Source organism: Meriones unguiculatus, chromosome 19 (genome assembly GCF_030254825.1).
Source record: "Meriones unguiculatus strain TT.TT164.6M chromosome 19, Bangor_MerUng_6.1, whole genome shotgun sequence".
In the NCBI taxonomy this organism is placed as follows: Eukaryota; Metazoa; Chordata; class Mammalia; order Rodentia; family Muridae; genus Meriones; species Meriones unguiculatus.
Window position 1 is genome coordinate 31588601 of NC_083366.1, and position 260705 is coordinate 31849305.

Genomic DNA, 260705 nt, shown 5'->3' on the forward strand with positions numbered 1-260705 from the left:
ATTTAAATGTACTTATTGTGCTAAGCACTGTGTCTAGCAGTGAGGCAAACACTGGAGGTTGACCTCTGGCTTACAGGCACACACACACACACACACACACACACACACACGCACACATACATGTGTACACTCGAGAGTACACACACATGCGCACACACATCCACACACACAGGCATGCACTCATATATGCGTGCACACACAGCCTTTACTTTCAGCTTTCTGCAGGTCAGGCCTATTCAGGGCGTGACCCTATACTGTCAGAGAATAGTGATGCTGAAACCTCTAGAAACCTTAAAAAAACACCTGGGGGTTGAGGGAGGGAGACGTCCTCAGCCTCGTTGTGAGGACAATCAGATGGAGGTCCTATGACTAATACCCATTTCCAGGGCTTTAGGAGCTACGGGGATGACTCAGCCACGGAGACAGATGCCTTTTCTGGTGACGTGGAAGACAGGAGAGTAAATCCTATTTATTAGTCAGCCTTTGAGTGGACCTGGAGGGGAGGGGGCCTCAATGTCCTTCAAAAGGATGAGCGCAGAGTCTGCTAATGTAACCAGGCAGAGTTCTCCTCCCCCCACCTCCTGAAAACAAGTTCTCTGACAAAAGGAAAGCCACACCTGTGTTAAAGCCTTGGTTACATGAGGAAGCTGGGGAGAGAGATGGCTCACTGTGTGAAGTATTTGCTGCACTACCAGGAAGGGCCAGGCGTGACCCCTAGCACCCCTGTAAAAAGCTGGGCATTGCAGCTAAGGAGGCAGACAGGAAAATCCCTGGGCCTTGCCTGCCAGCCTGTCTACTCAGTGAGGGACTCCGTCTCCAAAGAGAAGGTGGACAGCAACTGGGGAAGACCCCCACCATCTACCTTTAGCCTCCAAGTGCAGGGTCACACGTGTGCACACAACAAGGCCCAGTGACTGAACTTCATGGCTGTGGAGAGTTAGAATGTTACAGATCAGAATCAGATCATCCTTGCTTATCTTTGCTCCCTTTGAAAGCCATTCATTGCCCACTTTGTGTCTGTCCTAATATCACTGTGGCTACTAGGAGCTTTAAAGTGTATTCTTAGCAGGCTGGTAGCTTCCACCGATCTAAAATTCCAGAATGTTATCAGATAACGGCTGTTTTCTCCACTTTGCTATAACCTGCCTACCCAAGGTCCCCCAAAATGTATTTGGAGATGCTATGGTTTGTGGTTTTTTTGTTCTGTAACTAATAAGATATCCTCATGTAATCACTTCCATGTTTTTAATCACTTCAATACATGTTTGGGGGCTCACTGAATCCATGCTCATGGGCCATTATCACTCATATTTACCTCAAGAATAAATGATAACCCACTCCCTTTGCGATGAGAGTTAGTCTTGCTTTGCTTGGCTCTGCTTTTCTTTCTTCCTCAGGGAAACTGTCTGAGCGGAGGCTCATTGTCACCTGGTCCATCTGGTGGTTGGCCTAGAGGCGTCTCAGTGCCCTCCTGGGACAATATTTCCACTTCCAGTTACTCAGCAGCCCCAGAAGGTAGATACTGGCTGTTGAGTGAAGGCACAGACAGAAAAGGCAAGGACCAAGCCAATTTTTGTTTTGTTTGAGACAGAGTTTCTGTTGTATAGCCTTGGCTGTCCTGGACTCATACACCTCTTTTAAGAAGATTATTTTATTAGTGCATATTAATTTTGCATAGTAACTGGTTTCATTATGGCATTTTCCTACATGTATTTTTTTTTATCATATTCACCTCTATTACTCTCCCATGCCTCCTCCCTCCTTCTGCTGATTCCCTTCCTCTCCCTATTTCATATCTTTTTTCTTTTCTTTTCTTTTTTGTGACCCCTGAGTTTCATTAGCACTGGGTAAGGGGCCCTACTTTGCAATAGTATGGATGACTCACCAATGGCTCCACTATTGAGGAAAATGCTTCTCCCTCCTCCCCAGCAAGTGTTAACTGCCTCTAAATCCTCAGGGAGGATGGGGGCTCATGAGTCTCTCCTCTCCTGGTCAACACAGCACTTTTATTTTGAAGTAGGCCTGGTCTGGACTCATTTCAGGGTGCAGGTATCCCAGAATCCTGATCCTAGGATACAGCCTCTCAGTTCCTAGAGAATGCAGGGGTTGGAGGTGAATAGTGAGAACAATGACAGCTCTTATCACTAATGGATTCAGCCTGAGTTTCCATCCTTGGTGTATGTTGCCTTTTCCTACTCCAGTCCAGGCTTCTTTTGGCTTCTGAGAAAAGGAAACTGCGATGAACCCACCCCCTACTTTTAACTTGTCAGCATTTCTTCTGCGCAGGCTAGAATCCAAGGTCCCTCACGGTCCACCCCTGCTTTTTAACTGTACCTTTTATTGTAGGGGTTCCTTTCAAATTGACAGGTAAAATTGTATGTATCTATGAGTCAAGAGGGCTCAGGCCTGTCATCCCACCTACTTGAGAGGTGGCGGCAGGAGGATCAAAGATTCAAACATGTCTGTGCTGCAATGTGAGCTCAAGACCAGCCCAGGCAACTCAGTGAGATCCTATCTCAAAAGTGAAAAGTGAAAAGGTGACGGTGGGCTGAGCTTAATGGCAGAGTGCTTGCCTCATGTGCAAAGAAGCCTTGAGTCCAATCCCCATGGCTATAGATAAATAAGCAAACAATTGTATTATTGACACCATGGACCACAGATGCTTCGAAATGTATGGCATCTGTCGATATACCCTACTTCTTTGGTCCCCAGCGAGTCACAGGCGAGCATCACTATTACATGGAGCCTCTAGTGTCTTGGCGACGTTAGGCCATCCCCCCGGCCTTGACAACCCCCTCTATTATCTCTCCACCCTCATCTGTCTTATGATTTCCATTCTTCTCAGCTAGGTCACTTCCTTCCGGAAGTTTCCTTTACACAGGCTGGCACATGTGAGCATGTCTCCTTCATATCCCCACAGACTGTATGTCTGAGCCAAGGTTTTCCTGCCCTCTTCCCTAGATGCCCATCCTAGAGAGGAAGGGTCAGTCCATCTCCATCCCTGGGTCCCCAACACTGTCTGTGCTGTCTGGCACAAAGCAGATGAGTGACACATATTTGTGGCTGAGTGTTCCTCATGTCCATATGATTTTGATAGCCTTTTAATTTCAGATATAGTTGTCTGCCCCTCCTTTTTAGACCCTTTGCTGCCTACTGAATGTGGCTAAGTGACTCATAGTTTCTCCCACTGATGCTGCCACCTACTCGTGCCATGCGCAAGGCAGCATCCAGTCTCCCAGCCCCCTGCACACGAGCTGAGCCTCTGGGATACTGTATACAAACCTGACTTTTCCACAAGCAACATGAGTAAGGAGAAGTGTGTTTAAGACAAAGACGCAAGCAAGGTCAACTCTGTGCAAGGATAAATGTCCCCGTGAAGCCCGAGTGGAATGATGGTCAGAAAAACCTGAGAGTTGAAATGACTACATAGAGAAACAAAGTGATGGTCCATGGAAATTAACACAGCAGAGCAGGGACAACAATGGGCAGGAGGAACAAGATGTGAATGAAGAAGTATGACCTGGTCGTGGACTAGATACAGGAGCAGAAGAAACAGGCTTGAAAGGCCAGGTGTGGTAGTATGCCTCTAATCCCAGCATTATATACTTATAATCCACGCAGCAACTCGGAGGTGGATGATGAATTTGGAGGGAAACATAGTAAGAACCTGTCTCAAACGTTAAAAGACTCTAAGGTGATTCAGACTTTTGGGTCTAGAAAACAGGAATGTAGTTGACACTGTTAAACAGAAATAGAGATGGTTAGGGGGGCTGTGTGAGGCACCTCGTCTTGTTTATTTAGAGAGATGAGCTGAGCACAGGATTGGCTAGCAGACTCAAGTTCCAAAGTTGTTATTCACACAAAAATGCAGATAATATTGGTTGTGTGATTATCACAGCCAAGCGTTTTACAAAGCTGGCTTCCTGAATGCTTGCTGTAACACTGGAAGGTAGAGCCTATCCTTCCCCTTTTATAGATGGGCAAACTGAGGCTTGAATCACTTGTCCATGTTCACACATCTTTTATGAGTGGTAGAGATAGAACTCAGCCTGGGATACATTCAATGCACATCCCATTTGTCTTTCTAAATGAGGATTGATCATCTTCGCCCGTGTCTGCTTTCTTGATTATCTTCTTTAGGTGTGTAGATTTCATTATGTTTATCATATCTTGTAGGTCTATATAAGCGAGTATATACCATGTTTGTCTTTCTCCTTCTGGGATATTTCACTCAGAATGATCTTTTCTAGATCCCACCATTTGCCTGCAAATTTCATGATTTCCTCCTTTTTGATTGCTGAGTAGTATTCCATTGTGTAAAAATACCACAATTTCTGTATCCATTCCTCTGTTGATGTTGTTTCCAGGTTCTGGCTATTACAAATAAAGCTGCTACAAACATGGTTGAACAAATGTCCTTGTTGTGTATTTGAGCAAATTTTGGGTATATACCTAGGAGTGGTATGGCTGGGTCTTGAGGTAGCACTACTCCTAATTGTCTGAGAAAGTGCCAGATTGACTTCCAAAGTGGTTGTACCAGTTTACATTCCCACCAGCAATGGAGGAGGGTTCCCCTTTCTCCACAACCTCTCCAGCATGTGTTGTCACTTGAGTTTTTCATCTTGGCCATTCTGATGAGTGTAAGATGAAATCAGTGGACTTGGAAAGAGGCAGGGAGGAGACCAGGGAGGGAGTGTGGAGTTGGGGAGGGAATGAGGGAGCAGGATACAGCTGGGACACAGAGTTAACAAAATGTAACTAATAAAAAAAAATAAAATTAAAAAAAAAAGAACTCAGCGTGGGGCCTGGGACCTCATGCCCTTGGCATAGGGACATTGGCTTGAGAAAGGGCTTACCACTGACAATAGGCTGTAGGGTGGTCCACACAAGGGTGTGTGATAGGAGCCCTGAGACTGGATGCAATAGTCAAGGGAGGTAACATGCAGAAGAAGGTGTGGGGAGTATCGAGGTGAGCCTTTCGGAGGCCCACAGAGGGTGGCCAGTGAAGGTCAGAGACTCCTGCGACTCCTCGAAAGGTCCTGGTCCACTGCACAGTGTCGATCCACGAGGGTGTCCTGGCACACCAGTCAAGTCTCAAAACAGATCCGAGGCTAGGGTGGTGAGTGCTTCCCCTCCTTTACAGAAGTCTCCTAAGGTGACCGACCCCACTCCCTAACGCCTCTGACATTTCCTTATAGTTGCGCCAACCTGATTGACTGTTACTGTTGCTTGAGGCTAGCATGCGATGGTCTGACTGGCCTTTCAATTGTTTAAAGGTTGTTACACTGAATAATGAAGTTAGACCTGCACTTTTGGTTCAGGTCTCCGGAGTCCGATTCCCAGAGTTTGATTCTGCGTGGGTTAAGTCACCACTCACCTCCCTTCCCCCAGTTCATGGTCCCCACAAGAAAGAGCCATGAATGGAAGGGTGAGAGTGGGAAGAGCAAATGTTAGAGGTGGGAACTAAGCTCAGCAGCCATGGAGAATGAGTGGGCCCTGTTAAGCCTCATGGACTAAGAATACAAAGGAGAATCCCATGCTGCGAGGTAAAGAAAGCAAGTAGGTTAGTACCATGTAATGGTTAATCATTTATTGATTCAGGTTATATGTTTTTCTGCATAGAATTGGGCACCTCTAGAACAAGAAGATAAATGTCAAAGAAGCAGCTAGGACGCCAGCAGCACTATTCATAGAATCAGAGAACCATAATGAAGACCAGCATACCAAGCAGAGGGAAAATCTGTGCTGCGGTTTCCATACTTCAAAGATGTGAAGCTGTGACATACAAGCGTCATCATTAAGGCTGCATGAAAACCCACAGGTCATCCTTCTAGTACAGCAAAAACCTCAGAACCACACCTCGTGTGACTGTATCATCTGTGACAGTCTTGGCTCTCTAGCATCCTGGGGCTCCAGATCAGCAGCCAATAATCCAGATCTTACTCCAAGCTCTACTTTCAGTCTCTAGCACCTGATGACATGGGTACAGCCACTGTGCTGGCTAGTTTTATGTTAATTTGGTGCACGTGAGCGTCATCAGAGAGGACTGAGCTTCCATTGGGAAAATGCCTCCACATAAGACCAGGCTGTAGGCAAGACTGCAGAACATTTTCTTAAGTAGTGATTGATGGGAGAGGGCCTGGCCCATTGTGGGTGGGACCACCCAAGGGCAGGTTATCCTAGGTTCTACAAGAAAGGAGGCTGAGCAAGCCATGAATAGCAAGTCAGTAAACAGCACTCCTCCATGACCTCTGCATCAGCTTCTGCCTCCAGGTTCCTGCCCTGTTTGGGTTTCTGTCCTGACCTGCTTCAATGATGAAGTGATGTGAGAAAACATAAACCAAATAAACCCTTTCCTCCCCAGGTTGCTTTGATAATGGTGCTTCGACACAGCAATAGTAATTTTAAATAGTAAAACCATCATTCTCAGAAACAACTAGAACTCTTTTCTTTTTTTTCCAAAAGGCTGGAAAGCCCAGGCTGGCTTTGAACTTTGTGTAGCTGAAGAATACCTTGAGTGTCTGATCTTCTGCCCTCTACCACCCACATGCTGGGATTTCAGGCAAGTACCAGTTTTACATGATGCTGGAAATAGGATTCAGGGCCTCACAAATATTAGACAAACACTTTACCAACTGAGCTATATCCCCTAGAACACCTTTTCTTTCTGAGTCAAATGAGACTTCACATACAATGTCAAATTTAAAAATTAAGGTGGTCTTCTCTAGCTTGAGTGGTTGGAAGCAATTTCTCAGCTTGCTGGACACAAGGCCAGAGACTTGGGGGATTTAAGGGCATCTCCATTGGGAAGGGGAGAGATTTCTTTCTTTTCTTTGATTCAAAATAGGTGAACTGGCATCCAAGCTGTTTAGCCAGCATACCCTGAGACTTAGCTGTGTGGCTTCCTGGGTGGAGGACGGAATGGGCTGTAATCTGACCATCTTTGACTGCAGAAGCCTAAGACTGAAAAGAACCACAACTCCATCCAGCTCAAGCTGACTCTTTCAAAGGTAGAAAAACCGAAAGCCAGAAATGTGCTTTTGCTTTATTTTTAGAACTAGCTTGTGGCCAGGCTAAGAGTAGAACTTAAGCTTCAGTCTCTTTCTCTCTTACTCTCTCTCCTCTCTGAATCAGGGTTTCTCTGTGTGTCCCTGGCTGTCCTGGAACTCGCTCTGTAGACCAGGCTGGCCTTGAACTCAGAGGTCCATCTGCCACTGCCTCCCAAGTGCTGGGATTAAAGGTGTGTGCCACCACCGCCCAGCTGGAACTTAAGTCTCTTAGCTCTTTTATGCTCTTCAGAATACAAACAGTTCATTCATCTGCACATGCTTGTCCTGTTTTAGTTGCCTGCATTTTAGCATGTAATGTCACTTGCATAGATTTGTGCTTTAGGCAGCAGATACAGGAGACAGGTAGACACACTTTTTAAAATAGAGTTTTAAAAAACACCAAAAGAGAATGAATTCAGCTTTAGAGAAAGGCTTTTTTTTTTTTTTTTTTTTTTTTTTTGTCTTTTTGTCAGGCTTCATTGCAGCATCATTTGAAGCACCGGGCAAGTTCTTGCTCAAGTTCAATGTCATTTCCTATTGCAAAGCTAGTAGTTTACGACACAAATTTATTCTCTTGCAGTTGCAGAAGTTCACAGGTTTTCCTCAGGCCACAGCAGCTCTCAGCAAGAAAGGTTTTTTGTTTTTGTTTTTGTTTTTTTAATCCTTTCTGGCTTCTAGAATCAGAAGTCACCTGTGTTTCTTCTTGCCTGGCCCTCCTTATCACCAAGCCTCTTGATTTTGTCCCAGAACCTCCTAGTATTTACTTGACTTTTTAAAATTTTTTTTTCTTGTGTGTAGATGTGTTCATGTGTGAATGCAGAAATGCACATTGGAGGACAAAGGACAACTGTGGATGTTGATCTTTGCTTTCCATCTTGATGGAGGTAGGGCCTCCTTAATGCAAATGTATACAACAGCCTAGCTGGCCTGTGAGCTTCAGGGCGTGTCTCCTCCAGCAGGAGAGCTAGGCTTGCAGACTCATGATTCTGCGGCTGGCTTTACATACATTCTCAGGAGTGAAATTCAGGCCTCCAGGCTTGTGCAGCAGGTACTTTAGCCACTGCTTTTCTCTCCAGCCCCTCACCTGACCTCCTTAACTCCCCTCTTACGACGATACTGGGCCCATCCAGATAACCCAGGACCAACTCCATCTCAAGACTTGTTGTTGTAGTCTTTAACTTCTTTTAAATTAATGTTTGAGAGTACAAGATAATGGGTTTTGTTGTGGAATTTTCACACATAAATGTTTTGTGCCTGGTTCACCCCCTCCCTACACTAGCCTCATAATAGCCCTTCCCCATAATGGTCCCTTTCCTCCCCACACATAGTCACCCTTTTGCTTTCATGTCACACACAGACACAGCTACATCTAGAGTCCACATCTGAGGGAAACACACACTTTCCTCCTTGCTTTGCCCTTTCTTGTTCCCCTCTCTTCTCTTCCTCTAGACTTCTTAATTAATATCAACAAAGTTCTTTGTCTTTCACATCAGGTAATATAGTTATAAGCTCTGGCAGTTAGGACGTGGCCATCTTTGGGAACATAATTCTGGTTTGTTTTGTCTGTTTGTTTGGTTTTTTGTTTTGTTTACTTTTTAAACGCTATGATAATAAGCGTAACTTTGTGGATATTAAGGTTCATGTCATAATGCTTGGGTATCAATAAGTTCCTGAAAGGCAACTTCTCTGCAGGCTGTAGATGATGCTAGAACCTCCCCCTATGTGCTCTCTCAGCCACATGTGCTCTCCTCTTATTGGATATTTATGCCATACCTCATCATAATTACTTATCAAGACTGTCCCTTCCCCACTCAGTACAGCTGATACCAATACATTGTCTGACACTTGGAAGTTACTTAGAAAATATTTTCTGTCCTGAGGAAAAAAATGAAACTATGTAGCGTTCCACTTAGCACAAGCACATGTTCAAGAGATGGCAGGTTTTGTTGCTAGCACCCGCTGTGTCCAAGAAGTTAGAAGATTGTCTATAGCTGTCAAGCAAACATCTCTCCCTCCCTAATGTTAAGGGGTGAATTTTCCTGGGTCGGGGGGAGACATAAAAGAATGTCTCTATAGGTAGAGAAGGCCTGTAGACCAAAGAAAGGTGTGTATTCAAGTCTGGCTTGGTAAGTCAATGAGTTTATTAGGGTCTCTTAACAGGGATAAAGATGACTCAAAGGCAGCAACACTACAGGAAGTCCCCTGGGCAACTTATAGGCAATATACACCGCTAGAAATTTCCACCGTAATATTAGGGAGGGGTTTTGTATTTGGCGAACACCCCATGACGATATTATGAGCTTCCTGAGTCTTGTGAACCACTTCAATCCCCCCCCCCGCCATAGGGGATGTCATTTTGCCTGATCTGTCCTGAAGGTCTCACATGGACCATCACAGCTGGTGATGGACACATTCAACCCTGAGAGAACAGCTGTACCCTGGGAGACCAATCGACTGCACTTCTCCCAGTGTAAAGACAAAATGCTCATGAAGAGCAAGAAGCAACTTCACGGTCTACTTTTCAGCTTTTCCTGTAACATTGCTTTGCCCAGAACACCAGTGTACATTTCCAGAAATGGAAAATGAAACAGAGACACGTGGCTGACCTCCAGAGGCTCTTGGGACAGGAGTCGCGAGGAGGAAGTCATTCACCACCACCATGGTTAATATTGACTGTTGGCTTGACAGGATCTAGAATCGCCTAATAGGCAGCCCCTGGACATGCCCATGAAAGAGCTTCTAGATTAGGTTACTTGAGGTGGGAGCACCCACGCTAAGTGTGGCACCATCCCAGGGACCAGGATCTAAAGTGAGTAAAACAGAGAAAGTGAGCTGAGCATTCATCACGCTCTGCTTCTTGACTGTAGATGGAATGTGGCTGCCTTCTCAAGCTCCTGCCTCCAGGACCTCTCCTACCTGGGCCGAACAGAAATGAACCCAGGGATGTCTGACCTCTGGGATCATGGACACTTGCATTGTATTGCATATCCCTTCGGTGGGTCATTACTGCGCTCTAATAGTAGTGTTTACATCTGACTCAATGACAGGACAAAGGATGGGAAAGAGGCCAAGTGGTTCTGGTGAGCCCATGGTGCTGGATTCGCAGCTTTCTTTGGCATTCTCTCCAGCTCTGTGTAAGTCATTCCTTTCTGAAAATGCTTTTATAGCCTCCACAGGTGCCAAGAAGTTCAAAGGCATTGTGTTCTGGTTATTAAAGTCATGAAGTTAAAAACAACAACAACAATAACAAAACTGCTCCAGTCATGTCTATCAGCCTGTCATCAGACCATAGCCAGGCCTTTAGCGGTACATACTGTTTAAATTGAGTCTGTCCTCCCAACAATTCAGGCTCATGTTCAAGGACGTCTATGATGGTAGAAACCCTGCTTTCCCTATACCTGCACATTGCGACTTAAACCAATGGTCTGCCTTTCTAGTCAAGTAATAGCAGGTATTGAGTGCTCCTATAGCTAGCCAGACTAGTCAGTACATGTCTTACGCCATTTTCTGTTGTTAGTACTCAGTACTACTGACTGGGTAAGTTGTAAAGGAAAGTTGTTTAGACTTGCAGTGCTTGCTAAAGAACAGCATAGAAGGCCATATGTGAAGCTGGCCTTCTTTCTTCCAAAATCTTTAGGTGACCCAGGGTATCATATGCAGAAAGAGAGAGAGAGAGAGAGAGAGAGAGAGAGAGACAGAGACAGAGACAGAGACAGAGACAGAGACAGAGAATGAGAATACAGAGACACAGAGGCACAGAGAGAGATGGAGAGAGAGACAGAGAATACATGCGCACATGTGTATGTTCCAGATTCTCTTATGCTTCCTCTTCCTTTCCTTTTCCTCTTCCTGTTCTACCTCTTTCTCTTCTTCTTCCTCCCTACCCTCATCTTTTTCTTTTCCCAGTGTTCAATCATGGGGTCTACCCTGAGGACCAGCCCCTAATCCTATTCATCTCCCAAAGGCCCCAACTCTAAATACCCTGGTTAGGTTGCTCTCAGCCCTAAGTGCCTCATCACAGGGATTAATTTCAGGATCACCTTTCAGAAAGGCAAGTCATTGAAGTCACAGAACCAAGCCTGGTTGTAGTCTCAACTGTAGGCCAGCTTCAACCTGTTCTTTCTCCTTGATATGAAGAATAAGAAGCCAAACCTTCATATTTCTGGACCGATTGGTCTTAGGGAGTTATGACCCTGTTTGCTGGAGTATGAGTCCCAGGAGAGAGCAGGGTCATGAGTTGCCATCAGCCACAATTAACTTACAGTCATAATGACAAGGGGTTGGAAGCACTTGCAGATACATGAGACGCATTGTTTCCAACCTCAGCATCTGGAGGAAGTGTCAACCACTGCAGGATGCTCTCAGTGCAGCCTTAGCAAAGGCTGTGCCCAGAATACCAGTGAGATCAGTTAAGGTTGATGCCACACTGCTTCCGGCCATCACATGCACATGTGTTTCTGAAAACTACCACATCCTGCCCCCACTCACAGGTGGCTCCTTTGCTATCCTGTCATCTCCTACAAAGCTACCATATTGGACTCTAAGCCCAGACACACAGCACACCCATTCTCTAGTCATTTACTCTTCTTTCTTACTGATAATTCCCTCTCCTTGTTTTCTTTTGTGTCAGGGCCCCAGACCTTAGTACAACTGACTCCACGATAGAAGTACCACTCAGGGCCACAAAACTCAGCATGTAGACAGTACTATTTGCTGAAACAAAAACAAAAACCTAATCCATCAAAATCCATAGTTCTTGGAAAAAGAACTATGTGTACTAACTATGTACTAACTAACTAACTATGTACTAACTAAGTGTACTAACCTTGCTTTTTGACTTCTGTAGTTCTGCTTCTGGGTAACTGTTTTTCTTAACTGAAGTGTGTCAACCCAGAACATGGTTTTTGTGCTTAAAAGCTCACCCTTGGGGTTACAGCAGAATCCTAAACACCCAGTGTAGTCGCCAGATGGCTAATAAAGACTTTTTATTGGCTTAGCATCATGTCTGAACAGTCTTCTCTGGTGTATACCCACACCACTTTTCCCTCAAACGTTCATTTTATTTTTATATGTAAATGAGTGTTTTGCCTGAATGTATGTCTGTGTACCACTTGCATGCCTAGTGTCTATGGAGGACAGAAGAGGATGTCGGACCTCCTGGAACTGGAGTTACAGATGGTTGTGAGCTTTCACGTGGTGCTGGAAATCAAACTTGGGTCCTCTGGAAGAGCAATCAGCGCTCTTAGCCACTGAGCCATCTCTCCAGCCCCATCCCTTCTCTATTGTGTGATATGTTGATGTCACTTTCCAAGGCAGGGATAGGAGAAAAATGGTGCAGATGAGGATAGAACCAGGAATTCTCTTTGAGGTTCCTATTTGGGTTTTAAGTGGAGCTATAAAGAGAGATACTCGATTTTATGTTGGGATCTTGGGATCGTCAGAAGCATACCTCTGTGCAGTGGGGTTGCAAGAACTCTGGTGTTTTGCATGTTGGCAAGTTCTAGATGATTTTATACATCTGTCTCAAGATCAAATATGGATTTCTAGGAGTGGGTCAGGGCATAGCTCAGAAGTAGTTGGTATTGACAGTTATATTCTCAATCTGGAATGTTTCCCAAAGGCCCATGTGTTGAAGGGTAGGTCCTCAACTTTACATTACTGGGGAGTGATGGAACCTGTAAGAGGTGGGACCTAGTGAAGGGTCTTCAGAGCCTTAGGGTCATGTCCTTGAAGAATATCCCATAGCCTGTAGGTAGACACTTATATTTTATAAGTGAAGATACTGTTTCTAATATACAATCGAATTCTCAGCTACACACTCATACCAGCAGGCATATACAGTTATTCTAGATGATTCCTTACCTACACGGATACCTCAATAGGACAATAGGATTGTGTGGTAGTTTGAATAAAAATGGCCCCCATAGGTCCATAGGGAGTGGCACTATTAGGAGTGTGGCCTTGTTGGAGGAAATGTATCACTAGGGGGTGGGCTTTGAGATCTCAGAAGCTCAAGGCTGGCCAGCCTGTCACTGTCACTTTCTGCTGCCTGCAGATCCAGGTGGAGAACTGAGATACCTCTCCAGCACCATGTTTGCCTGTTGCCATGCTTCCCATACCATGAGGATAATGAACTAAAACTCTGAACTGTAAGCCAGCCCCAATTAAATGTTTTCCTTTATGAGAGTTTCTGTGGTCATGGTGTCTTTTTTCGCAGCAATAAAACTCTAACTAAAAAAGATTGCATACTTTATTTTTAGTAGCTGTGTAACAGGCCATCATTATCTGGCCTTAGTTATAATTACAGAAAATGAAATGTCACCAAAATGTACAGAAAAGGTTTCCTATAAAATGAATAGTCTGGGCAAAGTGGGAGAGCTGGCCCTGGTGGCTGACAGGAGAGCTGACGAGCTGACCAACTCAGCTACCACCCAGGCCCAGATCCAGGTCTTTGAGTGGGCCCACCCATCTATGAACTGCTGGAGCACATGAAGGGGTGGATCCTGCCAATCCAAAGCTGCAGGATCTCCATGACAAAGGGCAATAACAGGATATTCAAGACGAGTCCTCCAATACTGGAGGATCCAGTATTGAAAGTGTAGCAGAAGCCAGAGGCCTCGAACCAGACCAATGACTCATTGCAATGAACATTTGCAAGGAACACTATTTAGGCAAAAGGTTATTCTGTGTGACACACCATGACATGCTGTAGCTTCCATGGTGAGATGCTTTTGCTTTGTTTTTGTTTATTTTTCTTTTTTATTTTCTTTTTGTGGGAAGGTTTCAAGGGTGGAGGGCAGATATGGAAGGATGGAAAGATGAGTGGGATTGGGGGGCATGCTGTGAAATTCACAAAGAGCCAATAAAAAAGAAAAAAAAAGCCAATAAAGTGAGTCATGTATCTTGTCATGGTTTTGATATAAAAATATCACCCACATGTATTTGAACAATTGGCCCTAATGTGATGACATTGTTTGGGGAGACTATGAAAGTTTTTCAAGAGCTGGCTGAGCCAGGCATAGTGGTGTACATCTTTAATCCCAGCACCCTGGAAGGCAGAGGCAGGCAGATCGCTGTGAGTTTGAGGCCAGCCTGGTCTACAAAGAGAGCTCAGGACAGGCAAGGACAGCCAAGGATACACAGAGAAACCCTGTCTCAAAAAACCTAAACAAACAAACAGGAGAGAGAGAGAGCTGGCTAACAGGAAATTGATCACTGGAGGCAGGCCCTGAAGGTCATAGTCTGGACTTACTTCTGGCCCCAGTCTTTCTGCTTCCTGGGTCATAGAGATGTGAGGAGTCCTGACAGCACCCCCACTGCCATTCCTTCTTCATGATGGACTGTATCCACTATAAACCCTTCATTCCTTAAGCTGCTTCCATCAGGTCTTTTGTCACCGAGATAGTATGAATAACGGATGCAGGTCTGTCTCCTATAGCAATATAGTAATAAAATTCTTAACTGGAACGTGTGTCTTAACATACCATTTAAGCTCAGAAGGCGTGAGGTGAATAGAGGGATGGCCCTCAAAGCTTGCATACCCTTCCTTGGAGCATCTGTGTGTATTATGAGCATCTCTCCCACTCATGCCCAACTCCCAGAACAAAGTGTGCTCATAGACGTGATGCGAACATTTCTCAGCAACATTCGTTCAGTTCCGCAGGGGCTCCCAGGGGAATTCAAAATTAATTCCTGAAGAGCTTGTTCAAATCTAGACGTGATTTTTTTTTTCCTCTTTCAAAATTTGTCACATCTCTTTGTAGTTAACAGTCAACACTGTGGCTGCCTTTTTGTCTGTGAGACTGGGTAGGGAGAATTGAAAGAAATATTTAGCAACTGACTCACGAGGCTCAAGTAAACCACCATCCACCCCTGCTCCTTAGAACTCCATCCCACAGCATGCCTGTCTCCACTTACTGATTAACAGTTGGAATATGAGCAAGTTACTTCTGGGGATTTTGTAGAAGAGTAAAGAAATCAATACAGGCAAAGCGTATTAGAGCTTGGTATCCAAGATGAGGGCCTGTCTGAAGGCAGTGGGAACATAACAGTCACTGGACAGGTCACTAGAGGCTGCTTACTCCCTCTCTCCAAGTTGCCTCTCCATGGCTCCCAACTCTCCTGAGGGTTGGCTTTCTCTTTCATTAGTTTTAGTCACTTTCAAGCCAATGACTCTAAAAATCAGTCTGTTGCTCTCAAGTTTCACCTCATTCTAGTGACTAGAACTTCCATTTCAACCTAGCTCCACCTTAAGTAGCACCTCATCCATTTTCCTGTCTGCTTCCCTAGGGTCCTAAGCCATCATCAGTCTTTGCCACCCTCCCTCCTATGCCTGTCACATGCTGAATCAGTAATCAGGTCCTGCCAGTTTTTCCTCTTCAAGGCTCTTAAACCCCTTTATAGCCTTGTCTCTCTGCTTTCACCAAGTGGGGTCAGATCCTCATTATACCTCATGGGCTCCGTGTGCTTCCAAGTGTGTCTTCTTTAAATCCGGTATCTTCTATCTCCAATCCCTGCCTAAAACTTGCAGTGACCTTTTGCTGCTACTCATTTAGCTTCCAACCATGACTCCAGAGCCTTCCCTGATCTGGACCCAGCACATACCTCTGACTGAATACACCAGCACATCCTGATATGTCCATAAAATACCGCATTTCAGTTCCATGTGAGGGCTGAGGCTGCCCCCTCTACTTGTAAGACTGTTGACTCACATCATCAACTCTGTTAAGCATTCTTTGGTCCTCCTTTCTCTCCCGCTGGATAAGAATTCTTCCCCACTGTCTGCCTTTTCTTTTGTGTAGCAAATCTTTGACCTTTGCAGAACTTACTTTTCTCATGGTTGTAATAAAATACCTACCGATGCAGCTTCATGGGGTGATGAGTTTGACTAGAATATATTAGCTATAACACATGAATAGATTAATTTTTAAAAAGAAAGAATAGGTACACAAACACAACTCAAGAAAGGTTTATCTTCACCTGCAGTGTTAGGTACAGACGGTCAGGGTAGAGAGGTCAAGGCAGCAAGCGCCTGGAATGGCCAGTCACACAGGATCTGTAACCGGGAAGCAGAGAGAAACAGACTCAAAGGCTCAGCTTGCTCTTTTCTTTTTATGCAGCCTCAACTCCAGCCTGTAGTGCCATCCGTGTGGGTGGATCTTCCCATTTCAACTAACCTAATTGAGACTCTCCCTTGCAGAAAGACCCGGAAACTTGCCTAATTCTAGATCCTGTTGAATCGATGATTAATATTAGCCATCATCCTTGTTACCTAATGCTATAATAATGTGTCTCCCCACCAGACCGCTGAAGGTCAGGAAGTCCTATGTCTCATCCACTTTTGTATTGTGCTTGATATTAAGTACCTGGCATTTAATGCAGAGGTGTGAAATAAATGGCTCTCAACTGAGTGCCCCTGAGACAGTACCACTTGACACAAATTAGTGTCAACTAGTGCATGGTCCCTAAGGTTGGGAGAAACGCTTCAAAGTCTAGGAACACTACAAGGCAGCAGGGAAGTCCCCTGTGAGCTGCAGGAAGCATGCCCGCCTGTTGGAGATGGGGAATTGGGAAAGACATCAGGAATAGCCTGGGGGAAGCTCAGCTGAGGGAGAGAACAAAGTAAGGACAGATCACAGAGTTTGACAACCACCTCTTTGTGTCACACGGCTCTGGGCTACGGACTGCCACACCAAGAGAAGGGAAAGTGCAATGGTTAGTCACTTGTTCAACACACACTTTTGGAGCTAATTGTTTTGCTTGAGACAGGGTTTCTCTGTGTAGCTCTGGCTATCCTGGAACTCGTTATTTAGAATGAGGCTAACCTTGAACTTAGAGATCCATCCTCCTCTGCCTTCTAAGTACTGGGATTAAAGGCATATGTCACCACTGCTCAGATATTTTTGGAGCTTCTAGCATGAGGAAGGCATCATAAGGTCAGGCTCTAGAGGAGAGGATGTAGTGATGAGTCAGAAATGTCTGCCTCTGTCTTCATTGAGATTAGCAGGTCGGTGGAGAGAGGAAAGGAGAGCAAACAGATCCATCAGTGTATGTGGTCAATAAGAATGTGATATGGAGAGAGAAAATAGTGGGAGGGAGGGAAAAAAGTCTCTTCCAGGATTCTAAGACTATGGTTCTAAGCTGAGGCTGGTCAGGTAAGAAGGATGGGGGAGGTAGAATCTTGTTTTGTTTTTCTTTGATTTGTTTTTTGAGACAGGGTTTCTCTGTGTAACCTTGGTTGTCCTGGACTTGCTTTGTAGACCAGTCTGGCCTCATACTCACAGAGATCCACCTGTCTCTTTCTCCCAAGTGCTGGGATTACGGGTGTTTTAAGAGGCCAGTGAAGCTTTCAAAGCCCAAGTGAAGTGAGGGAGGAGAGAGCAGGGGGCAGATTCTTATCCAGAACAAACATGAATGCTGTCCAGTCTTGCTTCTTTCTCTAGAGACTATGAAGATGGGATTCTTACAACAGCTGCATTAATTGCAGCTGATTGACCAGTCATTTAAAGTCTTAGAATGTTCACAAGCAATTCTAACTCTGAAGGTTATGGTTAACATAGAACGGGCCTGAGGCTCACAGGGTCACATGCTCTGAACAAAGCCAGGAGTGGAAAGCAGTGGTTCATGTCCAATGCCTTGCCTTCTTCTCCCACCCAGGGAAATGAGAACAAGAATGCTAGAATTTTCCAGAGACAAGTTACTAGTAACAGTTCCTGAAACTCCTTTCCTAAAAATTACTCAAATCAGACCACTGAAGCCTTTTTTGTTTGTTTGTTTGTTTTTGTTTTTTTTTTTTGGTTTTTTGAGACAAGGTTTCTCTGTATGACTGTCCTAGCTGTCCTGGACTAGCTTTGTAGACCAGGCTGGCTTCACAGAGACCTGCCTGCCTCTGCCTCCCGAATGCTAGGATTAAAGATATAAGCCACCAGTCATCTTACTGAAGCCTTTTGTTTTGTTTTGTTTAGTAGCTAGGTGGGCAGTGGTGTCACATACCTCTAACATCCTAGCACTCAGGAGGCAGATACAGGCAGATCTCTGAGTTGAGGCCAGCCTGGTCAACAGGTAGAGTTCCAGGACAGCCAGGGCTACACAGAAAAACCTTGTCTCAAAAAAAACAACATAAATATCAGTTCCAGAGAAAGAGGCATCAGATCCCCTGAAACTTAAGTTACTAATCACTATGAGCTTTCGTGCAGGTGCTGGGAACTGAATCAGGTCCTCTGTAAGAGCAAAAAGGGTCTTTACTGCCAAGTCATCTCTCCAGCCCCAGAAACCTTTCTTACTAGGAAGATAAACACTTCAGGAGTGTTCAGCCAGATTTAATGTTAATGTCACCACTATCTGGAAAGATTTTGTTTGCTTATTTATTGCCTCGAACTCACTATGTAGCTTGAACTTCTGATCTTCCTACCCCAGTTTCCTGGAGCTAGAATTACCAGGCATGCATGCACCACTATGCTCACGTGGTATGCCCAGGTTGGGGTTCAGCCTGGGGCTTCGTGAATGCTAGGCAGGTATAGATTAACTGAGTCACATCTCCAACCTCACTTCCAGGGAGAAGTTCACGTGCTAATAAAGGCATGTCTGTACCTGTGTAATGCCAATCATCCATCCTTCATGTTCCATACATGCTTCTCCATGTGGGTTTAACAATCGTATGCCTCTTTGTTATGAATTTCATGAACGAACAGTGGTGATCCAGGATGTTCATAAAACCAAGAGAAACATTTGTTTTGTCCTAGGCTTCTCCATCCTCCAGGAGAGATATGCTTCTGCAGTCACTGTTCAGGAACCCCCATGGAGGATCTGTTCAAAGGGCAACAACAACAAAAAATTTTCCCAGAGACTGTGGCCATGCACCTTCCTTTCCCCTGCTTTACTGGGTCCTGGACTGGCTCCCACCATCAGTCAGCTTTTGGCTACCTTGCTGCCTCCAGCTCTGCCTGTTAGTAGTCTCCCTGTGTCTCCTGACAGTTTCAGGTAGCCTCCAGCCTCCTAGTGATCTTTATTAAGTCACTTTGAAAGAAACGAAACAGATGAATATGGACTCTGAGCTGTGCCCTTTCTCTTGACCTTTAGACATTGAGAAATACCTTGGCCTCATAGCTGTACACTGTCCTCTGAACAAAGGCTGGGCACTGGAGGGCGGGGCTGTGGTCTGGGTACACAGCTTGAGTACTAAGTAAATATAGGATTTTCTGGGCTTTCTGTGGGAATTCTAGCTCTTACAACATACCAGGTAAGGGTCTGGAGATATATGGCTGGGTTGGTAGAGTGTTTACCTAACATGCACCTCATAAACTGTATAGGCACACACCTGGAATCCCAGCACTTGGAAGGTAAGAGGATCAGAAGTTCAAGGTCATCCTTGGCTACATATCAAGTTTGAGGACAGCCTGGATAGAGACCTTCTTTAAAAAAAAAACAACAAACACCAAATAATATAGTATGTGATACATAAATAATTTCCTATACAAAATGTATCTAGGGACCCAGGGACTCAGCCCATTAACCCAGATAGTTACAAAGACTATCAGAGGGCAGAGATCTTCACCTGACACTGGATATTCTAGCTTTTCCAATAGGCAAATAGGGTGAGGAAGATGGGGTTAAAAAAAATAGGTCGAGAGTGACATGGAAGGCTAGCATTCATTAGCCCCTAAGGGTCCTGGAGATCAAGGATGAGTAGGGAAGGTAATTTCAAGAATTTCAGGTATTTGCTAGCACCTCAGGTTTGGCAGGTTAAAGAGATATGAAGGTCAGTCTTGCACAGCTGTCTTTGGGTACTTGTAGCCGCTCTGGGGTGGAGTAGAAGGCAGAGGCATGTGACTCAGCATATAAATACAGCTAGCTCTCTGTCTACCTCCTTCTTTCTTTCTGAAAGAAAACATTTAATTGGTGGCTTGCTTACAGTTTCAGAGGTCTAGTCCATTATCATCACGGCAGGAAGCACAGCCGAATGCAGGCAGGTGCTCGAGCAGTAGATGGAGAGCTACATCCTGAGTCATAGGCAGAGAGAGAAACTGTCCAGCTCTTTCTACAAGCACATGCAGAATCAAACTGACACTGCTGCCCTTTGGACATAAAAGCCCTTCTGCGTTGGTGTCTAACCTGTGTCTCCATGTGACCTTTCTTGCCCATCATCTTCTATTTATCTTCTAGACAAAGTTTTCTGTGTTTTCCCTCTCTTCCTCCTGGGCTACGGTATGAAGAATTCTTATCCTGGTGCTTCCGCCTCAGAATGCATTTAGTTCCATACGACACAGTGTGGTACCCTCAGACCAGATGAAATAGTCAATAAGACCCGGGTAGTGTGGCTTACGGAGTCTGTCGTTTCATTTATCTTAACTCTTTGGGCAGGCAGGGAACAGACGAGTATGAGGCAGGCCTCCGAGACACAGCTGGCATTAGGAAAGCTTCAGATGAATGGAAAACTTTGCAAAAGACTCAAGAGATTGGGGGAAAGCATTGTTGACATTTGTTTCAGGAACTACCCCAACCAAACAGAGCACTTGTCCAAGAGCAAGCTAAGCAACCGTTACTTATTTTATAACAGTGGATGGGTGGATAAGGGGCCACCACCATCACACTGTCCCTTCAAACTGAGCTTGCTTTATATTTTTTCTTTTTAAAATATTAGTTACAGTTTATTAACTTTTTATCCTAGCTGTAGCCCGCTCCCTCATTCCTTCCCAATCCCACCCTCCCTCCGTCATCTCCTCCCTGCTCCTTTCCAAGTCCACAGATAGGGGAGGTCTTCTCCCCTTCCATCTGACCCTAGCTTATCAGATTTCTTCAGGACTGGCTGCAATGTCCATCTCTGTGGCCTAGCAAGGCTGCTTCTCCCTCAGGTGTGGGGGTGAAGTCAAAGGGCCAGCCATTGAGTTCATGTCAGAAATAGTCCCTGTTCCCCTTACTGGGAACCCACTTGGATACTGAGCTACCATGGGCTACATCCGATCAAGGGTTCTAGGTTATATCCATACATGGTCCTTGGTTGGGAATTGCTTTAAATTTTTTATTTTATTTTTTATCTTATGTGTATATTTGTAGGTGTGTGTATGTGTTTGCACACCACAACACATACGTGTTCTTGCAAGGGAACCAGTTTCGATTCCCAGCACCTACATAATGTCTCACAGCTATCTATAGCTCCCATTTCAGGAGATATGACGTCCTGATCTGCCCTCTGCACAAACATGGTACACATATATACACAAAGCCCCAACACTTACACACATAAAATAATCTGAAAAAAAGTCAGGTGATTAATTACTTTCCTGTCTGGCCATTATGGGGTACACAGGTCAGGGCCATCTAGAATTTATAGAAACAAGTTCATTTACTTCTAGAAACCAAATTTCTGTGGTTACTGGAATTGTCCCAGTTCAACCAAAAGAAGTTTTGCAAAATCGTGTGGCCCTGGCTAACAGGTTATAGGATCAAATTAAATTTGTGGGACTTGTCAGAAAGCATCTTTCCTCACTGGAAAGCCATCTCCTTGGCTCCTGAGCATGCCTTTGACAAAAACCTAGACAGATTTTTCCACCTGTTTGTTTACTCAAATTACTGATGTTTCAGGCTCTGTCAGAAGGTATGCTTGGGTATGCTAAATCCCACACTGTTAAGATCATCCCAGGATCTTTATAACCCTTCACTTTGTTATCCGGTGTGCCTGGGCTCTTCTCCATCTTTATGGCTCAATGGGTGAAGGTTCCTTGACAGAGGTGTTAGAATTCTGGGAGATGGGCTGAGTGTCTATAATTCTTCTTGAAAGACGGTCAATAACAACTCCCTCTCTGGAGTTCCCCTAGGTCTCCTCGACACTGCTGATCTCTCACCCTCTTTGTTATACAGTGTTAGGGTCAGAGCCACTTGCCCATGATGGGCCCATTAAACAGACAAATGAGAGTCAAAAACAGAGGCAAGAAATTTATTCACTGTGGCTGTATTAGGAAGAGCAACAAAGAGTTCTAGTGACCTGCCTGCTAAGCCCATTGTTGGGGGGGGGGGGTCCTGACATGAGGTTAAGGTCCAAATAGGACAAGAGACAGATATAATTAAGCACCTCTGACCATCACTGGTCCATCATTGTCTTGACTATTCTCTCTCCTATGAGATGTTCCGACAAGTTGTCAGAACTGTGTGAACTCTCTTTCCGGGTTCTCCCAGCATGATTCTTCTAAGGAAACTCCAGCTGCTCGGGATCCATTGTCTCAATGGTTGCTTCTGAAAGGGTGGGACACAAGAGTCTCTTCATAATGTCTTAACTATTACCAGGATACCCATGCTTACAGATATGACATGGTTTGGATCTGAGCTGTCCCCTGAGGCTCTTTGGTAAAAGCTTGGACCTACCTAATCAACATATTAATCCACTGATGGATTCAAAATTGAATGGACTATTAGCAACTGGTTGAAGCTATGGAAGGAGGGGCCTGACTGGAGGAAGTGGACCTCTGACTGGAGTAAGTGGACCTCTGGGCATAATTTTGAAGAATATACCTTGATTAAGGTCTATAGTGACATTTTTTAAAATCTGGAATTTTGGTTTCTTTCTTTTTAAAAAAGATGTACTTATTACGTACACAATGTTCTGACTGCATGTACACCTGAAAACCAGAAGAGGGCACCAGATCTCATTATAGATGGTTGTGAGCCACCATGTGATTGCTGGGAATCTCTTAACCTCCGAGCCATCTCTCTAGCCCCTTTTGGTTTCTTTAAAAAACCAGAAATATTATGAGAATGTGCTTTCATTTTAATCCCAGGTGTAGGACAGTTTGCAGCAGCTAGCTGTGGTTTGCCTTGTGCTCTAGCAGAGGTGTGGTTTCACCAGCTGCAGGTAGTTTCTATGATTGTGTGACATTTGGAATTCTGGGAACTTTTCATAACCCTGGAGGTGAGGGGAAGGGGGTAGAGAGACTTTGGTTGTTGGTTGTTTAGGGAGGCTTGGTGTGGTTTATTAATAGCCGAGGTTAAAAAGAAAAGAAAAGAAATAAGATTCATCGATTTTTAAAAATTCCTCTATCCTTGTTTTTCTCCTATCTAGTGTTAGGGGATGAAACAGAGTTTGGGGGGATAAAGGGTAGGGAAAAGAAGAACCCACAAAGTATCTAAGGCCAGCTCCAAAGATCCCTCTATCTTTCTGCTTCCTGGCCATCAGGGTGAGAACTTGGGTCCATTGCACTGTTAACAGTTCTGGAAGAATGTGTTTCTGTTTTCTCAGATAAAAGAGACAAGGTTTGGGGGAAGCTTTTACCTTATCAATCTTGTTTCTCCTTTCCTTATTGATAATATTTGAGTCCGAATTCAGCGCTTAGCTGTAACAAAAGATCACATGAGGAAACTCATTTTATTTGTATTTTTTATGAGATTGGCACATTTTTGCAAAATGCACCCACTTTCCAAGCCACCTGGTATCACTCTGTGCGTGAGATTTTTGTTTGTTTTTTGATTTTTTTCAAGTCAGGCTTCCTCTGGGTAGCCTTGGGACTATGTAGACCAGGCTGACCTCGAAGTCACAAAGATCCACCTGCCTCTGCCTCCCTGAGTGCTGGAATTACAGGTGTGCACCACCACATCCCTGGAGAAGAGGATACCTTTTCATACAACTTAAAGACATTCATGTCCACAGCAGGGCCGAGACAGGTTTGCCTCCAAAAGCTCTCAGAAAACAATATTAACTCAATGCACAGGGATGTGGTGGGGTGATCCCACAGGGGTAGAGTTAAATGAGGCAGTAACACCTAGAGGTGCGAAGTCTTCACTGAGTACTTGGGATGGTTCAGAGAGTTTGGGGGTAGCCATAATGTTAAACAGAACTAAAACCACCATCCTTCCCTAGGAATATACATTGACAGTGTGCCTGTGTTTACATATGAACACATGTTTATCTGCAAGTTAGCTTTAACCTGAAAGTACCAAGGGGAGTCTCATTGGAATGATTGCCCTGATCAAGCGGGCCTGTGGTATGTCTGTGAAGCAATTAAAAAAAAAATTATTCACGCCACTAAGCAGGTGGTGCTGGATTATATAAGAAAGCCGGCTAAGTTTGAGCCTGAGGATGTAAGCCAATGAGCAGCTTTCCTCGAGTGTTCTCTTTTCTGCTCCTGATTGACTTCCTTCCCCGACTCCCCACAGCGAGGGGCCATGGCCAGGAAGTGTAAGTGAAATAAACCCTCTCTTCCCCAGGTTGCCTTGGCTCCTGGTGCTTAACACAGCAGGAGAAAGGCAACCTAGAACGGTGCACTTGGAGGCCAGCAGTCAGGGTTGGATATCTTCCTCAATCTTTCTCTGCCTTAGATTTTGAGATACGGTCTCACACCGAACTTGGAACTCACTCAGGGTTCCAAGAGAGACAGAGAGGAAGTTCTTATCTTTCCAACGGGGAAACCGGCTGGAGGCTGCAGGCAATAAAAGCATTGCCAAGGGGCTGAGGCAATGGCTCAGCAGGGAAAGTGTTTACGTGCACCTGTGGACCTGAGCTCGGATCCTTAGAATCCACGGAAATGTTAGGCAAGACATTAATCCCACTTAATCCTGTGTCTGTAATCCCACTGCTGAGAAGCTGGGGTCGGGAAGATCTCTGGAGCTCATTGGCCAGTCAGTTTAACCTAGTTAGTGAGCCCCAGGCCAGTAAAAGAGTCTGTCTCAAGAAAAGCCCTAAATGAATAGCACCAGAAAAACAACATCGACGTGTACATTCACCTACATGGGCACATGCTTGAACACATATAAACATATACTCACAAATATTAATTCAGAGCTCCATACCTGACCTGGAATAAAAATATAAGATGCAAACAGTAGTTTATAAGGAGCATATAAAAAATGAAACAATAGCATAAGAATGAAAAAAGAAAGAGGCCGGTGTCAGCATAAAGGAAGGGCAAACACAGGACATTGCATGTTTAGTGATAGTTTGCAGCCAGGAGGCTAGGGGCAGTGGCTCTGGGTCCTTCAAGGACTAAAGACTTTTTAATCCAACTCATGAAGACTCTTTCAGGGATACCGGTAGGGCTTGCCCTTCTGCAGGAGCATCCAGGAACAATGACTCAGAAGGGTGACCGTAAAATCTCTAACTCGAAATTCTCACTGCAGACACACTGCAAAGGAATGGGGCTTCCTTTGCCAAATTCCCCATGTGATTCAAACGTGGCCCCTAGCCAGAGAGCCAGAGGGAGAGAAGGCCATTCCATAGAGACTTGGAGATTTCCTAGCACCATCAGCCGGAGAAACAGCAGCATGGCGCTTTTAGAAAGCCATTCCCAAGGACGATGTGGCTTTGAGAAGAGCAGGTAGAATGCCAGAGTGGCTGATGCTTTGGCCTCTTTCCATGGCTCACCCATTCTTGTGTGGAGTCATTGCGTACTTGCACTGACTGAGAGTCGCTGCCTGCCTTCACCATCTGCCTCTGTGTCTTCCTCTGGTGACATCAGAAGGCACAGCAAGATTTGCCCTTGTCATCCAGTGGGGCCTTAGGGTGTTTGACTCACCTGTTTGTGTTCCTCTAATGATGACAAAATGATGCCACCCAAAGTCAGCTGAGAGGAAGCCAGGATTTAACTGCAAACAGGAGACCCAGCTTGCTTAACAGCACGAAGCAGTTCTGTTGCAGCTGAGTAGATGTGAGCTAATTAGGCTGCGATGAAAGTGTCTACAGAATCACTTTGAAAGGGAAGCCTTCCTTCCTCATCTGAAGAAGGTACTTAATGGCACAGGTAGGCAAACATGTTTCTGAGACCGCTCAGTGCTGGCAGAGAGCATGGGAAGGTTGGGCAGGCAGGCTGGGAGTGGGTTGAGAGCTTGGATACCACAGGACATGGTGATGATAAAAAGAATCCTCGGTAGCACTGAGGACACAGGGAGCTGGCTCTTGCATGCTGCTTGCTCAGAGGGTGCTGGTACCTTGGAGTAACCTCTGGGAGGGTGTGAGGTAAGAGAATAAAGCCATTTCTTAGAGTTGGGTGGGCTGAAGGCCTTCCCTGGAGATATGCCAGTCCTGATTTTCAGGTGCCAGGAAATTTGGATTGTGTAGGACATTATGGAGTTAAGAAAGGGTCAGTCAATAAATGGATGCAGATGGGCTTGTGTGGGATGTGAGCAAACAAAGCACATGAGATTGAGCTTATTCAAAATGTACTTTGGGGGCTGAGGATGTAGCCAAGTTACCAGAACCCTTGCCCAGCATGCAGGAAACCCTGGGTTTGCTCCTCGGTATCCCATAAACTGACTGTGGTGGCACATCTCAGCACTTGAGAAGTGGAGGCAGGAGGATTGTAATCTCAAAGTTAACTCCATCTGGTACTTAACAAGCAGGCTAGGCTGTCTGGACAGCCAACCTTAGGGATTCTTCTGTCTCTCTCTTGAGTGCTGGGATTATAGGTGTACACCACTACGTCAGGCTTTTAAAGATAATTTCTAGGGATAGAATTCAGGTCCTCATGCATACTCAGCAAGCACTTGACTGACTGAGCTATCTCCTCAGCTGAGCCACTGGAGTCTTTCAAACTGGAGAGCTGACGAGCTTTCATTTCAGAAAGATCGTGTTGACAGCTGAATAAAAACTGAATGGGAGGTGGAAGAGACGGAAGCAGTGGCAATGACAAAGAAGCTCCTGTGTATCTCCCCCATGAGACTCAATGAGGCCTCAAACTTAGAAGTAAGGATGGAGATATGCATAGAAGAGCCATACAAGGATAGGACCGGAACTTGTGGAGTGGCAGACAGATGTTAGAAAAGTTGTCTTTTTATTCACTCCTGAATTCTCTACACTCAGACAAGCTGACCCCTCCACATCCTGAAGTGTCCCAGCTTACAGAGCAATGGTTCCTGGTTTCTTATAAACAGGGCCCTCATGGTCCCTGAAGGTGTCCTTTGGCATCTAAATGCATGTACATACTCATGCATCAGCATGAACACACACACACTGCAGCCTTCATCTAGAACTTATCTACAAAGACCCAAACTGGAGTTATCTACATTTTTTTTTTTGCTGTTTCTAAAAAAATTATTTAATCACTTTACAGCCCAATCCGAGCCCCATCCTCCTCTCCTCACAGTCTTGCCCCAATGCCCCTCTCTTCTCATCCCCTCATTCCCTCTTCTCCTTCTTCTCAGAGAAGGGCAGGCCCCTAAATGGTATCAACCCACCCTGGCACCTCAAGTCACAGCAGGACTAAGCACATCTTCTCCCACTGAGGTTAGACAAGGCAGCCCAGCTAGGGGAAAGGGATCCAGAGGCAGGCAACAGAGTCGGAGAGATCTCCTACTCTTGTTAGGGGACCCACATGATGACCATGCTGCATATCTGCTACTTATGTGTAAGAGGTCTAGGTCTGGCCCATGAAAGCTCTTTGGTTGGTGGTTCAGTCTCTGTGTGCCCCCTTGGGGCCCAGGTTAGTTGCCTCTGTAGGTCTACTTGTGGTGTCTTTGACCCCTCAGGCTCTCTATACTCTTTCTTTTCAGGCTCTCTTACTCTTTCACAGAGCTCCCTGAGCTCGGCCTATTGTTTGGCTGTGGGTCTCTGCATCTGTTTCCATCAGCTGTTGGATGAAGCCTCATAGAAGGCAGTCATGCTAGGCTCCCATCTGCAAGCATAGCAAAGTATCATTAATAATGTCAGGGGTTGGCGCTCTCCTGTGGGGTGGGTCCCAAGTTGGGCCAGCCATTGGTTTGCCAATGACTCAGTCTCTGCTCCATCTTTATCCCTGCACTTCTTGTAGGCAAAACAAATTTTGGGTTGGTGTGCCCCTCCCTCCACTGGAAGTCCCACCTGGTTACAGGAGGTGGCGACTTCAGGCTCTATGTCCCCTGCTCTTAGGATCTTATTTGCTCTTTCCTTTCCTTTCCTTTTCTTTCTTTCTTTCTTTCTTTCTTTCTTTCTTTCTTTCTTTCTTTCTTTCTTTTTTTTCTTTCTTCCTGCTGTTTCTTAATAAGATTCTGTAATCACTTTCTTGTTTCCTTGTGCTAGTCCCTTATCTGGAATATCTTTTTTGTTTGTCCCGCTGCCAATCCCTTCCTAGTCTTTCAAAACAAATCTGTCTCCTCTGGGAAGCTTTGTCTGTCATTCTTCCATAGTATGCTTAATTGTCCTGCTTCCTATTCATACCTGTATGTGTATATATATATATATATATATATATATATATATATATATATAACTTGCTATCTTATCATTTATTTGTACGTATGTTCACAGGCATGTAGATGCATGTGTGTGCAAGTGTGCATGCATGCCTGTGTACGGAGGTCAGAGGTCAACCTCTGCTGTTGTCCCTCATGATCTATCCACCTTACTAAGTGAGATGGGGGGACTCTCACTGGGACCTGGCACTTGATAATATAGCTAGTGTGGCTGGCCAATTATTCCCAGAGATCCTCCTGTCTCTGCCTCCCCAACACTGGGACTACTAGGGTATATTGGGCAAGCCCAGATTTTATAAGGATGCTGGGAACTCAGGGCCTCATGCTTGTGTGGCAAGTATCACATGTGCGTGTACAGGTCAGCGGTCACAAGAACATTCACATTGTTTAGCAATCACCACAACTTCATCTTGACCAGCTGAAACCCAGTCCTATTCGATACTAATTCTTTGCTCTTCCCTCTCCTAAGTCCTAGGAGCCACAGTTACAATTTCAGTCTATGTATTTGACTATTCTAGATGCAGTCATATAAGACGAATTACACAGTATGTATCCTTTTGCGATAGGCTTACTTTACTCCCCATAAGTATTCTCATGGTGTGTTTGTGATAGCATTTTCTCAGAATTCCACACCCCCTTTCTGGTGTGTGTGTACATACCACATTCTTTTCACCTTCTAAACCATCAGTGCTCGCTTGAGTTTCTTCCATCCTCGGCTGTGTGAACAACACTGAGAGAACATTTGCTGCAGATGTCTGAGGTCCTCTGTGCTGCTGCTTTTGGTGTGTTCCCCCAGGAGTGAGGTTACTAGATTGTGTGATGATCCTCACTCCCACTCTTTCCCCTCAGAGGTAATTGTGTATGTTAAATGTGAGTCTTCATTATGGTAATGGGGTTGGGCATGACTTCCCTTGGAGTCATTTTAGATAATTAAGCTACCACAAGGACCCTGCAAAGAAAGCCTGACTCTGCCCTGCAGCAAAAGTATGTTTTCCGCACAAGTTGCAAACTGGCTGAAACACAACAGTGCTAATAACACGTGAATCTAAAATTAGATGTTGGGAAATGCCGGGAGGAGAAAATCCTCTTGAGAAATCCAGTTAGTAAGTTTTATAGTTTGCACTTCCTTGTGATCTGCCGGGGAATATGGAATCTGGAACTCCCTGTGTCCTTTCTGCTCTGCTCTTAGCTTACAGTAAATTACTTCACCCTCTAGGTTAATTTCATCTTCAGTAAAGGAACAAATGCCTCTTTACATTCACGAACATGAAGCAATCCAAATGAAAATATGTTGATGGTCCCAAGAGAAGGGGGTCAGCTTAGTTAGCACAATGGCTGGCAGCAGGCAGCAGGCACTTTACAAAAGCCTGCATGGCAGTAGGGCTGGCTGGCCATCCTGTCGAAGGAAGCTAAGTGGAATTCCTTCAGAGATGAAGTGCAGCCATATTCAGGTACTCTCATTTAGATAAGAACATTCTCTGAGAAATAAGTACACTCTGGAGCTAGAGCTCAGGGATCCCGCTCTTGCTTAGCATTGGAACCTGGGTTCCATCTTTAGAGCTGGAAAAAAAAAAGTTAAATTCCAAGAACAGTAAATATAATAAGAAAGGTATTGGTAGGATTTAAAAATACCACAATGGAAGCAACAGCTTCATTGACTTAGGAATGGATACTGAGAAAGAACGTATTTGGCCAAGAGAAGTGAAAAAAAAAATCCCTTGGTAAAAAAGGGGCTGAGGCTGTAGCCTCGTGGTTGAGTTCTTCCCTAGCAAGTGTGTTTGATCTGTGGTAACACACACACAAACCCCGTAAGTCTTACCTGAGATGTGTGCACTGTGTTCAAGAGATGCTGGTTCTAGTGTTAAAGTAAGTGATCTAGCCTATGTCCATGGTTGTCTCTGACTGGATGTGTGTGTGTAAGGTTTAGCAAAAAATGTGTTTATTGTCACTACAATGATGGTGGTTCCAAACGAAGACAGTACTGTGTCTGAAATCAACATAGTTTCATTGTCTTGGTACAGCTGACCAACTCACTTTAGATGTTACAATTTCCATATGTTTATCTTTCATGTTTTAGGGTGTCTGTGTTCTTGTTTCCATACCTGAGACAGCAGTATAAGCTTAATAATCATTTGGGGTTTTTTTCTTTTTATATATAAAACAAACATTTTACATCTATCTATCATCTGTTTATCTATCTATCTATCTATCTATCTACCTACCTATCATCTATCTATTAATCATCTATCTTTCTATCATATATCTTCTTTTTATCAATCATCGATCATGTATCTATGATCTATCTTTCTATCATCTATCTATCTATCTATCTATCTATCTTTCATTTGTCTATCTATCATCTATTTATCTGTCTATCATCATCTATCTAGTGGTGGTGGATGCATATATCTTAGCACACATGTGGAGGTCAAAGAACAAGTTCCTGGAGTGGGTGTTCTCTTTCCACCATGTAAGGTCCTGGTATTGAACTTAGGTCCTCCAGATTGGCAGCAAGACTTACATTCTAAATGGTATTGTTGTTTTTCAGAGGTTCTGCTTGGTCTAGAAGACACTGTAACTGTAGAGACCTTGAATTTCTGATCCTTCTGTCTCTACTGCATAAATTTCGGGATTGCATGTGAGAGCCTCCGTGATGGGAATCCAGGGCCTTGTGCATACTAGGCAAGTACTCTACCATCTGAGCGACACTGGGAGTCCTCATGTTTTGTTTGTTTTCACACAGACTGGTTATGAAAACTTGCTACTGGAGGTCAGGGGAGCTGGAGAGATGGCTCAGCAGTTAAGGGCACACACTAGCTTTGCAGAGGACCTAAGTTTGGTTCTCAGCCCTCATGTTGGGCAGCTCACAACTGCCTATAACTCCAGCTCCACAGAGTTCTGATACCTCTGGATCCTGCAGGCACCTGTACTCATGTGCACAATATACCCCTCCCCCCCCACATCCCACATATAATGAAAAATAAAAAAATATTGCAGGGACATGCTCAACTGCCATCATTATCTCTCCTTGCTCATTAACACTGAGGAAGTGGTCAGTGAAAATAAAGCATGTTTGGAATAACTACAGAATTCAGGAGATGTAACTGGCCACTGTTGATAGGAGACCTAGAGAGCATAGTACCAAATGTGAGGTAGCAGTTAAGTCTAAGAAAAAACAAAACAAAACAAAACAAAACAAAAAAAAAAAAAACAACAAAGACTAGTTTCTTCTATGAAGATTCAGGTCCGTTTCTGAGTCTGGGCTATCAGTTTATGGATTTCAGTTTTGCTGCTCTGGAGAGACAGAGCCTGAACAACAGAAAGAACCTCAGGATTTAATTAAGAGGCCATTTCAAAATAGAATGGGATGCTGAGTATCTGTTTGGAAAGAAATGCCTCTTGCCTCTTCTGTTTCCTTTCAGATGTCGTCTTCCTCCTGTATGTTCTCTGGCACTGGTTGGGTAGTCAAGAAACACAGGCGGCACCTGTGCATGCTGCTCAGCAGGGCTAGAGGGGAATGCTGCAGGCACCTGTGCTGCAGGCATTCAACTCTTCCTCTTGTATGCACCTCCACTTGATCAGCCAGTTGTCCCTAACATTCAATAATTTTTCTTTCTTTGTGCTTGGTTTGAACTGACTAGGCTTCAGGAAGCACCCTCATACCTGCAAAATACATTTTCCTGATAATGATTCTCCAAATGTCATTTTGAATGCCACTTTTTTTTTTGTCTGAGACAGTGTCATAATGTATAGTCCTGCTGTCTTCAAACTTGCAGCAATCTTCCTGCCTCTGCCTCCTGAGTGCTGCCCAGCACCATTAGACTTTACTACTATTCATTCTCTCTCTCTTCCTCACTCTGTGTATGTCTATGTGTATGTGTGTGTGTGTGTATGAGAGAGAGAGAGAGAGAGAGAGAGAGAGAGAGAGAGAGAGAGAGAGGGAATGAGCCCATTCACGAACATGTGGAAGCCAAAGGTCAACTACAGCTGTCTTCCTCTACTTTTCTTTACCTTACTTTTTGTGACAGAGTCTTTCACTAAGCCTGGAGCTTGCTATTTTGCTAGACTAGTAGCCAGCAAGCTCCTGGTTGCTTCACTGTCTTCATGTTCAAGCACTGGGTTTACAGGTGAATGCCTGGCTTTTACGTGAGCTCTTGAGGTCTGAACTTGGGTCTCCACGCTTGAACGATAAGCGCTTTACCCACTAAGCCATCTCCTCAGCCTTTCATTTGCCTTTGATAATGTTACTCTGTTAAGAATCAGCCATCGGTGGTTAACACATTCACCCGGTAGCTGCCTGTAAAGGGTGAAGACCTCAGCCCCCTGCACTATTTGAGTCTGGAATGGTGGATGGCAAGCATAGGGTTAAGTCAGGTTTGCAACAATGAGCAGAGACACAGCTTCCTACAAATATAGCAGGGGCTGTCTGCACACTGTCAGGAAGTCCTCACTCTCCTATTAGACATGATTATCAGCCAACCACCGAGTTGCAGAAATGTTGCTGCAAGTTCAACAGGAAATAAGCCAGGGTTGGGAGAGTCATCCTGTAGGGCAAGAGGTCCTGAGATCACACTTTTCAGTGCATTTCCTGGCCATGTATGGCTTTGCTTTGTTGACCCCAGATTCTTAAGTGATGACTTCAATGTCTGAAGAAATTTGTACAATATGAACTGAACAGAACACCATTGTCATTGTTTTCATCATCACCATCATGTTTGTTACCACCATCATCATTACTCTCTGCATTATTGCCATTATAATTATCATCATCATATCATCATTATCATTTTCATTCCAGTTCCCACTATTTATGTTCCAGGAGGCATAGGTCTGCCTGGGGAATGGTTGGAAGGGTGGTATAGCAGAGGAGTTTCTGAAGAAGGAAGGTCAGTGTCCTTGGCAGTGTCCACCTCCCAAGGCCAGATTCCCTCCACAAGAAGGGAAGAAGTGCACTTTCAGTCTTGCTCCTGATTTGGAGTTAGATGTAGCTGACAGCTGAGCCCACCTACCCTGTATGCTGTCTTGGAGCTCATTGCCTCATTGCCTATGCCCACACCTTGATGGCACAGTTTTCAGTGGGCTCAGGCATCTCTAAATGCTTTTTTAGTTCATTAAGGCCCTTTGTAGTGTACGAAAGTACACCAATACATCTGCTTAGAACCACCTGCTTTCCTCAGACTTTTGCAATCTAGTAATACTATTACCCTATCTTCTCTATTATCTATTTTAGTGGTTCATTGGTGCCCTGTTCTTTTGTTTTGTTCTTTCTTTTTTTCTTTTTATACTTATTTTATGTAGATGATTTGCCTTCATGTATGTCTATTTACCATGTGTGTGCAGTCCCCAAGGAGGCCAGAAGGCTCCTGGAAATGGAGTTATAGATTGTTGTCAGCCATTATGTGGATGATGGGAACAAAACCCCTGTCCACTGGCAAAACATCCAGTGTTCTTAACTTCTAAGTCATTTCTCTAGCCCTTATCCTCCATTTCTTTCTGTGGTACCTTGGATAGTTATCCACATAGGTATTGTGAATAGATGGATGACAGATATGTGCCACTAGACCTTGCTCAGTTGTTTTTTTGTTTTGTTTTGTTTGCTTGCTTGTTTGTTTGTTTTCCCATCTGATGCCTTCATGGGTTCCAATACCAATGTGTGTCTTGAGTCTCTTTTCTGGATTAGATATTGTTGCCCTTCTGGAGGGACCATATATTTTATTTCTAGTAAGATGGTGTGTCTGGGCTATATCTACAGAATTTAATCCAGTGACTCAGAACTATTGGGGTGGAATAGTGGCACTTAAGAAATCGGGGTTTAGGGAACAGGGACTATTTCTGACATAAACTCAATGGCTGGCTCTTTGAACCCCACCCCCACCCCCCGAGGGAGGAGCATCCCTGCTAGGCCACAGAGGAGGACCTGAAGATACCTAATAAACCAGGGTCAGATGAAAGGGGAGGAGGTCCTCCCCTATCAGTGGACTTGGAAAGGGGCAAGGAGGAGATGAGGGATGGAGGGTGGGATTGGGAGGGAATGAGGGAGGGGGATATAGCTGGGATACAAAGTTAATAAACTGTAACTAATATTAAAAAAATAAAAAATAAAGTAAAAAGAAATCAGGATTTAGCCATGTCTTAGGCACTGTTCTATTGCTGTGAAGAGAAGGCAACTCTTACACAAGAAAGCATTAATTTGGGGCTTGCTTATAGCTTCAGAGGTTTAGTCCATTATCGTCATGGCAGGGAGCATGGAGCCATGCAGGCAGGCATGGCCCTTGAGCTGAAAGCTTTACATTCTGATCTGCAGGCAGAGAGAAGAAACTGCTACTGGAGTGGGCTTTTTAAACCCCAAAGCACACCTTCATTGACACACTCCCTCTAACAAGGCCACACCTACACCAATAAGGCCATACTTCCTAACCTTTCTAATTTCTAATCCTTTCAAACATTTCCACTCTCTGCTGACTAAGCATTAAAATATATGAGCCTTTGGGTTGCCATTCTTATTCAAACCACCACAAGCCATAGGCAGCTGTTTACCAAATCGATGTTCCCATAGCCTTTTGTATTTTGGCTGTTGTTGCAATTTTGGCATTGGCTCAACAGAGAAAGCCCTTTGCTTCCATTCAAGCCTTGGGTAAACATTTGGTAAAAATGAACGTCTTCTCTTGGCAATGGCTGAAATACTGCAGGGTCTATACACAGTGAACAGGACTATGCTCCTGATTCTGGTGTATACACTGGGTTCTTTGAATGGTCCATGCTGCCTGGGACCAGCGAGCCCATAGATATTTTGTGGAAATAAGACCTGCCCTTGTGATGTCAAATCTCACATGCTTTTGCCCTGGACAAGACTTCGTGTCCAGGAAGCAGGTTGCAAGTGGATTTGGATGAAAGATTCACACAATCAGCAGTTTCCTTCTGTAGGGCAGGTTTTGTTATGGCCTTGTCTCAGGTAAGGTCTGAATGAGAACGATTCAGCAGTTTTATTCAATCATTTATAACTAGCTAGGATCCTATCACCCCACATCACAATTCCTGATGCAAACAGAGCTTAAGTGGAAATTGGGGGCACACTATGTTTCTATTTAGTTGACTCCAAAGATGTGAAAGTCCCTGTGTCACCAAAATGGGGAAGTGAGCTTGGGCAATGATGAAGTTGATTTTACAAGTGTGACTTACTTTGCCTAAAATGGTACTTTTTTCAGCAGTCAGGGCCCATATCACAGTGTCTGCAGAGGTAAAATATTCTGATATGTAAAGTTCAAATCCAGAATTTAAATACTATCTGCTGAAGTGTGAGGAGATGTGCAGATTCCAAGAAGAGTTTATCATATACTATAAGTCATGGAGAATTTCTTCAGCAATTTGTGGTTTGTTTGTTTGTTTGTTTTTTCTCCCACTATCTTACATGTTTATTCAACTTTCATAGAAGTGATCACCCCAGACTCATAGGAACACAAAAGGCCAAAACATAGTCCCCATACTTAATAGATTCTGTGTATTTGCGAAAAGGATTTTGTTTTGTTTTTTTCAGACTGTTTCACACTATAGCCCAAGCTGTCCTATTATTCACTATGTACCCTACACTGGTCTCAAAGTTGCCACCCTTCTGCCTTGGCCTTCAAACAGTTGGGAACACCATGCCCAGCTTGAGAAATTTTCTAGGGACAAGAGTGACACTGCAGAAGGCAGAGGAGGCTGGGAGACATTATGAGATTGCCTGCCAATTTCCTGAGTGCTCTTTGAGTGGATACAAGAGAATATGTAAAATTTACTTAAATCCTAATTTATACCGCTGGAAGGGCAAGGTGGTGCCTTATGGAAATTCACTGCAGATCTGATGAACGTGCAGCATGAGAGAGCAGTGCAGCTGTGTGGAACAGGACAACTCCTGCCAGTGTGGTGTACCAGACCCTGGCTTATATTTATTCTTTGGAAGTCTTGTTCCTTAATAAAACAAAATGTTGCCATAGTGGTACAGACATACCTCTGTAGTCCCAGCATTCAGACTAGGACAAGGCAGAGGGAGGAGAAGTTTGGGAACAGCCTGGATTACAAAGCAAGACTGATATTTAGAAAACCACCCTGACCCGTGGTTATCCTTACAAAATGTTCATGCAGCACACTACTAACTGTCACATAACAGTCACTAGATCTTAGTCCTTCATCAACTTAATCTATATTATGAGTTTTTAAGTTTTCTTTGTGGTGTCTGTCTGTGTGGTATGTAGACACCACAAAGAAAACTTAAAAACTTGTGTAAGTATAGGTGTGAATGCTCATGCACACGTGTGGAAGCCAGACAAAGCCGTCATGTGTCCTGTTCTAGCATTCTTTACCTTATTCCCTTGAGACATGGTCTCTCACTGAAGCTGCAGCTGACAGTCAGAAACCCGCCCTGATCCTCCTGTTTCTTCTCTACAGAGCACTGGGGGTACAGGAATATGTAACCATACCTTAAATTTTATGCAAGGGCTGGGGATTTGAAATCAGATCCTCATGATCGCTTAGCATGCATTCTTACCCTCTGAGGCATCTCCCCACTGCCTTCTGTAAGTTCTTTAACAAGTGATTGATATTTTAAGGAATATGAAAAATGGCTGAATTAAAATTGACCAGAACGATGGCAGATGCAGTGTGCCATAAACCCATAATCCTAGCACTTGGGAGGCTGAGGCAAGAAAATGACAAATTTGAGGTCAACCTTGGCAAGATTCTGTCTCAAAAGCAGAAATAAAATTAGCCAAAGTCTCAACACGAATCATCATCAGCTACCTGCACCTCCCTCACCTTGCCTGAAACATGACCTTTTTCCTTCACTAAGTATCTTCAAACCACCAGAATCTTTCTCAACAGACCTTACCCAGGAGGTCTCCCCTGCTTCTAAAGGTGCATTTAAACAATCCGGTGAACTTGTTCAAATGCTAGGTGTGACTCGGTGAGTCTGGGGCATGGGCTGAGATTACAGTTTCCACAAACTCCTGGGTGATGCTGACAGTACTGGCTAAGCAGCATTGGTGAAGAGCACTTTTTGTTCTCCTGGCTAACCCTTTAGTAGTTTCTGAACACAGGAATTTTTATAGAACACACACACACACACACACACACACACACACACACACGAACAATGCCAGCCAAGAAGCAGCAAATCTTTTCAAGAGACCAGGGTTGCCAGCGCCTTACTGCCAGTTGTTTGAGAAGTGACATCAAAGGTATGCCAAAATGTTATTTCTCTGCTGTAAAAGGAAGGTCACCGCAATTTCAAAAGAGAAGGAAGGGTGGAGCTTCCGAAGGAAAGACAGCAGTGAATCAGCCTACCTTTGTGGAGAATTCACTTCACTGATCTTCACCTGACTTTTAAAGTGGAATCATTGAGAGCATCTCCAAACTTCCTGGTCTTTAATTCTCAGGTCTAGAGTCAGCCTTTCAAAGTCCTTTCTTGTCCTTGGGTGGGCATGACCATACTCCTCCAGAGACTCCTGTGCAGGCTGATGAGAGATGTTTCCACAACTCTCCTGAGCCTCTGTAAAAACTAATTGTTTTCCCACCTGGAGTCCTAGCAAACCTGGGATGTCTTTCAATGCCATTTTGGTCCCAGTACTGGAACATTGCAAGTATTTAGAAAGTATCTAATGGTGGAATGAAGGCCTATAACAGTGCCTCAATCTTGGAGTCTTTTTTATTAAAAAAAAAAAAAAGTTACCATTTTCCTTGCTATGATCAAATACCTGACAAGAAGCAGCTTAAAAGAGGAAGGGTTTATTTTGGCTTAATATAGTACATCATGATGGAGAGCCAATGGTGTCAGGAGTGGCTGGTCTCAATGAATCTGCAGCCAGGAAGTAGAGAGTAGACAGAATCCTCAACCTCCCCCCTCCCCAGTCCTCCACTAGGTCCTACCTTAAGGCGTGGTTCCCAGCTGGGGATCAAGTGTTCTAACATATGAACCTGTGGGATATATTTCACATTCAAAACACAGCACTATGTTTGTTTGCCAATGTGCCTGTTCCTCACCTGGTCTTTTGAAACTGCTGCTCTGTGATGGTCAGGTGATACTCCGCTCTGACTCCACAGATCAGTGGGAGGGTGTGTTTCTAGTTTCCTTCTGAGTTGCCTGCCTTGAGCAATTAGAAGCCCTTATGCTCTTTAATTTCCTCTGACAACATGGGCTCCTGGCTTTAGGAACAGGACCATACATGATAACATTTTAAAACTTCTATAGCCAGTTCATTATGTAGGGCTGACTTAGTTTGCTCTTCTAAAATAAACAGCTAATGTAGGTTATAGCTGAAAGTTAATCAGAAACTTGCCAGCCATGGTGCTATATTGGGCATAAAGACAGACAAATATTTGCTATTTAAATATGAAATAGCAAGTACATGAATTGACTTATGCTTAATAAGTGACCAAAATCCTACCCCCTCCTTGTTTCATTTTGCAGTACTAAAGAGTAAACCTAGGATTTGGCACATGCTAGGCAATTATTTGCTACTGGGCTATATCTTTTTATTTTGAGACTGACTCTTGCTAAGTTTTCTAGGCTGAACTCACTGTGTAGCCCTGGAAGAGTAAACTTGTGATTCTCCTGAGTAGTTGTGATTACAGGCCTGAATTAAATCCTAATTTTTTTAGTGACCGTGATGGTGATAGTAATATTTAAAACAATAATGTGAAGTGTATGCCTTTAATCCCAGTGTTTGGGAGGCAGAGACAGGAGGATCTCTGTGAGGTCCAGGACAGCCAGGATTACGTATCTCAAAATAAACAAACAAACAAAAACAAAAAAAAAAACAGAAAAAAGAAAGAAAACTTAAAAAGAACAATGTGTGTTATGTCAGTGTGTGAACTAAAACATTTGTGGAAAAGTATATCAGTTACTAGTGATTGCCTTTGGGATAACACTACCCTTCATTTTCTATATTGTATATTTCTCTTGAGTCTAGCATATATATACTTCTGATGGGAAAAACAGAAAAACAGGTCATACTTTGAAGAGAAAATACTGCAATGGGAAAATTGACACTGTTGCCCACAAGCGGTCTTTCCCTACGTGTGAAGGTTGAACCCCAAGTCACACTTAGCATGAGGTTTCCACAGCAAAGTAGAAAAGCTGAATCGCTTCAAGATTTCTTGTGAATTTCAAAGGTTACCTCATAAAGTGGCTTTTGAATTTCACAAATCTTATAATGCAATGACGTAAGTCCTGAATAAAGTATCCATACATTTAAGAACATTTGCTATCAGTGAAACAGCAGAGAAAATTACATGAAGGAATTTCTCTAATTGACTCTGACAGCATAGCTTTTATAAGCAAAAGTCATTTTTTACATAAGGAAGACATTAATTATGAATCGGCCACTTCAATCAAATTTCAAGGCATCTGTTTTAAGTCACATTTGAAAGATTTATTAAGGCAAATACCCCAAAACTCAGTATCCCAAAACTCAGTCTGTGTGTCTAAAATAATACGATATTTTTGCTTTTGAAGTATTGGGAATCAAACCCAGGGCCTCACCCATACCAAGCAACTGCTCTACCATGAAGCTATATTCCAAATCTGATACATCTCTGACTTTTTTTTTTGCATGTATATGTTTGTAGTGTGTGTGTGTTGATATGTGTGTGGGTGAACATGTGTCAACAGGTATGGTACATGTCAGGGGTCTTCTTTAATTGTTGAGTCAAGGTCTCTCAAATGAACCTAGAGGTTGACAGCGTAGCAGGCACTGGGATTACAAACACTGGATCACTGCCACACCCATTGGCGCTTATGACAGCTTCCGGGTAGCCCGACTCCTGCCCTCATCCCGGTGAGACAAGTCTTCATCAGTGGAGCCATCTCTCCTGACTTACAATTTTTTTTAATAGAACACTTACTTGGTCTTTAGTTATATGTATAAATTATAGTTAACTATATAATTTTGACCGTTATATTATTACAGAAATTACATCCCTATGTTTCTTCCACTGCTTCACAAATCATTTTATGTGTATAAATTTGCTTATTTGAAATTTAAAGTTTTTTTAAAAATTTTATTTTGAGGTAGGTCTCACTCTATAATCCAGGCTAATCTTGAATTCTCAGTGATCCTTGTGGCTCAGCCTGTCTGGTGTTAGGATTATAGGCATGAGACACCTAGAAAATTAGAATATAGGCATGATTACCTAGAAAATTTTCTTAATGAAAGCTTTCAAGCAGATATCCCAAGTGCCTAGTAATAGTATGTGTGTATCTCTGTATCTCTGTGTGCACGTGTGTACGTGCCTGTAGAAGTCAGAGGTATTTGACTTGTTTCAAACTCAGACCTTAGTGGTGTATTATGTGGTACAAAGATTGCTTCTCTAATGAATCATGGAGTCTTAAGTAGGAGAGATGAATACAATAAGCATAATAGCCAGGCCTGTGCAATAAAATGAAACTCTGTCTCAAAATATAACAGTAAAAAGTGGGCTGGGCATATACCTTGCTCTTAGAGCATTTGCTTAGCACGTTAAAAGCCCTGGGTTCAATACCCAAAAAGAAAAAAAAAGGGGGGGGGATATACTGTCTAGCACAAAAATTGCTATTCTTGTGGGTCCTGTATTCTAAGTGGGAGTGATGATAAAAATAAGCATAAGAGCTGGGCCTGGTGGTGTAGGCCTGTCTTCCCAGCTGCTCTGAAGTCTGGGATCTCAAATGACAAATTACCTAAACTAAAAAAAAAGTTATTTAGTGGCTGTTTGTCTTATGAAAGAAACCCAGGCACAGGGTCCCAGGGCAGAAGCCTTTGTTGTTGGGGCCCCACGGCAGTGCTGAGGGCAGCTCTCACTGGGAGATAAAATCAGAGTATGGCTAGAGGAAGTACCATTGTGACTATCAAGTGAGAAAGCACTTTGTACAGAGGGGCTAGGCAGTGCAAGGTTTTCAAAGCAGAGAGTTGCCTGCAAGTGTATGCCTAACAGTGGAGAGGCCAGTCGGAAGGGAGGAAGGCAGACAGTGAGGAGGTGAAGTACTGGGGCAGATATGAAGCTCTGAAGGTCATTGCAAGGTCTTTGGTTTTTGCTTAAGTGAAATGAGGAACCATGTGATCTATTAGTCACTGAAAAATTTTGAAGGTATTTAGGGAAGAATTAAATGTGAAGATCTTAACACTATTGTCTCATTTTAGCATTCATTCATAGCCAAGTTGTATGGAAAATTTATCACTACAAAATTTCTCCAGTGTAGCAAATCAGCATTAGTACGGCTTCCTTCTATAGTGTTCATTTTTCTTTCTTTAGATTTTTTACTTTTGATGTTCTCAATTACCATTTTGATATTCATTTGAACTCTCTTAAGCTGTGTCTTAAGCTTGCGTATACTTAGTGTTCCACTGTTTATTCACATTTACTCCTTTTTGTTTTTGTTTTGAGAAAGGGTCTTTTGTACTAAGGCCAGCCTCAAACTTGCTCTATAGCCAAGACTGACCTTGAACTCTTGACCCTCCTGCATCCACTTCCTGAGTGCTAGGCATGTACTATTTTGCCTGAATATTTGTTTTTACATTTACTTATATTTATTTGTTTGTTTGCTGTGTGTGTATGCGCATGCGTGCAGCACACACACGCACGCACACAGAAGTCATAAAACACATGTGGAGGTCAGAGAACAACTTTTAGAATTTGGTTCTTTCTTCTGCCATGTGGGTTCTGAGAATCAAGTTCAAGTTGTCAAGGTTAGCACTGAATTTCTGGCAATTGTCCTGCTTCAGTCTCCAAAATGCTAAGATTATCAGTGCTCATTACTACACCTGGCTCAATCCTAAAGCGTTCTTGAACAAATAAATACTGTAATGTTTTGTTTGAAATGCTTTATGATTTAGACATACAATGTCACAAATGCCATTACTTAGCCTTTTATGAATAAAACTATTTTGAGGGCCAATGTATACCACTGTTATGTAATACCTTTTTCATTTTCTTTCCATTTAATGACATCTTGATCATTCATCTATAATCTTCCTTCCAAGAGAAACAGAAAGCAATTTGTTATGTGATGTTTCTGTGACTTTTTATTCATTAAAAAAGTTTGTTTGTTTGTTTGTTGTTTTAGATCAGTGGGTGAACTTTGTATGAACAAGAGTAGATTCAGTCTTAGGTAAACACCGGTAAAGCTTAACCACTTTCCCTTTTTGTGTTTAGAGACATTGCAGTGTTTCAAGTGCCTGGCCATGTGCTGGGCACAATTACTAGTACCTAGGAGATGCTCTTTATATGTTTGTTAAACAAGGGCCCATTTTGTGGCATTTCTATCGTTTGATTCTTAGAGATACCTAGAGTCCTGGAATTTTAAAAGACTGTCGCCAGAGGAAGTATGTTTACTGTCTTCATAAACATACGAGCTTTTAATGATTAAATACCAGAGTCAGATGAAATTATTTTAAAGAGAGGAATTTTCCCAGGGAGCTCCCTCAAGCCACATCAATGGGCAACTCTGCTTTATCATCAGGCCATAAGAAAGTTGAGGAATTAAGAGTTGCATCTGGCAAATAACCTTTGGATATAATGTCCTGAATTATTTCTATTTCTCAATTCCTGTACAAAAAAGTGACTGGAAGCATTAGATCTACAATGAGTCCTATTATTCCAGGCAGATTATGGAGTATGGAAGCTACCTACTGAAGTTTCCAGAGTTCTGTGTCTTAAACCAAGGAATTGGACCAGGGACATATGGGCTAGTGGTGGAAACAAAGGGCAGTTTATTCAGGAAGAAAAGCTTGAGCCACAGCTGGAGAAAGATCAAAGGCCCAAAGAATAGGCCATGAGGGTTGTGACTTGTTATAGGTCATTTACACAGCTCCTGCCTTTCCTCACATTGCTATACTATGGGATTTTCTCAGACATGTTCTATCTATTGTATGTATCCTTTGGTGATGATAATGGGGGTTCCAGTGTTCTGTCTGTGATTGACTGTAATCTTTCTACCCTACTCTTCTGCCACATGATCAAGCCATAGAGTGTGTGATTATTGATTGTGTTATTTGGAAAGACTTAAAAACTGCCAAATGATAGCAAATGTGTAAGTATAGCTTTGACTCTTTTTTCATGCCTCTGATATCTCAAAGGCCTGCCACAGTTGTGGCTGGAAAGTGGAGAAGGGTGGCCTCTAAGCTGTCAAAATGCCTGCAGCAGCATTTTGTCAGCCTTAGATTTGGTTGGACTGTCTGTGATGAGGCTCAGATATCCTTTTATTTAACTTGTGGTTCCCACAGTCAGGAGAGACTGGTATATTAAGGTTTGTGCCATTAATAGTCATCAGAGAAAACCAAAGCTAGGCACATGTTAAAACGGCAAAGACAAATTTTATTCAGGACTACTATTACAAAAGAGACCCAGTTATCGAGCTGGCCTCTGCTCTAAACACACTAGGGATAACTGGGAATTTCTGTCCAGGAACATGGAACTCATGGCAGATACCAACTTGGGTGAATTCTGGCTGCACCAACCTTGCAAGATTCTTGCTGAAGGCAGGCCAGCATGCACAGATACCAAAGGTGGAGACTGAGACATTTTTGTTATATAGGGAGGGTGTGATTGTCTATATGTGGGTTCTTGCTAAACTGCCTTGGTAATTGCTAAACCTGGAATTTACAAAGATGTGCACACATAGCGAGTGGGCCAAGGAGAAGGTTCAAAAGTCTGACTAAAGTTTGGTTTAAGCAAGGATCTTTGCCACATGGCCCACTTCATGTAAACATAACTGAACAGGGCTAGGTAGGGTATTATACCTGGACCTAGAACGTTTGCAAGTTTCTCTCTATTTCTTGACAGAAGTATAAGGCCAGGTCCCAAAGCTGTCTTGAGGTTTCCATCTTGGTGAACCTTTACGTTTTTCTTTTTATCCTTTGACCTCCAGCAGAAGATAGGGCAATAGTACACTGCATGTACTGTCCATGAAAAACATGGGAGTAGGAGAAAGTTTATTATTATTATTTTTTACATGAGGTTCTATAGCCGTAGAACAAAAGACCATAAATCAATCTATTTGCCAAATACATATAAGGTAAAGGACATCATGTGGGCAGACCACAGCACAGCAGGAAAATCTCCTGCAGGTATTTTTCGTTTGAGCATGGCTGAAAAGCTGGTCGTTGGCTAGGTTTAACAGTACGTCCCAAACGTTTTACATAACAGCCACAGAGATGCTAGGTCAGCTACAGAGATTGGTAATAAGTGGTTTTTAAAGGGCCTAAAGATAGACCAAGATAATTTTGGCTACCGATCATTCATCTCTCCCTAATGGCAAAGTTCTAGTCAATCCGCCATTCTGAACGGTCTTCAGCACAGATGTGGTTCTTCCAGTGCACGCTGAGTTTACAGTAGGAAGATAATTACGCTTCCACCTCGGGGGCTGACTCTGGAGATTGGGATGTGGAGCTTTGCACAGCCTGGAGGGGTGGAACTCCCAGTTGCCGCACGGGCCCCGCCCCGCCCCACCGCGCTTGGCCCGCCCTCTTCCTCTCATTGGCTGAGATGCTCCACGCTTCACGCTGGCGACCCCGGCGTGCCCTCCTGGCGGGGCGGGACTCTAGGCGCTCGAGGCGGGGTCTGTGCGCACGCGCAGAGGAGCGGGTCTGGGTCCGGGCGGGGGAGGAAGGGGTGGTGTTCCCGGTTTCCCGGGTTACCTGAGGGGGCGGGGGTGAGAGCTCGCGCTGGCCGGCAACTGGGGCGAGACGGGATTCTCTTGCACGGGTGAGAGCGCGCGGCGGACCACAGAGCGGAGGTAAGGACGGGCTCCTTTCGAGGGTCGGGGTTGCGACCCCAGCAGGGCATGGTGGGAAGGTGGCGGGCTGCCCGGGCGGGGTCGCGCAGCACCAAGGGAGCCGAGGGAGCGGCGGTGCCCGGAGCTCGGCCCGGCTGGGGCTCGCTAGTGCTCAGAGCTTTGCACGGCTCCTGACGGAGGCGGTCCCGGGTCCCGAGGACAGTGGCGGCGGCGGGGACCCCGTACTAACTTTACTTACCGATCGGCCGGCGCGGCGGGCCGGTGCCCTCAGGGGGCGCTTCACCTCGGGGAGCGCTTGTCCCGGACCGCCGCTCCTCTCAGCCCGCCGGGTCCTCTCCAGCAGGTGACAGCGGGAGATGACAAGGTTCCGGCCGTCCCACTTCGGGCCGCCGGCCCATCTGTCATCCCCACCCCGGTGCTCCCGAGCCTCTGCTGTCCCCTCCCTGCCCGTGACACCTGCTGCGGGAGGGACTCCGAGTACAACCCTGCGTGGTTCGCGCGCATCTCTGGAGCGGTGGCTGAGATGCTAATGTAATAGGGACATGACCCAGGGAGACCCTCTCCGTCGCTTGGTAGAGGCCTAGGGTTCACGATGGCGGGCTGGAGCTCAGGGAGTCAAGAAAAAAAAAGCACCCTCATCCAATCCTCAGAGGGATAAACAAAACAGCAAAACATCCTTGATGCTCAGCCGATCACACACACACAGTGACAGCTCTTGCCTGGTAGTTGATGGGGTGAGAAAAAATTTTAAGGGTGTTGACTTGTGTTGAATACACATTTGTGTTGAATTCTGGCCAGTGTTTCCTTAAGGATCGAATTCATTTTGCCTTTTCTCTAGGGTTTGTTTAACAGATTGATACGGCACACTGAATTGAGCTTTTCTTCCTGTATGTGCTTGGCTGGTCTGTCATTACTTTTAACTTCCACACCTAGAAACCTTATACTAATAAAGATGTTGACTCTTAGCTTTTACCAAGGTAGTTAATTAGTAAGGGATATCCTGTTTTTAAAGAGCTTTGAAAGTAACTTCTCTGTTGATTGCTCTTTGCTGTAATCCACACCGACACTAAAACATATAGATATTGAAAGACTTTGGAAGAGAGAGGACATAGGGGAAAATGAGTTTCTGTAATTTAGTTTACCTTAAAATACTTCCCAGTAAATTGCATATATAGCATATGTATTTAGTAAAGATCTGTTAAGCACTTATTGTGGGCAGGCACTTTATAAACAGATAAATGCCCCTCCCTCTGGGGACATCCTACTGGAAGAACCTCAGATTGTGAATAAGTACAATACACACTTGTCCGATGATGTTAAAGGACTGAGAGAAAAAAGCAAGGAGAAGACAGGGAGCCAGAAATGGGTTGCAATTTGATTAGAGGTAGTTAGGAAAGGCCTGCTGGAGGAGATGACATTTGATCAGCCGGAAGGAAGTGAGGAGTGATCCATGCTCTTTTCTGAGGGAAGGGTGTGCAATGAGAAAGCCACTTGCAAAAAGCCCTGCGGCAATAGTGTGGAGATGGTGGAGTCTGAGGGGAGCTGAGAGGCTGGTCTGGCTGTGGTAGAACCATCAAAGTAAGAGTTGTAGAGTACTGACAGATTATAAAGGTGAGAGATCAGATTGTGAAAGACCTTATAAGCCTTTGTATGGAGAAGAATTCTCTTTTTGAGTAAATAAATGATATAATCAAAATTGATTTTTAAAGGAGCCATATTATGGCTTGTTGGAAAATACACTACCTTTGTGGGAAGGGACTACCAGGAACAGAAGCAGAGGTACCCTGCCTGAGTATATTGGCATAATGCTGTTCAGAAATGACGTAGGGATTGGTGGCTGTGTTGAGAGGTTATTGATTTCTGAATAGGTTGTATGTAGAGGACAGCAACAATTTTGTCTTTAGCAGCAATTATAGAATAGAGAGGTACTGAGAGCTTTGTGAGAAGAATAGCCTTGGTTGGGAGGTTAGGTTTTAGGTGATAAAATTAAACATCCAAGTGGAGATTAGTCACCGTGGACATTATTGACTTTGCATTGCAGAAACTTTTTAGTAGACATTAGTGACTTTGCATTGCAAAACCTTTTTGTGTTGCTTTGACTATTCCAGGAGCTTAACAATTTTGCCCATAAATGGACAATTTTATTTCATGTTCACTTTTTTCTTCTTCCAGTGTTGGGAATCAAACCGAAATACCTTGATCATTCTAGGAAAGTACACTCACTGAGCTTATTTTCTTTTTAGTTCTTTTGAACCAGTCTAGTCATTTACATTCCCAAATGTAGCTTAGGTTTTATTTGCTTGGATTTAGTCTATGTTTTTTGTTAGTTTTAGTTTCAGAGAAAGCCATTTAATACAGAATTTTGGAGTATCTTTTATAGCTATATTTAACTTAAACAATTTCATTTGATTTTTTCTAAATTATTTTTAGATGCCTGTTAAAAAAATTAAGCCCCAGAAATGTTATCAAATGTGGCTTCTTGGCTATTTGTGAAATTACAGTGTAAAGACTTGAATTTTTCAAAAAATATTTTTCTAATAAGTTAGTAACAAAGAGATTATCTTAATTCTTTTGTTTCATTACAGATGACTTGAAATAAATGGACCATCACATTCTAAATGGAGACTCTTTTTAAACATCAGAATATAAAGCATTAGACCAATATACTTTGATCTGTAAAACTTGAAGGAGCATCTCTGTAGTCCCAGCTACTTGGGAAGCTGAAGCAGGAGGATCACATGTTCAAGACCAGCCTGGACAGCTTAACAGCTTAGTGAGGCTCTGTCGCAAAAATGAGAAAATGGGGTTGAGGATATGGCATGGTGATAGAGTGCTTGTCTGGCATGCACAGGGTCCTGGGTTTAATCTTCCATGCTGTGAAAGAGAACAACAATAACAAAAAATACTTGTATCAGGAAATATGTAACTCTCAGTCCTGAGGTCTACATTTTATAATGAAGAACCAGAAAATAGCTAATATTTTATAGTGAATTTTCCACATTCCTATCCTGAAAATCTAGAAAGCCCTGTTAAATTAGTGTGTAATGATGAACTGACCTTGGAGTCACTGAGGCAGCTATACTTCATTGGTACTTCTTTTTCATGGTTGCTTCTCATCAGCGGCTGTCCTTGTGCCTCCAGTCCCCTTGGCCTTGCTTATAGTAATTGAAAGCTGAATGCTTATTAAGTCCAAGTGCTGGGAAAAATGGAATAGGGGAAAAAGTACCTAATTATATGGAATAGTAATACCTAAAACCAATCATCTTTATTAGTCAAGAAGGAAATAAAATTATTCTTCAAAAGGCTATTCATTGTTCCATTTGAATGTTAGTCTTTGAAACTGAAACCCACAGTGGATGAGGAAATGAGAGCTTCTAACCATTTTAAGTAAATGGAAAAGTTAGATGAACTGTTGAATTCTGCACACACTTAGACATGTTTATAAAATTGTTTCTACCCATCTTTGAAAATTAAAGAGCCATTTATATAGTGGATTTCTAATTAGCAATTGTGGAATGGGCTATAAGATCATACAACATAATTATGTTACATGTAGAAACACACATGTATGCGAACGTACAAAATCACAATCCAACCAACCAAAAAAAAAAAAAAAACCCATTGTGTACTTTTAGTTCCATCTAGAAAGTGTGTTCTTTTTGTAGTGGCAGGAAGCTTATCAGCGGTGGGCTGGGTATAGATAAAGTAAGGGGAGGAGGCACAGAAGGGAAGGATAACAAGGATGTACTAGGAAACTACACGGAGTGATAGACAGGTTTCACTATCTTGATTACGACCATGGTTTCATGGGTGTACACATATGTTGAAACTGAACAAGTTACATACTTTAAAGATGGACAGGTTGTTATATATAATTTCAAGTACACCTTAATAAGCAGTATTTAAATATAGCTCAAGCTTTAAAAGACAGAAATCTGAAGTACATATTACCAAATGAAAGAAGCCTGTCTGAAAAAAAATTGTATACTTTATTATTCCAATTATGAAGCATTCTGGAAAAAAAAACAAAGCAAAAATCTGGAGACAGAAGATCAGAAGTTGAAGAAAGGGAAGAATAAATGGGCAGACAACACAGGATTTTTTTAAATTAATTAATTTATTTATAAATTACAGCTTATTTACTTTGTATCCCTGCTGTATCCCCCTCCCTCATCACCCCCAATCCTGCCTTCTCTTCCTCCCTCATCTCCCATGCCCTTCCCCAAGTCCATTGATAGGGGAGGTGTTCCTCCCCTTCCCTCTGACCCTAGCCTATCAGGTCTCATCAGGACTGGCTGCATTGTCCTCCTTTGTGGCCTGGTAAGGCTGCTCCCCCATTAGGGGGAGGTGATCAAAGAGCCAGCCACTGAGTTCATGTCAGAGACATTTCCTGTTCCCATTAGTAGAGAACCCATGTGGAGTTTGAGCTGCCATGGGCTACATCTGGGCAGGGGTTCTATGTTATCTCCATGCATAGTCCTTGGTTGGAGTATCATCTCAGAAAAGACTCCTGGGCCCATATTTTTTGGTTCTGTTGCTCTTCTTGTGGAGCTCCCGTCCCCTCTAGGTCTTTCTGTCTCCCCCTTCTTTCATAAGATTCCCTGTACTCTGCTCAAAGTTTGACTATAAGTCTCAGCATCTGCTTCGATACCTTGCTGGGTAGAGTCTTTCAGCGGTCCTCTGTGGTAGGCTTCTGTCTTGTTGCCTGTTTTCTCCCTCTTCCAATGTCTGTCCAGTTTGTCTGGACTACAGTGGTGGATATATACCATACATTTGTAAAAAACCTGTTGTATGGGTTTTATTGTAAACTATTGTATAGAATTTAATTATATAAAAACTTTTTTTAGTTAATGTAGTCTTTCAGGTATTTTTTAAATGAAAAAGGCAGGGTATAGAAGTTTGAACTAGGAATAATGATTGGCCAAAGGTGAGTTTTTCTTTAAGGATTGAAGTCAAAGATACTTATATAGATTGAGGAAAGGGGCATCCTATAAGAGAAAGATGCTAATTAATTAAGTATAATATGAGAGAAAGGTGAGGGCTGGGCCAGGGTGTACAGGTAAAAAGGGTTACTCAGAAGAGTAGCAATGTATCTTCCTGTTTGCAAAAGAAAAGGAAATCAGGGAGTGTGTTAAGGTGGAGTTGAGCATCCAGGATAGTGTCTTTTCTCTAGGAAGCAAGGTTATGTGCGGAGACAAAAATGGGTTGGAGTATGTTTGGGGGTGCCCCCTAAACCTAGTGTATTGGAATTTCTTGTTTTTGTGGCCAACTGAGTCCAGAAAAAGAGCTCTTTTGTGGAAATGAAACTTAAACAAGAACTAGTGACCTAATTACCCAATGCTGATGAGTATTCTCCCAAGATATGAAATCACAAATGTACAGAGGTTATCAGAATGGTTAAGTAGTTTTCTCTGTGACGGGTTTGCTTAGGTTAAAAAGCAAGTATGGTAAACTGATCCTGGATGAGAATAGGAAGGAAAGGTGAAATGAAGAACTTGGGAAGAAGGATGGTATGACACCAAGGAATGCAGGGTGTCAGTGAGGTCACTGTCTGAAGGGACGAGCCACAGAGCGCCTACTAAATTAGGAGGGAAAGCAAGCCATCTTGAGGCTGATACTTGTAGAGGGTGGAGAAGGTGAAGAATCTTAGTAAAAAAGAATTTATGAGTAGTATATATGTTAGTAGTAGAATACTAGAGATGGGAAAAAAAGGCACACATTATAAACATTTTAAATTCTAAATTTTAAATTCTAGAGTTGGGGCAATATTAAGTAATAAAGAGTCAAAATAAGGCTGCTGCTGCTGCTGTTGCTGGGTATCCACTCTTAATAGTGCTAATCACAGTAATAGAAAGACGATTGCTAGTCAGTAACCTTCCCCAAGGCACACAACTAGAAAGTGCCTGAGTCTGTTTAGCTTGAAAGTTTTTGTGACCAACTATTAAACCACGCTAACCTGCGAAGCAGGAGCCATGGATGTTAACTAAAGGTTAACATTTACATCTAGTGTATGACAGTGAACCCCAGAAGATCAGCCTTTGTGGAGAGTGTATAAACTGTTTGTCATAAATGGTAATGAACTACTCAAAGCTTGACCAGTGTGTGACAACTGTAAATATAACCCTGAAAGTAGATAAAATGAAGCACTATGGTTGGGAAGCCAGGTGAATACCGACTTTTCTTCCGAGACAGATCTTGGTGATGCAATGATCTTCATTGAGAAGAGGTGGTCAAGGTGGAGAAGCTTCTTAGCCATAAAGGTAGGGCTCAGAAAGTGAGTAAAGTACACAGGGAAGGGGCTGAGGAGATAATTCAGTAAGTAAGGTATCTGCCTCATATGTGTGAGGCCCTAATTTTGATCGCCAGAGCCATGTAAAAATGGTGGGCCTAGTGGCAGACAATTAAAATTCCAGTTCTGGGGAGACAGAGACAAGAGAACCTCTGGTCTTGCTAGTTGTCCAGTTTAACCTAATTGATGAGCTTCAGAAAAGTGAGAGACCCTGTCTCAAAAAAAAAAAAAAAAAAAAAAAGCTTGATGTTTCTGAGGATGACATCTGAGGTCATATACATATACAAATGTATATCCACATATGTACATGGTCTTTCAAGTAAACCATAGAAACAGAAAGTTTATGAGGATTTAACCTAGTGGGATACAAAATCTCAGAGGGATGGTGAGTATGTAGGGTAACCACATAGTTTGTTGGCTAAATAATGGTAAATTTGAGAATGAAAAGGGTATCATTAATAGTTATTCTTGGGCAACAGACATAAGCCAGGACTAGGCTGAGCAAATAGAGAGGTATTTGGTTACCCCACTGTAGGTAAGCAGAGATACTACATTGGAAAAGAATAGATACTGAGAATGAGTGTACCGAGTCTCTTATTAGAGGTACTTGTATGGTGTACCTTTTCTCTAATGTCATGGTACTGTCCTGGGACTTTCTGGCTACATCTTCTATAAGAAAGTCTGGACTCATCCTTGTATGAGCATTTTGGAAGGAAGTCATTAAACATATAGGTGATAGCTGAAATCTCAGAAGTGGCTGAGTTCATAAAAGGAGAGCACAAAAAAAGTGAAATGAGGAGGAGAGATTCCAGAGCCTCATCAACATGAAGAGTTGGCAGAGAAGAATCCAGCCAAGGAGACTAGATAGTAATCAGAAGAGGAAACCCACAAAATGTAAATAGAGGTATGTGTATACTCATATTTGTGATCCCATAAGTCAGAAGAGAGGGTTAAGAACAGGCTGATTATTGTATTTCACAGAGAGGTCTGATCAGATAAGTACTGGAACGTGCTTGTTGGAATGGATTTGCCAGTTGGAAGGTTATTGTTGTTCTTGGCCTGAGTAGTTTGGATAGAGGACCGTGAGCAAAAACCAGACTGCAGTTCACAGAGCAGAGGTGAAGTGTGCTTCCATCATAGATTGTTTCTGAGTGATCTTGGAAGAGGAGGTGTCAGTGGACTATTTCCCCTGTTTTAAATGCAAGTAGTGAAGAAGCTAATGGAGATAAGGGTTTAAAACTAAGAGGGAACTGGGAGAATGTCACAGCAGAAAGTGTGATGTCATTGCAAAGGCGAAAGTAAGAGGGAAATAGATTTTGTTGTTTTGGGCTTTCTTTGAGATAGGGTTTTACTTTGTAGCCCAGGCTAACCTCAAACCCATAATCCTACTTGATGAGTCTGTTCTGAGAGTCACTGCACCTGGTTTGGAAGATATGTATTTATCTTTTAAAGATTTAAATATGTATGTGTGCTGGGAACCAAACTTGGGTTCTCTGCAAGAGCTTGTTGCCCTTAACTGCTGAGTCTTCTCTCTATATTCTGGGAGATGTGTTTCAAATAAATAAGAAAAATTTACTAATTAAAAGTGTCAAGTACTACAATGGGTGAGAAATATTTAGTTTACATCCAGTGTGGACTAAGTCTACAATTCTGTTTGCTCTGCTCTGCTTTTAGAATGGTTAACCGTGAACTACCCACAAGATTGTTGGGATGTTTGCTATTTTCTGGGGCTTTTTTTTTCTCCTTATACTTCCCTCTTTTTTTTTTTTTAAGTTAGCTGTTTCTGTACATTGGAAATGTGCTTTGATTCATGGTGGCACACACCTTTAATCCAAGCATTCAGAGAGGCAGAGGCAGGCGGATCTCTGTGAGTTCTAGGCCAGCCAGGTCTACAAAGCTTAGTCCAAGACAGCCAAGGCTACACAGAGAAACCCTGTCCTGAAGTTCCCCCCCGCCCCATATAGTAATCTGTTTACTTACCAGGAACAGAATGCTTTTTAAAGTATAATGAGTTTTTAAAAGCTACAATTGTACCTTCTTTTTCTTAACATTGGTCTGGTCGGATGTGACTTGCTGCAGTTGTTAGTTCCGTCGTCTTCACCTCTTGGAAGAGCAGTAGTCATAGTCGCATTCATTGTATTGGAGCAGCAGGGCTACCGAATACATTGAGTGTGAAATTAAAACAGTGGTAAGAACAATTTCCTCTTTTTATCATAATAATGTGGCCTCTTTGAAAGGGCAGCAAAACACATTTATCAGTTCATAAAATGCTTTCATTGTTGTCACCTCTGGTTGTTCATCCACTGAAGTGGGAAATACAGTGTGGCAAGTGCAAGGAGGTTGTACTGGTGTAACTTGTAGGGCGGCTATGTATGTCTATCAGCTCCCTCTTTACCCTGCTTTCTAGCTTTGATTTTTGTACTTCACTGCATTTTGGCTTTGTGTGTGTGTGTGTGTGCGTGTGTGTGTGTGTAGATCAGAGGCCTTTCTTCAGGTGATGTCCACCTGTTATTTAAATTTCTCAATGGCCTGGAACTAGCTGATTACGCCAGGCCATTTGGCCAGTGAGCCCTAGGGATCCACTTGTCTCCATCTCCCCAGTGTGTACCACCATGCCCACCTTTTTATTTTATTTTTTTTAAAACATGGGTTCTGCGGATTATACTGAGATCCTAATGATTGCAAAGGAAGCACTTTGTTACGCTATCTCTACAGCCTAGCCTGATGTTTTAATGTGAGTGTGTGTGTGTGTGTGTGTGTGTGTGTGTGTGTGTGTTGGGGGTTGCACCAGGGTCTTCATACATGCCAAGCAAGGGCTCTGACACTGAGATATCCTCAGCTTTGACTTGGAATTTCTTTCCTTCCTTCCTTCCTTCCTTCCTTCCTTTCTTTTTCGAGACAGGGTTTCTCTATGTAGCCTTGGCTGTCCTGGCCTTGAACTTATAGTGATCCATCTGCCTCTGCCTCCCTGAGTGCTGGAATTAAAGGTGACTTGGGATTTCTTAAAAATTAAAATGCTTTGTTGCTTTTTGAATTTCCTAATGGTACTTCCTAATACAACAATGCTGATAATTACTCTTGCACTTTTTCCTGTTAGCTTTATTTAAATGTTTTGGAGACTATTTTTTTTTCCAGTGCCACATTATAATTACTTTCTTTTTTTGCTAATTAATTTTGTAATTTTTAAAAATAATTTATTCACTTTATATCCCATTGTAACCCCCTCCCTTGTTTCCTCCTGGTCCCACCCTCCCTCCTTCTTCCCCATTATACCCCTCCTCTAGTCCTCAGAAAGGCAGAGTCCTCCTCCCATCTGCCCCAGCCTATCAAGTGTCTTCAGGACTGCCTATATTCTCTTTCTCTATGGCCTGACTAGGCAGGCCACCTGCCTAGAGGAAGTGATCAAGAGAAGGCATCAGAGTCCTTGTCAGAGATAGCCCCTGATCCCCTTAGTAGGGAGCCCACATGGAGACTGAGCTGCCTATTGGCTACATCTGAGCAGGCGGTCTAGGTCCTCTCCATGCATGGTATTTGGTTGGTGCATCATTCTCTCTGTGTTAGAGTTGTTGGCTTTGCTGGTCTCCTTGTGGAGCTCCTGTCCCCTCCAGGTTCTTCTCTGTCTCCTCTCTTCCATATGACTCCCATTACTCTGCTCAAAGTTTGGCTGTGAGTCTCAGAGTCTGCTTCCATGCCCTGCTGGGTAGAGTCTTTCAGAGGGCATCTATGGAAGGCTCCTGTCCTGTTCCTTCTCTTCAATCACTTCCGGTGTCCTCTTTTTTTTTTTTTGGCCCTTCTGAATGAGAATTAAGCATCCTCCCTGGAGTCCTCCTTGTTATTTAGCTTTAGAGACTATTTTAAAAGTCATTTGTTTCAAGTTACTGGCACAGTCTTCTCCATTCCTTATATTTTACATTCATTATTTATGTGTATCTGAGAAAAAGTGTGGCTGTCGTAGGTATGAATCATAGAGGTCAGAGAACAACTTTCAGGAGTCTGTTCTCTCCTCCCATGTAGATTCTGAGGATTGAACTTAAGTTGTCAGGTTTGGTAGCAAGCACTTTTACCTACTGAACTATCTCTCTCCCTCTCTCCTTCCCTCCCTCCCTCCCTCCCTTCCTTTCTTCCTTTCTTTCTCTCTCCCTCCCTCTCCCTTCCTTCTGTTCGTCCTTTCTTTTTGAATATTTATTTTGTTTGAATGTATATGAGCCTGAGTCTATGTAAGTACAACATATGCAGTGGCGCCCACAGGATCAGAATAGGATGTTAGATCCTCTGGAGCTGGAGTAAAAAGCCATTGAAAGCCTCCTAATATGGGTGCTAGAACTGAAACTGGGTCCTCCGCAAGAGCAGCAAGTGCTCTCAACTGCCAAGCCATCTTTGCAGCCCTACTCCTTAATTATTTTTTTCAAATCGAATTCTACCAATGTTGTTTTGACAAAACCTGCCTATACTCACCTTAAGAAAACATTTGAAATATGTAATTATAATTGTAAATTGATCTTCATGTTTGTTACGTTTTCTCATGGTGTACTGTCATGAAAACTCACAGTCCAAAGAGACATTTAGAGATTATCTAGTTTTTATTTTTCTGAATATAAGGATAATAGGGGACAGGCTGGGCTTAGTGACACATACCCAGTAGTGGGGTCTCAGGAGATTAGATCAGGAGGATATTAAGTTTTAGAATGACATGTGCTGATTTTGACCCCTTTCAAAACAAACTGACAGACCACCATCAACTCAACAGTTGAAAAGTAGGTGTGGGTATGGGGTTCATAAAGATTTGAGAAGAAACAAAAACTCAAAAATATCTTTTGTTTTCAGTCTAACATTCCATCTACTCTACTACCAACACCCTGAACATTTTAGTGTGGCTTAGGAATGCAGTTCAATAGCCAAAATGTGTCTGGGATAAGAACCTGTAGCAATTGGCTTTCAATATCTAATTCTTGTATAACTTTAACTATTATTCTTTATGTGTCTGTGTTATTGTTGTTGTTATTATTATTATTTTAGGTGTTTCACTAGCCCTGGCTAGCCTAGAATTCATTGAGCTTGAAGTAAAGGAATATTTTAACTTTTCATTATAATTATTTTCTTTTTTTGCTTATTAATTTTTAATGCTCTTTTTAAAAATAGTTTATTCACTTTACAGCCCATTTGTAACCCCCTCTCTCATCTTCTCCCAGTCCCACCCTCCCTCCCACTTCCCAACTATCCCCTTCCTTTAGTCTTCAGAAAGGGGTGCTAGAATTACAGGTGTTTGCCACCATGCTAGCTTACCTGTCCATTTTCTCATCATAGTGTTAGAAACTGATTGTGGGGCTAGAGAGATGGCTCAGGGGTTAAGAGCCCTGGCTGCTCTTCCAAAGGTCTTGAGTTCAATTACCAGCAACCACATGGTAGCTCACAACCATCTAAGATGAGTTCTGGTGCCCTCTTCTGGCGATCAGGTGTACATGCAGGCAGAATATACATAATTAAGTCTTAGAAAATATTTATTTCTTTATTGCTTCAGTTCTCCCTAAACCTGTGTTCATCTCCCCTAACTTGCCCTCTTCATAGTTAGAGAGCAGCTGATTCAGCAAATACATCAAATACCTCTTGATTTGACTCTACTCTTATTTTTCTCTGAGTGAAATATAACAGGAATGCATTTTTTTTTAAGGGTAGTTAGTTGTATTGTCTGTGTACACATTACAGAAGATTAAGAGGAAACTAATCCTCTAATTCCAAGGTGTAGTCTAGGTTGGCTACAGTCTCATCATGGTCATGCTGTGTAGCTTTCAAGAACTGACATTAGAGGTTTGAGTCTTCTACCCGGTTTGCAATGTATCTTTAAAGCTTGTGAATATATATGTTTAGTATTCCTAGACCTTATTTTGTGCAATCTTTTGCATATGTTAGAAAAACATGGAACTGTTGATCACTGCTACAGAAATTATCTTTATTATTTTCACTTCACATTAGGCTTAGGCTTCAAATTATTTTGGTGTTTCTTCAACAAGTATGAAGGGCTATATGACTATAACAAGTTTAAGAACTTTTTAAAAAGCCTGTAGTCTTTAACATAAAATAAATGATATAATAACTTTTATTCCCAAAGTTTTTTAAAGGTTGTAAACTTTACTAAGGTTTTCAGGAGTTTGTGTAGCACCTTTCTTAGTACTTCACAACTAGCTGTGAAATAGAAAAAGGCTTTTCTAAGTGTTCATATTAGATCCTTAGTTTGGGAAAATTTCTTAAAAGTATTTGAGTATTTTTAAGAGTTTTCTATCAAAGTTAGTATAAAACAAGTGGGTATTTATTGACTTCTTAATGTTTGTAGCATGTGTTAAGCATTGGCGATATTTGAAAAAATAAGATCCGGTGCTCCGGCCAGCGGAGCCTGTTATTAGCGGGGGATAGAAGAGAATCCGATCCTGTGAAAAGATGGGCTGAGAGAAAGAAATGAGTCCAAGCAAACAGGTGCTTGTTAAGGACCAACTTTACTGAGCAGAATCAGCTTTTATATAGGGTTCAGGATGAGGAAGTAGGGTGGGTGAAAAATTACAAATTCTTCTCGGCCAGGGGCCTGAAACATCTTGTGATGAGCCATGGTTCTGTGAGCACATCTCTGCTGTTACAAGCAGTATGTTTACCGCGGGTAAGGAAACGGGCAAGTTGAGGCAGGTTGATGGGTTTCCACAGGTGGTCTCTGACATCTCCAAGCAGTATGTTTACTGCAGGTAAGGGAACAGGCATCTCCAAGTAGTAAATTTACTGCAGGTAAGGGAACAGGCAAGTTGAGGCAAGTTGGTGAGCTCCTTCAGGTGGTCTCTGAAGTTGGCGAGTTCCCTCAGGTGGTCCCTGACAATCCGGATTTTTAAAATCCTTTAAAAAAGGTTTATTTTAATTTTATGTGTCTGGGTGTTTTGCCTGCATGTATATCTGTGTATGACATGCGAGCAATGCTTGAAGAAGTCAGAAAAGGGTGTCAAATCCTTTGGAACTGGTGTTGTAGATGGTCGTAAACTACCATGTGGGTACTGGGATTTGAACCTAGGTCCTCTGGAAGAGCTACCAGATCTCTTAAGTACTGTGTCATCTCTCCAGGCCCCTGGTGTCCCTTAAAGAAAGAATGCAATTGCATAACACAGTGTGATGAATGATAATATAAAGTCATGTAGAAAAGAAATTAATTAATAGTAGCTTCCATGGCAAGAGCCACATGATAAAATAGTGAAGCAGTGTGGAGGAGGTATATACCTTTGGGTAGGAACTGTAGAGGATAGAGGAGGTGGGCCTATGTGTTAGTTGTATAAAGAGATTGGAATGACAACATGGTGAAGGGTATTGCATACTCTGTTCTAACAAATGTATTGGGGTCTTATTTCTCATGAATTAGAATGTCATTTGTAATTTCAAGGAATCTGAGTGACAGTTTTGTTTGTTTGTTTGTTTTTAGTAGTTGTAAGATTTAGGTTGGATGGAAAACAAACCAAAGGCAGGTTTTGGAGAGAAGATGAGGGTCCAGGAATGCTTAGCAATAAGGCTAGAGGAGAAGGGGCCAGGTTCAATGACAATGATAATACCTGGGAAGAAAAATGAGTTCACCCCTAATAAAGACTGTGTTCATTCATTCCACAAACCCTTTACTGTAAGAAGAACTCAGGAAAAGGAAGTCAAGCACCCAGCACTTCAGAGCTAGTGAGTAGTGGTTTTAGAAGTGAACCAGCAAGCAACAGGAGTGAATTGCCAAGGCTTGGGTGAAGCACTGTTTTGGTTCCTCTTCTGAGTGACTAGCCACAAACCGGAATAGGAATGAGGAAGGAAAAGGTGGCTTGTTGAGGGCAGTCAGTAGACTTCAGAGAGTTGGTGAGCCTGACTCCTGTCTCTGACACTTGGAAGCTCTATGATCTTGGACAGCTGCCTAGCCTTACTGTGCTTCTGTGTCCAGTGTGTGTAACAAATGAGGGCAGTTAGAAATAGTTATAGGGATTAAACCTATATTGTAAGCTTACAGTAGCACCAGATGCACACTAGATCAGTCACATCTCTAGGTGTGTTTGAGGTCAGATGAGCTAATCAGTATAAAATTCTTATCATATTCCAGAGGAGACTTGCTCAGGTGGGCTTTCATTGTTCTATTTTGTATAGTTTCACTAAAACTGTCTCTTTTTGGAACTCAGGGCCAAACACAGGTTTTACCTGAGGTATCTGGTTATCCAGTTCATTTGTTTTAGGAAAACAAACTACTTATTGAAGGGTTTAAGTCTGATGCATTTTGATGACTTCCTCTGAATTTCTGTTAGAGTTCTGCCATGCTGACTGGGCTTCATTTATTTCCCAACCAACTTTGTCATATGAGGGTCCAGGGTGGTCATCATGGTGACCAACAGTAATTTTCAAGGCCATTGTCATAAGAGTTATGTCAACTAGGACTTTATTAACTTAGAGAGATGGGAGGGAAATTATCATTATTGCTTGTTGACTCCCTGAAATATAGAAGGAAAAGAAAATTTAGGGACTGTTGATTTCTTAGATTTCTGCCCTTTCCACAAACATTATTCTAAATATATTTAGTTTAAGTGTTCTTTATTTGAACAGCCCACACAATTCCACATAACTTGAAAATATTTCATTAAACACATTTTTCTAGTTTGACTTAGTTTAAATGCACAATACAGATTAAATATAGGTGCAGCAACACTGTTTCTTTCCCTTTTCACTTCTTGAGGATTATCATAGTTACACATTTGTAATGTGGAGCATCTAGATCACAGCTAACGTTTGCAAAGCCCTGTGATGTTGAAATTCCAATAACACCTCTCATTAAGATGTAAATTCTTTTAGGAGAAGTAGCATCTTCTCAGGTCATTTACTTGTTTGTATAAAAGAAAAACAAGAAAACTTAAGGGAAGTAATAACAAGTAGATATTTTTCTCTCTCTCTGTGTGTGTGTGTGTGTGTGAGAGAGAGAGAGAGAGAGAGAGAGAGAGAGAGAGAGAGAGGGAGAAACAAATTGAAAGTTAGGACAGCAGGAAACTTGTGATGCTTGGGGATGAACCAGCCTAGCTATACATAGGTCTAGAACTGACCACTAAACTGCTCCATAGGTAGCATTCTGAAAGACATGGCTTGACTAAGACAAGTCTTCCCAAAATTCATGCAATATCAGGAAAAACATGAGATAAGAATCTGTAGACCCAGCTTTTAAACTCAGACTCACTCAGGAACACAGAAAAACTGTAGATAAATTGTTTGCTGGGATGTAACATCTAGTCTAATTCTCCATAGAGTCCTCATTCTTATTTGAAACTGCATGAGCTTGTCCCTCACTGTCGAATTCTGGTTGGTGCTCTGCTTCTGAGCTCCCAACAACTCATTAAGCTCTGTTTATACCATTTGAGATCTTTTCTAATCTACAGCTCCCAACATTTCCAATTCTCATAAATCAGTCCCAAAGGCTTAAGAACCGCATGATTGGGCTTAGCCACAAAAAACTCCACTGGCATCAGTTTTTCTGTGTTATTTAGTTTTTTAGAGCTGTGACCAAAATAGCCAAGGGAAGAATCTAAAGGAGGAAGATTTGGCTCACACATTCAGAGTGCTCAGTCCATTGTTGTGTGGTTTCTTGTGCTTGAGAACAAGATCATGACAGGAGCAGTATGTGACAGAGGAGATAGAGAAATAGGTAGATAGATTAGCATTATAAAATGGATTTTTATAAAACTTATATTAACAAAAGTATGTATTCTAATGTGCTTTCTGTTTTAAATCTGGTTGGAAATCTGATGGCTGTTGCACATAAAGTACTGGTCAGAAAGTTATAGTACGGTGCATAATCAGCAGATACTCTCTTGCTTATGTTATTTAATTTAATTTTATGCTCTAACTTTTGTCCTGCAAGTGTGAGGACCTGTGTTTAGATCCCTGGTCCCTTCATTAAAAAAATGGTCATGGCAGGACAGTCTTTAATCACAGTACTAGTGTGAGAGATTTGAGATAGGAGGATGGCCAGTGAGTCTGACTAGTTGGTGAGCTGCAGGTTCAGAGAGAGGTGGGAGGGAAGGAGAGAGGAAAGGGAGAGAGGAGAAGAGCAGGAAATGGGGGTGGGGGGAGGTAAGGAAGGGAGAGGGGAGGACCTTGTCTTGAAAAATAAGGCAGAGAATAGAATAAGATACCTGATGTTGGCCTCTGACTTCTACAAGAATATACATGTGAAAATAACAAATTTCACATGAATAATAACTATTAGTTGTTCAGTAGACAGCCCTGAATTGAAGCTATTCTTTGTTGTTTTTTTTGAAATAGGGTTTCACTGTGTAGCCTTGGCTGTCCTGGACTTGCTTTGTAGACCAGGCTGGCCTTGAACTCATAAAGATCTGCCTGCCTCTGCCTCCCAGAGTACTGGGATTACAGTTGTGCACCACTGCACCTGGCTGAGGCTATCATTCTTGAACTTTCTTTCATTCTTGGCTACTTTCTGATAAGTTTACCATATCTGCAAATTCTAGCCCTCTTTTCCTTTGGCATCAGATAATGAATGATGTAATGCTTCTTGCTGTCTGCCCCTAAACTCTTTACCTGTACTCTTCACCCAATTATCACTTATTTTCTCTTTCATTCATTCCTTCTCTCACTCCTACCTTTGATGGTTTTTCCCTAGTGGACATATTGGTATGTCAATAAATTAACTATTTGGAAGGAAAAGAAAATAAATAAGCAAAATCCTGATATGGGCCAATGGGATGGTTTAGTGGGAAGATGCCCTTTCCAGGAAATTCTGGTGACTCTGAGTTCAATCTCCAGAACCCATGTAAAAGTAGAAGGAGAGAATCAACTTCACAAAGTTGTCCTCTGACTTCCACAGACATCCCCACACTCTATTATTTATGTACATACATAAACAAAATTTAGAGGCCCCGTATAACATTGGTTCTTTTTCATTGTGTAAATACTCTTACTATGACTGAACTGCCTGGAAAGAAAGGCCAGGCAGAGCCAGTTAGATATAACTAGCTGTACCACCAGCGTATTTCTTAGAACCTAAAAATATGACTGGGTTCCCAACAGTTCCAAAGCAAAAATGAGAACCAAGTGTTTCTTTTTTAATTATTTTATTTTATTTATTACAATTTATTTACTTTGCATTTCAGCTGTAGTCCCCCCCTTGTCTCCTCCCAGTCCCACCCACCCTCCCTCTTCTCCCCTTATGCCCCTCCCCTAGTCCTCTGATAAGGGAGGACCTCCTCCCCTTCTATCTGACCGTAGCCTATCAGGTCTCTTCTGGGCTGGCTGTATCATCTTCCTCTGTGGCCTGGCAAGGCTGCACCCCCCCAGGGAGAGGTGATCAAAGAACAAGCCACTGAGTTCATGTCAGAGACAGCTCCTGCTACCCTTATTAGGGTATCCACTTGGAAACTGAGCAGCCCATGGGCTATGTCTGAGCAGGGGGTCTAGGTCCCCTCCACGAATGGTGCTTGGTTGGAGTATCGGTCTCTGTAAGTCCCCCCAGGGCCCAAGTTTTTGGCTATGTTGTTCTGCTTGTAGAGCTCCTGTTCCCTCCAGGTCTTTCTATCTTTCCCTTATAAGGTTCCCTGCATTCTTCCCAAAGTTTGGCTATGAGTCTCAGCATCTCCTTCGATACCCTGATAGGCAGAGTCTTTCAGAGGCCCCCTGTGGATGGCTCTTGTCCTGTTCCCTGTCTTCTCCTACTTGCGAGATCTATCCTGTTTGTCCTTCTGAATGAAGTTTCAGCCCCTTCTCTAGGGTCTTCCTTGTTGTTTAGCTTCTTTAGGACTATAGATTTTAGTATGTTTATCCTATATTATATGGCTAATATCCACAAAAATATCTGAAGCCCTCCTGTATACAATAGACAGATAGGCTGAGAAAGAAATTAGGGAAACAACACCCTTCACAATAGCCACAAATAACACAAAGTACGCTGGTGTGACTAACCAAGCAAGTAAGCAAGTAAAAGATCTGTATGAAAAAAACTTCAAGTCTCTGAAGAAAGAAATCAAAGAAGATGGAAAGATCTCCCATGCTCATGGATCGGTAGGATTAACATAGTGAAAATGGCCATCCTACCAAAAACAATCTACAGATTAATTTTAATCTATAGATGCAATTTCCATCAGAATACCAACACAATTTTTTATAGACCTTAAGAAAACCAAGTGTTTAAAAAAATTGAACAAATATCTTTTTTACCTGTGGCTTCTCTGTAGCATCCCTCTATATTTTCTTTTTTCCTAGTCTTGTTTTCTCAACAAAGAGATCTGTATTTATACTAGTCCCTTATTCCATCCTGTGTTAGAAACTGTGAGTAGGGTTGGCATGGTTGTTTTAAGAATTCTGGGATTAAAATGCATGGCATAGTGAATTTAATCTCAGTAGTTACTGCAAAGAAGTTAATTTCTGGACTAATGGACAGAGTTGTAGTGTACCAGCGGTGTGGTTTTTCCCTGGTAGCCATTCTGAAACATGCCTTAGCTCTTCTGCTATTTGTTGCCCAGGTGGCAATCCCAGGAGCTCAGGCAGCCATTGAGAGGGTTGTCCTGACTTTCCTGCTCTCTTCCCAATCTAATCTATCACCAAGATTACACTCTTGTAACTCCTAAATAAAAATTCTACTTCTACTATAGCTTAGGAAGAAAGGTCTCACCTTTTACTTGAAATGTTACGGCAGTCTCTAAATAATGCTAGGTTTTTTCCTGAAATCTTGCTTCTACTTTGCTACAAGAATGATCTATCTGCTCAACATTGTGTTACTCTCATATTTAAAATTAGTCCTAGGCTTTCTGTCAGGCCTGTTCATCAGAATCTCTTAGGAAGCTTGTTAAATATGTTGTGTTGGGCTGTCTTCAGCTTAGGGGACTGGAGTCTTTGAAGGTGGAAACATTAAAAAGTCTATAGATGGTTCTGAGACCCACTAGCCAGTAGATTAAGTTCTTAGTATAATGTCAAAAGTATCTCCCCTTTTGGTTTTCACCTACCACTCCATCCTCATTTTCCTGTATTTTATGTTACAATTCTGATACCAAACTTAAACACAATGTCCTCAGTGACTTAACTAGAACCACTCTTTCTATCTGTAACACTTTCCTTTGCTCACTTTCTCCCATTATTTGTCCATTTCTACTTAAAGATACTTTAGCTTAAAGAATACCTCTTTCAGGAAGCTTCCTGGACTCAAATTTGGGTCAGGTGCCCTTAGTATGCAGGGTCCTCCTTCCTGGTGTTCCATTGTCACCGTATTGTGAGCTTCCTGAGGTGGAGACTGAGATTTTTCTTTTGTGTGTGTGTATGTTTTGTGTTTCTTTTTACATGTTTCTAAAAACACATTTATTTATTTATTTGTATATGTTGGTGATGTGCATCCTAGGGCACATACAAAAAAGTCAGAGGACAACTTGCTGCAGTCAATTCCTTTCTTCTATCTTGTGAGTTCCTGGACTCAAAGTTAGGTCATGAGGCTTGTGGCAAACACCTTTACCTAACTGAGCCATTTTGCTGACCCAGTGTTTTGTATTCTTAATACAGTACCAACTAGATGTTTCGCAATTATAAACAGGAAGAACATGCGACCAGGCTGGTGTGTTAAATTAGATCTTGTCACTGACAAATGAGAGAAATAATTTAAAAGGAGAAAATTTTTATTTGGGTTTGTGGTTTCAGAGGTTTGAGTTGATGGTTATCTGGTTTCATTGCTTTGTTCCTGAGGTAAGGCAGAAAACCGTGGCAGTAGCACCTTATTACATAAAGTCTACTTTGTGGTAAAGAGGGAGCAGAGGTAGCAGGAAGGGGTCAGTGCCAGGACACTCTCCTCAGGGACATACCCCAGCAACCTGCTTCCTCCAACTAGTTCTACTCTCCACAGTTTTATTACCTTCTGATAGTCTGTTGAATCTTGACCCTATCAGTGGATTAAACCAATGATTGGGTCCAGATACAATTGTCTCTGGAAAAATCTTGAGATATACTCAGAGGTATGCTTTGCTGGGCTCCCAGTCAATCAGATTGGCAAAATTAACCACCACAGCTAGTATACAGCAAATTAAGGTATGGAAGTCAAGCACTGGAGAAAAGACTCAGCAGAGTAGCATTTCCACAAAAGCCCAATCTCCTGAATTCGATTCCCAGAACCCTTGTAAAGGTAGAAAGAGAACTGACTCCACAATATTGTCCTCTGACCTCTATATGTATGCCTATACATGGTTGGAGTGAGAATGGCTACCATAGGCTTCTGTTTGAATACTTGGCTCTTGATTGGTGAAACTGTTTGGAAACAATTAGGAGGTATGGCCTTGATAGAGGAGATGTATTACAGAGGTAAGGGTGGGAGGGGAGGGTGGGAGTAGGGAGGTAGGTTTCGAAGTTTGAGAAGCCCATACCACTCCTAGTTAGCACTCTCTCTGACTCCTGCTTGTGGATTAGATTAAAGCTCTCAGCTACTGCTCCCGGGCCATGCCTGTCTGCCTACTGCCTTACTGCCTGTCATGATGGTCATGGCTCACCCTCTAAAACTGTAAGCCCCAATAAGCTCTTCTGTAAGTTGTCTTGGTCATGGTATCTCTTCACAGCAATAGAAAAGTAACTAAGGCATACTCTCACATACAATGATAATAAAATTAAAATAAAAAATAAGTTTATAAGGTTTAAAGAAAATGTAAATAAAGTGCCATGGATATAGGCTCTGGAAACAAAAGTAATCATATAGCAGTCATAGTGTTTTTGTGGAACAGCTGGAAATGTGTGAAGGAATGTGATAGGAAAGTAAGTTAGGCAAATGGACTGATTTTAAAATGGCATGTGCAGAAGGAAGAAAGAAAGATATGAAACCAGATAATATACATACACAAGACACAAAAGAGAAATACATTCTAGTAGAATAAAGAGTTTATATTTTGAAACAGGTAAATCTGGCCTTTTATACTTTGTAAAAAAGAGAATGGAAATAACAAATAAATAAATTGTTAATAAACTGACTATTTGGATTCAGAGAATAAACAGAAGTTCTCAACATCTGTTCTTTATTTTCTCTGAGTGGAGAGAATGACCTATGGACAAACTAATGAAGATGAAAGTGAGAAACATAATAAGAGAAAATTAAAGCCCGAGGCAAGGGAGGACACCTAGAACCTTTGGGTATTCTAAATGAATTTACACCTCTGGGTCAGATTCCAAGCAGATCTGTTAATGTATTTGCCAATGTTTTTGTTAATGTTTTGTTAATATTTGCGGAATTGTAATGCACATGAAAACTTGTAAGAAGCTGTGGAAGTGCTGTGTTCCAAAATTTAAGAGAATGTAGAGTCCACAGATCTTAGTGAACTTGACATTACCCCTACAAAATTCTAGAGATGACCTTAACATATTGGTAGATATTTATACATGGGAAGGGTGAACAGTAGTTTGCATGGATTCTCTAAGAATTCATTCCAGATAATACGGCTCACCCTGCCCCCTTTGAAGGCTGGTAAAGAAGAAGCTGCAACGCATCTAGGTTTCTGTGGGAAAGTAGCTGAGCTGCTGTTGCACTATTCACTAGTGGTGTGGGCTGTATCTACCCTCTGACTCACACAAAGCTCCATGTAGTCTCTCATGGCTCCTTGTTCCATTTCCTGCCTGCTTTATCTTCTAGAGCTTATGGTGATGTGTGATCAAGACTGTTTGCCAAAATACTCAAGGCGGTTCTTTGGATTTTAAATACTCTGAAACAGTTAAAGATCACTTTTATCTTTTTAAACTTTGTTATTAAAAATAAATCCTTACAGCTAATAAAGAAATATTTCTCCATGTCTTCCTGGTAAAAACTGTAGAGAACAGATAGTTAACCAGAAGCATCTTGATGCTCTCAGAAGCAGAAAGTTTCCCTTAGCATTCTGAAAGTAGCCTTCATTGTATTATAATATAGAAGATTTTAATTTCATTTAAAGAATTCAAACAAAACAAGGATTTTAAGAGTATGAATTGTGGTAGGAACTTATCATTATTTGGGTCTGAGGTTTTGCATTCTCATATATCTTCAAATACCATTCACCCTGATAGGAGAGTAATAAATTGTCTGTGGGGACACTGAGTTATATGTGGGGATATTCCACCACTTCCCAGATTCTCATGTTTAGAACACTAATACTTGTCCCATTCTCGTTTGTGGCTAATTTGTGCTTTTCGTGGAGGTAGGAGTTGGAAACGCAAGAGTGGAGTGCTGTAATGAAGTTTACAACTCTGTTTCAGGATATTCTTTTTCAAGAATCAGTTCTTGGAGATAGGCTTTTATTTTTATTTGAATGTTTTTTTTATTACTTAGAATTTCATACATGCATATGTTATGTTGAGCAAGTCCACAACCCATTCCCTCCCCTCCAACACCTTCCTTACCCTCACCACCGTAGTCCCTCCCAATTTCATATGTTCTATTTCTCTCTCTCTCTTTAAAATAATAATAAAAAAACAACCCACAGAATTTGCTTAGTGTTGCCAGCCAGTGTGCGTAGATGTAGGGCCGTCTATTGGAACATAGGAAGCCTCTCAGGTATTGTATCCCTGAAAAAAAAGTGACTCTGCTGCCCAACAGTCATCAGTTGCCAATAGCTCCTCAGGGGTGGGACTTCCTAACCACCTCCTCCATTTATTCTGGGATTTTTGTCTGGCTTGAGCTTGTGCAGCTCTTCAGCATTAAGACACTGCCACTGTTAGTTTTACTCTGCAACTTCCCTGTTGTATTTTGGAAAACACTGTTTAGCTATAGTCATCTACTGCTTCTGGTTCTTACAATCTTTTTAAAAATTTTATTTTTATGGACATTTGGCATTTGGCATACATAATATGTCTCTGTGAAGGAGTCTGATCCACTGGAATTTGAGTTACAGACCAGACAGTTGTGAGCTGCCATGTGGGTGCTGGGATTTGAACCAGGGTCCAGCCAATGCTTTTAACTGTTAAGCCCTCTCTCTTACAATCTTTCAATCTCTTCCTTCATCCCTGAGTCTTGGGAGGAGAGGGTATGATATAGATGTCCCACTTAGGGCTGAGCATTCCACAGTCTTTTATTCTCTGCATATTGACCAGTTATGGTTTTCTATGTTAAAATGCTATCTACTATAAAAAGAAGCTTCTCTGATTTGAGCTGAGAGATGCACTAATCTATTGTGTACAACAATAAGGCTTTAAGAGTTGGTGCTATCTATGTGAGATTCACAGCTCTACCTCATTCTCAGCCAGGGTTGCCCACTGGGTTACGCTACCTGTGTATAAGCTGTGAGAACCTGCCCTATTCTCAGGTGGCAGGATATGAGAGTCAGCAGGTGGGTGATTAGGTGGAACTACCTGTGAAATGGTTCTAAGGCGTTCTCAGATCGTTAAGAATTTTTCTTTTAAGTGTGGTTTTGCTAATACAAATAATTTGTTGCCTGCTACATATATCACATAAAAAATATCTACTGATTTTTTTTTGTCAGAACTTTATTAACTATTTCTGGTTTATTATTGTCAGCCATGTATTTGTATTTTTTTCTTATAGGTGAAGCCTTATGCTGAGGACAGTTTTATCTAGTCCATGAACCAAAATTATATACACGCTGAATGCTACAGAAGTGTTGAAAGACTGGTAAGTAACATAATAAATATTAACAGTTAGAATACTTGGTTCAAGCCGGGCATGGTGGCACACACCTGTAATTTCAGCACTCAGGGAGGCAGAGGCAGGTGGATATCTGTGAGTTCGAGGCCGGCCTGGTCTACAAAAGAAAAAAAAAAAAAAAGACTTGGTTCAAGGTAAGGTAAAATTTTGGAGCTATATAGTTATAGTAAACAATTAGATTCTTCCTAAAAGGTGTATACATAAATTGTGGTTTATTATATAACATACTTTAGATGCTTTAAAGCAGTGGTTCTCAACCTGTGGGTCACAACCTCTTTGAAGGGTGAATGACCTTTTGTAGGGATCACATATCAGACAGCCTGCATATCAGATATTTATATTATGATTCATAACTAGCAAAATTACAATTATGAAGTAGCAGTGAAAATAATTTCATAGTTGGGGTCACCAGAACATGAAGAACTAAAGGCTCAAAGCACTAGGAAGGTTGAGAACCACTAGTTTAAAGGAATGAAAATAATGTTAAAAGGAATACGGGATACTGTCTTTATAAAAATGTTATATAGTTAATATTTTTGTAGCTGTAAACATGTATAAACTGTAAAAACAGGCATGGTAACGACAAGTTCCAGCTACCATTATCATGGGTGGAGCTTTCCTGTGCTGTAAATCTTGGTTTCTTTATACAGACATATGCACATTCACAAACTCACCTGAACATTATGAACGTTAGCACTTACTAATTCTGAGTCTTGGCTATAATGTCATATTATCTACCTTTTAAAAACATTTGTGTGTAGTGTATGTATATTTTTTATGTATGTGCTTACATTATGTATTCTCTATACTTTTCTGAGTATGTGAAATATTAGAAAAAATTTAAGGAAAATATATGCATATCTTTTCAGTTGATATTCAGAATGGCTGGAAAATTTTCAAGTATATTTAACATTTATTTTAGGAAGTAATGAACATTTAATGTACAAAAGAGAAATAGTCCCTAGTATTGTGTTCTGTGTATGCAAATGTAATTAGGATGGAACTGTATGAACATTGCATAGGAGAATTTAGAACGTTGGCAATTTGTAGATAGTGGTAATTTGTTGCCCAGCATAGTAACTGTAGTCAGTGATGATGTATTATATTCTTTAAAAATGTAAAACAGTGGGCCTTATTGTAGCATAAGTGTGTAAGCTAATAAATTTGTTAGTTAACTTGTTTAACCATTCCACAGTGTGTGTAGACATATGTGTATTTAAAACATTGCGTTGCACACCATAAATAAAATTTTGTTAGTTTAAGAAATAAAAGAGGAAGAGCTCATGTGCAAATTATTTTTTTAATTTATGAGTATTTTTCTTGTATTATGAATTTGTACCAGGTGCATGCTTGGTGCCTGGAAATGCCAGAAGAGGGTATCAGATCTTCTGGCATTGCAATTATAGAAGGTTGTTAGCTGTTATATGGGTTCTGGGAACTAAATCTAGGTCCTCTGTAAGAGCAGCATGTGCTGTTAAAAGCTGAGCTCTCTTGCTAGCCTTCTAAATTATTTCTGGCCATAAGATAAAACTATTCTGAAACTCTTTGAATATTATGTTATTTGTATTTGTGTTTTTTTCTGAATGTTTGTACATTTTCCCTCTATATTCATTCCCAGAATGTTTTACCTTGCCTTTTTCCTTAATCTTAAAATGCTACACTGACCTTTATTTGGCTAAAAGTGGAATAAGCTCAGCAGCTAAATTTCTTAAGTTCTCACTTACTGATAGGAAGTAACACTTCCTGCATTAATTAAGTGTTGGGGTTTTAGGAGGGTAGGGTTTTAGGAGCTATATCTAGAGGAAAAACTATGTTCTATTCTATTCTATTCTTTATCCTATAGTTTAAGGTTTATTTGTTTTCATTTTGTGTGCATGACTGTCTTGTCTGCATGTATGCATCACATGGATGCTAAGTGCCGATGGAGGCCAGAAAGAAGCCTTAGATCTCCTGGAGCTGGAGTTATAAGGCAGTTGTGAGTTGCCATATGGGTGCTGGAAACTGAATCGAGGTCCTCTGCAGGAGCAGCAAGAGTTCTTAACCACTGAGCCATTTCTGCAACCTCCAGTTTACATCTTTAAAATATCCATTCATCTGTTTTAAACATGGAAAGCAAGAACAGTTTTCTAAGTGATGGCTTATTTTTATTCTATGTAAGAGAGAAAGCCAGACTCTTCCTTAACTGCCACTGCTCACTAGCGTCTTCTCCTAGATGGTGTCATTTATGCTTGCTTACCTTTGTTCAGGCATTTCAAACTGGGACCAGTACTGCCAAGTAGGAATTACATAATGGGGTCAGAATGATGCCTGAGAGTCATAAAGAGCTAGGAACTGATATCTAGCAGTTTTAAGTCAGTCTACAAAAATCACATATATTTAAAGATAAATTTATATTCATCTTTAAAAATCTTTCATATTCTGTTCATTTTGTAGCTCTGTCATGAGCACCGACAGTAACTCATTGGCACGTGAATTTTTGATCGATGTCAACCAGCTTTGCAATGCAGTGGTCCAGAGGGCAGAAGCCAGGGAAGAAGAAGAAGAGGAGACACACATGGCGACTCTTGGACAGTACCTAGTCCATGGGCGAGGATTTCTATTACTTACCAAGCTGAATTCTATCATTGATCAGGTAATGTTGTCATATCTAAGAATTGTTGATCAGTATATTACGTTGGTCACTGGTTAGTAATGTGTAGGTTTCATACTTTCTGAGAATCTCTTTGAGTTAAAGTCCTATCTTTCATGCCAACAAGAAAATAGCACCATTTGTGAAAATATTATGTATTTTGTATTCTTTTCCAAGTGTCTGAAACATTTTAGAATTGCATGTGGCCTTTTTTTCTAAAGAGGTTGTGTAAATAGGCTTTTTGTAGTTGGTTTGAACACATCAGCAATAAACTCCAAGTCACCAATAATACATTGTTACTACATTAAGGAAAGAAATAGAAGCACATCCCTGTGGTGTCATTTAACCAAAATCAAGGCCAGATTTGAATTCTCTACTTTGCTATGTGTTCCATCCATCCTCTCTCTGTTTGCTGCATGGGTCTGACTCTGTGACTAAAGCCTATCCTGTGAATCTGTCCCTGTGTCTGTTTATGACTCTATGTGCTTGTCTCTAACAGAGGGTTTTGTTCTGTCTTTATTGAACAGCACAGAAGGCATCACATGGGGAAGGAATGAGGGATACTTTACAGAAATCTTTAGCAAGGTTTTACAAGGGATTAAGTATAGAGTCCAGTTGACCCCAACTGACTCAGATAACAAACAGTCCTACAGACATCATTGTTTTTCAGTCAGTACCCAAATGTTACATTCAACATTTATGGTGGCTATTCATTTTATAAGATTGCTTTCAAGCTGGGTGTGGTGGCACACACCTTTAATCCTAGAAGGAGCAGAGGCAGGAGGATCTCTGAGTTCAAAGCCAGCCTGGTCTACAAGTCTCTGGACAGCCAGGGCTGTTATACAGACAAACCTTGTCTCAAAAAATGAATAAATAAAAAAAATTAATTAAGAATAGGGAGAAGAGGAAAAGATTGTTTTTAACTTCTCTATTGCTGCTTTCAACAAATGATTATCAGAGCATGCATACATTGTTTTGGGTCAGGGGCATGGCAGAGAGCACAATTTAAGATTGTAGCTACGCATTAGCTTAGGTTATAAGTTGATTACATGAGAAATCCAAGGCAAGTAAAGTTGATTGCTAAGTTGTTCTCTTAAAGGCAGAAAACAAACAGCCTGAGTGTACAGTATGTCTCAGGTAGGGTTTTATTCCTGTGAAGAGACACTATAACCAAGGCAACTCTTATATAATTGGGTCTGCCTTATAGTCTCAGAGTTTAGTCTGTTATCATCACGGTAAAAAGCATAGCAGAGTGCAGGCAGACATGATGCTAGAAAAGGAGCTAAGAGTTCTACATCTTGATTCACAGGCAACAGGAGATTGTGCGCCATGCTGGGTGTATCTTGAGCATAGGAGACCTCAAACCTGACCCCACAATGACATACTTTCTTCAACAAGGCCATACCTATTCCAGAAAGGCCGTGCTTCTTAATTGTGACCCTCCTTATGGGCCAAGCATTTAAACACCTGAGTCTGTGGGGACTATACCTGTTCAAACCACCACACAGTAGAACAGCAGTTTTAAGTATTTTTTGTTGTTTTTGAGACGGGGTCTCCCTCTGTAGCCCTGGTTGTCTTGGAACTCACTGTATAGACCAGGCTGTCCTCAAACCCACAGAGACTTGCCTGCCTCTGCCTCCCAAGTGCTAAGATTAAAGACATGCATCACTACATCCTGGCCCAGTCTTAAGTCTTTGGTGACCTCAAGACATATTATTAACTCTGGCTGTAAGGCTCAGCAAAAATTCTAGTCCTGTAAAATAAAAGAAATATTTTCTTTATAAGGCATTGCCAGAACTTTTAACTTTAAAAGCATGAGATTTTATGTTTTTACATAGAAACAGGATTGTAATTCAGAAAAGAAATTTACACTTTCAGTAAAGATCAGAATGCAGTTTTAAAAGTCTGTGAATTTAGGGAACCTGCATGTTCTAGAGTGATATGATCTTTTAGCTTGTATGCTTCTTGTTTTTTTTTTCTTTTTTGTTATTTTTCTTTTTTCTTTTTATTTTTCTTCAGTGGATCCTTTTCCTTCTTCACTCCTCACCCCCATGCTATTCAAAAGGTTTTACTATGTAATCTTCACTGGGTTAAAACTTAGTGGATAGCCCACACCATCCTAGAATTCTCGATCCTCCTGCCTCAGTTTCCTGGTACTGGGAGGATAGGTATGTAATCAAGCTTCTTTTTTTTAAAGATACTATAAAAATAGCACCAGAAATATAATGTACTCACCAATAAATCTAATAAAGTATATATACAATACTTCTCTATAAAATTCTATAAAACATTATTATAAGAAGATTATAAAGATTATAAAGGAGATTTAGTTAAGTAGAAAATTATTTAATTCTCATGTGTTCAAAGAATCAATACTGTAAAAGTACATGTTTTCTCTAAATTGACCTATACCTTCCAATATAGTCCTAATCAAAATCTTTAGCTTTTCAACTAACATTGTTATAGAGCTATAGTTCACATATTACAGTCTTTATTCATTTCATATGCAAAGTTCAGTTGTGTTTAGAATACTCAGAAATATGTGTCCCATCACTACAGCCAATTTTAGAACACCCTCATTATCTTAAAAAGAAACCTGTAGTCCAGCCATCCTCTGTCCTCCTCCTAGCCTTAAGCTACTACTAATCCGCTTTTGTGGCTGCAGATTTTACTTTCTCTTGTAATCCATGAACTATCCTTTAATGTATTATTAAAATGCCTAAAATCATCCAAGTCCTAATAGCAACATTAGTTTTTCTAGTAATGTCAGTTTTGTTAGGTTTTAGGATCAGACATTTTAGAAGGGATAGTAGATGTTAACTTTGGAGTGAAGATATTTAGCCATTTAAAAGAGTTTATCTGTGTTTAATTGTTTCATTTAGTAAGTGGAGAATGACAATTTGAATCTTTAAGGGAAATGAGTTGAACAAGAAAACTGCACATCGAGGAGCAGGCTATAGCTTTTGTATGAGTAGTAGGGACATTTCTTGAGTATTTGGGGGAAGGGGTGATTTATGCCCTTCATCCATGTAGACCTTTTTTTGCTTTACCAGTAGACTATTGAGAGAGAATTAGCAAAGTAAATATGCCTATGTAAAATACGTAGTTGAATGAATTTTGACAAGGATTCGTTATCTCCGCGTCTCTACCATCACACTCAGTGTTTCATCATGCCCCTTTCAGGCAGCCTCTGTCAGTTGCCCACTGTGTGGCAACTACTGTGTTGATGCTGACATCTCAGCGTAACTCTGTTTCTCTGGAGCTTTGCATCAGTGATCACAGTTTGCCCCCTTGTGACTCTGAGATTGTTGAATCCATGCTGTTTCATCACAGTCAGTCATATTCGTTTGTTCATTTTTTTTTCCTCATTAGTGTTTTGTTTGCATGTATCACAGTTTAACTGTTCACTTGTTGCTTAGATTTATGCATTTGGTTGTTATGAATAAACCTAGTATGGATATTCTTGTAGGTCTGTGTTTACATTTTTCACTGGGCATGCAATTTACAAGTGAAGGATAGTTATTTGTGTACCTTTGTAAGAACCTGCAAGTTGTTTTCAGTGGTTGAGCCATTTTTTTTTCCTTTTTAAAAACTTTTATTTAACCTTTTCATTTTTTATTTTAAAAACAATGCCATTTCCAAATTATAAAAAAAAAAAAAATAGATGCTAGTGCAACAGGACTGACAATTGTTTATGACAAAAGTTAGTATTATTCCAGCATCCTTTTGGTGGTAGGCCTTTGCTTACTAGTTTTGTATGAGAATCTAGTGTTGTATACATAGCATCTCTAAGATTTATGCCATCATTCTTCTAGTATTTAGCCATTTTAAGTGAGCATGAATATGTATCTAATTGCATTCCTGACAACTAAGGATGTGAATAATTTTTAATGTACTTATTGGCCGTGTGTGTGTGTGTGTATTGGCCATATGTGGTCACTCCTTTTCTGAAAGAGATACGTGCTATGAAACTGGATATGGTATGTTTGTGTGTGTGTATGTACGTATACATATAGAGAAATATATCCCATCCTATATGTAAATATCTATGGTGAAGTATAATTTATAAATTAGACACAGTAAAAGATAAACAGTAATTGATAAGTAGAGTAATTGTGGAGATGTGTTTTAATAAAAGTTACTTAAATTTTATGAGTTATTACTTGAATTTCTTTTACTATAGTAACTAACTGTGGGTAACCAAAACCACAGAAAGTGAAACTGTGGAGAAGAGGACTATTACGCCTTATTTTGTGAATGTCTAAGTTTGTTCCATTTTGAAGGTCAATTTTTTTTGTCATCCAGTACAGTTCTTCATGTATTAGAGAAAAATGTCTTTATTAGTGTGTAACAGGTCCCTCCCCTCTCCTTTTTTTCTCTTCCTTCTATCTTTCTTTCTTTTCTTCTCTTTGCTTTCTTTTTCTTTTTTTAGATAAGGTTTTAATAGGCAGTTTGTGCCTGCTTCTAATTCTCCATCCTCCTTCCTTGGCCTACCCAGTACTAGAGTTACAGAGGTATGTGCCAATGTACCTGGCTGAAGTGGGGTTATTTTATTTGTTTGTTTCTAAGTGCTAGGGATGAAACCCAGGGCCTCTTAAATGTTAGGTAAGCACTAAACCACTGAACTATACTCCTAGCCTAAACAGTGTCTTCAGAAAAATAGAGTTCATTTTTATAGTGGTATTTTCTGTTCTAAAAATTTCTGTTCTAAAAATGTCTTGCAACCCTAAAGTTGTAAGATATTATCCTACTTTTAAAGCTATTTTTATTTGTGTATTTATTTAATTTTACTGTAGTGCTGGGAATCAAAGCTATAAGTCTCATGAGTACAAGATAAGTATTCTTTTTGCTTCTGGGATACCTCACTCAGGATGATCTTTTCTAGATCCCACCATTTGCCTGCAAATTTCATGATTTCCTTGTTTTTAATTGCTAAGTAGTGTTCCATTGTGTAAATATACTACACTTTCTCTATCCATTCCTCCGTTGAGGGAGATCTAGGTGGTTTCTAGATTCTGGCTATCACGAATAGAGCTGCTATGAACATGGTTGAGCAAATGTCCTTATTGAATGGTGGGGCATCTTTTGGGTATATGCGTAGGAGTGGTATAGCTGGATCTTGAAGTGGCAGTGTTCCTAATTGTCTGAGAAAGCGCCAGATTGATTTCCAAAATGGTTGTACAAGGTTACATTCCCACCGGCAATGGAGGAGGGTTCCCCTTTCTCCCCATCCACTCCAGCATGCATCATCCCTTGAGTTTTTGATCTTAGCCGTTCTGATGGGTGTGAGGTGAAATATCAGAGTCATTTTGATTTGCATTTCCTGAATGACTAAGGATGTTGAGCATTTCTTTAAGTGTTTCTCTGCCATTTGATATTCCTTTGTTGAGAATTCTCTGTTTAGCTCTGTTGCCCATTTTTAAATTGGATTACATGGTTTGTTGGTGTTTAACTTCTTAACGGGATTACCTCTGTATTACTAAAGTCATATCTTTAACTATTTTTCAGACAAAATTTTCTGTAGCGTGAATGTATAAAGTCCATGTGGAAAAGCTTCTAAAAGATTCTTAGGAGTACTTTTGTCTAGATGATAGTGCTTGGTGTTGCCTAAAGTCTTTCTGAAGCTTTAACAAAGAGTGTTGTGGACATTTAATAACCATTTTCTGTTTAGAGAGAATAGGAGCTGTCTGGGAACAACTACAGCCTGAAGGTCAAATTTTCCCGTAATTGAACTATTTTGATATGACTAAGAATTGTTTATGAATTTTTAAAAGAGTTGTTAAAAGAAAGAGAAAAATATGTGACAGAGGCCTTATATAATGTACAAAGCCTGAAATACTTACTATCTGATACCTTACAAAATGAGCTTTCAGTTCCTGGTCAATTTAAGAACTAGCAATATAATGTCTGGCATCAATGGAAAACCAGTATGTGACTACTCTGAGATGTTAGACTTTTGACAAGGTTATATTGTAGCTCAGAAGTAGATGCAGGCTTAACATGTATAAGACCTTTGGCATTTGCAGAACCACTCAACTCCCAAACCTCTTTACAAAAGTTCTAAAAACAAATTGAGAATAAAAGTTTTTATTTGTATACAAAGAGTAGAAGAATCAGTAATATTTTTAGTAAGATCTACATAGGACCAATACAAGCAGAACTCTCTACTGCTATTTCTACTTGATATTTTGTTTTATTTATTTTCTTCTTTTGAGATAGGGTTTCTCTTTGTAGTCCTAGCAGTCCTGGAACTTGCTATATAGAGCAGGCTGGCCTCTAATTCAGAGATCCTCCTGCCTCAGCCTCCCAAGTGCTGGGATTAAAGGCATGTACCATGCCTGGCAATGCCTTGTTTTGAAGAAAAGCGATTGTTAAGTGTAATTTTAAAGTATAATGACATTTTGAGCATGATGGCACATATCTATAATTCTAGCACATAGAGCACAAATACAGGAAGATCTTTGTGAGTTAAGGGCCATCTTCTGCTACATAGTGAGTTTGAAACCAATCTGTGTTGCATAGGAAAACCCTGTCTAAAACAAACCAACAAAACATTTGACAGATAAATGGAGAAATAAAAATGCTGTTTTTCAACGTGGTGTGTTGAAAATGAAAACTAAAAACTATCATCAGGAAATCTTTTTAGCAAAGCAAACTTATTATGTATTTCCTTTAGCTCTATAGCTATACAGTTATGGAATGGAAAAAAAATTAGGTAATCCTGCTGAAGAAACCTCCTAGATGTGTGTCTGGGCTGGGATCTCAGCCTTTCCCTGACTCATTGGCCATCCTCTTTCTCCTGTCATTACTGCTCCTGGATGCCTTGCATGGAAAGAGCTGTGCCTGGTACTTGGCAAGTACTTGTAACATGTTTCTTGAATTAAAAGAGACACCTCCGTGAGAATGATTTCATTATTTATTGTTGCTAGGGGGAAACTGTAAAGGCATGCTTTAAGTGTAAGTGTTAAGTAAGGGAAGGTATGTTATAAACTTATTTCTATAGGTTAGGTCATGAGAAAACCAGGGAATGGCCCTGCATGGCCTGTGTGCCTGTGGCGGTGTGGATCTGGCATGGCCTAAGGGGACAACCCTTATTTCTGGATACTGTAGCTGTTAATGCACACTTAGGACTGGATGTAGAACTAGGGCTTTGTTGGATTAACTCCAAGCCTACTTTTTCAGAGTGTCAATAAGTAAGAGAAAAATATTTATGGGTTTCAAAGCACAGAAGTACATGTGAGGTTTCTCTGAAGACCAGAAAGGATTAAAAAAAAAAAAAGTAGGAATGCATGGTACTTTAAAAAGTAATAGAATCAGGGCCAGTGAAATGGTTCAGTGGGTAAAGGTGATTGCTACAGAAGCCTGGTATGCTGGGTTTGCTTCCCAGAACTTATGTAAAGGGAGACAGAGAGAAATAACTCCACAAAGTTGTTCCTTGACATATACACATAAACTGTGGCATGTGCATGCACAAAAACACAAAATTACTGTTATCATGGAGAGCTATCTCAATAATGAGTTGTGTTAGAAATACAATAATCGAGTGTGAAATGAAGAATGTTGCATTAAGCTGTCAGTGTGTCCCTCCTCCCCACCTAGGACTGCTCTAGCATAGTAGGGTCAAACCCTAACGATCTGTACTTGCTCCCACCTCATCCTTTTGTGGGAAGCTGTAAGTTTGTATGGTGAATTGACATGAAATTCAGGAAACAGACATGAAATTCTTAGGGGGAGAGCAATTGTCTTAGGATGAAGCAAGTAGAGAAGCCTCACAGAACAGATATTGCTGGAGGTTGGCTTTGCATAGTGGTTCCAGACCATGTTGAGCAGCAGGCGAAGGCAGGAATGTCTGTTCACATAGCAGTGATGGTTTGCCAGTGTACTGCTGTAGAGCAAGAACTCAACAGGACAGTGTGTCTTTTCCCTTAGCATGTTATGTGGTCATCCACTAAAGACTCAGATTTGTATGACTCAGGGATTAATGAGCTAAAAAGTAGTTACTTTATTTAAGACTGGTAATCTTTTTTTTTTTTAACTCCTTTGAGTCTTCAGCCTAATATAGCAGGTCTGCACACTCTCATCATTCCACTATCGCTCCATTAAAGCTGTTGATTTTTTTTTTTTACCAGCACCCTTGAATTGCTAAAGGCTTTTCAGCCATCATCTTACATAGTTCATAAATGACAGCTTTCACGCTGTTGACTGCCCTTTCTTTCACTTCTTTCTCTTCTGTGGGTTCTCTGATTCCACCTCTCTCTGTAACAGTTTGTCAGTCTGCTCACCAGGCTTCCTTCAGCACAGCATGCCCTTAAATTCTTAAAGACTTAGAGCTCTGAATCGCATTGTCATCAGTTCTCTCCCATCATTCTGCCTGCTCTCTGGAAAACACTCAAATGATTTTGTTCCGGGCATCCACTCAAATGCTTTTCATATCTTGTCCAGATCTATATATTATCTGTCTGCTAAAATTGTCTCCATTTAGATACACCACTGTTGTCTCAGATTGCGTATGTCTAAAAAGTGAATCTGGGCCAACGAGATGATCAGCAGGTAAAGGCATTTGCCGTTCAGCCTAACAGCATAGGCACACTATGTATAGTTAAAAAAAAATTAAGTTAATATTTCATCTGTACCCTAACCTAGTACCCCTCTTAGATTTTCTGTCTTGGTGAAAATATTATAGGGCACCTAGTTACCTAAGCCAGAAACCTTTGAGGAGTCTTTTTTCTTCACTTGTGTATCATTGAAAAATCAACTGTGAGCCATTGTGGTTCTGCCACGTAGTTTCTCATATGTCTCTGTGTCTGTTGTCGAGTTACTTAGTTATTCTTGAATATGGGCCATTGTGACCTTGCTGCTAACATTGGCTGTTCCTACTTACCCCAGTTCTGCCCAGCAAACTCCATGCCATCCAGCTCCCCTCCCCAAAGATTGGCATGAGACGGAGTAGCTCCTGGCTTAACTGTTTATTAAATACTTGACCACTGCTGGGCATGGTTGCACATGCCTGTAATCCCAGCATTTGGGGAGGCAGAGGCAGGCTGGTCTCTGAATTCTAGGTGATCCTGATCTACAAAGTGAGTCCAGGGCAGCCATGGCTACACAGAGAAACTCTGTCTCAAAAAAACAAAAAACCAAAGAGCAAAAACTTGACCACTCATGTCTCAGGTGTCCCAGGTGTCCCAGGTGTAGCTGGGTAATTGCAGTCCTACTTTTAACACTTCTTATGATTGTCTTTTTCTTTCTGGACTTTTAAACTGAACACCGGTTCCATACTAGGGTTCCTTTCCATACTGGGGAATTAACTACATGCTTTCTGTTGTTCTGCTAGTGTGTATATATTGTATGGATCAAATAAAAGGGCCTTTTCCAACATGGACCATTTACTTCAAAAAGAATAAGATAACAAGTCCTGCATGTACAGTTAACATATTTAATTGTCTTCACTGATAAATCTTTTCATATATATTATTAATGTTGCTTTTAAATTTGTTTTCTATGTTTTACATTTAACTACATGAAGACTTACATTTTCCTAGTAACTTTGTTATTAGTTTACTAACTTACTGGTTTAAATTTTTTATTTTTACTTAACAAGTCTGTTCATTCATAGGTGAGAAATTCTTGCAATGTGCATGGGAGCAATAACAGCTCTTCTTGGGAAGTTTAGCAAGAATGTGCTACATACCATCACATAATCTTACCTTCTTCCATGGTTGGAAAGGCTTATAAATTGAAAAGTCACCACAGTTGACTTAGACTTAAAATAGGTCAATTTGATCCTCAGTTTCTCAAGTGCAACTTATTTTTTAAAGGAAAACAATTGGTTTGGGTTCAGTTGAATACATGATGTTAGGAGTCAATGTGACTTTTGTCTCTGATACAGGCTCTGACATGCAGAGAAGAACTCTTGACTCTTCTTCTGTCGCTCCTTCCGTTGGTGTGGAAGATACCTGTCCAGGAACAGCAGGCAGCAGGTAGGTCCCTTTTCACAGCCCACTTGTGTTACCAAGTCTTATTGGGAAATGAGCTTATTTGCAAAGCTACTTCTACCTTCTTAGTTAATGTGCCTCAGATGCAGAACAGCAGATACTGCAGTGATTTATTATATACCTAGTTTGAAAAATTCATTAGCAAGCACATTTTTATTTCTTCCAGTAACATAAAAAACTGTGGTGCTTCTTAAAGGCCTACACAAATGACAAATGCAAAGTACACGAAGAAGCAGAGTATTTACCAGAATACTCTGGTAGCATTAGGAAAATGAGTTGTGAAGAGTTTGATGAAAGGAATTAAAGCTCTTTGCTTAATGACTGCTGTCACGGGTGCTCTAAAAGTGACGGTATTTTCTTTAGTTCTTCCTATATTATATTTTAATACCTTGTTTATACTTTAGTGCATATCTGGCATAGAGCATTTTAAAGGAAGATATTTAAGGACTTCTAATATTGTTTTCCTGATTATTTATTGATTCAGTAACTACTCTTGGATATTCTGAATTTGCAGAATTAAAAATTTGTTAACCACTTAAGGCAAACTTGATTTGTGCCATTTTAGGGAAGTTGTTTTCATTGCCAGCACCTTATTATATTTTGGTGGAATTGGTCCCTTTTACCCTCATCTGCTTTGTTTTCCCTCTCCTAAATAAAACATAAGATTCTATTAACTTACATTAATTCTGTTTATTCCTCCTAACTTATAACTGTTTTGTATGGACTATTGTACATATGACTGCAAAGAGGAACATGTACTTAATTAGATCCTTTCTCTAAGAAATGCTCGTTGAGCACTGCCCCAAGCCCCGGGGACTGAGGATGCGGTTGTCTCTACACCTGGCTAGTTCAGGGAGCGAGGCCCTAGAGAAATACTTTGAAGGACTCTTTTAGCCCTAGTCTTGATGAATACTTGCTATATACTGTATGCTTTCGAATTAATTTAGGTGAATGAATTGAAAAATATTGAAGTTCTGAGATGCTATAAACTAACGCTATGTCTTAATTATAGCATAACTAAAGGCTTATAAGTGGTGAGCATAGCAGCTGGATGATTCAGTCTCATATTTTATTTTAAAGTTAGAATGCAGAATATAGGTTCAACTCAGGTCTGCTTTCCTATTTCTTTTCTTTTTCTTTTTTCTTTCTTTTTTTTTTGCTCAAAATCAATTTATATCCCTTCAGCTAATGCCACCTGGTGTTGAGAGTTAAAAGGATAAGTGTGGGCAGAAATGACCCAGAGACATGACTAGGGAAAGCAGGCTTGCAGGAAAATTATGCCAGGCCATATTCAGAATGTGTGTTGTGAGTGTTATTGCCCAAACATGTTGAGTTTAACTGGTACTGACATAGTCCAAGCCTTTTTTTTTTTTTTTAATTTCATCAGATTTTAACCTGCCACTGTCATCTGATATAATCCTGACCAAAGAAAAGAACTCAAGTTTGCAAAAATCAACTCAGGGAAAATTATATTTAGAAGAGAGTGCTCCACCTGGTCAGGTTTCTGCAAAAGTAAACCTTTTTCGAAAAAGCAGACGACAGCGTAAAAGTACCCATCGCTATTCTATAAGAGATGCAAGAAAGACACAGCTCTCCACCTCCGACTCCGAAGGCAACTCAGATGAGAAAAGTACAGTTGTGAGTAAGCACAGGAGGTCCCACGCGCTGCCACGGCTCCTGATGCAGTCTCCTAAGGAAGACCACCGCATAGCCAAACTCGAACCCTCTACAACCAAAGAACAGGCCTTTTTTGACACCATGGCTTTGGAAAACTCCAGAGAAATCGTTCTGAGGCAGGCTTCAAATGGTGACATATTGAGTGAGCCAGCTGCCTTGTCTATTCTCAGCAACATGAATAACTCTCCCTTTGACTTATGCCATGTTTTGTTATCTCTATTGGAAAAAGTTTGTAAATTTGACATTGCTTTGAATCATAATTCTTCCCTAGCAGCCAGCGTAGTACCCACACTGACTGAGTTCTTAGCGGGCTTTGGGGAGTGTTGTAACCAGAGTGGCACTTTGGAGAGACAAATGGTTTCTGCAGGTTGGACAGAAGAGCCGGTGGCTTTGGTTCAACGGATGCTCTTTCGGACTGTGCTACATCTCATGTCAGTAGATGTTAGCACTGCAGAGGCGATGCCAGAAAGTCTCAGAAAAAATTTGACTGAATTGCTTAGGGCAGCTTTAAAAATTAGAGCTTGCTTGGAAAAGCAGCCTGACCCTTTCTCACCAAGACAGAAGAAAACACTACAGGAGGTCCAGGAGGGCTTTGTATTTTCCAAGTGTCGCCACAGAGCCCTTCTTCTGCCTGAGCTTCTGGAAGGAGTTCTACAGCTCCTGATCTCTTGTCTTCAGAGTGCAGCTTCAAATCCCTTTTACTTCAGTCAAGCCATGGATTTAGTTCAAGAATTTATTCAGCACCAAGGATTTAATCTGTTTGAAACAGCAGTTCTTCAGATGGAATGGCTACTTTCAAGGGATGGTGTTCCTTCGGAGGCTGCAGAACATTTGAAAGCTCTGATAAACAGTGTAATGAAAATAATGAGCACCGTCAAAAAAGTGAAATCAGAGCAACTTCATCACTCCATGTGCACGAGGAAAAGGCACCGGCGTTGTGAGTATGCCCACTTGATGCAGCACCACCGTGATCTCTCAGGTCTCCTGGTTTCAGCTTTTAAAAACCAACTTTCTAAAAGCCCCTTTGAAGAGACTGCAGAGGGAGATGTGCAGTACCCTGAGCGGTGCTGCTGCATCGCTGTGTGTGCTCACCAGTGCTTGCGCTTGCTGCAGCAGGCTTCCCTGAGTGCCACCTGTATCCAGATCCTATCCGGTATACACAGTGTTGGGATCTGTTGTTGTATGGATCCTAAGTCTGTGATTGTCCCTCTACTCCATGCTTTTAAATTGCCAGCACTGAAAAGTTTTCAGCAGCATATACTGAATGTCCTTAGCAAACTTCTTTTGGATCAGTTAGGAGGAGCAGAGATATCACAGAGAGTTAAAAAAGCAGCTTGTAATATCTGTACTGTGGACTCTGACCAACTGGCTAAGTTAGAAGAGACTCTGCAAGGCACCTTGTATGGTGCTGGCTCTTCCTCTGGCTTCCCCTGTCCTTCTTATAGATTTCAAGGGATCCTGCCCAGCAGCGGGTCTGAAGACCTGTTGTGGAAATGGGATGCATTAGAGGCTTATCAGAACTTTGTCTTTCAAGAAGACAGATTACGTAACATCCAGATTGCAAATCATATTTGCAGTTTAATCCAGAAAGGCAATGTAGTTGTTCAGTGGAAATTGTATAATTATGTTTTTAATCCTGTGCTCCAAAGAGGAGTTGAATTAGTACATCATTGTCAACATCTAGGCATTACTTCAGCTCAGACTCACATGTGTGGCCAACTGGAACAGTATTTGCCTCAGGAGGTGCTTCAGATTTACTTAAAAACTCTGCATGTCCTACTTAAATCCAGGTTTGTATGTGTTCATATGTTTTACAGTTGGAAGAATACTTTTGAACATGGGATGAAGTGTGAGTGTTTGAATTTCTAACCAGGACGTGTTCAGGGCCTCACCCATGGTGTAGTTGTAGTTATTGTGTTGCTATCAAGGATTTAGTTTGTCAACAAAGAAAGCACACATCCCATGTCATGTTTTAAACACTTTTAAATTTACTTGTCTGGGGGTAGTTAGAGGAGAGAGACTAGAGATACTGGTTTTTAACTTCTCAATGTAAAAAATAAATAAAATTTTGACTCTGTGAAACAAAGGTATCCAAGAGCAAAGGTCAGTTCTAATGAATTGTTTTGTATTTACTATGTAGAGAAGCTATTATAAACCATTAAAATGTTTATAAAGTTTATGTTAGAACAGAAAAAGAGCTTACAATATTTTGTGAGTAAAATATAAAACTTAAAGTCGTATTCATGTATTTACAACAACGTAAAATCTGTACATATATGAAATGTTTCATTTCTGAGTCAATAGCATTAAGGAAATAATTTCTTAAGCAGACAAAGTAGAAAATACAGATAAGCAAAAAGAAAGTTTAAACTGAATTCTATCAATGAATTTTCCAGCTTTTGTGATTGTTAATGTTGGAGCATTTTAAAATGATTGTGTAAGTGAAGTTTTCTTTTAATAGGTTGATGTCATTTTAAAATAACATAAAATGTAACCTGTCATAGTATCTTCATGTATGGTATAGTATAGTACTTTTTGGTTCATCTTAATACAGCTGCTTTAAAATTGACATTGATTCTACCAAGCTGTGCTTATCTTTTATATTTGTGCTGTTGACTTTGATGAATTCACCAAATTAGAAGAGAACTATAGGGAAACTTGTATGATGCTAAACCTTTATATAAAAGAATATCTTCCCAAGATTTTCAGCTCTGAGGTTTGGTTCTTTCATAGAGTGTAGATATAAAACAAATAGAAAGTCCTGAGTCCTGTATTAGACAACCAAAGAGCAAGTGAAGGAACGCATGCTTGTCCTCTTGGTACCAGCATCAAGGATTGTAATGATTGTGATATTTAGAAGTTCTAGGAAACTTACTACTTGAAGAAAAAAATTCCTTCTTGAGTTTTTTCTTTTAATGTGAGCCATATCTAAACATTTCTTTTTTAAATGCAGCCAGAGCTGTATATGAGCTCGTACATGCTATTAGAAAGTAATTTAAGGTCTTGATCAGTGTGTTAGAACTGCTCAGATAGTGAAACAGAGCAGTCTGTGTGTATATATGCCACACAGCAATGGAATGTTTACATAGCTTATGTACCTATCAATAAATGTTTCACTATGTTATGTAAAATCTTTTGTTTTTTTCTTATCTCTCACAGGGTAATAAGAGATTTGTTCTTAAGTTGTAATGGAGTAAACCAAATAATTGAATTAAATTACTTAGATGGGATTCGAAGTCATTCCCTCAAAGCATTTGAATCTCTGATTATCAGCCTAGGAGAGCAACAGAAAGACGCTTCAGTTCCAGGTGTCGATGAGTTAGACAGTGAGCAGCCGTTGCCATCCTTAAGTGTGGTTCCTTCTCTCCATAAGCAGCAAGTTTCTTCAGATTCTCCTCGCAGTCTCAGTAAGTTTTATGCCAGCCTCAGAGAAGTCAGTCCAAAGAAACAGAAGACTGTTCACCAGGATGTTCACATAAACACCATAAACCTCTTCCTCTGTGTAGCTTTTTTATGTGTCAGCAAGGAAGCAGATTCTGATAGGGAGTCTGCCAATGAATCAGAAGATACTTCTGGCTATGACAGTACTACCAGTGAGCCATTAAGTCACATGCTTCCATGTCTGTCTCTTGAGAACGTTGTCTTACCTTCCCCTGAATGTTTGCCCCAAGCTGCGGACATTTGGTCCGTGTGTCGTTGGATCTATATGTTGAGCTCAGTCTTCCAGAAACAATTTCACAGGCTTGGTGGTTTCCGAGTGTGCCATGAGTTAATATTTATGATAATCCAGAAACTCTTCAGAAGTGAAGAGGAGCAAGGAAGAAGGAAGGGAGAAATGAATGTAAATGAAAACCAAGAGTTAATCAGACCGTCTCAACCTGAGATGACACTGAAGGGAGATGGATCATCTTCAGCAGCACCAGAACTGGGATGTCTGAAAAAGAGTGTTGACAGTGTGAGTAAACTAGACTCACAGCAAATGTTTCCCACAAGTGCAGAGCAGATTTGGGCTACTGAAGCTGTTCCTAGGGAAGCAAAGGCATTTATGAGTCAAGAAAATGAGACCGCTCTCCAGAGTATTCGACTTTTGGAGTCCCTCCTGGCCATTTGTCTTCATAGTGCCAGAGCCAGTCAACAGAAGATGGAATTGGAGCTCCCTTCTCAGGTGATACTTTGTCCTTAATCCAGCTCATGTAACATATATGTAATATATATATATTAGTACATATGACACACATATATATATACACAATGTGTATTATGTGCAACATATATATTCATATACACAATGATATACAATATATATGCTCTGAGTTAATATTGTCAATTTATTTTGGCACATATTTTAATTTTAATTTTCATGTATTAATTATATATGAAACTGGAACTCATTATTTTATTTATTTATTTTTATTTATTATTTATTTATTTTTGGAACTCATTATTTTATCTATATAGTGTATTTATATAAATTCACTCCTATATAATGTATTTATATAAATTCACTCCTTGCCCTCTCTTTTTTCCCTCCCACATCCAATCAGCTCCTTCCTCATCCCAGTTAGTTCCCTTTCAATTTTCATGTTTTGGGGTTTGTGTTTGTGCGTGTATGTGTGAGGGGGGCCATGGGGAAGGGAGAGGGAGAGAGGGGAAGACAGGGGGATAGGGAGGAGAGAAACGAGAAAAACCCACTATATTTTATTAGGGTTTATTATAAGATCCTGGATGAAGAATTACTTACCATAGCAAGAGATCCTTGCCAATGGTTATACTGCAGCAGAAAATGTCTTTATCTTCCCCGGTAACTATTAACTCCTTATAGACACTGAAAGGGCTGGGCCTCAGAAGCTTTCTCCCTTGCTACCATTATCTAATAGGGGAAGGGAGGAGCCTTGTGGCCCACCCTCCTCCTATTTGCCACACATTTTGTTTTTAGAAAACTTATTTGTGCTTTGCAGGATACCAAGTATGGAGGACACAGAAGGGCATGTGATCCAGCTATTACTCTAAAGAAGCTTAGTTTTCTGTAAAATCCCCCTTAGGATAGTTTATTAATTCAGTCTTAAAAGAGTACTTCAGGATATTATGTTTTAGGGTTTTGAAGTTCACAATCTTGGTGATACTTTTGGGTACCCTGACCATATTCCCAGACCTTTGTTTATGGTTCTGGCATGGTCATTTTCTGGTCTGTTCTTATTTGTTTTATATACTAGACTTGGATTTCTTTTAAAAAAAGTTTTTTGTTTGTTTTATCTATTGTTACGGAAATCTAGGCAAGCTATAATAGCTTTCATTCAAAGGGAAGAACTAAAAACACAAGAAAAAAGTAATTAGAATTGTTTCTTAGAATCTTAAAGAATCTCTAACAGTAAGAAATTTGTAAACTCTAGAGATATTTAAAATTTTGGAGTTTCAAAGAATGATTTTGTAAAATATTTAAGATTTATTTTTTATTTTGTGAGTATGAGTATTTTGCCTGCATGTATGTATGTACAGTATGTGTGCACAGTGCCTGGAAAGGCCAGGAGAGATGGCATTGGGTTCCCTAGAACTGGAGTTATAGTTGTGAGCTGCCATATGGGTGTTGAGACTAGAACCTGGGTCCTCTGCAAGGACTCCTAATCATTGAGCCATCTCCTCAACCCCAAAAAGTGGATTTTTGTTTGCTTCTTTCTTTCTTTATTTGTTTTTAAAGACAGAGTTTCTCTGTGTAGCCCTGGCTGGTCTGGAACCTCTCTCTGTAGACCAGGCTGGTCTTTAACTCAGAGATCCACCTGCCTCTGCCTCCTGTGTGTTGGGATTAAAGGCATGTGCCACCAGTCACCCAGCTAAGAGTGGATTTTTTTATGACTTAAGTAATTTAAAGTACATTGAAATTTAAAATTCAATATATTTATAAGTAAAAATTAAACAAATTTTAACAGACTATTTGGATAAGAACTGAAATTTTACAGTCAGTTTACCTTTACATCAAATACAAATAAATGAATTTTTCTACATTTTGTAATCCTTTTTGACAGTTTGGTTTTTTTAAAGCATGTATTGATATTCTTAATCTCTCATTTTACCTTAGAGCATGTCTGTGGAAAATATCTTGTGTGAAATGAGGGAACACCTTTCCCAGTCAAAGGTGGCAGAAACAGAATTAGCAAAGCCTTTATTTGATGCCCTGCTTCGAGTAGCCCTGGGAAGTCATTCAGCAGATTTGGATCCTGGTGATACTGTGACTGAAAAGGTACAAATTCATGTGTTGTGTTCTGAGGAATGACTAGCAGAAACTGGCATATGTGGGGTGGGACCAGGGCATTGATTTAGACCACAAGGACATGAATTTTGATCAGGTGAGTTCCTTGGTTCGTACTCTGTCTTCTGGAATGGGGGGTCCTACCTCAGAGAAAAGCAGGGCAATCAACACAATATGCTTCAGTTAATCTAATCAGGAAGCATTTTGATAATTGTTCCCACTGAGACAAAATGTATTAAGGTTTGATAATCTTAAATATAACTGATAATCTTTTTTTTCCCTAAAACATTTAAGTTGGGAAAATTCTAGATCTGAATAGAAACTATATCACCGCCACCCGTGTGTCAGCTACTTCTACAGCTGGCGCCTCAGCGTCAACGTGTTTGCTCGCCCATCTCTTCCATATCTTTTTCTTTCCTCGAGTATTTTGAAAGAAAATCCTGGTTTGCAGCAGCTAATAATCTATTAAATGATTATTCAGGGATAGTAATGCTTGGGTATATTATCTGGTCCTGTTTGTCATGGCTGATATTTCCAGAACTCTCTACTTGACTTTAATTTTAAGTTGTTCAACATAACAATGACCAACACCCATGTAGAAGAGTTCTGTTAGCATTTTTCTAATGTAACTTTTTAATTTTTTCCTGAAACTTTATGATGTGAGTTTTAGCTCATTTTTCCTTCCTTTATGCTTCTTTTACTTTGGTTAACTATTGTTTTTTGTTTGTTTGGCCTTTTATTTTTTTTATTATTTTTAAAATATTTTTTTATTTTTAAATAATTTTATACAGTCACTTGTATCCCAGCTGTAGCCCTCTCCCTCTTTCCCTCCAAATCCTCCCCTCCCTCCCTCATCTCCTCCCTGCCCCCTTCAATGGTAGTCCACTGAGAGGGGGTGTCCTCCTCTCCTTCCGTCTGGCCCTAGCTTATCAGGTATCTTCAGGATGGTTGCAATGTGGCCTAGCAAGGCTGCTCCTCCCTCAGGGGGGAGGGGAAGCCCATGAGTTCATGTCTGAAACAATTCCTGTCCCCCTTACTAGGGAACCCACTTGGATACTGGGTTAACTATTGTTAACTTTTATCTTTACATAACTTTTTTTTAAACCTTTGGTTTAGTAATATATTTGGTATTTTACTGTATTTTGCCATAATATTCAATGTTATTGTTTTATGTAATTTTAAATCTTATTGAAATATTTTCTGTTGGTTGTTGAATCAAATAGCAGACTCTAACAAGTCACCTTTTGTTTGTTTTGTTACCTTTGATTGCTGTTGCAATGATAAAGTTCTCTGAGCTTTTATAAACCAAATATATCAATGATAAAGTTCTCTGAGCTTTTATAAACTCAAATATGTCCTAAGGTGAAAATGTCGGTAGCATTTTTAAATGAAAAAAGTCTTCCTACAGATATTAAAAAGGAAGTTGATGCTGGAACTCTGATTTCTGAGATGCTTATAAGTAGACAATTGTATTCTGAAACGCTTATTTCATTTGTAAAATGCAGCTTTTGCAATTTCCTAGTTTATGAAGCACTTAATTTTTATTTTTTAAAAATGCTTTTGGGAAAATGTGCTTTTTAACAATGTGTGAAAGTAACATATATTTATTATTAGGATTAAGTTCTGCACAATAGAATACTGCTTTGTTGTGGTTTTCAGTCATTCTTTGTTGTGCAACTAGAATGAAATTTTCTGAGTAGATTTATTTATCAGAGAAGCAAAAGTGACCAATGGTTTTGTCAGCTATAGCCTTTTGATCTGAGTTATCTGAGAGAGTTTGGGACATTTTACTTAGTCAATTTCATATTTTTCAGTGACTGCTGATTACTAAGATTTTTTTTCTTTTGAATAAAATATTGAGATTGTTCTTAAAGAGACTTCTGAGCAATAAGTATTCTGTTACCAAATACAGTGCCACAACTGTTCCCTTTAAATTTTACTGGCCTTATAGAGTCATCCATCTGAGGAAGAACTGTTGTCCCAGCCTGGAGATTTTTCAGAAGAAACTGAGGATTCTCAGTGTTGTAGTCTGAAACTTCTGGGTGAGGAAGAAGGTTATGAAGCAGATAGTGAAAGCAATCCTGAGGATGGTGACACCCAAGAAGATGGTAAAATGTCTCTGATGCTTGTGATTTTATTGACAGTCAGATTGTAAATTAGCAAAATGCTTCATCCTGCCCCTATCTCCTGGCCGTACAGTTTCAGAAGGGCATTGCATTATCATTTTATTTGCTCATCACAACAAATCTGCTGTTTGAATATGTAATTTCACCTGTGAGACCAAGACTAGGGATGGCTTCAGTGATAGCACACAACCATAACAACCCTATATGGTGGGTACTTTGTACTGTAAGAACAAAACAAAACAAAGACCCTTCTTGTCTAAACAAGTAGATGCCTAAGAATATGGATGAAGGGCAAAGTCCTTGCTTTCATATGCGTTCCAGCAGGAAAGAAAGGCGATACCCAGAAGTAGACACTACAAGGAAAAGTGGGGATGTACCAATCATTGGCTGTTCAGGGAAGCTCTTTCTGAAGAGGTGAGACGCACATTGAATCTCACTGTCAGTGATACCCATGGCTGTTACAGCAGGTTCCTTTGTCATTTTCTGTAGCCTAACTTGTTGTTAGGATGGAACTGTGTTGCATGTGATCCTTTGTGCTGGCTGTGCAGGCGGGATACAATGCAGTTGTAGATGGTCTGTCTGCGTGTTTCACGTCAACGTGACACAAGCTAGAGTCATTGGGGAAGGGGGAACCTCAGCTGAGATAATGCCTCCATCAGAGTGGCCTGTGAGCAAGCCTTTGTGCATTTTTTTAATTTAGTGATTTGGAGGGGCTCAGCTCATTGTGGGCACCACTCTTGGGCAGGTAGGCCTGGGAAGCCCTGGTGAGCAAACCAGTAAGCGGCACACCTCTATGGCTCCTGCTCAGTTCCTGCCCTGAGTAAGTGTGGCCTAAGAATAGTAAGTTGACATAAACCCTTTCTTTCCCAAGTTGCTTTTTATTATTTTTAAAGATTTATTTATTTATTTTATGTCTGAGTGCTCTGTCTGCATGTAAGTCTGAATTCCAGAAGAAGGCATTAGATTATATTATGAATGGTTGTGACCATTCATTTATACCACTGTGTGGTTGCTGGGAATTGCACTCAGGACCTCTGGAAAGAGCAACCAGTGCTCTCAACCACTGAGCCTTCTCTTTATCCTCACCCAAGTTGCTTTTTATAGTGGTGTTTTATTACAGTAACAGAAACCCTAACTAACACAGATTATTTGATTCAAAATCTTTTTGTGAGGATTCTATTATTTCAGATACTGACCTTGGGACTTTTCCAGCATGGTTAGTTTTCTTTAGGTTTACAGTAGTTTATTCTTGTTAGAAATTATTTTTCTATTTTGTGTGGAAGGAATGGAAATAATCACTGATTTAAAAAAAATTTTTGAGACATGGTTTCTCTGTGAAGCCCTGGCTGTCCTGGACTTCCTTTGTAGACGAGGATAATCGCTGATTTTAAAGTTGAAATGTATAATGAACCTATAGTCTGTTTTTTGGGGAAAAAAAAATGGTGGTTTTATCATGACCTAGGTAAAACTTTACAGTGGTTGATTTCCCTATGTGTGCTTGTTTTGTTGTTGGTTTTTATTTTAATTTTTTTAAATACAAGGTTGGTCTCACTGTGTAGCTCTAGCTGTCCTGGAACTCACTATGTAGACCAGCCTGGCCTCCAGCTCACAGAGATTCAGCTGCTCTACTTCCCCAGTGCTGCGTCTAGAGGTGTGGGTTACTGTGCCAGGCATTTTATCTTATTTTTTAAACTTTAGTTCATTTATTATTATTTTTGTGTGAGTATATATGATCTGGGGGACAAACACATGTGTACCATGGTGAGTATTTGGGCAAAGGACAGCTCTGTGGAGCCTCTCCTTGCACCTGTTCCAGGGTCCAAACTCAGGTTGTAGGAAAGGCTTGTGTGGCAAGTGCCTTTACCCACCGGTCATCTCACCTGCCTCACAGAGTCTCTGACTGTATCTAGCGTTTGCTGATTCTATTAAGCCGGCTGGCCAGTAAGCTCCAGAGAGTCACTTGCCTTAAGCCTGGTATTTTTGACTCTTGGTACAGCGTCCAGCTTCCTGTATGAGTGCTAAGAATCTGAACCCGGGGCCTCACACTTGTGTAGTAAGCACTTCCCTCCATCCTCTATGAGCAGACCCTTCTAAGGCAAGCCAGTAAGACAGCCATAAAGAGGACAATGATTAGACTTCAGCAAGCCAAGCCTGCTAGTACCACAGAAATAGGGGCAGATAAAATAAACTGTGCTGTGATTTAGATATTTGGGGATCAGAAAGCTTGTGATAATTTTTTTTCTAGTTACATCAAAAGAATATGTTAACTCTGTATCACATGTTCATAAAAACTTCTGTTGGCAATATTCGTAGCTTCATTGAAGAGCAAAATTATTTTCAAAATTAAACTATCCAGAAGACTTCATTGTTCAAGCCTTAATCAATAGTAATGCTGCAGGGGAAGGCTTTGTGAGCATCGTCATAGAAGTAGCACTGTTTTCATTAAAAAGTCTAAGTGATGAGTTAGGGTTGAAATATTCAGTGTTTGGGGAATAAACAAATTCTTTTTCTTTTCTTTTTCAGGAGGAGAACTAAAACTTGAAGCAGAAGGATTCAGTGCATCAGTTGTTCCAAACAACTTACATGAAAACCTCACTCATGGGGAAATAATATACCCTGAGATTTGCATGCTGGGATTAAACTTGCTTTCTGCTAGCAAAGCTAAACTTGATGTGCTTGCTCATGTGTTTGAGAGCTTTCTGAAAATTGTCAGGCAGAAGGAAAAGAACATTTCTCTGCTCATGCAACAGGTAAAAGACATACTAAGTTGAATCAGTATTTATTGCACTCATGCCCCAATTAGTCATCTCCTTATGTATAACTCAGCTTTGTATGAAAATCGAGATGATAACTTGTCTCTTTATCTTGCCTTTAGTGTGTTTTGAGTTTCTAGTGAGTTTTTAACATTATCTAATTCTATGTCTCTCTAATAAGTAGCATAAAATCAATATTGTCATTAGCTCAACAGTAATAGTAATGTATTCTAAGCGGATCTTAAAGTTGTATTTGATCCTCCAACAGTATTCTGTTTTTTTTTTTTAAGATTTATTTGTCTATGTATTTAAGAATTCTATTTGCATGACAGAAGAGAACATCAGACGAAGAGGGCATCAGATCCCATTGTAGATGGTTGACATAATCTGATTGGCCTGCTCCTTGATCACCTCCCCCTGAGGGGAGCAGCCTTACCAGGCCACAGAAGATGACAATGCAGCCACTCCTGATGAGATCTGATAGACTAAGATCAGAAGGAAGGAGAGGAGGACCTCCCCTATCAGTGGACTTGGGGAGGGGCATGCATGAAGAAGGGGGAAGGAGGGTGGGATCAGGAGGGGAGGAGGGAAGGGTTTATGAGCTCACATGGTTGTGAGCCACCATGTGGTTGCTGGGAATTGTATTCAGTGCCTCTGGATGAGCAGTCAGTGCTCTTAATCTCTGAGCCATCTCTCTAGCCTCTCAACAGTATTCTTTCCAGCCATTTAAACTAGTGCATGCGCGTGCGCGTGCGCGCACACACACACACACACACACACACATGCATGCACACACATTAATACACACACACACACAGAAAGACAGAGAGAAAGAGAGAGAGAGAGATTCATGTACATATAGGCCCTTTGAAATAATTTATTATGACATTGCAGTTGTATTATGCTTTTACAAAGTTAAACATTTTAATTTTTATGTTTCCTTTTTTAATCTTTAGGGAACTGTGAAAATTCTTCTAGGAGGGTTCGTGAATATTCTAACACAAACTAATTCTGATTTTCAAGGTGAGTTGAATCTGGTTTAAGGAAATAGCTTTGTAATTATTGCACTGTTATGTGAAGAATTAATGATTATGGCTTCCACTAGCATAATGCTCTGTGGTTTCCAAGTTGTTTTTATATACTATGTATCATCTTATTTATTCTTTATACTCAATCAATAAAATGTAAGTATTCTTATTGAATAGAGGGGAAGATACAGATTCCAGGGCCTGAAGTAAGTTGTTCAGGAGCTTCATGGGGACTGTGACCTGATGTAAGCGCTGTACTGCTGTTCATGTGTTCTTCTCCCCTCTACTTAGTACTTTCTCAGACATTGGAGACATTCATAATGAAAATGAGTGTGACTTCTGCCCACAGTAAAGCTAAGCTACAGTTAGAGGGTTACAGCTAATGTATGGGAATGTTAATTTGGGTTTGTGTGATGCTTCCACCCTCCAAGTTAAAGTCAAGTTACACATTTTTGTCAGGAATACCCAATATTGGAGTTAAATCCTCTAGAGGTCATCATATCAAAAGCTTTGTGACAGCTGTCTTAATATCATTAGGGTGTTAATTTTAATCATTTCAGGTTAAGATGGTCTACCAGGTTTCTCATTGTAATTTGCAAGTATCTATGGATGGCAACTTGAAAGTATGTACATATGACTTTTCTCATGTTTTAGCCCACAATTTTTAGCATGTATTGGTGATCATAACGGAAAAGGGTAGTGTTGTAATGTTTGCCAAGTAATGATTTTCTACTTCTGACATTCTTTATACATTTATGAGTTGGGATTGTACTATAAGGAAAAGGCTTTTCCTCTCTATTTACTAACTTAATACATGAATATATTGTAGTCACATTATACTCTTTCTTACCAGTTTTCCCATTATAAACATTTAACACTGGTATGACAAGTTAAAGTTTATAAACCTTCATTAGTGCATGATTACTATATATATATATATACTCTATAACTATATATGTATTATATAACTATACATACTGTTATATATTATATATACTAATTATATACTATTATTACTATATAACAATATTAATTATGACATACTCAGTTTTTTCTAAGTTGTTACTTAATGTCCTTTTCTTGTTCAAAGAGACCTTCCCTTCTAAGATACATTAATTGTCACATTTCCTTGCTTTTTTTTCTATGCCTTTTCTGTTAAACTTAGGAAAGAATGATCTATGATCATAAAGATTTATTATTTCTAAAAATTATTTTCTCCCCTTAATATTCTTTGCTCTTTGTTTTCTTGCCTGTGAGTTGTAATCTTGGGCTTTGGAGATTGATCCTACCATGTATTTTATCTGTTGTACTTCTCTTCTTTTGTGCTATATTCAGAGAGACTAAAAATTCTATTCCAACATTTTATTCATTTTTTATAATTATGGCAACTACCCAATGTCTTAGTTCCTTTTCTATTGCTGTGACAAATATGATCAAGGTAACTTATAGGGGAAAAAAAAGCATTTAATGGGGGCTAACAGTTTCAGAGGGTGAACTCATAATCATCCTAACAGGGAGCATGGCAGTAGGCAGGCAGGCATGGTCCAGGAGCAGTAGCTAACATCTGATCCATAAGCATGAGGCGGGGGTGGGGGGCAGTAAGAGGAAGGGAGGAAAAAGAGCAGGGAGGGAATGAGGGAGGAAAAGAGATTGTTGCTTAATTATTTTCTGTTTTCTAAAATTTTTGCCTGTGTGTATATCCTTTCATTCACTGAAACCTGTCAGTTCTGAACTCTTAAAAAATAAAAAAATCTAAGCACACTTTGGTTGTGTTACTTTTCTATTCAAAAACCTGTAATGGAGTTGCATTAATTATCTGCATGGTAAAGTCCATGCTAGTTGATGATCTCCTTGCAAGTCATCCTTTCAGAAAGGCCTCCTCTTACACTATTCTGTCTACCCATTACCTTTATGAAGCAGGTTAGTTAAACTGGGTTTCTAGTTGTAAACCTCCAGTCTTTTAAGGGTTTTATATCAGTATTATTTTTGTCATGTTTGAAGTGGAGAGAATAACTCTTACTTTCTGTTTTGGAGTGAGAAACATACATGTAAAAATATATTTGAGACACTGTAAAAAATGATCTGTAAATAATAATTATTACTTTAAGGAATTTTTATGAATTAGTGTACCATTGCTTTTGTTTTATGCTAAGCTCTTCAGTAGAATAAAAAAAAATGCTGTTTTACAATATGCCATTAGTTATCTTGCTATTTATTCAGAAAGTTTCATGATTACTAACTAGATTTTGTGTAATCATTCAAGATATGACAGTAGTTTTTATTTCTTTCAATGAAATTTGATTATTATCTTTCTTTAATTAAATGTGTAATGGCTTTAATTTTTTTGTTTTTAAAATTTAGCATGCCAGAGAGTATTGGTTGATCTCTTGGTATCTTTGATGAGTTCAAGAACATGTTCAGAGGAGTTAACCCTTCTTTTGAGAATATTTCTGGAGAAATCTCCTTGTACGGTAAATATGCTAGAATTTTTACTAATTCCTTAATGTAATATACTGTTTTCTAATTTGTAAATCATTCAGCTCTTGATATTATAATTGCTGTGTAGCCAGTTTCATGTTCTATGTTTGACATATTCATTTATATTATCTGTATATATCTTAACCATTTCACTTAGACTTGTAGTAACCAGATGCCGTTAGCCCTATGTCGCCTGCAACCTTTGCGCTTGAGAAATGCTGTGATTTTAATCACTAAAGAAAATTTAAGTATAAGTCACAACAATCATCCCAGATTTGTACTTTTTCTTTTTTTTTAATTAAATTTTTATTTTTTTAATATTAGTTACAGTTTATTAACTTTGTATCCCAGCTGTAGCCTGCTCTGTCATTCCCTCCCCACCCCACCCTCCCTCCCTCATCTCCTCCCTGCCCCTTACAAGTCCACTGATAGGGGAGGACCTCCTCACCTTCCATCTGACCCTAGCTTATCAGGTATCTTCAGGACTGGCTGCAATGTCCTCCTCTGTGGCCTAGCAGGGCTGCTCCTCCCTCGGGAGGTTGGGAGAGGTCAAAGAGCCAGCTGTCCTTTTCCTAAAAAAAATTATTACCTGTTCTTTTGTTGAGTGTTCTCCTTCCTGTTGCTGTAGCTTGTGCCACTTAGCAGGAAGCCATCTTTTTAATGCAGTCTTGACTGGAAGAATCTTCTGATGACTCTCAGAACATTGAGGCTGTCCTATGTGAAGCAGGATGGACAGAGCCCTGTCCACTTCATGCCCACCTCACTACCCACTGCAGTCTTAAGGCCCCATGGAAGTTCTGTGAACCACCACTGTGGGTCCTTGAGAGCTGGGTGGATATTGACAGATTATTTCTTTTTTAAATTATGTGTGAATTTTAACATTCTATATTTTACCTGTTTTTTTTGTATGGCATTTAAACCACAAACATAATTATGAGATTATGAGTAAAATTTTAAAATTTTACTTCAGTTCACTAGAAGCAAATGAAAGAAATTTTTCTTGGCTAGGGAAAAATCTGTAGTAGTAGTAGTAATAATAATAATAATGAATGTGAGCAATTTTATACATTTGATCATGGTAGAATATCACTTAGGAATCTGGAGAATTTGTAAGGTTTTACTTCTCACTTAAAAATATTTGAGTTATGGGACTGGAAGACCAGAGTTCAGATCCTGGCACCCACTCAGGGCAGCTTACAAATACCTGTAACTCCAGCTCCAAGCAATCTGATCCTATTTTCTGGCTTTTTCAGGTACCTGTTCAGGCAGCCAGTCCGGCATGTACATACACATGCATGCATACCCACATACATACATGAACACACACTAATAAAAATAAATCTTAAAAATAATTTTGAGAGGAATACTATAGGAATAACCTTGTTTGATAGAAATAATTCCTGATGTAATTATTGAATTTCATTTATAATTAAAACTTAAAAGCTACTCATAAATAGTAGATTAATTCCATAAATACAAAAATTTAAACCAAATTTATCAAGAGATTACCTAAGAATTAAATCTTTATATCTTATCTTATATAAAATTAAAGTTTTGAAGATGTGATTGATATGCTGTTTAAATTAAAAGACTACTATGCACAGATATGCTTGTAATTTTACTTATAACCTCAATTTTGAGATTGTTATGTGTCTGGTAATAAGATTGTAAACTTTTACTTATCTTTTTTTTTCTAGGAAATTCTTCTCCTTGGTATTCAGAAAATTGTTGAAAGTGATTTTACTATGAGCCCTTCACAGTATCTTACCTTCCCATTGCTGCATACCCCAAGTTTAAGCACTGAGGTCTCATCCCAAAAGCCTCCCGGGATTCTTAACAGTAAAGCCTTAGGCTTATTGAGGAGAGCACGGATTTCCCGAGGCAAGAAAGAGGCTGACAGAGAGAGTTTTCCATATAGGCTGCTCTCCTCCTGGCGCGTAGCCCCAATTCACCTGCCGCTGCTCGGGCAGAACTGCTGGCCGCACCTGTCGGAAGGGTTTAGCGCCTCCCTGTGGTTTAATGTGGAGTGTGCCCGCGAGTCTGAGAGTGCTGCGGAGAGAGGAAAGAAGGTAAAGCAAAGAAACAGACCGTCAGTTCTACAAGATGGCAGTTTTGAAGGAGCAGGTATGATGGCAGGGGTGTGGTCTGTCGTAGCCATTTGCCTGAGCTTTAAGGATAGGTGGCAGTGTTTTAATGTGTTCTTTAGAATCTCTTCACCTTAAAGGCTGTACTCAACTATTGAATTACAAAAGCCCGAGTTTTCAGACAGCCTTAATCTCCATTGTCTTCTAACCTTTTGATATGGACATGGGGATACCCTATTTCTACAACTGCTGATGAAGTTAGCAGTCCCATTATTGTGTTAGTGTGGTTCCGGATACCAGAAAGGAATAAATAAAACCCTCTAGTCACTTTATTTTGTGAAGGAGTTCCCCTTCTGTGTCTTATCTCAGTAGCCCCTTCCTAGTTCCTATTCCTGATCATTTATATGCTATAGTCATTGTCCAAAGATAGAACAGAGTTCATCCGTAACAGAAGGACTGATGTTAGGCTGTATTGAAACTGCATTTTGTTTTTGTTCTCTTCTTTCTTAGGTATGCAACAGTTGCTTAGATGTATAGCAGCTAGAGGGAAGAGTCCTAAAAACTGGTTGTGTATTTTTTTTTCAACCTGTTGAAAATGGCAGCTAATATTTATATAACCTAATAACTGATAATGTTCCTTTTCTTTAAAACTCTGAGCATTTGGACATACACTGTGTATTTTAGTACATCTTAGCTTAATTTAACATAAAGTCACATTATAGTAACAAATAGCTCATCATACTTCACCTGCCATTGCTGGGGCAGATACAGGAACATACATGCAGTTGAAGACTGAAGTGGTAAGATGGCATGGGAGGGATAACCAACTAGCCCAAAGCCTATAAACATTCCCCTCAGCTGAAGACAAACTATGATGCAGGGTTTTGGCATCATTTAGCACTTTTATCTCAAGGTTATCCACCCCTCTAAACAATGACCATCCAAGCACTGCAGCTTTTCTAATAAGAGTTTTAATAATATCAGAGATCAAGCCTTTCTAACAAGAACCAAGTACATTTTGTTAGTGCAAAGCATGTGTTGATGATGGTTTGTGCTCCCTAAGCTAGGATCAGTCATGTCATAGGGGCTCAATACAACAAAAGCAGAAGCTGTGTACAGAGTGTAGCTGATTACAGTCCTCCACAAGCCCTACTCATAACTGCCCTCAGTTATCATATTTTAAAGCATTTCATAGCTTTTAAAACACTGTTTTTTACCCATGGTGTTTTTTGAGGTTAATGTTTAGCCTTTAAAAATGCCATTGTTTGAAACAGATTCAACAACATTTGGAGTAAATGACCTGTTATAAATAAGTCAACATGAATTGCATTCTTTTAAATTTGCTTTTTCTACGTTTTTTTTTAATTATTTTTTAAAATTTTTTTTTAACTATTTTATTGATGATTCTAACATTTTTCTCACAGAAGATGATAGACTGGAAGGTACAGAATCCATCAATCTTGGTGACCGACTCATAGAAGATGGCTGTATTCATTTGATTTCATTGGGATCCAAAGCATTGATGATCCAAGTGTGGGCTGATCCCTACAGTGGCACTTTTATCTTTCGGTATTGACGATTCTTAACTTTTAACAAATAGATTATGTTTTAAAATAATTTATGCAAGAAATTATCAAATAATATTTGTGATAACAATATGTTATTAAAGATCATTACAGAAAAAAAATTAAAAGAACAATTATCAGATAGCACATGGATTCTATCTAGCAGTAGACAGGTAACAAAATGTGGCCAATCAGGTGCTTATGACATCCAGCAGAAATGACTGGAAAACTCTTGCTGAAAACAGTCATGCTGGCATTATTGGTTGAGAGGTTTGCAGGCAGATAGAGGATTCTCTCCATGGGTGATCTTCTAGCTTCCAGTACCACTATAACCATGTTTATGCATGCAATAAGGATAGTAACCTCTGTTGGAAAGTGTTTCTCTATTTAGTTGTTCTTAAAGGCACTATATTTTATTTCAAACAATACATTCTCCTTCTGTTCTTAAGGGCACAATGTTTTCATTTTTGTGCTGTTTTCTTACTCTTTTTTACGAGCACAGGGCCAGGGGCCCAGCCTGTCCCTGGATAAGAACCTTAGAAGACATTTTGAGACACAAAGGATTGGGTTTGACATGGGGGTGTGGTGTCTTATCTGCTTCCAGAGCCAGCTTCTCAGTGAGCTCAAACAGCACACAGCAATTACTAGTTTAATGCATATTACATATTATCTTTGTAAAAGTCAAAATTAAAGACTTAGGTTTTATGTTTTGTAGATATTATAAATATTACCTGGTGTTTTCTACATACATCTTCTTATTTTTCAGTAATCTTGCGAAGTAAGTTAGCATCTGATATATTCTGGCATTTAGACATTTATTACAGTATGATTAATTTCTTTGTGAACCAAATATTACGTTCTAATTTCTAAAATAAACAATGAGTATGTAAGTAGAAACTGATTTTGTGACCTGATTTCTAGAAATTATTGGCCAAGTTAACATCAGCCAATGAATCTAATCCATTTTAGTTCATAAATTGAGGAAGCAGATATGGTGTAAAATGGTCATATTCACTTTCTTAGTTAGTTTATTTTAACATTGAAGTGACTTTTAATCTCACATGCTGAGAATGACAGTGGCAGTGTGTGTTAACTAAGGCCAGAATTCTCATGTTTTTGATCTGTAATTTTTTTTTTTTTTTTTTTTTTTTGCAGAGTGTGCATGGACTCAAATGATGACATGAAAGCTGTTTTATTAGCACAGGTTGAATCACAGGAGAACATTTTCTTTCCAAGCAAATGGCAACACTTAGTACTTACCTATCTACAGCATCCTCAAGGGAAAAAGAATGTCCATGGGGAAATCTCCATATGGGTCTCTGGGCAGAGGTATGAAGCATTCTCAGAAAATACTCTTCTCAGTTACAATTTTAGTTTTATTCTTCATTCCTGCAATGTTGCAGACTAGGTAAAATTTAATATGCACTAACAGAAATTTTATCAATATTGGATTTTGTTCTGTTTATCACTTCAGTACTTACTAAGTTTTCCATAGACATGACTACTGAAAATCATCCATGAATTCTGCTCGTGAGGATTCAACCAAATCAGACTGGAAATATTTGAGAATTATATCTATCATGAACATGTACAGTCTTGCTGTCTGGTCATTCTCTAAACAATAGAGCCTAACAACTATAAGGCATTTATTTTAGACGTTATAAGTAGCTTAAAGATAGTTTAATGTATAGGAGGCTATGTGTAGGTGATTAGTAGTAAATGTGGTATTTTCTGTAAGGGATTTGAGCATTCTTAGCTTTTGGTATCTGTGGGATGCCTGGAACCAACCTCTGGCGAATATTGTGGATGGCTGTATTTAGGTGTAAGGAGCAAACCAAAAACCTGCGGATTAAGATATTTATGAACAATATATGCTAGGTAAGCCTCTGTAATATTGTCCCTCAAGCCCATTTATTACAAGTATGAATCCACAAGGAATTCTTTAAATTAATTGAATAAGACAGTTAATACCTAAATTAAATTGGGGTTGAAAGAAATTAAAATGACTAAAGAAGAATATAAACTATTATAATATCTGATAATAGACTTAAATTAGGTCCTAGAACTATACAAGGTAACAGATTCAGGCAGAGACTGTGTAACTTTTACTACACAGACTTCTCAGCTAAGCTAATAAACATTTTGTTGACTATCTTAATGTAAACATTGACCCTGAATGAACTGTGTCCTAGTTTGCTTTCTATTGCTATGATAACACCATAACCAAAACCAACTCAGGGAGAAAAGTATATTTGGTTTACAAGTTATAGTCCGTTATCAAAGAAAGCGAGGGCAAGAGAGCAAGGCAGGAACCTAGAGGCAGCAACTAAAGCAGAGAACACAGGAACCATGCTTACTTCCATGCTGACCCCTGGCTTGCTAAGCTACCTTTCTTAACAGTACAAGACAGGTCCTTCTCCATCAACCAACATCCCACAGGCCAGTCTGATAGAGGATTTCCTTAACTGAGGATTACCTTTTCCTGGATGGCTGTGCCTAACAGACAAAAACTAACCAGCACAAATTATAGAGGTGGCTGGAAGACTATCAGTTGAGTCATGAGAAAGAAAAGTGAGTAGAAAAAAATGGAAAAGCTCGGCAAGACTGAGTGTCAAGCTGGTAATTAAAATTTTACTTTTTATAAAAGTCTGTTGTGTATTATATACTTGTTAGACCTTTCCCTGGCTGTTTTATATATGTTATCTTCTTATTGTTTCAAAAATTACTCAAAAAAGAATAGATCATAGAAGTCATATCTATCCTTAACACAAACGAAGTGAGTTTTGTCAGGTGTTTATCAAGGAACTACTGTGTGTCAGGCATGGTACTGCTATAGGAGGCTGCAAGCACTGGTTACCTAAAAATCATCAGTTTTCAGTCACTGAGGAAGAGAAGGAAGAAGGGCTTGTTAAATGACGTTGGGATAGTTCATAGTGTCTGCTATAGGAAGTTGAACCCAAGTTCAGTTTTGTTGATTCACTGAAGAAAATACATTAAAACACATAATTGAAGCCGGTCTCCATCTTCACAATAGGATTCCACCTGCCTAAGCCTGAATGGTAGCTATAACCAATCAGTTAATTTGTTTTCAGATCATTGGATTGGAACTATTAGAACTGGAGACAGACCCCTCTCTTCTTAGAAACTCTCCTCATTTCATAAGCTGGTTACAGGTGCCAGTCATTGTACCAAATCTTTGCACTGTACCTCATTTTCTCCTTCCCACTTCCCATCTGGTGGATATAGGACTATACACTAGTTTCTAGGAACTTTCAGAGTGAAGAATGAGGTTGTCACGGAAAGTTCTGAAGTTAGTGAATACAGTGTCTGAGTCATTGCTCTCTCTCTTTCCCCTCCCAATTACTGATCTTATTCTATTTTGAAGAAAGTTCTTTGCCAGTTGATAGAATTAATTTCATTAGTTAATAAATCAGGGAACAGGTGACCAAGGTCAAAAATATTATTTTGTTGATTTAAATTTGGTTCTTTTGTTAGTTTAGAAGCTGTGTATTTTAATGTCTACAAAGAATGTAATGTATTTCAAGAGGCCATTTTAATAATACAAAGCAAACAAGAATGGTGACTCACACCTGTAATTTCTTCACTACAAAAGTTGAGGCAGGAGGATTGCTGTGAGTTCAAGGCCAGCCTAAGCTACATAGTGATTTCCAGGCTTGCCTACACTATAGAGGCAGACTACCTTAGAAAAGTGAACAAACAAAACCCAAAAAAACCCATAAAGACACTGGAAAATAACTAATTAGCATCAAAATCACACAAATGTAGTAAACAAACAAAAACCCCCAAACCATAAAGATGCTAGAAAATAGCATCAAAATCATAAAAATGTAGACGTGCATGGCACAGATACACTTAATATTTGTTTATTTTACATTCATATTGCAGTAGGTTTTCTTTCACACTTAAGAAAAGTCATAATGCCACTAGGTGGCAGTAGTGTTTTAATTGTGGCCATTTATTGGTCCACAAAGGAGAGTCGTAGATTATCTCACTTTACACACACACACACACACACACACACACACACACAACTATTTGGTTTGTGTGACTTAGCAGGAAAAGGCTCTTGTCACCGAGCTTAACAGCCTGAGTTTGATTCTTAGAACACGGTTGAGAGAACCAACTCCTACATGTGTCTTCATGCACCTTAGTGTGCATATGCAGACATAAACATGATATATGCACATAAATGTAATTTAAGAATAAAATATATTATTATTAAGATAGTTGATTTATTTAGTAAATATGAATTAGATACTAAAGTTTTAAAATAAATGTATAAAAGTTTAATTTTTAAAAGTGAATTAGCCATATAAGTCTCCATTTTTTTTTAATTTTAGATTTTACCTTAATAAAGCACCCTTATTACCTTAATATAGAATTTAAGGCATTCCTGAAATAGGACTTGCACTCAGCAGGTCTCTAGGCAATGAAGTCCTCTTGGCCTTTGTTTTTCTCTTTGGGAAAGCCTTACTTTTACCTTTTCTGGTTCTGTTTTACATAAGAATTCTTGACTAGCCTTTAAAGAAAAAGAGGAGACCAAACAACATTTCTGAAATCGTTAGCATTAAAAAACAAAATACAAAATCATTGGCATTTCAGAAGTTAGATACAACAAAACTTGGGGACATCTTGAAACTCTAGTTCCAGTGCCTCATGGAGCATATGAAATCTTAGGAATTATGCCAAGATGGGAGACGTTGACATAGTAAGGGGAAGTGATTACTTTATTTCTCTGAACCAGACAGGCACACATACAGGAGGCAGCTGTCAAAGACAGCTTGTAGCAAATGTGTGTTTGCTTTTCTGGCCAACACATACGGGTATCTGTTCTACAAGGCGCTGCCTGTTGGCTGTGGGCCAGCAGCACATCTGACCAAGAGACAGACGGCTACCCTCTTTTCCCTCCCATTGCCAACACTACAATTCAGGACCTAGAAAAGTTCAAGAATGTCCCCTCCTTGAGCATTCATGGTGTTTCCAAACATCATTAACTTAGCTTTGTTCTTAATGCAGGAAGAACGATGTCATCTTGGATTTTGTGCTTCCAAGAAAAACAAGCTTATCCTCAGACAGCAATAAAACCTTTTGTATGATTGGTCATTGCTTAACATCCCAAGAAGAGCTTCTGCAATTAGCTGGAAAATGGGACCTTGGAAACTTGCTCCTCTTCAATGGTATATTTTCCCCAGTGAAGCGTCTCCAAACTTTAAATTCCACATATTACAGAAATCAACCTGACAGCAATCTTGGTCTTTCCTCATTGACATATGTTTAATGAGTCCTGCCTTCTCAAGATTCTAAGATTCACTTTTAGGATATTTTTAACATTTTATAACTGAATGTTTCCTTACAGTTATGTGATGTGGAGATGTAACCTTATCTCATACACTTAATCAACATTACTTGGAAAGTGCAATGACATAACTAGTAAATCTATTTATGTAAATCTTATTTCTGAGTTTTAAAGATTTATTTATTTTCTGCGTATGGGTGTTTTGCCTATTATGTTTCTGTGTACCACGTATGTGTCTGATGGCCACAGAGGTCTGAAGAAGGGATCAGAACCCTTGTATCTGGAGCTTTAGAGATTGTAAGCTGCCTTGTAAATGAAAGGACCTCTGCAAAATCAATCAGTGCTCTAAATCATTGAGCCACCTTTCTTGCTCTTCTTTTATTCATGATTTTAGTACATTCTATTCAAATAGTGAATTTTTGCAAAAATAATGAAATATATCATTTAAAAAGTATTAAACCTGGCACATAGCATTTGGAGGGTATGTAGTGAGAGTAATTAAAGGCAATTAAAATAAAAAAAATAAAAATTTTATTTAAAATAAAATGTACCAAAAATTGTTTTCATGAAAAAAATTTAAAGAAATAATTTTTTTAAGATTTATTTATTTATTTTATGTAAATGAGTGCTCTATATGCATGTACACCTGCATGCCAGAAGAGGGCATCGGATCCCAGTATAGGTGAACCCTCATGTGGTTTCTGGAATTGAACTTAGGACCTCTTGAAGAACAGACCGTGCTCTTAACCACTGAGCCATCTCTTCAGCCCCCTCATCAAAAAAAAATTAAAGTTCTCATTTATTAAAAAAACAAACAAACCAGGTGATGGTTGTTTGTTTAGTCCCAGCACTTGGGAAGCAGAGATAGGTGGATCTCTGAGTTTGAGGCCAGCTCGGTCCACAGAGTAAGTTCCAGGAAAGCCAGGGCTACACTGAGAAACCTTTTCTCAAAAAGTCAATATAGCAACAACAACTACAACAACAAAAGACCCTGTTAGAAACAGGTGGGGGAGCTGGCTAGATGGCTCAGAGGTTAAGAATACTCCTTGTTATTGCTGAGGACCCAGGTTCAGTTCCCAGCACCCACATCATGGCTTACAACCATCTGCAACTCCAGTTTCAGGAGATCTAATTCTTCTGAATTCACAGGCACCAGACACTCATATGGTGCACATACACACATGCAGGCAAAACAATCATACACAAACTACCACAACAGCAAACAAACAAAAACAAAGCAGAACAAACCTGAACTTGGTTAAATTGAAATTCACTGTCTTAAGGAACAAAGAGAAATATTATCAAAAGCTTCCCAGTTTGCTTTTTATATATCTGTGCATTTTTAACATAGTTGGTACAAGTTAGTTTATTCTTACACTTACTTTAAAACTGAGCCTTTGTGAATTTTGTAAGAAATAGTAGACAACTGAAAAAAAATCTGACACACACTCCTACCTCATTTTCTTGCTATATATAGAAAATTTCTCCTTGAAATGTTTTATATAACTAGCTTTGTTTTTTGCTCTTCAGGAGCGAAAGTTGGCTCACAAGAGGCCTTTTTCCTGTATGCTTGTGGACCCAACTACACATCCATAATGCCATGTAAATATGGCAAGCCAGTGACCGACTACTCCAAGTATATTAATAAAGAAATTTTGAGATGTGATGAAATCAGAGACCTTTTTATGACCAAGAAAGATGTGGATGTTGGACTCTTAATTGTAAGTTTGAGTTTTATAAGTTTTAACATTGCAGTGGGTTTATGTAGGTATGTGCATTGGAATATATAATTAGAAGTGAGTTAGAGTCCTAAAGTTTTTTCATTTTTGTTCTTCTCTTAGAATGTGAAGTTTCTTCCTAAAAAAATTGTGAAACACTTTAATCTCTTGTTAAACTTTTTTCATGCTTTAAATGTGTGTATTCTTATTTGCTTGGAATTATATTTATATAGCAATTTTATCGGCTAAGTTTATTTTATATCTAATCATCTTTCAGGAAAAATGTTTATGATGCATTGAAAATGTAGCACTTTTAGCCTGACATACTCTTTTTTTTTTAAATCATACAATGTATTCTTTTTCATACTTAGAAACAAGTACAAAGATTCACTTATAATATTAGTTGTATTTAGGGACCATGAGATGGTTCAGTGGGTAAAGAGGCTTGTTGTGCAAACCTGGTGACCTGAGCTTGAACCCTGGAGGCCATGTAAAGGCAGAACGAAAACCACATGCATATTTTAACATGTATGTGAGCACACACAAATTAAAAATTAATTGCATATATTCAGGGTTTAGATAACTTACTAATATCAGTATAAAACAGAAATTTTGTATTTAAAGTATTGCTAATTTTTCTTTATTAGTCTTTGACATTCTTTTATTTTGTCCTAGCAATTCACAGTTCAGGAGCTGCTGCTGGGGATTTTTGTTAATAGCGCCAGTCCGCTACACCAGACTGGAATTGGTTTAGTTGATGCACAGATAAGACATGTGATATGCTTCATGAGATTACTTTACCTGCTGTGGCTTCCTGTGCGTGACCGAAGCCTGGGAGCCTCTCTGACTTCTGTGAGGAGTAGCTCAGAGAAGTTTGACATGGATCAGTACTGGTTGAAACTAGTCTGGGAGAGGAAATATAAAAAATTTGACTTAAATTTGGCTGAGCTATAATTAGAATTTGTTTATCTTTTGCTTTCATGTTTATTCTGGATGTGTCAAAGCTAGAATCCTCAGCTGTGGTTCATGTTATTGGTCGCAACTTGACTGGCTGGTTATTTCTGTTGTGGGAAGCAGCTGTACTTCTCTGTCCATTTTGTTTAGTGGCTATCTTTTAAAAAATAAAAATTAGTTACGTGTCTTTTTATGTTGAAATATTTATTTGCTAGTTGATAGCTAACATTTTAAACTTTAGTTTGTCACTAAATTAAAATGTTTGTGTTTTAGGAAAGTCTTTCAGTTGTTTATACAACTTACTGTCCTGCTCAGTACACCATCTATGAGCCTGTGATCCGACTCAAGGGCCAAGTGAAAACTCAGCTCTCTCAAAGACCCTTCAGCTCAAAGGAAGTCCAGAGCATCTTGCTAGAACCTTCGCAACTCAAAAGCCTCCGGCCTACAGAATGTAGAACCATCCAGGGCATTCTGCACGAGATTGGTGGGGCTGGTATATTTGTCTTCCTCTTTGCTAGGGTAAGAATCGTGATTATAGTTTTGTCTAAACAGAAGCTCTGTTCCATTGATAATTGAAGGGCTTCTTATACAATACAAAAAGAGCTGTACTCAAGTATGTAAAACTTTAATGCAAAAAATTATCACAGCTAACACCAAGCTTTCTGTCATGGATAAATTAAGGTTTCTTTTAATTTATGAAGATTTTAGATGTTTTCTGTTACCCACAAATGTAGTTGGAACAAGTAAATGTTAAGTATATGAGATTTTAAATTGCCTTTGGAAAGGAAGATATATGCTATACTAATGGTATGAAAGATATGTTTTTTCTTTTTAAAAATGATTTATTTTTAATTATGTGTATGAGCTTATGTGTACATTCACATAATATGTGTAGATACTGGTAGAAGCCAGAGGAGAATACTGGATTCCCTGGAGCTGTAGTTACAGACAGTTGTAAGTCACCTGACGTGTGTTATGAACCAACCTCAGGTCCTCTAGCATAACAGCAAGCTCCTGTAACTATTGAGCTACCTCTCCAGCCCCAGGATATGTTTTTATTTTTAAAGAAGAGAGACAAAACTTTGATTCTGTCTATAAGCATCATTTTAAAATAAACCATGTATTTACCTTTTCTCTTTAGCTACTTACAGACAGGAATAATATATTTTCTGATAGAGAATGAGCAGTTCATAATTTCATATTTTCTATTTTAAGGATTGCTGAAGAACACAAGGTGGACACGATAACCTTGTTTTGACACATATAATTTGTACTTCCTCTGGTCTATCTCCCTGTTTAATTAAAGCAACTTTGATCTTCCTTTATCTTTAGGATGTCCTTTATTTTATCCCTAAGTATAACTTCTAAAACATCATCATATTTTCACAGTATGTTCTTAACTAGCTTACTTCTTTTTATAGGGCCACCTTTGATCTAATTTTACAATAAAGGGGGTGTATCAGCATTTGTTCTTGTTAGAGATTTTTTTTTAATCTTGCTAACATCTTACCTACCATAGTGTGTTTCCTGTCTTGTCATTTTATTCTCCATTTAGTATCTAGTTGAATAGATTTTCTAGTATTTCAAAAGTAAAAAACTTTCATTTAACTCCTAATCAACATTTTGTGGTCTATTTTTACATTATAATTTCAAATGTATACCTTTAGTTTTCCCATTTTTACCCAGGTAGTATATATAATTGGATCCTAGAAAAAAAATTCTATTGTACATACATTTCAGATCTTACTAGTAGACTTTTAAAGTATGTTCTCACGTTTACAATTTAGAAATCATGCTCAGTACCTTCTACTTTCTATAAAAAGGAAATGTTTTTCTAAAAGCCTTATACACACAGCATGTCTTTTAAGCCTAATTTCCTGCCAAATAGAAACATGAACCTTTAGGTGTTCCAGTGAAGGCCTGTGCCCTTCCAGGTTTGCCCTGTGCCCATTCTCCAGATCCTTGCTTTCCAGGCAGAGTGGGCTTTCTCTTCAGGCTAGCTTTTCAGTGCAGCCTTCCTTAAGCCAGCAGAGGAGTCGGAAGTGTGTGCTGTGCAAGATACTAGGTCTATGTGCAATTGGAATCTAAATCCCATCTTTTGCCTTTTATCATGATAATGATATCTGCTTCTCATAAGTCCTTTGTATCAAGAGGCATTGGGTTAAACTGCAATACTAGGTACGACTTGTGATTTTTAATTTTGCCTTTATCTTTGTACTAGACAGGAGCCCTCACTGGTATCCTTTGCTTCTTTTTGTCTCCCACAAAAAGAAGCCTGTTTTGAGCCTGTTTCTTTTTTCTTTTAACTTTTTTTCTCTTATAAATTGTGTCCTAACTGATAAAAGTTTTCCCTCCCTCTATTCCTCTCAGACCCTCCCCTCCTCCAGATCAACCTCCTCTGTTTACCCCCCACCCCCCAAAAAAAGCAGGCCTCTCAGGGATATCCATCGAATATGGTCTAACCAGATATAATAAGACTGGGCACAAATCTCATATCGTGGCTTGACATGACACCATGAGAACATGGCTCATAGAATCAACTAAGCAGGGCTCACAGGTCCTCACCAAAACTCAAGTGACAAACACGTGCTCAGGATGGGTCTGAGCTAGGTCCTCTGCATATAGCTTATGGTTCTGTACTTTGATGTTCTTGTGGGACTCCCACCAATAGAAGTGAGGGCATCTCTGATTCTTTGCCTGTGCTTGAACCTGTTTCTTGATTGACCATGGAAAACTCAAGTTTTATGATCACATTTCAGATTACTAAGTGTAAGATGCTTAGTAATAAAGTGATATCCAAGGCTATCAGTGTTATCTATGTTCATTTTAGTATATTTGAGAGATTGAGAAGAATGGAATTTATGGTTTTCTTTCAGTTTTGCTTATTCATAATTTTTAAATAGTTACAATTTAAGGATTAAAAATAGCTTGATATGACATTATTATAGATAAGCACACACATTAACTTTACTATTAATAGATCAAGAGAAAAACATCTGCTTTTTGTTTTCAGGTTGTTGAACTTAGTGGCTGTGAAGAAACTCAAGCGTTAGCACTGCGGGTTATATTGTCTTTAACTAAGCACAGCCAACAAAGAACCCATGAGTTGGAAAATTGTAATGGACTTTCCATGATTCACCAAGTGTTGGTCAAACAGAAATGCATTGTTGGCTTTCACATCTTGAAGGTATTGCCTTACAAAATTTATTTTTGTGGTTTTTATGCAATGATTCCTTTCATCAAAATTATAATCATTTTGTGTTGCTAGTAAATGAAGGAAACTTAGTAATGTATATGTATTCAAACCAAAATTCTCTTCTTAGACACACATGGTATATATACACACATGGTATATACTTATAAGCAGATTTTAGTCATATAGTACAAGGCAGACATGCTGCAATGCACAGACCCCAAGAAGATAAGTTGATGGGCATCTTAGGCTTCATGTCAGTCCACTAGTTAGGGGAGTGAGGGATATCTCTGACATGGACTATGTTGCCTGCTTTTTGATCACTTCCCCTTGATGGGACTTATCTACCAGGCCGCAGGGGAGGAAGATGAACCAGTCCTCATGCGAATAGATGAGCTGGAGTAGGGGGCTCCCCTGTTCTGAGGAATAGTGAGAAGGGAGGCGGGAGGGAGAGTGGAACTGTGAAAAGAGGGAGGGGCTTTTGACTGAGATGTAAATTAAATTAATTAATAAAAAAGTAATTATTTTTCTTTTTTCTAAAGCATTTTGGAAAGGAAGAAAATAAGCAACAAAAATTTTAGATCTAAGTAGACCACAGATGTACTCCAGGCCAAGCCCTTTGTTCTGTGGGCTAATGAAGTTGTTTATCTCACTCCCACATTTACTCAATCACTGTTGCTGCATTTTGGATTTGTCCTTGTTGTTTGCCACATTTGTGTGTGGGGGCCTGAGGGTGTGTGTTACTTGTTAGTGTGGATATGTGCACCTGAGCACGTGAGTGCACAGACAGGTGTGTGCGTGCTCCTGAGGACGAGGCTGACGTCAGGTGTTTTCTTAGCTCTCCACCTTTAGTTTTCTAGACAGGCCTCTCATGTTGAACCTGGAGCTCACCAGTTCTGCCTGGCTAAATGTTCTGGTCTCTACCTTGCCTTAGTGCTGATACAGATGTGCACAGCCACATCTGACTCTTAGGAGGGTTTGCAAACTCAAAGTACTCATGCTTGTGAGGCACATGCTTTGTCAACTGAGCCATTTCCCCAGATCTGAAAGTTAGCTTTTCTTATATAATATTTTATTTGTTTTTTGAGGATTTCACACATGTCCATAAAATATTTTGGTCAAATCCACTCTCTACTTCTCCCCTCCAATTTTTCTGGACCTCTCTTCAACAAGACTGCCTCCCAACTTCATATTCTCTTTTTATTTTTTACATTTTTGAAATTAGAAATAGATTCTTTTCTCATACAATATTTTCTGATTATAGTTTCCCTTCCTCCTACTCTCCACTCTGGATCCACTCCCTCTCTGTCTCTCATAAAAAACAAAACAAACAAAAAAAAAACACACAACAACAACAACAACAAAAACAGGCTTCTAAGATAATAACCAAACATGATAAAATAAAATATAATAAGATGAAGCAAAAACTATCATATTGAAGTTCCACATGGGAGCCCAACAGGAAGAGTCCCAGGAGCAGGCACAAGAGTCAGAGATCCACTCATTCTCAATCAGGAGTCCCATAAAAATACTAAACTAATAGCTATTATATATATATGCAGAGGACTTAATATAGATCCATGATGGTCCTGTGCTTACTGCTTGAGTCTCTGTGAGCTCGTGTGCACTTTGCTTGACTGATCTGAGGGCCCTATTCTCCTGGTGTCCTTCATACCCTCTGGCTCAAACTCTTTCCACTTTCTCTTCTTAAGATCCCTGCACCCCGCTAGATCCCTCCTCTTTAAGTAACATCTTTGAGTCTGTGGATTATAACTTGATTATCATTTACTTAATGGCTAATATCCCTTATAAGTGAAAACATAACATATGTATTTCTTTTGGTTTAGTTTAGCTCACTCAGGATGTTTTCTAATTCTACCCATTTCCCTGCAAATTTCAGGCAAAAAAAAAATGTCATTTTTTTTAACAGCTGAGTAATACTCCATTATGTAAATGTACCACAATTTCTTTATCCATTCTTCTGTTGACATCTAGGTTGTTTTTAAGTTTCTGGTCTATTAAAGTTGTAATGAATATAGTTGAGCAAGTGTCCTTGTGGTAGAATGAGCATCTTTTGGGTATATGCCCATGAGTGATAAGGCTGGGTCTTAAGATAAATGGATTTCCAACTTTCTGAGTAACTGCCATATTAATTTCCATAGTGGCTGTAAAGTTTGTACACCTAACAGCAGTGAAGGAATGCTCTTCTTGCTCCACATCATCAGCAGCATGAGCCGTCATTTGTGTTATTGATCTTAGTCATCTGACAAGTATAGGTGGAATCTCAAAATAGTTTTGATTTCCATTTTCCTGATGGCTAAGGATATCGAACATTTATTTAAAGTGTATCTCAGACATTTGAGATTCCTCTATCAAGAATTCTTTGTTGTTGGGCATGGTGGCTCTCAGCTCTCAGGAAGGCAGAGGCAGGCAGATCACTAGGCTAGCCTAGTGAGTTCAAGGCTTTTCTACAAAGCAAGTCCAGGACAGTCAAAGCTACACATAGAAACCCTGTCTCAAAAAACAACAACAACAAAAAAGTCTTTGTTTAGATCTGTTTCCCATTTTTTAACTGAATTGTTTATTTTTTTGATATATAGGTTCTTGAGTTCCTTAAATATTTTCTATGCTAATCCTTTATGGGATATGGAGTTGGTAAAAATCTTCTCTTTCTGTAGACTGCTGCTTGGTCCAAATGACTGTATATTCTGCTTTACATAAGCTTTTCAGTTTCACGAGATCCCATTTATTAATTGTTGAGCTTAGTGCCTGTACTATTTGTGTTCTATCCAGAAAGTAGTTTTCTGTGCTAATGTGTTCAAGGCTATTCCTTTCTTTCTTTTCTGTCAGGTTCACTGTATCTGGTTTTACGTTGAGTTTTTTGGTCCACTTGGACTTGAGTTTTGTGCAGGGTGATAAATACGTATCTATTTGCATTCTTCTACATGCAGACATTCAGTTTGACCAACGCTGTTTGTTGAAGATGCTTTTTTCCACTGTGTATTTCTGGGTTCTTTATTTAAAAAAATTAGGTGTCCATATGTGTGTAAATCTATATCTGGGTCTTGTTCAATTCCGTTGATCAGTGTTCCTGTTTTTATGACAATACCATAAGGTTTTTATTACTAGAGTTCTGTAGTACAACTTGAAATTGGGAATGGTAGGACCTCCAGTAGTTCTTTTCTTGTTCAGATTACTTTAGCTATCTTCAGTTTTTTGTTTTTCCATATGAAATTGAGAATTGTCTTTTCAAGATCTGTAAAGAACTGTTGGTATTTTGATGGAGATTTGCATTGAATTTGTAGGTTGTTTTTGGTAGGCTAGCCATTTTTACCATGTTAATCCTACCCATCCACGAGCATGGGAGATCTTTCCATCTTCTGATATCTTCTTCAGTTTCTTTCTTCAAAGACCCCCAAGTTTTAATCATGCAAGTCTTTTAGTTGCTTGGTTATAGTTACCTCAAGATATTTTATATTATTTGAAGCTATTGTGAAAGGTGTTGTTTCCATAATTTCCTTCTCAGTCCATTTGTTATTTATATGTAGGAGGGCTAATGATTTATTATTATTATTTTTTTAGTTAATCTTATATCTACCTGTCTTGCTGAAAATGGTTATCAGCTGTAGGAGTTTCCTGGTGGAGTTGTCAGGATTGCTATGTATACTATCATATCATCTGCAAACACTTGACTTTTTTCTTTCCGGATTTGTATGCTTTTGATCTCCTTCAGTTGTCTTATTGCTCTAGCTAGAACTTCAGGTGTTGTAGTGAACACATATGGAGAGAGTGGACAACCTGTCTTCTTTCTTAGTTCATTGGAATTACTTTGAATTTCTCTCCATTTAATTTGATGTTGGCTATGGGCTTGATGTAAACTTCCTTTAATATGTTTAGGTCTTTTGTGTTCCTGATCTCTCCAGGACTTTTATAATGAAAGGTGTTGGATTTTCTACATCTTATGAGATTGATCATGTGGGTTTTTTTCTTTCAGTTTGTTTATATGGTAAAATATATTTACTGATTTTTGTATATTGAACCATCCCTGCATTTCTGGGATGAAGCCTCTTCATCATGGTAGATGATTTTTTTTATGTGTTCTTGGACTTGTTTTCCATTTATTTGATCGTATGTTTTTGCATCTGTGTTCAGAAGGGAAAATATTCTGTAACTATGTTTCTTGAGTCTTGATATGGTTTGGGTATCAGAGTAACTGTGTCTTTTGTTTTTTTGTTGGTTTTTTTGTTTTTGTTTTTTGTTTTGTCTTGGTGTGGTTTGGGTATCAGAGTAACTGTATCTTTTGTTTTTTGTTGTTTTGTTTTTGTTTTTTGTTTTGTTTTGTCTTGGTTTGGTTTGGTTTGGTTTGGTTGGGAGACTTTTAATGACTGCTTTATTTCCGTAGGGGTTATAGGTATATTTAAATTGTTTACCTGTGGTACCTATTGAGAAAATTACTCATTTTCTTAGATTTTTTCAAATCCAGTAGAGTGTAGGACATTTAAACTATATCTTTATGATTCTCTGGATTTCCTCAGTGTCTACTATTATGTTCCACTTTTCATTTCTTATTTTGATAATTTGACTTTTAGTTAGTTTAGATAAGGGTTTGTCTATCTTGTTTATTTTCTCAAAGATTCTCTGTATTCTCTTCATTTCTAGTTTATTGATTTCACCCCTCAGTTTGATAATATCTTGCTGTCTACTTCTTAGGGATGTGATTACTTATTTTTGTTCTAGAGCTGTCAGGTGTGCTGTTAAGCTGCTAGAATTAGATCTTTCCAATTTTGTATGTAGGCACTTAGTGCTATGAACTTAACTCCTAGCATCGCTTTCATTGGGTCCCATAAGTTTGGGTATGCTGTGTTTCTTTGACTTCTAGAAAGTTAAGTTCTTTCTTTCTTTCTTTCTTTCTTTCTTTCTTTCTTTCTTTCTTTCTTCTTTCTTTCTTTCTTTCTTTCTTTCTCTCTCTCTTTCTTTTTCTTTATTTCCCTTTCTTTCTTTCTTTCTTTCTTTCTTTCTTTCTTTCTTTCTTTCTTTCTTTCTTTCCCTTTTTTCTTTCTTTCTTTCTCTCTATCTCTCTCTTTCATGCAGTAGAGCATTGTTTAGTTTCCATGAGTTTATAAGTTTTCTGTTGTTTCTGTTGTTGATACCCAGCTTTAATCTGTGGTGGTCTGATATGATGCAGGGAGTTATTTCAATTTTCTTATATCTGTTGAGACTTGCTTTGTGTTTGAGTATATAATCAGTTTTGCAAAAAGTTCTGTGAGGTGCCGAGAAGATGGTATATTCTTTTGCATTTGGGAGATGGTTGTAAATATCTCTTAGGTTCATTTGGTTTATAACATCTGTTAGCTCCAGGATGTCTCTGTTTAGTTTTTGTCTAGATGATTTGTCTCTTAGTGAGAGTGGAGTATTGAAGTCTCCCACTATCGGTGAGGGTCAATGTGTGACTTACACTGTAATGTAGTTTCCTTTACAAACTTGGTGCCCTTGTGATTGGGGGAGAGATGTTAGGGCATGGGAAGGGAGGAGGGAGGGAACCACAGGGGGGATACAAAGTGAATAAAGTGTAATTAATAAAGAATTTAAAATGTATTAATAAAAAAACTGACATAAAAATTGAAATATTTTTGGTGAATTTTTCTTTTTTGTTAATTAAATTTTTAATTTTTATATTATAGTTTATTCACTTTGTATCCCAACTGTAGCCCTCTCCATCCTTGCCTCCCAAACCCACTCTCCCTCTCTCATATCCTCCTATTCCCCTCTCCAAGTCCACGGATGGGGGAGGTCCTCTTTCCCTTCCATCTGACCCTAGCTTATCAGGTCTCATCAGAACTGCTGTATTGTCCTCCTCAGTGGCCTGGCAAGGCTGCTCCCCCATTAGGGGAGCTTGCCACTGAGTTCATGTCAGAAGCAGTCCCTGTTCCCCTTAGTAGGGAACCAACTTGGACACTGAGCTGCCATGGGCTACATCTAAGCAGAGGTTCTAGGTTATATCCATGAATGGTCCTTGGTTAGAGTATCAGTCTCAGAAAAGACCCCTAAGCCCAGATATTTTGGTTCTGTTGTTATCCTTGTAGAGTTCCTGTCCTCTCCAAGTCTTACTATGTCCTCCTTCTTTCCTAAGATTCCCCGAGTATGTAGTATCCTTCCCTATCTCTTCTGATTAATTTTGATTTTAAGTCTTTTTGTTACACCAGCTCACTTCTTAGGTCCATTTATTTGGAATGTATTTTCTCCAGCCCCTTACACTGAAGTAATGGCTATCCTTAATGTTGAGGTGTGTTTCTTATATACAGCAGAAGGGTGAATTCTGTTTAATCTGTATCTCTTGATTGGGGAATTGAGAATGTTAATGTTGGGAGATATTAATCACCAGTGATTGTTGATTTCTGTTATTTTGTTGTTGTTGTTGGTGGTGGTGGTGGTGATGGTGGGTGCATGCATGCACATCCCTTTTGGTTTTGCTGGTGTGAAATTACTTCTTGGGTTTTCATGTGTATAGCTTACCTCCTTAGGTTGGAGTTTTTCTTCTATCAACTTTTGTAGGGCTTGATTTGTAGATAGATATTTAAAGTTGACTTTATCATGGAATATCTTATTTTCTCCATTTATGAAAATTTTGCTGGGTATATTCTAGGCTGACAGAGTCTCTTAGACTCTGCAACACTTCTATCCAGGCTCTTTTGGCTTTTAGACTCTCCGTTGAGAAGTTGGGTGTAATTCTAACAGGTCTTATATTTTTTCCTCCCCATCTTCTTTGATGTTTTCTGAGTCTTGGGATCAGTGAGGTGGATATAAATACCCTATTCAGGGCTGAACATTCATATTCACTTGTTCTTGTCATTTTGGCTAATTATAAGCCTCTGCATTAAGCACTGCAAAAACAATCTTCTTTGATCAAGATTGAAAGCAACTCAGGTCTATGAGTATAAATATAAGCAGTTAGATGACAGTTTAACAACATGACATTTAGCAAAACAATAGTATGTTTCCCTTATGTCTTATAACATCTTGAGTCATGGACTTTTAAACAGATTTGTAGAACAGGCATGAATTTCCCTTCTATGGAATAGGCATGTCCTCTTGTGGTCTCTAAAGCAAGTGCACTCATGTATATACTTCCACACAGAGACCACACTAGACAGAAAATTTAAAAATCCTTAAAACCCAAGGACTAAATTCACCTACGTGAGCCTCAGCTTCCATAGTGCCGTATAAAAGATTATCACAATCACGAGGCTATTGGGAGGATTAAGCAGTCTAAACTAAGCAAATTAACATTCTTTCTAGCTAGAAATGTAGTAGCTTATGTTTTTTCCATATCTTCCCATGCCATAGGGGTAGCAACATAAGCATAGCGAGATAAAGAGCTGGTACAAAGTCACACATTAGTAAACACTGGTACTTGAATTCAGAGCAACAAGGATAAATCAAGAGCTTGAGATTTTCTCAGCAACAGAGTGTTTGTCTATAATGTACAAACCCTGACTTCTATCCCTAGCACTGTAAAAATTAGGAATAAAGATGATTGGTAGATATTTTTATGCTGTGTTTGAAATGAAATAATTATAAATGTTTGAAATTTTTTGATTTGCTACTAAGTTGAATTATTTTATAACAAAGGTACTTAGAGAAATGTTTAATTCATTAGTAGTTTTCCTTCAAATTTGATGGTATGACTGCTGTAATAGAAAGTTTATCATTTCTGGAGGACATCATAGATTTGATTAATCATTTATTACTGCATTTTACACTAATGCTAATTTTCTATAGACCCTTCTTGAAGGTTGCTGTGGTGAAGAAGTTATCTACATCAATGAGCGTGGAGAGTTCGTGTTGGATGTTGAGTCTCATGCTATAATCCAAGATGTTAAACTGTTACAGGAATTGTTGCTCGACTGGAAGATATGGAATAAGGCAGAGGCATGTAATATGTACTTTTATTTTATCTGTGTATTGTGATAAAGTACAGATATCACTTAATTTGCTTATCCTGCTCATTTTGAGCATGCTGTTCAGAAGCATTACTCACATTCAAACGTCATAGTTTTTTCATACTATAAAAAGCAAAACTCTATCCCTATCAAACCTCTCTTCCTCTCCCCCTAGTCCTACAACCACCATGGTATTTTGGAGTCTGAGATGATAACTACTCTAAGTATGTCATATAAATGTAATCATGCAATGCTTGATTCTTTATGATTAGATTAGTATAATACCCTCAGGACTCATCCATGATTTTTTGCCCTACTGAGTTTAAGGAATATTGCAGTGTGGGTGTTTGCCAAGATGTCCTGGACCTCTCAAGTGTTCAAAGGACATTTAAACATAATCATCTAAATAAACATTTTTAAAGGACATGATGTTGGGAGGGGGTGAGGTGTATCTAGAAGGAGTTAGGGGAAGGAGTGTGAATATGATCAAAATACATTGAATGCATTATGAAATTATTTTAAAAAATCAATACAAATATATTTTTTTTTAAAAATCACTAATTATTCTGGAGGAGAGGATGATTTTGCTGCTTCAGCGTCATGTTAATTATAAATGTAAATGTGGAGGTGTGTTCCCTGTGGGAAGTTTTGAACTGCCTGAGGTAATGATGAGCTAGATTTTAAGACTTGCTTTCCCCAACCCAACAAATTTAATCTTTGGCATAGAATATGCACAGTGTGAAGTAGCTCTTAACACAGCTTGTTTTCATGACTGTGTGCTAATTGGTGCATGTTTATTTTCTCAGCAAGGTGTGTGGGAGACCCTGCTAGCAGCTCTGGAAGTCCTCATCCGGGCAGAGCACCAGCAGCAGCAGTTCAATATTAAGCAGTTGCTGAACGCCCACGTAGTTCATCACTTCCTACTGACTTGTCAGGTTTTACAGGTACTTTTCATGTAGCTTCTCTGCGGAGATGTCTTCTGCAGTTGCTTCTATTTAATAACCTACTGCTGTGCACATCAGGATTTCACAGATCTGTCAGGGGAATTTTAGTCCAGCTTTTGTCTTACCTATTCTACAAGCCTGTTTTCTTTCGGCTCTTGCCTCCTGATCTTTATACTGTCATCTTCTCTAACTCAAATAGCAAAAGAACAACTACTAAATTTCTGCATGTTTCTTTGCATTAGAATATAATTTTGTGGTTTCCTGAACATCAACAGTTAGTAGTCCCTAACTCATTATATAGTCTTTAAATAATAACTTATACATATGTATGCTTTTTAATAAATAAAATTTATTATAGGTTTATTTTGTGTTAGTTATCAATGTTTAACTATATCTGAAATATGTTAAAAAGTGGCACTAACTTACATTCTTTGTCTGTTTCTGTTATCTGCCCTGCTTGGTTGGTATATTGGACTATTTCCCAAGGTTTTGTTTTTGTTTTTAGTGTTTGAACCATCTGTTGGTCTTGTTAAATGCAGTAAATCCAAATGTTCTATGGGACTTTACTATAGAAGCTAGTGCCTTTGCTTCTATAGCCTGACACTTTCGTAGTATAGTTAGGCTAAAAATCCAGATACTATGACAACATCCCCCAAGAGGGTCTGTGTGATCTAATGACATGCCAGTCTCTTAAGCAACTAACCCCTGGTACTCTTTTCCCTTCTAGCCACAAATGAGAGGCTCCCCCTTCCTCTGGCACATGAGTCTCCTTTTGCCTTGGACATTGTTGATCCTGTTCTTCTCATTTGGCCCACATCTGCTTCCCCCTTGGGCTTCTAGTCTTCACAATTTCGTATCTCCTTAAACTTGCTTCTGGAGAGAAGCCTACCCTACTTTTACTATCTCAATTGACTCCTGTTTTATATGTTTATTCCCACGGTACACATGTGATATGATTTTATGTTATTGATTGTGTTATAGTTTATTTCCTTTTGTAAATCTTCTGAAGGCAGAATATGGGGTTTTTGTTGTTGCTGCTGTTGATCATACTGTGACCCCTTTATGAGACACATATAGATGCTAAATGAATGCTTATTTTAAAAAGCATCATATGTACCCTTATTGGCCTGTGGTACATCAGATTATTGTCTTTAGAAAAATAAGGTTTTGATTTCTTAGATTGCTGAATATTTTATGTATCATTTGTGCTTGTTTTTTTCTAAATCTGTTTGTATTCTTTTTGAAATTTGTTGCCAAATTGCAGTAAGTTTATCTGACCATGTGATGTTAGCCTTTTCAATATATTTACACTTCCACAATTCTTTTTCATCCTTCTTTCAGAAATCCCACTTAGCACATTTTATTAAACATGAGTCTTGTGTAAAGTATGTAAAGAAATGAACTTGGTCTTTGCATTTACAATATCTAGGTGTCTTTGTAGAATTTTGGAAAGAGTAATGAATTTGCAGCACAATGGATGTAAGGCAATTTCCTTAGTTGCTGAGTATAGCACAAATCCTCAACTAAGTTGATAAAATGAGAGTATAAGGTAGGAAACAATTATGAAGGAGATTGAAAAACTACTAAGGCTAGTTCTGTTTCAGTAGAGTTGTCAGGAGTCAATATATATTATATGTTTTATTGTTGGACACATAAATACACATATACATGAAAACATACACACATAAATACACATATCTATGGAAATATTAAAAATAGTGAGACTGAAAGAATGATAGCATCAAAAAAGTGACCAGTTTTATATTTTATACAGCTTACATCTGGGCTTTCAGTTAGGGCACTCAGTGGTGGTGGCTGTGAACCTATGGGGACAGGGTAACACTCCTAGGTAAGCAGCCCAGCTAAGATATAATTGAAGGCTGAGGTTTTTCTGCCTTGGGAAATCTCTATTCGCCAAGGGTATAACAGGAAATAGGAGATATAGAAGGAGTAAGGAAAGAGAGGAACCTGAAAGCCAGGAGTGTAAAAGCAGGGTTGAGCAAGGGGCAAAGTATGTGCTCAGAAAAAGAAAGCACAAAAAGCTATCGGATGGAGAAAACTCACTAATGGTGAGTTTTACACTTAAGTAGGGGAGCTTTAAGTAGGAGAGCTGGGAAGGAAAAAGAGGCATGAGTTAAAAGAAAGACAGATGATCCTGAGTGAGAACCCAGAAACAAAAAGACAGGCATGGTATACACTCACTAATAAGTGTATATTAGCCATATAATATAGGATAGCCATCTACAGACCTAAAGAAGCTAAACACTAAGGAGGACCCTAGGGAGGATGTGTAAATCTTACTAAGAATGGCAAACAGGATAGACACCAGAAGTGGTGGAAGAGGGGAAACAGGATGGGAGCCTACTATAGAGGGTCCTCTGAAAGGATTCACCCAACAGGGTATAGAAGCAGATGCTGAGACTCAGGGCCAAACTTTGGGCACAGCACAGGGAGTCTTAGGGAGGAAGAGAGGGGTGGGAATAGAGCTACATGAAGGGGACAGGAGCCCCACAAGGAGACCAACAAAACTAAAAGATCTGAGCTCAGGGACTTCTGCAGAGACTGATGTACCAACCAAGGACCATGCATGGAGAGGACCTAGACCCCCTGCTCAGATGTGGCCAATTGGCAGCTCAGTCTCCATGTGGATCTCTGAGTGTGGGGAGCAGGGGCTGCCTCTGAACTCAGTTGACTGCTCTCTGATCACTCACCCCTGGTGATGCAGCCTTGCCAGGCCACGGAGGAAGAGGATCCAGATGAGACTTAACAAGCTATGGGCAGATGGCAATAGTGGAGAACTCCCCCTTTCAGTGGACTATGGGAAGGGGATAGGAGAAAGAGGGATGGAGGATGGGACTGGGGAGTTGAGGGAGGGGGCTTCAATCAAGATATATAATGAATATATTGTGAAGAAAAAAATTAAAGAACTAAAAAGAAAAAAAAAGACAGATAGATGACTATAGCAGAAGTGGACTCTTAAGTTGGGAGTGAGGAGGTGTAATTTCTCCTTTTGGTCTGGAAGTTGAGCATCTGTAGCAAATTTTGTTCTTAAATCTGGCTAGCTGGATGACTAAATTGTCTGAGTTAACAAGTCCCTTTTAAGTACTCTGATTCAGAAGTACATAATAGTAAATGGAGTGGAGGGATAAGTATGTATTATGTTTGGACGGAGGGAGACAAGAGGATAAGGCAGTTTTATATTCTGTGCCCTTATGAGGAGGTTAATTACTAGCCTCTGAGGAGAGGATTTGAAGGGCCTAAGCAAGTTATGTCAGCCTCTATTTTTAGTAGTGCATGACATCCTACCAAGTTCTATAATTCAGGCAGTTGATAATACAGGACAAAGAGGCTGGGGACCTAAGTTTGTATTATAGTTGTACAATTATTTGTTTCTTTGTATGGTTCAAGCCAGTCAAATATCCTCTTTAAGCTCATATTCTAGACGTGAAAGATAAGACCACTGTAGAAACCACGGTAAGAAAGGGCTTACAAAGTTCTTTCTTACACAGTATGTTACTGTAACTTGTTTGCTCTGTTGCAAGAAGTCCTTCTAGTACTGTAGTGGAATCACAGTACTAACAGTGATGCTAGTATTACAAGAACTAAGATTTTTATGGCTCTATGGACTCAAAAAAATCCTTCAGTTTGGAACATTTCATATTTGGGGGATATAGATACTAATCTATAAAGCCTGTACAGATATCCTCCAAATCAAAAACCTGAAATCTAATAAAGCCCTTCTCGTCTCCAGAATTTTGAATTACAAGGTGATTACCCTGAATAGGGCTTAGTGTCTGGAGCATTGTTCTAAGAGTTTGTGTCATTGAATTCTTAAAATGATTTTATATAGTATTAGCATTATCCACATAGAGACAGCATGGATATGATAATGTACATGTGGAGCCACTGTACTTTTAGACACTTTGGGTTTTGAGTCTATCCTCAAGAGCAACTTGGCTTGGTAAACTAAATTAAGAGGCACAGAATTAAATTGCCATAGCTTTTAATGACAAGATTACTTGAGCTGAGAAGTAGTACCTTGAGTTAATGGTAAATATGGTCAGACTAGCGTAGTAAACCAACAGAATTCTATCTTAAAAAGGATATCAGTGAGATGACTTGGCAGGTAGGGTGCTTGCCATATAGCTCTGATGACCTGAACCTGATCCCCAGAATCTACATAAAGGAAGAAGGAAAAAACCAACTCCACAAAGTTGTCTTCTGATCTCTACATGTGTACCCACAAAATAATAATAATAATAATAATAACAAAATAATAATATTTTAAAGACTATCTTGTTTAAATGAAAAATTATTAAAAATATTAGCTGTTCTTTAACTCTAAAGAGAGTTTGACTTTTATTTTTTTCAGGAACACAGAGAGGGGCAACTTACATCCATGCCCCGAGAAGTTTGTAGATCATTTGTGAAAATCATTGCAGAAGTCCTTGGATCTCCTCCAGACTTGGAGTTATTGACAGTTATCTTCAATTTCCTGTTAGCAGTACACCCTCCTACTAATACCTATGTTTGTCACAACCCCACAAATTTCTACTTCTCTTTGCACATAGGTGGGTATGGTCATTGTTAAATCTTAACCGTTTCTACTCTTATCTGTTTCCTGCTAACCTGTATTTGTTTGACATTCATTAAATGGTCTCTCTGTGTTGGAAATGGCCCTAGTTGTGTATCAGGGATAGAAGGCAGTGCGGTTTCAGGATGAATCTAGAGAAAAATGGAAGCTGTCAATGAAATCAGAAAGATTTTGCAGTTGTGTTGATGGTGCATTTGAAGAGTCCAGGTAGAATATTCCTAAATATGAAGCAAAAAGGATGATTAAACTGAAAGTATTGCTTAGGATTCATATCATACACAAAGAGGATTCATAAAACTATGGGGCACAGGCTGCAGAGGTGGCTCAGTGGCTAAGAGCACTTGCTGGTCTTTCAGAAGACTTCAGTTCAGCTTTCAGCACCTACTCCTGCCTGTAACTGTAGCTTCAGGGGACCTGATACTTCCTCCTGACTTGTGCAGGCACCAGGTATACATGTGGCAGGCACATATATACACATACGTTAAAATAAAACATCTCATATATAGGCATATGACAAAGTCCTTATTCAAGGAATAAACAGATAAACAGTCTGTTTGGAGAGACCATAATTATACATGAAAGGAGAACAGTAAAAGGTGAAACCTCAGAAATAATTGTTAAAACAGTAGAGTTCAAAGAAAGTGGAAATTAATGTGGGCTGTAGTCAACAGCCTCAAAACCCAAAGTGAGAAATTGTGCTGGGAATCCTTAAATACTGCATATGACAGGAGAAAGCAGGCCTTATTTGTTTCTCTTTGAACATCTTTTTGTCAAAATTCATATTTAATGATTTGCTTTTAAAGATCATTTTTGTCTTATCCTATTTTAAATTTTTGCTGTCTCAAAACCATTTTGAATTCCAGATGGTAAGATCTTTCAGGAGAAAGTACAGTCAATCATGTACCTGCGGCATTCCAGCAGTGGAGGGCAGTCCTTTCCCAGCCCTGGACTTCTGGTAATAAGCCCATCTGCCTTTACTGCATCACCTCCTGAAGGTAATAATAGTAAAAAGCAGCTCATCTTATTTCAGTTATGAATATTCATAGACAATTAAATTGTGCATGTTGTAGCAGTATAATATAATACTATCCAGCCAAACTATGTTTAAGGAATGCATTTTTATCCATCAAAACTAATTGGACTTAGTATGTTTTATGTACACGTACACACACACAGAGGACATGGGAGTGAGATTGGAATGTGGAAGAAGGGACCTGAAAGTTGTTGCAAGGGTTGGGGTGAGATTTAGTCAAAATGAAATTAAATTTAAAATCTATTTTTACAACCACTGGTGTCAATATTTATACTCAGTCTAACAAGTTCAGATGCTCTGGAGGCTCCCAAAGTAGATGAGGCTCATGTTGTCTCTCTATTGCACTATCTTTTACTTTACCAGTCATTTGTACTTCATTAAAGCTTCTGCTTTACTTTTCAATTATATTCAAAAACATTGGTTGTCTTGTTCTTTCCTTTGCTAAGCCCATCATTTCAGACAGCTCACTTGTTAGGCTCACTGTCCCCTCTGTTATCTTTCTTCAATATGACCTGGTTATGAAAGCGTCCAAGCACTTCTAGAACCCTGGTGCTTTGCCCTGTTCTGTTGGAGATTGGTTTTCAGTTGCCTGCATCACTCTAAATAATTTTAGATGCAGTCGTACCTTTATATTTTTTTTTCTGGGTCTTTTGAATAGAGTTTTTAGGAGCTTTAGCCCTCTATCTAGAAAGAAGATCCTTTGGGAAGTTCAGGTGCCTAGAAGGAAACAGTCCTCTGATTCCACTCTGTTAGAAGCTGGATCCTGTCTCCAGCTTCTGTGACTCTGCCTCAGTTCCCCGTGCTTCTACAGTATTAGTTCAGCCTAGTTCCCATTAGCCATAAACCACATCTGTTTCCTTAATACTATCTTCAGTATCTTAGCATGAGGCTGTTGACCTGAAAAACACAACTGTGGTTCCCAGGCAGACAGCTTCATTGCCAAACACTGGACCAAGCTTTAAATGCTTGCCGCATCATTGCTTGTGTGCATAGAATTAATTCTCTTTTCTCTCTCAGTAGAATGAGTACTTAAGTCTTTAAGCTCATAGTAATTTCCTATATTCCTAATTACTCTTTTTTATATTAATTACAGTTTATTCACTTTATTATTAAGAGCCTACTTTATCCCTGTTTTCACAGAAAACACAGTGTTTGTAGATTTCCTGGAAATGAACTGGCCCTACTTGTTTTCCTTTCTCAACAACTGTCCTCTTCATGCTTGATAAGGCTTTTATTGTCAGGACGGCCTCATGTTCTACTCTAGTTCTACTCTAAAGAACTATTGAGTCTTGGAAGCAAAGCAGAGTTACGGAAAAGCAGGACAAGATGTATGGGTGTTAGTTTGCAATTTGTGTTTATTTTTCAGGGCATTTCAGTTATTCTCTAGTTGATTTTATGGTCATTTATTACAATATTTTAAGGCTGTGTTTTAATTAGCTTAGTCTAGTGTTTTGTAGGAAATGGTTTTTTAATTGTATCATTCTGAAACATTTTAAAATATAGTCATACTCCATTTTTTCTGAATTATTTGAACAATCTTTTGGCAAGTTTAGCCTACAAGCCAAAATACAAAAATTACTAGGAGAGTTCCAAGTTCTGTGTTTGTTTTATCAACACAAAACTTTGCCTCTAAAATAGTTTGTTCAGGAGCTATTTACTCTATCATACTTATAAAACTTGAACATGCATAAAAGTACCTGATAATCTCACTCAAACACAGGTTCCTGTGTACTCCTCTTCTGTATACTGGAAGAGCAGGTGTAGGGCAGAGCCTGAGAATATGAATTCTTAACCATTGCACTGGTGCTGTTGCTCTGTTGTTGCTGGTTCATACCCAAAGTTTGGGTAATTTACGCTTATATTCTGTGCTCATAAGGGATTTTTCTGGTCTCCTGAACATAGTGTTAGAACTGTTACATTGAAGAGCCATGAAGAAGAGAGATTATTATTTTACATTAGTAACTAAGTGCAGAAATAAGAGGGTAAAGAAGAGAACAGTCTGAGGGCCATTTTGTCGAGTAATGGCAAGTCCCACCTTTTCTTAAGCACCTGCTATGGTCCAGGCACTGCATGAGGTGCATCACACATATGACCTCTCTTCATCCTTAAAAATACCTTACAGAGTAAATATTCTGAACTGTCATCATACATTTTCAGGAACTACCACTTACATAGTAATTAAGTGATTTACCCATGGTCACTGAACTAACAGAACTTTTATTTTAATTAGTCATGTCTTATTGCAAAGCCTGAGCTCTTTCACTTTGTCATGTTGTACCTTATGACTATTAAATTAAATTAAATTTCACTCAAATTCACATAATTTTACTGCAGCTAAACCATTAATCCTAATGACTTCAAGCCATGCCACCAATATTGTATTTTATTAAGGAAACAGGAAAATGCATGTTTTTGAAAGCCTAGTAAAATATAGTTAAAAGAAAAATAGTCTTGCCATATATGAATTTTAAGCATTTTTTTTGGCTATGAAAATTACCCTTTATGGATTCGTGAATGATGCGAGGCAAGTGGGCTGTTGCCATGTATGTGACTTACATTATAGAAGAGAATTGATTCTATTTAATAGATTTTTAAGTACTATTTTTCTGTCTATACTTACTAGGAACCAGTTCTTCCAATGTTATTCCACAGCGGATGGTTGCTCAAATGGTTCGATCTAGAAGTCTACCAGCATTTCCTGTTTACTCACCACTAATGCAAGCACAAAAACTGGCTGGAAGTTTGAGCTGTAGTATTGACAAGTTACAAAATGTTGCGTATGCCCACCCAGAGAAACGGAATCCATTAGGGAGTCCCTACACCCTGAAAACAAGCAAAGAGGAAGCACTTATCAGTAGCTGTGAGTCTGCAAAAACTGTTTGTGAAATGGAGGCACTTTTTGTAGCCCAGGCCTCTGCCAATGGGATCTCCAGAGGAACACTGGGGTTTCCCATAGCCAGAGTAGATCACAAAGACTTGGGAACTGAACCCAGATCAGGTGATGACAGTCCTGGAGATGAGTCCTATCCACGTCGACCTGATAACCTCAAGGGACTGGCCTCATTCCAGCGAAGCCACAGCACTATTGCCAGCCTTGGGCTTGCCTTTCCCTCTCAGAATGGATCTGCAGCTGCTAGCAGATGGCCGAGTCTTGTCGATAGGAATGCTGATGATTGGGAAAACTGTGCATTTTCTCCTGCTTATGAGGCAAACTACAACAGAACCGCAAGTGCTCACAGGTAGTCATGTTTTCTTCCCTCAGAATCCCTGCACTAGAAATGTCTTCATTATGCCACTTCTGATCATATTACATTAATACCAAGCAGAGAGATGCCTTCTTGTTTATTTCTTTGTTAGATAATACTGATTACTATACTCACCCAAAAGCCAAGTAAGTCTGTAAGAAAAATATCTCTTGTTGTTTATTCGTTTATTAGATAGAAAATCTTAAGTTTGGAATAGTCATCAGATTGGCATTCCTAGATACTGTCTGGGACCCTGAGTGATCAAACTTTCTGTGATAATGAAATGTTCACTGTGGGACATTTGAAATGCAGCAAGAGCAGCTGAGGACCATGACTGTTTTTCCTAAATATATTTTTTTAGTAATTCTTTGAGAATTTTATATATCTCCAAACTCCTCTTAGATCCTCCCTCTACTCTATCTTTACTCATCCCCTACTTCATGTTCTCTCTCTGTTTTTTTTTTTAATAACCTACCAAGTTCAATTTGTGTTGCCTATATACTCACAAGTATGTTGGCATCCGCTGGAGAGTGATCAGCCTACTAGAGACCATACCTTAAAAAAATAATAATAAAAATAAATAAATAAATAAATAAACAACAACTGGCCCACCCTTCCTCCCTCCATCCCTTAGAAGCCATTAGCTGTCCATAGATGCTCACTTAGGGTGAAGACTTACAAGCCCCTTCTCCTTTCATGCTGGGCTGTCGACTTACCCTGGTGTTGTACATGAAGATTTGGATTTTAAACTTCAGTAGTTTAAGTAGCATATGTGGAGGTGGCTACTGTCTACTGTGCTGGAAAAACATCTACCTTAAAAAGCAATAGTAAATTTGTTAATCATGCTCAAATTAGAAAACATTTAAAAACATTCTGAGCATTTGTTCTGCATGTTAAAGTTGCTACTTATTGCCGCTCTTAGGGTATTGTTCATATGGATTTCTTTCTGATACTTTGTTAGTAAGGCTTTCCTGGTTTCTGTCACAGTGTCACTGAAGACTGTTTGATACCTATCTGCTGTGGATTATATGAACTCTTAAGTGGGGTTCTTCTTATCCTGCCTGATGCTATGCTTGAAGATGTGATGGACAGGATTATTCAAGCAGATACTCTTCTAGTCCTCATTAACCATCCGTCGCCTGCTATCCAGCAAGGAGTAATTAAAGTAAGGGTAAAAACTACATAAGCAATGCTTTCATCAGGAAAATTTAAATTGCTTAGTATATATTAAGACTGAAAGCTTGTTTTATATTTAAGAACAGTGAACTATTAGGATGGGAGAGATGGCTTAGTGGTTAAGAGCATTGGGCTCCTCTTAACAGAGGACCCAGATTCAAATCTCAGCACCTACATAGTGGCCCACAACCATCTGTAACTCCAGTTCTAGGGCATCTGCCACGCTTTCCTGGCCTCTGTGGGTACTAGAAACACAGTGTATTGACATGCTTGCACATAAGACACCTACCTACATAAAATTAAATTAAATTAAAATTAAAATCTATTAAAAATAGCCATCTGTAGTTTTGTTATTTCATATTGGCATTTTGTATGTAGTCTTCATTTTAATCTTAAGTTTTTCTCATACACTGATTTATATCAATCAGTTTACCAATGAATTTATATATCTTAACAGTAACTGTGTTTTACAAAAATTTTAAGGATTATAGTTTATTGGAAGTCTTTCCTGCAGTGTAGTATCAATTTTTGAACAATTAAGTCTCAGCTCAGTTGTCTCCTTTGTAAAGAGGCCTTCCCTAAGTATCATGTCAGAATTACTGCCCTCTGGCTATACTCTTTATATATTTTTATATGATTTTTAAATTTTATGTGCGTTGGTGTTTTGCCTACATTTATGTCTGAGTGAGGGTGTCGGATCCCTTAGAACTGAAGTTACAGACAATTGTGAGCTGCCATGTAAGTACTGGAAATTGAACCTGGGTTCTCTGGAAGAGCAACCAGTGCTTTTAACTGCTGAGCCACCTCTCCTGCCCCACTTTTTATATTTTTAAATGTATTTGTGCACTTGTTTTAAATTTCTACTGTGGCTATAAACTGTGGGAATCTATGTACATCTTACATACTAAGTATACTGTTGAATAAATCAATACCCAATATGAATGGCTTCCTTTGGAAAACGAGAATATTAAAATGCTCTTTTAAAGATTCTTACTTTTAGTTTGTCTGGATGTAGGCATTGTTTAGTTTCTTCATATCCCAGTATAAAATTGCTACAAAGGAGAATAATTTAAGTCCCTACATTCAGTTCGTTTATTTGTACTAGAAGAAAGTCATTGACCCCACTAAGTATGATGTCAGGAATTCTGTGATGAAGTATGTGCGATGACTTGATAAAGAAGAATGGGAGCATGGAGAAAGGAAATTATTCTTAGGAGAAAGTAAGGAAGGATTCATTTAATAGTTAGCTATATAGTAAGGTCTTTAAGGAGGGCAGTAAACAGATGAGTGTTTGGGAAGAATCCTCTCTCTCCATTGTGAGGGACGACTGAAAAGAAGGGAGAAGGGCAGGCGTTCTACTTGAGAAAAGCACCATCCTTCAGAGAAGAAACAGCTATGACAGTTGCTAACCTTTTGGAGCAGCAGAAGACTCTGGTGCTCATGACCTGAAGTTATGCAAGCCAGAGGACACAGTTGAGAGTCTTTTGAAGGAGATATACCTTTGTATTTACATGTGGGGATCAGTAATAGAAAAGCCAAGAGGGTGTTTGCCTTGAAATCTAGAGGGATGATTCTATGGTCGATCTATATTTTAAATTGTGGGGAAAGTGACTTTAGAAAGAAAAGTAATTAGTTGAGTTTTACATGTGTTACATCTAACAAGTTAGAAAGTAAGGGCTAGCAAGATGGCTTAGTGGGCAAAGACATGTCCTGCCAAGCCCAGCAGCATGAGTTTGATCCTCGGGCCCTCTACACTGTAGAAGTGAACCAACTCACTTCTGTTGTCCTCTGACCACCACATGTGCACTGTGACACTCCTTACCTCACACATACAAAATAAATAAATAAATGTAAAAATGTCTATGAACATGTATATCTGTCTTCTGGGATTTTTTAATAAAAGAAGAGAAGGTAAGGGGAGAAGGAGGAAAAAGAAGTTTTAAAATGATAGAAATTCAGGCTTTTGATCAGGATCTCTCAGAAAGCTCTCTCAAGAGGTGTGTGTGTGTGTGTGTGTGTGTGTGTGTGTGTGTGTGCAGATATGATGAAAAGACAGTACACTATTTTTTTCCTTTTGAATTCGACATAACATTCTACTTAGACTCAGTCATGGCTGCCAGTCCACTAGGACTAGGTTGCTCAGCTGCAGGATGTCATCAAAGAAGTATGAATTCCCCAAGAAAGAAATCACTGCTAGGGAATTTCTCTATGCAGGTGACATGGTTTTTTAGCTTTCTTTGTATATGACTATGTATTTGAATAATAAATAATAACTTACAAATACAAGAATTATATAGCATCTTATTTGTATGTATTAAATGTTAACATCTAAATAGTCTTAATTTTTTCTTTAGCTGTTACATGCATATATTAATAGAGCATCTAAAGAACAAAAGGACAAGTTTCTGAAAAACCGTGGCTTTTCCTTACTAGCCAACCAGCTGTATCTTCATCGGGGAACTCAGGAGTTGTTGGAGTGCTTCACTGAAATGTTCTTTGGTCGACGTATCGGCCAGGATGAAGAGTGAGTTCTCTCTACCATAACTAAGAGATCTTTTGTCTAAGAGATCTTTAGTGTGGGAGACAAATTCAGATTGTGGGGAGCTTAAATTATTTACTGCGGTCATTTTGTGTATGTGCGCATTGCTGGAGATCAAACCCAGGACTTTATGCATGCCAGGAAGTGGCCTACCACTGAGCTGTATCCCAGCCATGGTGATTTTCGTAGTAGTTCTCATTTACATGAATCATTGTTTGGTTTGGCTTTAGAGCAGTTTTGCATGATCTTATTTTATTCTCATAACACTCTTTAAAGAAAGTAGGACAGGGATCGTCACACACATTTTTCAGATAAGGAAAATCCACAAAACAGCCAAATAGTATTAGCTCAGGAGTGAAAGATTTGTTCATTTGTGATAGCTGTTTTTACTAGCCCGCTGTCACTAAGCTAGTGTGTAAGCTAGTAGTTTTCCTTTACACTTGTTAGTATGCTCCACACAGCAGGCATTCTTTGGACACAAGATTGTCAATGGATGAATTCAAATGAGTCCTTGGAAACTATGAAATTTTATATGTATTTCACCTGAGGGTTTATGCATTAGTTGCATGTTTTGCCTTATTGGAAACTACAATCTTTTTTTTTTTTTTAATTAAGAATCCTTATTCCCAACACTGTTTTTTTGGTAGCTTCAAAATCAGATTTTACAAACAGCTTATGGTGTCGAGCATTTTTTCCCAGTTTGAGACTGCCTGCTTCTAACATGCCCTTCACTGTGTCTTCTTTGTTACAGATTTGATCTGGAGGAGGTGAAACACATGGATCTTTTCCAGAAGTGGGCTGTCATTCCAGTTCTGGGACTAATAGAGACTTCTCTCTATGACAATGTACTCCTGCACAGTGCTCTTGTACTTCTTCTACAAGTTCTGAACTCCTGCTCCAAGGTAGCAGACATGTTGTTGGATAATGGTCTGCTCTACGTGTTATGTAATACAGCAGCAGCCCTGAATGGATTAGAAAAGAAGTAAGTTTAAACTGCTAGTTATGTCTGATAAGATCATTAGAATGGGAAATAGTTAATAGGTCATCTTAAGGAGTTTATTTATTTTATAATACTTTCAAATAATTTCTTTCCCACAGAATTAAATTAGCTTGGAAATAGCATGTTTTTCATCACCTTCAATAATGTTTTGTTAAAAATAGACTGCTTATATGACCCAGGTTTTTCTTGGATATTTATAATTGAAGACAGTAATATACTTTCAGATATGTTTGTCAACAAGCTTCCACTGTAGTCTCAGTAGTTAAACCCTTCGCAGGAAGAGACTAGATCGAGCTGCAGTAGCTCACGGATCTCTAAGGAGCTCGGGGACAGCAGAGGGCTCTGTATCATCTCAGTAAACTCACTTGCTAGTGTGTCACTGCTTCTGTGGTCAGTTTACAGTAATAGAGAATGTTAGTGCTGTTAGTACACATTAATCTCTAATAGTCAAACATACCCTGGCAAAGGGCTGCCTCCCCTTTAAGTAAGACCTTTGAAAAGTAAATTGTTAATTAGATTTTGTATTTTGGGTGTCTCCACATCTCGTTTATCTTTTACCACTTTTCACTAGCATGATAGTAATAATACAGATCTTTAGGTGCACCATCTTGTATGCCAAAGCAGTAAGTGCTGTCCATATTTTTGCACAGTGCAGAGCATCTGTGCACAGTGATTATCTGGGCAAAGAGAGACTGCTTATACTCACCAAGTCCAGCTTCCATTGGGCACTTATACTTGAGGTTCATGTGCTCATGTCTATGAAAAGGAGAAGCACAAAGTATTATGATTTCTCAGTACACTTAGACTTGATTTTGGTGCAGTGTATAAAATTGGTAAAATGGGGAAGGAATGTATAGGTTTGTTCTGAAGGTAGTTTTTCCTAAAATAAATTATACTGATAGGTCCTGTGTGTCACTATGTTAATTGGCCCTAAGAAAGTTATATTTCTAACCCTTATTTAATTTGAAAAACTAAATATAGAAAAGTATTTGGGCCTGGTATCGTACACCTGAGTAGATTGTTAAGGTTAAACTTGTGGGCAGAGTGATTCATATTCATTGTGTGTTCATAAGTGATTAATATACATTCAAGCTTATTATCCTTAATTCAGCTTCAATATAAGTTCAAGGTTGTAGTCCCTAAAATAACTTGAATTTATACAGCTGAAATGCAGAGCGATTAATTAAATCATTCACACTCACTATCCCTTAGTATTGTTGCTGCACCTTACCCTTCACCCTGCATGTAGGCTAGGAACCTGTGTGGGTGTCCCCTTGGTGTCCTGTATAATCTCTGTCCGCTATAGGAACCTGTGTGGGTGTCCCCTTGGTGTCCTGTATAATCTCTGTCCACTATAGGAACCTGTGTGGGTGTCCCCTTGGTGCCCTGTATAATCTCTGTCCGCTATAGGAACCTGTGTGGGTGTCCCCTTGGTGTCCTGTATAATCTCTGTCCGCTATAGGAACCTGTGTGGGTGTCCCCTTGGTGTCCTGTATAATCTCTGTCCACTATAGGAACCTGTGTGGGTGTCCCCTTGGTGTCCTGTATAATCTCTGTCTGCTATAGGAACCTGTGTGGGTGTCCCCTTGGTGTCCTGTATAATCTCTGTCCGCTATTTATGATGCGGTTCTTCCTTGGGTGGTTTTCTGAAAGACTGTATTTTTGACAGAAGTCAACATGTCTTCTTATTTCCATTCTTAGTGTGCAGGGTGCATTGCTTGCCATAGAATAACCATGAATAAATATTAAATGAATGCATGCTGGTAGCAGAGACTCTAACCAGTTCTTTGCCTTAAATTATTGGCTCTTATGCTTATAAACGTCTTGTTTGTTTGTTTCTGTTTTGGCTCGTGTTAGCATTCCTCTGAGTGAATACAAATTGCTTGCATGTGATATACAGCAACTTTTCATAGCAGTGACAATCCATGCTTGCAGTTCCTCGGGCTCACAGTATTTTAGAGTTATTGAAGACCTGATTGTACTCCTTGGATATCTTCAAAATAGCAAAAACAAGAGGACACAAAGTAAGAATGAATTTTTATGTAATTTTTCTCATAACTCTTACTGAAGGCTTAAACTTAATGATGTGTTGGCATTAAATTGGTATTAAAAGCAACCGTTGAGTTGTTGAAAATAGAGTGATTGAAGACAATGTAATTAGTAGCTGGCAGAAAGTAATAATTTTGTTGTTGTTGATGTTTTACCAAGTAGAAAGCAAAGGTTTATTTTGAAGAGTAATGATCTTTAATTTTTTTTAAATGGGAAATACTAACTGTGAAACCTGAAAGCATGTGGATTGTTGAAGATTTTCCTTTATACAAAATTGCTTTTGAAACAATTTTTTAAAATGAAATAAATGTTTCATTTATTACTTTCCCATTCAGATTTTTATAGTGAGGCTAGGTATGGTGATACATATCCAAGAGGTAGAGGCTGGAGGATCCAGAGTTCAAGGTCATCTTTAGCTGCATAGCAAGTTAAAGGCCAGCCTGGGCTAGAGAAAACATTGCTGCAAAAATTAACGAAAAAATGTATAGTGACAATATGGGTATTTACTTTAACATTACTTTTAAATATAACTTAGAAATACACTAAGAGCCCGTGTTGATGAAACAATTTTAACTTCTAAGACCCTTTTGCTTAGATATTAAATATTATAATTTGGGTGTTAGATTATATATCTTAAATATTAGATGGTATATTAAATAAAATTAATTAAAAGAGTCAAACAATGATAGCTTGAAAACATTCTAGTCTCTCTTGGGTTTAGGTATGGCTTTGGCCCTGCAGCTTAGAATTCTCCAGGCTGCTTTGGAATTTATAAGGAGCACAGCCAATCATGACTCTGAAAATCTAATAGACACAGCCCAGTCACCCACTCACCACCATTCAGTGTCCCAGAAACGGAGAAGCATCGCTGGTGAGTACTAAGGTGGCATTTTAGTAATTATAAATTGAAGTTGTCTATACTTTTTTATATTCTGATGCCATTTACATTCAAACTATTTTTCCTGCTGGGCAAGGAGGCACATGCCTTTAATCTCAGCACTAGGGACACAGGAGCAGCTATGTCTTTGAGAGTTTGAGGCCAACCTTGTCTAACATACTGAGTCTGTTGTCTCCAGGAGCCAAGAAATTAAAACATATTTCTTGGTTTTGAAAAAATAATAAATGCTAACATCTGAGAAAGGTTTCCTTTCAGCAGAAACCATTGTACCCAGAAGAGGCTACATAGCTGTGTCCGGGTTTTGTCCTAATGGAAGTCATCAGGGTTTTCAGGAAACACATGATATGATCAGATAGGTGTTCACTGTAGAGTGAGGACTCTGACTTCTGGGGGGAAGAAAGAAGCAGCAAAGTGCAGAATCCATGTGGGGGCCGTGGCAGCAGTCCAGGCAGACGGTGGGAGCTTGCTGCTGGGTAGAGTGTACAGGGCAGAGGTTACCGTGAATTTGTGTGTGTCATCAAATAATGAAAGCTCAGACATTTTCCACAAAGCCCGTTGCTGCTTTTATAGAAACATTAACTAGGAAGACAATAAAAAACCACAAACCTGGGATCTATGTTCACATACACATACACATATACACATGTGTCTCTTGTATATGTGCAGTGATATACATAGTATATGTAAGAATGTAGTGTTAGTCCAGGTCCTGCTCAGTATCTGCTGCAGCTGTTTGTGCACACGCTTGGATACATATGAATATAGTACTTAGTGTATTTCTTGGAATTATTCTCGTAGTTGTAAAGGCTTTTAATTCTAAACCTTTCTCTCCTTGTATTAATTTTCTTTTTGTGTGTTCAGTGCTGTGCAAAAATTTAAAGTCATATGTTGAAAAGCTCACCCATAAGAAATACTTCTAAATATGTTTGTAGTATTATGTTTAAATAAAATTACACTAAATCAAACTTATAAAACATCCATGTAACTAAACTTATTGGCCCCTATTTATTCTTCCTTGTTTAATATCTAGACAGAGTCTCTCTTCTTGAACCATTCTCCCATATACCTGTCTTCTCTTCCAGGTAAAAACTGTGCCCTTTTCCATATCAATTGTAGTGTGCAGCTTCCTGTATGCTATGGCATGGAGTCTGGTTTCTCTAGAAGTGTCATATCTAGGGTTTATACTCTTAAATTCCCAGAGGTGATAGACACTGTCATGTTCCAGATTAATCTTCCTTCGGTCTCACATATGTGTTGTTCTGTGTGGCAGTCTTGAGTTTCTGTCAACCCAGTGAATAGGGTCAGATTCAACCTTTTCACCCCAACTCCCAACACACACACAGAGGCAGGGCTGGAGGTGATGGAGATATGTTTTTGCCTAAATGGTATCATGCTCTACCAACTTTTTATAAAGTGACTTCTATTTTTAATCAATCATGTTAAAGAACACAGTGTTTGGTAGTTCCTGTATTGTGTGTTGTGATCTTCTTCCCTAGCTTTTATGCTTCTCTTTACTAGATTTTGCTGTTACAAATAAGATCACAATATGTAGTTTTTAAAGTAAAAAATTTTGTACATTGCCTTTAATGTATAAAGATAGAGGAAGGAGTAGGGTCTTCAAGTGACATATGTCCATGTAAAGTGTCGTTCATACAGGTAGGTAATAGATTAGTGCAATTAGCACACAAATGAAATTTTAACTAATAAAATCAGTACCAACATGATGACATTTTATCCTTTTGAAGAATGAGATAGGTACTACATTTTATATCCATTATTTTACTTAATTCACAAAACAATGCTCTTGACTCAGCCATCAAATAATGCATACCAGCCACGTACAAACTCCTACTTAAACTTGTCTTCATAGAACTGGAGGAAGTGATCAAAGAGCATATACACAAATATATGACTAGTATCCAATAATGGCAAATGTGTTCCTGTGAGGTTAGCTCTGCTTTATTTTCTAATATGTATCTTATAAACAAGAAAATGGGCTTAGAAAAAGAAGTGCTTGAGGCTGTAGGAGATCCGCGTGGCTTCAAAGCACGAGGGCAGAGTGTACTTCCTCGTTCACAGTATAGCATGAACCCTCATCAGCGTCTTACTGCCCTGCCACCCCTTAGCTGGAATTACCATTGTATTGTTTATGATAAATCTGTGGCTAATGTGAGGATGATTCCACCGCAGAAGTGTTATCTGGCAGTATTACTTTTAATATCGTCAAGAATTATTTTCTGTTTTGTTTTTGTTTTTTTTACCTCAAAGATAACTCTACCCACCGAAATTATTAACTGATATAAAATAATTATTAGTGGACAATCTAAAAAAACTATTAAAAGTTTAAATATCTTGTTGGTATGTCATTAAAACCTCATAATTTAGTCAGATGCAAGTAATTTGTAAAAATGTCATTTATGGAAATTGACATTTGTTTTTATAACTTAAAACAAAGGCTCAGTTCCAGTAAAGAGTTCTGTTATTCCTCATATACCAAGACGTCATTTTGGTTCCTTTGGTCAACTTCCGATGCCCTTCTTCAGTCCATTAAATCAAGACTCCCCCCAACTCTGTCCTGAATGTACCATGTGTGTGGTACCTCCCAGAGCAGGTGCAGTAAGCACAGGAACAGCATTCTGCCTTGTTCAATCTGGGGAGGTGTTTCTCAGGAAAAGCTTTCCAAATAATGCATCCACCTATAATCATTGTGCTGGCAAATCACTGGACTTATATCCACTTTGTGATCTCTTCACTCCTGACTGATTTCTTACTTATCATTACGTATAACTTTCTAACCTATAATATTTAACAGTAATTACCCAGATATAGTAACATTATACTAAATTATCATCTTTTTTCACTAAAGTATCTTGTTCTTTAAAACTATTGATGATTTTGGAAAACAAGGAAGTGAAACAGTGAAAATAGTCTATCAGATATTAAAGCCACTAGTACCCACTGATACTTTAAGTTTTTCAGAAGACTCAGACTTTGACAAATGATGAGCATTCTCCCATGTTATTGGCTTTAATGCTGTTATTTTGGACTTTAAATCCAGAAGTACTGTTGCACTTCTTTGGAGAAATAAAAAATACTAATTTCTCTTACTCTCTTTTCCTTAATATAAATTAATTTTATAATAGAATTATTCTTTTCATGACCAATAATCAAAAAATTGTAGTGAAAATAAGTTTATTGTTCATCATTAACTGTGGCATTGGATAATTTATGTACTTCAAGGTCCTCGCAAATTTCCCCTGGCTCAGACAGAGTCTCTCCTGATGAAGATGCGCTCGGTGGCCAGTGATGAGTTGCACACCATGATGCAGAGGAGAATGAGCCAGGAGCACCCCAGCCAGGCCTCGGAGGCCGAGCTCGCCCAGAGGCTGCAGAGGCTCACCATCCTGGCTGTGAACAGGATCATTTACCAAGGTAGCGATTAGATAGCTGGTGATTGCTGCCAGTGTATACTGTTGAAAGCATCTTGTTATGCTGGTCCTTGTGGTTGGTAGATATCACAGTTGGGTTGCTTTCCTTCCTGGGCAGCTTTAATATCATCTTCCTATACGATGAAAGCTAGTCCTCAGGCAGGAGGCTTTCAGGTCAGATACAGTTCCGAATTGTGTCTAAAGTGCGTGGGATCTTCAGCAATAGGGTCTTATCTTCTGACTTCTGAAAGGCAGCCAAGAGCACCTGTATTCTTTTGGGAGTCTCTTGGACTCCCCTAACCAACAACTTGAAAGGAAGTTTTTGTTAGATTAGTCTGTAGCTCTTGTGGATTCTAAGTGGCATAACTTCATTACAATACACACAATTATATGTGTTATATGTGATTTTGGGTTATATATAAAATAATTCCTTATGGCTGTTTCAAACATTGTGTTATTTATCCCACCTCTTTTCTTATTTTTACCAGCATCATTACCATGTATAATATGTATCAATGAGTTAACTAATTTTTTAAATTCTTTTTAATTCAAAGAGTTGAATTCAGATATTATTGACATTTTGAGAACTCCAGAAAATGTGGCCCAAAGCAAGACCTCAGTTTCCCAGGCTGAAATTTCTGAAGAAGATGTGCATCATGAGCAGCTTTCTGGATGCAATCCATTTCAGAAAGAAATGCTTGCATATCTAGTAGATGGATTCAAAGTGTCTATTGTAAGTAAAATAAGGACTTGGAATATTTACGTTTACACAAAAGAAATAGAGGTTTACATGTCTGAACTCTAGGTTTCCATAATTATATTTCTTTGTGCTTGTCAGCATTTTTCTGTAGTTGAAATAATTTGAATTAGTTTTTCTGTTTTGTTTTTTGACTGGGTTTTGGGTTTTTTTTTTTTGCGGGGGGAGGTTGTTGTTTTTGTTTTGATGTAAGGACTCACTGTGTATCCTAGGTTGACTTTGAACTCACATTTCTCAGGTCTCAGTCTCCTGCTAAATGAGATTGTGCCAAAACACCTGGGCTTTTAAATTAAATTTAATTTTTTAAATAATTAATTCCATTTACATCTTGGTTATAGGCCCTCCTACCGCTCTTCCCACTCCTACCATCCTTCCTGCATCCCCTCTCCCCTATTCCTCAGAATTGGGGAGCCCCCCCACCCACACACCCCAGTTCATCTCTTTCCATGAGGACTGAGTTTGTCTGTGGACTGGCTTTTAAAAATAGAGTAATATATTTTGCTGACTTACCTCTTACAAAATGAAGAACCTCCTGTAGCATCAAAGAAGAATATGGTTTTGATGATTACTGTGGCTGTAAATAAATAGCTTATTTTTAAAGGGCCTTATTTACATTCTTGAATTTCTGAATTATTATAAAGTTTAGATCTTGCTATAAACATATCTGGTGCTTTCAAAATGATATAGAGAATGTTGGTGGGTGTCTACCTTCAATTACCATTATCTCACTTGAATTTCTTTGGGTCATTTATACTTGACCATGGGGAACAAATCAATCAGTTCACTCTGTCAGTAGTAGCAAAGGCCAATCTAATTTTAGAATATCATGAATCATCACTGTCAGTCTCTGAATCTAAATTAGATTTTAGTGTCCATCTTTGGTCATTAAATAAACTGTAGATGCATTTAGAATTCAGTCACTCAAACAGAGATCTTAAGAGTAGTAATCAGTGGAAAGCAGTAACTAAAATTCTGGATAAATCGTAAAATACACTGATTCCAGTATTAAACCCAGGTGATTTGGTCCAGACTAGGCTACTGGTAGATTTACAGTTAAAACAACCTAGTTGGTTATACATTAGGGAAAACTGATGATCTATTTTTATGTAGTTCTAAATTTATAATGTATTCATTGATAGAACTGACTCAAGTTTTTATTGTGAGTTCCTTGTCTTTTATATTTTAAAATCAAGGTGGACTTACCTACCATTGTTCTCTGATTGTTTGAATTCAACTTTTAGTTGACAATTTGTAAGCCCTTGGTGATTTTTGAAAAATGACTCATGATATTAGCTTTTCTCCTTTTTTGTACTTGTGGCAAAAATATATAAAGTTCTGAATCCGTTGTTTATCAATTTCTTAAACTCTCATTTGTGTGCATATGTGTATGAGTGTCTAACTTTGAATATGAAATCTAGAATGAATCATGTTCTATGGTCTTCCTTGGGTTTGTGTGAGGTTAGTATATTATTGCTTGAGAAGTCTGATCCTGAGCTGTCCAGTTTGGTCAGCAGGTAAACACAGCACACAAATGTTGACAACCTGATTTTTATCCCTGGAACCCATGTAAAGATGGAAGAAGAGAACCAACTCCACAATGTTGTCGTTTGTCCTCCACATGCATGCTGTGGCGCACAGGCACTCTCCCTGCACACAGTACTTCTGTTGCTAATACTTAGGGTTGTTATTAGTCTGGTCTTAATTCACTCCTATTTTGACTTAGGGTTCGAGTAGAACCAGTGGTTCTAAGCAGCAGTGGACTAAAATCCTGGGGTCATGTAAAGAAACCTTCCGAGTCCAGCTTGGAAGATTGCTGGCACATATTTTGTCACCAACCCACACTGTAGAAGAAAGGAAGCAAATATTTGAAATACTTCATGAACCAGCTCATCAGGATATACTTCGAGACTGTCTTAGTCCATCCCCGCAAGTAAGTATGGCAGCATTTGATAAAGCCTTTCAAAACAAGAATTGAAATTAACCTACTTTCATGCTGTCAGGAATATAGTTTTCTTACCAAACAAATTTAACCTGAGGTCTTCCCTCGCATTCCTTTTAGGCTTTATTTATTTATATTAATTACAATTTATTCATTTTGTATCCCAGCTCCTCCCTTCCCTGCCAGTCCCACCCTTCCTCCCTCTTCTTCTCCTGTGCCCCTCCCCCAAGATCTTATATGGTCACTTGTTGCCACATTGTGAAGAATTTTTCTTTTTAAAATACATTTTAATTAAAATTACTCTCCCCCTTTCCTTTTCTCCTTCTCGTTCCTCCCTATTTCCTTCCTCCCACACTCAGCCTGATAGCTTCCTTTTCTTTGATTATTTTTGTTCCATGTATATGTACATGTATGTATAAATAAATCCATAAACAACCTGCTGAGTCCATTTTTGTTGTTGAGAGCTCTTCCCTCTCCTTTTGTTCTTTACTAGCCAGCTTCTCTTCTATAGGAATGTTCTGCATGTCTTTTCATAGCTGCGTACAAGCTTTGTTCTGTTGGCCTCTCCTGCGGTTGGAAAGCTCACAGCTGCTTTTCTCCATTCAGCTCCTTTGTTATGAATTCTCCTTCTTTCAAGATAGCTTTTCATCACTGCCCCTTGCAGTCTCTTTCTGTCCTGTGAGGCTCACCAGTCACAGGGCTCCATCATCTCCTTTGTCACCACTTAGCCCTTGACTAGCTCATCCTCTGTTTCTTCTAGTCCTCCCTTCCTTTAGAATATTCAGAACACTTTGTTCTGAGAACCTTCACTGAAAAATATACTTTTATACAGTTTTTATTTTATAAATATTTATAGTAGATTCAGTTTTTTAAGTCAGTTTTTTCTTTTTTTTTTTCTCCCATCACTGTTTTTATTATTTTTTTAGCAGTGTTTTCAAAGCAAAGACTCATGACCAAACTTTTGGCAGAGTACAGGGAATCATAAGAAAGAAGGGGAGTTAGTGTGATGGGGAAAGGATAGGAGCTCCACAAGGACCAAATATATCTGGGCACAGGGTCTTTTCTGAGACTGACATTCAACCAAGGACCATGTATGGATATAACCTAGAACCTCCACTCAGATGTAGCCTGTGGTAGCTCAGTAACCAATTGGTTTCCCAAAGTGAGGGGAACAGGGACTATTTCTAACAGGAACTCAATGACTGGCTCTTTGGTCTCCCCACCCCCGAAGGGAGGAGCAGTCCTGTTAGGCCACAGAGGAGGGCTTTGCAGCCAGTCCTGAAGATACCTGATAAAACAGGATCAGATGAATGGGGAGGAGGTCCCCCCTATCAGTGGACTTGGAAAGGGGCATGGTGGAGATGAGGGAGGGAGGAAGGGACTGGGAGGGAATGAGGGATCGGGACATGGCTGGGATACAGAGTTAATAAAATGTAACTGAAAAAAATAAAAAAAATAAAAATAAAAAATAAAAACAAAAAAATATGAAAAAAAATAATTAAGTCAGTTTTTTCATTTTGGGTTTTTTGTTTTGTTTTTTTTTTTTTTTGAGATGGAAACTGTATTTTGTTCAGGCAAATCTTAAACGTGTAGGCTAAAGTGATCCTTCTGTCTTTACCTCCCAAGATGTCTAGTTTTTTAGAGCTGAAAAAAAAAAAAAGATTGTTTCACCTGTATTTAACAGCTTTTCTCATCAATAAACTATTGATTAAAGGATAGTAAAATGAGATATTAGAAACAAGTACAGTGTTTGTGAAAACAAGGTTTTTCTTTGCGTGTTTTCATTTTGTAGCCTATAGCAATCCTTCTGCCTTGGCTTGCAAATAATTGAGATGTGAGCCACTGTTACTGGTTTTTTATTTTCCAGATAGTTTTTTAAAGATAATTTAGAGCATCACTGAATACTAACCTGAAGTAGTTTTAATGTTATAAAACGAACATTACTTATAACACAGATAGGAAGCTACCCCAATCATGAATTGTTTTTCTTTATTTGCCAACTCTTCAGTGCTTTTACTCTCACAGCATCTGTTGCTTTTCCTCTTTTGGTCAGGTAGCAGCTGTCTTCTGACTAATTTAAAATGCTGCATTGGAACAAGCTTTGCTACTTTCACTGTTGCGTATGTTCATCTGAGGCTCTTAGCAACGTGATATGATTCAGCATGTTAGTTTAAATATTGCCTAAGATGTAATCATTTCTAGACCCATTTGTTGACATTTAATTCTATTCATGGTTTAAAGTGCCATAAAGCCAAATTCAGTTATATTTGAGTCAATGAAGGTTTTTAAAGTAAAGAGCATGTGTTTAGTTTGTTGGCATAGTTATTGTCTAATGTGTATATGCATATGACAATCAGAGATGGTAGACATAGCATGAAGGCCACCCAACAAAAGTAGGAACCAAAATTTGGCTTAAGTCTGCACGTGAAAGGACAGCTGTCATCACTCTACGAATTTTAATTTTGTCTTTATGTCTGCTCATAGACTGGCCCACACTGGTCCTTCCCTTAACACTCATGTGGAACTAAGAGGCGGAACCCGTGACTGCCATTAGTTTCTTGCCTCTTCTTTTTCTAGAGAGAAATCAGGGTTGACAAGCAAGAGACAGTCTTTTCTTCCCAAAGTCTCACCATCTTCTGTTGAGTGAAACTCAAAGAAAAGGGGATGGAGATGCACTTTTTCTTTAAAGTTAAAAGACAGGTTTTTCTTCAAGTTTGGTGTTCTTGTATTTTCCTTTTATCTCCAGTTTATTTTCTATTTTTTCCTTAACATGTTCTCCCCAGAAGCTAGCTAACTAGATTGTTCCATTTCAGCCTTTTATGAAAAGTTTCTAGTATACACAGAAAAATAAAATATTATGATGAATACCATATAACTGTTATATTAAATATAGAGTTAACATTTGAGAGTATCTTTCTCACACCAGTGTCATTTTTTTTCTAATTTATTTAAAAGTAATTTGTAGAAATCATGACTTTTCTAGATTGTTTTTAAAAATACTTTTTCTATCATTAAAACTAATAAAATTATGAATAACCCTCTAATATCAAATAACAAATATGTAATTAAATTTCTTCATCTACTCTGTCATATGTTTTACAGCTGTATTGAAACCAGACCGAACCAGCTAACTTTAGAAATATATTTAAATTTATTATTAAATAATTTTAAATCAAAGATACAAATGTAATTAAACTTATTTTTAAATAATTTAAGTGGAAGAACTAAAAATTCTTTACATCTAAAACTTTATTACTTTTTTTAAAGCATGGAGCCAAGCTGGTTTTGTATTTGTCAGAGTTGATACATAATCATCAAGATGAGTTAAGTGAAGAAGAACTGGACACAGCAGAACTGCTTATGAATGCTTTAAAGTTATGTGGCCACAAATGCATCCCTCCCAGTGCCCCTTCCAAGCCAGAGCTCATTAAGATGATCAAAGAGGTGAGTCTATCAGTCAGAGTTGTTTTTAGGAAACCCTGCTGCTGAGTACACTTAACACAGTAATTGGAAGACTTTTTTTTTTTTTTAATTATTAGGTACCTCTGATGATGACCTTGCAATGGTTCTTTCATTTTTACTATTTAGAGTTTTTGATCAGGAAAGAAAAAAATAGAATTATTTTGAGGATCTTTCTATTCTTTTTGGTTCTTATTATCTGTTGTCTATAGCCTTCAATGAAGGGAAGTTGTTTTCTTTTTTCAAGATCATGTATGTGGATGTTTTGCCTGCATGTAAGTCTATGTATCACGTATGTGCAGTGACCTTAGAGATCTGAAGAAGAATCAGGTGGTTGTGAGTCATCATACAGGTGCTGGGAAATGAACCCCAGTCCTTGTCAAGAGCCATCTTTATATTCCCACTAAGGAAAGTGTTTGTAGTGACAAGCAAGTTGAAACATACCTGGACTTAAGGATTCTTTGACAAGCAGGTAAAATAAGCAGGTAGCTCTGTGAACTCAGGAGGCTAGGGAACCTAGTTAATTATTTTGCTCTAATTCCAATACTCAAACTGAACAAGAAAAGAGATGGAAATTATAATATTGTTTAAGTGGCCTAATTGTTTCTATAGTAAAGTCTCTTAAGAATAATATTTTTTCCTTAATAGCCTTGTTTCAAAATTACTTTGTTAGGCTCAGTGCCAATATTATATGAGAAATAACAAGGTAGGGGCTCAGAACATAGATGGGTTTGCAGAGTGCTCACCTAAAGGTCCTGCATAGAGTGGTATACACCTGGAATCCTAGCACTAGGGAGGTTGAAACAGGCAGATTGGGAGTTTATGGTCATCCTTGGTTACATAGTGAATTCAGTGTTATCCCGGGATATGTGAAATGTCTCAAAAAAAGAAAAGAAAAAAGAGAATAAGTTTTATACATTATTGTTTAAATCTTTTAGGAACAAAAGAAATACGAAAGTGAAGAGAGTGTGAGTAAGGCTGCATGGCAGAAAACAGTTAACAATAATCAGCAAAGGTGAGTTATGATATGTTCCAGATCCTGTCCTTCAGGAGTCACTCGGTTCTGTACATTTGCCTGGGTTTTATCCTTTTGGAAACTTGTGGGGTTACTTTTTTGTATGCATGCACATGCGCTTTGCATCTATGTGTGTGTGTTTGAATCTGTGTGCATGTATGCGCATCTATGTGGTATGCTGGAGATGAGACTCAGGTTCTCATGCATGCTTGTCAAATGCTATACCACTGAGCTGAACTCCCAACCCTCAGAGGTGCTGTTAAAGTATTAGCTAATGTTGCATGGATACTTAACTTTGGAACAATCTTGTTTGTTTAGTCTCTTTCAGAGGCTTGATTTAAAATCCAAGGATATATCTAAAATAGCTGCAGATATCACCCAGGCTGTATCTCTCTCCCAAGGAATTGAGAGAAAAAAGGTGATTCAGCATATCCGAGGCATGTACAAAGTTGACCTGAGTGCCAGCAGACACTGGCAGGAGCTCATCCAGCAGCTGACACATGACAGGTGTGTGCAGGCAACACATGTCTGGTACAGCCTTTATATGATGCTAAATACGGCTTTCCTTCTAGAATTCAGATGTATAAAGTTATTTAATTAAACATTTTTATCTAATTATCATTTTTTTTCAATCTTTAAAATAATTACATGGGTTTTTAAAAAAAATTCTTGAATAAAAACACAGGGGATTTAGCTCTTTCAGATAGTAAAATTGACTTCAGTTTTAAAATATGGTTTTTGCAAAAGGATAGAGAAATCATTAAAAGATTATGGTTGAGAAATAGACCTTATACTTTATTAATATGATTAGAAGAGGCTTTATGAGGGGGTGGAGATCAGGCTCAGTGGTTAGGAGTGCCTCTGCTCCTGCAGAGGACTGTTCAGTTCCCCAGCACCCACAGGGAAGCTCACAGCCCATGAATGGATCCAGCACTGTCTTGTAACCTCCTCAGGCACTTGGCTCATTCATGTAAAAATAAATCTTTTTTTAAAGGTAAATTATGAATGACAAAAAAGAATATTAAACTGTCATTTTTTATATTTAATTAAAATAACTAGTTACAGTCAGGTGCGGTGGTGTATACCTTTAATCCCAAGACTTGGTTGGCAGAGGCAGGCAGACCTCTGTGAGTTTGAAGTCAGCCTGGTCTACAAAGTGAGTTCAATGACAGCAAAATCTACATAGTGAGACCCTGTCTCAAAAAAAAAAAAAAAAAGGAAAGCTTGTTAGAGGACTTTGAGTGGTAAGATACACTAATCATTAAATACTAACGGAAACTGTAAACAGAAGGAGTTACACTTAGAAAGCTCAGCACTTACAACCCTAGTACCCAAAAAAATTAAATGAAAGAATTCAGTGGGTTTGAATTTGAATTTTAACCAGTGTTTATTATATTTAATGACAAAACTAAGGAAATTTATTTTCAGAACTTACGTTAAAGAATATTTGAAAACTTACATAGATACAAAAGTGTAATCCTATTATCCCTGAAGTTCGAAAGAAAAAAAAAAATGAGTGCTCTCTTGATGCACATTAGACTTCATGAACACATTGAAAAATACTTATTAGTGACAGTAATCTGACTTTTTTGTTTGCTTTTTGGTTCTTTGAGACAATTTCATGTAGCCTACTAAGTTGGCCTTGAACTTGCTTTGTAGATGAGGGGGCTTTGAACTCTTAATCTTCCTGCCTCCACATACTAGTTGCTATGATTATAGGCATGTGCCACCAAGCTTAGCTTCAAATTTGATTTTTAAAATCACTATTACTATACTTTAATGTTTTGTTTAGTTTTTTTTTTTTTTTTCCTTTGGGTCAGTGTCTACAGCAGGATACTAGCTGGACACATTAGCTGTTATTATTCAGAACTTTGGTGATGGTGAACCCTGGGATGGTGGATGTCAGGAGCTCTACAAATATTTATTGCCTTGGAAATATTTTGTGAGTCTATTCTAAGGAAAGGATTAAAAATTTAGAAGACAAAAAAGAATCTTGGTTTGTTTTTCTTATTTATAGACAAAATGAGAACTATAAAACATTAATTTGGAATTTGTTTTTCATTAGCTAATAACCATGTTAAGTGTAGTGTGTTATGTTGCTAAAGTTTTATGGTAGTAGGGATATATCTTTTTAAATTTCTAGTAAATTGAACATGAAGGGGGGAATCTCATGATGTCTTAACGCTAGACAAAGAACTTAGACAAGGAAGGAATACCTAGCACGGGAGAAATTGTCTTCCCAGGGAAGAGCTTAGCATTTAGTTAAAAATACCATGTGGTCATCCCTGAAAATATACATACAAGTAACATCATACAGACTTGAGAAGGCAGTATAATATTTCAAAGTGTGTGTGTGTAACAACACTTAAAAAGAGACCATGAGCCGGGTGTGGTGGTGCACCCCTGGAATCCCAGCACTCTTGGAGGCAGAGGAGGGCAGGTCTCTGTGAGTTGGAGGCCAGCCTGGTCTACAAAGCAAGTCCAGGACAGCCAAGACTACACAGAGAAACCCTGTCTTGAAAAGCCAAAACCAACCAAGCAAACAAACAAAAAACAACAACAAAAAGACCATGAATTTGAAAGAGCAAGAGAGAGCATATGGGAAGGGTTGAAAGGAAGAAAGAGAAGGGAGAAACGATGTAACTATAACCACAAAATTTTTCTTTAAATTTTGAAAAATAAAATAAAATTTAGTAGATACAGGAAACTGGAAGCAGTATTTGCTCCAGAAGGAAACTTGGGAACTGGACCCAGGGGCAGACACTCACTTTCTATGTTAGTCTTTAACCTATGTGTATGTTTCCCCTGATGTACACAATGTTGTTTTGTAATTAAACAAGCCCATTGTATTTATTTACTCAGTTTCTATAATTATTTTAAGGTCGTAAATCCTTAGATAACCACTAAGATGTTTTACTTTAACTTGCAGAGCAGTCTGGTATGACCCAGTCTACTATCCAACTTCATGGCAGTTGGATCCAACAGAAGGGCCAAACCGAGAGAGGAGACGTTTGCAGAGATGCTATTTAACTATTCCAAATAAGTATCTCCTTAGGGACAGACAAAAGTCGGAAGGTAATAGTGACCTTTGCTTGACCTGTGGGTGTGGCGGGTAATGGGTTATTAGATAAAAGCTGTGTACTCTTTTATCAACAGGTATGGTCAAGCCACCACTCTCTTACCTCTTTGAAGATAAAACTCATTCTTCCTTCTCCTCTACTGTCAAAGACAAAGCTGCAAGTGAATCTATAAGGTAGATTTGAGACCATTTCTGCCTTCACTCTTTGATGAATGTGCAAGAATACTCATTGTAGTCTTTATGTGGTGTTGGTTTTAGATAATGCTGTCATGTTAGGAAAGTCTTAAAAGAAACAGGCTTGAGACAGGACAAGGTCAAAGGACAAATTCCAAATGCCATTTCTAACACTGAGGTTAATGGATGTCAGTTATCATGCTATCTCTGCCCCTTTCTAGCACATGTATATTTTATAGTTGACTATTCATTCTCTGTAAAGTAGATAGAGTTGCTTCTGGTGCCAATCCACAGGAGTGGAATGTAGTGAACAAAGGGTTAAATTCCAGTTCCTACCCTGACTGCCTACCTGATCTTGTGTGTGTTTTTTAGCCTCTCTGCTCCAGTGTCCTCACTTCCTGAGTAAAGGAAATTATCATATACAGGCTTTCATGGTATTTTTGAATATTAAATGTGTCAGTGTGTCTTAGTTATTAAGTGTTGCCATATTCTTGTGGTTTTTATTATTGTATTCCTTATTTAAATTTAAATTTTATTGATTTTTATATGAGTGTTCTGGATGTATATCTGCATGCAGAAGAGGGCACCAAATCCTGTTATAGATGGTTGTGAGACACCATGTGGTTGCTAGGAATTCAACTCAGGACCTCTGGAAGAGTAGCCAGTGCTCCTAACCACTGAGCCATCTCTCCAGCCCCCTATTGTATATATTTTATAGTTAGAAATCTTACGCTCTAAAATACAAATGACTTGAGAACAGAAATTTTCTGATCCCAAGGTCCAAAAACAAAAAAACCCAGTAGGTTTCTTTCACATGTGAAGTATCAATGACCTAATACAGTGTCTAGTTGCATACTGCAACTGTGAAACAAATCTTAGCCAAATCCATATATTCTACATGCAAGCTGCAAGAATCCTTAGCTTTTCCTAAAGGTTTCCGTCACTTCCTTTCTGATGAGTGTTACGTAAACAGCACAGGATTGTCAGCATATGCTACTAAAACTCTAAAATATTGCATTAATATTTTACTAGATTAAAAATGTTGAAGTCTAAATGAGCAAAAAAATTCAGTTATAGCAATTTTAAATATGTTTTGACAGAGTAAATCGAAGATGTATCAGTGTTGCACCATCTAGAGAGACAGCTGGGGAATTATTGTTAGGTAAGTTGGTTTAAAAAGAATTTCACTCATATTCCACCCTTTCTTATTCTATTCTTAAATAACTTGAAGCATTTTTCATACAGAGGTAAAATTATTTTAATATCACGTGGGTGGCTTTGCTTTGACTTTATAGACACAATCCCCACTTACTCACAGGGCCCAGGTGGATGCTTGAAGGAGCAGATAGTGGTGTTTCTCCACATGCACACGCCATGATCAAGTTAAATTATAAATTAGCCACAGAAAGAGGTTAACAAAAATAACTAATGAAATAACTCTGCCACCATAAAAGCTCTATGAATATGAGCCCTCTCAAAAGTATTTTATTATACTGTCACCTTTTTACTTCAAGTACAATTTTATATCTTTCCTTAGCACCTGTGACTTGCCAGCATCACCATTCTTGCTCTTGGGGGCCAATGTAAAAGTAAAATAAAGGTTATTTGATCATAAGGTGTTCAACATTAGCAGTCAACCTGATGACCTGCTGGTGGCTGACTAGTAGACTTGGATACACCACCCAAGACATGATTCATATAGTAGAATGAGCCAGTAGCTGCAAGTACTGATCCACATTCTATATATATTCAATTTTATTTTTACAGTAATTTTAGAAGTTCAGCTCTCACCCCTCTTTTAGTAAGAAAACTAAGGCACAGAAAGATTAAGCAACTGAGATAATTTGCTACAATTTTAAAGTATTTCTTGAGTGTGTGGGACTCTTTCTAGCTGCTGGCATTCAGACTCAAGCCAAAAGACTTCAGAGGTCCCCACCTTTCACCACATTCAACAATGCAAACACACTTTTAAACCTTTCTGCCCAATTACTTCCTGCAGGTAAAAGTGGAATGTATTTTGTGGAAGACAATGCCTCTGATACAGTTGAAAGTTCGGTGAGTGGTGACTTAAGTTTATGTCTAATTAAACCTAGAAAAAATTTAAAAGTGTGTAAATACAATATAGTGAGAGAGCTCACCCATTATCACTCCATGTGAGACTAGTGTGAATTCCAGCTCTTTTTTAAAAGATCAGCTTTAAAGGAAGACTGCCATTACTTTTTCCTTGTGGCCTAGATCTCAGCAATTGCAGGTATGATTCAAAGTCTAACAAACTTGAATTATTTCGTGTCATTCTTCCTCATCACTGTTCTCATCAGTAACAAATAAATGTTTCCTGCCACTCCCAGTTCACAGTTAAGTACCTTTGCTATCAAAAGGAAAGAAATTTTTTTTGTATAATTGAATAACTAAGCCATTCTGATGTTGATGTAGCTGAGTAATGATAACAGTCTTTTGCATATGCTAGTATTCGTTGTAAAGATGACTAATAAGACTCTGAATTCTCATATTACATAGGAGAAAGCTTTCAGTGTTCTGTAAACCTAAACAGGTCTAGAAATAGTCTTTTTTTTTTTAATTCCTAAATTTTGTCTAACAGACACAGTGTTACTTAGTAGGATAGTTTCCAGATAGTCTTACTTTTTGTCATGGAGGGAAGATTGTGTGTTTTGTTTTGACACGGTTTTGAATTGAAAGTAAAATTTTCATGTAATGGAAAATCCTTTTCTCTATTTCCTTCATCTTTAGAGCCTTCAAGGAGAGTTAGAACCAGCATCATTTTCCTGGACATACGAGGAAATTAAAGAAGTTCACAGGCGCTGGTGGCAGCTGAGAGATAATGCTGTAGAAATCTTTTTAACAAATGGCAGAACACTCCTATTGGCATTTGACAATACCAAGGTAAATCCACCATTATTAGATACGAAACTCTTGAAACGATGTTGTGACCAGTGATGCTACTGGTTATATGACGTTTAATTAAATGCAGGTTAATTTTCTTAAATTGTTACTCTAAAATTATATGAAATATACCTTATGTCTTAATCTTAACTAAGGAAGTCCTTGATATTATAAATATTTTTTCTGCCCTCTAAAATGTTAAGCTTGAGGTCTCCAAAGTGCCAGAAAGGAGTAGTTAGCACTTGCTCAAGATGGAGTCCACCCTTGATGTACCATCACTTGCCCAGGGCCCGAATTTTTTGTGCAAAGCCCTGGGAGAAGTCACACATGCTACCACCAGCCTGTCCCTGTAGTCCCGTCTCCTACCTTTGGTCCCTAGGTACTTTCCAGAAATGCTCCACTCCTGCTTTCTTCTCTCCATTCTGGGCAGGTTGCCAGTGCCTCAGTTGCTAACTCTGTTCTCCTTACCTTACTTGTCCCGCCAGACGCATTTGACACGCTGACTGGCCTTTCCTTTTCACTCAGGTCACCGTCCTTTCTCAGCTCCTGGGTTTCTATTTTTTCCCCTCACCAGATTTCCCACTCGACGTGTTTGTAGCTCCTTCTTGAGTAGCTCAGGCTCACTCTTCAGACCTCTTATCATCCATTTCATGGCTTTAAAAGCAATCTGTATCCCACAATTCATCTCCATGTCAGTACCCAGGTGTCTTCCCTCACACCACACTCCCTTATTTAACTCTAGATTGCTATCTCCAACCTGAAAATATCCTTCCCTTTTTCCATAAATGGATCCTCATCTCTCTGTTGTCCAAGCCTAAAACCTTGAGAGGATTTTAGTAAACTGCCATTCGTGTCACCCTGAGTGTCTGTTTCATCCACACACACATTTGACCTGACTAAACTGCTATAGTCTTGCTCTGAGCCACCATCATCTCTAACCCTAACTGCCCAGATACATCCATACCCCACTCCTTCATTTCTCTAGTCAAAACTCTCTGGTTTCTTTTCATGCCACTCACTGAAAGTCAGAGCTCTTACAGGAGCCTAATAAAGCTGCAGGTAGTCAAGAACCTTATTACCTCCTGACTTCATGTGCTATTCTCTCCTTCACTCATACTCTCTGTGGTGAGTATGAGTATATTTCTTCTTGAATATACCAGACGCAGTGATGCTGCCGAGCCTTAGTGTGTAATTGTTGCCTAGAATGCTTTTCTCCACAGAATTCCCAATGACACACTCTGTCACTCTTTTCAGGCCCCTTGATGAAGTGTTTCCTTAGTAGAGAGTCCCTTACTGGACCAAACAGCGTAACACTCCCTTGTGATCTTTATAGTCACTGTACCATTGCAACACCATGACCAAAGCAACTCTTATGTAAGAAAACATTTAATTGGAGCTTGCTTACAGTTTCAGAGGTTTAGTCCGTTATCATCATGGCAGGGAATATGGTGGCATGTACGGCATTTAATCATAGCTGAGAGCTATATCCTGATCCACAGTGGAAGAGAGGAGAGAGACAGAAAGATGGAGAGAGACAGAGAGAGAGGCAGAGAGAGAAAGAGCTGGGCCTAGAATGAGCTTTTGACACCTCAAAAGTAGTGTCCCCAGTGACACTACTCCAACAAGGCTACAACTCCTAATCCTTATAATCCTCTTAAACAGCTCCACTCCCTGGTGACCAGACGCCTAAATATATGAGTTTATGGGGGCCATTCCCGTTCCAACCACCACAAGTAGCCTCTTCATAACCAGTGCCCAGCATTCCTATCATCCCCATTGTGCTGTCTTTCTCCTTGAGGCTGTTTAGTCCCCAGCACTGTGCTTTCCCTGCAGAATGTCTGGACCTGCCTTTGTTCTGTGTTCCATTGCCAGCATCTGGAACACTACTGGCATATGGGTGTCATTATGTGCTGGGTGAATGAAAGCTTTTTCCTTCTACAGTCAGTACACACTCTCACAAATTCCTAGCTACCTATTTTAGCGTCAGTGTTTGGCAGCCTTTGAATTTAGGTGACAGTTGGGGTTTTTTCAGCACTGTTTCTGTCTGTTTCTACATTTCTCTTGTCATTTTTATGCAGTCTTCTCTCTGTCACATCGGTGGCTCTTCTTCCTAGACCAGTACATAGTCTTTGCAGTGGGTCTTCCAAACCCATTTAGTATGTTTTGTTTGGGTTTTCATTTGTTTGTTTTGAAAGAGTCATAATACTTCCTTTTCTGTGACAGAACTTGTATTCGTCTCTGAAAAAGAGTTTCTGTGGAGCTGAGAAATAGCTCAGTGACAGAATGCTTGCTTAGAATGAACAAAGCCCTAGAACCACAGGGGTTGGGAGATTGATCCTACTTGTTTTCAGTCAATAGTGGGTTTGTATCCTACTTACACAGGACACTGTATTTAGTTCTCATGAGATATGGAGTTATCGCCTCCATACTACAGGTGTAATAACAGCATACAGTGTTTAGCAGGGATCTACAGACCAGATCTGTTCTGATACAATCAGACTGTCGGTACAGAATATGACACTTTCTCTACACCATCATGATGCACATTTATTGTTTGTTTGTTTGTTTGTTTGTTTGTTTTTAGTGACTTCTGTGCATAACTTTTCCTTGGAAATTATGAGCAGATAATGCCAGATAATTTTGCCAGCAGATTTACACGGCAATAAGCATAGTGACTAAGAGCCTGCCTCTGGAGGGAAACTGCAATCAGAATGTGGTTCTCTACCATTTAGTGCAGATTTCTTGGAGGATTTCAGATTAATAACATGTCTACAATATTCTCCTCCTCTGGGGAAGTATCAATAAGCCTAAAAATACCTGGTCATTTTTTTCTTCTTTCCTTTTAGGTTCGTGATGATGTGTACCAGAGTATTCTCACAAATAACCTCCCAAATCTTCTGGAGTACGGAAACATCACTGCTCTGACAAACCTGTGGTATACTGGACAAATTACCAATTTTGAATATTTGACTCATCTAAACAAGCATGCGGGCCGGTCCTTCAATGATCTCATGCAGTACCCCGTGTTCCCCTTCATCCTCTCTGACTATGTTAGTGAGACTCTTGACCTCAATGATCCAGCTATCTATAGGCAAGTAAAAGCATCACATTTTGGGTTCATGTGCATACTGAGTTTATGCCATTAAAGTTTTTACTCTGCAGGGTATTGAGGCAGATGTTGAGACTCATAGCCAAACTTTGGGAAGAGTACAGGGAATCTTATGAAAGAAGTGGAGATAGTAAGATCTGGAAAGGACAGGAGCTCCACAAGGACAGCAACAGATCCAAAAAGTCTGGGCACAAGGGTCTTTTCTGAAACTGATAATCCAGCCAAGGATCACTCATGGAGATGGCCTGGAACCCCTGCACAGAGGTAGCCTATGGCAGTTCAGCATCCAAGAGGCCTCCATAGTAATGGGAACAGGGACTGTCTCTGACATGAACTGATTGGCCTGCTTTTTGATCACCTCTCCCTGAGCGGGGAGCAGCCTTACTAGACCACAGAAAAAGACAATGCAGGTACTCCTGATGAGACCTGATAGACTAGAGTCAGAGGGAAAGGGAAGAAGACCTCCCTTTTCAGTAGACTGGGAGAGGGACACAGGTGGGGAAGAGGGAGGGTAGGATTGGGAGGGGAGGAGGGAGGTACAGGGAGGATACAAAGTGAATAAACTGTAATTAATAAAAATAATTAAAATTAAAAAAGAAAATGTTCAAATATTCACAGAAATGTAATAATTAATGAAGCCTTTATAATTCATCTTCCCCAATTAAACAATTGTGAATTATGAAGATTTTAGCAAACTTGCATCATCTTTTTTAAAATTTCAGGTATCTAGTTATGTCAACTCTGAGTTCTACAGTATACATATTTTTTTTAATCAATAGGATATTTCCTTACGTTACTACATGCTGTTATACTAAGGAAATTAACAATCCCAATAATAGCTTCCATATTATTAAACATGCCTTCTATATTCACTGTCTCCTGCTTATCTCGACAATGCCTTTTATAATTAGTTATTTTGAACCAGGTTTGCTGTTGCATTTGATACAGCTAGAAAGGCCTTTAAGTTTTTGCATGTATGTTTTATTTTTTATTTATTTCTTGCAGCATGATAACATTTGTTCCAGTAGTCCTTGTTTGCCAAACAATAGGGATTAGCTCAAAAGGCTTACTTGTAGTCAATTTACCCTTTATGTTGGGAGGAATTCACCATAGATGGCCATGTGAACTTTGTGTCACTACCTATCATCAGGAGGCTGTGATGCCCCACCCCCCAATTATAGGTTCAAGTTCACACTGGACTTTTATCCAATAGTTTTAGCCATGGCTTTATTGCTTGAATCAATTATTTCAGCAGAAGTTGCATAAGGATGGTTTCCTATCTATCTTAGTTAGGGATTGCTATTGCTGTAATGAAATCCCATGACCAAAAAGCAAGTTGGGGAGGAAAGGATTTATTTGGCTTACATTTCCACATTGTTCATCATCTAAGAAAACCAGAACAGAAACTCAGACAGAGCAGGAACCTGGAAGCGGGAGCTAATACAAAGACTATGGAGGGATGTTGCTCACTGCTTCCTCTCATGGCTTGCTGTGCCTGCTTTCTTATAGAACCCAGGACCACTAACCCAGGGATGGCACCATCCACAATGGCCTGGGCCCTCCCTTATTGATCACTAAGATGAGTTACAGCCCAATCTTATGAAGGCATTTTCTCAATTAAGGTTCCCTCCTTTCAGATAATTCTAACTTAAGTTGACATAAGACTCACCAGCACATTATTCTTTCATTTTTTTTTCTAAATTTATGAGAAAACATAAATGCTGAGCCCAGGATATTTTATATTGGAGAACAAGGAAACAACATAGGCTCTCATTAGCAAAGATAAGATAATCTGAGGATCTAAGAGAATAATGGCAACAAGAACAAGTAACTGAAACCCCTTGAAAGGAAAAATACATTATTTAATAATTTTATAGCCTGCATGTCCCTTATCCAAAATGTATAGGATTGTAAGTTTTGTTGTAGTTGTTGTTGCATTTCTGAGATTTAGAATATTTGCAGACTACCAGCTGAATATCCCGAATCTAAAAATAGTAAGTGTAAGGTGCTCTAAAATCTGGCTGCTTTTGATGCATGCTGTGTAAGAAGCTTTGAATTTAGGATCATTTTGGATTTCAGATCTCTAGATGAAGAATGTTCATTCTATACTTTAAAAAAATTGAAACACAGGCATGTGTACACATGCAAACACCCATGGAGGGAGTCAAAGTGAGACCAAGTCATTGGTACTGAAGGAACACTAACTCAAGCATGTGGCTCTGGCAGGCCTTGCTAAAGACCATCAGATTACATTCTAAAGCTAGCCACCCAGGTCTTTCCCTTTATTTGACCTCCTCCTCCTGAGGCTGACCATGTAGGTCTAGTTGTCAAAGTATTGAAGTCTAACAATCAGAAGCCCTCTTTTGGCTGCCCTAATTAACATACCCAACTAAAATTAAACACTGCATCATAAGTTTACCTTTATAAACTGCCATTTTCCTATAGAACATGCCTGGCCCCTCTCTATCTAGAGGCAGTTTTTGCCCTTCCAGTCAAATACCCTTTCTCCTCTCCCTTGTTCCCTTCCCCCTTATTCTCTATCTCCTGTCTTTGTCTCTTATCCCTGCCCTCTGTTCCTCTGGGGCAAATAACTCTCCTTTGTGCTAAGAACTTGGTCTTGGGGGGTCCTGAGCCAGTACTTTACCTTGTAGGTACCACTGGAGGAAAAGTTAAAGTTTGAGAATTAAAGAAAAGGGATTTAGCTTTTTTTCTGCCTTCCTTCAACAAACTGTTATTTTAAACAAACCAGAGAGCCCTAGTTCATTGGCGGATATTTTATTTAGTTCAAAAATTTGTTCTCTTAAAGAAAAATTGACTTCAAATATGCCACTTGGGATGTTTATAAATATTGTAACTGTAACTCCCCCCAAATAAGCCTGACTTGGCCCTTTCTTAAGAAATCAAGTTGAAGTTATTTTACAGTGGTACATTGTCTGCCTTTTAAGTATTATATACACTGCTGTTGGACATTTGAACATTTTACACATTGCTGGTATATATGTGATGCTTCAGGAAAGTAGTTTGACAGTGCATATTTTAAAAAATCTGTTAGATGCACTTAACTCTGTTTTAGAAAGTTAGCCTCTAGGAATTATTCTTGGAAATGCAAAAGGACATATGCTCAGCATAAAAGTTTCTACTTAACCAGGAGTTGTTGGTTCTTTGCTTGCTTTGGGATCTGCTCCTCTATGTAATGATTTAACTAGGAATATGCTGCTCCTGTCATTTTTCAAAGTATCTAAAATTTAGAAACAGCCTGAAGATCCAGATTTGAATACATTATTGTACGCTGCAACTACTAAAGCAATGTTGTAGGACTGAGGAGATGACTCATCAAGTCAGACTTACTACCAAGTCTGAGGACCCGAGTTTATCCTTGAAACCTACATGGTATGGAGAATCAACTCCCACAAATTTTCTTGACCTCCACATACATACCACAATATACATACCCACACATACTCATCACATAAATGTACACAAAATAAATAAATGTAAAAAAAACTATGGTAGAAGAACGTGGAAAGACATTCCTTTGTTCAAAAATATATAGGCACTAATAAGCAGAAAACAGCTGGACAAATATATGCTGACATGTTTTACCATGAGTAAAAGCATCCCAACTGTTTTTTGCTTATCTGTTCACTGTAATTTCTTTGTTTGGGGATTTTGCCATTCTGTGTTTATCTGTCTGTCTCTGCCTCTCTCTGTATCTGTCTGTCTATATGAGACAGGGTCTCACTATACAACTCTGGATAGCCTAGACCTTGCTATGTAGATTGGGCTGGCCTTGAACTCACAGAGAACACAGAGATACATCTGCTTCCAACTCCCAAGTGCTGGGATTGAAGGCATGTGACCCCACACCTGATAATAACTCTAATTCTTAATTTTCAGCCATAATAATCTAATTTGTACCTAAGATTTATTACAACATTCTTTTTTTAATTTTTTATTTAACTTTTATTAATTACACTTTATTCCTTTTGTATCCCCCCATAAGCCCTTCCCTCCTACCCTCCCGGTCCCCCCTCCCCCCCTTTCTGCATGCATGCCTCTCCCCAAGTCCACTGATAGGGGAGGTCCTCCTCTCCTTCTTTCTTTTTTTTTTTTTTTTGTTCTTCTCAATGCAGTTTATTCAGGAACCTTGAACAATCTTCTGACCCTGGGGAAAGCCAGCCCACAGCTTAAAATAGCCTCTGGGTAGCCAACCCAGGCGTGCCACGTGGGCAATGCAGATAGGTCCACATACATGGAAGCAAGGCAGATCCTTGGCCTTAGCCAAATGTGGAATTATTCGTGACAGAGAGCACTCACCATCGGGAAGGTGGAAGGCGGAAACCAGCTCCATCTTTAAGGCGCGGCCTTACGCAGCTCTCTACAGTTCCCCCTTTTTGTTTTAGACGCATCAGGCAAGAGTAGAGGTCTGATCTCTGATATTAGAAATAAATTGGGACTTTGTACCAATGTTCATTTAGGTGTCATCCACCCAAAGAGCATCAGACCCGCCCGATACCTTTTTCTCAGAGGATTGACCTCGTGCAGGAGCAAATTGATACCCTATAGCAAATCACTCAACTTGGCTGTCAATGGAAGTATGCTGGACTTATTACAACATTCTTAAGGAATAAAAAAAAAGTGCCAGGATCTTGAAAATGATTTCTTTCCATTTTGAGAATAAATTAACATTTATTTTGTAAAACTTTTTTACTTTTTGACAGTCTCTATGATTAAACTATGTCACTAGAATTTGCATTTAATGTTATTAAACTCTGCATCCCTAGGAAATAGTTATGTATCAAAAAATCTATGTCGTTAGGGTGTAGTAATGCATTCTTGTAATCCCAGCACTGGAGAGACTTAAGATAGGGAGACTGTTGCAAGTACAAGGTCAGCCTGACCAGAAAATGAGTTTAAGGCTAGCTTGGGCTACATAGTAAGGCCTTGTCTCAACAACAGCAACCAAATTACATCTGAATGAGCCAGATGTGTTTGGCTTACTGAACCTTGAACAGAGCCTACTGTAGATACAGTGCCCGATGTTAACACTATAGAAGGTCTTTTCCTTGTGCCTTGTAACCAGAGCAGCTGTTCCCTCACATCAAAGATATTTCTCCTACCTTTTTACACACCATACAGAGATGCTGACATGTTTTATAGTGGGTAAAAATGAGGATGTGTTCTTTGCATTCTTTGGCCTCTAAGGACAGTATGTGGTATTAATAGTGGGAGTGCCATTACTAACATGTTCATGTGCATACATACCTGCATGGCACTACATGACAGCATCACCCGGAAGAGTCAGTAATTCACCATGCAGGAACAGATCTTTACTTGAATTTTCTTGACGGCTTATGAAGCCATGATTTTGAATGGTGACTGTTGGCTGCAAAGCAACATGTTTATGTGAGTTACAGACTGCACATTTTGTTAATTGTTTATTTTCAGGATGAAGACAGGTGCAGCTTAATACTGGCAGTATCAAATTACTTCATATTTTCTATCACTTTTCCTTTGTAGAAACCTATCTAAGCCTATCGCTGTGCAGTATAAAGAAAAAGAAGACCGCTATGTTGACACATACAAGGTAACTTTAGTTTCCATCAATACTTTGACACATGAAAGTGGAGCCTTATGAACGTATGCCTTTTAGTTCATAGTAATTATTTTCTGTCTTGTGTCTCCTTGTACTTTAAGAACTGGAAATTATATAAAACTGACAGTCATTTGTGTCTTAGTTCTGTGGAAACATCTTCTAAGGATAAAAAGAAAGTATATTCTCATTTTGGCATAATTTGAAACCTAATTAGTCCACTATACTTTCAAATGCTTGAAATTATATTTTTTATTAAAAAATCACAGATTTTTAGCAGCTCAACTATTCATGCCTCTGAGTGTTATTTATATTATATAGAAATTGCAATATCTTTATGTTAATATGATCATGTTAGTTTATATACTAAATATCAATGTATTTATTTATACTGTAACACTAGACATAATCAGATAATTATGCATTTTAGATATAAGTGAGATTACCTATTTAAATAGAAATGAGTTACCCATGTCAACAATAACTTAATGTTAATGGAATTCTATTGGAAACTTAGAAAACTGACTTATCACATAGAATATTTTTCATAATAGTGTAATGATAGGAGTGGCAGAAGCCATTCTCTCCTATTCCCACATCAATCACGTCCCAATTCCAGAGATGTCCCTCTAAGTACCTGAAACTCACTATTGGATTCTTCTGCAACTGAAAATATGACAGCCTGTCTCTGTGAGTTCAAGGCCAGCCTGAACTACAGAGAGTTCCAGATAGCCAAGGCTACACAGAGAAACCCTGTCATAAAAAAAAAAAGAAAGAAAGAGAAGAGAAAAGAAAAATGACTCCTGTAGGAGTCAAGATATTACTTGAAAATTCACTAGATACAACTTTGTTATCAGAGAGAGAGCTGCAAAGATGGGCATAGTGACAGATAGGAAAGGCATAGCTGATCTGCCTCCTTTGTGGGGCAGGGGGAGTTGGAGATGGAAAAGATCATCATTGTCTTTTTAACTCTGTTTACATGCTCTGCTAACCCATCATACACCACTGTTAATAGTGGTAATGTATGCTAGCTAACATATTACATTTCTATTCCTACAGAAGCACTCAAAATACACCATGAAACTCTTCAATGCAGACATGTCTAGTGGTAGGATCAGCTCTCAGTTTTTTGCACCCGTTTTGATATTTGGGGCTGTTAGCTAGGAGTGAGAATGCAATGGCAGGTGTGTTCTTATGGTGGAATAGGAGTAGAGGTAGCAAGCATTGGGTAGCTCTCATTTGGGACTGTGAGATCTGGACACAATTGGGAAGATGAGAGTAGTGTCAAAGGGGTGGAGGAGAATGGAAGAGAAACCTAGCCATCTGTGGAGCTCACGATTGTGGTTGTCCTGCTCTGTGTCCCACAGTACTTGGAGGAAGAGTACCGCAAGGGAGTCCGAGAGGACGACCCCATGCCTCCTGTGCAGCCCTACCACTATGGCTCCCACTACTCCAACAGCGGCACCGTGCTGCACTTCCTGGTCAGGATGCCTCCTTTCACTAAAATGTTTCTAGCCTACCAAGGTAAGGATTTCTTTCGAAACCACCCCAAAAATCATGCTATAGTATTAGAACAACAACAACAAAAAACAAAAACAAAAACAAAACAAAACAAAAAAAACAAAAACACAAAAAACTCGACTAGCTTCTTGAAAATTAACACTAACCAAGCCGGGGGAAAGAATTCTACTTAACCAGTAACTAAAATTCTTCTTAAAAATAAATAAGTAAGTAAGTAAGTAAGTAAATAAATAAATAAATCATAGTCAAATTTTCTTGTTCTCGTCTGAGATTTTAGCTTTAGGTCATGTCCAAGTTTATAAAAATGGAGCTGCTTCCACCTTCTGAGGGCTAGGATTAAAGGTATATGCCGCCACGCCCAGTTCATCTCTCTTTTGAAGACTTGTAACCCAATAATTATTCCAAAGCACAAACATTTTGCAGCTTGTGTATTTTTTTGTACTAAAGTCTGTCATGGGAAAGTATTGTTATTATTTATAATAACTAGTTAATGGAAAGCATCCTGGCATCATTACTGTAGTAAAGCTTGCTCATAACCTAGTTCAGCACTTTGCATGAGAGTGTACAGATGACCGGCGGAATTCACTGTATGCCAGGAGGGACAAACTCGCCATGCTATCCAGTGGAAACTGAGGTGTTGGCTCTGCTGTTGTTCCACATGACATCTGTTAGGGGACTATTGTCCATTCAGTCTGTCCTACCCTGTTTTGGCCTCGTGTCTTTTATTCTTAAAGCAACCTCTTAGAGGAATGAATTTGTATTCCTTAGGCTTAATCTATGAATGGGGCTTTTAATTTTTACCCCATAAGCTTACAGAGTGAATGTCCCACATGTTGGCTGTTCAATGAGAGAGAGAGAGAAAGTTGTATATGCATGGGCTGCTGTGGGTGCGTCTGTAGACGCCAGAGGAGGACATCAGGTATTCTACTTTATTACTGTGTACCCTGTTCTTTCAAGAATCTAGAGTTAATCTGATAGCCAAAAAGCCTCAGAGATATTTCCTTCTCTCCCCCACTACACAGCACTGGGTGACAACTACATATGTGGCCACTCCCTGCTTTTTTACATGGTGCTGGAATCCAAACTCAGGTCCTCAACAATTATGCTGTAAGAGCTCCTACCCACTGAGCCATTTCTCTAGTTTTCCTAAGGCAATTGTCATGTCTTGCTTAGTTAACTTGAGAGTACATGTGTGTATTGTCCCATTCCAGCTGGTGCAGGAACTCCCATAAACAAATGAGCATCTTCCCTATTAAGGGAGAGCACCAGGACTAATGTTTATACTGCCCTTGCTTGCTGTGCTTTCTAAATGTGCCATGGTTTGAAGATCTTCTTGGACATAAGAACATTCATTTGTAAATGTCATTTAAAAAAAAATGGAAGCGAAAACAGAATATTTTAATGTAGTTTGAAACACTGCAGTACTATTAACATCCTTCCAACTAAAACCATTTCTTCCGGTGTAGCCTAAGAATTTGTCAATATAAAATTCTCAGTCAACCATCAATCTTTATTATATTGCTGTTATGAATAGATTCATATACAGTATTACTTTTTCTTCATTAAGTAGTTATATTGTTGTTGTTTTGAAACCCAGTAGTCCAACTGGGCCTTAAACTTGGTGTGTAGCTGAGACTGGCCTTGAATTCATAATCCTCCTGAGTCTACCTCCCAAGTACTGATACTTCAGAAGTGTCCTGCCGTGACTAGATCTTCATTAAATATTTATGCATAGATTATTTTAACATCCTCACTCTACCTTAATCCTTGTTTACTTTTATTAGTTTTATTATTCTTTTGCTGGCTTTTGAATTTTTTATTATCATTTATTACAATTTATTAATTTGTATCCCAGCTGTGGCCTCCTCCCTATCCCTCCCTCCTCCCTATCCCTCCCTCTTCTCCCCCTATGCCCCTCTCCAAGTCCACTGATAGGGGAGGTCCTTCTCCCCTTCTATCTGACCCTAGCCTATCAGGTTCATCAGAACTAGTTGCATTGTCTTTCTCTGTGGCCTAGTAAGGCTGTACCCCCCTGGGGCAAGTGATCAGAGAGCCTGTCACTGAGTTCATGCCAGAGAAAGCCCCTGCTCCCCTTACTAGGGACCCCACTTGGATACTGAGTCTATGGGCTACATCTGAACAGGGTTTTTAGGTCCTCTCCATGCATTGTCTTTAGTTGGGGTATCAGTCTCTGCAGAGCTCCCAAGGTTCAGTTTTTGTTTGTTTGTTTGTTTGTTTTTCTTGGCTCTGTTGGTCTCCTTTTGGAGCTCATGTTCCCTCCAGGTCTTTCTATCTTCCCCTTCTTTCATAAAATTCTGTGCCCTCTGCCCAAAGTTTGGCTATGAGCCTCAGCCTCTGCTTCAATACTTTGATCAGTAGAGTCTTTCAGAGGCCCTCTGTGGTAGGCTCCTGTCATGTTCCCTGCTTTCTCCTGCTTCCAATGTCTATTGTGTTTGTCCTTCTGAATGAGGATTGCGCATCTTCCCTGTTAAGGGAGAGCACCAGGACTAATGTTTATACTGCCCTTGCTTGCTGTGCTTTCTAAATGTGCCATGGTTTGAAGATCTTCTTGGACATAAGAACATTCATTTGTAAATGTCATTTAAAAAAAATGGAAGCGGAAACAGAATATTTTAATGTTTAATATTTAATGTTTAATATTTTGTCCTTGTTGTTTAGCTTCTTTAGGAGTATAGATTTTAATATGTTTATCCTATATTATATGACTAATATCCACTTAGGGGTGAGTATATACCATGTGTGTCTTTCTGTTTCTGGGTTACTCACTCAAGATGATCTTTTCCAGTTCCCACCATTTGCCTGCAAATTTCATGATTTCCTTGTTTTAAGTAGCTGAGTAGTATTTCATTGTGTAAATGTACCACAATTTCTGTATCCATTCTTCTGTTGAGGGACATCTGTGTTGTTAGGAATTCTGAACTTTGGCACTATAGTACTTTAAGCTACATAATTTTTTTGACTCAAGGGTTGCCCTTTGTATCCCAGGACATTTTAGCAGCATCCCTAGATTCTACCAATTAATGTTAGTGGTACATGAACTCCACCATGTTGTAACAACCAAAAATAACTTGAGACATTACCAATATGTCACCCATTGAGAGCCACTGATCTAATATATACACAGTCTAGATTCTAGTAATTTTCAGTAGATATTTTTAAAAAACAGAAACTACAAAGAACTTACAACCCAAAAAGAACCTGTGGCATGGTACTCTTGTTACATAGCTGCTTAGCCTGAGTTCTATATGCCATGATTCCATGATGACCTAGCATTTCTTACTTTCTGAAAATAAAAACTATAAATTTTATTTTTCCCTAGATTTTATTTAGTGGCCAGCCAGTGCAAACTGGCTCAGTGTAGTAGATGAAAAAGCAATAAAAATGATGGGAAATGTAACTCAGCTTGGAGAAAAAAAATGAACTCATTCCACTGACACTGCTGTGCTTGTTGCTGAGATGTTCTGTGACATTCTCTACACAAGAGGATATGCTCAGATTCCAGGCAGTGCAGAAGCACATTAGGCAACACAACAACAACACAGTCCCTAAGAACCATACACATAGCCGATATTCTCAGGAATGGCTTTTGCATGTCACTTAATATTTCCAGCTTATGATTGTATTCACAGAAAAGACACAGGGACAAAACTCAATTCTTTGTCATTAATATTCTATACCAGAAAAAAATGAGCATGAGTGAGTATGCTCAGTTTTAGCTGGGCTCAGTGGCACAGACCTGTAATACCAGCACTCAGGAAAGCAGAGACAAGAAGATCTCTGTGAGTTAGAGACCAGCCTGGTCTACAGAGCCAAGCCTGCACAGAGAAACCCTGTCTGGGGCTGGGTGGAGAAGTATGCTCAGTTTTATATTAATAAAAATGCTTAAGCTCAGTTGGTGAAATAATGTGATTTCAAGAATTTGAATAATTCTTTAAATAAACCAGAAGACTATTACTTTAATCATTTTTGAAGCAACAGAAGTTATGGGACACTTCAAGTGTAATGTGGTCTTTTTGTCTTCATTGATTTAATGGAATTTCTTTGTAGATCAGAGTTTCGACATTCCAGACAGAACTTTTCATTCTACAAACACAACTTGGCGCCTCTCATCTTTTGAATCCATGACTGATGTAAAGGAGCTGATTCCAGAGTTTTTCTACCTTCCTGAGTTCCTGGTGAACCGTGAAGGTAAGCAACAGATCACTTCTCACATATTTTGAAGATATGCAATAGCGTTATAATTTTCTAGGAATAACCTTTATTGTTTTATTTTATGAATGTGGGTGTCCTACCTGCATGGCTGTCTGTACCATATGCATGAAGTGCCCGAAGAGGCCAGAAGAGCATCAGAGGCCCCAGGACTGGAGTTACAGATAGTTGTGAACCTCCCTGTGGGAGCTGAGAATAGAACCCAGGTCCTCTGGAAGATCATACAGTTCTCTTAAGTACTGGGGCATCTCTCCAGGCCCTGTAGCCTCTTGTTAAAGCTGCAACTTCCTCATGTCTTTTCCTATCAGCATTCCTCCTGGTGCTTTTTACTCATCTGTTTTGAGTGATGAGTGTCTCCCCTGTGATGTGCGCTTGGTACCATAAAGTTTGGAATGATTAAGTTCATGGCCCCTCCCCAGCCCTTCTGCCACAGTGGCCACCATTGAATAAGTCAGACCTTCCCACCAGGCCCACCCCTGCTCCCCAGGATAATATACAGATGCTGAGATGCCTACATACAGCTCTTATACATATGCTCAGTTTACACTTTGTGTCATATCATTACAAAATGCCTATAAATGGTGAAGAGTCTTCATATTATACTCACACAATCAAAAAAAGTAGACATCTTAATTTTTTAAAAGATCCTTTTTAATTTTTACCCTGCTTTTTTGTAGAAAAATAAATCTCTATTCAAAGAGGTTTGTTTGTTTTGAGAGACACTGTCTCCCTAACTAGCCCAGGCTGGCCTAGAACCCCCATATTTCTTTTTCAGCATGACAAAGTCTGGGTTTGCAGGCATTCCCTGCCATGCCTGGGCAGTGTTTTTTAAATAAAATAAGTATTTTCACACTGGCAGACAAATGAATGTTTATTGGCATATATTCATATCTCAAAGAATCCTTTTAAAGCTGGGCAGTGGTGGTGTACACCTTTAATCCCAGCACTTGGGTGGTAGAGGCAGGCAGATCTCTGTGCTAGGTCTATAGGACAGGTTTCAGGAAAGAAGGTCTACACAGAGAAACCGTATGAAAATCTCACACACACACACACACACACAATCCAGAACTTTTTTATTCAATATGTGGCATTTTTTTGTTGGGCTACAAATGCTTAGTAGAAATTAAGTCAGAACAGACCTATACAGTGCTCATAAAATTAATATACTGGGACAACCTATTTTAGGGTACTGTCTACTTTGTAAGGGGTTTTCTAAACTACAGAATATTAATACTTATTAAGTATATGGCGCCAATATGTGGAAATAACCAACAATCTAGAAATTCTTATAAAAAGCTTTGATTTGATTTTAATCAAGTTTATAATTAAATAGAGATTTAAGTATTCACTGTGTTTGAAGAGTTTGGTGAGCATAGTACTGTAATTCATGGACACTGATTTTTCTCCATCCTGTTAGAAAGTGGTCAGAGAGTAAAGCTGAAAGTCCCAGCTTGGCCTGTCATGGTGGCACACACCTTTAATCCTAGCACTCAGGAGGCAGAGGCAGGGGGATTTCTGTGAGTTCAAGGCCAGCCTGGTCTACAAAATGAGTCCAGGACAATCAAGACTACACAGAGAAATCCTGTCTCGAAAAACAAACAAACAAACAAAAAGCGTTTAATTAGCTTAGCCTCCATTCTGTCCCTGTTGGTACAGATAAGAGATGAGCAGTGGTTCTTACTATAGGGCAGTCCATCCTGCTGCTGCGGACAGCGCTGCAGTGTGCCTCCACCCGTTTGTCGCGCTCTCCTGCTCTGTGGGCCGAATGAAGCATGCCTTAGCAGAGGTAACTCTGTCTGTTGATCTCCCTTAGGTTTTGACTTTGGTGTGCGTCAGAACGGTGAACGTGTTAACCATGTTAACCTTCCTCCATGGGCGCGAAATGACCCTCGGCTGTTCGTCCTCATTCACCGGCAGGCACTAGAATCTGACCAGGTGTCCCAGAACATCTGTCACTGGATTGACTTGGTGTTTGGCTACAAGCAAAAGGGAAAGGCTTCTGTTCAAGCCATCAATGTTTTCCATCCCGCTGTGAGTCACTCCTTTAAAACACTGCACACGACAGATTAGAACCTGAATATTTTAAGGTTGCTGGGAAGCTATTTCTTTAAAATACCCAAGTCATCAAAGAAGTAGTTTCACTAAGCTGTTGCTACTATCATGCAAAAATTTCCAGGTTTTATATTTCATCTCTTTTAAAAGTGTCTTAGATGCTATAGTTAGGGTTCTCTAAGACCTGCCCTCATATTTAGTGACTTACTAAATAAATGTAGAGTTTGCAACTCTGATTTATGACAGTGAAAGCTACAAAGCTTAACTGGCCAAAGGAAGCAAGTAGTAAACAAAGTGTGGGTGAAGCAAGGCACACCCTCACACCTGACTCCTCCCATTAAAGCACTAAGAGCACGGTCACTTTCTCCAGAAGCTTTGCTGCCACATGAAGTGGTTTCTGCCAGGGAAGCTGTCAGTTGGTTCAGAATGCAGCATCTCTTTGGGAATGGTAGCTTAGAAACCATCCTCCTCCTATGTGCTAAACTCCAGACTCAGAGGGATACAGTGTTGAGTATGGTCCTCATGGTTTGCATAGTGTAGGCAGACTGAGCTATACTTGTATCCTAGGAAATGGTGGGAAGATTCCTGAAATTCCGGCTCCTACACACCAGCCAAGGGTACAGCAAAGCTTTCCAAGGAGAGTGGCCAGCTAGCTGAGCTTTTCTGCCTACTATTCTGAGTGCCTATTATGTTTTTAGAAGGGTATCATTTTTCTTTATGACAGAGACATTACTCTTGCCTTATTAGAAAATACATAAAATGCAACTATCAAGAAGAGGAAATATGAAAAATAAGCTTTGCTTTCAGCATCTAAATATCAAAACCACCTTCAAGGCTTTTTTTTCTATACCTGCATATTATTCCAGTAGTTTAGTTAATTCTGTTTTAAAAAATCTTTTTTCTTCCTGAATAATACAGTCTTAAATATATTAGTTATGATATGCCATTCTCCATGACTGTAATGGCCACTGCTATCCCCGTTTAAGACAGATTTTAATTCCCTACAAGTGGAGTTGTTAATTTCCACATGTACTGGTTTATGTTTCTGTGTAGATGTAGGAACCATCTAGCATGCTAGGCTCTCAGGGCACAGAGGTGACTAGGGCGAGAAGCATAGGTGAAAGGTGGGTTTGGTGAGCTAACTGCGTCTGTTGGGAAAGTTCCAGTGAAATTGTGAAAGGACGTGTCTGAAGGACGAGGAGCAAAGGCAGAACACAAAAAGAAAGGTATTTCTGAATCTGCACGCTGGGTACTCCATGTAGACCGACAGATCAGCTCTTATCCACCACATGACCCATGGCTGCCCCGGATTTCCACTTAGCCAGGTGAATTGATTGGCCATGGATTTGCTCTGTAGTGGTGTCTATATAGATAATACAGATCTGAAAGTTTTTGTAACAATTACAGCTAGGTGTACACCTCAGACCTTTACAAAGTATTCTGCATCTGAGCTTATTTATACCAGGACACATGCCCAAAGGGTGGTCCAAAAGTAAAATTCTCTTTTTAGTCCATTGTTCTCTGTAATTATTTTGGATACCTCTCAGGTATCCAAACAGTTTTATGGTAGCTCTAATAGAAGATGATTTTGAAGAGAATGCTTTTTTTTAAGACAACCATTATCATTTGGTTCACAAATAAGAGTTTTACAAGAAAAGTAGTAAATAGAAGAGGAAAAATACCTTTTCCTTCTACCCATCCTAGATTTTGTGTGTGTGTGGGGGGAGGGACTCCACAAAAAAAAACAAAAAAAAAAAAAAACAAAACAAAAAAAAAAAACAAGAGATTAACAAGAGAAAAGCATGAGCTTACCTAGCACAAACTTTCATAACACCTGAGCCTTCCTAAGGAAAGGAAGCCCTAACAAGTGCCTAGACCTGAGATTTTATTCTAGAGCTGATGGAAGGTAGCACGTTACAGAATGTGTGACAGCAGAAAGCTGGCAAATAGTGAGGCCTTTGGCTCACCTCCTGTGTGTGCCTTTAGTCTTCAGACATGAAGCTGCTCCTTTCCTCGTGGAGGCACATGTGGTGCTTCAGGAAATGTTCAGAAACCTTTTCTGAGCAGCTTCGGTTGAAGAGCAGGGTTCTTCCTCACATTCACTCCTTAGCTCAAAATACTCCATATTTTTAGGCACCATGTTCTTAGCTGCATTCATATTGATCCTGAAATGTAACATTTAAAGCAATTATTAATTGAAACATTAATCTCAGTATACCCTGTGCTGTGCACATCACTTTACATCATCTTTTCAGTAATTCTTGTTTAAATGTATCTAGAGACTGAAACATAAAAGTTAATTCATCTAACTGCAATGTTTTTCACTAAGTCTTTGAGACATTAGTATTCTAGAAGGTTCAGGAACCGTGAAGGTATTTAATTTCTTTTTAAAATTTTTTAAATTTATTTATTTTTTTTATTAATTACAATTTTTTCACTTAGTATCCCAGCTGTAGCCCCATCCTTTATTCCCTCCCAATCATACTCTCCCTACCTCCCTCTTTTCCCATGCCTCTCTCCAAGTCCACTGATAGGGGAGGTCCTCCTCCCTTTCCATCTGACCTCAGCCTATTAGGTCTCATCAGGACTGGCTGCATTGTCTTCCTCTGTGGCCTGGTAAGGATGCCCCCTCTCAGGGGGCAGTAATCAAAGAGCCGGCCACTGAGTTCATGTCAGAGACAGCCCCTGTTCCCCTTACTAGGGAACCCCCCTGGATACTGAGCTGCCGGGCTATATCTGTGCAGGGTTTCTAGGTTATCTCCATGCATGGTCCTTGTTTGGAGTATCAGTCTCAGAAAACACCCCTTTGCCCAGATTTTTTTGATTTGTTCCTCTCCTTGTGGAGCTCCAGTCCCCTCCAAGTCTTTCATTTCCCCTTTCTTTCATAAGATTCCCTTCATTCTGCCCAAAGTTTGGCTATGAGTCTTAGCATCTGCTTTAATATCCTGCTGGGTAGAGTCTTTCAGAGGCCACCTGTGGTAGGCTCTTGTCCTGTTTCCTGTTTTCTCCCTCTTCTGATGCCCATCCCATTTGCCTTTCTGAGTGAGGATTGATCATCTTATCCAGGGTCCTCCTTGTTTAGCTTCTTTAGGTGTACAGATTTTAGTGTGTTTATCCTACATTATATTACTAATATCCACTTATAAATGAGTATATACCATGTGTGTCTGCTTCTGGGTTACCTCACTCAGGATGATCTTTTCTAGTTCCCACCATTTGCCTGCAAATTTCATGATTTCCTTGTTTGTAATAGCTGAGTAGTATTCCACTGTGTAAAAGTACTACAATTTCTGTATCCATTCCTCAGTTGAGGGCCATCTGGGTTGTTTCTACTTTCTGGCTATTATGAATAAAGCTGCTACAAACATGGTTGAGCAAATGTCCTTATTGTATACTTGAACATATTTTGGATATATGCGTAGGAGAGGTGTAGCTGGATCTTGAGGTAGCACTATTTTAAAGTGCCTTGGAAATTTTATTTTGACACTTGTAAAAATATTATATTTAGATTTCCATGTGAAGATTGCTATAACTGATTAAACACTAAAACCTAGACCATCCAGAGAGGCAAGCACATTACTAATGACCAATAGATTTACAGCAGAGAAGTGCACAGAACAACCAGGATGGACTCTCAGAGGCACAATGCCAAGAAAGAACATGCCATTTTACCCTGCAACCTTCCCTGGTGCCTTTTCATATTCACTGGTGTTTTCTATTATGGACTCCCTTACCTACACTGCAGTATAACTTCACTTTTGCCTTTTCCATGTATTACTTTGGACGAGCAGTTTCTTCAAAAATCTACTTGATATCTTATATGACATACTCAGGCCTTAAATTTGAAGTGTTTTATAAACACACCTAATCAATGCCAGGTACCTAATATATTATTTCGTTCACATATTCAGAAATATTGGTTATTACTGTCTGAACCTAGTAAGACCAGTAAGGTTAAGTTAACCTGATCAGAAACATTTTTAAATCATTTGCATTCAAAATAGAATACCAAGTACTAGTTGTTTTCTTTTCAGCGTCATGACTAATTATAACGCTGGTGCCATATTCTCTGACATTTTTGTCTGCAGACATACTTTGGAATGGATGTCTCTGCAGTTGAAGATCCAGTACAGAGACGGGCTTTAGAAACCATGATAAAAACCTATGGGCAGACGCCTCGTCAGTTGTTCCACACAGCCCATGCCAGCCGACCTGGAGCCAAGCTCAACATCGAAGGAGAGCTTCCAGCAGCTGTTGGCTTATTAGTACAGTTTGCTTTCAGAGAGACCCGAGAACCAACCAAGGAAATCACTTATCCGGTATGTTATTTTGATTTCAGCAAAATTTAGCAAAAGTTGACTGAACTCCTGCTATGCCCCTCATGTGGCTGTAAGGATGCAGACATGAATCATGTACTTCTAGCCTACAGATAAGCACCAGCCAGTGCAAGACAGGCAAGGACAGCTAGAGCAATGGCCTGTGTGTTCACTGTATGCTGGCTGCATCAGTGGCCTGGAGAAAGCTCCTTGCAAGCCCAGGGAAAAGAAGCATTGATTGGAGCAGACAGCAGCTGTCTCCAGAGAGCATAGGAGGTTTATCGCCAGGGAAAGCCTCACCAAGCCGACTTCTAAATAGGGTTGTACAAATAGAAGGGGCCAGCTGGTACCTGTATAAATGACACAGCTGGGTCTGTTTGCCATCTTCAACCAAAAGCACTAACCAGAGGTACCTCCCCAGATTGTAATAATGGGAAATATTGTCTCTAAAAAAAAAAGGAAGTAGATATAATTTTTCTTTGAAATTGAAATCTAAAGCAAGAAGACCTTAAAAAGGAAAAGAATTTTAGCCTTCACTTAAATTCTTCATACAAAAGTGGCATAAAATACTAGAACTTAAATTGTAGAAGGGAGCCACTGAGAACCAAAAGGGAAGGGAAGAGACCTGAAGCATGAATCAAGCAGTATATCTCAGCTGCACTAATAGTGGTCCGTTGTCAGTGAAGAATTCTCACAGACTTTGTTTTGATAATGTTTTTGGTAAGGATATTGCTTAGAACCATAGATGTAAATTTTTCATGCTTATAGCTCACATCTGTGAGTTTTGCATGTTAAATGCAAACAGAACCCATTCAATCAATAGTCAAGCTAATAGTGATAGTCTGTTAAAACCAAATCACCAGTGTTGAATTTTGTAGTGGCAAGCTGGGTTTTTATTTTGTGGTTTTAAAGGCTCATGAGTTGTATTAGTCATTACCAGAGTTGCTATTTTTAACTATAATACATGATTTTAACATGTCATGATAATATAACAGTATATTCATAAAATTTAATGAGTACCATTTAATTTACTACTACACTCATTGCTACTTAAAGCAGAGATTTTACTGGTTTTAGGGGTGTGTTTGGGTGATTTTGGCTTGAAACAGCGTTTCACTGTGTAGCCCAGAGCAGCTTAGAGCTGGAGATTCCAGGGTGCCGGGTTGCCTTATTCTCCTTATTCTGGGCCTGAACTCTGCTCAGTGTTAATTAGCTGTTTAAGGCTGGTTTATGGAAAGACACATAAACTGGCATGGGAGCACAGTACCAGCCTGCCTCGTTCCAACTGTAGGACCTTCACGCTAACTGTTCCCTCCACCTGACACCCCCACCAACATCCCATTTAGCCTCTCCTTCAGTAAAGCCTCTGTTCAGATAACTGTGCCTCCAAGAGTCTTCCCTGACCCCCAAGTCCAAGCCAGAAGCTTCATTGTTCTCAGCCTTCTCCTCTCTGTTTTGCCTCATAGCACTGTCACTCCTAACATCCACATAAGTACTTGTTTGGTCTGTCTCTCCATCCCCACCACCATTGGAAAAGGATGTTGCCTGACTTGCTCATCACTGTTACAGCTCCAAGGGCAGTGCTTGGCACACAGTGGGCATTCACTATTCTACTAAATGGATGCCTTCTCAGGCAGGCTCTTTAGAGTTCGGTTTGCTTTTACTGTGTGTGATGTGCAGTGGCATTCATGCCACAGCTTTTCTTTACTTGAACCAGAGTGACCTCCCACACAGTGCTGTGCTCCGGCCTTCAGGCAGCAGCTCCACAGGCTCTGACATACAGCAGCAATGGTGTACAGAAGAGGGTCCTCCACACAGTCCAGCTGCACTTGAGTGAACCTCAGCTCATTTGTGCTGTCAGAGCTGTATGAGCAACACTTAGGAAAGGCACTCTTTTTTTTATGTGTGTGGTACCGTGTAAAACACTGAACCATTATACAGTGCTTAGTGTTTGTGTATAACTCAAAAAAGCTTAAACTTCACAATTCATATGAGAGAAATTTCCAGGCAAAGAACTATGAATGAGCAGTCATAACCAGGCTCTGACACCACTTGTTACTGACCTCAGATAGATATGCTGAAGGCTTTGGAACAAAAACTTGTTCTTAGAAAACCTTTGTTAGCCTCTCTCTTGCCACAGGAACAGTTCTGTTGCTCAGCCTTCCCAAAGGCACCTACTCTAAGACTCCTCCATGTCACCTAACACTGCATATTACTCTGTCCCCTAAGTGGTTGAAATAAGAAGAAACAGGGCACTGACTGTCATGCTTTTTAAACAATAGTATGTAGGTCAGCAATGCCCATTTCTTCGTTCAGATGAAAAAATGAGATAAGCAAAGTACACTGAAAATTATTTGGTGTTTTATGGAAATGACTAAATGTTTAAAGCAGAGAAAATATTAATAAGAAGAGATTAACAGTCAAAAAATAGTGGAAGAATCAAGTCATTGGGGAAAACTGTGAGGGCTGTTTTCTGACTTCCTGGATTTTCTTCTCGATAATTGTTTTTACTTGGATGGAGGAACAGTTTTGGTGTCTGTTCAATGGCAGGTCTGTGGACATCCTTACCACAGTCTTTTCTTACCTCTCCATATTCACAGCCTGCTGCTCCTCAAACCCATGTCTTCCTTTGTTCTCACTGGACAACTCTCTGGAGCACTCTAGCCTTCTCATTGCACTCCATTAAAAAACTGAGAATCCACTGAGAAACGGCTATGGTCCAGGCATGCATGAAGCAAGGGTCCCTTGACTCCAAAGCTTGTGGCTAAGTGCACTGTTCTGTGCTCACGTCTTCACTTTTGTCTTATGTTCATGTGGCTTATCACCAACTTTAAATATGTTAGCTAAAAGAAATGTGTGTAGTAAAACTTTGTTTTCTTTGCTTGAATTTCAAAATTTGAATCAGTAGCAGGCATTTCCACTCAATCTAGGCCAGAAACACAGGACACAAATCAAATAAGAAACACTTTTCTATACGGTGAACATGGGGAAGTAAAATACATAGCCCTCAAAGAGCTTATCATCTAATTATTTTCTGTTTAGAACTCACATTGTAATTAAATTAATAATCATAACCTTTTATCTAAAAAAATCATAATCTTGGCTTTCCTTCGTTATAGAGCCCTTTGTCATGGATAAAAGGTTTGAAGTGGGGAGAATACGTAGGCTCCCCCAGTGCTCCAGTGCCTGTGGTGTGCTTCAGCCAGCCTCATGGAGAAAGATTTGGTTCCCTCCAGGCACTGCCCACCAGAGCCATCTGTGGTTTATCCCGAAACTTCTGTCTTCTGATGACCTACAGCAAGGAACAAGGTAAAGTGAGCCATAGTGAGGATCAGCCTTGGATTCTTTCACAAGGTTTAGCTGTCACCAGCTCACTTGTGCTGCCGCCTCAGTGATTCCTGAAGTTGCAGTCTTCGGTGAGATGCTCTCTTCAGAATCATGGTTACTTAATGCAAGCTAGGCATTAAAATGTTGTGCATAAAAAAGTGAGAATTAAACGCAGTAGTGCTATTTAAAATGAAAGTCTGAGGGACAAATGCCTGTGCTCAGGGGATGAAAACATTGCCAGTCTGATAGAAATATTCCCATTCAAGATCTCAATCCCCAGGATGGACAGATGTATTTACTAGACAGATCTGGTGCCTCAGAAGACGCAACTGTGGGTTTAAACATACCAATGGGAATGATGAGCATAAACACATGTCCCAAATAGCAGCTCTTCTGGTTCCCGCTTCCAGTTTAGTGACTGTGAAATGTGGAATAGGACTATGTGGTATGGATCATTTCATATTTCATATTTCACCTAGACACTGCAGGACTGTGGGCATTTCCCACTCAGCAATCTCTCTGTCCTTCCTGTGAACATTCTCTAGTGTAGAGGCTCTCCTGCTTAGCCTACAATGAAAATGAATGGCTGAAGATACTCATGCTTGTGTGAGGTTGCCAGACACTAGCTTGTGGTCCTTTGTCCTCTTCTAAGCCTCCTGGGTCAACATGTTTATCACTTACCATTATGGAATTTAAATGTGAACATATAATTCTCAATATATTGTATTTTTATCACTAAATCCCAGTGATAATGTACCTGAAGAGCTGTGTTCATTCTCTAACTTCTCTGTAGAGTGGGTTTGGGATTAGTCAAATCTAGGTATGTGCATAGAGGTACTTAAACTGTGGCCTCTGGAAGCACAGTTCTTTAGTTTGAATTCAGGCTCTCCTATTTACTACCTGTGTGGCCTTGGGGCCTTCCAGACTCTGGCTTTTGATCTGTAAAAATAGGAATACCAAATAGCTTCTGTCCCAGGGTGATTTATTGTGAAGACTCAAAATGATGTATGTGAATGATTAGCATAGGGCCTGGATCTTTATAAGCATTAATACTTACAAGAATCTCTTAGGCTTTAACCCTCTGGATGAGGGGTTGTCAGTGTTCACTGCTTTGACCTAAACCATAACAGTCAACAGAAACATCACAGAGAGCATTGACTGACATCTGACTACACCTGGTAGATGGGTGTTAAGAGTCCTGGTTGCAGGTGGACATGTTGAGTGCTGTTATGTACATAGCATGGCTCTGTGTGGTTATCTATCATAGTAGACAGCTACACAAGGTGTACTTAATGATCTTAAGACCACTGTAGGCCACTTTCTTGGAAAATGTGCCTCAGAACTGCCTTAAGGCTTTGTTACTAACTATACTTTCTCTGTCCTGTTCACAGCACCTCATAAACCTCTAGGGCTTGAGTCCAGAACTACATGTGCCCAAATTGCACTTTTCTCAAAAGCTCCTGCTCAAAATCCACTGTTCCATTAGATAAAGTTTCTTTTTCTAAAAGGAAAAAATGACAATTAGAAGTCCAATTAATTGATCACCAACCATGTGTGATCTTTGGTTCTGAGTCAAGTAAATCCCAGTCAGAACACTCCAGTGAAAAAGAAGGTAATCCCACTCCCAGATCCTGTCAGCCTGATAGACTGAGGGCTCTCAGACTCTTATCATGTGGCTCCTCACAGAAGCTCATATGTAGAGGAGCTTGTATTTTGTGAGCATTTTTCAGATCTCTTGTTAGGAAAAGGATGCTGACATTTGACTATTTGAAAAAAAAAAAAAAACTTCTGTGGATTATATTTTTAATGTGATACTAATTCACTTAACTATTTGTTTGTTCATCTGCATGCTCTGTGTTCTGCCAGATTCTTGAATAAAGCACATTCTCTCTCCTGAAAACTCTTTATGTTACTTATGCATTGCACATTTCAAGGGCAGTCATACCTCAGTCTTCCTGCTTTATTTACTGTAACGGCACATATGTAGACAACAGAAAGTCCCGAGAAAGAACACAGAATATCCAAAGTCTTTATGCCAAGATGACATAATACTGTGCTATTAAAACCTGAGAAAAAAAAAAAAAAAAAAACAAACCTCAAAACCCTGTTGAGTGGAAGTCTGCCATGTCAGATCCTACAGCTGACCAGAGTGAATCGCTTGCTCAGGGAAGACATGGCTTCTCCCAGCAGGGCTCACTTTCCAAAGTTCAGTGCTGTTCCTGCTGCCTGCATATGTCTAGATGCACGCAGATATATAGAAAGTTATTTTACAAGGATTTAGTTCATGTTTCCTTTCTAAAGAAAAAAGAATTGTAGAGCATGAATAGAGTACGCTTTACTGTTGTTGTCTTTATAAAAATTTGAGAAGCTATTTCCACCTTTAAGGAGATAAAGATGTATTGTCTGAAAGGAGAATACATTCTGTTGTATAAACGTCAGCCTTTAACTTGCCATTGTGTGGACTGTCATATGATACAGTAGCGACAACTACATACTTGATTCCTCCTTCTCTTGAGGTGTAAGAAGCATGAATAGTACAGACATTCAGTGGTCTGCTATCCTGAGCTGGGGATATGCTGACAACATCTTACGGTTGAAAAGTAAACAGAGTGAGCCACCCATCAACTTCATTCAGAGTTCACAGCAGCACCAGGTGAGTGTGGGTATAAGGATTGTGTGCTATGTTCGGGGTCTTGGGAAGGAATGAAGGAGTCCAGCATTCAGTCTACTTAATGCCAGCCCAGAAGCTGCTATTTTCCTACTCCTTGTTCATCTGATTAGGTCCCACAGTTTGGTTTTTTGCCTATTTCTTCATTGAGAAAGTTGTCATCAGCACCTCTGTGTACTATCCTGGAGCCCAGTGTTTAAACAAAGTAAGCTGCTTTCATCCTGGATCCATTTGGCTTTGCAGCTAGGTCATTTTCTATAACCTTATTATCATCTTGCTACCTGATTTTCAGTAAATAGGCCAGGTATTCAGCATCTGATGAAACAAGAGAACACTGAGCCTCATCTCCTGGAGCTGTGTTGGGCTCCCAGCTTTGCTGGTCACTGACTATATAATCTTTGGCAGATAACTTGGCCTTTCTAAACTAGAGTGCCTTTCCTCCTTTATAAAACTGAATTTATCCAATTTACCTTGATCCCTCAGAAAGCTGTTGTAAACATGCAGCTGATGTTTATAAAATTTGTGTGTTTTGCATATCCTATAGACATATGGCACTGCCCCAGCCATCACAGACCCTGAATCAAACACACAACCACTTTCTGTCTCTGCCCATCTTTCCACAGGAAGGTTTCTGACCATTGTCTGTCTTGTCTTCCCTTGCCTGTGAAACACCACTGCCTGTTCATGTGTTCCGAGATGTTCCCATCCCTGTAGTCCTAGATGCTGGGCGAACTGTTGTCGGAGTGGTTGGCAGCAGAAGTGAAAATAGCTGTCCATGTTTTATAAGTCTTTGTTCCCGGGCTTATACAGACCTAGCAGATCTGAGGACAAAGGGACAGTGAAAAACAACCTTGTTACAAATGTTAATAAGATTTTTTGTTTTGAATCATAATGGAGCATTTTATACAAATAGAAGTATGTATCCAACACAAACAAGTGATGATGAATCATAAGAAAGTGGCAGTATAATTAAATTGCAAGTGAGTCTGCAAAATCACTGCAAACACAAAAACATATTACGGAATAACTATGTCCTTTGCTGCCTCCATTATGGATTTGTCATGAATTGCAAGGGGGAAGAAAATAGAGTGGGAGTTAGGTGTATAATTTCATATATCCTACCTCTGCAGATATGTCGACAAACATATTCATGACCAAGTGCGGCTCAGTCCTCTGCATGTAGTGCTTGGCATCAACTACTACTGTCAAGGAAAAGCTGTGAGGCCACATGGAGAACTGAGCAAACCCGAATGGCTCCTCCATGGCTAGGGATGAAGAATTTCTTACCAAAGAAATGACTCTTCACCTTTATCTCTCCTTCTCCTATTTAACAACATTTACAACTGTTAGATTGATACGTGTCTTTACATATACATTGCTTCTCCACAGAAAAATAGAAAGAGAATGCACATAAGTTAAAAAAAAAAAAAAAAGGAGCCCAGCTTGGTGGGCTTATCAACACTTGATAAGCATAGATTGTAGGATCTTGAGTTCCAAGCCAGCCTGGGATACACAATTAGACCATATTTCAAAACAGAAGACCAGCACATAAATGTTTGAAGCACTCACTCATTCACATTCAAGCTTTAATTGATCCTGTACTATTTTGTTAAATTTCTAAGGAAAAAGTCTGTATAAAAATATAAAATTGTGAGACAGGAAGGCGGACACACACACACACACACACACACACCAGGAGCTAGTGGTGAGTGGCTAGAGATAAGGGGGATAGGGATTGCAGGGAGAATATACAGAATCTGGAAACAACCCAGATGGCCCTAAACTGAAGAATGGATACAGAGCCTGTAGTACATTTACACAGTGGAATACTACTCAGCTATTACAAACAAGGAAATCATGAAATTTGCAGGCAAATGGTGGGAACTAGAAAAGATCATCCTGAGTGAGGTATCCCAGAAGCAGAAAGATACACATATGGTATATACTCACTTATAAGTGGATATTAGTAATATAATGTAGGATAAACATACTAAAATCTGTACACCTAAAGAAGCTAAACAAGGAGGACCCTGGATAAGATGATCAATCCTCACTCAGAAAGGCAAACGGGATGGACATCAGAAGGAGGAGAAAACAGGAAACAGGACAGGAGCCTACCACAGAGGGCCTCTGAAAGACTCTACCCAGCAGGGTATCAAAGCAGATGCTGAGACTCATAGCCAAACTCTAGGCAGAGTGCAGGGAATCTTATGAAAGAAGGGGGAGATAGAAAGACCTGGAGGGGACTGGAGCTCCACAAGGAGAACAGAACCAAAAAATCTAGGCAAAGGGGTGTTTTCTGAGACTGATACTCCAACCGAGAACCATTCATGGAGATAACCTAGAACCCCTACACAGATGTAGCCCATGGCATCTCAATCCCAAGAGGGTTCCATAGTAATAGGAACAGGGACTGTCTCTGACATGAACTCAATGGCTGACTCTTTGATCACCTCCCCCTGGGGTCGGGGGTGCCACAGAGGAAGAAAGTGCAGCTAGTCCTGATGAGACCTATTAGGCTAGGATCAGATGGAAGGGGAGGAGGACCTCCCTTATCAGTGGACTGGGGAAGGGGCATGAGAGAAGAAGAGGGAAAGAGGGTGGAATTGGTAGGGGCCAAGGGAGGGTGCTATAGCTGGGATACAAAGTGAATAAATTATAATAAATAAAAAAATCAACAAATAACTGGAAAATATGTATATATAATTGTACACTATTGTTTTTAAGACCTTGTAATCTGGAAACAATTACTAAACATTTTTGCTAAAAATTGTTTACTATGGTTATATCTGCTTCTACTCTGATCATATCAAGTAAAATGTTTACCTAGAAGTTTATGATCATGTATTTTTGTGAGAAGTTCTCAAAAAAGGAGAAGTATTGCTTACTGTTTTTAACATATGCTTAGTCTTTGATTTGTCCTTTCAAAGGTGACCAGCTGTGCCTGGGTGCCTGACAGTTGTCAGCTCTTCACCGGGAGCAAGTGTGGTGTCATCACAGCCTATGCCAACAGGCTCACCAGCAGCACGGTAGGTCCTAGCTCCCTGGCACATGATTAGGGCCTTCATGTCACGGGGAAAGCCTGGCTAATGTGAAGTGTCCCTGTTTAAGGTTAAGTTAAAGCACATGTTAGCCCTTCTCAGTTCTAGCTCCTGGAGAGTGAAGGTCACAGACACAGCTCATTAGATTTGGATTTGTTAAGAGCAATGAAGAATTTTGAAAAGAATCATAAAGGTCTTATATTTTTGCTACAGAGACAGATAATATTTTGAGTTATGATCTGCTTTGCATTTGGGCTTTTTCATGACTGTTTTTGAGATAGGATCTTACTTTGTAGCCTAGGCTGGCCTCAGACATCTGGCAGTCCTCCTGCCTCAGCCTACCAAGTGCTGGAATTCTAGGCATGAGCCACCACACAGCTTTTTTCATGACATTTGAATCTTGCCTGTATTCTCAGTATCAACTTGAACATTTAGGAAGAGTGCATATAACATTATTCTACACTCTGTACTCAGAAGTACAGAAACACTAGTGCCATCCTTCTAGACTCTGGCCAAATTAAATAACACTAACATCTAAGTAGCTGTCTTAATTCTCTTATTTACTGGAAAGCATTTCTTTAAGCCATCCACTGAATGTCCAAGATAAGGTATTTAAATAATAAGCCAGTCTACAAAAAAAAAAAAAAAAAAAAGATGGTTTTTAATTTTCCTTCTCCTTGCTTGAACCTTTTGGTACTGTTCAGGGTATAGTAAGTTAAGGTAATGATCTTTCTAATCTAGAATTTTCTCTGACCTATTCTTTTCCATTACAATTTTCAGAATTTATTATTAAATATATTTTACTGAGCGAAACTACTATTCCTAGCATAGTATTGCTCCCAAGTTCGTATGGTAAATCCCTTGTTAAGGTTTGCCCTGACCCTGGAGGGTTAAATGTGACGATAATACTGTTTCTATCTCTTATCAGAGGAGCCATAAAATGTTTTAGCAGGAGTAATGGACCCTAGTCTGTGCTCTGGGGAGAGCCTGCAAGGAGAGACACCTTGAAGACTGAGATGGAAGCTAGGATAGGATATATGGAAGGAGGGGACAAGGTAACAGACTTCCACAGGAGAGGATCCATCTAGGTATTAGGGAACTAAGGTTATACTTAAACCTGGTACTACTGTGTGGAGAAAGGTGATTACCACAAGTGGGGAACCAGCTTGCCCAACAGTATGGAATTCATGCTCTGCTGAGTTGGCAGTTGGCAAATAATTTTCTGTGCAGTTAAGACTGCAGTGGTGAGAATGAAATGGAAAACACAGAGCAGTCTAGGAGCTCAGGGGTGAGGTTCTTACATGCCATGGTCACTAAGGAGCCCGAGTGCAGAAGTGCTGTAGCATCCAGAAAGCCTCCTTTTTATTTCTTCTTTTCACTGCCAACGACCTCACCCTATAGACATCTGTCTCTCCCATTATGGCTGCCAGTCCCTTCAGTCATCTCGGTTTGCACTCTGTTGCCTTGCTTCTAAGAACCTGTCCCAACCTGCTGCCAGGACAGCTTTCTGCCATGCACGATACATAGTTGTCTTTTTCAAATTAGCTTCATCTTTGGTTCTGTTTTAGGTTTTTTTTTGTTTTTTGTTTTTTTTTTGTTTTTCTCCACTTGCTTCTTTACATAGCCTTTAACACTTTAAACAGCCTTGTTCCTAGTTTTTCTCATTTCTGCAATTTTAATTATGCACTAACACAGTATATTGTATCAGATTAAAAAGAAAAGGATTAAGATGTCAGTATAGGAGTAAGTACACAAGAAATACCTTTGAATAGAGCTGATTACAGTTGTAACTATTGTAACTTAAATACAGCAAGATTTGTTTGGTTTTAAATTGTAGCAGGCTGATGAAGACCCATCTTGCTTATCATGCCTATATAATTTTCCTGAAAGCAAATTTTCCAGCTCATTGCTAAGGGTTTGCTTTTTTTCTAAGTATTTGGTAATTGAGTTGTGAGAGTAGCAGTGTCAGAAACACAGCTTAGCTCTGTGCTTCTACCAGTGTTTACTAAGAAGTCACTTAGATTCTCACAGTAGCCTGTGTCCCTGATACAGCCCTGGCCCTGGCTGTGAAGTCAGAGGGCGGCTTCTGACAGTCACTGCTTTCTGTTCTACAGCCTCCCCACCAAGAAGGCCCTAGTCCTGTGTTGCTGCTTTTCTGTGTTCCTTCAGGGGCTTTCACACAGACCAAAGTTGGCCCTACAGTGCCACAAAATTGACACCAAAGTCCTTGTTGGAAGAATTTCTCAGGGATTCTTGTGAAGTCTCTCCCTTTGCTTGTAAACCATACCTAAGTTTGGGCAACTGTCTGAGTCTTAATGCAGCCTTCTAAGATTCCTCCTAGTTAATGGTAGATACTGACTTCTTGCAGGAAGTCAGGCAACTGTTATACAAGAATGTCTTCTGAATGGAATAGCTGTTCTTGAGACATACTGCCTGGTATTGTCTTTAACAGAGAAAAATAATAGATACTGTTATTGGCTCAGAATATGAGAATACACACACAAAAATAAATACATAGCAGCTATAAATTTAGAAAGTGTTAGCCACCAATGCAGTGTAGAATTAAAGACTTGGCAGGAAGAGCCCAGGGTCAGATACAGTTGTCTCCCATAATAACACACTTCAGGTCCCTAGTGAGCAGGTAGCAGAGGTTGAGAGTGACAGAAGCCTCTAGGAAGCCAGGAGTCTTCTACTGGCACAGGTAGTAGGAGAGACAGAGCTCTAGGACCTTGAGCCTGCCGTGTGCTAAGTATGGATACGGGCCTGGAGCTGGAGCAGATACGGGCACTGTGCAAAGTGGTTGGTCCAGGATGTCCCCCAGCCACACTCTGCAGGACCTTCAACATCACAGCCAGTTTAGTCTGCAAAGCATAAGATGTTCCTGCGGCTACAATTGCCAGGGGAAAAAATGAAAATACATCCAACTTCCTTCTGCAGCAGCCGTTCCTTGATACCAATGTCTGTAGCCCTTTTGAAGGCCTGTAGTTCATGTGGGAACAGGGACGCTAACTGGGACATTTTGCATACCTTTACATCTAGCAGGACCCTGGGAAGCATGAGGACAAAAACTAGAAATGCCCAAGTCTTCGTCAACACCACAATCATCAGCCTCAGGAGGACCATGTGGCCACACCTATATCTGGCTTCATCCTGGTCTTTGGTGTCTAAGGAAATGCCTTGAGGCTCTCCCCGGGCTCTCACTCTTGCTTGGCGGTTCTAGCCTCCATCTTCCTTTGTGAATCTTGGCCTCTTGCTGGGATTGTATCACTGAATTTCCAGCTGCAGTCCATGATTCACCACTTTTAACTTGGCCCGATGGGCAGCTCCAGCTGATGGAAGAGAGGTGAAAATGCTGTGGAAATTGGCACTAACCAGCAGAGGAGTCACAGGTTGGGAAAATTCAGAGCAAAGCAGGGCCGAGAGCTAGGTGAGCCACTGAAAGAGAACATTACAAGGACTTAGGTCACCTAGGAGAGGGTGAGTCTAGAGAATTCCCACAGGAAGCTCAACTCAGGGCACCTTCCACACACAGGGATGGCCTTTGGTGACCTCTTGAGTGGCTCCCAGCCAGGGGTGCAGACAGGGAACTTGGCTTCTACAAGATGCCTCATGCAGGGCCAGGAAGGGACACCCTGGGAACCTGGAGCTGCTTGCTCAGCAGGGGGTGAGCCAGCCCCCATTCTGTGCAAGCATACAGAATGGGAAAGTCTGAAATGCCAACGAGAGTAAACACTCCAGTGAAAAACAGGTCATAGCCATGTGGCCTTCAGACATAATTGGTTTTAGAAAATCTATTATGGTCTCTGAGACATGACACAGCATCGATACCTGTCAAACTGCAGAGAGGAACAAAACTTTTTATAGCATTATATATAACTTGAAAACAGTTTTAAATATCAGTAAAAGGTACTCATGTCAACTATGATAACTGTTTGGAGTGTTATATACCACTAAAATTATTCAAAGGTAATATTAAAAGTAGAAAATGCAGAAGAATGTAAAATATAAAATATAAATTTATTTGTATAGCAATATTATAAACTATGAAAATGTGTATGCGTTTGAGCAAAGACTGAACAAGAACAAATACAAATAAAAGGCAATGCAAATTATTAAAATCGAGAAATTTAAATTATTATAATTCTTTATTAACTTTTATCACTTAAAAAAGTTGAATAGGATTGAAAAACAATCAGACAAGAAGAATGATGAAACACTTGATTGTTTCATTTTGAGATGCTATGGATTGTCATGTGTGAGTTTCCATCTCATACTTTGCTTAATGTCCACATTCCAGCCCTCAGAAATTGAAATGGAGAGTCAGATGCATCTCTATGGACACACGGAAGAGATAACCAGCTTGTGTGTCTGCAAGCCCTACAGCGTGATGATAAGCGTGAGCAGAGATGGGACCTGCATCGTGTGGGACCTAAACAGGTACACGGGTGTCTTACTCACGCGTGGCTGCTTAAAATATTACACTTTTTACAGTATATAACAAATATACAAACATCATGTCATTATGTTAACAATTTAGGCATGAGACACATGCTCAAAGGTAGTAAAGTACCTCTATAGTCTTGTTAAAGTCAGGAATCAAATACCTTAGAAGAAGGAGTTACACATGCTGAAGAAAGGAAACAGAAGACTGTAATCCTGTGTATGACTGTATATGCAAATTCATGACTTTTTTTGTTTTTTGTTTTAGGCTATGCTATGTACAAAGTTTGGCAGGACACAAAAGCCCTGTGACAGCCGTCTCTGCCAGTGAAACATCAGGTGACATTGCTACTGTGTGTGACTCAGGTAAGTTGCCACAGGCAAAGCCTAGGGCTGCCGAGTCCCTGGCCTAGGCTTCTCTCTGCTCCCTTCAGTGTGAGCCCCTCGGTGGTGATGTGGATGTGTATTAAAATAAAAGGTCCTAAACTGACTTCTTACCTTAGGGAGCAGTTAAAATTGTGCTTTTCCTGACAGATGTAAAAAAAAAAATTTTGAGTATACTTTAAAAAAAGTATTGTTACTTAATTATCTGAAATTTCTTGGCTTTTGTTTTCCATACTGCTTTGTTTTGTTGTTGTTTTTTTTAACTGTTGGCTTTGTTAACTTTTTTGTGCTAGGAAACAAGTCTTTGATAAATTGAGTTTGATAATATTACTTTTCCTTTTGATGCAGTAAGATACTCTGAAAAGAGCAGCTTAAAGGAGTTGGTGTTTATTTTGGCTCCTGTTCCAGGGTATGGCCCTTCACAGTAGGGAACCTGTGGCAGCATGAACCTGAGGGAGCTGGCCACATCATGTCCACAGTAGGAAGCAGAGGGCAGTGAATGCTGATGCTCAGCTCTCTCTGTCCTTCTTGTATACTCTGGGATCTCCATCCAGGGAACAGGGTCACCCATACTGGACAGATTGTCCCATCTCAGTTAACACAGCAGGGTACTGCTCCAAAGGCATGCTGAGCGGCCTATCTTCTGGGTGATTCTAGCTATGCAGTTGACATTCGTGATGAACCATCACAGAAGATTGCTGGGCCTTTATCGATGATGGTTCATGAGTTGGAAGGCCCCCACCTGAGATAGAAAAGTCTTCCTGAGCCACACAGGGCAAGTGGGCTGTGCAGGCAGAAGAGGGTGGAGAAAGAAGAGGGCAGCAGTGACCAGTGTTGAGTATGCCTCCAGTTCCCAAGACGGAGAAATGAAATAGTGTAGAATACTCAGTGGGGGGATAACTTGCTTTAAGTCCCGGGAGAAAGTCACAGCTCCTAATTAAAGGCCATAATTGTTGTTCCCTTTTCTACGTTTAAAATATGATGCATCCAAAAAATAAAATATGACGCATCTACATCTGTTGAAGAGCTCATAAATTTTATGATTGCATTTCTATTGTAAGGCTCTTAAAAACTGAAAAGATTAGCACTCTGGGAGGCAGAGGCAGATGGATCTCTGCATTTGAGGCCAACCTAGTTGACAAAGCGAGTTCAGGACAGCCGAGGCTACACAGAGAAACCCTGTCTCAAAAAAAAAATTGAAAGGATCTTTTGAAAAATATTTGCTTTTTAACATCCATTTAATATAAAGTTCCTTTGACCCATCTCTAGTGGGTGAGCCTCTGCTTTTTGCTTGGTGTATTTGTCTATTATTTGAGGGGTTTTTTTTTTTTCATTTTATTTTTATTTATTTTTAATTTTACATTTTTTAATTAATTTATTTTTATTTACTTATTTTGAAGCTTAGGTCTTACTATATACCTCAGACTAGCCTTGAACTCTTAGTTATGGTTCTATCTCAGGCTCCCAAGTACTGGGATTACAGATACATATTCCATGTCACAATTCAGATCCAACACTACCTGAGGTTAGCAAACATATGGATTGCCATGCCCACAAAGGTTCGGTAATAAATGGAATGACCTTAAGAGCTCAAATAATGCTGCACAAGTTGTGTACACCTGATCTGAACTGCTTGGGACCAGAGTTTGGGGACAGGGAGGTACTAGAATATTTGCATATCCATAAGGCAGTATCTTGGGGATAAGTACCAAATCTAAACGTAAAATTCACTTCTGTGTCATACACACCTTATATACTAGCCTGAAGGTAACTTGATATAGTAGCCTTAGTGTGCCTACATGTCAACTTCAACAAAGCACACAAGGTCAGGCATGGGGTTTTATGCTTATGCCATCAAGTACACGCTCTGGAAGTTCTGTTCTTAGAACATTTCTCATTAGGGATGTTCATCCTGGACTTGCTACCTCAACCCAGGATAAAGATAGAAGTGAGCAGCCAGATAAAGAGCTAAAGAAGAACAGGCCCAAGAGGATGCTGAGCATAGGAGTCTCTTCTCTTGGACTTGCAGCTGGATTTGGATGCACAGTGCTATATGCTCCAGCCCAGAGGTGTTCCTGTTAGGCAGGGCTTCTGGGAAGTTGCACACAGCCATGGATGCTGAGTGCACTCTCCAGTCTCTCTTCTTCTGCAGGGAGCAGAATCTGAATGCTCCAGCCCTCTAATCCTGAACCAGAGCTATCTAGTCCCACCAGGAGCCACTGCCTGAGTGCTTAGAAGACAGAAATTCCAAGGGTTTGGGAACTTCGTGCTAGGAACAGAGACAACAACTAAATGCTTAAGCCATAGGTATCTCTTAGGGTTTCTCCGTTGTTTCTCCGAGATGGTTGTTTTTATAGGACACCAATTCACTGTTTTGTTGTTTCTCTACATAACACAAGCTAGCCTCAAAATCATAGCAATCCCCCCACTCTAGCCTCCAAAGTACTGGGATTACAGGTATGCCTCACCATTCCCAGCCATTCATTCATTTTCGTAGTCAAGAAAAGTAATGACCTCAGCGATGTTTGTGCTTTCAGATACAAAAGTGTTTCTGTGCCAGCCCCAGTCATAAAATCACGTCATGAAAATATCTGTACATCCTGCTGACCACAGCTGAGGGAACTTTGGCTCCTGCAGTGGAAGGAAGCAGATGACTGATTCCCTGCTAATTGTTCTTCCTTAGCCTCCACACTGGCAGCTTTCCTTGACTGTGTTACATGCAGAGGGACACTGGAGGGATAATAGAATACTTATTTATATAAAGGTCTCTGCTTTCTCATTTTAGCACCATTTGAAAGTCAGGGCTGATCTCAAGGGAGCTCAGTTTGTGAGAGTTAATTACTGGATCAACTGTTCAAAGAAGACCAGGCACAAAATTTGTTTTGCTGCAGTTGCAAACTTACTAGTGGGATATTCTGGGATCCCTGGATAATGAGGAGCATAACAGAGGACTGGGTAGAAAATTTTCCACCTTCAACAAAAATGCCTTCACAATGTTTTTAAGGCCTCTTGAGAATTGTATAAAAGGAGTCATGAAAAAATATTAGATATAGCTAATGTAATTTTTAAAATACAAACCAGATTTCTAGTCAATGACCCATACTGGTCTTGTATTTGCTTATAGCCTCCAAATAGAAGAAAGTCATAAGATAGATCCTACAAAACATCCTGCCCTTGGAGAGTACACATAAGTAGATTTGAAACCCAAATTGAAAATGTGTATATATATGTGTGTGAAATCTTCCCAAGCTGCACAGCAGTTTCATTCCTCCTAGTCACAGTTCCTCAGTTCTTATTATGAAATGTGATTTTATAGTGATAAGATGTGAAATGAAATTATGAGAATATTATGATAGTTTTTTCCTGTCTCTAACCACGCTGTGTCTGGATCAGAATGCGTGTCTGTGGAAGAGTGTGAGGTGTGCATGGCCTGGCATCTGTTAGACTGCCACTGTGAAGTTGGGGCAGTGTGCTAAGGACCAGCTGGCTCACCAACTTCGTTTGATTTCCAAGACAGCATGTAAGAACGGAGATGCCCAACCTTGCAACTTTCAGTTAGTGTGTTAAGTTTCACATGAAAGCAATCTGGTATGGAATAATGGTCCCTCACTTTGCTACAGATCGTCTTAAACAGATGGGTTTGTTTTGTGGTGTCTCAAGATGATCAGAAAGTTGGTTCTCGGGTCTGGAGAGATGATTCAGGGGTTAAGAGTAGGCAGGAATCTTGTGGAGGACCCGTTTGATTCCTATCACCCATGTCAGGCATAACTCCAGCTCCAGGGGATCCGGTGCCTCTGGCCTCCATAGACACTGCACTCATGGGCACACACACACATATTAAAAATTTTTAATGTGTTTCTTTGTAGTAGACAGTTCTCTTTTAACTTACCATTTTCTGCATATCCCAAACCATGTTCTACAGTTAAAAGTCTCAATGGTACTAAGGAAAGGGCAAGATTAGATACCTAGCATAAAATCTGCCCTGTAAGCCTTTCTTGAGTATAAATGTCAGTGGCTCAGTTACATCAGCAGTGTTGTAGAGCCGTCACCACTGTTTCAGAAGCTTTTCCATTGACCACAAAATAAAGTATATTGTGGCCGCTAAGCAGTATGTCCCATTCCTTCTGCCCACCTCACTGGGACATGACTGGTCACCTGCTTAATTTCCACCTCTGTGGCTACCTGTTCTAGGTATTTTTTGTTGTTTTTTTTTTTTATTTCTATGTTGAAAAAAAAAATTTTCATATAGTATATTTTTATTTTGGCCCCTTTTCCCCCAGATCCTTCCCATAAATCATATCCACACTCTTTCTTACCCTCTCTCATTAGAAAACAAAGTCGTCTAAAAGTAAAATTTTTTAAAAGTAAGATAAAATAAAAACAAACAAATCTGAACAGGACAAAGGAAAAAAAAGCACAACAGAGAATCAAAGAGACAAAGAAAAAGCACAAGAAACACATATAGATGCAGAGACCCATTGGCAAACACAGGAATCCCATAAAAGCACAAAGTCAGAAACCATATGCAAAAGACTTGTGGGGTAAGAAAAAAATATCCAGATAAAGCATTATGAGACAAAAACAAACAAACAAACCTCCAAAAGTAACACTGAGTTCATTTTCTCTTGGTAATCTACCACTGGGCATGGGTCTAACCTCAAGAATGGTTTGTATGCCCAGTGAGACTCCACTGGAGAAAAAAAGTTTTCATTTGTGAATGATTATCAATTGGAGATAGTTTTTTGGTCAAGGATATAGGCTTGTGTCCACTTCCGCTCTCAGCACTTGGACACCATCAGGTCCAGACCTGTGAATGTTGCTACAGAGTCTCTATGAGCTCATATGCATTTAGAAGGCCTAGTCTCCTTGCTGTTGCTTGCTGTCGTCTGGCTCTTACAATCTTTTCACTTCCTCTTCTGCAGGGTTCCCTGAGCCCTGAGGGAAGGAACTGATGGAGACATCCCATTTAGGGCTGAGTGTTTCAAGGTCTCTCCTCTCTGCACATTATCTGGCTGTGGGTCTCTGTATATTCCCATCTACTACAGGAGAAGCCTCTAAGAGGACGGCTGAGTAAGACACGGATCTACAAGTATAGCAGAGTGTCATCATTAGGAGTCATTTTGTTCCTTTAGCAGAACAGTAGTATTTGATTTTCCCCTAAGACTCTCGCCTATCTGGTCTCAGGTTCTTGGTATTCCTGCACTGTCTGGTATGGGTTCTGTCCCATGGAGTGGGCCTTAAGTCCAGTCAGACAGCAGATGATTAGTCCCATAAGCTTTGTGATACTATTGCTCTAGTGATCTTGCATACAGGTCACCACTGTAGACTGAAGGGTTTGGAGTCAGGTTGGTGCTTATCTTTCTCCTTTGGTAGGAGAAGGAATACCCTCCAGTGCCGAAACACTGGTCAGTAGGGGTGAGGGCTCTATGTGGGCGCCAGCTCAGCCTGTCTGTGTTCAGTGAGTTGTGCAGGCGTTTTCTTCAGCAGCAGGGCCTTGCCGTCCGCCGGTGTCTCTCTTGTCATTCGCTGCTGTGGTGTGCCAGGCTGGCTGTCTCACGACCTTCAGTGATGCCATCCAGCTTTCATCACCTGATACTAAGATAGAACACCTGACAAAAGCAGCTTCGGGGAGAAGAGTTCATCTGGCTCAACTCCAGGCTAAGTCTATCACTGAAGAGAAGTCAAGGGGGCAGGCGCTTGAAGCAGCCATAGTCGCTGGCAGAGAATTAATACACGCAGAGTTAGTGTTCCGCTTGCCTTCCCCATTGTATGCAGTCCAGGATCCCCAACTCAGGAAATGCTCTTGCCCACGATTAAGATTCCTCCTACATTAACTAATTTTATTAAGACAATGCTCACAGACCTTCTCAGAAGCTAAACTTAATCTGGAGAATTCCTCACAGGTGTACCAGGCTAGGTGTCAAATTGGCAGTGTGAACTGGAGCCCAATCTGGGTGTCTGAACTCATGTTCTCATGCCTGCATAGCAAGCCCTTTGGCCACAGAGCCAGCTCCCCAGACCCTTACTCTGTTGTCTTTGAAAAGAAAAACTTAGTTTAGTTCTGCTTTAATAAATAAAATCTTATTCTGAGGAATAAGGAGTTTTTTAAAGATTTTGTTATACACATATCATTTTTACTGAAAATATTTTTTCTCTTTTTTTGAAAGTCACATAAATCACTTTTTAAATGTAGGGTTTTTATGTGCAGCCCAAGTTGACCAGAAGCTCATGCTTCACCTGCCTCCTAAGTGCTTGCCTTGCAGACGTGTGCCACAATGCTTGGCTTAAGCCAGTTCTGCCCAAGGGTGGGGGTGCTGCTCACCTGTGTTTGTATGTGTGGAGGCCAGGGGTTGACTTCCAGTGTTTTTATTACCCTTCATGTTATTTTTTGAGAGGGTCTCAATTTTACCCATTACAGCTCACTATTTCACCCAGCAGTTCTCAAGGATCTGCCTGGGTCTGGACCCCCTCTCCCCTCTCCACACACACACCCAAACTGGAGTTACAAGCATGAACCGCCACACCTGGCTTTTATGTAGTTGCTGGGGATCTGGACTCAGTTCCATATCCTTGCACAACAGTGTTTGATTCACTGAGTCATTCCCCAGCTCCCTTAAGTAGCTTCTTTGTGATGGTTTCACAGAATATTTTTCTCTCTTTTGGAGAATCATATCTAGGCACTTTCAAACATAATTAAGATTTGCCAGTTCATACATAGAAATGTAATCACTCAGAGTCCTGATTCATTTCCCTTGTTACTGGTCCACTTCATCATTGGCCACTGTCCATAGAGAACAATACGTAAGATTGCACCACTCTCGGTGTAACAGTTCAGAGTCATCAGCCAGGGCTCCCTGGGAGCTCATCACTGAGCAAGCAAGGGTGGCCCTTACGGATGCCGAAGGGACTTCATGTTAAGACTCCACATTCTGATGGTCTGTGGGATGATTTGGTGTTTCAGCTGGAGGGGGCAGTGACCTAAGGCTCTGGACAGTGAATGGGGACCTCGTTGGACATGTCCACTGCAGAGAGATCATTTGTTCTGTGGCTTTCTCCAACCAGCCTGAGGGAGTATCCATCAACGTCATTGCTGGCGGATTAGAGAATGGCATTGTAAGGTAGGAGAGGATTTGACCCTTTTCCTTCCAACCATGGATCATGCAGCTTGAGAAATGACTTTTAATGTCCAAGCATATTAACAGATAGTACTTAGAGACTTAAAGTCACTTTGGGGTATAGGTCTTTACTCTGTTATATTTCTAAATAGTAAAGTTAGTGCAATTTGGAAGTATTGAGTTATTATGAAATAGTAATCCTGTGAAAGTATGCAAAGAGTTCCTTATACCCATCTACAATCCCTGCAGGCTCCCCAGAGGCAATGCTTCTCTTTGCAGTAGGTTATCCTGGTACCTCAGTATGCAGATGCGAGTGTGTTTCAGTGCATAACTGAATAATGGCTTCTCATTTCTCTAGGTTATGGAGCACGTGGGACTTGAAGCCGGTGAGAGAAATTACATTTCCCAAATCAAATAAGCCTATCATAAGGTAAGCTCTACCTCGACCTTTTGTTCTTCATAAAATAATTTGTGGTTGTATTTTTGTCAGAGAAACATCAAAGTGTAAGACCCAAAGAATGTGTGTATATGAAGGCTTCATGAAACACCAGCCTCTTCCCATGCAACAGATTCCCTGTTACCAGCAGCCAACATGCTCCTGTTACATGGAACTCAGTGTCTAGTATCTAGTGGAAAGACAGGCTGGCTCTGTGCCAGGGAGCCTCGGGAACCATAGAAACTGTTCTGTCCACTTCCACTTCTGCAGTGACAGTCATGTGACTGACTGCCCCAGGGATGGGCTTGATATAACAGACACCAGTCACCCTTAACTTGGCTTACAAACTTGACTTTAAAACTCAACCAATAGTTTTGATATTCATGTGATACTTAATTAAAATAAAGTTATTTTGATTGTGCTGAATTTAAAATTTAATGAACCTAAGTTACCTATTATGCTTCATTGCTTTACCTTTTTTCTCCAGAAAAACAAAGTATACTTTTAAAATAGATGTCATTTAAGGACTATGTGTGGTGGGGCACACCTTTAATCCCAGCAGCAGGATTCAGAGGCAAATGGATCTCTCTGTGTTCCAGGCCAGTCTACATAGCAAGTTTCAGGACAGTCAAAAATCATAGATATACCCTGTCTCAAAGAAGGAAGAGAGAGAGGGAGGGAGGGAAGGAAGGAAGCAAGGAAGGAAGGAAGCAAGAAGGAAGGAAGCAAGGAAGGCAGGAAAAAAGGAAGGAATGAAGGGTCATTATATTTTAAGGGGAAAATATAATACTACAATATCTTTGTGATGTTTCTCCCACCCAGGGCCTGAGCTCCAGGGCTCCAGTTTTATTCTAACTAAACTGAGCCAGAGCCTTTTCAGGAGGGTGACCATATGATAGATTCAGTCACTGCAGACAGTTCGTTGGCAGTCTTTTCATTTATGATTCTCTGGAGTGGAGATACCTAGTTTCAGCACGACAATCTATGCCTTAAGAAAGAACATACGTATGAAATGTCCAAATGGGTTTTGTTTTTTTGGTTTTTTACAGCCTGACATTTTCTTGCGATGGCCACCATTTGTACACAGCCAACAGTGACGGGACAGTGATTGCGTGGTGTCGGAAGGACCAGCAGCGCATGAAGCTGCCCATGTTCTACTCTTTCCTCAGCAACTATGCAGCCGGATGAAGAGAAGGACTGTCCCCATAGGACAGGAGCACCCTAGTGTGGAGCCTGGCGCCAGATGACCAAGCAGATATCCAGTGATGGCAACACCTGTCCCACTGTGCACACTTCCCCCATCTCCATGGTCCTGGGAGGAAAGCCCTGCCCTCCAGTCATGTGCGAGGGCTGGGTCTGCACACAGTGGCCAGCACACTTCAGTCTCTCGGGGCAGATTAACGTCGGAATCTTGATACTTTTTCCCAGAAAGGAACGCTGCATCAAAGATTAGGGCCTCTGTTTGCCTCTCTTTCAAAAACAAGTGGCCAGACTTAAATTGGCTAATTATTTATCTAAAATACTAAACATTATATTTAAAAGTTTCTGGTAGATCCCCTACAAACACATACCCATCCCCCAGAAAAAAGGTAAAACAATTAGGGATTTTCAGGACACAACAAGTGCTTTCTTTGAGAAGCCGATTAGTCAGTAGGTGCCTCTGCACCAAACACATTCCAGAGTCTCTGAACAGGAGTGGCCTGCTGCTGCATCACATTAGGCTGTCTTCGCCATTGTCTTCTCTGCCCACAGAAGAGCTGGATCTTCCTGGGTGGGAGTGCAGGTACTTTTGATTGCATACACATCCTAGTTCCTCATAAGCTTCTACTTACAATCCATAACACTAGGTATCAATACCCTGGATTTAGTGACTAACTTTAAATATAATGGTAAATCTTTTAGCATATGCCACTTGACAGAGCACTGAGCGCTTACCATCTGCCCTGGAAAGTTCCACCCAGCAGCCTAAGTGCTAACAGTACAATGGAGGCATAGCACCTAGCCCAGTCCACAAGCAGAGTGAGCTATTGAGAGACAGAGCTGTGAAGGGAAAGAAGACGGCTGAGTGTGCAAGCAGAAGGCAGGGTCAGTCTCTCTTTTTAGGAAACCAGTTTTCCCTGTTCCTACCAAGCAGCTGTCAGAGAATCCTAGGGGAGGTGGGAAGCCCTGGGTGGGCACTGTGGCATGTGCAGACAGCTGTGGTCTGTAATGCCATGCCTGCCACACTGAGACTGCGGGATTTTCACTTGAGGTGCTTTAATGGCTTTGAAAACTGTTGTGTATGCTCAGAAATATGTCACCATGGAATAGAAGCATGTGTTGCCTATGAATGACTTGTGCATTTGTTATGGAAATTTAATTCATATAATGTTTACAGAACTACTTTTGTAACTTCCAGACTTTGTAAAACATTCTGCTTATATCTTTAAGATGCAATTCCAGAGTCTCTGCTGTGGGGACAGGCACAGGGAGAACAGGGCCTCATGGGACTTTAGGTCACATGGACATGGGCCACATGTTACTCCTGAGGTCCACTCAACAGCAGAGATAACATTACTCCTACTCACGTTAAAGTGATTGATTTGTTTTTAAAAATTCAGCTATTGTCTAGCTTTCATTTTTTTACTGAGAACTTCAAGTTAGTCTCCTATTAGAATAGGGATGCTATGCAGTCTTGGCTTTTTTTTTAAGGGCCAAGTTTCATCACTTATCTTAAGAGAAAATATGCAAAATATCTGGTCTTGTTAAAAGTGCAATATTCTATTTTTATGTAAAAATAAAAATTTATTGGGGGGGATTATTTATTGAGCATGAAACCTAGTATGTATATGTTGGCAATGCTTTATAACATGCATGTTATAGCACACATTCTTGGGAGTCATCACATGCCGTTACCTTTTACACACTGCCACTTAAGTTTGGAAATAAACTTGCTAAAAATAGACTTAAACCCTGTCTCCTGTATGACTTATGAATCATGACCAGGTCCCAGTCCATAGCTGTTGTAGAACAAGGTGTTTCTGAAAGTCCTGTTACTAATCACTGTCTGTGCTAGGACTAACGTCCTTAAAGCCACCGATTCTCCTAAAGGAACAGAACCAACAAACAAGCCATAGCTCCTAGAAGGAATACAGCCCTATAGATGCCTGGCAGAATGTTGGTACAGGTAAGGACTCTAGATGCAATTGTGTGGCTGCAGCCATGCAGATTCCATGTGGCTAGAGAGAAGGGAGAAATGGCCAGCAGACTGGATTAAGAGTGCTGTGGTTAGCAGTATCCATGAGACATGACCTGTGACAGTCTGCACTTACAGTTGGGCTTTATGGATGGCTTAGCAGGAAAAGGAGAACTGGTAGGTACTAGTTTTATGGGGTCAGCAGATGTGAGAGGAAACAGCAGAGTTCGACAGGATTCAGTAGTTCTCTTTCTAAGAGTCCACAGCCCATTGAGTCTTCCCAGAAGCCAAGAAGCAGCTGCCCTTACTAAAGTATAGGCTATCTGCCCTCAGGCACCCCTACACCCCTCCCTTCATCGAAAGTCTGGCCACAGGGCCTCAATGTAGGCTGGAAAATAGCCAAAAGACACTAATAGGCCAAAACCTATCAGCAAGAAATGCAAATAAGCCATCTCCTATGTGGAAGCTGCCACAGGTACACACACACACACACACACACACACATCCCGCAAGGGTAGAAAAGGACATTCTGAGAAGTTGTAGAGTCATTGAACAAAAATTCCAGTGGTAGGAATAGGTTACCCAATGTTAGGTTACTGGCCAAGGAGACCTATGATCCCCTAAATAGTACAGCCACAGTTGTCCACCAAAACCTGGTGGTAAGGCCCACTGCTGAAGACATTTCATGCTTTGCAGAATGTAGAAAAACCAAGCTGGGGCTGAGCTGGAAACTTTCTCCCTACCAATTCGTTCTTATGGTGCCAGAAGGTGCTATGCAGTTGCTAGGGGGGGTTATTGTCACCAACGGTCCTGCTTGGTGGTGAACTGTACATGCTACACTATCAACATGCCAGGCAGGTTGTGGTCACTGGTGCCATAGTAGCATGGCTGTGACACATTCAACCAAATACCTTCCAGCTGAATTTGAGGCCAGCTTCACCGGCGGGAGCTCACGCCTGGCCAAACACCTGTGGCGCGGCAGCTCCCAGGCCTGGTGGGGAAGCTACTGCCTGTGGTTTTTGCTAACCGGACATGATGTGCCTTTCACATTGCCTTATAAATATGTGTTTTTATGTGCATAGATCAGTGGACTTGTCAGCTTCGGTCGGAGGAATTTTCTGCAGTGGGCAGAGACTCGTTACTGGTCAGAGTCCTGAGGAGAAGTGACTCTTGAATGCTCGGCTCCAAATGAAACATCTGCATCATGCATAAATCTCAGGGGACATTGCAGGGGGGGATGAAAATAATGCAGAGACTGGAGGACAGGGTGGGGTGGAGTGAGACGCTGTCCTCTGCCCGTCCTGTTCGTTGTCCTTTGGAACTCTAAGCCGCCGTTGTTACTGCCCTCAGGAGACCTGCACAAAAACTGGACCAGATAACTTTCTGTCATTGTGGGGAGAGGTCCACAAGGTATCCCCCTCCCCAAGGATTTATAGATGGTTGCTTGTTCCTCTCCCCCAACCTGAACATTTACAGGCAGAGAGTTGCTATGGGTGAGGTACTCACAAAGCCACACTGCCCTGAGGATTTGTTGGCAGTTAACAGGCTCAGGTTTCCTAGAGCCACGGGCCCCCTAAAGGTGTGCTGACAGTTAACAGTTGCTAGGGGAGGGTCCCACAAGGTCCTACTCCTACAGTTAACTGGTTGCTCTGAGGAGAGGCTCGCAAAGCCATGCCCCTTCCTAATGACACTGAAGAGTTACAGGAGGATCTTTTTTTTCCTCTAGAGGTGCTTATGCTTCTGTAAGTAACCCCAATTAAACACATTGGTTCACCATTCTACACCTGAATAAAATCATTTGTTTCTGTCTCTGGGGTCCCATCTGAGGTGAGATGTTTGCTCTTGTCTCCTCAGGAAAATTCACACAACAGTGGTTTTTTAAGAAGCCCCGTCTATTCTCTTTAGTTCCCCTATAAATTTCTTCCACTAGGAATAGGTAAAGTCAACTCTCATTCCTTAATTTTAGTTTTTGTTCTGAGATGCTGTATTTCAACCTTCCCTATCCTTAAGTGAACTTAGCACATCAGTTCCAAAATCAGCCTCCTCGTCTTGTGTAGACAAGTGTCTGCCCCTCTCCTTGCGGTATACCTGCATTGAGAATAGAGCTGAGGAAGTGATCTCACACAGTCCAGCTGCTCTGCCTTCTGGGCATTACAGGCTGCTGAGAAGCCACCGGAAATGATGCAGGCATTTACACTATAAATGCTCAGCCTGTGTGCAAGTTAGAGTCCACAGTAAGTGCTTATGTTAGGTGAGGTGATCATAGAGCCTCCTACCATTTAGCTACATTCCCAGCACTTGCTTTCTAAGACAGGGTTTTTGAGTATCCAAGGCTAGCCCGAAACTTCCAATCCTCTTGAGCTCTAGGATAAACGCGCCCAGGTAGAAAGCCTCTTGAGTGACTGAAGTGTTTGTTGCAACATAAGTGAAGACAGCGATCGAAGTGTGGCCTAGTGCACATTCCAAGACCCTGACGGGAATGCCAGCGGCAGGTCCAGGCCAGGAATGGGAAGGAGCGCCTACCCTCACCCCAGCCTTGGCAGTGGGGACGGCTGCAGAGTAGCAGGTGCCTGCAGCGACAGAAGGCACAGGGTGGGACTGCTGCTCCTCTGCCTGCATCCGTGGTGCTTTACGACCTCCCCATCTGGTTTAGTGTTTTCCTGTCCCCAGGAGCTCGCAGCAATGCTTGATCAGTGTAAGCCTGCCAACCCCACGTCCTCCCTCTGCCTGCCTGTTTGGATGTGTAAGATGCAGAAGAGAGAGGCCAGGGTGCTCCCAGCCCTGCAGAGCTCTTCCCTGACTATCTGGTTCCCACTGTTTCAGATAACTTGCTAATGCCCCAGGTTGACAAAGAAGAGCCACGGCGTGGGTGAGTAAAGCACAGAATGGTAAATCCGAGAAAGAAACACCCTGGTTTTACTTTATGTTGGGCTGTCTTTCTCAGGACCCCCTCCCCCTTCAATGCTGATTACCCCTCGGTCCCCACATAAGCAACAAAATGTTTTCATTTGTTCCCAAATGCATCTCGTGTTTTAGACAGTTTTGCCTGTTTACTGTTTTACCCCTGGCAACACTTTATGCGTTATGAAACCAGGACACTTCAAAATCCCGCAGGTGGGCCTGGAGACTTACCATGTGACAGGGCAGCTCCACATGAAGGCGGAAGGAGCTCAGCGGCACAGGGTGGCAGCTGGGAAAACCCCTGCAAGGCCTATCAGACATCCCAGATTCTCCAGGGTAAAACCACCATCCATGCAGCTATGGCTGCTAAAGTGAAAAACCCGCCTAAATGCACCGCACAGTTACACGAGACAGACAAAAAGGCATATCCGGCAGCTGTTGGAGGGAAACTCCTCAACACAGTCCGCCGAACACTGAGGCTGGCGTCCATGTTCAGGCTGCAGCTGTGAAAGTTTCTCCCCTCATGAGCAGAGCCGCTGGGGGTAGGTCTTAAAAAGATGAGCCTGTGGCAAGTTTGGTTCATTCCCAACGTGAAGCCGGTGTCACACTAGCTCCTGCTGGCTGATTACAAGAAGCCTTCTTTTCAGTCTCAAATTTTGATCTTGTCCAAATAGTTTTTTTTAATCCAATTCAAAGTTGTCGTTTTTTTTTTAATGGTGTTTTCTGAGGTTTTAGTAAAACCTACACTATAGTTTTCATAGTGGTTGAATAATTTAGATTCTTTTCCTGTTGCTGTGACTTAAAAAAAAATTAAAAGGGGCATAGGAGGAAATGAGAGAGGGAGAGTGGGATTGGGAGGGGAAGAAGGAGGGGGCTACAGCTGGGATACTAAATGAATAAACTGTAATTAATATAAAAAAATACAAGTTTAATTAAAAAAATTAAAATATCTTGATGAAAGCCAGTTGTTAAGATTGAGAATGGCACTTAAACACATGGTTCTATCAGAGGATTTCACAGCCACAGCTAGGTCTACTGATAAATTTTTACTAAAGGCTCTTTTTGAGATTTTCAATTGTTGTCTGCTGTACCAGAAGCAACTGCTCTCTGAATTTTAGAGCCTGCTACTCTTCCACCCTGTGCACCCAACACTATCCATCAGTACTCTATCGTCTTTATTTATCCCTGATCATCCTAGAGTTAAGATGTTTAATGTCTCCCGGAGGCCGGCCTGTTACAGGTTCGGTCCCCCAAAACGGCGGCTACGGGAAGAGGGAGGAGTCTTTGTATAGGGAGGTTACCCAAAACTCTCCCCTCCGGAGCCCTGAGGCTGAATGTTTGTGTGTGGAAGACAAAGCAGGGTCTGGGAGAGATAGCGGCCTCCCAGTCTACCAGAGAGTTTATCCAGTGACATCCCATACAGAAGAACATTAGAAAAACTCATTAGAATTTTGGGAAAAGGAAACCCTAAGGTCAACTTTCATGCAGCTGGTTTGGGGGAAGAGTGTACGGCTGAGCCAGGGACTGCAGAGAGGCGATGGACCCGAGAGTGAAAACAGTGAACACAATTCTATGCTGCTTGAATTTTCAACTGTAGCTTCTCCAGGTCTTTCTCACTTAAACGATCTCTATCGCGACGTCATTTAATTCTGAGGCCCAAAGGGGCTCCTGAGAGCTTGGAAGACAATCGCTGTGATGTTCCGCCCCACTGGGCCTTTCTGGCCTGGGGGGGGGGAGCAGCTCCACTCCTCCAAGGCGCACCTTTGCCCAGGGTACAGCGAGGCACGTCAGATGCATCTGGGGACATCTGAGGCACCCTGTCCAGAGTCACTGCTGGGGGCGGCACTGTCATTTTTTGTTGGGAGCAGGGATGATTGCCCAAGGTGGACGGGAGGAAGGAAGGTTTTCAGGCAATCTCCCTCTCGGTGGTCTTTACGAATCTCGCCGTTCGGAATGTCTTCCCTGCTTCTGTCTTCAGAGGGCTCCGTGTTATTTTATGAGTTGGAAAACCAGACGTGGCTGAAGCTGCTTCTCCCTCAAGGAGGAGGAGCATGGCGATTCATCGGTTTACAGTGAGACTCGCAAAACACAGTTCCGTTAGGGCGAGGCCTGGCGGGCCGTGACCATCTCACCGCCGGGAGTCGCCAGGCTTCCCCGCGGCGGCAGCGCCCCGCTGTCCACTCGCACCCCGGCGGCGGCGGCTGGCTGGGAGGCGGCTGCTCGGCCAAGCCAGGCCGCGTGGCGGTCCTGCCCGCGTTGCTTAGCGACGTCGGCGTGAGGTCGCTGAGCCTTTCCAGCCGTTGGGCACCCGCGCTCGCCGCGCCCACCTTCCCCGGCGAGAGGCACCCTAGGCGTTCCCAGGTGAAGTATCCCGGGCTGGCCGTCCCCGCCGTGCGCCTGGGGACCTGCCCCGCGGCCACGAGCCCCGCAGGCTGCGCGCTCCCCGGGAGGGCGAGTCCGGGCGAGGCGCGGGGCGAGGGGCGCGCGGAGCCCGGCGCGGGAGCCCCGGTGACGCACCAGTGACGTCGGCGGCGGCGGGCGGGATTTCCCGGCCCCTCCCGGCGCGGGAGGAGACCTGCTGCGGAGTGGGTGCGCGGGAGTGGGTGCGGCCGGCGTGGCGCAGCAGGAGAGGCTTCGGGGGGGTCACCGCCCTGCACCCCTTGGGCCGGCTGCGCAGACCCGGAGCCCCCCGCTCTACGCGGTGGCTTTGCTGTGACTTGGGCTCGGCGCCGCGCCCCCTTTCTCCCCAGACGCGCGCAGTCTTCCGCGGCCCGGGACCCCGCGGCGGGGCGCACCTTCACCGAGTCCGGGGCGCGCGATGCCGCTCGGCCTGGCCGCTCCCGTCGAGCGCCGCTCGGGGGACCCAGCCCGCGTCTGAGCGCCGTCGGCTGCGGTAAGTGGCGTTCGAGCCCCCGGGAGGGCGCGGCGCCTCGTCGGGGGGAACCTCTGCCCCGGCTCCGCCGGCCCCGGGAGACCCCGACCGAAATCAAAAGTCTTGGAACTGGAAAGACAGATCTGCCTCCTGGGTCTTCCCTGGAGGGGCCGCGGCGCGCGACACAAAGACCTGTGGTTCCTCGTGGTGGGGGCCGCACGGCGCACGGCCGCGGGTCGCCTACAGCCTCCCTTGTGCCCACAGGCAGCTGGGGGGAGGGGGGCGGGACACAGCCGAGTCACCCCGGGTCCAGGAAAGCCGAGGCTCCTAGGGGACCCTTCTGCATCCGTGGGGCCTCGAGTGGTTGCTGTCTTCTGGGTCGCCCCCAGTGCCGAGGACTGTAGGAGACACATAGCGTGGCCGCTGATCATTTCGTTGCGAGCAGTGTGTTTGGCGGTGGTTCGCAGACGCCCTCTGCTTTCCCGACGCCTGGGATCACCTACCTCGGGTGTAGGGGGGCGCCTGGTGTCAGGGGTGAATTTGTGCCTTCCCTCCTGATGAAGACTGTCCCCGAAGCAGGTGCTGAAACGCGGCTGCTGAGCTCGCGCGGCACAGGCTTGGGAGCAAGCTTTGCTTTAATTCTTTTAGTCTCCTGGGAAATAACGAGGCGAGATGCCAGCTATGGCTGCAAAAGGCGCCTTCATTTAGACGGATCTGCTTCTTGTCGTGTATTTTGGGCTAAGATGTGAGTGGGGATACTTCCAAAGGTGAAAGTTGGATCCAGAGATAGATAAATCCTGTCCTTGGCTCCCAGGCCTCCCGGGTTTGTCAAAGGCTGGCAAATGCCAGCAGGCAGGCTGGCGTTTCAGCCAGAGCAAGCCTGCGAGGCTGTGCCTGGGTTCCCTTGGAAAAAAAAAAAAGCGTCCTTCCTGCGGTCTGCTCCAGAGCCAGAGCGAGGTGTGATGGCCCCACAGCTGCAGGCGCCTGCTGTATGCGAGCGAGCTGGCTCTTCATTCCTAGGGCACCACCGCCCTTTTCCTCATGTTGGCTTGCAAGGAGGACGGTAGCCATCTCCTCATCTGGTCCTGTAACCTGGGAGGAACGCTGTGGGGAGTTTCCTGGAGCTTTCAGTCCCGAGAAACAAGACTGGAGGCTTGTAAGCTGCGCTTGGGGTTGGTGGATTTTTCCAGCTTGCCGAAAGGTGTTGATGAGAATGCGGAGCCTGCTGGGGTGCGTTTCTTAGCCAAGGGACACTCGGGCTGAGAGAATTGTGTGACCATGCAACCCCTCAGGTCCCAGTCCTTGTCCCTTATAATAAAACCCAGGGAGGAAGCCATGAAGGGACTTGGGCAGGAGGACATTGCACAGAGAAGGAAGGGCTGTCCTTACAGACATGCCTGTCTGACCAGCTGCCTTCCCCCTTTTCGTGATAGTCTGTAAGGAAGGACCCAGAAGACGGGTTTCCCCTGTCCATTTCATTGTGTTTTAAAAATGGCCGTTGCAAAAGCTCCAAAATCTCAAACACTCTTCAAAATTGTGAACATCAGATGGGCCCTGCATCAGCTGGGCACAGGGCCCTTCCGTTGTCCTGTCTCGGGATCACTGGACACCTGAGACTGGGAGTGGCCGAGTCTGCCTCACCCACCGCCCACCCACACCCAGCACCTGTGGGAATGCAGCCAAGTGGTTGGCCAGCATCTTGCTTCTGCTCACTGCCAGATCCCTCTTAGTTTGTCTCCCTTTATTCTGTTTGGCAAGGGGAGGGTGGACAGTTTATACTGAAGTTTCTTTCTGGGGGAAATCTGAAGCAATTGTCTAATTTTTCATCTATGTTCTGCTATCCAACCTTGATGATTCCCTTCTTTTCTTTACAGCGTCTTTCTTGCCTTTAGACAAATTCAGGCATTGAGACTTTTAGTATCAGGTCACAGGTGTTCATTCAGTTTTCTTAAACCAAACACCGAAATATCTTAAATTCTACAAAAACATCAACGCTGGATAGGGAAGAGATTTTTCACTGAGACCACGCAAGTGTCAAAGTAGGGAGACAGGAGAGCAAGCAAGCGGAGGGCCCCGCCCCTAAAGACTTAAGAATAAGCCAAAGCCTTTCAAGAAACCAGAGGGGAAGCACAAACAAAACTTCACACAGGGAACAAAACAGACGAGAGAAGCTGCTGAAAGATTCATACAGAGAAACCGGGACACACGGAACGAGATGGGTGCACTGAGCTGTGGGGCCGCTGTGGCGGCAGGTGCTGCAGCCTTTGGCGGATGGGATTGTGTGGAAGTGGTGCTCCTTGCTGTGGGCGGGCCCCCGCTGCCCCTGACGAGGAGTGGGGACACCGTACATCAATCATGTGGCCTTGAGGTCTTGGGCTGCCCATAGGCAGATCCACAAAGGCTGAGCCTATGAGAGGTAGAAAGGGCGGGAGCCCAGGTGAGCAGGCCCAGGGCTGAGGGGCAGTTCTTGAGGGTCACGGGCTGGGTACATGAGGAGAATGGCCTCAGTGGACCCATGTGAGGCTTGCCCGGTGGGGGTTTTACAAAGCATCGTAGTTGGGTGGGAAGTGTCCTGGTGGTGGGAACCTCAAGCAAGGAAAGCATGTAGAGATGGCAAGGCAAACCAAGTGAGCAACATGGAAGGGAAGAGTGGCGGCTAAGGCTGGAGTAGCTCTTCCCGAAGGTGAGGCTCTGTCCTCCTTTCTCCTCAGAGTTCTCTCTAAGGGGCTAGGTCCGCTCTCCCTCTTAGGGCGTGTGCTGTGTGTGAAGAGCTCCATGTGGTAGGAGGACCACTTTCATTGTCCTTTGAGGCCTGAGGGAGCGCTTCTCCTCGGGGCTATGTGTGTACAGCGCCCACGAGCTGTTAGCTGACCCTGACTGAGCTTCTGTGTCCCTCTTCTGCCCCCCCCCCCACAGAGGGGAGACTGTGCTCTGTGTGGGGTGGGCACTGTCTTTATGAGGATCAGGCTCTGGGAGGCAGGGGGCACAGTGTGGGCACAGGCTCGGCTGGTCCCTGCACGGATCACTCTGCATGGGGCTGTATGCCCCCAAAGTGATTGTTACACCCCTAAGAAAGAGTTGTGCATTCCCTTTAACCCACTGTTGTTGGGGACCTCTGGTAGCCCAAGACACACACAGGGCATCTGGGGCCTACACATCTTTCTTATCTGTGTGGACAGTTGGGCATGCCCAGTGTTTGTGTCCACAATAGGGTCTTTCCAACCCGACTGAGAAGCTGTTTGTACCGTTTTGGACCACCCGAAGCTTGTATGCTGGGTGGCAACTCCCAGCAGGCCGTTTCTGCAGCCCCTGAACTGTGGCATGCCAAGGGAAGGGACTCAATCATGTTCGGTTCTATTCAGCCATCGGGGAGATTCTGTCCTCACTGTACCCAGCCAACTTGGCTCTCAGCCCCAGGCTACACATACCGGTGGGTACTCATCCACTGCTCCACCCATGGCAGTCTGTCTAGAAGGGACAGCCTGCAGCCGAGCAAACAGAACCAGGTACGGTAGACATGTTTGGTGTCCAGAGGGCAAGCGTGTTCCGTACATAGAGTGACCAGCTCTCTAACCCTCCAGAGCAATGAGGGAGGTGGGGTGTGGCTGAGAAGGCTGATGGTGAGTTGTGACTGGAGAATCCCAATGCCTTAACTGACCTCAAAAGAAGAAACAAAGGAAAGATAATGTCCTCTGAACTCTTCCTGGGGCGGGGGAAGGTGTAGATTTGTGAATAGAACTCATTCAGGGTCACACGCTTCCTCTTCGGTTGCGTTTTACCTGAAGGGAAGGTGCGGGCATCTTTTGGAGGCCCATCCCACCCCCGCTGCCGCCATATCCTCCCCAGTAGGCAAGCAGCTCAGCGTGTCACTCCTTGCCTCTCTTCCTGCCCTGCGTCTTTTGTGTCTCTTTTCGAACAGTCCTTTCTGCACACACTCACTGCACACCCCAGTGAGCCTGCCCCAGTCTCTACCCTGACATCCCAGGTTTCTGGGGTTCCCTTTCTCCTGCCCTTGGGGGGTACACATGTGGTTGCTGTGTGCTACAACTAGGTCTGCTCCCCCTCCCTCCTTGGTTCCTCGTTCTGTACAGCTCAGCTGGGTTTTCTCACTGTGCTTTCTCAGGGCCAGGGACAGTACAGCAGGGAACAGGGCGTGGGCAGTGAGGGCAGCATGGAGCTCCTTACCCTCTCAAAGCGCGTCTCAGAGGGGGATTATTCTGACATAACAGGGTAAAGAGCTCCCAGAGGAAAGTACTCAGCTGAGAAAACAACAGACAGCTTAAGCAGAAATGTATGTCATCAAAGCAAAATGATAGTACGCTGCAGAGAAAGAGTAGAGCAGGCTAACCCAGATGGGTAGAGGCTTACCCAGATGGGTGAAAACGGCCCTCTGGGTCCTGTGTTATAGACTTTTAAAGAGGTTTGTGTACACATCCACACTCCCTAATCATGGCGGAGTGATGATCTCGTCAGGTATTTCTTCCCATGATCTTCTTGAAAAGCCCATAAGGGGTGTCAAGGGCGTGAGGGTGATCTGGCTGTGACGTCTGTCACTATCTTAATCACCAGGTTATTATTTTTTTTGCTGACTTGGCTGGCTAGGTGTTCCCTACCTCCCTCATTGCTCCGCATCCATCCCTCCTGAAGCTGTGCACTTAGTAGGCTGAAGAAGACGGCCTTCCAGGATATAAGAAGATGCCCTCCCACTGTAGAGGAGGACCACTCTTAGGCCAAAGGTAGCTACACTCCCTGATAGAACCTCCAAACAAGCTCTCAAAGGGTGTCAAAACCGCTATGCAAATGATGTTATAATGAAGCCAAGGTCTCTTGGGAATATGGCACGTTTGTTAGTATTCATGTGGGAATTGGGAAAGTGCCCTGATGCCTTCGTTTCTGGCACAGAGGGAAAGAACCTACCTTCAGCCTCCAGGATGGTTAACCATAGACCGCTGCTCTAACCATCTGAAGACACGGCTACCTGCTAAGATACAGCTGTTGTGTCCTTGGGTCTCTCACCCCTAACTCCCTGTCTGCCTACTCTTATCATCACCAATAAGAAGCAAGAAACTCAAGAGTTGGGGCTGGAGAAATGTCTCGGCTATTAAGAGCACTGGCTACTCTGTCCACAGGATCCAGTTCAATTTCCAACACACACACACACACACACACACACACACACAGAGCAGCTCACAACTGTAACTCCAGTTTCAGGGGCTCCGACAGACACACTGGCAGGCACACCACAGGCAGGCAACGCACATAAAATAAAAATAAAGCAGTAAGAAAATAAACTCAAAGGGGGATACAGCTGGGATACAAAGCTAATAAAAGGTAATTAATGTAAAAAAGTAAAAACTTAATTAAAAAAATAAAAATAAACTTAAAAGTCATTTAAATGAGCCCCTGGAGATATAATCGGTGCAAACAAGAAAAACAAAATGAGGAGTGGGTTGCCGGAGAGAGCATCACAGGGTGAGGAAGAGCCACAGAACATACAGGAGGTAGCTTTTTCTTACCCTGAAATAAACCCTTCACGGGGGATCCGAGGAAGCACTACTGTGCTGTGTTCTGTCTCTGAGACAAATACCTGGCATGAGCAGGAGGAAGGATTTGCTTGGCTCTGGGTTTTAGAGGTTTCAGTCTATGGTGGCTCAATTGTCACTGGCCTATAGTGAGGCACCACAGCAGGAGGGCGTGGTGGGGCAGAGCCACTGACCTCATAGAGAAAGGAATCAGAAAGGAAGACCAGAAAGGGACTAAGAGTGAGGCATGTTCCCAGAGATCCACTACCTGCAACTAGACCCTACTTCCCAAAAGAGGGTCACCAAGACAGACGTCAGCACAGGAGTCTGTGGGGACGGCTTCCTAGTCAGATGCTAACCCTGGTCCAGACTAGGATGTAGGGTCCAGTGACTCCAGACAGCCAGGTACCAGGTAGGGCCAAAAGAAACTCAGGGTCATGGTGGCAGGGTGAGCATCCCAGGAGGTCAGCCAGGATAGAAGATGCCGCCAACACATTTCTCATGTAGATTCAGTTTCACAATGCACTGGTCATTCCCTTCACCTCCGTACACCAACTTTAAGGGCCATTTCCTTGCAGCTCAGTTTGCCTATAGAGTCCATCATTGATCCAGCAGCAGCTCCCGTGTCTAGCTGTGTAGACATTGGGCCACATTTTGAGGTACAACTGCTTGTAGATTAGGAATCTGGGTATGTCACCGGGTTGGGGAAACTGAGCCTTAGGCCCTCTCTCCTAGGTCTTATATCTCCTGTCTTGCCTGTATCCCTCTGGGCGTCCACCTCTCCCTGTGTAGCCATGGCAGATGGAGCCAGTGAACACAGCATGTTGACAGCACACCCATTGGAGCCCAGTTCTCCTCTCCGGGCTCAATTCCAGATCTTCTTTCTCCCTCCTTGAGAAGAGCAGGCCTTCTCTCCAGGAGGTCCAACCACTCACCCCCCCCCCCAAGAACCACCCCTCCTCAGAACTCAGGGACCCCCGGTGCAGACTTTCCCGCCATGGCTTCTTCCCATGGCAGCCACAGCAGCAGCTCTGAGGTGCCAAGTGGAGAGACACAGACCTGGGTCACCACCAGACATTTGACCAAAACATGACCCTGGGGTGGTAAATGCCCATTGTCAACCTGGTGGATCAATGCCGAGGCTAGTGAATACACCCCGTGTCTGTGAGGGGCCTTCCGGAGGCAGTTATTCCACGGGGCCTCCTTCGTCATCAATGTCCCTGCACGGGTTCACAGTAACAGCATTATTGGAGAGGGCAGGGCCACTTGGAGTGTGTCGCTCAGAGCCTCTGTCTCACCCTGGCCCTTCCCTGTTCACCTCTCTCTGCCTCCTGCCCTAAGAAACTGCGAGCTAGGAGGAGTCCTAGTTCTAAAATGTTCTGTCAGGGATAGAGTCACAGAGACGATAAGCTGTCACATCCTGGTGGAAAGGAAGGCAGGCTGCCTGTCTGGGAAAGTAGGATGCCACCCTTTCAGAGAGATACCCAACGGTGGGGCCCTGGTGCAGAGGTCAGACATGGTCATCTGGGAGGGACTGGAATTTGTCGCTGCTTGCCTCTGGCCCTGCTTGACATTGTCCGTGCTCCTGCACTCAGGGACGGGTCACGGAGAGCAGATCTGCATTGTTTCAGACCTTCGTCGGGCTGTCGGCACCTTGAAGAAATAGCCGGGTCAGCTTGCGCACCTTCTTTCCTGGAAAATATCTAGGTCACTTCCAGGCTTGTTTTGTGTGTCCCATTTATGCTCCGCTACTGCTAAAATATTCTCCCCCATGCATAGAGTGCTGGAGCAACATAAATGAGTCTTGTCTGCAAAGAAAGCCACTGCGGAGAGCTCTTTTGTGCTGTGTGTAACAGGTGACTCAGCGCTGCGTCGGCGGTGGCAGCCGTCGGAACCTGTGTTTCCATACTGTCTTGAGGCAGTTGTCTTCTGGTAGTCCTTTGCTGTGATATGTTCTTTGAATCCAGAATGAAGAGTATGCTCATAGGTCCTTTCTTCCAGGATCAAGCTATTAACTTGATCTGTGCCCCCAAGAGGAGGAAGGCATGTGACCGCATCTGCCAGACCATGAATCTGCCAGTTTGTGTCATTGGTTTTGTTCCCACTGGCGGCATTTTGTTTGATTATCATCATCTTGGGGCAAGAGAATGACAAAGAAAATGCAGAAAGATGGAATCTTGGTTGAGTCACACGAGTAATTGAAAATGGAAACAGAATTTGCAGCAAGTACGGCTCCTCGTGTATTTTCCCATCTGAAAAATACCTTTTCCTTATGTCCAAGCTCTATCTCTAGGCCAACAACCTGCCCATTCCATTTCTTAGCATGGTCTGCAGGCCGTTCTGCAGCCATAGCAGGAGGGTGTGCCCCGGAAGGAGTGCGTGTGGACTAAACCTTATCTCTGCCTTGTCCCTCCCACCTCTGACACGAATCACCTTTGTCCTGTGTATCCATGCTGTATGCAGTACTGACTGACAGCTGTGTAGTACCCACCTCAGTCGCCAAACTGTCACAGTATTTGTGTTCAGGAAAGACTAACCTTTATCATTGGTATATATGCATAGGAAAGCCCATAGCATAGACGATCAATGGGCTCAGGCATTCACCGGGGGTCTTGAAAAGTGCTTCCTGCAGGTAAGGAGGATGACTGGGTTTGGGCAGAGACACACTTAGAAGTAACAATCGACCATAAACAATGCAGGTCAGGCCTTCACTGGCAGAAGAGAGGTGCGAATAGGAGACCTGAATAAGATATGTACAGATGCAAGCTGAACCATATTTGGTTGGCTAATGTGGAAAGTCCTTAGTTAGAAAGGTTAGGTGTTGGTTTCTGATTCCTTAAGCTAAATATTCCTTACTGTCGATGTTGAGTTGAATTTGCTTAGATGGGAACCATAGGTGCCAGAGCTGCCAGGGCTGGGGCTGCTGTGGGATGCCTGTTTTGCATGCCCAAGGCCTGTAAGGATGAGGAGGAAAGTGGAAGTGCACATCGCTAAGCAAGAGAAGCCAGCCTGACAAAGCTGCGGACTGTGATCCCAGTTGCATGACATTTTAGAAATGACAGAACTACAGAGACAGTAAGAAGTACCCAGCAGATAACTCAAAGGGTAGAGGCACTTGCCACTAAGCCTGGTGACCTGAGTTCTATCCCCAGGACACATGTAAAGGTGAAAGGAGAGAACCAACTTCACAGTTGCCCTCTGACCTCTCCATGTGCCTTGGCACAGGCGTGCCCAAATTTACACATCTTGCACACACAGTAACAAATAAAAAAAATGCTTTTCAAGATGAATAATTACCATGGGGAGGGGTAGGTGGGGAGTGTAAGAGAACTTGGAAGGCCAGGCGTCTATTCTATGGGATGCTCTCCAGGTGGGCACCTGTTACACATTTGTGCAAACATGCGTACAGAATACTCACTCCACGAGTGAGCCCTGCTGTAAACTTGTCAGGGTTGGGTGTGTGCCACAGACGCTTGGCTCTGGTGTGGAGGGCTGATTGTGGGAGAGAGTGTGGGAGGGGGGTTCAAGGGTGTACAGGATCTCTGCACTTTGTGCTCCGTTCTTCCCAAAACTGCTGTAAAACTAAGTGGAACATGATGATACGTTTATGTAATCCCGGCCCTTGGGAAGTGAAGGCAAGAGAATCAATTCAAGGCCGGCCTCAGCTACAGAGCGAGTTTGATGCCAACTTGGCTGACGGGACATAGCCCACCCCTGAAAAAAAAAAAAGGAGGAGGAGACAGTTGGGGGTGTAGCTAGGTCGGTGGAATGTGCAGAGAGAGCCCTAGGGTTCCACACCTGCCCTACACAGACCAGACACAGTAAAACATGCCTGTAATCTAAACACTTAGGAGCTAGAAACTGAAGGACTGGAAGTTCAAGCTTGTCTCTGCCTACACTGTGAGTTTGAGGCCAGCCTAAAATCTATGATGTCCCTCTCTCTCTCTCTCTCTCTCAAAAAAAAGTTGTCTGTGTTTTAAAAGAGCTAGGGAAGTAGCAACAGAAGTTTGGGAAGGTGAGATGGAAGAACATTGCTCTAGGGCAAGACAGAGTGCAGGGAGGGGTGCCACTGGTGGGTCCTCATGTAGGTGACATGGCCTGTTTCCAAAGAACATGCCTCCTCAGTCCCCCTTCTGAAACCCAAGACTGCCATCTGGTAGCACAGCCTCTACAGCCTGGCAGCTGTCTACTCCAACCAGTTCCTCTCATGATGGGTCCTCAGCAGACTTTTGCTTCTCCATGGATCCCCCCAGAGGCCAGCTGTCTCCATGCTGCAGACAATCAGCCTCGTGTTACAGATTTCCTCACCAGCAGTCCTTTTCTGCTCCTCAGGAGCCCATTCTCAGTGGCAGCACAGGCCAAGGCACACTGGCAGCTGACAAAGGAACCTGCAGAGGTGTGGCACAGCCAGCAGACAAAGCTTTGAGCTGTCTTAGTGCAGTCCAGGGAGATCTCACTGGAAGCAAAAGAAACAGAGAGTAAATTCATAAAGCATGCAGTCCTCAAACTTTGGAACAAAGTCAACCTATTAAAAGAAAAAAGATGGATTCTCCATGGATGGGAAAATTAATGGTTTCCCCTAAGAATGTTGATAGGAAATTCATCCTTCGTCAGTTATACCAAGAGCTGGACTACAAAAGCATTGTTCTTTCTTTAATTAAAATTGCATGGAAAATGCAAAACTTATCTTTTTTTTTTTTTTTTTTTTTTTTTTTACAAATGTCACTTCCCATTGTAAAAATGGCTTTTCTGTGAACATGATGTTCTGTGAGACAGGACTTGACATAATCTGAAGTACCAGACTGTCTTTCCTGGTCTGCCATAGCCAAGGCCTTTAGGCTTGTGGGCTCCCAGCGATGTCTGCCCAGAAGACCTAAGGATCTCCACCTCCATCTCCGACATTCAGGGAGCCTCTGTAGTTTTGTGACTACAGTTTTCAGATGCCCGTTCTGTCCCTTTGCTGTGGACTCAGGCACAGAATAGAAACAATCATCCCACCTCTCCCTTGTCACCTTGGAGAGCCAGACATGCAGAAATAATAAGGGACATGAGGCCCTCCTCCTTGTTGAGATGCTGCTTGATAGGGAGGCAGAGCGAGTGTGCTATGGCCAGGCGGAGGTGGGAATGATCAGGAAAGATGTCCTGGAGGTCATGGGAGTTGAGTAGGTGTGAATTAGGTGAGAATGGACAGGTATCAACAGACTGAGTGACTTATAGAGTGTCTAGGATGGAGACACCCACAGCAGCCCCTCCCTCAGCTGACCGCAACCAACACTCCAGCAAAACAGAAATCAATGGTCTGAGGGCTCTGAAAATACCAGAAAGTATGCGGATTGTGGAAGAGGTGCATCACAAGAGAAGCCACCGTGTAAGATAATCAGAGGAGTCTCCTGTCTGTTTTATCCTAGCTCTCGTGGCATTGCCCCAAGTTGGCTGGAAGGCTAGCCGCAGTGTGGGAAGCTGGTGAAGCGCTGTGAGTGAGCCCCACCTTTCCGGATGGAGGGCTGGACAGCTGTAGTTCTTTCCTTCTCCTCTCACAGCCTTGCTGCGGCTTAGAAGTGGGATGCGGTGGCAGCACTTAGTCTGTAGGTCTAAGATAAGCCCTCTCATTCCCAACAAGGAAACGGGAATATGTAGGAGAAATCCTGGAGAGGGGGATGTGGGAGAAGAGGATCATCAGATTCTGTCAACCACAGAATTGCAGCTTCCTCTTTGCATGTGTTCAGGACAGGCCCAAAGATGCCTCGAGAACTAAAGATTGATATTGCTACTGAAAACTCAGTGAGCCTCTGAATGTCATGTGCATGCAATGGCAAAGGCTTTAAAAATTAAACTGGACTCAGAATCTAACCTGACTCATAGCACAGTCATCTCTACATATCCCAAAAAGTCAAAGGAAATTAGAAAATACTTTGAATTCATATAAATTTTTATGGTGTTCAGAGAAAGCAGTGCTTACAGGGAAGCTTGTATATTTAGAGCTTATTTTTGAAAAAAAAAAAAAAAAAAAAAAACCCAAATCACTGACAGCCCTCATCTTAATAAATTATAGAGACATAGGTGGAGAAAAATTAAACCCAAAGCTAGCTGAGGAAGGAAACAATAAACAGGAAAAAAAAAAAAAACACTGAAATATAGGACGCGAAAGCAATATTAAAAAAAGAAAAACAAATAAAATAAATCAAATTATTTGAAAACATCTATAACATTAACTCTCTAGGCAGACTCAAAGGAAATGCGCACCACCAACGTCAGGCATGAAAAAGGAGACATCACTATAGATCCTACAAATACTAAAAGGCAAATGTTGGAAAGAACCTGATGGGGTACAGACAAGATGGCCCGTCCAGGAAAGGCACTTGCTGTCAAGTTCAATGATCTGAGTTCAGTTCCTGGATTCAACATGGTGGAAAGAAAGAACCAACGCCCACAGACTGTCTTCTGATGTGCACATACATATTCTTGCCCCACTCCCAGTAAATTTTTTAAAGGGAGAATTTTATGTTCATAAACTCAACGGCTGGGGGCTGGAAAGATGGCTCAGTGGTTAAGAGCTCTGGCTGTTCTTCTAGAGGACTGAGGTTCAGTTCTCAGCACCCACAAGGCAGCTTACAACTGTCTGTAACTCCAGTATCTGACACCCACAGACAGATATTCATACAGCTAAAATATTAATTCACATTAAAAAATGAAAATTAATAAGTTAAAAAAATAAACTCATCAGCTTTGATGAATCCCATGTAAGATAAACTCAAAGCTCATACAAGAAGAGGTAGAAAACCTGAATAGTCCTAACTCTACTAACAAATGTAGATTTGGAGTCAAAGACCTTTTATCAAAGAAAATTTCTAAAAACACATGTATTTGTGGGGAAATGCAACCAGACATTTAAGGGTGAACTTATGCTAATTATATCCAAACTTACTGAGATAATTTGAAGATGAGGATAGCTTTGGAAGGCAGGATATTTTTTAATACCAAAACCTAACAAAAATGTTGTATGAAAATAGTGGTTCAGTATCTGGCATGAGCTAGTAGGACTTCCTTGGAATCCCGTCACCCAGGACATAGAGGCAAGAAGATCAGGAGTACATGGCCAGTCTCAGCTACATGGCCAGTTTGAGGCCAGCCTGGGCTACATGAAATCCCATTCTCAGTTTCTGAGGTACTACTCCATGATTAATTGGCCCCAGTGTGGCAGAACAAAACTACTCACATGGTAGCCAGAGAGGAAAAAAAAATTAGGAAGAGATCAGGGTCTCATAACCCTTTCAAGAACATACCTTGTAAAAGTGAGAATCGGTAGAGCAAGCTTTTGACCCATGAGCCCCTGAGAAATACTCAAGTCCGAAGTATACTACAAAGCATGACCACATGGAATATACATATCTTGGATGTGAACGGGCAGGAATAGGGTATGCCCAGTAATTTAGTGTGTCTGAAGCAGGGTGAGAGATGGGAAAAGCCAGCAATGCATCGGGAGAAGGAAGGAGTGGGGGGGCCAGAAGTGGGGGGTGCTGCCTGGGAGCCCTGCCTCACTAGCCACCTCCCTCCACTACCCTGTCTTGCTTTCAGAGGCATCCCAACCGACAAACACGCCGGAGCAAATGACGGCAAACGTGAACAAAACCATCGCAGACTGATTGCATTACATTTCTAGAGGTCAGAAATCCAAAACACGTCCTCAGCGGCTGAAGCCAAGCTCTAGCAAGGCCATGTTATCTTGAGAGGCTCTGAGGGAAGTCTTTTATCTTTCTTTAACCAGCTTGTGGAGGCTGAAGGCAAACTTGGCCCTGATTCCCCTCCAAGGCCGTGGGCATAGCATTTTCACATCTATCTCTGACTCTCTCCAAGTCCCGTGTCTCCCTCTCTCACTTATAAATACCCTGTGGCCCAGTGGATCATCTATGACAACCTGCCTATCTTAATGTCAACTGGTCAACAGCACTGCTGCTTTAATTCCTCCGTGTCAAGTAACAACATGTTCATAGAGTCCGGGGATTAGGACCCTGGGGAAAGCCATTATGCCCCTACCATAGCCGGAAACCAGATAAGATATTATATGTCAGCTAGGTTGCCAGGCAACCTACCTACAGTAAAATGGGCCCTGGTTGGTAAATAACACTCAGCCCTGGAGCTGCTGGGAATGAGCCTCAAATACTGGATGTGGGCATCACTTTGGGCCTCTCTGTCCTGTGTTTGTGTGGCATCTGTGTGTGAGTCGCCGCAATTGGATCAGGAGATGCCAGGATGTAAACTGAATGACTGAGACCCACAGTATAAAATAAATCAAAGTTCCCGGTCACAGTTTTTAATTTGCACCATGGTCCACACTGGAGTGGGTGAGGAATCGCAGCCCTGTGAGGAGGTGGTGGGGACAGTGTGCCCCACTCAGAGGCAGGTCCTGGTTGCCTCGGTAAGGTGACACTTGTTTTCCTCGAGTTCCCTTCGGGGGTGAGGATAGCCAACTGCATCTCAAGATGACTGAGAAATGGTAACATCGGTCATGTGATACCAAAATCACAAGCAAGCTATGTTCCACAGAGTGGAGAAAGACTCAACAGCTTCCACTCCTCACTGAGGAGCTGTTGGTAGTTGATGGCTTACGGGGGTAGGAAAGCCAGGGTTTTGTTGTTGTTTTGTTTTGTTTTGTTTTTAAGGGTATGTGCCGGGTAGGCAATGGCTAGCCCCACACCCAGGAGTGTGTGGGCAGCACAGACAGATTTGGTGAACTACTAAAAAAAAAAAAAAAAAAAAGGAGGCATGAGATTGGGAGGGAATGGGTGAGGGGAGGTAGATGTGAGAAGAGTCAGGCAGAGGAGTGAGAGCAAAGATCGTCAAAATAATTGTACACATGTATGAAATAAAGACTAAAAACATTTTTAAAGCAATGTAGAGATTAAACACAGTAAAAGATAAACAATTGTTCAAACTAGCTGATAGAGATGAAGTTGTTTGATCTGTTCTTTCTACTTCGCTATATTTGAAGCATATCGTGCTGAAAACTAAGAACATGAATCCTTAGGTGTTAAAAACTGCTCACTCGCTCTCATTTGCTGCCTCACTTCCCTTCTTCCCACTTTCCCTCCCTCCCTCTTCTTGAGACAAGGTATTACTAGGTAGCCCAGAGCCTCAAATTCAGCATCCTCCTGTCTCCCGCCTCCCCAGCTGCTAAGATGACGAGTGTGCGCCTCCATTCTTGGCGGCTCGTGGCTGTACCCTTTCTTTCTGCAGGGGTTATAACTTCTGGTGAGTTCACAGCTCCCTTCCCTTTCAGCTCTGTGCCACAGCTAATGGGACATTGACCGCTCTAAGGTACTTATTCACCGCATGACATTCTTGAGGCAACTCAAGTCCATTTTACCCAAAAGCTGTGTTGGAAGAACCATAAGTGCAGGCATCCTCCCCTTGTGGCGGACTGCTTCCCAGCTGTGGCTGAGAGGAACATGCACTTGGCACACGCCCTCAGACATTGTCCAGCGGCACAGCATGGGACATCACTGGCCATGCCGCCTCCCTGCTATGGGGCTGCACTCACAGCACTGCCCGTGGTTTTTGTGTGTGTTTTGTTTTGTTTTGTTCTGTTTCAGTACTGGGGAATTTCACCTGGTCTTGAATATGGCCAGACAAGGACTCTCCCTCTGAGATACACCCTGAGCCAAGGTTCATGTCTTATGTTTATCACTGGCTGGATAAAAGGTTCCACTTCAAAAGAGGTTTGTATAGCTGTGTGCTGCTTGAGACTGTGGGAATCCGGGGCTCAGTAGGTGCCGTCTCTGAATGCAGGAAGAACCTCTGTCCCGCTTTTGTCCATGAGGACTCCCTGTGGCTTGTCTACAACTGAACCTTTTGGGGAAGATGATGCCTTCTTTACATGGCTCTTTGCAGCCTCTTCCCCTAACATCCAACAGGAGTTTGAATCCGTGCAGTAGATACCATGCAATCCCAGAAGCATGATGGCTGACCTCTCAGGGCCCTAGACGTTAGGTCTGTCCATACAAGAGCATCCTGGCCTCAGGCACATGCCTTGTTATATTTGATCTCTGAAGTAAACCCTAACCTTCAGCCCTTTTGAATCTGGTAAAGCCTTTGTAAGACTGCAGGGTTTTCCTATCTCTGTACACTGACGTCTACTGAAATACCGCATTGGCTAGTGGGGGACAGTGCTGCTGTGACACAGAGACTCAGTGTGTGACTTGAGGCAGGTGAAAGTGTCTTCCTCTCTGATGCATGGGTCTGGTGGTGAGGAGCCAGGCTGACAGAAAGGCAGATGAGTTTTTCATCAACACAGCTCCTTCCTCCCACTCTTCCCTGTCATGTCTCTGGGATTTCTGGAAAGATTGCTAAGCTGCTTCCTTCTTGTAGGTTACTGTACCTGTTCAGTAGGTCAGAGCTGAGTGCGAGAATCTGCATTTCTAAGTGAGGAAAGGTGTGTTTTGGATCACGGTTTCGGAGGTTTCAGCCCCGGGGTCGGGAAAGCATGGCGGAATTGCTCAGTTCATGGCTGTGAGAGAGTGTGGCAGACTGCACGCCATGGACCAGCATGCTGACCATCTGCTTTCCCACCATACCTCCAGGGACGCCTCTGCCACTGGCCCAGGGACTGGCTACTATGCGCTTGTTTCACATGGGGAACTAGGGACACAGAAGACAATAAAACAGGGCCCCTGCAGCAGGAGAGGTGACTCAGCAGTTAAGAGCACCAGATACTTGTCCAAAGGACATAGGCTAAGTTCCCAGCAGCCATCTCATAACCATCTGTAACTCCAGTTCCGGGTGGATCTGATGCTTTCTTAGGGCCACCATGAATACCAGGCACACAAGTGGTACACAGGCACAAACGTGGGCCCGTCATCTCTACACTTAAAAATAAACAAAGCAAAGCTTCTGACTTGTCCAGTGATAGCCAAGCGGTAGATATTCAATGACCTCACAATGTAACGACAACACCTTGTTTAGAAATGAACGTATTTTCTTCCCTTGAGGCTGGGGACACCGATTTTAAAAAACTCATAGCAAACCTTAATGCCATTAAAAAACTAACTTCCTCCAACACAGCTAGAGATCAAAGGAGGCCGAATACTTGTCACAATTTAAGAAAGAGTGATGAGGGCCTGGAGAGACGCACCACAGTTAAGAGGCTTAACAGCACTTACTTACTGTTCTTGCAGAGGACCCGTTTGGTTCCCAGCCCACACACAGCCGCTCAGAACCATTTGCAACTCCAGTTCCAAGAGACCCCATGCTCTCTGCTGGCCTCCTGCACACATGTAGCCCACATGAACTCACTGAGGCATACACACATAAAAATATTCTAAAAGAAATGGTAGGGCACAAAGACAGGTCACTGGGCACACCAACATGTAACATGTGTGTGAAACACTTTCCAAGTGTTGGATGGAAGGTGAAATGCAAACACCAAATGAGTGAGGAACGAATAGCTAGCCTTTTTTGTTTGTTTGTTTGTTTTCCCGGAGGTGTTGTCTCTCAGAGAGTGACCAGAAACCATCAAAATAGCTGAAAAGGTGCCCCAAAAGCCAGTGTTACCGTGACAGCGATAGCCACAAGGACAATGACACTTCTCTACATTATCTCAGTGTCTTCTGGGAAATGCTTTCACAACAGGCTCGCCTAACAGCCATCTCTGCTCCAAACTGTCACAGTGCCTCACTGTTTGTGTTCAAGAAAAAGCTAGTGTTTTTCAGTGGTATACATGTATAGGGAAACCCATAGCAGGTACAGGGTTCATTGTGCTCTATGATTTTAGGTAGCCCCTGTACATATGTGCACACACACTTTTTTCCATTTTTCCCGTGGGCTTTTTTCACCCAGGGTCTGCTCTCTCTCTCTCTCTTTCTCTCCTTCCCTCCCTCAGTAGCCTGAAAGTTGTAATCCCTCTGCCTCAGTCTGTCAAGTTCTGAGATTACAGGCAAGCATGACTAGCTTACACTTTAAAAAAAAAAAAAAAAAAGATTCATTTATTTTTACTTTCTGTGTGTGTTTGCCTGCACACATTTATATGCACATGTGCATGCTTGGCGCCTGCAGAAGCCAGAAAAGAACACCAGAGCCCCTAGAACTGGACTTTCGGACTGTCATGAGCAGCAGTGTGGGTTGCAGGCAAGCAAACCCAGGTCCTCTGTAAGAGCAGCCAGGGCTCTCAACCTCTGAATCTCACATATATTTTTATGGTAAGAAAAAGTACGTTATGTATGGAGATACCACAGTAAAAACCTATTCATCCGTACAACTGGTAGCTGTCAGTTATTATAACTTAAAAACATTTTCTATCAACTTTTTTTATTTTGGTACTCTAGAATGACAAGAGAAACGAGTAGGGCCGCTGGGCACACAGGATGTGCCCCAAGTGAAGCTCTCTGGCAAGGCTCAGGGTGGTCCTGCCAGTCTGCAGCATGTCGTCTCTTCATCCTTCAGCTCACTGTCTTCCCGAGGCTGGTATGAGAGTCCCTAGACTTACAGGCAAAGCAAAGCCGCCGAGCTCGGGCAGGACAACTGAGGGAGGCCGTGAAGACCCTGAAAACAACATACACCTGTTTGCGTTTTCAGGGGAGCTCCGCAACAGGACCTGAGCCAGCCTCTCTTCTGACAGCCAGCTGCTCCTGCCCCAGTGTCCCCTGCCTGGACCTGCCTCAGTACCACCTCTCAGCAGGTAAGAGTGGCTCTCTACAGAGCAGGAAGGTGAGGCCCTGAAAGCAGGGTCCTCATGGTAGTAGATGTTCCTCACACCATCACTGTTGGTCCTAGACTCCCTCTCCCCAGGGCAGACCCGGGAACTATTAGCCAAGGGAAATGGAAGGTGTGATGACATCCACCATTCTGAAAATCCATTCCCCTGTCCTGAGTCAGGCCGCATCAACAGCCCTGGGATGAAACTGCCTCGTCCTGGCTCCCGAGCTAAGTGGCTGCTCGCTGAGTTGGGAGCCACTGACGCAGCCTGACAGATAAGTTGTCAGTATAAATGTGCCAGGTGCCCAAGGAGACCGACCTTGAGGCCTCAGGGTGGAACTGAACAGTTGGCTCATTTTTCCTTTTGCCTCACCTTCCTTGAGGCCAAGCACCCACTCAGTGTCCACTGGAGCCAGCATGGATGCCTAGCTTTTTCACCACCTCTGTTCAACCATCACCTTCTTCATCAGAGCAGCTGCAACTACTCAGAGGACTGTAAAGCCCTCATAAGAGGAGGAGGAGGAAAGGGAGGAGGGGGAGGGGGAAAGGGGTGATGGTCATCAGACCACACCTGGGTTTCAGCCACTCCTTCCCAGTGCTGAATGTAATTCTGCCCCAGCTGTCTGGTCTCTGAGGTGCTCGAGTAAGATGAGGGGGAAAGGTTAGCTGAAGAGGAACTCTTTCTGCATCTACGGGGAAGCTGTCATCCATGTTGGGATGGGATTGTTGTGATACAGCTGAGTCCACCAGGGATCTGGTAAGCAGCCCCTCTCGCAGGCTTTGTAAATAATTGGTTCACCAAGCTAGACTGTAGTGGGAGTCTTTGTCCTGTGTTGGGGGAAACACCATCTCTCAAGGAAAAGTTTCGCCCGTGTTTTTCTCTAGTACGTTTCCTCTTGGATACTCACACAGGTCTTGTGGAGGCATCTAGCAGGCTCAGAAAAGCAGAGGAGTCAGCCAAGTGGAGCCTAAAAGACACCTGGCTGAGCCCGGGAGGGGGCAACTCCGAAGCCTCCCTCTTGGTCTGCCTTTAAATGCTGTCTCTAGCTCCAGTTGGCAAAAGCCGTTTCCTCCCACACTTCCAGCCACCCCAAGTGGCTTGCCACCACTGGGTCAGCTCCTCTCTGGCCTCTCTCAGGATAGGCAAAGTATGGCTCTCCCCCCCCCCCGCAACCCCAGGGGTGCATTGGCCCTGGAGGAGCAGAGGAAAGCAAGGCTGGGGCTGGCTGGGAGGTCCCTGGAATTCAAACTCCCGGTTACTTGTGGCTCTCCTCTTTTTGCTGGGCAAAGGTTTCCAAGCAAGATGGGAACCCACACCTGCAGAACTCTGATTTGAGCAGCTGATCTAGCTAATACAAGAAAGCCTTGTCTGGAAAAAGAAAAGTGCATGTGAGCAAATGCCATTGCATTCTGCTGCAGACCCTCACTTGCCCCCGTTCTCTCTCCCCAAGGGGAGTGTGCGCTCAGTGATCCCAACCTTGGCCTCTGCCTCACTCTGCACCGGGAGCCACTGTCATTTGTGTTTGCCTGACTTCAGCCCCACGCTGTGATCACTGGTCTCCCTCAAGCAGTTTCTCCTTGCCTGGATGATGAGAGAGTCTTCCTCAGGGGACAGTTAGCCCTGTAATGACTTAGCCATGTGGTATAGATGTGTGTCAGGGCACGGAGAATTTCTTCCTCTTTCTTTTCTTTTCTTTTTTTTTTTTTTTAAGACAGGGTTTCTCTGTGTAGCCTTGGCTGTCTTGGACTCGCTTTGGAGACCAGGCTGGCCTTGAACTCACAGAGATCCACCTGCCTCAGCCTCCCTGGAGGCTGGGATTACAGGCTGTGCACCACTGTGCCCAGCCTCTTCCTCTTTCTAAAAGAACAAATCCGGCTGGGATGGAGAAGTTGCTGATGGTGGGAGGTAGGAGGGGTAGGAAGTGGCCCACCTGCCCGGGGACAGCAGCGCCCCCACCCTTCCGCTGTTGTCACTTGCAGGGAGCACAGAATGAAAGAAGGCATGTCTAACAGCAGCACCACCAGCATCTCCCAGGCCAGGAAAGCTGTGGAGCAGCTCAAGATGGAAGCCTGCATGGACAGAGTGAAGGTAACCCGCCCATCATGTTCCTCCCGCTTCTAGAGTGGCCTGGTGAGACTCGGTCCCCAGCAGAGGAACAGTCTCAGTGGGGGTGCGCTTGTTCCAGAGCTGTGGAGCTGCACCCCCACCCCGGGAGGGGGCTCCCATGTGCAGTACACAGTACGTATGCTTTCCATAAGAAGGCACCAAAAGCGGACTGTCCTTCCCACCAGCTGTATTTAACTGTAGGGGCAGAAGGGAAGAGCCAGGCGGTGACATCAGTCACTTTGTACTCCCTGGTGCAGCGATAGAGGTTAGACTGCAGCCCGCTTCTGGACAGGCACAGCTGGCCTGACACACAGAGTCAAGCCTGTGTGTGTTTACTGCTCCCTGTGGGGAGGTGAAGGGAAGCGCCTGACACTGATCACTGAGGGGTTTGAGGGTTCTTTCCCGCTGGAGTGACTGCAGGGGGATGAAGCCCTTGGTTTCCATAGGTATCATGTAGCCTGGGCATGTAGAAACAAGTTGGAGGCCAGGGGACCAGAGCCAGCCACGCCTGTGGTCTTGCTCAAGCATCTGGTATGTGAACTACTGGTCTCCTTGCCATGACAGCATGCCCAAGGAAAGCAGCTTAAGGGAAGAAGGGTTTATTCCGGCCCATGGTTTGAGGATACAGTCCATGTCAGGGGGAAGGTGTGGTGTGAAAGCGGCTCCGGCTGGGCTGGGGATGAGGTCACGAGGCATCTGGTCAGGAAGCAGAGCGGTGCATACTGGTGCTCGGCCTAGTCCCTCCTTTTCGTTTAGCCCAGGATCCCAATCTGTGGGCTGGTACAGTGTCTCCTCAGTTAAACCTCCCTGGAAACCCAGAGGTGTGTCTCCTAGATGATCCCAAACCCAGCCAAGTCACAATGGCATTAGCCATCATTACATCGGGGTACAGATTCCTAAACCCTTCAAGGCACCCCTTCCCTGTAGAGCAGTAGTTCTCAACCTGTGGGTTGAGACGCCTCGGGCAACCCTCTGCCTCTGAAGACGTTTACAGTACAATACACAATAGTAGCAATGTTACAGTTTTGAAGTCACAATGACAATAATTTTACGGTGTGTGTGGGGGTGTCACCACAATATGAACTGATCAAAGGGTGGCAGCGTTAGCAAGGTTGAGAACCACTACCCTAGACTGTGGCTCAGCAGCCCCAGCTCTCCCCTTTGCAGGCAGACTGACTCTTTCCCTTCGGCTCAGGGCATGTATTATCCTGGGGGACAGGAGATGTACACAGGACTTGACATAGAAGCATATGGGCCAAGGAAGGAGTGTGGGGCTGTGCACATTGGTGTAAACAGGCCTGGCATGTGAGCACCCGCATCTTGTATTCGCCAACAGCAGCTACGCTGTCATCTGGCTCTTGTGTCTCCCAAAGGCCCAGTGTTAGTGGTTTGGACCCCAGTGTAGCGCTACTGGAAAGGGCTAAGAGCTTGAAGAGGCAGGGCATGCTGGGACATTTTAGGTCACTGGGGCTTGGGAGACTCTGGCCTATTCTTTTTTCAAATTTTAATTATTGTTATTATTATCATTATTATTATTATTATTACTATGATTATTATTAGTGTGTACGTGTGATGTGTATGGGTGACATGTCACAGTGTATGTCTGTGTGTGTAAGTCAGGAGACAACTCTGTGTGGTCAGTTCTCTCCTGCCTTTTACACGGATTCTAAGGCTCTAACCTAGGGTCAGGCTCGCACCTCAAGCATCTTTACCTGCTGATCCACCTTGATGGCCCATTGGTCTCTTCTTTTCGTGGCTGGCTGGTTCTAGTGTTTTCAGACATGGCCTCGCTCTGTAGCCTACACTGGCTTTGAATTCACTCTATAGCCCAGGTTGACCTTGAACTCACAGTGAGCTTCCTGCCTCACCCAGACCAAGTGCTGGCTTTAGGAGCATACGCCACCATGCCTGCCTTCATCTCTTCTCTCCTGGGTTGTGGCCACAAGGAGAATGGCTTTGCTCTGCCAGGTGCTGCCACCATGATGTGCTGCCCCTGAAACTGAGCTGTTTGCTGCCAACCACAAATAACCATTCAGGTATCAGTCCTTGGAACGCAGGCCAGAGAAGGGGAGTGAAGTCAGCACCCAGAGAACAGTAGAAGCAGGGGTTCCAGAGACTGAATGAGATTTTAGAGGTGTGCTGCAGACAGGCAGTGCCTGGCTGTGCAGAGACAGGAAACTTCTGCCAGGGGTTGGGGGAGGACATGATGAGAACATCGCCACTAAGCAGGGCTCTGCACAACAGGGCTGTGGCTTCAGTGTGAGCAGATGCCTCCACCAGAGTGAGCAGAGATGTGAGCTGGCCTCGGGCCAGCAGCTGGATTTGGGAAAGCCACCTGCTGAGCTGCTGGGGCGAGGGTGCTGTGCTCACAAGCACAGATCACAGAGCGTCAGTGAATGACAGGTATTTGAGGTGAGTGGCCTGTGACTGTCAATCTGGTTGTTAGGGACAGGGAGGCTGCTGCAGCCATGAGCTGGGCAGAGAGGTGAGGTGGCGGGAGAGGCGAACACACCAAGAAAGCAAATGGGGTGTGGAAAGGAAGCATGGAGCACCAGGCAGAGGGAGGCAGGAGGCCAGCTATGCACTGAGTGGGAGGGAGAGGGGACAGAGAGTCCAGGTTAGGGCCATAGGATAGTTGCCAAGCCAGGGGAAGACAGAGTCTGTGGCAACAGATCATCTCCAGCCATGACAGAGTCCCAGAGACACATGGAGCCTTTTAGGCACACGTACAAAAGAGAATCAGAAATCATGCCAGAGGTGCTCGAGAGGCAGCGCTGTGCTGCTGCAGCAGGGGCCCCGAGGGGGAAGTAGCTAATTCTAGCCCCGTGATGCCAGCACATTGTGGGGTGGGCCGGCAACTGGCCTGTGGGCTTGAGAGGCAGAGCGAGGGAGGAGACAGTCCCCCGCTGGCTGAGGAGAAGGAGCCAAGTACATCTGTACCACCAGCCCCACTGTGGCACGTCTGCTTTATCAAGACCTTTCGCCTCAGACTTGTTTTGGAAACTGTGTGGCCCAGGCTGGCCTCAAACTGGGTCTGTGAACAAGGATGACCCGATCACCTGACCTCCCTGCCTCCGCCTCCCAAACGCTATGGTGACAGGCATGCACAACCTTGCACGGGTGTGTTGTGGTAAACTACATGGGACACGTCATTTCCCATTGAACCATTTTAAAATACATGGCAGTTTTCAGGCTCAGTGACGTTTGCAGTATCACGAGCTACCACCAGCCTCAATTTCCAAGAACGTGGCAGAGTGATCCACTGCCGGGCGTAAAATATGAGAACTCTTACTGGGCCTGATTTTGTGAATCAAGCTCATCATTCTCTCTCTAATCGGTCAGGAAGAGGTCAAACTCTCAATGAGAGCAGTGCCTTAAAGCTATGTATGAAAAGTCATATTTATGAAACTAACCTGTTGCTGCTACATTTGTGTGGGGCAGCACAAACACAGACCCCACGTGTTAAGGGCTCAGGCCAACAAGGCTCTTCCCCCTGTGCACACTTGTCACAAGCTCCAGGTGCCATGTCTACCTGTGTTCTGTCAGGCTTGCCTGCAAATTCAAGGGCTCCCAAGGACACCCCACCCCTGGGCTCTATTACTCATAAAATAGTTCATAAAACTCAGGAGATGTCTCACGTATACCTACCAGTTTATAAAGCTGCTAAGTCAGGAACTCCTGACAAGATGCCTGGGACAAGAAATTGTGGGTCACAGTGCTCAGCTTCCAGGATACACATAAGAGAGGCAGCTTCCAGCCCATAAGTGTACTTACCACCTAAACGCCCTCCAAACCTGTGATTTAGGTGGCTTAGGGCATTAGGTGGTTTCATTATATTACCATGACTAATAATGCATTGGCCACTCAGTCTTCAGCCCTTCCTCCATCCCTGCAGGTCAGGGGCGGGCTGGAAGCTTTACTTCAATCATAGCTGTCTTTCTGGTGACAGGCCCCCCTTCCTGAAGCTCTCCAAGAGTCCCCAGCCACCAACCATCTCATTAGCGTGCCGTAAGAGACTCTTAACCCTCAAGAGAACCCTACAGTTTAGGAGCTCTGTGCCAGGAACAAGGGACAAAGGCCTCATTCTCAACCTAATATAAAAGGCTGACTGCTCCTGTGACCGAAAACTCTGTGGTACAGGAAGTATGCATTCCTCAGCGTTGTGCACATGACCACTGAGCCACCTACCCCACCATCATATTTAGGAATGACCAGTTCTCTCTATGGCTCATCTCTTAGCACTCCCGTCTGTATGTCTGGACATGCATCTTCATCGTCAGCCTTGTGAATGTGCCATCTGAAGAGTGTGCTCCCCTACCCAGAGAACACTTGTCGCCATTGTGTTCAGAGAGTGGCACTGACTCTGACATCAGGCCTCTTTGGTTTGTCTGGCCCACCGAAGAGGCATGTGGCTACTTCAAAATGTGGCGTGGCTGAGGTATCCCAGAAGCAGAAAGACACACATGGTATATATTCACTTTTAAGTGGATATTAGACATGTAATATAGGACAAACATACTAAAATCTGTACACCTAAGGAAGCTGGGCAAGAAGGAGGAGCCTGGGTAAGATCATCAATCCATACTCAGATAGGCAAATGGGACAGACATTGAAGAGGGAGAAAACAGGGAACAGGACAGGAGTCTACCATGGAGGACCTCTGAAAGACTCTACCCAGCATGGTATCAAAGCAGATGCTGAAACTCATAGCCAAACTTTGGACAGAGTGCAGGGAATCTTATGAAAGAAGGGGGAGAAAGACCTGGAGGCGACAGGAGCTCCACAAGGAGAGCAATAGAACTAAAATATCTGGGCACAGGGGTCTTTTCTGAGACTTGATACTCCAACCAGTGACCATGCATGGAGATAACCTAGAACCCCTGCACAGATGTAGCCCATGGCATCTCAGTCTCCAGGGGGGTTCCCTAGTAAGAGGAACAGGGACTGTCTCTGACATGAACTCATGCCTGGCTCTTTGATCACCTCCCCATGATGGGGGAGCAGACTTACCAGGCCACAGAGGAAGACAATGCAGCTAGTACTGATGAGACCTGATAGGCTATGGTCAGAGGGAAAGGGAAGAGGACCTCCCCTTTCAGTGAACTTGGAGAGGGGCATGGGAGGAGATGAGGGAGGGAAAGTGGGATTGGGAGGGAATGAGGGAGAGGGCTATAGCTGGGATACAAAGTGAATGAATTGTAATTAATAAAATAATTTAAAAAAAATTTTTAAAAATGTGGCATGACCAAAACCTCAAGACCCTCCTCCATGGAGAGGATATGCTGCTTGAAGAAAGTATTATGTAGCTGCAGAGAATGTATACTAAGCAATATATCTAACCATGGGTTGCCAGCACCTCCTCCAAAAGCTAAATGAGAGAGCAGCCCACCAGCCAGCTGCACAGAAAAGGATCTGCTTTGCTCCTGTAGACAGAGGCTTAGGAGACTGCTTAAACTGTCCTCAAGTACATGGCAGATTTGAATTGGAACTGCTCCTTTAAAGAGTAAAAGAAAAAAAATGGACTTGTACAAACATTCTGCCAAGACAACAAGGGACCAGGCTGTAGCACAGAGAAGACTAACAGAGCACTCATTTGAGACTTTTTCTAGAAAACCAAAGGAGGCTTTAAGTGCGTCAGACTTTCAAGAAGACCAACGCAAGAGAAGGAGCTCGAAGAAGAGAGAATACATGAGCTGAAAGGGTGGCAGGAAAGCTAAAGCCAGGCATGGCACCACAGACCTGTAATCCCAGCTACTCAGGCCGAGACAACAAGATTGTGAGCTCAAAGCCAGCCTGGGATCCATAGAAGTATAAGAACAGCCTCACCTATATGAGACCTTGTCTCAAAAAAAAAAAAAAAAAAAAAAAAAGGAAAGGAAGAAAAGAATGAATGAAAGAAAGAGGGAAGGAGGGAGGATGTGAGAGAGAGGCAACACTATCCTGTGAAGCCTCAGCTTTATGAGACTGTGTCTCAAAGAAAAAAGGAAAGAAGGAAGGAAGGAAGGAAGGAAGGAAGGAAGGAAGGAAGGAAGGAAGGAAGGAAGGAAGGAAAAGAAAGAAGAAAGAAAGCTGGGAGCTAGCTCAGTGGCAGAGTACTTCCCAGTTTGAAGCTCTAAGTTCAATCTTTGCTAATGAATTAAAAAAAAAAAAAAAAGACTGAGGAGACAGAGAAGGATGGCAGAAGCCATTAGAAGGAACTATGACTATAATACAGCTGTAGAAACCAAATTAATGACAGAGAGATTGGGATGAAGTCACAGCAAAGAGAAGAGCTAAAGCAACAGATCAAAGCAGCTCAGAAATAATAAATTCCAGACCGTCCACATCCCACCATTTGCACGGAGATATTCCTGGCAGAGAGAAAGACTCCTAAGGGCAAAGCGTGACGAGTTTCCATTAAGTAGAGGAAGAATCGGCTGTCCCAGCACCTTGCCGCATCCAGCTGGTAGTTAGTGGAAATGACAGACGCTGAGACACAAGCATGGGGGAGTGGGGAGGTCCCTGCTCTTTGAGAAGGAGAGAACCCTTTCCTAACATCATCCACACAGAACAAAAACAAGTCGGTCGCGGTGGCACTTTCGAAAGTAGTAGCAGGAGGATCAGGAGTTCAAGGCCTCAAGGCCAATGTAGGCTCCATAAAGACCTTAAAAACAAACAAACAAAAACCATTAAAGCACTTTTAAAAAATAAAAATAAAGAAGAAAATCCATTAATCTTACAGGCAGAAGTAGCCACTTGGGACAGTGAACCTGATTTTGATCACAGCCTTTATACATGGCATAAGGTACTTGAGTGTTCACAGCAGCTCTGAGACCTCGGTACCCCAGTGTCCCAGCTCACAGACAAGAGCTAAAAGACACAAACCCAGAACCCAAGCACAATCCCTGACCACATGGTAAGAAGGCTTCTGGCTACATGCATCCCCTTGCCACATCCAAGCTGACATAAGTGTATTCTCAGTTACGCAGATACTTAAACTTGAGAGAGGTCATAGAATCGCTGACTTCTAGAGAGCCTAAGCCTGAGATGCTGCTTGGTGACTGAGCCCGGTGACTGCTGGGAAGACAGGTCACTACTGCTCTGAATAGTCAGCCAAGGGAGTGCGTCATGCTGAGCTGAGGATGCCCTCCTTCAGCCTGGGCTGCCGAAATGACCCAGATAGAGGTCCCCACGCCTTCCTCTTTGGGTCACTAGTCAGAACCTGTGTGTTCGACAGACAGAACCAAGGACATGTGCTTGTGTCCAAGTTGCAAGGGATCCTGGGAAACAGAGAACATTCTTAGATCCTGTTTAGAGAAGGCATGAGTTTTCCACACTGGAACTCATCAAGGAAAAGGGTCAGAAAAAGGGTTTACTGGGCTGAGGAACAGAGCATGTCGTAACTGTCCTCTGCAGCTAGCTTCCTAATCAGTTTTGAAGCAGGAGATACACTTCATTTCTGAAGCTAATTAACACATCTAAGCATAAGCCGGGCCTGGTGATGCGCGCCTGTGATCCCTGCACTCTGGGAGGCAGAGGCAGGCAGAAGCCACCTCCCCATTCAGACTGTTCCCCAACAGCGAGGAGTTTCTTACGCTGCTCTGGGAATCTACTGAAGGCCAGTGCCTGAGCTTTCTGCTCAGTGCCTGGAGATCGGCCTTCGGAGCTCCTGTGTTGGGCTTGACTGTGTTCACATTTAGAAGGAAGAGCGCACAGGAACTCACTCAGAATTCAGAGGCGGAGACATATACTGGTGATGTCCTGAGGACCCCTGTGGGGCTAAGAGCATAACCTCTGTTGGGGTGTGCACCAGGCCTGGCCTTAGAGGAGATACCATTGCTGCATGCTGGCTGCACTCTTGACCCTGTCATGGCTTTGTTTTCTGGGGGTGGAGAGGGGAACAGGCAAAGCCAATCAGGATACTGTCCATCGATTCTATATTGTTCAATAGACCAGGACCGCTGAGAAGTAGGTGCCCTCTTAACTTCAGATGCACAAAATAAGTGCAGTGAGTGTCACAGTGAGAGTAGTAATTATGTCATCTGTCTTGTCATGGAATGTGACTATAGTAATTGCAACATTTTCTCCCATCGTTGAAGCTGGTAATTATAGTGAAACCAACAGCATTATGTGCTAACTTGGGCTGTTTTAATCACCTCTTTTACTCTGAAATGCAATGGGAAAATTCCACAGTTGTTCCCAGGCTACCCATTTCTCTCAGCATCTGCTGCCTTATCACCAACCGTAACAGCTGGGTGCTGAGGTAGGAGGCAGGGATGCTCAGGACAGATCATCACGGTGATATCGAAGCTTTGTAAGAAAGCATCAGCAAGGAGGCCGTTGTCGGGTTTCACCGTAATAAATTTTTGTGTTTGGGATTATCTCCCTTGTTTGAGAAGCAGCAGATGTTTTGACATCTGGCACTGTTTGCCACCCGTATCCTTCTGGAAGGAAATCTCAAGCCACAAAAATCAATCTAATCTGATTAAGAAAAACCTCATTCAGCCCTGGCAGCAGTTAGGTTAATTAATGCAGGGATGGAACACTGAGAGCCAGTGTTACTTTTCTCATTGTTCCGACAAAAATACCCGATGAGGCAGCGTAAGGAAGGGCTCGTGGGATGAAGCCATGGCCCATTGTGATAAGAAGGCATGGCAGCAGCGTGGGGCAGCTGGCCACATCACAGCCGGGAAGCAGAGAGGTGAATTCTGGTCTCAGCTCATGTTCTCCTTCTCCTTCAGTGCAGGAGTCCAGTTCCTGGAAGGATTGCTCGCACACTCAGCCTGGGTCCTCCTAATTAAACCTCTCTGGAAACACCCTCATAGACACACCCAAAGCTGTGTCTCCTCTGTGATTGTAAATTATAGCCACACAGCTATGATGGCATCTCTCACCTGTAGTGTTCTGTGCCTAAAAATAGTCATTAGCCTGTGTTTATCCTCTCTGATCACAGTGTGGTGAACAGCAGCAAATATTCAAGGTGGTTTGCTTACACTGAAGTAAATGGACTTTGGACACTATTATGTGGACAGAGGGGGTCTGGTTGGGGCAGAAATCCCTTTGATTACCTTGATGTAAAATGATTTACACTCCATTAGTTGCAGCTAGGCAGAAGTAGGCCATTCTTTACTGTGTAATGGTTTGAGCAAACAGTAAATCCTATAAAGAATCCAGAATTAGTAGAACATAGAAAAATGAGAAAAGATCATATGTTGGGAGTATAGAATGACTGAAGGGACCATGTTTGAACTATCCTTTCCTCCTGGGATTGTTAGATCTCTGTCCCTGACCTTAGGCTTTTTTGTTTCAGTCCATTTTCTGCAACTGTAACAGAATTTTGTGGTTAGAAAATAGAAAAGAAGATGGGGGAGAAGGAAGGAGAAAAGAAAAGAAGATTGGCCTGCTCTTTAATCACTTCCCCGTGATGGGGTGCAGCCTTACCAGGCCACAGAGGAAGACAATGCAGACAGTCCTGATGAGACCTGATAGACTAGGATCAGAGGGAAGGGGAGGAAGACCTCCCCCATCAGTGGACTTGGGGAGGGGCATGGGAGGAGAGAGGGAAGGAGGGTGGGATTGGGAGAAGAGGAGGGAGGGAGTTACAGGGGGCATACAAAGTAGATAAATTGTAATTAATAAAAATAAAAATTTAAAAAAAAAGCTCCTGATAACTGTAGAATTGGGAAGATCAGTCAAGAGGCAGAGTCACTAGATTCAGCTTGTGTCAGCTTGATTAAGTGTGAGTTTGTGGGACCCAAGCAAGTATTTAACCTCACAGTGGCTTAACCATCTCCTTTCATTAAAAATATTATTTTATTTAAAAAGGAAGAAAGGAAGATTGGAAGAAGGAAGGAAGGGAGGAAGGAAGGAAGGAAGGAAGGAAGGAAGGAAGGAAGGAAGGAAGGAAGGAAGAAAGGAAGGAAAGATCAGAAGGGAAGCAGGGAGGAAGGGAGGGAAGGAAGGTGTTTCTGGAGCTGAAGTCTCAGAGAAAGTACTGTACCTGGCTGAACCCCCATGATGTGTCACGACAGGGTGCTCAAGGGCGAGCCATTGAAGGCAAGGCAGGGGTAAACTCACAAACTCTTCTTATCACAGCCCCGTCCTGCAGTGACACTGGAACCTATTGGGGGAGGGGGGTCACATGACCCACTTGTGTGTGCTCTTAACTTTCAGTTTGGGTTTTGAAGGGACTTTCAAACTACGACAATCACGTGTCCATGTTTCTGAATGTGTTCTGACCCAACCCCGGTCCACACACTTGTCCCCGCTCTTCCTGCAACTGCCTCTACTTGGTACTGAGTCTGCCTCTTTGCAGATTCTATTGGGCCATCTGGGTGTACAGCCGGGACTCTTCCCCGGGAGTGTAGATACAGCCATGTAGATGGAGCCGAAAAAGAGGCGATCTAAGAACAACCTGTCCTCTTACAAGGAGCACGGTGGCATAAATACAGCCTCACCTTTGTGATGTGGCAGAGAAAATTTCTATGTAGAACCTGCTCAGAACTGGGCGAGCCGGACGCCCAGCGTAATTGCCAGGTATTGCAATCGCTGGTGTGAGAGAGGGGCTCCGACCTTGTAGATCTTCTGCTGGGTGGCCCCCCAAAGTCCCAGCATTTTCTGAACCCCCTCCTCCAATGCCTTGTTGTGATAAAATTGAACTTGGGGTTGTTCTCAGAGTCAAGCTAGTATGACACACACACACACACAGTGTACTCTGCTGGCCGTGTCTAAAGGTACACTGGTCAAGGGAAAGCAGAGTTGCTCGGACTATCCCCAAGCCAGCTGCCAACCAGCTCCTGGATCCCGCACCAGCCCAGCAGTCTATAGCCGGTCCCCTGCCTCCACATCTGGGACTCTTCAAGGCGTGCTGCTGTTTGCGGTGGCTCTGTTATTTCGGAGTCTTCTTGGTTGGCTCTGTGGTCTTGGTTTAAAACCCTGGCATCTTCTCGATTAGCTCAGCAAGGCAGAAGGATGGCCAGTAAACCCTAAATGGATGAGATAAAAGGTAAGTCCCACTCACTCAGAATTATGGAGCATGGTCAAGAAAAATGAGGTAGGATCATTTTGGAGAAGTGTAGAACTGACTAAAGGGGCTGATTTGAACTCTTTCCTCCTGGGATTGCTGGCTTTTTTGTTCTACCTCCACTCCTAAACTTGCATGTGATCTTTGGCAGGGAACTCACCTTCTCTGACCTTTACCTTCTGGATTAGTGACATTCTGGTGTTTTTATATGTCCGTAAGCTTGTTTTGCTCATTTGGGCTGTGGTCTACCTTTAATAGCATAGTCAGCTTTTAAAAACCTAACTAACAGTACATCGAGATGGGATTTTCCCAGGGGAAGACCAAGATGACAGGACATCTGTTTCGCCATGACAAGGGATGGGAGTGGGATGCCACAGAGAGGACCCTGATGGACACATAGATCAGGAATCACACAGTGAGGGCCATGGGGCATGGATGTGGGCACGGGGAGAGAGGACCTGCATGCCCATACCTGCTCTAACTTTCCAAGTAAATGCTAAGTGCTTCCTGACTGTCGGTAATGCTCACCTCCACCAAGATGCAAGAGCTGCCTCTGTCTCCCTACAACCACCAACATGGGGAGACAGTAAGTCCACCCAGCAGCCCTCTGGCAACCCCTGGAAGTATGCTCCAAGCCAGGACCATCAGAAGCACCCTTTTTTATCTGAGGATCCATACCTCTGTCCTTCTCCACAGGGAGGCCCCTGTAGGCATCCATGCAGGCCTGTTTCACCTGGCCATCATGCCATCAACAACAGTCCAGTTTTCATTTTTCCTTCTGTATTAACTATTCTTTATGCTATGACAGCACACTGCAAAACACTAATGAAGGAAGAGTTTATCTCCAGGAAGAAAGGTAGTACAAATGGATCCTTTCTTCATTCCGCACTCCCAACAAATGTAGCATTTGTCAGGACTCGGCCTGACTCATCCACTCGATGTATAGCTATTTTATCTGAGAAAAAAAACTATCAACTGTGTCAGCTATCAACTTGTATCATCTCTGGGAGTCCAGCTACCACCAACACAGGACTGAGGTGGAAATCGAAAGCATGAATTTATAATTCAGGGTGGGGAAACTGCAAAGCCAGTGTTTGTGGCTTCCTGGGACAGGGGCTCTGGAATAGTCTCCCCTCACCCGTTAGGACTGCTAGTCTTCCTTTGTCAACTTGGCCTCACCTGGAAGCAGCTAAAAACCAGGCAGCTGGGCACATTCTTGCATAGATCATCTGAGGCGGGAAGACTTACCCCAAATCTGGATCATTTAAGGTTAGAATCCCCACCTATTACCTACGTCACACTTCGAGGTGGCGGCCCACATGAAAGGGGCTCACCATCTTCCTCTCTGTGAACACCTAGCTCTTTCTCTGGACTCAGGCTGGGGAAATTTGCTACACAGTTTCCACGTGTTAATTAAGTCTGGAAGGAACACAGAAGAGAGGGCTTCCTGGCTAGTGGCCGCCTGTCTATAGCAAGCACCTACCTGTCATTAAAAGAGGTGAGCTTGAGCTCACAGAAGGTGAAGATGCATTCCCCCAAAACCCGGTGACCTGATTTTGATCCCTGCAGTCCATGTAAAGGTGGAAATCAGCTGGTCTTGGCCAGGAATACGCTTCTGTGTTATTCTTACAGAAATGGCTCCGCAGTCACTTCGAGGTGACTGTCCATTCTCCCTGTTTACTTATTGGAGGTGCTAGGGTTGAATCCATGCTAGGCAAGCGCAGAGCTACTACTGAGCCACACCCTCAGCATGTTCTCCGCTCTCCGGATCCTGATCTAGCGCTCTAAGGCAGCAGGTCCTTGGAGCATCTTCCAAGCCAAACCACTTCAGTTCTACCCAAACCTGCCTGGTCCTGGCCTCGTTTGATGGTGCATTCCATTCAGCCTGACTTTGGCTGTGTCCACTCTTCTTGCGGACCTCGCCCTGCCTCGACCCACTCTGTGAACGCCTTTAACCAAGCTCCTGTACTGTGTCCCTGCAGGTCTCCCAGGCCGCCTCGGACCTCCTGGCCTACTGTGAAGCCCACGTGCGGGAGGACCCTCTCATCATCCCGGTGCCTGCCTCAGAAAACCCCTTCCGGGAGAAGAAGTTCTTCTGCACCATTCTCTAACACCCGTGGTGATGAAACGGGCCCTTTCCTGTGGTAAACGTCCAGAGTAGAGACCGCGCATGCTCCCGTGTAGAGGCATGCTTCCTGCGTGCACCATACCTCTGTCTAACCAATCATGATCTGGGCTCATCTTGTTTTATTATATTTTCTTCATGACATTGTTTCCTCTTCCTTTTTTTTTTTTTTTTTTTTTGGTCTCGTTTTTGTTAGTTCCATCCCTAGTGAAGAAAACAAACATTTTTATAGCCAAATAGCAGATGTGCCATATGAAAGCGTAGGTTTAACGATCTACACTTTTTAAACATTAATTCCCAACTGTAAATATATCCAGTTAATAAATCTTAGCAGGTTATCCACTGAAATCGAAACCATGCCCAAGTGTCCCCCATGCACAGTAGCAGACGAGAACTTGATGGGAGAGTGAGGTCTGTTTCTCCTCTGACACCTGTATCCTGGGTGTCCTCAGGGACCGCGTGGATGACTCATGTCTCCACTTGGTTCTCACCGATCGTCCCAGAGCTGATGCTTCGGAAAATGTATTTGTGATGCAGACACTGGTGCAGCCTCGTCTGTTGGTATTTCCAGACAGCCCCAGGTCCTCAGTCCAGATGCCATCTTCTTGCTTGCTCCCTCCTACTTGGAGTTTCTAGTAAGGCCAGGAGCACAGTACTGGGCTCGCTGGAGTCTCAGCAGAGTCTTCCCTGGAAGGATGGACCAGAGCGAGTCACCGCCACTCACTGATGGGAGAATTTATGGGTGTTACCGTATTTAACCTAATAGTAAGCACTCTGAGTGTAGGTCTCTTACAGAGAGGGACTCTCCCAGGCACAGAGACTACAGACAGAAAGTAGGCAAACCAGAGCTTCCATATGTGGGTAGCCCGTCCCTAAAGCCCTCTCTGAACCCCTGAACTGTGGCTGCCTGTTACAGGTCTGCAGATCCACATACAGTCCTAACTGCACAGTAGAAAGGAAGCAAACACATGCTTCGTCATGCCAAGTGGCCCCCCGCTTCTCTCCTACCTTGCTGGGGAGAAGTGTCACAGGCCTAGATTCGGGCAGTCTGTGACGGATGACATATGGGTGCCCCAAGACCAGATAGCTGGAAGCCCTGAGATTTTCCAAGGCAAGGCTATGGGCCCCTTCTAGAGCACCCCCATTCCCTCCTGATGAGAGAGGAGGTAACCACAGTTGCTGAGGGCCCAGTGGGGACATTTATTTTGTGGCTATTTGGAAATTGCCTCTCCCCTGGATCTCAGAGAGGCTTGATGGGTGCTGCTGGGCGAGCCATTGTGTGCTAAGCTGTTCAAACCAGCAAATTGCAGATGACGGTAATTATTCCTTTTGCTCTTCTGCCAGGGCAGACACCCAGTAAGTCCCTGATTATCCTTGAAAACCAATATGTGCTGGATGACAACCTAGAATGTTGGGAAGCATATGTGACCAATGGTTCTGAAGTGAGGACTGTAAAATGGTCTCCAAGGAGGCAGCTTTCATTTTTAGATGGGTCAGTGCCTTGCTACCCTCTCTTGCAGTGTTTGTGGAAAACCGCTCTCAGTGTCACCACTGGGCATGAGATGAGAGGCTGACGCCGTGTGGTGTTTTTGTTGGGCCTTGCTGTTTGCCCACAAATCTTGTTTGCAACAAGATCTCTTTATTCTGTGGCCCACGTTGGCATCATTAACCCAACAGATTAGACCATAGTTTACAAAAGCCAAGGATGTGGTACAGTGGCAAAACCAGGTCAAGGAAACAGCGTGCTTTAACCTCCTACCAAACCGTCTCTACTTTACCATCTCCTGTTTCCAGCCATCTTTCTTATGTTCTCCTGTGGATGCCGTGCCCACTTAAACAGTCCTGGGAAGACACTCCCACTCCACTCCTTGGACCCACTGAGCTTTCTGACCCTCAGCATCTTTCTTGCTTATCCCTAGATTTTTGTTAATCTTTGGAGTCTTTCGATCCATCCAGTAAATTCATCATTCCACAAAATTTCCTCATTTGGATGTAAATATCATGTGTGGTGACAACTCCACTCCTGAGTATATACAGAAATGTGTACCTATATATATCATTAGAAGGAATGTATTGGAGTGTCCACAGAAACACTGTTGAGAGTAACCCCTAACCAGAAGGAGCCCCTTCTGCCCTTGCTGAAGGGGTAAACAGATGAGGGTCATTCGCATAGTGGGCTCCTGCAGGGCTGCTGCAGAAGGGACAGTCTTAGCTCCACCCACAGCATGATGTGAATCTTGCCCGTCTTGGGGACTGGGAGCAGGCAAGTCCAGGCCTACGGTTCCATTTTCATACAGTGCAGGCCTGGCGGGCCAACCCATGCTGATTCAAAAAGGAACAGTAGCTGTTCTTAAAGGGGCAACAGAGAGGGGATACAAAAGGCTTCTGGAATGCTCTGGATCTGGATCTAGCTGCGGGTCACCCTGGTATGTTTAGTTTCTGAAAGCTCTCCTAGGTGTCCACTTTTGGGTGCTTTTCTGTATGTGTTATACTCCAATAAAAAGTTGGGTTTGGTGACTACCAACTGTGGATTGCTCTGCTATTTTTTCTTCTCCTTTGCACCTTGTTCGGTGTTTGACGCCTCCTCAGATGTCCTCAGCATGGTATTAATAATCTCCATCTTCAGTGGGACACTCTAAGAGTGTGTTTGACAACAAAGTACTTGCACTCACCAGCTGGAGAACAGGTTTCTGGCACTGCACAGGTGCTTCCCCGCATGAACACTATGCTCTGGGGTTTGTGGGCAAACAGCAAGGCACACCACATGACTTCCCCTGAGTGGCTGAGGCAACAACCTCAGCCTCTCTTGCCTTCTCACCCTCAGGAATGAAGGGACAGGATGGCCTTCCAGGAAACCCCATAATTAGAGGCAGCCTCTGGAGCAAAGGACCAAGGTCCCATAAGGCTCTGTGGTGACAAGGCGCTGACGGACAGACAGGAAGAGTGGGTGCTGCGTGCTTCTTCACTCTGCTCCCACACGAGGGCTCCCCTGCCCCTGTCACAGCTCTGTCACTAGAGTCCCGGGATGATCAGAGAGCTGCAGCTGGTCCTTCCCCTCAGGGCAGTCCAGAGGTTTTGTCTTTGATGCTGAGCTCCTGTTTGTGCCTGAGGAAGACAGGAGTTGTCTGCACCCCTATTCCCAACTGAGGAACCACAGGAGAGAACACGGACAGCCAGAAGGGGTTCTGTGTGGTGACTGCCGGGACCTGAATTGAAATAATGAGAGCTGACACTGTGGCCAGAGAACAGAGCTGTGGCAACGGTCAGTCTCTGCATGGTGGGCCAGCCCCAAGACCACGGGCACCCCAACCTCCAGTCCCATTTCCTGGCCTGGGCACCTTCTGTTTCTTTGCCTGGTGCAGCAGTGGTAGTAGATAAGCCCGCTGTTGACCCAGGTTTCGCACTCCTGGATGTGAGTGCGGATGGCCCGGCGACAGCTCCGCCTGTCGAGCCCTGCCATTTGTTAGGATTTTGAAAACCATTGTCTCTCACTGAACCTAATGCTGACCATTTTGGCTAGCTGACCGACCAGAAGTTCTAGAATCTGCCTGTCTCCCCCACCTCCCACCAGAGCTGAGGTTACAGACAGTTTCCATCACTCCCTAGCTTTTCAAAAAATAAACTTATTCACTTATTCATTTTAGATCTCCATCACAGCCCCCTCCCTCCTCTTCGCCCAGTCCTACCCTCCCACCCTCTTTCCCCCACTCCCCGCTTCCCTTCTCCTCAGAAAAGGAGAGCCCCTATCCCCCTGACAACCCACTGTGGCCCATCAAGTCGCATCAGGACTTAGTACAAACCTCTTCTACTGAAGCCAGGCAAGGCAGCTCAGCTAAGGGAAAGTGAACCGAAAGCAGACAAGTGCAAATCAGATATGACCCGTGCTCCCCTCGTTGCTAGGGGACCCACTTGAGGACCAAACTCCCCATCAGTTAGTTAGATACGTATTGTGGACCTGCGTCTTTGGTTGGTGCCTCAGTCTCTGTGAGCCCCTGTGAGCCTGGGTTAGTCGACACTGTTAGTGCTGAGGGTCCACACGCCACTTCTTATGCTTGTGAACAAGTATTTTACTCACTGAGCCAGCTCCTCTGGCCCCTCCGTTTGGTTTGTAATCAAATCCCTGTCCTTGACTCTGCCTTAGTTTTGCTAACGTGTGACGTTTTCAGACCCATTTGTGGTAATTAACCGTAGGCTACTGTCCTAACTCCGTGGCTTCAAAGATTTTTCCGAGCCGTGGTGCGACCTCCAATAGCCTGCTTGCTCTGACCTAGACTTCCTCTCCATCGCCCTGTCACCAATCTCCTCTAAACCCTGTGTTCCTCCACACTGCCATGACTCAAGGCTATCTCACTGGCCGTGTTCCTCGCTGCCACAGGGCCCTTGCACCTGTGGGGTACGTCCTCTGCCTCCCTATGCCAGCTCACAGATCAGTAAGGACTACTCACCATCCTACGGCCTCTCTGACCAGCTCACATCTCATCTAAGCTCGTGACTGCCAAGGAGTATTTGTCCCGCCCTCTGGTGTAAATCCCAGGAGGTTGGAGGTTCTGGTTTCACTCACCATTGTTTCTCCAGCACTGGGTGTGTCACCTGGCAGGCGAGAACCCCTCAGTAGGTGTCACCAGGATGGGGCAGTAGCTCGGTGACAGTGCTGGCCTAGCATGTACAACAAGATCATAGGTCTGAGCTGTAGCACTGCCCCAGCCCCAAAAGGAGGAAATGTGTGACTGTCACTCCAGGCTCAGTGCCAGACTTCAAGTTCCTATTTACTTTTTTTTTTTAATCTTTTTGAATTTTTTTCTTCCTTTTCCAATAGTGTTTTCTTCTTATAACTTAAATTTTATGGGGAATAAATGAGTCATATAGTCACATCATGTCTACCCCTCCCTCTCCCTACTGCAGCTCTTCCCACACTGCCTTTCAAATCTCTGATATGTACATAGATAGATAGATAGATAGATAGATAGATAGATAGATAGATAGATGGTTGCAAGTTTAGCCTGTGAGTCCATTTACTGTTACTCATGTCTATGCGTTTAGGGCTGACCACTTGGGACTAGATAACCTATCAGGGTCTCATCCCTGGGGAAGACTGATTCTCCCTCACTGTGCAGCCATCAATTGCCTGAAGCTCTTCACCTAGGCCTGGGGCCTTGTCAGAGTTCTCTCATCCTGACTGGCATGTCAACTGCTGTTGCCATTGTGCTGGTCTTAGTTATGCAACCGTACTGTTGTGATTTTGTGGATGTAGCTTTCTCGCCATCTACAGAAGATTCTACCTCACAGCAGCTTCCCCATTCCTCTGTCTCTTACAATCCTCCCATCCCCATTTCTAAGACGTTTCCTGAACAGTAGTTGAAGGGTTGTGTTCTAGATGTGTCAGCTGGGGCTGCGCACCCCACGGTCAGTTGTTCTCTGCATTTTGAACAGTTGTGGCTTTCTGTGGTGGTTCCTGTCTGCTGCAAAAAGAAGCTTCTTCATGAGCAGTAAGAACTGTACTTACCCGGGAGAATAAGGGCGGCTGTTTAGAACCCTGTTGGTTACTATACTGGTTTGGAAGAATGGTGCAGTAGGTTCTCCTCTAGCGTCAATGACCTCTCTAGCCACAGACAGTTGACTAGGTTTACAGCACTAGGCACGAATCCCCTCCTCTTGAGCAGGCATTAAGTGGTACCAGATGGCTATTGGCTACCTGCAAAAAAATAGTCCCATTTTCACTACTATTAACTGAACGGGTTCGAATGCAAATGGGTCCATACCATCACACCACTGCCTGTTGTTACACCAGGGAGTTTAAAGGCTGGACAAATGGGGCCCATCTGTTTAGCGCCTGCCACATAGGCACAAGGACTTGAGTTAGATCCCAAAACGCATGTAAGAAAGCCGGGGGCTGTGCTGTACTTACAAACCCGACATGGAGGAAGCAGAGACAGGCAGATCCCTGGGGTGGCTGTCCTGGCAAGCCCTAAGATATCGAGAGACTCTGTCTCAAAACACAAGGTGCATGGCTCCTGAGGACCAACACCCCAGGCTGCTCTCTGGCCTCCACACGCATGCGCACCTACCCCTATAGGCTTCTGCACACCTGCACACTTCCCTTCATCTCCTAAGCTGCCAGGAAACCACGGGAGCCCACTACCGGCTTCCCGGCCTTGTCATGCTTTTTTGCCACTTACAAGCCTTAAATCACTCGCTTGCTACAAACTCCACTTCACACTGTGTAGCTTAATGCTGGCCTAATGGTGGTAATTAAGGCTAGGGGAAGGCTGCCTCTGGGTGAGAAAAGGAGGAATAGCTGGAACAGGAAAGCAGCATCCCCCAGTGAGCCACAAAAGCAGCAGCATCGGTTGGTCGGTCGGGGAAGCATGCATTTGGACTTAGAAGTGTTTCTGCGAAGAATCGGGCCTGTCATTACCACAGCTGGGGGCTGGCGAGTGCTCACTCTCCGACTTTTCTTTCCAAATCTTTTGGTAAAATCCCCACTTACTTGAAGCGTTTTATATTTGTATTAGATTTGTGTGTGTGTGTGTGTGTATGTGTGTGTATGCACACGCATGCACTTTTATGTTAAATTAGCCTCAGTTCAGTTCTGCTTTAAATATAATCCAACCCCTTTGTCCTGGATGCCTTGAGGCCACTGTCTCAAAGCCTGCTTCTGGATGCAATAATTGTGGCTTTGTGTTGGCCCTGGCCAGCCTCTGGCAGTTGGGGAGGCAGATGCACCTGGGAACACCCCACTTCCCTCTGGATTACATGGGAACAAGGCAATGACAAAGGACAGGAAGGAACTGGGGGCGCGGCTCTGTGGCAGGGCACCTGCCTGGCAATGTGAGGTCCTGGTTTCAACCGCTGTGCCATCAAATATAAGACAAAAGGACAGGCAGTGTCTGTGTGGGAGACAAATAATGCCTTGGCCATTTAGAAGACTGAAAAAAACAACAACGAAATAGGGGCAGGGATCTGGGCTGCCACCACTACCCCCCTGCCACCATGGTCATGCAAGGACAATAGCAGCCTTCTCAAAAGAGCTCTTGAATGTCCAGAAAATAACACAGGTGGATAGCATTGTCTGATATAACTCGCTCAATAAGCAAGCATTGATTAGTGATTAGATTTGCCTCTGTAGCAATTACTGTGGAAACAGAACCCTACGGAGGCTCAGGATTTGGAACAAAACTGCACCACTGGTAAAGATGTACCAAAGAAAGAAGGCAACACTGTCAGACAGTAGCTGGCACCATCTCACTCAGCACCTTGGTACACGGAAACTGTAAACTATGCAGACTACAATTGAGAGTGCCCATTCTGCAGGCACTGACCTCACGTCTACCTGCAAGACAAGACTTTGCCACGATTAGCGGAGGAGGAGGTAGTCAAGCCTGTGGTTATGATTGCAGAATCCACAATTGCTAAGTGCAGAATTGCTATGGACAAAGATGTTGTGACGGATTAAAGTGTTGGTCAAGGGCTATCAAGAGACCCCAGTGTCCACCTCTGGGAACAAGTCACTGCAAGTCTCTGTAGTGACTGGGACTTTACTCTCTTTCTAGCACCAGCCAGCGGTGCTGTGCGAAGCTGTCTTCTCTACCTTGTACCTTCTGGGTTCATGACAGTTTGCACCACCACACACGAGATCAGAGGAAACTGTTCTCTGCAGTGCCAGATCATACAGGGCCCGCAAAGGGGCGCACACTGGGCTTCCAGTCAGGCTAGGGATGTCCAGCTGCAGGACCAGCCTAATATTAAAGGTGAGGATAGTTTAGATATCATTTGTGGGTCCAGCCAGTCGGGAGGCATTGGTATGGTTGCTTTAGCCAGTTCCAGGTGCTGTAGAAAGGTAACAGGGGGCTGGGAAGACAGCTCAGTTGACCTGAATTTAATTCGAAGAAATCATGTACAGCAGAGCCAGGCATTGTGGCATGCACGTGTAATCCCAGCACTGGGGAGCTGGGGGCGGGGTCCTGAATCTAGGTGGGCAGCTAGCTCTAAGCCATTGAGACACCTTGGGGGAAGGAAGGAGGAGAAGAAGGAGGAGGAGGAGGAAGAGAAGAAGCAGCTAGACACCTGAAGAATGATACTTTGGGCTCCATATGCACACATGTGCACATGCATACAACACACACACACACACAATTCTGGAGGCTGGAAGTTGGGGAGCAAATAGCACAGTGAGGCTCTGTCCTTGTCACGATCTTTTCATGCTGTAAAGACCAGAGAGGGGCACATGTTCTCAGGACCCGTCTAAAGCCATCTAATCCCAGTGGCCACCAAGATATCTTCCCTGCTAATGCTGTCACCGTGAGTGGGAGGGTCTTAAAGTGAAACTGGGGTCAGACAGGAACTCTATAACTGTGGCTTCAGGAGCTTGATGCGGTCTAGACACAGATTATTTATTCAGGTATTGTTGTGCGTGAAATTGCAGCCCCATTACAAACCTGCATGTTGGTGGTCTCATCCTTGGACCTCATGCTATGGGGTCAGCATGCACAAAGCCCTGTGTTTCTTCCTCAGCTTCCAAATGGAAGGAATAAAGGGGGAGATAGAAGAGAAGGAATGGAAGGAGGAAGAAGAGGAAGAAGAAAATAAGAAAAATATGGGGGAGGGATGGAAAGAGGAAGTGAAGGAGAGAGAGCGGCAAGGGGAGGAGGTAGAGCAGCTGGTCATGATGGCTCACAGCTGTAATCTTAGTGCTGTGGACACTGTGGCAGGAGGATGTCAAGTTTGAGGCGAGCCTGAGAGACAAAGCGAGATCCTGTCAAATAAATAAATAAATGAGAGCTGTTAAAGAAGTAATTAGTTTTAATGAGCTCAAATGGGTAGGCCATAATCCAATCTGACTGGTATGTTTATGAAGAGGAGGCGAGGACACAAACACAGAGTCACTGGAAGGTGGCCATCTATGGGCCAAGAAGCAGGGTCTCAAAAGGAGCCCACCCCACTAGTGCGTTAAGTTTGGACTTCCGGCCTCCAAATAGTGAGGAAATAACTCCCTGCTTCTTAGACCCCACAGTCCATAATACTCTATTACAATCGTCCCAGGGTACATCAGCTATTGTCCTTGAGGTTAGGACAAAACACCCCACGAAGCAATTTAAGGAAGGATGGTTATCCTGGCTTCCCAGTTTGAGACACGATTCATTATGGCAGGAAAGGCATGGTGGCAGGAGTGGGAACCATCTGGTCACATGACACCCACAGTCAGGAAGCTAAGAGAGATGAATGCTAGGGTTTAAACCCACTTCCCCCTTTTTCAGTCTGGGACTTGGCTCACAGCGAGGGTGTGTCTTCCCACCTTAATTAACCCAATATAGAAACTTCTTCTTAGACAGGCCTTAGCTGACTCTAGATCCTGACAAGTGGACAGCAATGTTAACCATGTTAACCACCATTAATGAGAAAACACAGACAATAATCATACCTTTACACGGTGATTAAGGTACTAATATAGCACTTTGCAAAACTTACTGTAAAACCTCATAACGGTCCTGGGGGTATTATTATCAAATCCATTTTGCAGATGACAAAAAAGAGGCACAAAGCAGGCAGTACATTGCCGACGTCACTGAATGGCAACAAGAAACACAGAAGCCGAGGTAGCATCACCGTATGCTGGTAGGCTCTAGTGACCTAACTATACTGGTCCTTGGAGACAACAAGAAAATAGCTGATACAGACATTCAAATGGAAGTAGTGAACTACTGACTAGGAGAGGAGGAGGGGCTTTTAGGGCACCTTGGGTGTGACGTTGAAGCACTCCAGTGAGTTGGCAGCCATTATAAGGGCAGGAGATGTAGAGATGGGGACCATGTCAAGAACCAGGTCGCTTGAGCAATGACTTGAGCAGAGTCATGGGGCCAGGCCCCACCTTTTATTCAAAGGATATTATTATCAATTATTAATTAAGTTTCAGGGAGTCTAATTTATCAGCAAAGAACTTGGGCTGGAGACCGCAGAAGCAGCCAGGCAGATGCACAGGTCCAAAAGCTCTGGCCTGAGATATCAAGGAAGCCACGGGAGGAGAACAAGGAAAGACATATGGCCCAAGAACATGACAGATTCACCACAGATGACAGCCTCGACTTCCCAGATAGCCTTATTTGGAAGACTGGAGTCAAATTCTTCCCAGGAGGCCAAGGCTACTTGACCAACAGGTCAAAACTGAGCCCAGCTCTGGGATCCTGATAGAGGGAGAGAATCCCTTCTCCATGGGCAGCCCAAGTTCTCTGGGAAGTCTCTCTGCCTATGATTAACTTTCCTGCTGCTTGTTGCTGAGACCAGGCCGAATACAGAATGGCTTAGAAAGGATTGGTTACTGCGAGGGTCAGAATTCCCAGAGGCCAACAAGCTTGCTGATATAGACACTGGGCACCTCCAGAGAGGAGTCTCAAGGGTCATGGAGTGCCAGGCTTCATCCGGGGACACAAGTTTCAGGTCCTATCATGGCCCATCTTCTTAAATGCTGACATCTGATATTTTGTGAGCATCACCTAGATGGACTGTGAATTGTTTCTGAAGATAGTAGTCTTCCAAGGTATGAACTCCCAAGTATCCTGATTGACAGTGTGCCTCAGTAATACAGCACTTTCCCGGCATGGGCAAGTCAGCTCCAATCTTCAGCACCACTAAGTGTTCTCCATGACCAAGACATCCCAAGTGCTGACTGACTGTATTAATAACACCATAACTTCCTGTCATTTAAATGTATGTAAAGATACATGAAGCTATATATTCTACCAATCATGAATGTGTTTTATTAGTGACCAGATTCCCCAATCCGATAGGGAGTAAATACATTGAGGCCTGAGACTGTAGCTCAGTTGGTAGAATGTTTGCCTCATATGCACAAAGTCCTGGGTTTGATTCCCAGCACTACATGAACTAGGCATTGTGGTGCATAGATTTAATCCCATTACGTGGAAAATGGAAGCAGGAAGATCTCAGGGTCATCCTCAATTACATAGCAAGTTCAGTGTCAGCCTGAAACAGATGAGACCCTATTAGAAAAAGAGAAAGGAAGGAAGGAAGGAAGGAAGGAAGGAAGGAAGGAAGGAAGGAAGGAAAAAAAGAGCACATTGTGCTTAAGCTTTTCCAGTGTAATATTTATATCCAAATGCATGATTAATTTGTTTGTGATCATGTTGAGTCAGGAATTTATTTTTAATAGATGTTGTATTTTTAGCATCCAGACAACCAACAATCTATTCCCAAGAGTTTATTTGCTTACCAAAGTCTTTATTAACTTGCGTATCGTCGGTGTGAATTTGGGGCACATGTTTTAGCTCCACACAGCTATTTACATTTTTTAGAACATATTTGTTTACTGAAGCACCAAATGCTGTAATATACCATCTCCACAGCCTTAGCCTTAATTGGGACAAGAAAAAAGAATTTTCAAGGGCAAAATTTCTCCAAACATCCAACCAAACAGAACATGTCCAAGGCAGTAAGTGCTATGACTGTATTCTAACCTTAAAGCATATTTGTCATGTGGCTTGAGGGATGGCAGTTGAGAGCACCGGCCTCGCTTACAGATGACCTGCTTTTAGTTCCCAACACCTGCATAGCAGCTCATGACTGCCTGTGACTCTGGTTCCGTGGGATTTGGTGTCCTCTGCTGGCCTCCACAAGTACTGCATGCATGTGGTGCACAGACACGTAGGCAAAAACATATAAAAATAAATCTTTTAAATATATGTGTGTTGTTACGGTTTTAATTTGCGTTGTTCACCAACATCTCATGTGTTGACGGTGTGGTCTCCAATATAAAAATGTTCATAGGTAGGCCTTTGAGTAAGTGATTGGGTCTCATCAGTGGTCAGATTTGTAATCTGTTGTCCATGCGTGGGTATGTGTGTGCATGTGCGTGTGCTAGGGCAAGAAGCAGAAGTAATATTCAGGGCTTGAACACGGAGAGTTGGAAAGGTAAAGAAAAGGTCACCAGGTGTCTTCACTCAACTGAAAAGAGCAAAAAGAATTGTTACTATTGCTGCTGTAATAAGCACAATGAATGTAATACTGAAGTCTCTCTCTTCTTTGACTGTGGTCTTTAAAACAAAAGGCATTTTATATCACAACTCAGATCCAACAAGAGGATCCCAGTCACCTTTCCCTCCACAGAGAACAAGGTGATCCACGTCCTGTTTGTTTGTTAAAGCAGAACATGTGTGCTAATGCTTTCACACGCCAATGGATCCTGACCCATGTATGGAAGCCACAAGTTTATTGTTCGGTGGAGCCTTTGAGTTCTCCAGAAGGAATCCCATCTGTACCACAATTGCTGATGGACATGGATTTTGCAGGAGTGAGAGAACAGAATTGTTTTGACTCCCACAGTAGTAAGTTCCTTGGGATGTGTCTGTCCCACCAACTAGAGTCCCCCTTGCTTTACATTGTCAACTTCATTTTCAACTTGATTCTTTAAGAAACATCTGAAGATCCAGGCACAATAGCATGTGCCTGTAATCCTAGCATTGGAGACTCCGAGGCAGAAGGATTGGCTTAAATTTGAAGCTAGTCTTGGCTACATAATGAGTTTAGGGCTAGCCTTTGTACACGGTATGGCTCTGCCAAGAAGGAGGAGGTGGGAGAGAGGAGGAAAAAGAAAAAGAAGAAAAAGAAAAAGAAGAAGAGAAAGAAAGGAAGAAAGAAAGAAAGAAAGAAAGAGGGAGAGAAAGAAAGAAATGAAGGAAGGAAGGAAGGAAAGACAAGACATAGTCCCTGAATCTTGGGCCATGAGATTTGTCTGTGGGTGTGTCTCAATATACACAGCACCAAGGGTTGGAGTCCTGGAATGAAGAGAGAGTCTGGAGGGAGAAGGAGACTCAGAGAGAGGGGGCAGACTGAAAAAGAGAGGAGGTGGAGGGAAAGAGAAAGGGGGAGAGTGAAAGAGGAGGAGAGGGCGAAGAGAAAGGAGGGAGGCATTCCCACTCTCTGTTCTGTGATTCACCAGGAGGTGAACAGGCAGCCTTTACAGAGAGGCGCTAGTCCCTCAACCGTTCCCTTTGAAAGTCCCATGGAGGGACTTGCTTCTTGTTAGAGAAGCAGGACTTGTCAGACTTAAGAGAGCAAGAAGAAAATTAGCTAATGTACCTCTTCCTAGCAGAGCCTCCATGTCTTTCTCATCCCTCCCTGCCTAGGACGGATGCTGCTGCACAAGGTTTCACACAGACTAATGCAGCTTTCAGTGCACCGGCCCCTCCCTCTTGTCGTCTGCTGAGAACTGGAGATCTCTTCCCTGCCATTACATATAGCCTCAGGAGGTACGGTGCCTGCTGTGAAAGCCTGACAGAGGACCTGGGTATATCCCGCAGGCATGGTAGGACATGCTTAAAATTCCAGGGGTGGGAAGGCAGAGGCAGGAGAATTCCTGGAGTTCACTGGCCAGTCAGCCTAGCCGAAATGGCAAGCTTCAGGCCAGGAAGAAACACTCACCTCAAAAAAAAAAAAAAAAAAAAGAAAAGAAAAGAACACCAAAAAACATAGAAGACGGCACCTGATGAACAACATGAAGTTGACTTCTGCCTTTCACATGCACGTGTGCACACGTGTACATGTGCAGACAGGTTACATCGTTACATACACACACGAAATCACTAATCACTGTTCTGCTGGCAGACTGAGAACCAGCCTTCAAACACAAGCCGAGACAGAACTCACTTCAACTAAGCACACATCAGTTCCCTCAACGTCTCTGAAGTGGTCCCAGAAATGAGTTCGTGAATCCTGTCGCTCTTGAGGGCTGTGGTATGCCGTGTTTGCTCTTTCAGACTAAGCCATAGCAAGAAGCCCTCAGGCGATTCACAAAACTCCCCTCCATCCTGTCTCCATTTGGTGTTTAAGGTCAATGGGGCATCTCATCTGACAAGGTTGCTTGCTCATTTGGTGGGGGCCTCTGGTTATGAGTGGATTAGTCTTCTAAACGGGATGCTTCGGAGTGAGCAAGATGGCTCGGAAGGTACAGGCTTGCTGCCAAGCTTGACAGCCTGTGTTCCTATAGAGGGATCTAGGACCTATATTATGAAACAAGAGCAAGAGCACTGACACCCAAAAGCTGTCATCTGGCCTCCACATGTGTACCACACATACCACGGTAACAGGGGAGAGAGAGACAGACACAGAGAGACAGAGACAGAGAGAGAGAGATGGGGGGGGAGGATTTCCCTTCCCTATGCCGTCAAATCCATGCTGCTCCCAATCTGAGAAGCTCCTTCAGTGGGCAGTGGATAATGAAGACGTGTTACTGTTGAGAGTACTGAGAGTAAGCAGCTCAACCACACACGGCACCTTGACATCAACCCCTGCCCCAACGCTCGGCAATCATTGTGGAAGTGGGGGACAAAAGAATGTAAGAGCCAGAGGCTGGGAAAAGGTGCCAGTGTCCTCTGAAAAGCCCATGGCTGGTGCACACGTGAGCTCTAAGCAGCGGTGGTTACAATCCCGTGGCGAGTGTACTAGACAGCAGTTAAATGAGTGTGTGGGTCTGCACATACCAAACATGACAAGCACTGAAAGTATGATGTTGAGTGAGAAGAGCATGTTGGGGGGGGGGTGCATATGGTATACTTAAGGTGCATTTAAATAAATTCAAAATAGGAGGCTGGAAGGTGGCTCAGCGGGAGCAGCCACTTGCTGCCAAGTTTAGAGACCTGAGTTGGTCCCCGGACCAACACATGGGGGAAAGACCCACCCCCTGCCAGCTTTCTCTCCATCCACCTGCCCAGCATGGCTCGTACATAAATGTGAGAAGGAAACACACAACGGCGCTACACATTTTGATGGGCACACTCAGTAAGGTGTAAAAAGACAAATCAGAGGCTCTATCCCAAATCTACCATAGTGAACACTTCTGAGACAGGGAGAGAGGGGATTAGAACCAAGAAGAGGGCCACAGAAGACGCCATCTGTATCACACAGCCTCGTTCTGCTTACCTTAACAATAAAAAAAATAATGTTGAAGTCTTCTAGAATAAAAGCTTTCTCTACCTGTGGGGCGCTTTGGAGTGGCCCGATCTTAGCGGTTCCTCCTTTACAAGTTTTCCGTACATTCACACCTCTTGAGGTTCCATCCCCAAACCACAGACTCAGCAGGGCAGGCAGTGTGCTTGTCTTCCCTCAGAGAAGTACCCACCAAGTTGTGTAACTCCACAGGTACTTCATAAAAAAAAAAAAAAAAAAAAAGAAAGAAAAGAAAATCACTGAAGCAAATCTAAGAACGGAATGTTTTAGCAAGATGCTTAACTGCTTTGAACCTTAAGACATTGTAAAGTCACAATATAATGACTTGGAAAGATACGTTCTGTAGGATTGTGGGCAGAGCTATGTGTTAGCAGTTTATGATGGGTTATTCATCAAGGTGGGAGGGATCCCAAATGATGAAGGGTGGCTTAGCATAATGAGTTCCCAGCTGTGCTGAGGGTAGAAGTAAAAAGACAACCCAGGGTAACTAAGTTAATTCCGAGTCATGAACGTACAACCACATCAAGGTTGTACAATAAATACGGCCAAGCTCAGCATTCCGGGGGCTGAGGCCAGAGAACAGACTGCCTTGAGTTTGTGGCCAACACTTGGCTACAGATATTGTACCAGGCCAGCCAGGGCTACACAGTAAGACTGTCTCAACAACAACGGAAAGGTTGTACAATAAAGTCTAGGTTACCTGGTGTAGTGGTTTGAGCAGGTTTGGCCCCCATAGACTCATGTTTGAACGCTTGGCCTGTGAGGAGCGGCAGTGTTAGGAGGTGTGGCCTTCCTGGAGGAAGTGTGTCACCGTGGGAGTGGGCTTTGGGGTCTCCTAGTGCTCAAGCTCTGCTCCGTGTGGAACAGTGTCCTCCTGGCTGCTTTCAGGTCAAGATGTCTTCCTGCATCCTGCCGCGCTTCCCGCCTTCCCATTTCAGACTGGACCTCTAAGACTGTTAGCCGGCCCCAACTTATCTTAACAAAATTTGCAGTGGTGTGAGACTACAAACTTAGAGCCATCGGTCGTAATGTCTGCTTCCTATCTGCCACCGTGTGAACAAGCCATGCTTCTACCACCACGGAGACCTCCACCCTGCCTCCCTGCCATGGTGGGCTTTCCCTCCTTCGAGCTGTTTCTGGCAGGCATTTGGTCACAGCAGTGAAGAAAGCGCCCACACTCATGGGTGTGCAGACCCATACAGGGCGAGAGCGCATGGCCTCCTCCTCTTCCCACTCAGCACTCTACCTCCTCCAAAGGGGCCTGACCTCTGCTTCTGGAGCCCACTCTCCCTGTATCATCTCCAGCCTTCCCTTAGAGAGTCAGGGGAAGTGCTGGGAAGACCTTACTCTTCTCTAAGCCCCATGAGACCAAGGGGAGGATATCTATGCAGGAACAGCCACTGTAAGTGCACAGACCTTCCGGAAGCAGCGCTCACCCTCTGCCGTGCGTACATGCCAGAGGTACGTGAATGACCACAGAGGAGTCATTTTCATCAGGGAGGCAGGGAAGAGCTCGCCATAGGTTGTAAAGGGAAAAGGGCTGGTGGAGAAAGTGAGAAGTTGATCCCATGGATTGAGGAGGAGAGATGCTTATACAGAAAGTTTTGGTTTCTTTAAAAACCCAGTTATGTGACTGTTTTGGTTTTAGTCCCAGGTGTGGGGTACGGGGCTGCTTCAGGTTGTCCACAGCAGCTGATTATGATGTGTCTGGCAGGGGGGTGACTTTTGCCAGCTGCGGATAGTTTAATTCTGGAAACGCTTGAGAGAGAACTCTTGAGTGGTAACGTCTGATCCCTGGTATTGTTGGTTCCCGTTGCTGCTTTGTTTGCTATTATTGCTGGCTTACTGTATTGCTGGATATTCTGATGAAAACTGGACTTGCCCCTAGGAACCCAATGACTGATCAGCAGGAAGTAGTTTAAGGAGGTCTTTGTCCCCTTTCCCTTCTAACCTTTCTCACCTACCTAGTGTTGGGGTGTTGGAAGGAATTGGGGTGGAAAAGGGTGGTAGATATAAGAACCCAAATAAAATAGCTTTAAAAAAAATACACTTTACAGATGCTAGGCCTCAAAGGAATGTTCAAGTTAAAATGGCGAGGTGAGGGATATCAAGATCGAGAAGTAAGAAAGCTTCCATCTGGGAATGAGATAGCCATGCTGACCTCATAAGAGACATGTTGAGGCCGAAGCAGGCAAGGCCAGTGTGAGCTGGCCAGCTGGCTGGCTTCCATGAGAGTTCTCTCCCACAGGGAACATGGACAAGGTGGTATTAACCTTCACATACTCTTGCTTCAAATTCAGCTCATGCAACAGAACAACTTGTAAGTAAAGATGGCTTCTAAAAATCCTCCACCTGTTTTAAGAAAGAAACCCACAACCCCCACGACTGCCCGCAAACAAGGACTTAAGTGTGAGGAAACCAAGAACAAGGGCAGCCGAATCTTGGCTGCAAGGTGACCGGCATAACTTTGAGAAGAGAAAGCAAGATGTGTTCACTTCGGCAGCATGTATATGAAAACTGGAATGATGCAAAGAAGATTAGCATGGCCCCTGTGCAAGGATGACAAGCAAATTCTTGAAGAAAGCGAGATGCCTGCGGGGCTGATGACTAACAGACAACAGCCAGCAGCTGGTCAAGGTCAGCAGCTGGGGGGGGGGGCTTCACCCACCCAACCCGGGTGAGCAGCATGTGAATGAAGCATGATCATCTCCCTGGTTGGGTCCAGGGGAACATGCCCTCTAACTGGCCAACTAATGAAAGTCTTTGTCCAGTTTCTACTATGAGTCTCGTAAGGTCCCCTAGACCAGTGGTTCTCAACCCTCTTAATGCTTTAACCCTTTAATACAGTTCCTGGTGTTGTGGTGACCCCCAACCATAACATTATTTCTGTTGCTACTTCAGAACTGGAATTTTGCTCCTGTTATAGATTATAAATATCTGATATATGACATGTGACCCCTGAGAAAGGGTTGTTTGACCCCAAAGGGGTCATCACAACCCACAGGTTGAGAACCACTGCTCTAAACAAAGCTCAGTGGCGGTTTCCACTTTTAGGAATCCCTCTCACTCTCAGGAGTTTGTCTCACTTTCCCTTGTTTTTTCACTTTTCTTTAATCTCTCTTAGCAAAGCTTGCTTCTACTTTGTTCGTACAAAGCTGAGTGTCTGCGGCTTTAATTTTCACTGGTGTGAGACTACAAACGCAGAGCCATTGTCTAGGGTTGACATTTGGTGGCTGCTGTGTTTCTGACACCTTAATCTGCTGGATCAAACACAGCTCTACTGAGAAAATTCCCATCACTCTCAGTACCGCTGGTTTTGTGTGACATGTCAGAAGACACAGGGCTGTGCTGACTGTAACTGCCCGGTGTGTCTGTTTGAGGCACACTAAACGTGAAACAGCAGACATTTTATGAGCACACTATCTCTGAATGAATACCCCAGTTTGCAGATGCCAGCTCTTGCATCTAGAAGGCTGATCTAGACTTGACCCTGCTCCTTATTGGGAGGTTCAGGCTTACCATCTGCTTTCCTGAGAGACTGTGTTGCTTCCATCTTCTCCCTACCCTCTGGCCCTGTGTTTTGCCATCTGGCTTTGCATATACCTCATATAAAAATGAATAATCTTCTTCCAGAGATGGGTCAGTGATTAGGAGCACCTGCTTCTCTTGCAGAGGACCTAGGTTCAGTTCACAGTACCCACTTGGCAGCTCACAGCCAGTTCGAGGGGATCCAGAGCCCTCTTCTGGCCTCTGTGGATACCACACATGCAGTGAACTTACATACATGCAGGCAAAATACACACATAAAATAAAAATAAATAAATCTTTTAAAAGATGAATAAAATTCTTAAAGATCCAGGTAGAGGGAAATATAATCAAGATACAGTGTATGCATACAAACTTTAAAAATTTTTTAAATATTATGATTTTTTTTTAGTAGTCTTTTTTGGGGGGATAGGTTTTGAGACAGGGTTTCTCTGTGTATCCTTGGCTGTATTGGACTTTCTTTGTAGACGAGGCTGGCCTCAAACTCACAGCTATCCACCTGCCTCTGCCTTCCTGAGTTCTAGGATTAAAGGCATACATCACCAAATCTGGCTAATATTATGATTTTTTTGAGGCAGAATCTAGCCATGTAGACTTTACTGGTCCTAGAACTGGCTCTGTAGACCAGGCTGCCCTCAAACTCACAGAGCCTTGTCTCCCTCTGCCTCCTGAGTGCTGTGATCAAAGGCATTTGTTACAGCACTAGCAACAGAATCCTTTTTTACTTTTTCCAAAGATCAGATGAGGTCACATGAGGATCTCCTTGCACCTCCACAGATCTTTGCAGGTTTTGTTCTCTGGCACCAGTTATAAGAGGAGAGATATGTAACTCAGTGGGTATAAGCCAAAGGGGAAAATTGTTTGACAGCATGCAGCGAGTGTACCCTGGCCCTGATGGCCTGGTGAAAATGTGCACACCAGTACAGATAATGAGCGCTGTGCATAATTAGCTACTTAGAATTGCCCTTTTATCTCCTCAGATCAAAATATCATCCTGTCCTCTGACTCGGCAAGCTCTAAGAGACATTAATATAGTGTCATTTTGAAGACCTAATAATTCTGCTAGCACTGGAAATTAATTTGCTCTGCAACTCAGCGTAAGGCTTCTCTGCGTGCATTTTGGTCTGAAGGCTTTGAAGTGATTTTAATGATGTATCTTGGGTAGATATAAAAATAATGTTGATGTTTAACCTAAACAAAATAGAAGGGTATGGGGGAAAGCTGATTTTTTTTTCTTTTTCTTTGATCTCCTAAAAGCAAGAGTCCTGACATGTCAGGGTGCAGAAGAAACAAGGAGGAACAAAAAGAAAAGAGTCAAAGAGGAGGGAACAAACCCTGAAGTCACGGTGTGAGTATTTAATTACAGAACCTGGTGTCTTAGGAAGTGCATGACAGTGACTAGGAGAAATGCATCATGGTATGGATAAAACAGCTAGACGGAATGTTAACTAGGAGTGTTTTAGGAGCTTCCAGATAAGCACCGTGGAAACAGCGGTTCTCAGCCTTCCCAACGCTGTGGGCCTTTAATATCATTCCTCACGTTGCAGTGACCCCCAGCCACAAGATCACTTTCCCTGCTAATTCCTAACCGTAACTTTTCTACTGTTATGAATCATAATATAAATACCTGTGTTTTCCAATGGTTTTAGGTAACCACTGTAAAAGGGTCATTTGACCCCCAAGAGTTCACGACTCACAGGTTGGGAAACACTGCTCTGGAATGTTCCTTAGAAAAGGGTTTTAGTTTGTATTCAGAATTGGACAGTGCTGTTTGAAGCCAATTAAGTTTGGGTTTGCTTTGCGTTTTTCTTGTTGTAGTCAGGGATGACCTTTAACATCTGATCATCCTGCCTGGAAAGGGCTTGGGTTACAGGTGTGCACCACCACCCTTGGTTTTGTATGGTCCTAGGAAGGGATCCAGGGCTTTGTGCGTGCTCAGCAAGTGTTTTACCAACTAAACTGCATTCCTCAGCCAGGGAAGCCCAGTAAGTCCCAAAGAGAAAGAGACAATGTTTCACTTCACAGTTTTAAAACTTGCTCATTAGGGTACTCTATTTCATGTTAGAGTTTCAATTGTTATTCCCTGTGGAATCCTACCATTACACTGCCTTGAGCCCCTTCACCCATGCTGCCTTTTCACATTTCCTTGGCTGCCCTCCTCCTGGACTGCCATAAGCCTTGTTCCTGCTCCTTCTAAGCCCTTCTCTGCTTCCAGCACACTCGGCCTTGATTCATTTTAAATCTAGGCACTGGCAATCCTTGTCATTGTCTCCTACATCCATCTTTAGGTCATCTGGGGTCCATGTGGCTCCCCTCACTGAAATCAGCCCCTCAGAGAAGTAGGCATTCACACACCCCCAACACACAGACTCACACACTTAGACACACACTCTCACACTCAGATACACAGACACACAAACACTCATACACACACAGACATACATTCACATACAGACACTCACACAGATACTCAGACACATAGACACACAGACGCACACACATACACACACACACACACAGATACACAGTTGAGCTGTTGTAGAAGACCATGCAGCTTCTGAGCCTGTACAGGAGGATTCGTGATCAAGAATCCAAAGGATTGGGAAGCAAGAATCTCAAACCTACCAGCTATGCATTTCAATGGGAAACCTACCTGTGCCAACCTGCATGCCAGGAAGCCACGGGTCCTTGAAGGTCTGAGCTATGATGTAGCTACCATAGCATGTTCAAAATATCCAATCTGTTCTGAAGCAAACTGGTGGCTTTCCCCATTGTTTATCTTGTGTGCCTTT

At 41.9% G+C, this 260705-nt stretch overlaps 2 protein-coding genes, 2 long non-coding RNA genes and 1 other non-coding gene across 10 annotated transcripts; 3 read left to right on the top strand and 2 right to left on the bottom strand.

Annotated features, from left to right (window-relative positions):
* Positions 1-13281: 13281 nt before the first annotated feature.
* On the bottom strand, positions 13282-20091 carry LOC132649234 (uncharacterized). Of its 2 annotated transcripts, XR_009587667.1 has the most exons (5): positions 19960-20091; positions 18639-18854; positions 16029-16104; positions 14591-14851; positions 13282-14481 (listed from the first exon to the last, which is right to left on the bottom strand). It is a non-coding gene; the product is annotated as an uncharacterized LOC132649234 (long non-coding RNA). The 2 variants fall into 2 exon arrangements; XR_009587666.1 differs by having other exon boundaries at positions 13282-14851.
* A 5249-nt stretch (positions 20092-25340) lies between these two features.
* On the top strand, positions 25341-199971 carry Lyst (lysosomal trafficking regulator). Of its 4 annotated transcripts, none has more exons than XM_060372467.1 (54): positions 25341-25771; positions 68742-68828; positions 71295-71493; positions 81377-81467; positions 82870-84949; positions 86319-87324; positions 89233-89394; positions 91355-91511; positions 94053-94279; positions 95239-95305; positions 97672-97781; positions 99486-99912; positions 101297-101441; positions 102593-102766; positions 106475-106635; positions 108285-108475; positions 109700-109945; positions 112440-112613; positions 120399-120552; positions 121370-121503; positions 125876-126074; positions 126961-127092; positions 129754-130369; positions 131363-131540; positions 133906-134075; positions 134842-135072; positions 136948-137114; positions 137861-138010; positions 140493-140648; positions 141278-141469; positions 142020-142198; positions 143946-144152; positions 147429-147605; positions 148559-148635; positions 148954-149142; positions 151565-151710; positions 151792-151888; positions 152989-153050; positions 153888-153943; positions 154637-154789; positions 157636-157880; positions 163419-163485; positions 164859-165015; positions 169081-169221; positions 171056-171273; positions 175383-175613; positions 178730-178919; positions 181454-181590; positions 184536-184634; positions 188944-189083; positions 189355-189452; positions 196432-196588; positions 196944-197015; positions 198071-199971. In XM_060372467.1, the coding sequence occupies exons 3-54, from the start codon at positions 71302-71304 to the stop codon at positions 198207-198209; spliced, it is 11523 nt and encodes a 3840-aa protein (XP_060228450.1). In that variant the 5' UTR covers positions 25341-25771; positions 68742-68828; positions 71295-71301; the 3' UTR covers positions 198210-199971. The 4 variants fall into 4 exon arrangements, with proteins under 4 accessions (XP_060228450.1, XP_060228449.1, XP_060228451.1 ...); XM_060372466.1 differs by lacking the exon at positions 25341-25771 and adding an exon at positions 44808-44937; XM_060372468.1 differs by lacking the exon at positions 25341-25771 and adding an exon at positions 44808-44937 and having other exon boundaries at positions 101300-101441.
* LOC132649204 (uncharacterized) lies at positions 44118-44973 on the bottom strand. Its single transcript, XR_009587652.1, has 2 exons — positions 44840-44973; positions 44118-44602 (listed from the first exon to the last, which is right to left on the bottom strand). It is a non-coding gene; the product is annotated as an uncharacterized LOC132649204 (long non-coding RNA).
* Positions 199972-205318: 5347 nt separating the features above from the next.
* Gng4 (G protein subunit gamma 4) lies at positions 205319-241936 on the top strand. Of its 2 annotated transcripts, none has more exons than XM_060372470.1 (4): positions 205319-205458; positions 224059-224161; positions 226159-226267; positions 239270-241936. In XM_060372470.1, exons 3-4 carry the CDS (start codon positions 226169-226171, stop codon positions 239396-239398), a joined length of 228 nt encoding a protein of 75 aa, XP_060228453.1. In that variant the 5' UTR covers positions 205319-205458; positions 224059-224161; positions 226159-226168; the 3' UTR covers positions 239399-241936. The 2 variants fall into 2 exon arrangements, with proteins under 2 accessions (XP_060228453.1, XP_021508587.1); XM_021652912.2 differs by lacking the exon at positions 205319-205458 and adding an exon at positions 205696-205990.
* Positions 241937-256854: 14918 nt separating this feature from the next.
* On the top strand, positions 256855-256961 carry LOC132649393 (U6 spliceosomal RNA). The gene has a single exon (XR_009587829.1). It is a non-coding gene; the product is annotated as a U6 spliceosomal RNA (small nuclear RNA).
* The last annotated feature ends 3744 nt before the right edge of the window (positions 256962-260705 follow it).

Bases quoted from the DNA above. Each gene is read 5' to 3' on its own strand.
- Lyst (XM_060372467.1), top strand. From the start codon at position 71,302: ATGAGCACCGACAGTAACTCATTGGCACGTGAATTTTTGATCGATGTC. The intron at 126,075-126,960 runs GTGGGTATGGTC...TTTGAATTCCAG, and splicing joins CTACTTCTCTTTGCACATAG to ATGGTAAGATCTTTCAGGAG. The intron at 189,453-196,431 runs GTAAGTTGCCAC...TTGGTGTTTCAG, and splicing joins TGCTACTGTGTGTGACTCAG to CTGGAGGGGGCAGTGACCTA.
- Gng4 (XM_060372470.1), top strand. From the start codon at position 226,169: ATGAAAGAAGGCATGTCTAACAGCAGCACCACCAGCATCTCCCAGGCC. The intron at 226,268-239,269 runs GTAACCCGCCCA...GTGTCCCTGCAG, and splicing joins CCTGCATGGACAGAGTGAAG to GTCTCCCAGGCCGCCTCGGA.